This window comes from Anser cygnoides, chromosome 4 (genome assembly GCF_040182565.1).
Source record: "Anser cygnoides isolate HZ-2024a breed goose chromosome 4, Taihu_goose_T2T_genome, whole genome shotgun sequence".
In the NCBI taxonomy this organism is placed as follows: domain Eukaryota; kingdom Metazoa; phylum Chordata; class Aves; order Anseriformes; family Anatidae; genus Anser; species Anser cygnoides.
The window spans coordinates 2,251,685-2,504,450 of record NC_089876.1 but is presented as its reverse complement, the minus strand read 5'-3'; the positions used below and the strand labels follow the sequence as shown (position 1 = coordinate 2,504,450).

Sequence of the window (252,766 nt, the reverse complement as noted above, 5' to 3'; positions counted from 1 at the left end):
TTTCTGCAGTTAGCAGTTCTTAACAGAGCAGGTTGAAAAACTTGCAGAGGCAAATCAAAGAGGTAAGCTTCCCGAGACTGAATGTTTAATTAAATCCCAGCTTAAAAAAAGTATAAAAAACCCACACAATTGTTTTAAAGGTATCAAACCAGAACGTTTTAACATTCAAGTGTGAAGCCTTTTCATTTTTCATTTCAGAAGGGCTTTTTATTTTGGCGTCTTATGGATTGAAAAAAGAAAAAAGAGTCAAAATAGAAGAGGAACATTTTGATTGACCAGAAGGTTCGGGGGATTTTCAGTGATGCTCTCCAGGAGAGGTTGCAATGTTTTCTCTGATTCAGAGGAAGAACCTGATTTGGAAGTGTGGCATCTCTTCGTGTGGGAATCGTGTCCCCCCCCCGTAACCCACTGGTGATTACAGCCAATTTACACATCGGGCTGGAGCGAAACACCACGGGCATTTTGCTGAGGAGGAACAATACCCAGCATTTCATCTGAGATGTAACAGCGGGCTGGGAAGGGGGCTGGAAAATTGGGTTTCTTATCTCCAGCCTTTGGAAATAATGCAGGGACCTCTCAGTGCCGTCAAGCTGTGGAGTCCCCAGCTTCATCCAGAAGCGATGCATCCCACCATGTCCCTAACATGTTGCTGAAGAGATGGCCCTGTATGGGCTCAGCAGACATCCGTGTCCTCACTGTCATCCGTGACAGTGCAAAAAATCTGGTGTCCCAAAATGGGTTAATGAGCAACCAGCAAGGCTTCTCCCCATGGGCATACTCCTAGGACTGTTGTTGTAGCAGCCCCTCTTTATTTCTTTCCTATTAGAAAGAGCTGGAAAGAAAAAACAATTCTACAGTCTCGATTTTTTTTTTTTTTTGAACAATTTCAATCCTACCTGCATTGCAGTTCTGCAAATTAGTTGTGTGGATGCTCGCACACACACAGAGGCAGCATCAGGACGGAAAAGGACCCTGCCACACAGACGGCCTGAGTCACCGCCGGTGGGAAGGGAGGGGAACAGGGACCAACGTGCCTGAGTCAGCGTAGCAAAAGCATGGGAGAGAATCCCTGTTAATAAGAAATAAATCAACCCACAAAACCCCTTTCCCTCCTTCCCCAAACATTTGATCAGTGAATATAAAAGTGTACAAAGTTCGTGGGGAAAAGAAGCAGATGGGAATGTGGATGGCAATCCATGTGGTTGTGAGCGGGAAGGAAAAGAAGCAGAGAAAGCAGCAGTGGGGAAGAAAACAGGGACGGCAAAGGGCCTTTGGATGAAAGAGAATCTTGGTGGCATCCTTGATACAAAGAATTACAGCCCATACTTGCAGAGATGCTCCTCAAGAAGAAAATACGGAGAGATGAGAGCAGGCACCGTCATCACTTGTGCCTCAGCTTTGTGTCCCCTGGCCACCAGGGGCAAGACCTTTCCAACACGCGGGGCTCCACAAAAAGGCCAAAACAAGCGGGTTGTGAACTGAAAAGGGGGCAGGGAAGGAACACACGAAAGGTCTGCGTCTGTTTTAAAGGAGGGTAAATGAGCATTTTTGCAGCCTCCTCGTCTTGATCACCAAGGAAGGATGGCTGGGTTGAAATCTGCCTGTCAAATTTGCTTACAGAGGCGATTGCAGCCAATGTGAGTCAAAATTCAATTCCTTTCCATTACCGGTGCTGCTTATCGGCCGCCTGGCACGTAGTGCAGCAGGGGCAGCGAGCAGACACGAGCGTTTCCAGCCTCACTGCCTCTGCACTGATGCGACCAGGAGGTTTCAGCCACGGACAGGACTTCATCTGGACTTGGTTTAACGCAGAGGAGAGCCCTTGGACATCACAACAGTGTTCACACCAACCGAGATGGGAGGAGGGGATGATCTGAGCAGTGACAGGCAGCAAAGAAGGAGTCCTGAAAGGTCTGGCCCTGAAAGAGAAGGAAGAAATATTGAAAGTGACAAACAAAGAAGCAAAGAGCTGCAGAGGCGGGTGACATATTTGGGTGAAAACCACAGCAACCATCCCTATCTGCATGTCAGCCACCAGACACTCTCTAGGTGAGAAAAAAGGGATTGAAATGGAATTTGAACCCAGTAATTGCATATTTTATCTCCGGTTTTCAGTGTTGTTAACTCAAAAAGAAGAAGAAAAAAAAAAAAAACACCAAAAAGCAACAAACTCCCCCTTTGTCTTATTGTGCAAAGTGTTTTGCCTTCCCAAATCAATGAAAATGAAATTCCTCTTTCCCCTTCAGTCCCCTCCCAGCTGTTTTGTCTCCTGGGCTGTGAATACATTAACATACAGATGCACCTGAGCTGAAGACGAGGAGCTTTCCCAGGAGCAGACTGCATGGTGCCGCTGGAGCAATTATCACTTCACCAGTCCTGGAGACAGAAAAACTGGTCTGGGACATAAAAGAGAAGGGAAGAAAGAAGCTTGTGTCTTCAATCTAACGAGGTGGTGGCTCTCAATTAGCACAGAATAAAGGTTTCCTGCGATTGCAGCTTTGACCTCTCCGTGTCTCCAGTGCGGAGAGGGAGCAGATCAGAAGAGAGAAATTCAAGGCACGTAGGTTCTGCCCAGCTGTTCTCCGCTCCCCTTCAGTGCTTGGGACTGGAGGATTATTTTTATCCAGAGGTTTAACCAGGAGCATCTCACATCTGGTTGCATTTTATACAAAGGTGTCTCAAGTTGGTGGTGGCTTGCTCTTTTCCCCCTGGGCTGTCACGGTGAGGCCACGGATACATCGGTACCACACCGGTGCTGTGGCTGGACGCTGCTCCAGCAACTGGGCACAAGGTTGGAGTCAGTGGCTGACAGCACAGATTTGATGAAGACCTACCGATCTCATAAGCAAGGGGATGGATTTGGGCTGTGAAGTCAGGCGGGCAAGAATGAAACCATCTTCGGCACCATCCCCTCTTGCGCCCTGCCCGGGCACTGATGCAGGATGTTACAAGGTGGAAGAGGCTTGCAGCAAGATCCCTTTGCATCTGTGCTTGTTTCTTTTCTTTTGTTTTGCTTTTTGTTTTGTTTTCAAATGGACCTGCGGGTTGTACCAGCCCAGAACCACCCACTGCCTTCTTGGAGCCCTCAACACTTGTAGGAAGGGACTCGTGCGCTTGCTCTGCGGTTCTTCGGAAGCAGAGCAGGTCCCTGCGAGCCTCCTCCCTCCCTCACTGCCTTCCCCCCTTCCAATCTGCAGGGCTGCTCAGTCCGATAACGGAGACGTCCCTGCCTGACCTCCCGCCGTGGTTAGTGCCACAAACTGCCGATTTTATTTTCCACGAAACGAAACAACAGCTCCCAGGCCCAGGGCAGCTGTGACGGATGGAGCGAGGGGGCCATGGTGAGGACTGGGCAGGAGCTGGAGGCTTTTCTACCCTGTTCCCTTTCTCATCTCATCCCCTGGTGGGTGGGACTCCTCATGGGGAGAGACAAGGTCACCCCACTCGTGGGGGCAGAAGCCCAGCACGTTTGCAAGCTGCACAATTGCTTTAGGATGGGGGGAGGCGAGGCACAGCTGACCCCAGGGCTCTGGTCCATCCGAGATGCTCACCCCTAGCAAAGATGAAGCTCCCCCTCTTCCCCTTTTTGGGGGAATTTGACAGCCTGGGTGGGATGCTAGCAGCAGGATCTGTCCCTGACGCAATGTCTATATTACTTTTAAGTCAATAAAGCTGTTATGTGGAGGCAAAGCTACATACTGCCAGCACCATGTGGCTCCTCATCCGCATCCGGAGCTGGTGCTGGTGGAGCGTCCTCGCTGCCCGTGGATCGTCCTCATTGCTCATGGAGCATCCTCACTGCCCGTGGAGCATCCTCACTGCTCATGGAGCATCCTCAGTGCTCTTGTACAATCCTCCTTGTCCATGGAGCATCCTCACTGCTGTTAGAGCATTCCCGCTGCTGGTGGAGCATCTTTGCTGCTGGGGTCAGGGGCACAGCAGCAGGGAGGCCACAGGATCCCATTCCATCACCCTGTCCCTAATCCATCCCTTCCCCTCCTTGGTCCAGGAGGGCTTCCACCATGGGTGGTAGCCCTGAGATGCTCCAGCATCCTCCCTGCATCCTCACGGGATAGGTGATTCAGCTTGCAGCCCGTGCTGGGGGTTTCCAGGAGAGGAAAGCCAGGAAATCCATCAAGCAGTGATATTTTCACCCTTCCTACACCAGCACAGTGAGTGCTGAGAGAGTTTTCAAACCTCGACAAGAAAAGGGGAGGCTTAGAGAAAGGCTAGGCAGGAGCCACCTCTGCTTTAATGAAAGGTTTAGACATGGTGCAGAATTGGACTAATTAATCAAATTAATTAAATGACTGCAAGACAGAGTAGTAGCATGGCTTGGTGAAGGGAAGGGGAAGAGAAGAAGCTAGAAATTTTGTGTCCTCTTCCTAGACAATGCTGAATCTAGTTTTCCATGCTTTTTCAGCCGGCCTGGGCTTAAATGCGACTTGTTAAGATGTAATCAGAAATCCTCACTGTTGTATAGACACAGTAGGCTATCTTTATTTATGCAGACATTTCTATAACACATGAAGTCTTTGAGCAAGCCCTTCTTTCTGGATTTAAGTTTTATTTGTAACGGGCATTTGAATGCAGGCTGGAGGGCTGTCGCCCTGACTTTTCCTTTCCCTTGTGGAAACAAGCAAGACAGTGTGTCATAGATTAGTTCATTTTCCATCACAAAGAGAACATTTACTATTAGCTGTCCCTGTTAATATCTTGCACTGCCTGGTAATGAAATATTTAATGCCAAGGTCTTTATGCTGCCCTACAAGACCACAAGGATATGAATGAGGATAGTAATCGCAGCAAAAGAAAGAAGAGGCCTGGAGAGGTCAGGGAAGCATCTCACGAGGAGCCGAAGAGCAGCAACAGCCAAAAAAATTGTGATGAACACGTTATTTCCATGGAAATGAGGTGGCTCACTGGCACAGTGAGCAGTTTCATAGCTCAGCCTAACAGGCAAACCCATCCACCCCTGAGGGACACCGTGGAGACACCTCCACAGTTAGCTCAGATGATTCTTGATGGTAATTTTCCTCTCTTTTTTTTTTTCTTCTTTTTTTTTTCCCTGTTTTTTTTTTTTTTCCCCTAAATCTCTCGGTGTGGCACCAAGAAAGGCAGTTTTTCCCAGGTCTGCAAGTCAACTGGCGAAGGAAGGGGTGACCTTTCAGTCTTGCTCTGTCCCTCAACATGAAGAGCATCAGCTTGGACAAGTCTACGCAAAACCAGGTTGATACACGGGTACAATATCTAAGGATTGTGTTTCCTGTAGCTTTCTGCTCATGAAAGGAACGCGATTGATTTTTTTTTCTTTCTTCTGTTGATTTAATCCATCTGGATTTCCCCTCAGCCAGCTGAGCTCTTGAGTCACTTGTAACGTGGTCATGGTAAGTCACGCTGACCCAAGCCCGGCTTCAGAGACTTCAGCCTCCCTTCGTTAAAGAAGCCTTGCTCTTCACCTCTTCCTCTGTCAAGCAGGATCAGAAAAAAAAAAAAATCATTTTTTTTCCCTTTGTGTCCTGTCTGGTTTCATAAATTATTCATATAATTTCTGGCTTCTCTGAGCTGAAGCAGGCTCAATTTAAAGCAGTTATTATTCTCCGTGGGCCAGATCTTTGACAGTTAAAAGGATGGTTCTTGTTAGTTTTATGCACAGATTTTGAGGCTGAAAGGGATCATTGTGTTTGTGTAACTGAACCCCCCAAAAAATTCAGGCCACGGGATTTGGCTGACCTGATTTGCACTTTGAGCTCACAGGTTTAAGAATGGAAGATCCTGTGAACATCCACACCTGAGCTGGAAGGGACCCACAAGGATCATTGAGTCCAACTCCTAAGTTTTAGTGGAGTTTAGTAGGGTTTGGTGGAGCTGGCCAGCCATTTTTTGAACCCATGGGAAGCGTTGGCCTTCACATCACCCTACAACAATGGGTTGTGCTGTTGAACCCTCCCTTGTGCTGATTTTGTGCCAGACCCCTATAATCTCACTTGATCCATGGTCCTGCCAGGTCAAGGGACCTCCCACCCCTCAACTTTGATCAGCCTGGGCAAAATTTGGTGGTGGGACCTGAGAGTGAACGCAGAGATGACTCTCATCTCCAGGAGTGGTGCTGAGCTTGGTCTTCTCCCGTTACACTCCGAGCACGAGGCCTTGGCCTTCATCCTTCTTCCTGCTTCTCATCAGTTTTAATTTCATTCATTTTCTTCTAAAAAGAGAAGGACAAAAGGTCCGATTTCCCTGGCCACCCCTGCTCTGTGCTCATTGCTCCTTAGTGCAGTCACGTATGTCAAAGAGGAGCAAATCACTGGTGCTCAAATTAAAACCCATCTGCAGGTCACTGGTTAAGCAAGGACAACCGCTTGGCCCAGGCACATTCTGGCTGACTTAATTCCTTCACACCATCCACAGCAACATCCAGCTCTCTGCTTCACACCCAGGGTGATATTTCTGAAAGAAATGCCTCTAAACACGATAAAGCACAAAATGCAAATAGAATCACAGAATCATCTAGGTTGGAAGAGACCTCCAAGATCACCGAGCTTGCTCGTGGGACACTTCTATTTTTCTCCCCACCTTTCCAACCCAATAATCTTCCCTTCCATGCCTCCATCCTTTAAGGAAAGCTATTATTGTCTTCTGTGGCTGATCACTTGGTTTAGGGCTGTATGTGAACAGGATTTCATGGAAGAAACCAAATGCCCTGTTGCAGGAATTGCCTGTAAGGCGCCGATGTCCAAAGGGATAACCATAGACAGACGTCCCTCATTCTCAGCTCCCGAGGACAAGAGCCTCTGTAGCACAGGTGAGTCCTACAGCATCCCTGCTCTTCTGGGCTCAGATTCAGGAGGTCACTTAAGCACATGCTTAATTTTAAAGGCGTGCTTAACTCCTTCCCCTGAGCAGGCTTGCCTTCCCCTGCAAGAGCCAAGGTGAATGCAGTCTTCAATTTCCGGGGTATTAATCTGGAATTCTTCATGAGCCCTGAACTTGGTAGAAGCGCTTTTAATTTCTCAGCAGCAAACAAGCTTCTTTGGTTAATAAAATATGACTCCACCTAGAAGGAATCAAGGAATCCTTTGATTTGCACTCCTTGAGCAGGAATCGAGCTGCCTTCAGTCGTCCTTGAAGAGGAGTAGTGGAAGGGGACAGAATAACTTTATACAGCTGCTGGTAATAAATTATTTAAACCTTTATGAATACAACATATTATCTGTCCCAGTGCCTTCAGGCATTTTCTGTTCCTTTTGTGCTTTCAAAGCAATTAATCTTGCAACTTCACATCACTTTCAGAGCCAGTCTTACAAGTCTGGAGAATGTGTGAAAATTGGAGAAATTGCAGACGGCAAGCGGCGGATGAGCTCCGGCGGCCGCTTTGCCTGCCAGTGTGGGTTGCAGGGACCGTCCTCAGCAGGAGGTTTTCTGGAGTTGTGCCTACTGGAAACTGCAATTTCCCCATGCCGGGACTCTCATCCTTTGCTTGGAGAGTTGCTCCTGGCTGTTAGAAAAGGCATCTTCCTTGCCAGCCTTCTATTAATCACGTTACTCGCAGCTCTCTCATCTGTGCGACCCCTGCATCAGTTATTTCTTGTTGGCAGTGCTTGCATACTTTCCAAGCACCAGACAGAAAATCGTGCTCTTTTTTAATTTCTTATCATAACTCCCCAAAATCAAAATCTTCATTTACTTCTAGGCTGGACTGGAATGCTTCATTTGAAGTAAAACCACACATGCTCCTGTAAAGCACCCAGGGGGCCCGATTCTCCGTGGCACCCCTATTTTATGCAGGCTTTCCCTGCCCGCATGTTCTCAGCAGTCTTGAGGTTGAAGCTGAGGGATGCTCTCCTTCATCTCTCTGCGGACATTTTTTTTTTTTTTTTGTGAGTAACGAGAGAGAAATGCTCTGGTGCTCCGATTTTCTCATTTCTGGGTGAACATCTGGCAGTATCAGCTCGAGCTCTTTCCATGCATTGCCTTGGTGAATGCTTCAGTGCTTCACACTCAGCTGAATGGCTCCACCAGGACAGACCGCGAGAGGTCCACGTCAAGATACCAGACGGCCTTGTTATGGCAAGGGGGAAGCAGTTTAAGCTCAAATGCTTCCACATGGACCGTAGGGGACTCTAAAACCACTCCATTTGATTGTAGGTTGTGGTTGAAGGCATCCTGCAGAGCAGCAGGGTCAGTCTCTGGGACAGGTTGGTGACTTCACCAGTGAAACTGGGCTTTTCACCAGTTGCTACCCAGATTCTGCAGGGCTTTCTCCTGCCAAAAATAATTTGCTTTGAATCTGTAAATATTCTGAGTAGAGACAGCATTGCCCAGATGGCAATGTCCTTGTTGGTGACGGCCCTGCAGAGCAGCAGGGCTGGGGAGCAGGGCAGTGGGGTTTGCAGAGCAGCCAGGAGATGGAGCCCACATCCAGGGCACCAGGGATGGAGCCAGGCCCTGCCAGGCCCCAGAGAGCAGGGACCTGGAGCTGGATCTGGGGGTGAGGAGGCCCTGGGAGTCCGTCCTTACACGAGGGGGCTTGCAGAAGGGCTCGTGCCACCTCCCCATCTTCTCAAGAGGCCCCCAGATACGAGCAGAGAGCCACCGATGTGCTCCTCTTCTCGAAGGCCTCACACCGCTGACCACCATGTGCATCGAGTGACCCAAATGTAGGCCCCGTCATGGTGTGGCTGCACGTGCCAGGTCATGGATTCCTCAGCCTGCACGTCTGAGCGAAAAGACAGACGTACAGCTCCTGTGTGCCACAAGAGAGGGTCCACTCTATGGTCACGGCCCTCTCGTCGTGTGCCAGGAGAGCTGGCATCGGGGTGGGCCCTGCCACAAAACCAGGGGAGCAGGAGGAAGAGCACCGGGGTTTGTGGCCTCACTCTGTAAGGTCTGTGGGCCAGCACAGCTGGAAGGCTCCCTGCTGTTGTTCTGTCCCTCGAGAATACCCATTAGAGAATACCTTAACCGAATTTTTCTGCCTGGTTGCTGACTAGGAGTATCTCTGCCTCTGCCCCGAGTCCACCTGCAGAAGCAGCAGTCCTGGCTGTGGCTGCCACGTAAACCAACCCCTTCCTCCTGAAAGGTTTGTTTGCTCACACCACCGCTAACGTGATGCGTCCTTCTGCTGGGACAAGCACGTAAACAGGATTTGGGAGCTGCCACAAGATCACTTCCTGCATGCTGATCCTGGCTCAGTGAGACACCCCAAGATACAGACACAGAAAAACAGCCCTGACCTTTAGAGCATCCCTCCTGGGATGCCCTCCTGGAGACGTCCTTCCCTAAAGAGCAGCAATTCCTGGCTATTAGACCTTATTCCTGGTACTGAGTGACTGAAGGGAACAAAAATCCTTTCTAGACCTGAACTGGGGTTGGGTATAAGTGTTAACATGCCATTTGGGGGTTGGACCCAAGGATCTCTTGAGGTCTTTTCCAACCCCTACAATTCTGTGAAAATTAAGAAACAAAGACTGGATTTTACCAGGTGTTGTTGTTTGTTTGTTTTGCCATTTGCACAAGAAAGTTGGGATTTTCTTGGGCTGGGCCATCCAACCACCAGATCCTTTGCAGTGGAGCAGCCCAGAAACCTTCACCCCCATATCAGCAGTCACACAGTTGTGCTGTGGTGGGTTTCAGTCAAACCATGCACGTCAAATCACCTCATGAATTGCTCAGCTTTCACAAACGGCATCTCTACCGACCAGGAGGAAGTCCTGAGCAGCGAGGTAGGAGCAACGGTCCCGTCCCCAGCACGCAGGAGCTAGGGGCCGGGCTGGCTCCGGGATAAAACATCTCCTGGTGAATCCTGCGTCCCTCCAGGGAGAACTGCCCCGGCACATCCCGCCGCCCATGGGGCCCCCCGCTCATAATGCCCTTTTATAAGGCTTCACAAAGCCCTTCTTGGTTCCTATCCAGGCTGCTAAGAAAGGTTGCCAAGGGTGTCTCTGCAAACAATAAGGGGCCTCTGTTTGCAAGGCGGCTGTGGTCACAAATGCTGTTTTTGTGACCTCCAAACGAAAATAGCTTCTTCTTTCCCAGCAGATCTCCTTCTTCTGCGTCTTCAAGTCACATCGGGTTGCTGAGGCACACACGGGCCTTCCTGCCAGCAGTGATACCCCTTGGGGAAGCGAGCTCTCTCCCTTTGCTAAAGCCCTTGCTGGCTGAATCCTTGTGAGCTTTTTTATTGCTTGTGGAGCCTCCAAGAGCCTCCAAGAGCAGTTGGCTTCACCTGGCAATGCTCTTCCCAACCGATTCAGCGAGCCAGACAGAGCCCTGCTGGCAAATTCTGAAAATATTTTTTTTTCAAAATCTTAAAAAGCCCAAAAACGCTTCTGGGGTGGGGCAGGAGGATACTTCTGGGGAGGGACTCTGTCAGGTAGTGTAGTGATAGGACAAGGAGTAATGGTTTTAAACTAAAACAGGGTAGATTTAGGTTGGATATAAGGAAGAAATTCTTTACTATGAGGGCGGCGAGGCCCTGGAACAGGCTGCACAGAGGACCCGTGGATGCCCCATCCCTGGCAGTGCTCAAGGCCAGGCCGGACGGGGCTTTGAGCCCCGTTTCCACCCTGATCTAGTGGGAGGGGTCCCTGTCTACGGCAGGAAGGTTTGAATTAGATGATCTTTAAGGTCCCTTCCAACCCAAACCATTCTACGATTCTATGATTCTGTGATTCTATGGTTCTATGACACTCAGTCTTGGACTAGACTTAAAAACCCTCAATTTCCCAGTCAGGCAAAAAATAAAATAAAAAAAATGCATGGAGAGCTGAGGCAAAGCCTGCACAGATACAAATTCCTCTCTAACCACAGCCTGCATGGGATGGGAACTCCTGCGTGTAGTCACTACCCTGCTTTGAGGCTGGTTGTTAACATTTACTAAGCGCCTTTATGAAAGCAGGTAGCTGGAGCAGTGGCTCAGCTTCCAAAGCTCAAAGCACACAGGGTTGTGTCCTTTCATAGTGAAGCGTCCACCAAGAAGGTGGTGGAAGGTGGAGGAGCGATTTGCCCACGCTGTTTGGGGCAGAAGTATGAGGGATGGATGGCTCCACGGGGGAGCTGAAGGGCATGGGGATAGTTTGTGTGCCCCGACACGGTGTCAGGGAAATGCTGATGCTTGGCATCTCCTGCATCTCCTAACCCATCTCGTGCAACCTCAGGAATGGTCGTGGAAAGGAGCAATCAAAACCAAACAGCTGGAGAGCTCAGCAGGAGAAACTTGCCCCTCTTCTCTGCTCCTTGCCAGGAGCCAGCTAAGCTCTCTTTGCTCTCCAGTCATTCCTACAGGGCCAGCGCATCAATTCCTTACTTTCAGCTCTCTGGATTGAAGATGGGCTCACAACGAGAGTGGTAGTTAAAAGATCTCTAGAACTGACCAGATACAAATAAATTTTAGAGGGATCATGGAATTGCTGTGGTTGGAAAGGACCTCTGGAGATCTTCCGGTCCAGTACCCTGGAGGTCACCTGGCCAAAGCCCCAGGAAAGCCTTCCACTGTCTTGGTGGTAGGGAGGATGATGCATGAGAGATTCCTGGGTCTTCCTAGGGGTGCCCAGGAAAGGAACAAGCTGCAAGATGCAGGAAAAGGAAACCCAACTGGCTATAAGGGAAAAAAAAAATGCACCATGAGGGTGATTAAACACAGGAGCAGGAGCCCAGAGAGGTGCAGTCACCACCTTCATGCTCAAAACCCTAACCCTGATCTAATTTGGAAGTTGGCCCTGCTCTGAGCAAGGACCAGAGGTATCTTTCAGCCCCAGTTATTTTGTCCTTCTGTGGAATGGGGTGAGCGGTGTCAGGGCTTTCAAGGGAAGAGGGCTTTCAATGGAAAAGGGCTTTCATCTGACCACGCTACAACTTGTCCAATCATCACACCAGCAGATAAAAGCTTGGCCAGTCTCTCTGCATCTCCCTACAGCGAGTGCAGCACTTATTTTGCTAACTGGTTCCCCAAAAGCTCTCTAGAAAAGGCTCTCATTTCCCTCCTGGTGGCACAGGGCTTTCCCCTGAGGGTCTCTTTGGTGTTTTCCATTGCCCTGTGGTCCATCACTGGCATTTCAGGGGAAAGCACCACAAGCTCTGGAGAGAAGGAAAGCATGGATGTTGCAGACAGTCCCCCGACACCAGCAGATGAAAGATGCTGTGCCCAGACACGAAAAAGGTGCTGGTTAGAGCAGGAGGATGTGCAGCTATCTCCCACTCTCTAGCACTGACTTTCCGCCAGCACAGGGGCTCACACGGGGAATTTGAGATAAACGCAGGCTTTTGTCTCCTTGGTTGAACTGCCTAAAGCCCTGGAGAGCCGAGAACACCACACTGCAGGCAGAGAGATCCAGGGATGCAAAATTTATGAGCACATGTTGCTGCGCACTCCTCTGACCGATGCATCTCCTCCCGACGTGCGTTTCCCCTGTCTCGCTCCCTGAAGAGCGACATCATCTATTAATTAACCTAAATGGCTGAACACATGCTTCCCTCCCAGCGAGCGATAAACAAAACCGGATGACCCGTGAATGAAAAATCAAGTGGCGACATGCTCTAGGCAACGTTGTGCCATGATAAAGAGACACCGTCACTGCAGGATGGATAGCCCTGCGATAAAAAATGAGGCACGGGAGCAATGGACTTGGCTTGCAGACCTAACTCTTGAGCAACCTGACATGGGCTTGAATAAATCACTGCGAGAAATCATCAGGGCCAGGGACGGACCCGAATCCACAATGGCTGGGCAGCGGCCGAGCATCATTTCCACGCAGTGACCATTAGCTTTGTATGATGAGTTTAGCGGCCTCCCTAGATTACAAAGCTGTCGTTGCGAGTAATTGTCTCCTTTCCAGCCAATATCGGAAGGATTTGGTGGTGGAGACCGAACCCCTCCCTTCCCGTTAAATGCCACGCTAGGTGTGGGGTGAACTGCTTGGACAGAGCCTTGATCTGCTGCTGAGTCCTTCAGGGACTCATCTGTATGTAACGCAAACTCATCTGTATTGGGAATATTCCCTCCTGACCCACAGCAACGGGTGACTGATCTCCAGCACGGAGAAGAGCGCCGAGGCAGAGCAGCCTCTCTGCAATCCCTGCGAGCTCGGATGTGCCATAAATTCCTGACCCTGCTACCTCGAGCCAGTCCAGCAGGCAGAACTTGCAGAGGAATTGGAAAGATTTGTCTTCAGATGGTGCTGAATTCATCGTTTTTCTCCCATCGCTGTGTTAATTGCTGTACCTGAGGAGTGCAGAGGGAAAAGGAGGAGCAGCACAAGGATTTATAACCCAGCGCTGCTTGCAGACATGTCAGTCCTTTCCTCCCTGCTCTCTTGAGATATGAGTGCTTCGGTCAGGGTTCCTGATATCTATATGATGGATAGCCAGCAGGAGAGAGACCAGGAGGATGTGATTGCTGGTCCTACACTTTGAGCCACCTACAACCCACGCTGGGAGGTCACAGCTGACCACAGCAACCCCCAAAACCCCCCCAAAGTTCAGCTTGCCTTACCGACCCCAGGTGGCAGCCCCTTACCTGCTTCAGAGGGGCACAGCCAGCCTGGGCCCAGCTGGCCTCCATGGTCATAGCCTCGGATGCTGCTGCAAAGCCAGTTAATATCTTTATTAATATTGCTAATAACATAAAGCTGTCCTCAAGCAAGAAATATCCCTCTCCAGGGTAAATCACAGCCGTTTGCCTTCATGCCACCGCTCCCCTCTGGCCACCTTGCTGCCAGGGGGCTTTACAACATGGAACAACCTCAGCCCCCATCTCCGGCGTTGTTCTTTCTGGCATCGTTGGTTAAACGTAGCCACGGATGACGGCACAGTGCATGCCGGAGATAAATCCACATCCGTGGGCTGTGCGGATGTGAGGCTGGACGTGTGACACGGACGTAAGGGCACGAGCCAGGAGTTGTGCCCCGTTAGCTGTGCCAGGACATCGGGCTACCCCAGTGGGCAAGGATATTTCCAGGGAGAGGTCATAGGAGGTGCCTCGTCAGGACAATCCCTGCTATCATCTACCACCAGCAGCTTTCAAGCCCAAACCCTGCTGTTTGTAATTAGAGACATCTATCAATATTTGTCCCCGGGCGCCGGGAAGGATGCCCACCGCTCCGTGCAGCTGATCTCTGAGACAAGGGATTAAAACCCAAGTGCACAGGTCTTGTGTTAATCCCGCAGTTAAGCTCTGGCAATTCCCAACTCCAGGGTAGGAGAGGGTTAAGGGAAAGCTCTGAGGCCCGAGCTCTCTGGCTGTGGGATGCTCAGGACAGCTGAAATCTCCCCAGAAGGCCTCCTACCCTTTTGACCAGGCTGGAAAAAGAATGTCTCTCGTCATTAAAGTCAATTCTTCCAGGATGGCAAGGAGGGGCATTTTCATGGCTGATTAGCTTTGTAAAGCTCAGGCCAATTCAACTGCTGTAGGCAGACACATTGTGCTTCTGCCTCCCGACAGCCCGAGCAGGCAATCAGCGCTGCTCAGAGGTGCGGGAGCCACGGCACCAAAAATAGATCCAGCTGGGGACCGGAGAAAGTAACGGGGCTCCAAAGCCAGACTTAAAGCCCTGAAGTCCCCTGCCTGCTGCCCTGGCCGTGGCTGCACGTTAGATGTCCGGGTACAGCTGAGACCAGAGCAGGGTGAACGCTGTGAGAGGGGCAGAGAAGTCAGGAGCTAAGCAGCTGCACGCTGGAAAGCAAAGAGCGTGATTTCAATAAGCTTCTCCTTCCCACTCCCTCCTTTTTTCCTTCTGGCTATGCCAGAATGAGAGATCTGGCGCAGCAAATTTCCACCCGGCCTCCCCATAACCCCTCCTCTTCGCGCACGGCTTTTGGGGAGAAAACGGCTTCACCAGGAGGCTGCTGGTGGGAGCTGGTGGGAGCCGAGGTCTTCTCGAGGGCATCTCCTGCCACGGAAGGCTTTGTTCCCAAAAATGTGATGCTACTGTGCACTTGATCTGAGTGCTGCATGAAAATCCCCCTCCTGCAGCTGATACAGGGAGAAATGGCTTGAACTCTGGGGTCAGCTGGGGAAGACTGCGTGCAAGGCACAGAGAGATGGAGTCTCCTACGTGCAAAATCGGGACTTTCTGGCTACCTGAGCTGTCGGGCCCTTGCTTTAGCAAGCTGGAAACTGGGGTGGTCACTGGGGCAGCCAGCGCAAGCTGGAGCAGATTTCAGCACGCTCCCACGGGCAGCAGGGATCTGGGTTGCATCGAGGGTGATGCAGAGGAGACGGCAAAGCACAGGGCCTTATCCTGCCTGTCGCTTGTGAATGCTCAGTGCCGGCAGAGCCGCGGGGATGCTCTCTGCCTCTCTGCTCACGCACGGCTCAGCTTAACTTGGCAGCGAGGAGCTGGAAGACAGAGAACTGTAGAGGTGAATTTCTGGGCATCTGCATGTCCTTGGTCCCTATTCCGTCACCGTAGTGGGTGACCGTGACGTGAACTACGTCTGCCTACAGTGGCCTGGGCACAGCGGCATAAGGAGGCAAGTCCACAAGTCCTGGGATGAGGATCTCAAGGGTCAGGTATTAGAAACCATCACTCTTCCCTGGCACTGCCTTGCAGACCTGCTGAAGACGACCGCAGGCACTGCTGAGAGGTTTTTCAGGCGTAGCAGGATGCCTGGGTAGGCACAGAGGATATCAGGCTCACGTAACCGAACCGAACCCTGGGGAGCAGAGGTTAAAACAAGTTCATTATCTCCGTGTCTGTGGAGAGAGTTAATTTCCCTGAGAGCACTTGGCCCCCTGCTTCACTGCCCTTTTATCCGCCATCAGGCAGGCAGGGGACTTTTACAGCATCGTCTCACTCAAGGCGAATCCTCTAAAAAGTCGGCGGAGCATTTAATCACCAGAGATGCTCGCCCCGACACAAGACGAGCTCCCCTCCCTAAGCCTGTTTTAATCCTTATGCCTCCACCTTGAGACACCAGCCTGGGACGAACACCACCGGCAGTCCCAACCTGTGTCCTCCAGCAGCTCCCGAAACTTCTCTAACCATCGGCCAGGAGATCGTCACGCTCTGTGGGCTCAAGCGGAAGAAGAAGGTGTTTTCACACCAGGAGAGAGAGCACGTAGAAATGGGAACGATATATTAGTGGCTGTCACGGAACAGCTCTTGCGGAAATAGCCACTCTCCCGGGCAGGTGCCAGGCGCTCATTGATCATGGCATGAAAATTAGGGAGCTTGGGGTGCTAAAGCTAAGGCAAAGGATGTGGAAAAAAGGTTGGCATCTGGATACGTGCTGTAAAACACTTCCCCTTCACCTCTCTTCTGACAGTTTTATAAGACAATGTAAACATTTTTATATTCAACAATGCCATTCGCTGTTTATTTAAGTAATAACAATCGAGCTCGCAGACATTTCCTGGAGATTACCTTCTGGTGGGGAGCTTTCGTGCTCTAACTGCTCATTAATCCCCCAGTGAATATCCTGGTTTGACACCACTATTGAGGCTGCTATATGAGCACTGTGGAGCCTATAATGCCATCTCTTCGCGGTAGGTTGTTAGTTTTCAGCACTTAATTATAGCGGGGTGCTTGTTGTGAGTCGTTAACATTACTCCTGCGTAATAATCCCTGCTCTTAACCCCCTGCTCCCGCCCCCAGCTCCCAGTGTCACCAGCTCAGTTATTGCCCCCTCCTGTTCCTCGTTCCTTAGCTTGAGATTTAGCTAGAGGTGAATCATTTCTTTCTTTTTTTTTTTTTTGATTAATTTTAATTTTTTTTTTTTTTTGCTACGTTTGCCCCAGAGGTAGATCTTTCATTCCTGAGCAAAGACAGAGTGAAAAAGATAATAAAAGTAATTATGAAAAGGAGCCACTTTACACGATCACGAGATCTCTGTGCAAGCCGAAGGGACGCACGCTGGCTGGAGGGGCAGGGTTATTTACGGCACCTCTCTGCCAGCGCATGGGGACTCCTCTGCGAACCACTGCTGCTGGGGCCGTCTTCCAGCTCGTCCCCCAAACACATCGCCCTCGTGACTCCGTCCTTCCCCTGCCTCGCCGTCTGAGCCCCTACCAAACAACGGCTCCTTCTTTTTCAGCTTTAATTCCTTTCCCCGTTTAGCTGCATCCTCTTGCAACCCGCAGAGTTTGGCATTTTTGTGTTTTTTTTTTTTTTCCTTAACTCTCTCCCCACTATTGCCTGGAAGGCCACCCCTTGCTGAAGATCATAAACCACAGTCAGAAAATCAGATATTTTGAATTTTATGCTCATCCTCCTGCTCACCTCCTCCTTTTTCCGAGTCCTGCTTGCCACCTGGTTACCAGCTTGCTGCAGAAGAAATGCTTTGCTTTGCTTGGCGCTGCTTTAGCATCTCCTGCACCAAACCTCTGGTCCTCGCCCGTGGTCTGACACATGCATTATTTAATTGACACAGGAAAATAATTGGGGCTTAGCGGGCAATCCAACAGGGAGTGAAAACAAAGCTGTGTGGACCTTTAGAAACACCTGTATGGAAAGATGGCTGTAAATAGAAATTCCACTAGAAAATCTGCACATATTGTGTCCCCGCAGAAGGGAGCACGGGAACATTTTGGCCACCAGCTGTGTTACGCTTGATAACGGGGAAATTCGATGCTGTGTTTACCAATACATTCCCACTAGAAACACATCGATCTCTCGCACAACTAATGGAAGGATGCAACGTGCACATTCTCATTACGAGATGCGATTCGATAGCATTGTGAAGGAAACACGTGGCCATTAGGCAGCGGCAGTTATACGGGACAATCTGAACCAAGTCAGGCTGGCTTCTTCTGGTAGGGAGCCCTTCTGCAGGGGGCTTCGGGCCAGGTCAAGGACCAGTCACGAGCATATTGGCATGTGGTAGATTATGATATTTGTGTTTGTGGGTCTGGAACATGCTGAAGGTCAAAGCTCCTGGCCTGAGAGACCACCACTGAGTGCTGGTGGGGCAGCTCTGGGCTTTCCCAGACCTTCTTCCCAGGAGCAGCAGTCAAGCCCTCTTCCCCAGCCCCACACAGGCACGTACAAGCTCTCAGGAGCCACCTCTGGCTTTTGTAGGACAGAATGCCAGAATCCCAGACTGGCTGAGCTTGGAAGGGACCTCTGGAGGTCATCTGGTCCTGTCCCCTGCTCCAGCAGGGACATCAGAGCAAGGTGCCCACGAAACCATCACCACTATGGACTTGACTCCAGCTCAGATGCGCCTCAGGTCTGTAACAGTGCAACAGCCTCGTCATGGGACAGGGGATGGGCTAGAGACCTCCCAAGGCCCCTGACACCCATACAATTTTACAATTGCACCTTGGAGTTGCTTAGGAGCGTATGTAGATCTAGAGAAGTGATATTGCTTTATAGGTAGAAGCCCGTGTTGGAGGCCGTGTGCTCAAGGAAGTGTTCCTCTGTTCCCTGTTGTGGTGTTCCCACCACCACAGCGGTGGGACACGGCACTGATAAAGCATCTGGTGAACTGCTTCTGAGCCAAAATCCAGGCAAAAAGGAATTTGAAGGAACAGCTTTGAGGACTGCAAAGAGCACAGTCCCTGGCCGAAGAGGAATAATCACGAGCAGCCTGAGGTATTGCAGTGCTGAGCATCTGAATCAGGAGCTCTGGAGCTCGGGCTATGCCATGGGGCAGCTGTAACAGCTTGTCCTCACGTAGGAACGAGCGTTCCCGTGTGACAGCAAAACTCTGCCATGCTTCGGTTTGTAGGTGATCGTGGGTGGGATCCACGCGGGCACCAGCAGGTGTCTGCCACGTGGAGCTCTGCCTATTGCTCAAACAGCCCCTACAGCCCCACGGGGTGCAGTGTAGACAGACCTCTGTGTAAAGCAGCTCGGGAGAATCCCACGCTGGAATGTCTACGGTTCTCTATTGACCACAGAGAAAACCTCTGGGAGTGCCTCAGATGGAGACATCTGTGCTGCCGACGTCTCATGGCAGCGGAGATCAGTCCCAGCCTCTGAGACAGAGGCAGCGGTATTGAAAAAATATCAAATAACCTGGAGGAGATGCAGCAAGCACTTCTGGGCTGGAGCAAGGACAGCGTTCATGACTTTGCAAAGGCCGTCGCCGCCTACTCATTGCTGGAACACAGTTCAGCCAAGGAATGCATTTTCTTGGCTCTCCCTGACTGTTCAGGGCTTAACCACAACAACTTCTTAACGCCGATCTCTGCATGCAGTTAGCAAACGTGCTGGTCACATCGATTGTCTGAGTCTCTAAGCCGTTCCTTTGAGATGGGTATTATTGTACGTACCTAAAGAGCATATTTATCTCCCAGCACCAAGCATAAGCTGACTCACAGATCCCCAGATAAAGCTTCTATCCAACGTTGTTTCTAAAACACACAGCGCCGCTCTAAAGACCCCTCTTGGGAGCATCTTGTTGCCGGAGAGCCCGCTGTTTCCCAGCCACATTCTCAAGCACCGCGGCGGCAGCAGCCACCCGTGTGTGCTCCCGGAGCAGAGGCTTTTACCGAGCAGCCCAGAGCTGCAGCACGAGGCAGTTCCGCTCTTTCCCAGCTACCTTTTCTATTTTACTGGGAGTCTCCTCACCTCCCAAAGGCCTTGAACCCCCAGATATATGTCAGGGGGAGGCGGTTCTTCAACGTGCTGAACGGGGCTGGGATTTTCCCATTCCTCTGCCCCCTCCACTCTTCCTCCTCTGCTGCCTTTGCGTAAGGCTGGACACTTACAATAGTGCTGCTGAAAGGAGCAGAAGAAAAGCAGAAAAGCCCTTTTATATTTCTTGTAAAAATCACGACAGATTTAATAATATTAAACATTTTAATAACATTAAACCGAAAGAAAAAAAAAAACCTCCCCCCTCGACCTTTTTGGATTATAATGAAACGCTGGTTCCCCCCAAGAAACCCAAGGGACTACAGAGCAATATTCTTGAGCCAAACGTTCGGCTTCCTTGCACAGCTGCCCAGGGCTCCGGTCGCAGCGGCAGTCCCCCCACACTGTGCCACGGCGCTGAGCTTTTCCAGCAGCCCCAGGACACGGGGATGTGAGACCCTCGGGGGCTGCAGGCGGGGTGGGAGCACCGTGTACAGGGCAGGGGCATCGGGATGGAGGCGCGCGGCCAGCCTCGATGATCCCACGGTCCCTCCTTGCCTCCAGCTCCAGGAACTGGAGCCCATAAATCCCACACGGAACAGAGCACCGGGGTCGCATCCATTCCCTTATCTTCTCACCTTCCCTTTCTCTTCTCACTCAACTCCTCCACCCCAAATTTTGCAAGCACTCACCCCCCTCAGTGAAGGCTGTTGCAGGTCTGTCCCCAATTTATTCCTCCTGCCCACGCCTCCCCAAACCCATGAGGGAGTTACGCTGCCTTAAACGAGTGAGGAGCGAGTGTTCTTCCTTCCAAGTTTCTCTCACTCATAAAATTGGCCTAATCCTTAGTTAAGCCCTGTAATATTTAGGTATCCACGGCTGTGCTGGAGTTAAGTAGCATGAAACTATTAATCTTGGTTTAGTGGTCAGAGGTGTTGACTGGCCATTTATTTTCGAGCCCTGAACGTTGCTCCAAGGTGCTCTGAGCTGCTGGGAGGAAGGGGGCAGGGTTGGCCCGGGCGATGCCTTCCAACCTCAATCTTTCTGCGATTCCACATTTCTGTTTGCTCCACGCGTAAAACAAACACATCCCCATACGCTCTGTGTGCTCTGCATGTAATTGTGCTTCCTCCCCTGTAACTTTTAGTCATTTCCTACTCTCCGGTGATGTTCATTCCGCTTCTAATGAAACACCTGCTCCCACGCTGTTATTATCCTGGGCTTTATTACACCAATTATGCTTTGCACAACTATCTTTGCACCGGGGTGCGAGAGGCGTTTGGAGAACTGGTTTCAAACCTGGGTTTAAAATCAGTAGCTGTGTACTGGTTTGGCCTGCCATGATAGGAGGAAGCAGAACGAGTCGATGTAATCTGGAACCGAGTTCCTTGTGTGCTGTTCCATCAGGGCACGGGCGAGCCCATGTGGAAGTTTCACTCTTGTCAAGCTGCGGGCACAAGTTCAGCCACACATCCAGGCACTCCCACGGAAGTCAGCCGGATCATTTACGCTCTTAATCATGCCTGTAAAAGTTTGGGTAAAATGTAAATTAATAAAATGTGTGTAAACACTAAGCTCCAAATCCCAGAGGACCTTTGATGACTCGAAATGAGCCCAAGGTGCTTGAACAACAGGGTTTACGTCCCTTCTGCAAACACCGCCCCCAGCCCATAATTAAGTTGGTTTAAACCAACACAATTTCACCCAGGGAAAGCAGCAGCCTAGCCCCGGTCAGGCCTGGTTCCTTTTTGCTTGGACGATGAGAAGGGAGCAGCTCAGTTGGAGCTGGGGGTCAGGCTGGTGTGAAACTGTGCTGCTGCTCGGCAGCCGCCTGGGCAAAGATGGGAGCTAGAAGCTGCAGGATGGCAGAGGGGAAATTCAGGAGCACTACCACTAAGCCATTGGTATTAAAAAAAAAAAAAAAAAAAAGAAAAAGATATTAAGGCTTTAAGACAAGTGTGCCACTGATGGAGAAGAGCTTGGGGTGGTTTTGTCAGGAAGACTGAGGAGCCGGCTGGGGAGAGGACTTGCACCGGCTGCCCTTTCGGCAGGGTGTTTTCCTGCAGAGCCACATCAAGGGGGAACTCTGCTGGCAGCTCCTAACGAACACACCAGCTCGTTAGCCTCAGCTGAGGGGTGGGTGCCCAAACAGCTGCCCCGAGCCCTGCTCCTTCCCCGGGGAGCTTTGGCAGGGAGAAGTGAACGTGCAGGAGGCGCAAACTGAGCTGTGATTTTTGACAGGGGTTTGGCCCCAGGCTGGTGCCTCCTTCCAAAGCTGCTTCCTTGGGGGAAGGGGGAGGAGACCTCAAGCAGCTGAGAAAATGAGATGAGCACCTTCTCCCCAACGAAGAACGCCCAGGTGTCCTTCCCAAGAGTCAGGGTCAGCCCCATCGTAAGGTGGAGGGAAGAAGAGGGAGAACCAGGAGCTGGAGCCCAACCTCCCCGCGGTCCCCTGGGGGCTGGCAGTTTGGGGACACCCCTATCCCCAGGTGGTGCCGGGGGCTGATTAGGGAAGGAAGGTGTTCCCATGGCAGGAGCATGAGTCAGAGGCATCTGGGCTGCACGTCACGGGCAGCAGCTGTGTTTTCTTGTAGAGGGCTGGGCAGCGCTGGTCCATGCTGGTGCAGAAAGGGCAAAGGCAAGGCAGCGGTGAACTGCAAGAGCCTGGTGGGGCCGTCAGCTTCTGCGGGTGAAGAAGAGAGGATGGGGAGGCAGGAACGACGCAGCGTCTTCCCTGCTTCCTCTTCTTCCTTGCCAAGCTATTTATTCCCACACTGCCAAGAAGGCTAACAGTATTCTTGGCTGCATTAGGCAAAGTATCGCCATCAGGTCAAGGGAGGTGGTGCTTCCCTTCTTGCTCAGCACTGGTGAGGCCCCACCTGCAGCCCTGTGCCCAGTTCTGGGCTCCTCAGTGCCAGGGACACCTGGACGTAGTGAAAAGAGCCCAACATTGGGCCCCGAGCAGGGTCTGGGGCACCTCTGCTGAGAGGAGAGGCCGAGAGAGCTGGGGCTGCTCGGCCTGGGGACGAGGAGGGCAGGGGGATCCCGTCCGTGTCCGCCAAGCCCCGCAGGGAGGTGCGGAGAGGCCGGAGCCAGGCTCTGCTCAGCGGTGCCCAGGGCCAGGCCCGGAGGCCGCGGGCCCAGCGCGGAGCCCCAGCGGCTCCCCCTGCCCCTCAGGCAGCACTGCTGGGCCGGGCGGGTGCTGGAGCCCTGGCACAGGCTGCCCAGAGCTTGGGGGGCTCCTCCTGGGGGAGCTTCAGCAGCCGCCGGGACGTGGGGCTGGGCACCCTGCTGGGGGGTCCTGCTGGGGCAGGGGGGGACCTGCAGGGCCCTGCCTGCACCCATGTTCTGGGATTCTCATCTCCCTGGGGGAGGAAAGACCTCAAACACACCTCAAGCACCAGGTGCTCCCACAGCCCCGTGCCACAGGACAGAGCCACCAGCTCAGGCCCAGCAGAGCCCCCTCCCCGTGAGTAACACTGAGACGCCGCATCCCATCTTCACCATTTTGTTGCGGTGTTTTTTGGTTTGTTTGTTTCGATTGCACAAAACCGCCTTGCCTCCCTTTGTTCCTGCCCGGAATGCCCCGCATAATCACCACAGCCCCTCTCTTTTCATCCTCTTCCCTCCAGCTGAACGTGCGGCATTGTGCCGGGCTTCTGAATGCCTGCCCCGATCCTCTCGCTGGGCTCCCTTTTGCAAGGAGGGCAGACAGAGCTGTTTTCATAGCATCTCGGCTTTCCCCAGACCGCATCTGACTCGCTATTGTTGGTCAATGGTCTTTCAGTCACTTACCACACTCGGGATTTTGCGCTGTTCTTGCAAAAAAAAAAAAGGGCTGATGTATTCAACGCACTCCTTGCAAAGAGCCGGCTGGATGGGACGACTACGCCAGGCAGAAGGGCTGCCTGCAGACAAAGCCTTTCTTTTTATATACAGCAGAGTTTGAAAGTGCAGTTGGTCAATCTACCCTTCTGTGTTAGTCTTCCAAATACAGCTGCCAGGGGTGGCATCCTGAGGTGATTCTTCTGTTCCCACGAAGTGCAAGTTACTTTCTTTTGAACTTAATTTGGTTTTAATTTTTCCATCTTTGCTCTTCACACAATACCCTGATTTTCACTTTGAAACTCAAGGTCATCTCCGAATATGCCAGGATTTCAGAGGAGTGGCTTCACAGAGGTTATGGTTCTGGGCTGGGATCCACGCTTTCCAAGGCCTGGCCCAACCTTTGTCCCAGGCCTGTGCACATCCACTTTTTCCCAAACACACACAGTTTTCACCCAATTTGAGGTGATTGGATGCTGGTGTTCAGAGCCTGCACATCTTCCAGCTAACACGGGGGGAGATATATGGGTCAAATCTTCCCATAAAGCTCTTTCAAGACACAACTTGGAAACTGGAGCACTTTTGATCAGAGAGGCAGCTCAAGGCAGCCGAATGCCAACTGGGCCACTCCCGATAAAGCTTTCTAAACTTTGGTCTCATAAAGAAAGCAGCCTCGACTAGTGTTTGAATAGAAAACCTACATGAAAACCAGAGGCAGGGCAGATATACCGTAAGTAACTTGGCCACCGCAGTGCTTTCTGCTGTCCAGGGATCGATCCAGCGGCCGTGCGGTGTTGCAGGATTGTACAGTATGAAATACCGGTTCTTTTGAATGAGATATAAAACTGAGGCCCTCACTTTCTGTGATCACTGAAGCTCTCACAGGGCTCTGCACAAAGGCAGGTGAGCAGAACCGAGGTCCGTGGGAGGTAGTTACGGCCTCCCTGGCCACAATTCCCACATCAGCTTTGTAACAGTCTTTCATTTTCTGTCCCAATTTCTGCAGTTGCAATGAAGTTTCATTACCAGTTTCCCCTTACCCTAAAAAATGAAAGATCTGAGGCAACTGTGCACATGCAGGTATTTTTCAGCTGCTCACCATCACTGTGCCTATCAGACCTTTGTCCCCTGCAGCACTCTATTTACTATATTTAATTCCTTATTAATTACATTGTCTAAGGACCTTTGGTCATTATGTTCACATCTAAATGAAGGAAAAAATAGAGGTCAAACTAGACCTCTAGCGATCTCCGGTGTGCCTGCATGTGCTGTAATAAGTGAACGCATGCCGCCAGACATGCTCACCGCAGGATTTCCAGGTGGGTGGGTAGAAAATCCCGAGTTTACGTGCTCACTCCTACCGTGGGTACACTTGTAGCAGCTGGGGAGCTTCAGTGGGAAAGCTCCTGATTTGCATGCGGGAAGGAGGAGCGGTGCCAGCGTGAGGTCTGAGACATTATCGCAGAAACCAAAAGAAAACAAGCGTGAGTTGTTTGCCGGGAGTCTGAATTCTGGAGAGGAGAAAAAAAAAAAAAAAAAAAAGATCAAACAAGCCCTTCAAATGACCCAGACAGTGTTTTGAAGGAAAATCACGTGGCAGCTGTTGAGTGCACGACTGGCCCACACACCTCCCCAGACAGCAGCGGAGTGTTTCCAGTGAATAAATACATTTTGCTTTGGGCCTGATGCTGCTCGGGCTCTGACTTTCCCTGAGCTGCAGAGATGAAGTGCCAAGGGAGGAGACGCCTTGGGGAAAATAGGTTTTTGTTTCGAGTCCTCTCTGCTGTTCGGCCTGAAGTTGCGTTTAATGAGAAGGGCCTCAGTGCTAGGCGCGAGCCGCTTTTTGCCACAGCAGGAATTTCTTTCTTGCCATTTTCTTCAGCCTGGGAGGGTGAGGAATTTCTGGTGGGGTGCACGGCATGGCCTCAGTGATGGATGGCAGGAAATCCTTTTCCTTCCTCCTGCTGTTTGCAGACCAAGGAGGATGTTTCGGATGGGCAGCAAGGACATGCTGCCGGAGCCCCGTGTCTTCTGGGTCCCAGCAGGGTGGCTGGGAGAGCATCGAGAGCAGGGAGTGGGCTGCGAGATGCTGAGGATTCAGGAGCATGGGCAGAGGTTGCAGCGGGTGGGAACATCGGGTTGGGTGAGGAACAGAAAAACTGGTGATGCTGGGTTGTGAGCTAATTGGAAATAGCTGGTTCCAGGCCCTTGGGAAGGGAGTTATTGCTGGAGGTTAGCTTCTCAGCAGGGCTCCTGTGCAACAGCTCATCTCACCAGCAAGAAAAACGCATTTATATCACGGCGTTAGGCTCCATGTGGCTTTCGACCCCAGGAATTACGGTGACTCGGCCCATTTGAGTGGCAGAGATAACCAGAGCGAGTGACCAGCCTCGCAGGGCAGCTCCGCTGTTTACACTTCCACGATACCCAGCTCAGCCCTGACTCAGCCGTCAGCAATGATGGTCTGACCTTATTAATGTCTACGGGAGTCTTCTTAACGAGGACGTAATTTCACCTCGGAGGCCAATTCATTAATTAGCGTCTCCGGCTATCCTGTCATTGGGCATGCGAATTGGGTAGTGACTTGACTTATATACTGAGCAAATATGCGCTGAGTAAATATGTGTTTAACTTAAGCACAGCGACAACATACAGGGTCATAAAATTTTGGCAGCAAGAGTGAAAAAGAGGCGAGGGCAGCTCCAAGTATAATTCAGTGCTGGTGATGCTAGCTCATTGCAGGCTTGCCTAAAACCCACGTCCAAGGAAACGCTCGCTTATTAATTAGTTGTTGTTTTCAAGTGCTGCATGTAGTTGTGTGACGGTCACCTAAGTGCTGTTCTAATGATATTTTTTTTCCCAGGATACCCAGAACTCTTCCATCCCTTAATGCAATACTTTTACTACGCGTGGTTTGCAAAAACACCATTGTCCTGCTATGCCTGTTGCCAGGAAAGGGCGTTTTATCATTCTACTATGTCTATTATGAAGTATTTCAGCTTTCCAAAACAAAAATAGCCTAGCCTGCCTTCTGAACTAACCTAACTCCTCCCCTTCCAAACCACATTCGCATGTTGGAAAGTTGCTTGATAACAGAAACAAAAACAAACAAACAAACAGGAAAGAATTTACGAGCGTTCTTTGCGTGTGAAAATTGGTCAGACTGAACTTAATTTAACAATAATGTTCTCCCATGGTTAATGTTTTATTCCAGATAGCAACAGGGCACAGTGTGATCCCTCACAAGGTCAGGAAAGGATTTCTTCTATTGTGCAACATGCACGGATGTTAGTCTTCTCTGAAGCATTTGAGATTGGCCACTGGCAGCTGATGAATGCTGCCTTAGCAGGACTATCACCTTGTCACAATGTGATAGCATTCTCTCCCTGCTCTCATTTGCTGGATGATCTTATGCAGCCGAGCTGATCTTTCTTAACCCTTCCTTTAAGAGAGCTGAAGTTTGCTTGATAAAAACTAACCCACCCTTGCACAGATCTGATTATTTCAGTTATTTTGTAGAAAAGCTCTTGATTACCAATTTTAAGGAACTACTTACTATAGAAAAAGGGTAGGGCAAGGCATAAGGAGAGATGTTATCTTGTGTTGGACCAACAAATTTAGGTGGGAAAAAAAAAAAAAGCTGTTGAGCACACAAGCCCTTCTCCAAGTTTGATTTAACTGGAGGATACGAGCAGTTTCTCCAAGTTTATTCTCACCATGTCAATCAATCTTTTTACTTTCATTCTCTTGTGCAACAAATACGTATGTTTGGCAAGAAAGAGGCAAGCAGGAGTTGTGAAAATACAGGTATTGTTCCCTCTGACAACTGCAGGTGAATACAAGCAGATCCGGGCAGAGGGCGGAGGTGATATTTGACAGCTGATGCCAACCCCAGGCCAGAGCAGGTGATATCTAAGCAATACGCGCGATAAAGAAGCTGTCCCAGAGAAATTCCACAGGTGGCACTCCTTTGACTTGAGCTGGTGGGAGCAAGTCGTGCTGGCAGCATCTGTACTGCACTCCGAGGACAGTCCAGAGCACAGTATCATGTGCTGGCTGTATCCCAAGCTGGGCAAGCCTTGGAGCCAGACTGGCTTTTGGTGGCAATGTCTTGGACAGTGCCAGGCCAGTGGATGGTATCTGAATCCTCCCAAGGCATCCTGGCAGTTGTCTGTGGCCCAGGGAAACACGTGTAGATAGAAATACCACCTCTGTGCCTCCACCTCTGTATGGTCCAGAAGGTTTTTGTAATCTCTTTCTCATCTCTGACATTTTTTTTCCTCCTTTGCCTACCAGATCAGCCCAGCACAGAATTTTTAAGCTGAAGACACGATTCCATTCTCCTTCCTGGGCCTCAAACAGAAAAGGCAAACTAGAAGAAAAATGATTTTTGTTAGAGAGATGTGTGACTGAAAGCAGACATACACATACTGGTCTTCAGACTGTTTTCTTTCCTATGCACTCAATACATATCTGTTTATTATCCAGACCTCCTTCAGCTCAGGTAACTGCTGTTTTTATTTATAAACAAAAATGAACCAATAAATATTGTGAGTCAGGTTATTTCTATTTTGGTCATTGTTTATCATTACATTAGTATCTCTAAATCCTGGTTGACTCCTTTCAACGGAAAATGTGAATAATATGTATTTTTTGCCTTTCATGAAACAACAACAAAAAAATACTTCTCAACTGTTGTCATCTTTCTACATTTGAAACAAGGTATTAAATTAACTACCCAAGTAACTCCAAATACAGACAGATTAATGGAGATACACAAAGGGCAACGTTTACCCAAGAATGCCAACATCTTCAGCTTTCTCACTCCTTCTTCACCCAGCTGAAAATGAAAGGTACAATAATTTCAAACAGCACCCATGTTTCTGCTCCACCCTTCCTGCTGCAAATGGCATCCTTGCTGGTGTGTTCGGAAAACATCCTGCTGCTTTGCCCAGGAGCTCAGGAGAAGGCTAGAGATATAACTGCGTTACTTCTTCCTCTGCTCTTCGCTGTTAGGAATTAAGGCTTAGAAATCCTTGTAAAGCATTAGCTTGTTGTACGGGGTAGGAAGGTTATCCCTTTATGAAGACTGCATTTTCTAGCTTACACAGTTAAGATGGATTAATCTTCATAATTTTAAACATGAAGCCCTCACTGCCATGCAATGACAAACACCCCACGCTTCCGAGCTCGGTTTAGCACCCCTGGACAGCAGCCTGCTCATTTTGCTCGTGCCAGCCCCAACAATGGTGGACGTTGGCACAAACCGAGCTGCCACTTGGATGAACCCAGGGCACAACCTGAGCACAAGGCACAGCTCCCTCAGGTGCTCCTGCACGCAGCCCCGTGTCCCAGAGGGGATCCCAAAGCCTGGCTGGTGGCACCCTGCTCCCCTCACCACGGCCCGCGGGGCCACTGGCGGGACACCCTGTACCACATGCAGCACGAGCGCTTGTTTAAAAGCCAACCAACCAACCAAAACCAAACAAAAATGTTTTATTTTTATGTATTTTTATCAACTGATTTCAACCTCGAGGCCTCCCACCCCATGGTGGAGGCCTCCCTGTCTCCTTGTATTCTGCTCTGGTGAAGCCGCACCTCGAGTGCTGGGTTCAGCTCTGGGCCCCTCAGTGCAAGAAGGACATCGAGGCCCTGGAGCGTGTCCAGAGAAGGGCTACGAAGCTGGTGAAGGGCCTGGGACACAAGTGCTGTGAGGAGCGGCTGAGGGAACTGGGGGTGTTTGGTCTGGGGAAGAGGAGGCTCAGGGCAGACCTCATTGCTCTCTGCAACTGCCTGAAAGGAAGGTGTGGGGAGCTGGGGGTTGGCCTCTTCTCACAGGTAACCAGTGATAGGACTAGAGGGAATGGCCTCAAGTTGTGCCAGGGGAGGTTCAGGTGGGGAATGAGGAGACATTTCTGTCAGAAAGAGCGGTCAGGTGTAGGGACGGGGTGACAGGGAGGCGGTGGTGTCACCGTCCCCGGGGGTGTTCAAGGAGAGGTTGGACGTGGTGCTTGGGGACGTGGTTCGGTGGGTGACAGCGGTGGTGAGGGCGTGGGTGGATGAGATGAGCTTGGAGGGCTTTTCTCAGTCCTAACGATTCTGTGACTCTAAGAACCGACAGAGGCACCCAACCGGAGGTGGCGGTGGGGAACAACATGGCGGGGGGGGGGGCACAAGATGGCGGAGGGGGGGCACCCCCACACACACTCCCCGCCCAGCAGCCGGGCTCCGCCAGCGGGTGACGTCACCGGCGGCGGCCGGGCAGCGGCACCAGCGGCCCCCCCCCCCCCCCCCCCGCCTCCCCGTTCCCCTCCCTCCGCTCCCTCCTCCCGCCCCCTCCCGGCCACCGTAGCGGCGGCGGCGGAAGCCCCCTCCCCGGCCACCGTCCCGGGAGGCCCCGCGGCGGATGGGCCGCGTCGTCCCGGCCGGCGTTCGGCAGATGGCGCGGGAGCTTTCGGCGCTGCGGGGCCCGGGTTGCCGGGCCGGGAGGAGGCTGCTGCCTCCGTTCCTGTTGCTGTTGGTTCTGTTGGGCCCGGCCGGGCCCGGCTTCGGTTCGGCCGGTGCCGCCGGAGCCTCTGAGGAAGCGGCGGCGGCTGCTTTGGCGGCGGCTTTGGGGAAGGAATGCGACAAACCGTGCGCCAACGGCGGGCGCTGCCAGCCGGCCAGCGGGCAGTGCGAGTGTCAGCCCGGCTGGGTGGGAGACCAGTGCCAGCACTGCGGGGGGCGCTTCAGGTCAGCACCGGGGGGGGTCGGGGGGAGATGGGGAAGGGGGAAGGAGAGGCTGAGGTGAGGGAGGGAAGCGGGGCTGGGGGCTCGGGTTGGGGTGCGGGGGTATGGAGGGGCCGGGGGGGGTCTGTGTGGTGGCTCCTGGGGGTTTTGGGGGGGGGGGGGGGGTGGGGTAAGGGGGGCTGTGGTGGCCCGAGGGGGGGGCTTAAAGGGCGGCTTTCTGTGGGGTGGGCTTCGGGGGGGTCTGTGGGGCGGCCCCCTTGTGGGGTAGCCTCTGGTGGGGGTCCGTGGGGCGGCCCCCTATGGGATGAGGCCGGGGGGCGTCTGCGTGGTGGTCTCCGAGGGGGTCGGTGGGGTGGCCCCTTATGGGGTGGTCCCCTATGGGGTGACTCCGGGGGGGGTTTTGTGGGGCAGTTCTCTCTGGGGTGGTCCCCACTGGGGGCGGGTGGTCGGTGGGGTGGCCCCCTATGGGGTAGTCCCCCCGGGGGGGGGGGGGGGGGTCGGTGGGGTGGCCCCCATATGGGGTGGCCCATGGTGGGGGTCTATGGGGTGGCCCCCGGGGGGGTGGTGGGGCCGAGGGGGGGAGGAGGAGGAGGGATGGGGGCTGACGGGGTTTGGGTGTAAGGCCTGGGGGTAGCAGGGGTCGGGTGCCCCTCGCTGGCTGTGCCCGGCAGTGGGGTCTCAGGAGGGTGGGGATGGATCCGGGGCGTGCGGGTGCTCGGCGGGAGAGGGGCTGGGGGTCAGCGGGGCTGTGGGGGTGGCAGGAGGTGTAGGTGGCACGGTGTGGGGGCAGTGGGGGGTGAGCACGGGGTGCTGGTCCTGTGGGGGGCAGGAGTATGGGTGGAGAATTTTGGGTGGTGGGGGGCACACCGGGGGACCTTCACCATCAGCGGTGAGGCTAAAGGGCTGGCGTTGTGTAGGGGCAGGGGGCTGTGGGTGTAGGGGTGTATTTGGGTGTAGGGCTGAGCGTGTTAGGAGGGAAAACGGGGCGATGGTAGGGCATGGGTGGAGAGTAATGGGGCTGTAGCACCTCTGGAAAGTGAGAAGGGGTTGGGGGAGGTGTGGGGGCTGCGTATGTAGAGGATTTGGGATTTGTGTGGAGACGGCTGTGGTCAGAGGTAGGTGGGAGCAGTGAGGGTGTGGGGCTGGTTCCTGGGCAGGGGCAGAGGTGGGGGAAGCTGTGGAGTGCAGCTGGGGGGCAGGACCCGGCCGGGAGCGGGTTGGAGGGGGAGAGGAGGGGTGCACGAGCAGGTTTTGGGGCTGGGGGGAGGCAGCAGGGGTGGCTGAGAGGGGAGCAAGCTCATCTTGGCCAGTAGCTTCAGAAAGCAGAGATTTTAGGTAGTGGTGAACTGGGGGTGGGGGGGTGCAGGCAGGGGGGAAGCAGGACATTAAAGGGGTCCTGGCACGTGGGGAGCAGCTTTTGGGGCATCGGAGCGCGGGTGGGAGCGGTGCTGGAGCCTGGGGAGGGACGGGGGTGGTGGCTGGGAGCCACTGGGACGCCTGCTGCCTCCGGGACCGAGACCAGTTGTGTGGGGATGGGGCCCTGAGGTGGGCTGCGTGGCTGGCATCTGTCCCGCAGGACGAGGAGTGGGAGATACCTGTCCGGAAACGCGCCCTGCCTGCTCTGTAAGCTTACGTTTGCAGCGGAATTGCCTGTAAGATGGTTACCTGCTTCGGTTTTGGCAGCCGTGGCGGCGAGAGCCAGCGGGTGTCTGCGTGCGTTAGGTGACTTCTCAGCAGGGCTGGAGCTTCGGGGGAAAAAAAGGAAATGAAAAAAGGGCTGATTGTCCGAGGCAGCGCTTGCTTCCGAGAGAGCTCCTCGTGGAAAGCACCAACCACCCTCCGGTGATGCTCGGGGGAAGGGGAACGGGAACCATGTGGATGAGAGGAGAGAGACTTCGTGTGATTTACAAGTTGATCTTGCTATTTTTTTGTGTTTTTATTTGTATCGGATAGGGATGCAATGCAGCTAATTGAGAAGAGGTTTTGGAAGGGATCCGTGCCTGACCAGGCAAGCTCTGGAAGTTGAGAGCTTCCTTTTCAAGGATTTTAGCCAGTGTCATGAGAAGTATTTTCTTCTAGTTGAGAAGGGGGAGTTTTTGGAATAGCCACTTGCTGTTACCTTCCTTGAGCACTTGAGGATATTTGTAAGTTTAAGGGCGCCAGATGTGAATAGAGGCAGAGGCTTTTTTGGTAGCACAACCGGGGCTGCTGAGTACAAAAGAGTTGGTCTATACTGCTCACTGCTCTTGTCTGCCTTGATAAAGCTGCTTGTTTCTCTTCCACCCCCAATTCCAGTGTAAAATTTTGGCCAAAAATGTAACAAATGTTTTTCTCTCCAGCTGTTCTGTTCCGCTGTTTGTTTGTTTACTGGTGAGCTGAAGTTTCTAGTCATCTTTTTAGACTTTGAGCTCCAAGAAAAGTGCCAGCAAGTGTTCTTGAGCAATGTTCAGAGCTCTGCGGTCACAGCTCTCCCCTGCCTCGGACTTACTGTCCCGTCAGCAATGGCACCGCAGCTTTTTTTGTGTGTTTCTCGAGAGCTTGGCTTCGAAAGGATTGGTTTTTGACCCGTAGGTACGGATGGGAAGCGTGAAGGCAGGTGAAAATTTATTTCCAAGTGTGGTATATCCCACACGCTTATCCACCTGGCTGTGAAATGTAATTAAAATGGGCACGTTAATCGCCCTGCTCTTTATCCGGGTGTTTATGATGACTGTGTTCGTGGCCTCGGCTGGTTTATGGTGTGCACTGGGCTTGTCGGGATGCTTTCACCAAGGTGCTCGTCCCTCACATCTTCCTGTGCTGGCAGGGAAGAGTGAGCATCGCTGCTTTGTGTTACAGGCTGCTAATACCCGACATCGGGCAAGTCTCTGTGGTTAGAAATGTGGCCCATTTTCCTTCTTGTTTCACCCGAACCGCAGGAGGGGAGATGCCGTGCGGTGCAGCGCTGGTCTCACGCGGAGGTGTGTGTTTGTGTGTGTTTTTCCTCAGGATGCCTGCTGTTCTGGCTCAACAAGGAAGCCATGCAGAAGTGCACCTGCACGTGGTCTCGTCGGTAATTTTGTACTTCTAGGAAAATTGAGAAAACGCCCATTTTTGTGCGGGTGAACGGTGCGCTCGGTGGGCAGGCAGAGGAGAGAAGTGCGAGCCATTTCGGCTGGCCTATTTTTCGAGGCGAGGAGCCAGCCACCTGAGTCCTTTCAAGGCACAGACCGGGATTGTGGCTTTATGCAGAGCTGTAGCAGAAAATGTAGGGCGCACCTGACATGCTCCTGTCCTCTGCTCCTGGCCAAGCCCCGCGGGCTGCCCTGCTGCCTGGGGTCTCCTGAGGGCTGGTGCCTGGTGCCGGGCTCCTGCTCGGGGAGGTGCAGCAGCGGGCGCTTTGCTCAGCACTCGGTGCCTTCAAGGGAATCGTTTCGGCCGGCTGCCTGATGTGCAGGCAGCAGAGAGAGACAGGGTACAGCTTAAGGGGTGACCTGTGTCCTACACGGGTTTCTTGGCCAAAAATTCTGGAGGATTAGCTGAACACTCGGGGTGCTAACTTCTGGGAAGGTAGCTGGATGCGAGCGGTGTCGGTGGGCACGCCGCCGGGCAATTCGGTGTACGCTCCTAGCTGCAAATGCGAACAGACTCTGTGTCGTGTATAATTAGACACCAAATGTTTCCAGAAAACTGGGGTTTGTGTGTAAGGGCGCTGCTTCTCCTTTCATGGTAATCCTTTTTTTTTTTTTTTTTTTTTTTGAGGTGGGAGATGGAAAATGCGAAGCGGTGCTTAGCAATGGAACATGACAGTGGGGGGGGAAAAAATAAAGATTAGAGTGTACCTTTGAAACTACCTTTTTATTAATTTAATGGAGGCAGTTACGGGCTGCTGATTGAACGTTATTAAGGACTCTGTGGTAACGCGCTCTCCTTGGCCAAAGAATATCGCAGTAAAGAGGGATTTTCTCTCTAGATGATTTGGGTAGATCGTAACCTGCGAGAGCTGCTAGCTAGGAAAGGACTGTCACAGTTCCCGTTCTTAAATAAATGGGAATTTGGTCAACAGCTAGGGCACCAGTCCGCTGTCTTTAAGAAGCTACCTGATGCAGTTTAGAGCTTTATGGAAGTCAGAAAGCTACTTAATACATTAGAGGATGTTGGCAATTTGAATCAAATCAGTTTAAGTGCTTAAATTAGATTTGGGTGTTGTGTTTGTGCCTGATTCCAGCTCCATTGCTCTCTTTTCATTAGGGCATTATCGTGCTTTAAAATTCTTTTCTCTTCCATGTTGCTGTGTGAAAGGCTCCCTTGAACGACGTGCCCTGGTGGTAAAAGAGTGGGCTGTTCGAGCTGGAAATGTTTAAGCAGGATGAGCTTTAAGGAAAACATTGGGGGAAGAAAAAAGCCTACTTAAATGGTTTAATTTAGTTCTCGGAGGCATTATTTACAGCTTGGGATTGGAAAATTTGCTTGGAGGTGTGTGAATATGTCTGTATATCTATCTGTCTATGGGCTTATGTGGTCTGTCCATGGAGAGAGAAACTCTTGGTTGACATTTCATCCTCATTCTCACTGTTTTGTTGTTAATCTCTGGGTGGAGAGGCTGCTATTTTACTAGAGTTCTAAGAACAAAGGTTCATCTCTGAAACAATGCAGTGCTTTTGACATACCTAGGAGGTTCTGCACTTCTTGCTTTGTGGCCAGCACGAATATTTGCCTGGCATCAGTTGTTTAATGCTTGCAGTAAGCTCACTTCTTACTTCACAGCTCGCTGTACAGCGAGGAGCGGACAGCAGGCGGTGCAGGACAGTAAAACAGTGCAGAGGAGGCTAGATCTTTGTCACCTCTGCCTCATGCCCACCGAGCACCTTCCCCGTTGAGCATTTAGGTGCTGGAATCGCTGAGCAGCTCGTGGCCTCAGCCTGCGGGTGTGAGGAGCAGCACCAGCAGCCGGCTGCTTGCTGAAGCGTGGCTGAGCTTTGGGACCTCCGGGGATGATGGAGCAGGCAGGGGGAACCTTGCTCTGCCTGCCAAGTCCAGGAGCACGCCTCGGACCTGAACACCAGCACCTCCTTGTCTTCAGTGGTCCCCACAAAAGACATTTCTGTCTCGTTTCTCTCTTGGAATACCAGGGAACAGCCACCTGCGTCAGGTCAGCAGAAGTTGTCTGATGCTGGTGTAGGTTTTTCCATCATTTCGCGGGCTCTGTTGCTTCTTTCATCGTGGATCCAAAATAAACTTGGGTTAAGCTGGGTGTTCATTACCGTCTTAGTCAATTTACAGTTAACAGAAGTGATCTTACTGAAATCTCACCAAATGACTGAGGTTAGCTCTGTTTTCACAGAAACGGCATTTTCTTATAAGTCTTCGAAAAAACTGGGAGATGCTCTTATCGTGCGCCCTAATGAAGTTAAATAATGTTTGGAAGGCAGGTGGCAGATTTCAGTTTCCCGGCTTGTTCCTCTGAAGCTTGGGTGAGCAATCAAATTTCCAACCATGAACTTACCGTGCGTAACGCAAGTGTCTGTGATGATCCATGCTGAAAATCCTCTCTATGCTGAGATAATGCTCTTGCTGACCAACCTGCTGTATTACTGCATTAATTAACGATACCCTTGGGTGCTCTTTTCTTAAACAGTTTGCCGGAAGAATTTTTTCCAATTTGAAGTTCCAAGCACGGCACTTGGAATTAGCTTCTTGATCTCGTAGAGCTTTGCTTTTTTTTTCTGTGCTCAACGTTTTCTCTGCAAGTAGTTCTTCAGGAGCTCTTAAATCGCGTCTTCTAAAATGTAGTGAAAAGTAAAAAAATGTGGAAGATGGGGTTCAAAATTGTGCGATTTTTATAAGTAAAGGGGTTTTGAAGGAGGAGCAAGCCAATACCAACTGGAGCTCACTCTAAGAAGAAGGGCTGCAAGCATTTTCCAGTATTGTTGTATAGCCGAGGTCTGCCTGCAAAACCTCTGCAGCGCATTGAAAGAAGGGCTGGAAGATTTGGTAAGCAATAGTACAGCACAGAACGAAGATGATAATTTACTTTTGTGCATGGCTTTGAATCAAATAGTCCTGAAGTCCTGAAATACTGAACCAGTAATGATGTATGGTTTTTGTTTCCTGCTTTTGTTCCTTTGTTTATGGCAGATCCACATGGAGTTCCTTTGGACATGAGACCGCCACAAACGTCCTTCCCTCCCTTTGCTTAAAATAAATATTTATTTTACATCTCTCGGGACAAACGGAGATGCAGGTTGCCGCAAGGCTTTCAGTGGATGTGCTGCGTGTGAGATTCGGGGCATGATTTTGGCTTATAGAGCCTTAAATCCTTGGGATTCTGAAAATGGGAGGGATCCTTCCTGGTGAAATCGTGAAGGATGGCAAGAGACCTGAGCTGCACACTGAGCAGTCTGGAAGTTAAAATATGATGAGCTAAATTTAGCACATCCCAACGGCGGATTTTTAGAATAACCCTTTTAAAGGAAACTTCTGGGCTGATAATAGCCTTTGTCACGTGGAGCATGCTGGTGGAGCATGCTGCAAAGGACTGAAGTGTTACACTGATGTATTTTCCTGATAATGAAGGGCAGCTGATGGCCAGATCAGATGGTGTGAAATACTTCTAGGATGAACTGGGGGATGCTTGAAGTTTCAGGTACCAGTTGTGGCTTCCTTGAGTAAAACTGGTTCCCTCAGAGTTTTCAGTTCTCTGAAAATGCAGAAGCAGAATCCAACTGATGCAAGGGTGATTGTGCTAGCTGGGGCTTTCCAGTGTCTAAAACTTTTTTTTTCCCCCTCTCCTGCCAAGCTTGCTGAGCTCGTAGCTGCAGAACAAACGGCGCTGCTTTATGCCACGCTCATCATCTTGGATGTGCTTCACAGGTGTCGCAAAAACCCACGTAGGGGTTGTTGCTTCAGGTAGGTAGGGAGGGCATTACACACACCACTAAGGATGAAAACGATCCGTAACGTCTTTCAGCACTGCCCAGGGCAGAGGGGCTTTGTGTGGAGACCTGAGTATGTGTGAATGCAGCTGTGAAAATCCCACTTTTTCTCTTATTTGTGTTCTCTTTGTATCTCCTGTTTTTCAGAAGCCTTAGTTTTTATTTGCTAGCTTCTGCAGTCTGAAAGGACAGATAATAAGCAAGGCTAAGGTAGGAAAACACCCTTTTGAAGAGTTTCTTATTAGTCAGTGTTTGTATTGCATGAAAATTTAATATCCGTCTCCAAGGCGGTGCTTGTCTGCTTAGGGTATAAAAGCTTGGCGCGGATGAATTAGCATTTCTGTAAACCCATTTATGAACCCAAATGCAGAAGGTGAGGAGTATTGTTCCATTCAGAAAATGTAGGTTGGATTTAACGTTATTTCGTTGTCAAGCGAGAGAAAAACGGTGGCTTCAGTTACGGTGCTTTTTGAAGCTGCGGTAGCCTTTCTCCCTGCTGCTTTTCGCTCATTAGTATTGCCACGAGAGAAAAAAAAAATGACACTTCCAGGGCCTCTTGCTTTGGTGAGTTACCGCTGGTATAACGTATGGCTGTGTTGAGTGTGGGCTTTTATTTTCAGCATCTTTGCACGTGTGGCGTTACATCCTTCCTTTCACAGCTTTGTAGCGCTCGAAGCGTGGGTATTGTGGGGCTGCTGCCAGATATTTTCGACCCGACTGCCTTATCGGCAGAAAATCTATGACCGAGGTTCACCCTGCGTGCGCGTTTTGGATTTCCTTGTTTGCCACCATCGAGAGCGTGTTTGTGTTCCTCTACAGTAAGCTGTCCAGGACGGCTTTGTGAAAAGCCTTTTAGTAGCCACGTGTGGTGCCGTTCCTGCCCAAGTTAGGCACCTGCCTGCTTAATGATTAATTGGAGACCCTATTAATGCAGACCGCGGGGTGTCACGTGAATTTTCCAGCAATCTCGGCGCTGAGGTTCTCCAATATCTGTATTTGTAACAAACTTTGATCTTGTGCGTCATCGGCGGCGGTGATGCCAAGAAAAAAAGCTTCGCAGCTGCTGCAAGACCTGAGCTGCCAAGGAGCACGGGGCTGAAATGCTGACTGCGAGGCAGCAGGAAGAGGCTCGGGGCAAACCTCCTGTGATCCTTGCCATCGAGGTTCTTAGAAAAAAATGTTGTGCCCTGGCAGAACTGCAGGCAGGCATCGCAAGCCGTTCGTTCAGCTGGAGAAGTACCACGCTGCAAATAACACGTTGGGAAATAATTCCTTTTGAGGTCACTGATGGCTCTGTGGCTTTTATATATTTTTTTTTTCAAACTGAGATTGGGAACAGGAATAATTGTGGTCAGTATTATTGTGTATTATTTGAAAAATTTGGTGCTGAATTCCTTGTGCGAGATGGGCCCTGTGCTTCCAGATGCATTTATTTATTTCTAGTTGCAGCCTGACAGTGGTGGTGCTTTTGTTAACTGCTTGATTTATGGCGTTCAGGCTCATCACCGGGAGTCGTTTAAATATGGGTCAGTCGGTGTCTGCTTCTTGCAAGCACAGGTTGCGGAGATTCTTTAAAGTTGGTATTTTTCATTTTGGGAACCGTAATGGGTGTTTAAACATGCCCTTGCTCAACTATTGGAGTATGAATCATTTGGAGGAGGTGTTGAAGCAGTTCAAAGTCAAAAACAGAACTTGACTTCTTGCCTCTGCACATTTTTTCTAAACCATCCATTCTAATGCTGCTGCTAATTTGTTTTTTTCTAGAGGATGTGCTGATAATTTTTTTTCGCTTGTTTTATCTGGATTTATACCGTGAGCCTAAAACTCCAACCTGTGCATAACGCAACAATCCACGAATGCCTGGCCTGACGTTGTTTGCTGCTATTCCCAGCAACCCGAGCTGTCGAAGATTTCTGGGGCAGCAGGCGCACGTGCCAATTCATGCATAATTCCCTGCTGCAAACGGCGTAGCTCAGTCTGCATGCAGGTCTGGGTTCGGGGTGTGAATGGAGGGTGACTTGTTGGGAATCAGGATCGTGTGGTCGGTTGGTGAAGCTGTAGGGACTTTGTAGCCTGTAACTCTTCCTGCAGCACCTACAGACAAGTGGAAAAAAGGCAAGGGGACTTGAGTCCTGAAAAGGCAAAGGCAACGAACAGAGAAACAGCCGAGGTTGGCACATCGGTTGGTCTTCAGAAACGCATGGACCGCTTCTTTGAAACTTGTGGGAGGTGAAGCCCGGGCTGGTTTCTGTTCCCCAGCCCCGCGGCCGGCGGCGCAGGCAGCTTTTCTCCCCAGTCCACATCTCCTGGTGGTTTGTTTTTAAGCAAACACGCTTGGTATTTATATTGCTGTAAGGTGTGGGAGCCTCCTGAAAGTAAAGGATGGTATCGCAGCCAGCGTTGGCTTTTTGTTTCCTCCTTGGCTTTGCCAAAACTCAGAGTGCCACCGTATCGGTCGATCTGCCTTTCACCTTGAAAACGTTCAGGGTTCAGCCTTAGCATTAGTAGGGTGCGAGTGCCTGGAGAATAAATAACCTCCTACTTCTAGGGATCAAGCAGGAACACAGCTCGTCATCTGATCTTCGTGGTTTACTCTCCTTATCTCTGAAACAAGGATGAGTTATAAAGAGAGCTGTGTAAAAAGTGTTCTGATGGTGGCGTTATTTATGTAGGAATGTGGAGGTTTCAAGGGACGTTGTAGTGGTTGTTTTGCATGGCAGCTGGTGTCCAACTTCGTTGTCTGTTCTGGGGTTTGTACTGTCCTACAAAAGAAATGTGGTTAATGTTACTATAAATGTGCCGTAATCAGCTTCACAGAGGCTTATCAAAAAGGATATTGTATGTTAAAAGTGAAGAAGTTTAAATGTGATCTTAATTTCTCTATTCTGTGCCGACAGGAATCTGTCATGTGGGATTTACCCTGATTTTCACGTGGTGACTTTTCCCTTTATTCGATCAGAGCTGGTCAAGGCATCAGAACATCTTTTGTGCCTGCGGTTTGCTTGTTTCCATACAAGCTGGGCGTGTACGAGAGCGTGAAGAGATGGTGTTGAAGATGACATCTTTTTTCTCACTCGCAGCCTCCCGAAACCGAACTTTCAGCACCTTAAGGCGCTTAGGACTTGAGACATCACGGTGAGAAACGAGTGCAGGCACGAAGGTAGAGCGGCTTACTCTCTGCAGCTGCATACTTGGCCTCCTCAAGCAGAGAACAGCGAGCTGTGTTTGGACGCACGGTTCAGCACAGCTGGGGAGATCTTGCTGGAGGTGTGCTGCCGGTGCCAGCCCGTGGTCCTGGTGTACTGGAGAGCAAGCAGAGTCCCTACAGCAGGGCTGCGGGGGGGGGGGGGCTCCCAGGGGAAGTTCAGGGAGGTTTTCCCTTTTTTTTGTAGGTTGATGCAACTTCGTGCATCTCGTTGCATCATTCTGGGCTGGAAAACATTGGCTGTGTCATGGGGCTCAGGGCGTGCGTGACCGCTGTGATCTAAATAGTTGCCTTCTAGGAAGGAGCGGTGTTTCTGTGATCCTTGGAAAAAGGATTTGAGAGCTGCTCCTTGCACGATGTGTAGGGAGAAGGGAAGGGTGCTCGGCCCTGTTGCTTTGCAGACCCACTGCAGCGTGGGAGCGGTGGTAGGGGGTGAGCATTCCCCTCCTCTGCACAGACCCTAAATCTTTAGCGTTTCCTGGAAAATAGGTCACTGTTTTCCTGATTTCTGTTTGCCCAGAGCTGTGGGTGCCCCATCCTTGGAAGTACTCGAGGCCAGGTTTGATGGGGCTGGGGCTTTGAGCACCTGGGCTGGTGGGAGTTCTCCTTGCTTATGGCAGGGGGTTGGGATTAGATGATCTTTAAGGTCCCTTCCAACCCAAACCATTCTGTGATTCTCTTATTGTGTGTAGAGACCAGCAGAAGTCAGCTTTCAGAAAGGAATTGTTTTTTTCTTCTTTTTTGTGGGTGGAAGAAGAAATTCTGTAGGAGACGACTACGTACATGTCCATCGATTTCTGTTAACCCTGTGATGTTCCTACACTTCTTGTTGCTCTAAAGTTGTGATGGAGTCATGGGCATCAGAAATCTGCCTGGACGTTTCAGAGCTGGGCTTCTCTGCGTCCTCTTTGGGCATCAAAGCTGTCTCGTTGGATCTGAGGGCTGCCGAGGACAGGCTGGTTGCATCTCTCTGCCCCACAGGACTACAAAGCTTGAATTACTAATTCCTGTAGTGCCTCGTAGCGTAACGGTTTCATGAGTGTCTTGGCCAAAAGCAACAAATTCTCACGGAAAAATTAAGAGTTGGTGGATGAAGGCCGCTTTCATAGTGGTATATTTCCTCCAGCATTGACAGAATGTTTTCCATGGTATCATTGTCACATCTGAAGAGAAACGCAACTCGTTTTGAGGCCAGCAAATATTGTGGAGAATTTTTATGTTCTCCTGATTTACACGTGTAAAGATGCTGTACCCAGTAAACACACTGAGCACTGGAACCCCTTTGGGAGTCTGGGCCCTTGGTGGGCTAAGGCTTTACAGCAGGTCAGGATTGTGGCTCAGCATGAGCTGCTTTTACTTAAATGTCCAGTTAAATAATAATAAAAAAGATAGGTATGATTTTAATGGGGTAAAAATATCTATATCTGTCTATCAGTATGTATCTCTCTGTCTCCATCCAGTGACCTTCTGGCACTTAGACACAGAATTTCCTTTCTGCTAATGACTTCGAGTAGAAATTGCTCTGCGGGGAAGAAAAGCTTTTTATAAGCTTTTACTCTTGGTCAGACGTTTTTATTATTAGCTCTTGAATACGTAGAAAAAGTCTTTAAAAACAAAATCTGGAAAATCTCAGGCTTAATTAGTTTTGCCCTGCTGTGACCTCTATGTACACTGAGAATAGGAGTGGTAATTTTCTACAGTTTTTTTTCCTTTTAGCAGTTATATTTGTGTGTCTTCTGCCTAAAACGGTTCCAGTGTAGTAAAGCTGTACTGTTACCCAGGTGTGGGTTTAAAATAAGAGTTGTGCAGGTCACTGGATATTCCTTAGCGTATAATATCCTGCTTAAGTAATGGATCTAGGGAGGAAATAAAACGGGTTCAGCCGTGGGAGATAGTTTGTCCAAAGGAGTTTTGATATAGATAATGATGTCTCTTAATTATCATCTCGTCCTAAAATGCTGCTGTGGGCTGCCTTTCGAGGAATGCCACCCTCGGACTGTTTGGGAGATGACCACACTGCCACCAGTGCCACTGGGCACCGGGTGTTTTGGTGCCTGAGGCTGGCTGACGTCAATGTGCTGATGCAGCCCGATTTCAGGTCATCTTCAGAAATATTTCTGTGGGAGCTCGGCGGGTGCAGAAGGAGCTGAAGCGAGCGCGGGGTGCTTCCCAGCCGTCTTGGCTTCCCAGCGCTATCGACAGCAAATTGCAGCAGGTCTGAAAATGGGGAAAGAAAATCTCCGTTCCTTTACAGTCAGGGTCTGTACCTTGGTTCCTTCCCTGTTTTTTTCTTTTTTCAAAGAAGCCTCCCATGAGGAGGGTGCAGCACGTTTTCCCTTTCCGAGTGAATTACTGTGGGCTGGAATTACAGGATTGATTTATGAACTGGTTAACTGCTTTGATGGCTAATTGATTCAGTACAGCAAGTACTTTGCAGCCCTTGCAGGCTGAGGCCAGGGTGCTGACAGGCTTCTGAAGCAAATCAGTGTCGTAGCTGTCAATCTGCAGCCGGTAATTGGGAGCTGTTTCCCACACCACTCTGTTGGGGAATGCGGAGTCCTGCCCCAAACGGGTTGTTAAACTGCAAAGCTCATCATCGGCGTTGGAGATGAGAACCTAGTACGTACGTACCCAGATCGTCTTACTTATTTGTGCCGAGGGAGTGCGTAGGAGTCCTAGTCATAACATTTGGATTGTGTTTCCCCTAAAATAGTCCCTGTTGTAAGTTGTCCTGATTATTTGTAGCCATGGGCTTCACGTTCACTGGTTCAAATCGAATTTTCTGGCTTTTTCATTGCTGCCCTTCTGTCTTAATGGCTCGGTGAGGTTTTGGGAAGTGCTGCTGTATTCTCTCTGTCCTTAATTCACTTTTAAAACCTTTTGTTTGTCTAAGTAGCATCAAATTTTTCTCTCGGGTGAGGATTCCCATAATCTTTTAAGAGCAGTTTTGAACAACAGTCGACGTGAAGAGCTGGTCGTAGAAAGTATCATTAGCTGAGTCTTCGGACTGTGGAATATAGGGATGTGGAGTGTCTGCTTTTAAAAATAAAGGGGTGGGAAGGGTGATCTCTCTCTGCCTACAGATGTGACAATCTGACCTTGAGAGCAAGGGGGTTGTTAGAGCTTGTGCTAACGAAAGGAATGACTGGGGACGGACAGAAAGCCCCAGGTAGGGTTGCTGTACGTACATCGTGCTGTTTTAAAACAAAATAGTGTCTTGGCCAGAGGGCTGTGGTGTGTGTGGGGGGTGGTTTTTAAGCATCCTTCGGGACGAAGGCATCTGCAGCAGATAAATGCTGCCCGGACTTGGGAAACCTGTTTGAATCGGCATCACCCGGAGCAGTCCTGAAGCAGAAGCTGGAGCGTGCTACGTGGCGTGCGGGGAGCTTTTCCCCTTCGGTGTGGGAGTCAGGAACACGGAGTGAGCTGACAGCCGAGCCTGCCTCCCGTCGTGTCACTTGTGCTGACATCGGGGGAACCAGGCTCCCTCCCAGGTGACAGGTATCACGGGCAGCATTTGGGAGGGGGAATTTGTTTGAAGTTGGAGCTGGAACCTGATTCGGTATTTTCTCTGCTGACCTGGGCGCTGATAGCATCAGCTGGTGGTGTCACGGGGAATCCTGCGTACGGAGGTCCCCGCGTCACCCTGGAAGAGCAGGATGAGCAAAGTGACAGAGTCCGGATGAAGGCGCGCTGCAGCGCGGGGTTACTCGTGCTGATTTACAGTGACTGGTCTTTGAAGGGTTATTTGTCAGCGTGAAGCTGCTCAAAAGACCAAATGAAATAAAAAAGGCGGCGAGGTGAAAGAGGGAAAATGACAATATTGTTTAAAGCACTGGTAAAAGCATCTCCAGGGTAGCCTCCTCTAACCAGGCGATGGGTTTCTAACCCCTTGTTACCCAAGAGGAGCGTTCAGCTCTTATTTCCAGGGGGTCTGGCTGAGGTTTAATTTCTAGGGAGCCTGGCTGAGGCTTCCACTGAAGTTGTTCATGGCTATTGATCAGCAAATGCTCTCGCTCGCAGTTATTTCTCCCCAGCACAAGGAAAAGATAGCGTTACAGCGCGTCAGCAGTGTGAGCCACAAAGTGTCCTTTCAGTTACCCAAGGAGCACTTTGCCAAGCGTGCAATGCTCGTCTTGCGATCCGGAAAAACGGAATAAACGATGCTTTTTGACATGAAGCAATCCCCGCGTTTAATGCGGAGAGCTGGATGATTCGTTGTGGCACCAGGCGCTCTGATCCTGAGCATCGCTCGACGAACAGTCCGCGGAAACCTGCCTCGAGTAGGGTGCATTGCAAACTGGAATACAGCAACTGCAGGACCTTTTGTGCCATCTTCCCCCTTAAAACCTATTAAATTGTATTAGAAGCCAAGATTGCGGTGGCTTTTTTATTTACGTGTTGCTTTTCAGCTCACAGTTTTTGCAGTGTAGATGGGGAGCGGATATTTTGTTTTCCAATCGTTACTGTGCCAGTGTTTTCCCAAATGGAAAGGAATTTCCATATTACGATTTGACGGCGTGAAAAGGTTATATAAAGTCCTCTAGCACTCTTAATACAGAGCAGCAACCTCAAATGGAAATAATTAAAGCAAAATAATGCGGTTATGCTGTCACTCAGCACTGGTTGGCATGGAGAGCTGCCAGCGGAGCAGGCTGGGTGCTCTCACCAGGCTTTGCTCTGCGTCAGGGTTTGAAGTTAAGTGTGCCAACCCAAAAATCCCGCTTGGAGGGAAACCTGACCTTTCGAGGGGCTCAAGTGCTGGTCTGGATGTGAAATTATTTGCAGGAAGTCCAGCTTTTTCCTTGCTTGCAATGTATTAATGCTTGTGGGCTTTGTTTTTTTGAAGTTGAAGGATTTCTTTGGAGCTTTCTGCTGGAAAGTGCATCACTGCGGTCACTGTTTATATGATCAAGAAGTGCTTAAAGGATTGAAATGTTCATTTCAACTGGTTTAGCTTTTAATGGCTTGGAACATTCAAATAAAATCTCACACAGGAGGTGACGCTGTTGGTGAGGGACAGTGAAGCCAGTGCAGCATAGATTAAATAGCTTAAATAGGTTAAATAGTAAATTAACTACTAAATAGATTAAATAGTAAAAATTTGGGTGAAATTTCTGTAGGGCACAGAAGTGCTAAGTCTCTAAAGTACTCTTTTTTTTTTCTTAAATTTATTTCCATAAATTACTTCCATTTTTTCTTGCAACCTTCCTCTTCGGGTCAAAAATGATCATTTTAAACATAATTCTGAAAATCTTAGTGCGAAACCATTGCGTGGCTACTACCGTAACCTTTAGGTATTGCTTCACTGTCCTGAGACTCTTATTTATAAAACCTCATCCTGACAGTGCCTCCGTGTTTGGTCAGAGTGGAAACACGACTAAATTAAGCAAGCTCAAGCTAAACCCTGCACAGCAAATTAGCGGCAGGACAAGGCTTTAGAGTTTCGGAGCTCGCTTGGCAGAGCGGTGTCTGCTTGTTGACAAGTCACAGCGCTGCTCATGTAGAAATAATTCCTCCTCCAGAGCAGCCAGGGTGGAGAGCCATGGGAAAACGTCTGCTTTCCAGTTCGCCACGGAGTGATCGGAGGCGAGAGGCAGCTCTGAACCCGAACCCGTAATAAATCGATCTGCTGTGACTTTTTACGACCCGCTCGCCGTGTGTGAATTGCTTATTGGTTCTCGTGACAGCCAATATTAACAGGATGAAGTCCTCCACCTTATCGAGGCGGTAAAGCTGCCGTGCAAATAGTCTCTAAATTCATTAGGGTTCCGGAGCAATCTGTGCTGTGTTTAACTTGCAAATTTGGGACGAAAGTGTCCTGTTTGCTCCTGTTGTGAAAGGGCTCGTCCCGCGTCGGGTGTGCGAGTTTAATGATTGGCTTTGGCTGAAGAGCCCAGTCTGCTTTCAAGGATTTTGGGTGTTTGCTGTTCATGAAACACTTGGATCGTGGGTTAAAATCGTTGGTCATGCGCGACAGAAAACGGAGGTTCGAGTTAAGCTTTTAAATGAATGGCCCAGCTCTTAAAATGTTGGGCATTCATTATTTATCAGTCTTTTTTTTGTCTTTTCACTACCTGCCCTTCTGGACAGTTGTTTAGGAGGGAGGGGGAAAAAAAATCATTGTGTTTTGTTATGTAGGTGATGGTAAATGTTTAATGCTGCCGATCCTTACTGCTTTTGGGGTGTTATTGCCCATTAACCTCAGTCTGAAGGTGGCAAAGCCAGGGCATGCTGGCCCTAGGGCAGCTGCTGCCTTCTCACCTGTAATATTTAACTAACGGTGAGCGGTTAACGGGCTTTAATTTGCCAGCTAAAACTTAAATGGACTAGTTTCCCGGGGAATGCCACCTCCTAGGTGGAGAACTGTCGGATGCTTTCAAACGCTGCTTGTTCAACTTGAGATGAGAAACAACCCCCCTGAGCAAAGAGCTATGCAGCTGGAGAATCTGAGCGTTTCCACTTTCTCTAAAATAGGGACTGTAATTAGCGGAACAATTTGACTCCGAGCCAGTCTGAACAGCCTGGCTTAATCTAAATAAAAACCCGAATGCTTGGAGCAAGTTTTGTCTCCCTTTCCCCAAATCAGGCTCTAATAAATAAATTAAATAACGAGATGCAAAATTCTCAAAATAGCACTGCGGAGCTCTTGGGAGCGAGAACGCATCTGTTTGTGCGGGCGGGCTGAAGGGGAAAACAAGTTGGGTCCCCGTCCTCGTCCCGTCGGGGCTTTGTGGGTCCTGGGGCAGCGTGCAGGGACGGCTCGAGCTGTCCCCAAGTTTGTCCTGAGCGGTGCCACTCGGGAGCTGGGCACCACTTTCCTCTCTGCCTGCCTGTGGATCACGTTTGCTCTTTGTCCTCCAGGAAGAGATCGCAGCTCTGTGTTCGAGTACAAAAGGGCTCTAACGTGACCTGTGCTGTGGGAACCCCACCCAGGAGAGCTCCCGGTAACCCCGATGCTCGGAAATCGGACGTGCAGGTGTTAAGGTTTCAGAGAAAACACTGGACGGTCCTTTTTTATTGTTGTTCGTCACTTTGAGAGCGCTGCAAGTGAGTCTTGTGCAGGTCATAGTTAAAAGGAATTTGTAGAGGCCGCTGTGAAACTTCTCCATTTCACCAGGAGAGGCTGCAGGTATCAGGTCTGGGAGCTGGGCTCTGATCCTCATGGGTCCCTTCCAACTCGGGATATTCTGCCTTTAAATTAAAACAGCCACGAGCCACCTGAATTTTTATTTGTTTTGGAGAGGTGATTTTGGTGTAAGAACAAACTGGTTCCTGAAAACTTCTGCTTCCAGTGACTGGTATCTTTGTGCTAGGTGTCAGAGAGGAATTTATTACCGCGACTGCTTCACTTCTTAGCCCTCGTTCTATAAATTATCTCTGGCAGATTAATTTAAAGTGCAGCAAATGAGAGGAAGTTACTGACCTTATGATGCATCGATACAGCTGTTGTTAGGTCTGGAAGCCATTCACCTTTAATTTCCCTCCTCTTAATAACTTGAAATTTGGTATTAACACCATTTATTGCGTTAACTAGCATAAATGACTACTTCTTTCACCGAGATTGTGCTTGGTGCTGCGGCCGTGACCATTAATCTGCCCGACAGCAGGGCAGAGCAGCTTTGGGCCACGAAGAAAAGCACAATCTGGGGGAAAACTGCTTCGTCGGCGCCCAGGTTGGCCATCGCTGGACTTGACCCACGCATGGGATGCCGGAGTCGGCTGCTTGGGAATAACGTCAGCACCTCCCCAGTCCTCCCAGGGAGGCAGCGGACGGACAATGGGGCAGTGTTGGAGCCAAGCACTCGACGTAAAGTGGGTTACACGTTCCTGCTCCGGAGGACTCCGCAGAAGTGCTGCTCTTAATCCTTCCGACAGGGCAAATCGGAAGTTTTGTGTCTTGTTTTCAGCATTTTAAAGGCAGGAGTGAGCTTTTTTCTTGCAGGGGCTTAAGGGTGCTTAGAGTAGGTGGTCGGTGTTACTCTTTCAAATCGTGTTTTAGGGCATCTTGGTTGTGCAGAGAGGGAACTAAATGGAACCGCAAGAAGCTAACTAGGAAACTGGGATAAAGCAAAATCGTTCCTTTTCTCATTTTCTCAACAAAAAAAAAATGAATGGAAGATCTTGTGCAGAATTCCTAGTTAGTGTCAATGTGCCTTTCCTGTAGATGTTACTGGAACGAGGAGACAACTTGATGACTAAATCCTAAATAACAAAGTAGGATTTCTTTTTTTCTTCCTGGAAAAGGTTAGCTGAGATGTGGCCTGTATATCAACTCTCAGTTTGGTAGTGGGGAGAGAGAGCGGTTATTTCAAAACTTTGCATAAGCAACGTTCAGCCCCTGTCTTTGTTTTTGTTGCCACAAATCTGTTGGGAGCAGATGGAATTTCATTTTTTCCCACTGCCATCCAAGAATAACTCCTTTTGAAGTCATTTCAGAGGCGTTGGGAGAGGTGCATATGGCAGAGCGGAGATGGAAACAATGATTTTTGCAGCCCTGGGGGCGGCCGGTCCGTTGCTGGACGGCTGCGGGCTCTGCAGATGCTCCTGAAGGACACCCCCAATTGCCTCGCTTTGTGGGTTAACCCCAGCGTTCACTACATAACCCGCCTGTTGGGTCAGCTTTACCTTTTTATTTATTTGCTTATTTTAAGGAAAAAAAAATAAATCTGTGGAGGTTATCAAGAGATCTGCGTGCTGAGATGCTGGCTTACTACAAGAAAAGAAAGAAAACCGACTTCCGTGCGCGCCCGCCTCTGCTGCTGCGAAATCAGAGGGCTGGCGGCTGTGACCTCCCCTGCTCCGCCGAGCTGTTTCATAGACAAACACTTGAGAGGTGTTTGTCACGTAAAGAAACGCTAGCAGATCTTGGATATGAAGATATTTTAGCCAGTCTGTTGCTAAGGCTGCATTGGCACAGACCATAACTTCTGCATTATGTGCAAATAAGTGCCTCGTTTTCAAATCTTCAAGCTTCGCTCCAAATAGAAAACAGTTTCTTAGTCTTTAATTGGTTAAAGATCGTGTAAAACCTCTTTTTTTTTTTTTTAAAGGGGGTTTGTCTTATTTCTGTATAGTTTTTCTTGCTATTTGCTATATTCCGGTTAAGGAAGCAAAGCTGGGTGTTTTAATAGCCTGGAATCTAACTTGGTGCACTAGGAAAGATCTCCTAGTGATAATAATTTAGTAATTTAGTGTGCTGATGCATTTAACAGATTCACAGAGTCATTAGGGTTGGAAGAGACCTTCAAGACCATCCGGTCCAACCACCCCCCTACCACCGCTGTCACCCACCGAACCACGTCCCCAAGCACCACGTCCAACCTTCCCTTGAACACCCCCAGGGACGGTGACTCCACCACCTCCCTGTCACCCCGTCCCTACACCTGACCGCTCTTTCTAAGAAGAAATACCTCCGAATTTCCCACCTGAACCTCCCCTGGCACAACGTGAGGCCATTCCCTCTCGTCCTAGCTGTAGGAACTTGGAGTGACTGAGAAGAACTGACTTAGAAGGGCTGCCACTGTTAAGTCGTTGGCACTCTCTGGGCACAGGGAAGATGAGGAACGAACGAGCTCTGGTGTTTGAAAGTCCCTTTACATCTTCACCGGCAGGAGCTGAGATCTGTTGGGTTAGTGGGTGTTCCATTGATTTTTCTTGGGCTCTTTAATAAAAAGTTGTTGTGGGTTGAGAACCGTGGGCTTGCTTCATTCCCGCAAGGAGCTGGTGGAAAAATTGAGGCTCGCTGGTGGAGCGAGCTGCGTAGTGGCTCGACCGCTCTGCGCCAGCAGTACAAGTGTTGATTTAAGGGATAGAGTTTATTCCATCAAATCTACGCCAAATGTGGCCTTTTCTCTCCTCTCACTAAGCCAGGATGCTGGCTCTGGTTGGGTATAAACTAAAAGAGGGGAATTCCCATCTCATGGGCGTGAACAGCATCGTGTCCCAAAGTGCGTTTCCTTACGACAGCAGTTAGATGGGGGATTCACAGTGCGTTCATGGAGTTGATCAGACTTGATTTTTTTTTCAGAGGAATTTCACCAGTTTTTAATAAAAACATCACTGGTTTTTCTAACAGAAAAGAAACGTTTGCACGTGTGGATTTTGTCACTCGAGGGATGCACGGTTGTGCTGAGCAGACCTTAAACATCAGCGTTTCTGTTGAAAGTGCAGCTTGCTGTTAACCCACGGGTGTGCGAGGGTTGCATATTGGTAATAAATTACTTCCTGAGCAGCTTTACGGTTCAATATCCTTTTTTTTTTTTGCTTTGTTTGCCATCCTGATGCCAGATTTTCCACGTTGGCTTGTAACCTGTCCGGGGTGCCTCTGCCTGGGGATGCAGCATGTGGATGAGTGCAGCACGGTGCTGCCACCAAAGCGCAAGAGGAGCAAGAACACGATGCTTTATAGTGCTCGGAGTTTGGTTTTTAGTGTGTAAAGGTACTGCTGCCTAAACTCCAGTCATCTGTCTTATTTTTTATTATTTTCTGAGTTTCGGTCTGCCTAACAATGGGGAACTTACCGGGAAGCTAAGTGCATGCATCTGCCTTGACAAGGTACTTGAAGCGTTCAATATTTGGTTGTTTTTTTCCCTACTTTGTATGGAATTGCTTTCATTAAAACTGAGTCACAGGGGGAAAATACCGCTCAGTTTTCTGCTAGGGGTTACAGTCATCCTTCTTGCTGTCGTCAGGAATTCAGCAGAACAGACCACGGGATGGGAGAGCAGCTGGCTTGAAGTGGAAAATGGGAGGGGAGGGGGGAAGGACTGGTGCACGAGATGTGCAAGGAGGCTGATTACAGTTCTCTACCACGTGTGGACGGACAAGCCAAGTCCATGCAAATCCGGAAATTAGAAGGGAGGGCTTTTGTTCCCTTCTTTCTTTCTCCTGGATATTGCCAGTCATGAGATATCCAGGCTATATCTAAGATTATCCATAAGATACGCATGTTAAGGAGGTGGCTGCTCACCTCTGGTTACTTCTGCAGCTGCCAAAAAAAAAGCGTTCGATGGAGAGGAAAGAAGTGGGCTCTGCAGTCGAGCCAGCGGTGAGCTGCTTTCAGCCCCCTTTCAGCCCCACGAGCTGCCCGTTGCAGCCCCCAGCCCGCTGACTCCTTGTCATCTTTTGGGTGAACGTGCTGGGGGGGGCATCAGGAGAGAGCTTACGTGGCTGCACAGGGCGTGTTTGGGAGCAGAATTCAGTGAAACGAGTACAAAAGGGAATATTTTAATGGGACTTGAGAAAATTGTACGGAACAAAAAGGTCGGGTTATTATGGTACTCCGTGCATTTCTCCATCTGCTCCGCTTAATTCCTTCTCCGTCCCTTTCTTAAAGCCAAGTAATACTTAAACACCTCTTATGCTTTAAGGTAATACATGTGAGGAGAAGGACATTTTGGGGGCAGACAGCATATCCTCATGAAACGGACGCATACGCTTCATTTCTAGGGGGCTGCACTTGTGTCTCTCTCAAGTTTCACTTTAATGCTGCGTGCTTTTGTGGGCTCCGATGGATGTAGCCTTATTCCTCCTAGTGGCATCCCAGAGAACATTTTGCCTTATTAGCGTTTTTTTAAAGGTATAATCAGATTAAAATTTTGTCTGACAATCTGTTTCACTGATAAACTTGGATGAACGTGCCGCATTTGGTTTTGGATGCGTAAGTTGCCAAATGCTGCAGTGGAACGTCGCCGGCGTCCAGGAGCAGAAGAAAAAGCTGCAACTTGCTGCACGTTGCTGGGTGCAGGAGCTCCTGTGAATAGTCGCTAAAAACCGTTGCAGCAGCAAATCGATGGAAACAAACCCAGGCAGCCCAAAACACGTGTTCCGCTGGATTCCTCTTCCAATATCGATCTCATGCTCTTTGCATAACCTCCTCCGTGCTGTTTCAGCCAGGAAACTGCTTTAAAATTTGTTAGGGATTGTCACTCTGTAAGTTCACAGAACCCTATGTCGGTCTTGGGACATCTGTGTTTTATTCCTTTAATGAACCACACCTGCAGATATGCATCAAAATCCTTTTTTTCAGACAGAACCGAATGGATGTGAACCGTCACCCCAAGCTGCTTTCTATTGATTTTGCTTTTTTCTTTTTTTTTTTTTCGCGAGAACATTTCCCGGCAGGTAATGCTGCTCCTTAGTAGCTTCGAAATTTTTGAAACGTCAGGCAGGAAGTAAAAGGAATGATTTCTACCCCTATTAGGAAAGTGGCTCGGGTTGTGATATTTATTTATAGGCTATCTCAATATTTTCCGTTTCCCTTTTTTTTTTGCTGCAAAACTCACTGATCTTGGGCTGGAGCTTTTCTGTGAATGCTGCGCCTGGTTTCTGCGCTCAGCACCTGCCCTAGAAAGCAGCATCACTGGAGGGGGGCCAGGATTTTGGGCATGCTTCACCTGGCTTCAGGTGTCGTGGTTTAGGAGGACCTTGGCTTGATTTTTCCTTGGACTTGGGACTTTGACCTGCAAGCCGCAGAAGGATGCGGGTCCTCTGCTCCACCGGGGTGGCCTTAAACTGGGTTTATTTCATTTTGCAGCTGACTGGAGGGTGAAGTCAGCAGCTCAGCCCCATTTCGTTTGCACATGCCGCCAGTGAACGCTTTTTCCTGGGTTTTAAGTATAGGACTGGTGACTTGAAAACATATTGAAGCCAAGAGCTCTTCAGCTATGGGAGAAGATTGATGTGTCTATCACTTCTGAGCGCGTGTGGTTGAAAAATGATAATTACGATGGCTTATTTACAACGTACACAGGTGTGATATACTGCAGTCGAGATGCTTATACGTGTACTTAAGATACGTTTTTGATTAATTGAACGTTTCTAATTTTGGGAAAGTGCTGAAAAATCATCCAACAAACCTTGGGTGCTATTTGCAACCAAGTGTGAATGACAATTAACTTAGGGAGGGCAGAATAATGAGCGAAAAGATGTTAACTGCTAGGAAAATGAGTTCAGATCGACAGAACCAGAAGAGCAAACCATATCCTGAAACAGTCTAAAATAGCTCATCTGTAAAATATTTTGTGTTCTGAAGCCTTTGAGCTAGCGAGTTCTTGAAAAATTTGTATGTGTTAAATTGGTTTTAAATTCTGTGTAGACCAAATGTGTGTATAGGCTCATTTCTCTTAACATTGCACTAATGGTATTTTACCCTAACACAAGTTAGGTATCTTGTAGGTATGAACTTATTGATAAATGCAGAAAATATTGAAAAGGAGAAATTGAAACGCAGAAAATATTGTGTAGGACTAGCTCTGTCTCTTAAATTCTAGTTAGAAACTAAAAAATAGTGCAGCACTACGGGATGATGAATTTCGATAAAGCATTTTGCCCTTGCCCCACTGTAGAAAAGTAGACAAAAACTTGATGATTGGAGCTAAAATTTGGTAAATGCAAATTGGGACTTGAAAACAGATTTAAAAAAAAATAGTTTTGATTTTTTCCATGCTTCTGGGTATATTCAGAACCATGATTTTTTCCTACCTGTGCTTTACTTAAGCATAGATGTTGTTGTATGCCTTCTATATTAGGCCGGATCATTTAATGCAGTGAATTTTTTTGATCATCCAGTGGTAGACGTCAACGGGACCTGCCTGGCTCTGGAGCTCTTCCATCATTAGCTTTTGATGTTCTCTGTGCTAATTGCAATAACGTGCTTTCCCCTTCCTTTGGGCTTGCAGGGCGTGCGGTTTTTGGCGATGCTAAGGCCATTAGTGTGGGGTGAGGTGCACGACCACCAGGGGACGAGTCTCGAGTTGGTCTGGGCATCGTGAACGCCTGCAGCTGAATTCTCTTCCTTCCAAAGAACGAGGCCAAGATCCAATAAATGGATTTGTGAACAGATGGGGAAAGCGTAGTGCGACTGGTAGATCAGCCTCACAGACAGCTGCTGTAGGGCGCGCCGTCTGCAAGGCGGCTGCCTCAGGTCAAGGTGGGCTTCAGGGGGAGGTATCCGAGGGGCCTTCTGTCTTGGAATTGTTTCTGGCTGGAATACAGGCACTGGGAAGAGTGTTTTGGAAACAGTCACGGACAGCCGAGATGGGAATCGCGGACTCAGAACGGTTCTGACTGAGGCGTGGAGGCAGAGCTCGGCGTCTTGGGAGAGGGACAGCAGAGCAAAGCCACGGAAATGTGCACCTCCAGAGTGCTCCTTGTTTAAAGAAGAGGGTCCCAGAGTAATAGTAATATCATCGTTTGGTGTTCCCCTTCACAGTGAGTTTGAATGAGAGGAAGAATTTGCAGTAGGCGAGGTGCCCGAGGCTCTGGCCTACCTGCGGCCTGGGCGCTTGGGTCGGTGCCACTTGGCAAGGGGCTGGAAATCCCGATACACGGAGAGGAATAAAAGGAAGGAAATGGAGGTAGGAATCTAAACTGGGGATGATTTTCATATGAATGTAATTGCGGGACCAGTTCAGAGGCAGGAACATCAGGTGGAGCTACAGCACGTTCCTAGTGCTGCAAATACAAGTGTGATGACGAGGCAGAGTCTCTAGCCGGTGGCTGTCAGATGGAAGAAATGTTGATGTCCTTTGGGATCAGACATGATTTTCCAGTGTGTGCAGGATTGGCAATGGGGAGGGAAATCACCTTTTCCTTCATTGTTTCTGTTGCCTTGAATGTTGAAGTTGGGTAGTTTGGTGTTTTGTCGTGCGGTTTCTTCACGGATGTAATTCCCTTATTGTAACTTGAGTGTGTGTAGGGTAAGGATGAAAGCAACTTCTTCCAGAAAGAGGAGCTGAAGTGCAAAGCACCGGCCAGCCCCAAAAGAGCCGACTTTGGTGGCATTCAGTGACAGCAGAAGAGCAGGAGCTGGGACAGCATCAGGAACAGGACCCTACTGCCGATACTGTTCGTAGCCTTTGGAGAAGAGGCAGTGTTGGAAAGTATTTGGTTTCCAGCTCGGTGACTTGGCGATTTTTAAGGCTGTCGGAGCATCTGTGCCTTGTGCTCTCTCTGAGGCTCTCAGCATTGGCTCGGCCTTGTTGGAAGCACAGCAGTTTGTTAGATCGAGGTGGATATTCCAGGAACAAAGGGATTAAGCGCGTTTGGGAGCATCGCTGCTTGTGGGGATACATTTTTACCTGCTGTAATTTCTCTGACCGTCCTCTCAGGCCTTGCTGGGCTTTGCAGGCTCTGCCCTTATCTCTGATCGGCAGCCAGGAAATCACTTTTCATATATTTACATATCTCCCAGAGAAGGGCGAAGCTAAGCTCTCCTTTGAAGAAACCCACATCAAATTAGCAGTGTCACTCACTGATTTTTTTTGAAGCAAGGCAGCTCTTTAGCATCAATTTAGCTGTACCGGGGAAAGAGGGATGAAAACAGAAGCTATTGAGTGTTGAGTGATTGTCAGACTTCTCTGACCTCTGTGCCATGGTCAGATTGGCAGAGAAGCCCGGAGCACCCTTGAAATACCCAATTCTGGGAGGAAAACCCTGATGAAGGCAGTGCTGAGGATGGTCTTGCAAGCGCTGGAACAGTGATGTGTTGCTATGAGGTTGGTTAAAAATGCTTTTTGCTTGCAAAGCCGCCAGATTTTCTAGGCATTTTATGGTTGTGTGCTTCTCTGCGGCGCACGGTGCGGCAATAAATGACGTTGGTGTGGCAATTCTGAGCTCTTGGTTTCCAAAAACTGAGTGTTCAGATCGGCTGGGGTCGTAGCAATCGCTGGAGGGGGGGGACAATCCCTGTGGAGGGTTTATAAATCCTTGTCAAATTTGATTTTGTAGTAGTGTTCTGCATAAGAGCTGGCATGTAGGAATTACTTCGTTTGAGCTGTACCTGCGCCGTGGCACCTCGCTGGCAGAGAGGGGATGTTATGCTAGAAATTCATGAAATAGATAAAGAAAATCTGTGTATCTGTTTCTCTCATTATGCATGTGGCTAATAGCTATGCCATGCCTATAAATTAGGACATTTGTTTATAGCAAACCGTAGAAGGATATAGCCCTTGAAATCTCTGCTTTTTATTTATTTACTTTTTATTTTGAGAAATGAACAAAGCTAAGTGTTAATCAACTTAGGAGAGAATGCCATTGTTCTGGTCATGGGTCGTAACAGCCCTTTCTTTATTGGATGCAAGTTCGGATTTACCCGAAACAATGGCTTTTAATTGGGGCTTTCTTGAGGCAGCAGCACTTGGGAAAGAAAAGAGAGGAGGAAAGAAAGAAAAGAGAGGAGGAAAACTCGTTTGCATCGGTCTCTAGTTTTAGCAACTTCAAAATCAGGGCGAGCCATTGTGGGCTTGGGTGTTTTCTGTTTTTTTTAACAGCAAGGCTGTGCCAAAACTCTAGTGAGCATCCTAAAGTGTCGGCTGCGGCCATGCAAGCAGCACCGCAGTCCCACTGAAAGCAACACAAACTGTTCTGAGATCCATTGCTGACCCCACCGAGGTGAAGGATTAAGGTTAAGGATTAATGTGCCCTACAAGCCCAAGCAGCCCCCTCGCCTTCTCTGGCGAGCGGTGAAGGAAAGGCGAGTTGCGTCTCCTCTTCTGTACTACTCTGAATATATTCAATATATTCAATATACTCACTGCCAGCGCACCTTTGACGTTGTGATGTTTCTGAAGTGCCTCAAGGTGATTCACTCCTAAGGTCTGAGCTGTTTTGTGTCTGTGGCTCGTTGTACTTGGCTGTTAGCTTTGCTTTATTAGATGGTAATTAGATAACAGCTTGGAGTCTGCCTGCTTGTGCGGTTCGTGTTCTCAGAAGGAGCTTTGTCAGTGGATGCTAATTTGTATTTAAGAAACGCACGCTTCTCGTGTTACTCACATCGTTAAAAGCACAGGGGTTTATCGGTATGCCTTGGTGAAGATCAGTGAAAAATTTACACGGGTTATAAGTCGCGCTCTTGGTGCCTGGTAGTGTTTGGGGCAAGCCTTGAGCCGTGTCTGTGTGCGCACGAGCAGAAATAGATGGGTTCAAGCCTGAGTTTTGTGACCGGAAACTTGCAGTAGCTTTTGCACCCTGGTGGTTTTCAAGTCAATATTGTAGCCTTGTAGGTGCTGAGGTGTTATCTGCGCTGTGTGCATGGCTTTCACCTTCCTGTGCATCACCCAGCGCCCCGAGGACCTTCCTTTTTTGTGTGCAGAGGGGGCAGCAGCGTGGACGTAACCCCTGAGTAGCACAGGCATGTGTAGGGAGAGCCCATCGTGGGCATGGAATTAGCGAGATAAAATGGGAGCTGACACCTTTCCAAACTTCATGGCGTTGGTTACACATTTGGGTGATAAAATTAGAAATCTGCGCAGTAAAGTTAAAGAGTTGAGCACCGGGAGAACACCGGTGGAAAACGGCACGGTATCCTTGGGACTTCACATTCCTAGAGTTTAGTAGGATAAAAAAACTCCGTTCCCTGGTAGTACATTACCTGGGATTCGGAGTTTTTTTTTTGTTGTATGTCCTGAGAGCTCTGAGCATAGCCCCCTGTAAGTCATGGAAGTGTCCTGCCTTCACGTTCGTTGTTCCCAGGGCATTTTTCTTCCTTGAATTCCTCACGTACTCCCTTCCTGAGCCTCTTCTTGTAGACAAACCCAAAACGTTGTCTGGGAAATGCCCTAGGTATCAGTGCCCACGGGTACTGAGCACGAAGCTTTCAGAAGCTTGAACTTTTTTTTTTAATATCCTTTATTTGTCTGTAATGGCAGCAGTTTTTAGAGCTTAGTAAGGAGTCAGAGTAACTTACAGGTAACCATTTAATTAACAGCGTATCAGGGGAAACAAATGGGGTGCCCAGGGAGGTGGTGGAGTCGCCGTCCCTGGGGGTGTTCAAGGGAAGGTTGGACGTGGTGCTTGGGGACATGGTTCGGTGGGTGACAGCGGTGGTAGGGGGGTGGTTGGCCCAGATGATCTCAGAGAGCTTTTCCAGCCTTTATGATTCTGTTTCTATGATTCTATGAAATATGACTGGTTATATATTTTTTTTTTAAACTAAGCTTTGTGGTTTGGTTTTGCTTTGCTGAAATATGACCGTAAGTTATGTCGGTGTGGAAAACGCTCAGGTTTTTCCCGAGATCTGACATGGCCGGGATTTAAGGGATTTTTTTTTTTTTTTTTTTTTTTTTGCATTGCTCTTGATAGTGTTTCTGCAGTGCAGGATTTAGTAATTGTTTCCAGAGAAAATTGTTCAAAGAGTTTTCTGAGCAGAGGCTTTTTGAGAGCTTGGCAGATTGCATAAGATTGTTGTTAGCTTGCAAGACTTGCTCAGGTTTCCAAAGTCTCTTTACTCTTGGTGGCATGCAAAGTGCTGTCAGCGTTGAAGCACTGATATAATTTGATTCCTCGCTTTTCCAGGGATGTTATTTCCAGAAAGATGATTTTTTTTGTTGTTGTCGATAGACAAAAGGACCAGTTATTAGTTTCTACACTTTGGAATTTGCGTCTATTTTTGCAAATTCTATGTCAGTAGATGAGTCACTTGAATTTTTAAAGATGCCAAACCTTTAAAAATGTGTGTGCATGTGTGTAAATTTGTGTGTGTGTGCACATCACCATGAAAGGTGCTCCTGAAAACTGTTTTGTTTTTTTTTTTCCTTAACTTGCCTAAATGTAAATCTCCTGCAGAATCTCAGTAACCGTCCTTAAAAAAATCTTAAACTAAATTTCTGAGGCTGAAAAGTGTTACAAGAAATTAATGCGGAGGAAGAGGAAGCTGGTTCTGAAAAACCTATGTTGGTTGTTGTGCGCTTTGTTGTTCTTTTATTTATTTAATTTGGATCGGAAATGAACCTTGCGTAAACTTTAAAATGCTCTACAGAAAAGAATCTGGAAAACCATTTTCACTCAGTCAAGATATTTGAAAAAGATTAGATGATATTAATGGATCTCCAGAAAAAGACCCAGTAGAAGGTTTCAAGATACTGTGCTGGGGAACTCCTGGTATCGGTTACTTCCTTTTCTCTTTTTGCTGAATTTGATTTTGCAGAATGCTTTTGTTGTACTGCAGCAGTTTTAAGTAGGACAATTGCAATTTTTCGGGAGGCTTTGAATTAGCTCCAGCCACGTGTGTGGGTGATGGAGTTTCTAACCTCCCTGGGCAGGAATCCTCCCTCAGCTCTGCCACAGCGTGGTGCCCGGGTGTCTTCAGCTGCTGCTTCCGTTTCACTTCATCCTTCCCTAGTAAATTTTGTTTTCAATCCTTTTTTTTTTTTTTTTTGCTGCACTTCAGCTTTTTGTTGAAACTGATCTTGAATTTCTGACGTGAGATGGGAGCGTGCATCTGAATGCTCTGGCTCCTGGATTTGTCTTCAGCCCGTGTGTGCTCCTGCCAGGCTCGGCGCGGAGGCAGACGATGCAGACTCTCAGTGCCTGGTTTTTGGGAACCCAGGTGATGTACCAGATCTGCCGCCACAGGCTCCTGCCAAATGCCTCCCTCAGCCCGTGACTGTCATCTCGGTTGTCCCTGGTCTCTGGGGAAAACCTACCCGGTTAAAATCCATGGAAGAGATAGGTCACGGCTGCAGCCAGCAGACTGCTGCCTCCAGCTTGCCTTGCTCTATGTGTTTGTGTGGCTGTCATGCTCTGAGCAGGAGTAAAAGCAAGAATATCAGTGTCCTTCGTGCTGCAACAAAGGGTTAAGCCCAGTTCCTATATATGTTTTACCTTCTGCTGGTGAGCTTTTCATCCAGATGCCCTTCTTCTGTGGGTTTGGGGCTGCTTTTTTGGACGTGGCTGCAAGCAGTACAGATGAATGCAGTTACCTAGGACTTGCGCTGTGACATTTTGCAGATGTAAATAAAAGTTACTTACTCCACTGGCTCGGTTCCCTTCGGTCTTTCAGCGGCATCTTGAGCATTTAATGGTGTTAAGTGCTGGTGTTCACTGAGTGTACTGGGATGAATGAGCCCGGCTGTACTTTCTGCTTTCACATCCCCGGGCTTTTGCTACTGCCAAGCTGTCACCTCTGGTTTATAGGGGCAGGGGCTGTTGGTGGTGTGATTTTGGCACCGTTGTGGCCACGGGCACCTCTCAGTTCTCTCCGTTTGAGCACCTAACATGGGCCATAAGTCTCCCCTGGGGCAAACCAGTACAGGGGAGCCAGAAAAAGGGTCTGTGTTACCCAGGGCGTGTGGAGCCAGTGCTGCTGCTGCAAGGAGCGGCTCCGCTTCTGTGATGTCCCCTTCTGGACTTTGCTGTGTGTGGACGGGGCGAAGCAGGTGGGCAGCTCTTCCAGGAGGGAAATGCTGTGTTATGAAATTACCTGTTACGAAATTCCTTTTGCTGGCTGTGTGCTGTATTAGTCTGTGTGTTAGGTATTGTGAGAGGTCTCTTTAATGGGGTGTTAGTCTGAAATACCGTCAGTCTGATAGAAAAACCATCACCCTTTACTCGTTCTGCAAGGACAGGCATCAGGAAGCGTGTACAGACACTTGCACAGGAGAACCCTGACAGCTTCATGTGGCGTTGTTGGTTTGTTTTTAATGGCTATTGAGTAAGTGAAAATCTAATCGTGGCTCTCCCTAAATTGAGGATATCCTTTATTTGTGTTAAAACATTGGAGCCTAATGCTTGTGTTTATCATTTTTTGTTTACAGACTCACCGGACCTTCAGGGTATGTAACGGATGGGCCTGGGAACTACAAATACAAAACAAAATGCACCTGGCTCATTGAAGGAAGGTGAGTGTAGTAAACATCATGGCTTTTGATGAGGTTTACGTGCACCGAGGTCTTTTTTTGTTAGTTATTCGTGTGAAAGAAGTTTATTTCGTTGACTTTGTGCAACTTAGCTTATGAATTTGCGTCTTGCTGTGTAAAATATGCTTCTCATTGAAACTGCATGGAAAATCAGAATAAATGCGTCTGTGTAAATAAAGAATGAAAAGATTGAACCCTTAATGTAGCGGGACAATTCAAATGCTTGGGATTCAGTCTATGTTAACTTTTGGCAGTATGAAAAAAGCAAAAAAAAAGCAAACTGTTGAAACTCGTGTTCGTGAAGAGTCAGTTTCTGTAATGCTGCATTTGAGATGCTTTCTTCCTCTCCAGGCTGTGAGGACGTCAGGAGAACCATTGATCCGTTTTACAGAGGTCTTCTGAAACGGGAGGAGTCTTTCAGACCTCTTCCTTCATCTCCCTGCTGTTCCTGTATTTGATTGTATATTGCTTACAGTGACCTCTGGCAGAGGTTTTAGGAGTAGCCCGTTCAGTGTGCCTCCTCTGACTGCCGTCCGGTGGATGGTACAGCAGTTCCGAGCACCTGACTTGTTGAAAGATATTTTTCACGGTGCTAGGCAGATGCAAGGACTCTAAAAATCCGTCTGTATAAGTCTTTAAAACTTGCTTTGGTCGGTTCTGATGCTCGATGCGAACAGCTGCGTGGTAAGTCACGTTCCGTACTGTTCCCTGAATCTTTAAGTAGAGAGGTTTGTGGATGGGAACAAGTTACGTGACAGCACGAATGATTTCATTCGCATTGCACGCCTTTTAGGCTGAGGTCTCTCAGCCTCCTGGAGGTTTAGAACTTATTAAAATACCAGGGTATATTTTTCTTTAGCCTTCTCCTGGTTCAGGAGGCCTGGTGGGTGGGGGTGGAATGGTATTCGCTTTGTCTACTTCAGACATTTATTTTGGATGAGTAACTGAAATACCTAAGCTCCCAAGATATTCAAAGGTAAAGGCTAAGCTGTTCCAGAGAGCCGTCCGCAGCGCTGGAACTGGAGGCCTACCACTAGCTATTACCTGGATGAGGAGCCCAGGATTTTGATGTGGTGAAGATCAAAGTTAGGTGCTGCAAGTGGCAACACCTTAAGTTTTGCAGGTAGTAAAAATGCAACTGCAGCCAGTTCAGAATTACGGCTTAAAAATGTTTTGAAAGGATGTTGTTACAGACAAAACAGCCCCAGCAATTCCTGTATAATCAGCTTAACCCTCGTAGCTTTTTTTTTTCCTCGTTAGAGGATAATTTGCCTTATGTTTTTATCAGAAGGGAAATGCTGCTCACAGTCCCTGATAATGTCACCGTGACGGCTCCTTCAGCCTTTGTTTGCTAGTTCGGAGAGGCTTCTTAGAGATTTGTCACTTTGCAAGGCTTGAAGTGAGATCTTAGGTGCTGTAAAGAGGTGTGCAGAATTGTTCCTCCTCATTTCGTAGCCAGGCATTCAAGCAGATGTCCTTTTCCTGCTTCTGATTGTTTGTACCCTGCTGTCGGAGTACGGTGCTAAACAGAAAGGAGGTGATCACGCTGTTTAAGCCAGCTGAAATATGCACCCTCATGAAAATAGTCGAAGCCCTCTGCCAAACGTGAAATTCCCAGAGAGATCGGGGCTTGGAAAACAGCTCCTGCGAAGCTGTTAAATTCTGCTAAGTGCCTTCAGCTCGGTGCTAGCACACTGGTACGTAGAGGGCTTTTGAGGTTAGCACGTGAAGGTACAACCGAAGTGTGCAACTGAAGATAAATTCAGTTGTAAAACGCCACGTACTCCTTACTGTAAATATTTCCTTTTCATACCTTACCTGACTCTCGGCTGGTGCGTGTGCTGGGTCCTCGTGCCAGTGCTGTCCTTTATTCCCCAGAAGCACGAGACAAGGCAGATGAGATCCAGCCAGCCCAAGGATCCTGTCTGAGGCAGAGCCTGTAGCCCCGTGCCTTGCAGTTCTGCAAACGAGCGCTGTCTGTTAATGAGTAGATAGCTGGATAGCTGTGGCATGGATGTTCTTTCTTTTTGCTCTTGGTCTAAAGCTTTTATTGATTAAGGATTCCTTTCTGCTCTGCAGCTGTCAGACCATTAAAATAGAAGCAAACCCCCTACGATTTCATAGTCTGCTCTGTTTTAAAATAATGAAGTACTCTTTGTACCTTTTCTTTAAGCAAGACATTATCCTTGATTTACACCTGCCGCTCTTTTTCCAAAGGCCTGGAGAAGATCAGCGTGCCTACCAGACATTATTCTTTGGCAGAATAACTCCCTAAAGAATTCCCCTTCTGTGAGAAGGAAGGACTCTATGGCAGGCTGGCATTTTATTAATTTATTTGATTAGGACGAACGACGATTTCATCTGAACCCAAGGGCAGTTCTGTTGAAGAAATCCTAATCACCTGCATCAATCCTTTCAACAGCCACCACCGTGGGTAGGAGAAAGAAGCACAGCTATAGATTCGCTTCCTTTTTATCTCAGGGTCCAAGCACAAAGCTGGTGGTGTTTTCACTCTCCTTGAGCTGAGCGCTAAATTAGATATCTGCTGCGGATCTAGAGGGATTATCTTTAGATGGATCTTTGTGTATGAGCCATGAAACTAACGGTATCTGTAGTTCATTACGTGGTTATGGCTTTTGGGGCATCTTCTGGGTGTGGAATAAAAGAAATGCTGACCAGTTTTGGTACCTGAACTGCTGCTTTCATCTCCCCATCAAGTGAGCAAGACATCTTTCCTGCTGATACGTCTCGGAAGATCAGGCCTCGTGATGGTCTTCTCTTGACAGCAGAGCAGACGCTTCTTGTCTGGAGGTGTTACCATCGGAGTGCTCTGGGCCATTCAACAAGTCGCATTTTGGGACTTCCAGCTTGTTCGTTCTCAGCTGGTCCCGATGTTGTTTGTGATGGTTCTCCGGAAGAGAACCGAGGAACCTGTCAAGCATTTGTAAAGGGTGAGGGGCAGTGGCTGGTGCATGTCAGCAGCCCAAGTAATTATCCAAGACCTCCCTTTTGGCAAAAGCTAAAGCCCCAGGGCCTCCTGTCCTGTAGAAGACAAGCCTCCTTGCATTTTCTTGACCGAGACTGAGAAAGTCTTTAGTCAGCATCCACTGTAACATATTTCTGATCTCCAGTTTGGATGGGCTTCTTTTAAGAGGGCCATCATGCCTTACTGCAGAAGTAATAGGGTGATAAAGTAGTAGAAGAAGGATTTCTGCCAGCTTCCAGGCAAGTAAATAGTCTGAGGCCATCATAATCATGTCAATCTGCAGAAAATCCCTTGAACAAGCAAAAGAGGGCTTGTTAATTCCCTGATGGTGGCTGTGATTCTTTACATGTGTTGTGCAGTTAGATTTTCCTTGCTTCCCCATGCAATGCCCTATCATTAGGGGAGTCAGTACTGGTAAAGAACAGCGGGCTGGTTGTGCATGCTCTTCAATTTCTGCTGTTGGTGGTGGGGGAATATTTAAGGACACAGTTGTTTTTCTGATCATAAAGAATCTGTTCCTTCATACCAGGGGAGCATGCACACCGAAAATGAAAGCCACAGCATGTTTGATGCATCTGTATTTACACTAAGCAACTCAGTTCTAGTCTTGTTTAGAGGGGAGCTTCACACCAAAGGGGTTTGGAGGGATTTTGCCATGTGCGTTGAGTGGCTAATTAAAATTTTTTAATTTGTTATCATTTTTTTGCAGGCCAAACACAATCCTCAGGCTTCGATTCAATCACTTTGCCACAGAGTGCAGTTGGGACCACTTGTATGTGTATGATGGAGACTCAATTTATGCTCCTTTACTGGCAGCTTTTAGGTAAGTTCATTTGGTAAGAAGCTAACTGTACGCAATGATATTTCTTTAACGTGGAGCCTGAACTGAATGTGGCTTTTAGCAGTATAAACATGTTCCAGTAACCTAAATATATAATACTGCCAATACAGCACATACAGTGTCCTTTTGTGCAGTCAGCAGCAGCATAAACAATTACGGAGTTGTTTTTGCTTTTACATGCTACAGTGTTGTAACGTGATCTGTTCACTGTATTACTTTCTTCATTCCCAAATCATTTTAGACACATTTATTGTCATCTTGTTGAACTTGAGCTAATTTGGTATACAGGCTCTTCCTGAAGTAGAAAACTGACTCATTTATCAAGCTTGACTATGATATAGATTTGTCTTGTAGTATGTGGGAGCTAAGTAATCAACGTCGCAGCCATATAGTTCTTAAAGAATTGTGTGTAGCCTTACGTACCCTGCATTCAAAACTTTTAAACCCTTTGGAGCATGTTCAGGAACAACAGTGATGGGTCAGATAACCTTGTAAAAACATGCAAAAATATCCGTTCTTCTGATGGATGACTGGTATTTGGCTCATCTGTCTGTGGTGAGAGACTAATTTGTCGATTCTGGTTAACAGTCGACATTTCACGAAGAGATCTAAATATAACTTGTGCGTTTATGTGCTTCAGTCTTTCAGTGACAGGCACCACCTTATGTTTTCTATTCTTCTAGCTGAAATTAGAAAAATAATCCCAAGCTGTGAGTGGAAAAACTAATGGTTCCCTTTGGACTCTTTTTGTTCCAAGTGGCTCATCGACTATCTCCAGAATTAACCTTCTGCTGTGTTTCTTTTCTTTTTGAAATGAATTTCCAAAAATGCTACATGTTTATTTTCAAGTCCTCTTAATCTCTGTGAGAGAAGATCAGCACAGGAGCAAAATTGGAACAAAAAATATAAATAGTCTGTTTGTTTGTTTGTTTGTATGTTTGTTTTTCTGGTCTTAAACTGAACATACAGATTTGAAATGGTTTTGTAGTGAAAGAATGCTTCCTATAAACCTCCAAACTCTAATGTCAAAATGAATTGTTAGGATAGTCTCACCCCATTTGAAGAAGAAGAAACCTTCTCTTTTCTCAAAAACCTGGAAGTACTTTCCTGGTATCACGGGCTGAATTGATATGCATAAAGGGGAAAGATGTCATCTCGACTCATAGTCATTTTGCTCTAATCGAGGTAATTTTTAATACTCCATTGAAAAGGTGAAGTGATCATGATTTGTGCCTGCAGTTTCTTGTGTATTTTCCAGAAATTAAGAGGCTTTTAAAATCGAGGTTATAAATAGTTCACAGCATTAACAACAATGGTTCAGACTTTAAAATCATCTGTAAATCACTAGGAAGTCGGTGCCTGAGGACAAGCAAGCGTGAGCTTAATACAATAACATTTTTGAAGTAGGAAAAAAAATCAATTATTTTTTTAATTGCTTCTTTAGATGGCATTTGAGTTTCATCTTCATTAGCACTGCGCTGTGTTGTTCAGTAAACCAAGTTCAGGAAATAGCAGATGCTTCTAATTTTGATGAAGTGCGAAAAAGGCATCTGTTGAAAAATACCTTTATTTGATACAAAAATAAATGCCCTAGAGTTTCTCGAGAGAAATGTTCATATTTTCTCTCTTTCTTCTCTGACGTTAAATTTTAATATTAACCAGAGCCATCTTTCACTCGTCACTATTTTTTGCATCATGCCGGAGGATTTGCAAGATTGAGCTTTGTACCTTTGGGCACTGTAAACTTTCTGAGTTTGTTGATAAACACTGTAAATTCCTCCCGGGCCTCTCCAGAGCTCAGCCTTTTTACCTCCCTGGCTTTTTACAACAGTTGCCTGAGCCCTCACTTCCTTCACTGCTCTTCCCTTGTTTTCTTGACCTTCCGATTTTTACATAAGTTTGTTAAAATACGGTATTTACCCTGGAGGTCCTCAGCATCAGACTACAGAAAATATTAAATTAATTTCATCAGTTTTAACTGCAAAAGAGAAATTTGTCTAATGCAAATGTTTACATAGTCTGAGAATCTGCATAAACGGTTCACTAAATTCCTTGTAGTCCGTGTCCCAGGGTGATCCAGTCCTATCCATTCATCTTTTCTTCTATTAAGCAGAGTTAAAAATATTTTTGCTCGTTTATATTTGTGGTCATAGGCAACAGGAGACTATATAAATATGTTACTTCAAAAATGCAGTGAAGGAACGCGGAGGTAATAAAAATCCAGTGTGCTCATTTGCACAGAGCAAAGAGATCCGAAGAGGATAAAATACACTCATTGTGAACTTCGTCATCGTTTTTAACTCCGTGTTAAACATTTACTGGAGCTGTTCTTGGACACGTCTTCGGTTTGTGCTGGTCAGCGCCGGGTGTTTTTCCTCCTCAAAAAACGATGTTCTTTTGCAAGACCTTTGGCCGTGGCTCCGCGCTTGGTGAGGCGGCTCCGAAGCCCCCCCCAGGCCGCTCGGCACCACATGGCGGGTCGTGGCGGCAGGTGGCAGCGGCCACCCCATGGTCGCTTGCTGAGGTGGCTGCTCTGCCGTGCTGGCACGAGAACCCTCAGGAAAATGGGAGCAGCTCATCTTCCTCTGGCTAATTGCTGTGAATGTGGCACTTAGCCCGGATTTGAGACTGGGCACAGAACATGGGATGATTTGGGTTGGAGGCACCTCTTGGAAGTCTCTGGTCTGGTCCCCAACCCAAAGCAAGGCTGGCTGAGGAGCTGGATCAGGCCCTTGCTCCAGTCCTTGTCCAGTGAAGTTGTGGGCAGCTCTTAGGGATGGAGGTCCCTTCTCTGGGCCCGTGCTCCAGTGGCTACCCTCATGGGAAAAAACAGTCTTTTCCTAATCTCTAATCAGAATTTCCTGTGCAACTTGTCGGTTGCCTCATGTCCTTTTGCTGTGAACCTCGTCTGGTGCTGCCTCCTCTGCTCATCTCCCCTTAGGTGGCTTCACCCCATCTTCAGCCTCCTGGCCTTAGGCCAAGCGAGCCTCGCTCCTCCTGCCTCTCCTCACAGGTTGTGTACTTGGCCCCTGGCCATCTCAGCGGCCATCATCTGGACTTGCTCCAGTCCGTGTTCTCTACTGGGATCCTCCAACTGGAATCAGCGTGGTCTCATGAGAGCTCTTGGCTCCACTTCCCTCACCAAGTTAGACAGAAACTTCTTGTTCTGAACCTCTTGTCCTTCCCTGTGTAAGCACGTCGCATCTCCTCTGCCCTCCCTCATTCTCCCGTTCCTGTTGCAGCGTGCTTTCCTTCTATTCCCTCAAACCCCGATTTCTTTGCCACAGGCACACGTAAATACTCGTGCTTTTCTTCTGCTTTATCCTCAGGGCCCGTCCTGAACCAAGCTGCAAGCCCTGCTTACACCTTGAGGTCAGCTTGGTTACGTTGCTTAGAGCAAATGATCACCTCATCGTGGCGGGGGGGTTGTTAAAGAGGATTAGCGATACTGAGAAAGGTGTAAAACACTTCGAGTTGGTATTATTCGTGTTAGGGAGTATCTAGAGGCCTAAGCAACTTAGGAAGAAGCAGCACTTGCGGGCTGCATGGATAGGCAGACAATGGAGTGTGGGTGTCCTTGCTCTGTGTGACAAAGGGACTGGTTAATGCTGGCATTTTGTTGTTCTCTCGGCTTCAAAATCTCCTTCAGGCTGAACAAACCAAGTGACCTCAGCCACTCCTCACACATCTTCTCCTCCAGACCCTTCACCATCTTTGTTGCCCTCCTTTGGACGCTCTCTAACAGCTTCATGTCCTTCTTACGTTGTGGTGCCCAAACTGCGTGCACTGCTCGAGTCGAGGCCGCACCAGCGCAGAGCGGAGCAGGACGATCCCTTCCCTTCACCATTTAGCAATGCCGTTTTTGGTGCACCCCAGGGTACATTTTGCTGGTTTATGCCCCAGCAGCGTGTTCTCCAAGTATCTAGTATTCTGCTCTATTTGCCTTCTTAGGATCCATAACACCTTTCAGTAGATACACTGAAAAAAACCCTGATACAAGTTGAAGAGGAAATGTATTTGGGATTTTGCTAGAAATTTACCTACAGATGATGTTCCCCTGTTTACATCGACTTTGTGAGCTCGCCGGTGAGCCAGCTGATGCTTTGAACGTGTGAGAATTGATCAATCAAACTGTCTTTGTGGTGGGAAGTCAGAGTTCTTAGAGTAATGTAAATGCGCTGTATCAGAACCGCTTCTGTTCACTAAACCTGTAATCCCCTCAGAAAACATCAAATCAGTTTGACAAGGTGGACAAAGAGTTTCTCTTTCAGGGGTTTGAGAAGATAAATCCAGTAAGTTAAACTGAGATATGTGAAGAGTTTAGAACAGAAAGTTTCTTCATCCTCTGTTTCTTGCTTCTTTTCTCTTAAACAGTGATAGATAGTGGTTTTTTTTTTCTCCATTAATTGAAATATCCCGTACTGAGCTTCACAGGCATTAAATGATAACAGACTTTTTCTATTTTTTTTATTTAAAGGGAAAGGCATTAGCACCATGGCCAATGTCCTGGAGAGAAAGACCGTAGTTAGATATTAAAATCATTTTTTTTTACTTTAAAAATACTTCTTCACGACATGGCAAAAAAAGTTGCTTTTGAGGCTTTTCAGTTCATGTTCTCTTGAAATTTGGCTTTTACAGTCACACTCACCATGTGGCATCATCACTAAAACTTATTGACTGGCTCCTGAGACAAAACTTTAATACGTTTACAACTTGTTCTGCTGTCTTGGGGATGAAAAGCATCACCTAAGAACTGAATTTTTTAGGGCAAGCCCTATTGCTCTGGTGGGCCCTGTGAGCAGGGCATGCCCTGTGCTGGTGCTGCAGCTTCTGCGCTTATTGCAACAGGGGAAGATGGTTTCAAGAAAAAAAAATAACTCTAGGGTGTTGCCAGATCTCAGTAATGAGTTGGATTTTTTTGTATTACTGTAATTGCATCGTTTCCTAAAAAAAAGTCCGCTTTTGGGAGTCATCTTGTTGCACAAGAACTCTAGCTTTTCCTTTACGACAAGAAATTTGAGATGCTTCCTTATCCCTCCCCCGCTTTTTTTTTTTTGGCATTGATTTGTTTTTCATCTTTTGTAACTTCTATTTTGGGTTTGTTTATTGTTGTTTTCGCTCTTGTGAGCGTGGCTGACACGCACGGAGCCTTTTGTAATAAGGTGTGGTTTTGCGCGCTTGTACCCAGATGAGTCCCGGTACTTACCACTAAAGAGAAAAAGAATGATTTTGCTCTGCGTGTCAGTAGATGGAGAAGCCAATATACTACCAATGTTTTGGTGTCACCATTATCCTTTTGTTTCTTTGATCTGGATTCTGCATTTCCGCCCTCTCCTTTCACGGCTCCATCTTTTCGACTGGTTTCTGTCGAGGCAGGCGCAGAGCTCCTTACGCTTTTCATCTCTGCTGTGCTGGCAGGTTGTGTCTCAAGAGAAAAGGATGAACACACGTTCCTTGTGATGCTTGCATAGCAAATGAAGGAAAAGTAACAGAGGAGATGTCGTTTGTTTTAACTAATTCCCATTGCTACATGGTGCAGTGGGAAGAGAGCAAGGTGCGGTGCAGGCGATAGTGGAGTTGGGTGTCCAAGTGGTTGTTTTGACTCTGCTACTGGCTCTACAAGTCCAGCGCACAAAATAGGAGTATTTCAGGGCAAAACGGGCTAGCTTTTCAACTTCTCAGAAGCAGGGTCATTGGGCAACTTAGCTGAGTAGGAGTATTTGTTTGCTTTGGAGTAGTGATGATTGTGAAATGGTGGGAAAGCTTTTAAAACGAGAGAGGAATGGTGCATTGTGCAATAGGCTAATCTTGGCCAGCCTCTGAGAGATTCTGGATTGTCGTTTAGAGGAAGTTTTCTGTAAGCCGTTATCATTCAGAGTCTGCCTACAGGACTTTCTGTGGCAGATCATGTCAAAACTCGGTGCGCTGGTTTATTCAAAATGATGCTCTGCACACTGATTTATTCAGATTTATTCACACTTTTCAACGTTCGACCTTTGTGTTTGAGTACCTGATAATTATTGTTGTGCTCTGTTCATGGCTTTCTCTGAACGAAATTACTTTAATCTAGCACTTGAATTTCGTTAGGACCTTTTAAACTTGTACAGGTAGGATATCATCCCCTTCGGGTGTTCACATGGGAGTCGCACAAGTCATTGTGTTTGTTAGGAATCTTTCTCCACTACTCAATAGCTACTATAAAACTTCCTGTGACGCTAAAATCACTTTCCTTATCCAAGTCTGGCCACGTCTGTGTCTCAGTAAATGTCACTGGCACCCAGGGAAGGTCCCTCACACTGTTTGTCCTCAGGAAAGCAGAAAAATATGGTAAGGAAGAGGGAGGGCTAACCCTGTGGAGGTACCTGCCTTCTGCCCAAGCAAATCCCAAAACAGAGATTTCTAAGAGAAAATGAACACTAGTCCTGTGTTGGTCATTTTATTAGGGACGGTTATTTGGGGGGATTTTGTCTCTTTTCATTACTGCTGTTCGTTCTGTCCTTTGGCTTGTGTTTGCTGCCGTTTTTCTCCCTGCTGCAGGCCGTCCAGCCGAATTGCCGGGTAATATCAGTGATACGTGCTGCAAGAATAAGACCAAAGAAGAATAAAACAGAACAAAGGAATTTTCTCCTTTGGTCCCCGAGCTGTAGTTTGCCTTACCCTGACTTACACTCAGATGTCTGTTTTCCAGCGGTGGAGGCGTACTGCCCTACAGTTTGCATTACAAAGGAAAACTATATATGAACCAAATAGCAAAGAGAAGTTTATTAGGCTTTTTGTTCTTTGATGTTTCGGGAGATGGTCTTTGGGGAGAGATCATCTTCAGATCAGAAGTCTCAAATTTCAGAACAAAACAGGCACCTCTTACGCACAGAGAAAAAAAGGCAGTGTATTTTGCCTTTTAATCCCGTATCCTTGAGATCTGAAAGGGAAAAAATAATTGGCCTTCGCACAAGGAAATATTTATTGAGCTACATATCTGCAAGTGTGCTGGAGCTGTTTGGCCAAAACACGAGGTGAGGTTCCTGTGTTTTTATGGCCTGTTGGTAAAATGAAGCATGCCTTCTTGTCAGCAGTCTCTGAGTCGTGCACGAAGGGTCGTTGGACAGCTTGTATATTTACCCTCTCATAGGTAACGTTCATCTGTCGTTCGTGGTGCAAGCACCCCGTTTGTAGAGCAAGAGCTCCTGGTGAGGATCATGCTGTGTCTCTTTTTCTCCAAGCAAACAATTGTATCATGAGGACAGAAAAATTCAGGCCGTAAAAAGCGCTTTACGGGTAGTAGTGGGTTGCTGCTGGTATCTCTGAGCATCTTCCACAAGTGTAGAGATACATTTACCCCATCCTAGGAAGCTCTCTCTTCTAAACAGGTCCAAAAAGAGGATAACTAAGATCTTTTAATGAGAAAAATTCTGCTTTTCCTCGCCGCCGCATGTGCTGCCTGCCTGCAGCCCGGCCAGCCGGGGCTGCCTTCGGTCTGCGTCCAGCCTTTGGGGCTCTGCTTTTAAGGCTTCGGCTTGGCCTTTTGTTGGAAACAGGACTGGGGCTGGTGGGGAAGAGGGTTCTGTGTCAGAAAAATAAGAGCTGACTATTAATAGGTGGTGGTAGACAATGGGCTTTGCTTAGATAAAGGCTTAAAGGAATTCAATAGACTTCAGATTTGTGGCTGTTCTCATGGCTTTTGTATGAGGGAGGAACTGGCTTCTTTGTTTTCTTGTTGTCAGGCTTCTGTCAAAAGCAGGGTAAACATTGCCTTTCAGATACTAACTGTCTTGTGCAATAGGTAAATAGCTGGTAGTTCATTTTTTTTCAAGAGACATTTATTCCCCTTTTCATTTTATTCAAGTATTTTGGCAAACCGTTGTATCCCTCTGTACTGTGCCCATTCTCGAGTAGATTCATTGAATCCTCTAGGCTGGAAAGGAGCTTCAGGATCCCCCGTGCCAACCATCAGCCTGACCTGTGGAGTCCCATCACTAATCCATGTCCCTCAGTGCCATATCCACACGTCTCTTGAATGCCTCTGGGGATGGGGACCCCACCACTTCCCTGGGCAGCGCTTGATCATTTTCTCCGTGAAGAAATTCTTCCCGCTATCCCATCTAAACCTTCCTGGCACACTTCGAGACCATTTCCTTGTGTCCTGTCACTTGGCACCCGAGGTAAATAGTCTTGTCCCCTGTCCTCGCCGCTGCCCACCGCCCCGTAAGAAGCTGGAGGAGCCGCACAGCCTGGCAGGCAACTGGAGGAGATGGGTGGTGTGAAGCAATGAACGAGGTGGGAATACGGAGAGTGACAGCCCTTCAGGTTTGAAAAGCCAACAAACGTGGATGTGACGAGTCGGACAGCGCTTTTAAAAATAGTGGGTGGCAAGAAGACGGTGAGGAAAGGGTGATTTTGTTTTTTCTCATAGTGGAAGAGCCCAAGGGGCACTGGTGGGTGTTCAGGCAGCAGATGTAAAGCAAGCATAGGAAGTCCTTTCTCTCCCATTGCAGAGCTGAATTGTTGACCTCCCTGCTGCAGATGTTCCAGGTGTAAAGGGTATTAATGGTTGAGAAAGCAATTCCAAGCGTAGATGAATGGTTTATTTAAACGTGCTGGCGTGGGTGCATTCTCTGGGTCAGAAAGCCCCTGAGCTGTGGGTTTGTGGAAGCTGGATAACTACATGGCCAGGATGCTCCGTACTTGCTTCATTTGTTGCAGTCTTTCCCAAGCGTTTTCTTCCTTCTTCACGGTCAGAGGAAGATACTGGGTTCGACAGACCTGTAATTTTGCCTGCTACAGCAGCTTTTATGCTTTTGTGACACGTTAATTTCTGTCTTGAAGCGTGTCACCTTGTTTCGGGAACGGGACCTGTTTAAATTGTGGGAGAATAATACGAGGGGAATTAGGTTTTTGTAAGAATAGGAAAACCGTGATTCCAGACAGCCTCAGGGTTACTCAGGCTAAGAGCATTTAATGTACATTCGTCTTTCAGAAGAGTCAAGTTGGTTACTTCAAGGCTTTCTATTTGCATTCCTTTCTTCAATCATTCCTTCTTTTGGACCAAAATCGTGCACACCCAGGGTAGTGGTAATGCTATTTTCAGCATCCTAAGGTTTGTCAGGACTCCTTAGTCAGTAACGCGGCCACTGTTTTGCAGATAACGTGTAGGGGGGCTTCATAAACAGGTCCCTGTGGGATGTGGTTTTATCTTTCTGACAGGGCCTTGTGAGTTCTTAGGCCTTTGAGTTTGTGGCAGTTTTGAGTATGAATACTCACAAAGGTGAGACATTTTTCTTTTGAATATTCGAGAAGTTCTGCTGAAGAAAACCCGTCTGATAACACTGCTCTGCAAAAATGAGGATTAATATACGCAAATTCGTTATACTTCAAATAGATGCAAATAAATACCTTCACTTTCAATTATTTCATGTGCATACTGTGTTTACTCTTGTTGCCTTGCTCCCTTTTATTTAAATTCCATTTTTTTTTTCTTTTTCAGCGGTCTTATTGTTCCTGAGAAAGATAGCAATGAAACAGTACCCGAAGTTGTAGCTACTTCTGGATATGCTCTTCTGCATTTCTTCAGTGATGCTGCCTATAATTTGACTGGCTTTAACATAACGTATAAGTAAGTAGTACCGCTCCAGAGTGATTTTGGAGATTACATAAACGGTGCAGGTTGAGCAAAAGGTTTCCTCTTTCCTCAGTCCTGTCTTGGAATAAGCAATTGCCATTGAAGTGTGTAATTATGAGTAGATACTTGAATTTAGATTGTCAACTGTACTCTTACAGTGGCTAATGACGGTAATGTGCTCAACATTAACTTCAGTTGTCAACTGTAAGCATGAGCAAATGCTTGCTCAGAAAGACATTACGTTATTTATTTGATGTTATTAGATTTATGTGATCTTACTGAGTCAGAACTGACAGATTGTGTGCCTGTATGCATTCTGCAGAGATACCTCTGCACAAAAAAGCTTTTGCATAATTGTACGTGTTTCACTTGGGACACTGGACTGTATCTGTTGCTGAGGATCCTCAAGCAGTTTTCTTTGGGATGCTCCTTTTTATTCAGTCCTTGGATTGAATCGCTTAGTCTGGCTTCTTATTCTGGAGTGGTGGTGGGGTGGTTTTTTGTTTTGTATTTGAAATATTACAGGTGAGTGTTTTCTGTTCACTGACATACATTCTGTCCACTTATTTTTATAAATAATTTTAGTGTAAATTGACTGCTTTTAAAAAGCTTAAGTTTTTGAGTAAATGATCTCAGTGAGGAAATACAGGCAAAGATGGAAATTCGTGATTCTGGTGGGGATTGTTGGCTTTGAATTTTATGCTCATACAGATACAAATTATGTATGTGCTGCAGTAGGAGATTTTAATTGGGTGAAACTGGAAGAAGTTTCACCTCTGTCTTCAGGAAAATCAGCTGCAAAGTCCTTGATCACAACTGACTTTGCAGAATTTAAAGGTTTCCCTAAAATGATGTGCTTAGTTTTGAAACCAGTCTTGGTGCTTTTCTCCTTTTTAATCCCTTAAATTACATAGTCGATTGTTTGAAAAATGTGGGGCATCCAGAAGATGAGGAGCTTTTGCAAAGTTGCTTGAAACACAGCAGCTGAAGCAGTGGCATTTTGAAAGGATGGTTGATACCATAAACCATGACACCATCTACAGCCAGCTGTTAGTATTGCACTGTTGCGATACAGTTGAGAAATTCAAGAATAACCTGCCCTTTAAAGTTCCTCTGTTGTGTTTTAATGTCGCTTTAACTCATCTCTTTCCTTTAACTCATCTTTTTTTTGATCATTTCAAACAATCTTCAAGTACAGTTCTGTGTGTTTCTTTTTCTTCTGCGTGTTCTGGTCAATAGGTTTCCTCATTTTTTTGAGGAGAGGAGATAAAAGGATGTCTTTATTTTTTTTTTCAGTTTAACAGTCTTTATGTAGTTACTACTGGAGATAGCTAGTTGAGAAATACCTGTGAAATCGTGGTCTTGGAGCCTGTGACTCCGCCTGTCGCATGACAGTGGGAATATTGGCTTGTGATCTCAGCCTTTGAATTATGCTGGTTAATAGACTGGAGGGAAAAAAAAGAGTTTGGAAAAGAATAGGGTCTCAGAATTTACATCTTCAACAAGGATGCGTCTAGTTTTGCCTCATGTTGCAAATGTTATAAAATCAGAAATGATTCAAAAGAGACCTATCCTTGGCTTGGGATTCATCTCAAGTGTTTGTTTGGTGAGCAGATCCCAGAATAGCATGCGATTTCGAGTAGTTTAAGTACAAATTGCACAGACATCACAAAAGCCTCATGCGCTGATTAAATTTTTCACTTAATGTTGGGGATTTTGAGACAATTCATTTGCATTATAAATGGCTAAAAATTTTATTGATAATTTTTCAGAGCCGTTGTATGTTTAACTCATTAAGTGAGGGCGCTCTGTAGATGATAGGTACAGAACTAATGCACGCAGGTCCATCACATCAGATTCTAGATGAGCTGTTCTTGTTGGTTGGTATACTAACAAACAGCTGAACTGCTGTATTAACTTCTCAGCATCACTCTTGTTGTTCGTTAATAGGAGATGCGGCTTGGGAGCCTGTTTCATTACTGACGAGCCTTCTTTCTCTGATGTTTGCAGTTTCAATATGTGTCCCAATAATTGCTCTGGCCGAGGAGAGTGCAAGCTGAATAACAGCACCAATGCTCTTGAATGTGAATGTGCCAAATACTGGAAAGGAGAAGCTTGTGATATTCCCTACTGCGCAGATGATTGTGGGGCACCTGAGAGAGGGTATTGCAACTTCAATGATACAAAGACATGTTCGTGCTCTGCAGGCTGGCAAGGTAAGTCTCGTGATTAATATGGAGAAGCTCTTGTTAAAAGGATGCCTTTTCTGTATGTGGTTCTTGGAAGCACTTGAGACTGTTCTGCCTGACAAGTATTAGTACTTAAACTAGGAACGGAGTCAAACTTTCATCCAGTTTTCATATCATCATTGGGAACAAATTTTTATTAAAGCAACTCTGCTACTTACTGTACAAAGCAGCACCAACCTGTTGTGTGCCAGCATCAGATAAAAACTAAAACAAAAAAAAAACAAGACACAACCTTCAAACCTTGTTCCTGTGTACCTGAAGCTAAGTTGAGCGTGATATGATGGCAGTAGTTAACCCGTTTGAATACATACAGTACTTTATTCTCAGGTCCAGGTGTGCTTGTCAGCCACATCAGTCTTAGCAACAGTTTGGACCAAACATACATATTTTCTTTGCAAAGCTAGAGTGATGCACTAGAATTAGTCTTCTGTGAAATACAAGCAGTTACAGCACGGACAACAACTTCTGCCACTGCTCAGCCACACTGCAAAAGCATACAGTGTGTTGTGCACTGCAGAAAGAATCCCGCTTGGCAAAACAAGAGTCCTAGAGAGGAGGCGCCAGTGCTGAGGTTAACACGCCTGCTTCTCAGACAAAAGCAGCCCCAGACAACATACTTCAGGGTCATACACTTGTAATCAGCAGGAAGGCCACATCCCCTTGTGCGGTGCAGAGCCTTGTGATGCTTTTCTGGAGCCTGGTTGTGCATAAATCCACAGGAAAGGTGGATTTGCGTTTGCTGGATTCCTAGCCTGCTGTTCTTTTTCCTCATCTTTCACTTGAGTATCAGGTTAGTACGTAGACAAAACAAGCAGCCAAACAATGAAAACCACCAACAACAAACAAAAGCCCCAAAACAGACCGCAACAGAATGAGGTGCAAGCTGCTCTCCTCCCATTTCCTGTTCTGAAGTTTTTAACATCTAGAAATGTTCGCTTACCTTAGAAACAGGGAGTTTTTCAAGGCCATATTCCAGTCTGCTTTCCTGAACTGGAGACTGTTTTTGGTGGGTACTCGACAAGATGAAGCAGGTGCTGCCTCTTGCAGTCAAGATTGCAGCTCTGTGATTCGCTTCTGTGATTACCTAACGGCTGTCCCGATAAACCCCTTCCCTTCTAAAGACCTGAGCCTCTTCAGCATGTCCTGTGCCCTCTGTCGCAGCCTTGTGCGTATGGATGGGTGCCACTGAGAAGAAGGGAGAGCTTCCATCCAGCTCTTCACCTTGCTGAGGCCGTGCCATCTGCTGCTCCTGTTCTGCTGCAGGAGCCACAACATGCAGCCCCAGTTAGACTTTGTTCGTCCTCGGGGAGCTGGAAGATCCAGGCTAGCTATTTTGTGGTGGGCCTGTGCTGCTTTTTTTGTTTGATGGGGATCTGAAACATGGACAAAGTCTTGTGGGTTTTCTGCCCTGCGTGGCTTCTCTGGCTGCCCCTTTCCTGTAGCTCCTCCTGCCACCTGATGGGCAGGAGCCCCACTGCATGGGGAGCTGTGAAGGAAAGCCTGGCAGCGAAGTTAGTTTAAGAGCAGAAAAAATATGGATAAAACATGAAATGAACAATTTACAAAAGCAGCATTGGGAACAAAAAGAGAAAGATAGCAAGCAGCACAGTATGAGCTTTGTTTTTCTACAGCGTGCTGCTGAGCAGCTCTCCTGAAGCTTCCACAGGTGGTCCTGGGGCTTCTGAGTGAGGGCCCATGGCAGGAAGATAAATACTGGAAGAAGCCTTTGTAGTGTGGAGCTGGAAGGGGTCTGCACAACGCCTCCCTAATCAGAGGGGTACAGAGCAGAGAGGCTTGTCTGCTTTACTAGAACACGGATTCATCTGGTCTGGAACCGCTTTTTTTTTTTTTTCTGAAACCTTTTTTTAGGCTTGAAGGATGTGGTTGTGGTTGGGAGGTCAGTCCCGTGAGGTCCTTGCACACCAGGTCCATCCCTGATGGCTACCGTGGGCAAGGAAATGGCGAGCAGAACTTCCATCGAGTACTTGGCCATGCACAATCTTCATCACCTGTGGTGCAGGATACTGACCTCTGGCTGAAATGCAGACTTTGGCAAGAACGTTTAACTTCTCAAACTGTTTTTCCCAGGTCCTGGCTGTTCAATTCCTGTTCCCGCAAACCAGTCATTTTGGACCCGGGAAGAATATTCTCTTCCAAAACTTCCTAGAGCATCTCACAAAGCCGTAATCCACGACAATAAAATGTGGATTGTTGGAGGCTATGTCTTCAATCATTCTGACTCTCAGAAGGTTTTAGCGTGAGTATAAACCTAGATAACATACTTTAAGAACAACACAGACCTCTGAATTATTTTTAGAAAATGCTAACTGACGTGCTGTGCTTTCCCCTATGCTCCATTTCCAAGGGGAAACAGCAATAATAAAAACTTTGACTCACGTTTGAGACGTGGGAAAATGCTGATAAGGTGCTCATTTTGGAAAAGAAAATTGTAAGATTCCTAATATTCAGTGAGTTTTTGGTTAATCTGCTTATGACAGCATTCAACTATTTACTATATATTTCTAGGCTAGTTTATAAATTATATCTAGCCTTGTATTCAAAGAGGGTAGTTCTACTTCTGTGTTACTAGCCCTTCATGATATTGTGTCTGTGTGTCTCCAGAGTGTTTGACACCTTGCTGAAGTCATACTGATTACTGTGGATGTGGAATGGGATACCAAACTGGGAGTGGCATTTTGGGATGATGACATTTACGCAACCTGTTTAGGAGATTTATCAGTAACTAAGATATCAAGTAAAAATTGTGTATCCTCCTTGAAATCCCCCGTAAAAACGCTTCAGGCTTCCTCTGGAGCTTGACAGAATTTTGGCATATCTAGGCAAAAGCTAATATAGGATTTTTTTCCAGGGCTACGTGCATACCTCACTGTCATTGACCTGTGTGAAAGCTGTGCATTTACTTAGTGGAAGTTAAAGAGGAGCTACAAATGTATACATATTGTTGAACAGTTGCTGATTACATCCACAATTTACTCTTTCAAAGTCATGCCTGATTTTTCAACAGATACCCCGTGCCTTCATTAAATGCTTTCTCAGAGCTGATTTTATCTTGCACAGCTCTAAGCCTGGCAAACATAGTTCATTCTTTTATCTAAGAAGCCAGAGGCCATTTTCAGGGCAGAGGGTTTATCTTATTTCAAGTTTACAGAAAAAAAATACGCTTGAATGACAAAGATATAATTAAAAATGTCTTTTAAACACGGGCAGTTTTTTTATCAAGTAATTGGGACTTACCTGAGCTTAGTGTAACCTTTTTCTACTGTTTGCAATGTGTCTTTCGGTGTAAATTGTCATAGCTTAAGAGCAAATGCATTAGCTCTTGGCTCTGCATGAGGAAGAAAACTCAGGGTAAAGCAAATCAATTTGTGGATGTTGAGTAACAGAGCAGGCTTGATGGGATCTTTTTTTAGTCTACATGCATGCTTTGTGTGTGCTGACATCTTGGTGGGACGCTTGTTAAATAATTTCCAACGAATTCTGGAAAGAGCAAGCACTAAGTTTCGCAACTTGATAGCAACTTCTCTGAAAATCATTTCAATTTTTATTGCACAGGTACGATCTTATTTCTGAAGAGTGGCTTCCCCTGAACAGCACTGTGAACTCGGTAGAGATGAGATACGGTCATTCGCTGGCGATACATAAGGTAAGTTCAGTGCTGCACATTCATCACCTAGCTGTTTTTTCCCTTCTTCTCCCCTACCCCGCTAACCCCTTTCCACACATCAGTCATGCTTTGGAGGAAGCTTTTCTTCTTCAAAGGCTTGTGCATGGATGTCCCAGTCTGTGTACTTGTACTCCAGGGAACCCTTGGACTGGTATCCTAGGAATTCTGTAGTGCTTTTGCTTGCGTGTTCCTCCTTTCCCTCTTTTCTCAGAGTTTTTTAAGGCTGTTTGAGGTCAGTGAGTTAATTATTTCCTTCTCACTGTCTGTGCTCTTAAGACATGCCCGATGACTGGAGTTTGCTGGAGTTCCTCTGGTTCCCCAGCTGCTTTTTGTGTAGCCCATGTACTTATTATGAGCAAGCTCCCACGGGTCCTGTTGCAAGGCATCTATTGTCCAAAGCATAGCAGCAGAGCTGACGAATTAGGGATTTTTGGAGCTGATCTGCTTCTGCAACAGACCTGTGAATCTCTTCTTCCAGCATCTGAAACAAGAGGATTTGACTTTTCTTACATCATTTCTCACCTGCCTGCATTGCTGTGGGTGCAGGCCAGGTGAGAGCAGAATGGCAAAGCCTTTGGCTTCCTGGTCTGTTTGAGAAGGAAGCAAGCTAATTATTTACTGATCTTTGGTTTTGATCTGTTAATTAGCCCATCACAGTGGAAGCTTATATTAAGTATAACTAAAAACACTTGAAAAACTCCACACAGCACCATTCACAAACAGATCACTGGAAAAACCTAATGAAGATGGAAATTCCTAGCTTCAAGGGATTGATACACTTAGTACTATGGTAGGTTCATAGTCAGTGACAGGTGGGGGTTCTCAGCAATTTCCCAAGGAAAGCCAACTGTAACAGAGAATTTCCCTTTCCAAGGTTGTTACCATCTTGTCAGCAATAAAGCAGGGCTTCACTACACACTTTGGTGGATTTTTGAGTCATTCCAAGATGTCTGGAGAAACCCCCAAATAAAACTAGATGGATTTTTTAGCTCTTAATTAGACAGGATTTTATTAATCATCCTGTATCCTGTCACCCTTCTTTCCAAAGGGTCCTATATTTTTTCTCAATGTATTTAATTGAGAGACAAAGCTTTCAGTGTGCAGACACAACATTTTCCATCTTAACTGCCTTTCTTGCCAGCTATCTTCTGCATCTTGCATTTGCAAGCTATGGGACGGGTTCAGCTTGCATTATTAAAACACTCAACATCAGGTGCCTACCTTTGGCTGCCTTTGGGGAGCCTCTGAGCTCCACTTACAGTGAAAACAGATGCAGTCAGTACAGGCAGGGAAATCTGGAGAGCAAGTCAGCTCACCCAAAGGCAAGCCTTCCCTGCTTTTGAACAGTGGAATTATTCTCCAGGCTTCGCTGTTTTTACAGTGGATGCTTAGACACCGGTAACATACAGACACCTCAGTTTCAGTGTCTGTCATCTGAAGGTCAGTCCTGCCCCATGTACTCCTTCCCCTCCATTTTGTCATCTCGGGTGAGTTCTGTGTGCTGAAGGCATTCTGGTAGCATGGACTTGGGTACAAAGCCTGGCAGTCGTGGCTGCTTTCATATCAAATGTGACCGGTGAAGGAGATGGGAGCTGTCCTTCCTTGAGAAAGGAGAAATACCTAGGCTGGGGGAAGTTAAAATATGGTAACCTCATTATTTACGTATTACCTGTTTCCTAAATGCCATACCTCATTTTAGATCTAACTTCTTTTAGGATGATATATACATGTATGGTGGAAAAATAGATGCCACGGGGAACGTGACCAGCCAGCTGTGGGTGTTCAACATTCCCAGGCAGACGTGGACTCAGGCGACACCGAAAGCCAAGGAGCAGTATGCTGTTGTTGGCCACTCGGCTCACATCATCACCTTGAAAGATGACAGCGTGGTCATGCTCGTCATCTTTGGGCACTGCCCTCTTTATGGGTATATCAGCAACGTCCAAGAATACAACCTGGGTGAGTGGCGTCCTACCTGCCTTTTGTGTCCGTTTTAACATTTGAAAATTATTTCAGTGATCCATATTCAGACAGCAAACCTAAGGTGCCTGTGTTCTTCTACATTTATTTATTTTTATAAGATGTTCAGTCTAAATTCCAGCATTTGTGTAGGTCAAATAGTGAGCAACCAGCCACGTGCCTCCAGCTTTATCCAGCTTATTAGGTCCCAAAGGCAAAAAAAGCTGTAATTGAGAGACAAAGCAGGATAACTGTGGGACATTTGAATTTGTTTTCCTCTCTTTCTTGCAAAGCAAACATTTTCAAAATTATTTTTTGTATCCTATGACAAGAATGGTTGTAACAATTGAGAGCAAGTATCCACTTAAGCTGTTATACCTATCTCCCATAGCAGTCATTACTGAATGCGTAGGGGAACAGGGAATAACTTTCTGGACTCCCATTTACTCCATATCTCTGGGGATAGTCCAGACTCTGATTTTAGGATCTGGAGATTTCTAGTATTAGTGGTGGAGAAACGTAGGAAGCTCTCCAGATGAAATGAACTGTTCCCTAAAGCAGCTGCGCTGAAATGGCTCTCTGGAGGCATATCCCTTGCTCCGCTGGATACATAGAGATCACAGTTAAGCACAGGAAGTTTACAACGTGAATGTGTTCATTATTGTCAGAAGTAGTGGCTGTGTAAGCACTTTTGACCCGTTATCCTCGTCCCTCGGTCATCCTGATCCAGAGGATCTGCTGGAGTGTACTCTGGTTCGCTGGTGTCCACGTGAGCGAGCTTTCTTCTGGGTGAAAGCTGGAGAAAACCAGGATGTTTGGGGCAGTGATTTATTTTTCTGTTTGGTGCTCCTGTGTGTGAGCTTGCAGACTGTTAACTTCCTTTGCCTTTTTTGTGTTGGATCTGCCCTGGAGTTAGGAAGCCTGTGTAGGGTTTCACTCTGCACTAGCTACAGAGATTTGGTGCGAAATTTTGGTGGTTTTTGTTTCAGTTGCCATTATATTATGTCTGCAGTGCTTCAAATAAATATTATTTTTGAATGACAGAATAGGACCGTTAATCATATATTATTTTTTAACTGTAGTGTTCTTCACAGTCATACGTAACTTGGCTTCAGTGCTTAAATATGTAAAATAAAGGTGCTTTTGGGTACTATTCCAAATCAAGCCACAATGCTGTCATTTTCATTTTCATGTTGCTGAAATGCAGTATATTATTTCTGTCATTTTTATCTTTCGTTTACTTAGCTTGTCTGCAAAATTTAATAAACCACTGTAAAGAGATGTTTCTGGCCTAATTAAAAATACCTGACAATAATTCTTGACAACAAACTTGCTACCTGAAGGAGAATACTTCTGGATGTCAAGTGATAGACAGCATATAGAGCTGAGTCAAGGGAAACCCAATTTGTTTCACCATCAGATTTCTTGATAAGTTATTAATGGAGATAAATTAACCGTGTTTTGTCTCTCCCGTTTTTCATTTCTCAGCCACGAATACGTGGAGCATCTTACAGACAAGTGGAGCTTTGGTGCAAGGAGGGTATGGTCACAGCAGTGTTTACGATCCGAGTACAGAATCAATTTACATCCACGGAGGTTACAAGGCATTCAGTGCCAACAAGTACAGGCTAGCAGATGACTTGTACAAATACGAAGTTAATACCCGTATGTGGTAAGTACTTCTTGTTCCTGTGTACCATCCCCTTCCTTTTGTTACGTTGTGGGCAAGAGGATGGGTTACCTGATAAGGGTGCAGTAGTACAGAGTTACTTGCATTCAGGATAGACAGTGTGCTCCTTTATGTGTTATTTTTGTCTTTTATGACTCGAGAATCACATAATCACACATAATCAAGGCTGTAAACGAGCCAAGAAATCCGTTTTAATCTATTGTTGTATTAAAGCTGGAAAGAGAAATATTTGATGGGGCTTTCTTGCCAGCAGTACAGATTCTGCATAGGAGCACAGTTACTGCAGTCAAGTGAGTGGTAATTCATTCTGCAGTTAAGACCACAAAAGAATTTCAATTATAACCCCATTTTCTTCAAACAGTGTAACTGTTTGAAACATTTGTTTCTTAAGTTGGAATCTTCTGTGAGTGGTTTCTGCCCAGAGGTGAGTTTTATTAGAGAGCTATAGCAAAACGTCACAACTTTGAGCTATGGAGGTGAAATACATTTTCTTCAATTCTGTGTTTTTTCTCAAGTTTTTTTAAAGGCTCCGTTCAGATAGGAGGCTGGTCTTTTGAATGAACATGTGTAATTTTGAGTCACCATATTGTTTTTTTTTTTCTTAGAGTTTAAAATAGCTTGTGTGTCTGCAACAACAGTTGGTGAGTTTTTACTGATGAGTAAAGTGACTAGTGACAAATTTCTAAAAATCTTCCTTGCTGCTCAGTTGTACACATGGTAATAGCCTCACTTCCTTTCTTAGTTCATTTAATACTCTCGTTCAGCCTGGCAAACCTGGCTGAACAGGCAGCAAATGTCACAAGTGTGACAATATTCTCCCAAAGAGTTCCAGCACCAAATTTCTTTCATTGCATTCAGTTTGTCAGCCTCCAGAGGACTGGCAGAGCAGGCGAGCGGTCACCCTGCAGGAGGACACCTGCTGTCTGGTCATCTTTATCTGTAGGTTTTTTGGTGTTACTGACTTCTTCTTTTGTTCCGAGGATTTCGTGGTAAGGAAGGGCAAAAAAGCAGTCTCCTAATCCTTATTCTGGCAGGCTTGTTTCTCTCCGTTTCCCTCCAGTGCTTTGACTGCCGGTTTTGCAGTCTGACACTTGTGGTCCTGCTCAGAAAGCTCCGTGTGCTGCCATACTGCAGCTCATGCCCTAGGAATGGGTCCCCAGCCCCGTTTCCTGACTATTTTGCTGTGAAAGTCTCAGCTTTGGTACCTGCTGCCTTCGGGATGCTGCTGGTCTGCAGAAGTGTCACCGGCACAGCCCGCGAACCGTGACACCGCTGCCTGCAGCACAGACCTGGTCACATCAGGGTTTTCCTGCAGTCACATCCTCTCAGAATAGCAGGGAAACTCTACAAAGGGTGACCGCTTGTGGTCAGTGCTGTTAATCACGCTGATTAAAGGTGAGGTCACTGGCTAATAAGATTAATGCCAGCCGTGTTTTAATCACGGGTGAGGCATCGAGTTCTGCAGGTGTTAAGCTGCAGGGCTCCGCTGTTGGCAGCTGCATAGATTTCCTTGAAATAGTTTCGTTAGTTTTGAACAAGAGATGATACCCAATTTAAAAGAATGATTTAGGTTCCTATAAATTTAATACTGCCTGGGCTGGAGTCTCCCCAGACAGCGTCCATATCAGCAGGTTTAATTGACTGAGCCCTGTTAGTGTGAAAACTTGATAATCCCTAGGGAAAGAATTGATGATTAGGATCCAGAGCTTTGGAGAGATGCCTTCATAGATGTATTTCTCCTATAAATTAGAAAGCAGATTGGAATGTGAGAGCGAAATTACAGGAGGAATTGAACAGTCTGGTGAGAAAGTTAAGTATCTCATTAGGAAGACTAATTAAATAGGACCTCCACGTTACTTCACCACGTGCCCAAATCATTCCCCAGCTTGGATTTAGGGATTGATTTGTCTTTGCCAGGTCCTAATCGGTTTCCTTAATGCATATATTCTTATTTCTGAAGGACAATTCTTAAAGACAGCAGATTCTTTCGCTATTTGCACACTGCTGTGATAATGAGTGGAACCATGCTGGTGTTTGGAGGAAACACGCACAACGACACTTCCATGAGCCACGGCGCTAAGTGCTTTTCTTCAGATTTTATGGCATATGATATTGGTAAGTTCTTGCAAAAATAATAATAAAAAAAAATTCTTAGAGATTCACAAAGAGCTGTCTTCAGGAAGACTAATTTACATGCTGGGTATATCATACCAAATGCTACTAAGCGTACTGCAGAAGAATGTGTAATCAGGAGAAGCACATTTAGCTTAGTACATATTACCAAGCAAATGAGCTGCTGCAGTGATTTCTAGGCAAATAGAGCAGCAGTTTCGTGGTCAACAGTTTGTACACAACCTTGGGCGTTAAAAATGTTCTCGAATAGAATGCACGTTGTTCGAATGTCTCGGCTGAAAAGCTGTAGTGAGATTCTGAGCGGGTTTTAATCTGTGAGTTAGGAGAAATGCAGGCTGTTAGGATAATAACAAGCAGAGCTGAAGCTCAGCTTGTCCACTGCATGCTCTTGTTTTAACTGAAGGCTGGCTCACTTGCTTTGCTGTGCTGTTGGTAATGTCAGTTAGTTTGTGTATGCTTTATAAGCATAAATGTCCCCATAAGTACTATTTAATCATAAAGCTGAACAGGCGGGTTTTACTTTGAAGGATTAAGTTTAGATGAGGTTGAAGAGCCAGAAGAGGGCAGCATTTATTTGAGAGAGAGAGAGAGAGAACCATTAAGAAAAGAAATGAAATTATATGAAAGAAGGTGCATGCACATCCAGATAATTCACGCTGGAGAAAACCACTGTTCTGTGCTCCTATCACATTCTGCCTTCTGCTCTTATTCCTTGAAATGTGGGATCTCAGGATTGATTCCCTGAAATATTCACATAAACTGTCTGCTGGGGTGGCACTCCTGGTTTGTGAAAGGAATGTGCCAGGGAATGGATTACCTGGGTTAGCAGGGCTGGGCATCCTTGTGGCATTTTGCTGTCTGCTACAGGGGTTGTTCCCCTGCTTGCTTTGATTTCACACCACATCCCTGTAGAATCTACTGTGTGCTCCTGGATAGGTTTGTTTTGAATTTTTACTTGAAAAACATTTTAATTGGGGTATTTTGACAGGCACAAGAGAGAGTAATTTTTTTTAAGGTTGTATAGCAATAATAATGGATTTTTCTTAATACGTCTTGTTGTCTTCCCCGACTCATTGAACTGTTTATTAGATGTAAAACACAAATGACATTAATTTGGAAAAAATGCATCAGTTGTGGTGTTCGTTTTGATTCGGTGTAGTTAACAGGCAGTTTCTTTTACAGGAAATAGTCATTGTAGTCAGCTAGCATAGTTCTTACCAAAAAAAAAACAAGAATTGGAGCTTGCATTGATTGCACTCCGCATGGCAGGGGTGGGGGACCCTGTGGTGCTCCTGTGTCCTCTCATTCCTTAGGGAGAGTCTCAGGCTAGAAAGTGGAAAGAACAACTCTTCAGAAAAAAATAAATCACTTTTTAAATTCCCTTTATGGCAGGGCAGCTTTGCTTGCATGTTCTGCCTCATCTCAGTGAGTAACACAGTGGGAAATGGACCAGGAGCACAACCAGGAACACCTTAGGGTGCTGGTAGGGAGACTGGAGAAAATCAGAATAAATATTCAGCCTAAACTAAAGGCCTCAAAGGCAGGTCAGCTCTTTAACTGTCACCGTTAGAACTTGTTTCTGTAGTGACCTGTTTAATTTATCTCATCAAATTTTTCTTACTTGCTCTGCCCAAACTTCTGAGCAGTCAGCCCACGTGCACTGGGTGTCGTGAGGACGTAGAGTTGTTTTTGTGGGATGCAGACAGACGTTGCCGAGATGTGTGCTGAGATTCTCGGGGCTTTGCAGATCAGGTAGACCTGAAAATAACACACTAATGATTCTTATCCTTTTACCTACCACTTGACCAGGTTGGAGCTTATTCCATCCAAACTTTCCAGCTAATGCCTGGTCTGAGAGGTTTGGGGGTAACAGTCCAGCTGCCCCTACCCGTGAGCATTCCCACTGCTTCTCAGGACGAGCTTTTGGGTTGCCTTGACTCTCAGGTTGGGTGAGCACTTGGCTAGAGCAGGCTCACAGCCTTTTCCCCATGTTCTGGGCGCTGCAATGACCAGTTAGCACCTCGTGTTCCCCAAATGAGTCTCTCTGGCCTTTATAAAAGAGTTTCCTACCCTGGGGCAGTTTTGTCTCTAGGGAGACAAATCTCGCATATGGGATGTACCTAAAACAAGAATAGAAACTTCACTGGCAGCCTGTCTCAAAATCCACTTACTGTAGTTTAAGTAACCATTCTCTTGCATTTCTAAATAAGCTTTTAATTTTATTATTTTTTAATATAGTGGGAGATATTTGTATAGTCTATACTCATGTTATCATCTCTCTTCCCCACAGGAGAGAAATTATTTTTTTTCTATTTATCCCTTCAAAAATTCAGTTCTGTTGCCAAGCATAGAAAGAGGCTGGATGTTTTCAGATCCTTTCATATGTTTTCTGAGCATATGTGTTCCATTTGAGTAATATATTTAATAAAATCCTTTGCATTGTCAGTTTTAGGGTTGGCTTAACTCATAAGTCAGGAAGGAGAGAATTCTTTGTAGTTTCAGAATCAGTCATTTTTTCCAGTACTTGATCTTCTGGTAAAGATGGGAAAGAAGCTTAGAAAGCAAAACATTCCAGGCCTTCTATTAATCTAGAAAAATATGTTTCTTGGCGTCGCATAATTCACAACTTGCTGGATAAAAAATTGCAAATTGCTGTCCAATTTTGCTGAAGTCTCCTGTTAAAAATTGGAACCATGCGTGCTTGTCTCACAAGTGATGCTGGGCTAGGTTAAATTCTCAAAAATAGACCAAGTGACATTTAAAAATAAACTTCAAAATCATAATTTACCCAAGCATTAAACCCCCAAACTGGGCCCTATGTCATTTATTTGTCATCACTTGAATAAAAGTTTGTACAGGTGCATAGTTTAGGGTCAGCTTTCTTACCGAACAATTCTCCAAATTAAATTTCATAAAGAAAAAATGAAGTTGTTTTTCCCTGCTCTCTTGGTTTGTTTAGGTACTAGTTTGGGTCTGTGGACTTTGTTTTTTCAGAGGCACAGTCCATGTAACAACAGTATTATCTTGTATTAAAAATCTGCAAGTATTTCGGGGCTTTGTAGATCTTCACAGCAGATTGACTTTTCTGCCTTAATTGCATAAATTACACACAACTGCCTCTGGGATGTTAGCCCCCAAGGTGATCCCATTCACCTTGCAAAGCTGAAGTGGTAGGAATTGGACTGACTTTTCCTGCTTTTGTTCCTTTGATTGCTCAGTGGGTTATATGTTTCTTAGGTTGTTTTCTTTTTTCATGCTGCCTAAAGGAAGAAATTACCTGAGAAACCAAGTAAAAAATGAAGCAGAACTTATAAATGTTATGCTAATAGAAAAAGATGGAATAATCTCACATTATATTAAAAGAGAAAAACAACCAAAAATCCTTAAGCTATGATGACTGAAAAATATTTTTAAAAACATGGATATCTACCCTCTAGGAGTATAAATGCAATGAAAAAAAAAAAAGATAAGTCTCTGTTCTCAGTGATACTGGTTTGGGGCAAAATTGCAAATAATTCACATATAAACAGATAAAAACTGAACTTGTTATGCAGTGAAAAATTCCAGTAGTAAATGAAAAAAAAAAAAAAACAACTCAGGTCACCGCCATTTAATTACACGTGATTGACAAAGAGCTAATAATCTCTTCTACATGAGGCCATGAAGCTTTCCTTGTTCAAGAACTTTTCTTTTTTATGATCAGTCTAGATGATGGCACAGAGCCACTGCATCCTTCCTTTCCCCTTTTGTCATACCGTGGCAGCTGGGGTGAAGGCAAAGTCGTCAGTCTTGCAAAAGAAGATAACACAGAGCAGTTTATGAAAGCACTGTTTCACTCCAGAGATTTATGTTTTGCTGATGGGTAGAATCGTCTCGCTGTAGATTAAAGCACTTTGGGATCTTTCAGGAAGAAAAGTGCTACCTAAGTTGAGTCATTAATGATGCCAAGGGTGCTTTTCTGAAATAATCTTTCCTTAATCCTAGCTTGCAATAAGTGGTCTGTTCTTCCTCGCCCGGGTCTCCATCACGATGTGAACAGGTTCGGCCATTCTGCTCTGCTGTACAACAGGTAAGGACGCAAACAAGCTGCAGTGCATTGGCATTTCTCATACCTCACTACACTTACACACCTGTGTACATTGCTGCCACCTATATGGGTGCGTGTTGAGATACATATATTCACACTATATACAGAGTTTATCTGCGTGTGGATGTGTAGGGATGCCGAGACCAGAGGGTTGAGTTTCCATTGCAAATCTGAATTTTTCAGATCTTCACTCGTCATGTCTTCAGCACATGCCTGTCCCTATCAGCCCTTCTTCTGCACTTTGAACTCTCTCAATTCAATTAGCTCTTGAAAAAATCTGTTGAAAAAAATCTCAGTTTTTCATATTTCTGTTTCCTTCTGCTTGTATTTAGCCTCACTGGCAAGTTTTGTCTCTGAAATCCTACTTTTCCTTGTGGTGTCTAAACTTGGCTGCATTTTAGTTACAGAGCATATCGTGTGGGGACCCAGGGGTTGGACTCGATGATCCTAGTAGGTCACTTCCAGCTCGGATATTTTGTAATTCTGTGTGGCTCTTACCTGCCAGTCACATGATATATAGAAATTAGGTGAAATCACAGGTGAGATTTTTAGTGTTAAGCATTATATCACTGTAACAATGTCTGTGCCCTCTGGTGAGTGGCTGCTGCTGTATTTGAGTCTGTCGAACTGAGTTTGAGGGGGTCTTTAGGGACAGGGTATTTCTTAGCAGTGTTTCATTCTAGTTCCTTCACCCTTTGAGGATGTTTCTTGTAAATCAGGAATATTATGTAAAGCACAGTGTAAGTTAGGTAGAAAACTTCTGTCAACTTTAAAAGGAATACATGCTTCTAGATACTCTTGTCTCTGAAAATCGTAGTATCTGTTTCAGTGTACACTGAATACCAGTTGTCCATTTGCTCCCATGAAGAACAGTTAAACCTCTGCACCCTTTTCTGAAATAGGATGAAAGTACTGTTTAAAAATACTCATTATTCATCCCAAACTTCCGTTCAGTTACATCAACTCTTCTACATCAACTCTTCTGCACTGTCTTCTTAAATATACATTTGCAAACATTGATGCCCAGTTTTTTTGAGGTGGTGTATTTTTGTGTAACTAATGAAATCTGATGTTATGCCTAAAGCAGTTGTGATGCTAGAGAAGGTTTAAAAACAAAAACAACAACAAAAAACACCTTTTTTCTAGCCTCAAAACATTATTTTGTTTTTTTCTTTAGTTGACACAATGGCTCTTTGCTCGGTTGCTAACAGCCAGGAGAATAACTGTGGTTTTGTCGCAGCAGCGTAGCAAGACGTGACAACATTGAATTGTTTTGTCACAGTTCCCGAATGCTGGTTTAATGGTGTGATACTGTCTCCCCCATGTTGGCCTCCTTTCCTTTCTTGCCACTGTTCTCTACAGCAGAATCCTGCCCTTCTGCAGCATTTTATGTATTGTGTTAATCAGGTGTCACCCAGATTTTTGCCCTAATCTTGGATAGGTTTGACTCTGTCTCAAAAGCCACGTACTGAAATTCTCTGGCTTCTCTGTAATAGTGCAACTTGACTGACCTTTTCTTTAGTGCCTTCCTTAAGCAAGATCTATTTATTTGGATTTATGCACGCTGGAAAATAATAAAGCACCTTGCCCACACCCTGAATAAAACTGAGCCGCAGCAGTGCACGGCCTATAAAAACAGGCACAGATTTTTAGTTCTTTCCTTGCATTTTGTCTAGCACCATGTATATATTTGGAGGCTTCAATAGCCTCCTCCTGAGCGACATCCTGAAATACACCCCGGAGAGATGCGAAGCCTTCGACAACGAAACAGCCTGCTTGCGAGCGGGCCCTGGCATCCGCTGCGTGTGGGCTGCCACCTCTCTGGGCTGCGTCCCCTGGGAAATGGCGACGGTAAAGCAGAAGCAAAAGGTCTTTGAGGACTGTCCTTCCCGGCCAGGTATGTGTCGCCCTTTTCCCGTTTCCCTTTCCAAAGGCACGTAGGGATATTTCCCTTTCCAAATTCTGTCTTGAGGCAGTTTTATGCTGTTATGGGAATAAGCTCAAGGTGGGGGGCTATGGTTTTGTTTCTGCACGTGCCCCTGAGAGACCTACCTCTGCCATGGGCATGTTGGCATCTCTCACTCCATATCTTTTCCTACCGTACTGTACCGCCTGTGCTTACTTTCGCATTGCAAACAGACATTATCAGCCAGGAATCGGGCCCGGACCTTTGCTCTGTAGATGGTTGCTTTACGAACTGACCTTGTGAGAGCCAGCAATTCGCTGACGAGCACCGTGGGGCAAGGGAGGGAGGGGGTCTGGGTCCTGTGGTGTTGTCCTGGGCTCTTCAAGGGAGACAGCACGAGGAGAGTTTAAGGAAAGTTGCTTTATTTTGCCTTCTACAGTCTTGTCTGGGTGAGGGCATACAGAAAGAACATTTGTTTTAAGGTCTGATTCCTGTGTTCTCCCGTATGATAACTTTTTAACAACTTTTCAACAATTTATCCCAATGCATTCATTGCTCTGAATTGAATTATATGAACCTTGATTCCGTAATAGATTGTAGCCTTTAATTATTTAAAAGAAATTGATGTAAAGGGACATTGCTTTGATGGGCTCTCAATGTACAATAAATTTTCACAAAACACAGGCGATAAGCAATTGGAAAGATGAAGTGGAAAGTTCAAGCTTTGCATGAAAATGCTCCACGTAATTGAAGGCCAGGCTTTCAGCAAAATGGGCCTGCGGTGGGAGATATTCGCTGTCCTTGTGAAATGTCCTCTGGCATCATTTGCATGTGCATGGACTGAACTCGCGTGCCCCGTCTTAGTTCACGCGCTTCAATGTCTTGGTGCATTTTCTTGCTGTTGTCTTTTAATGATCCTCGGGCACTAAAAATGATTGATGGCGCAAATGAATGCGGTTTTCTGTCCGTTGAGTCAAATGAAAGTATCCGATTTGCTAATAAGCTGATAACGGAAAATCTCCCGGCGCTACTGTTTGGTTGTATCTTTTGCTGTATGTAATCAAGTTCTTAGAGCTCTGTCAGGAAATGCCTGTTTTTGGTCATGCAGGTTTTTTTCTTTAATAGTTGTAGACAATGAAAAATGTGATCAGATTACAGACTGCTATAGCTGTACAGCAAATACAAACAACTGTCAATGGTGCACTGACCAGTGTATCTCAATGCATAACAACTGCACAGAGGAGCAGGTAAACTCTCTCTATTACTTTTGTAGTTTACGTGTAGCCTTTGAAATAGCAAATATCCAGGTGTTTTCACCCGTCAGTATTATGAATCCTGATGTTTCGTTATTTCCAGTGCATGTGTAGCTCTGAACAGCTTACAGAGCTGTATTTTCAAATTGGTCCGAGGGCTTTTCGTGGGACTCTCTGCTCGTTCAGTGAGGAGTATGGCTAAGGGCAGGGGAAGAGATGGGTTTCATCATCACTGTGATGGAAGGTTCACCAAGGCACATAGCCACTTGGGTTTGCTCTTAGAGCCCTCCCTAGAAAAAACCTAACCCTTTAATAAAAGCTCTAGTGAGGAAGATGTCCCATGCCAGCCTGGGGGAATATCCTGAATGCATGCTACGGGCTGTCTAGTGTCACAGCCATTGAACATACAGCTTGTCCTTTGGGTTTGAAATGTCAGCTGTAGTGTGCCAGTCTTAGAGAGTTACAGACCGACACCGCGTGGATGGGAAAAATCTTCACCTGTGCTGTTTATTTTAGGTTCCTATTACTGCTTATGAGAATTGTCCTAAGGATAACCCTGCCTATTACTGCAGTAAAAGGACAAGTTGTAAAAGCTGTGCCATGGATCAGAACTGCCAGTGGGAACCTAGGAATCAGGAGTGCATCGCTTTACCAGGTAGGTGTTGCTTGGGTTTGTGTAAGAAACTCCAAATTCACCCAGTTGTGTTTTTTTTTTTTTAAACAAATCCGTGATCTTTTACGGCTAAACTGGAATAAAGAATGTTGTTTAATCATACCAATTTTGGTATGAAACTCTATTTCAAGTAAATTTAGAAAGTGTGATGGAATATTTTTCAGCCCCAATTGTCTGAAGAGAAATGTGATCATTTGTATAATTATTAGCCTGTATTTCATCTCTCTCTTTTCATTTGATGAAAGCAGTACTGTTGATATAATAGGCTTCTGTAAGGTATTGGGTTTAATAATGCATGCCATTTAATTTTAGAAACTAGAATTGTGCAAAACCAGAATGGCACATACTGGACGCATTAGGCAAATAACACTTAAGTGCACAAGGAAAATTCTCTTATTAGCGAGTTTCCAGTGGGAGCTCATAGGAGTTGATTATTAGTCCCCTCCACAGTAACTTCTTTTTTCATGGTGACTGGGAAAGAAATGCAGCATCTTCAGTGATTGACATTGGCAGTTAATAAAATGTGGAGAAGGGAGAAAAGCAACACGGACAGGACATATAAATGGGTATGGAGAAACTTTGCCTCCTAAATCTGTTGGGTCTGGACATGTCCAGGTCTGGTTTCTGCTAGTCTGGGAGAGTGACTAAATGAAGAGGCTTCAGAGAAGAGCCATGAGAGCGAGAAAAACATCTCTTAATGAGACAGGTGAAGAGCCTGGGGTGTTTAATTTCTCGTAGAAAAGAAGAAGGGGTAAAAAGCCCATCTGAAAAAAAACACACTTGAGAGCTTTTCAATCTGTTAGATAAATCTAAAGCAAGACTTTGGAGGTAGACATCAGCACTACAGAAATTCACATGGAAAATGTCTGTTGTGCTTCTCATAAGTGTAGGTATGAGTGGGGGGGAAGAAGTACCACAGAGCTTAAGGATTTCTTCTGTAGTGGGCATGGCTGCTGTTAAGATGAAATGGGGTTTAATGTTGGAAGTTTGGTGCTGAGGATAGAATTAGCACAACCACCCTCTTCTGTTGAAAGGTATCCTTACAGCTGTGGGTGAACAAATGGCTTTAACCAACAGCAAGATTTGCTTTTCTTCACTGTTTTTTTCTGAAATGATTTTACTGTTTGATGTTCGAGTGCTTTGACTAACCTGCTGCAGATAACCAAGTGCTAATGTCACACTTCAGCTCCCCTAAGCAGATTTCTTCTCTGTAGGATTTGTGCCTAGGTGGCTCTAAGCATGCCAATGAGTCGCGCTGGTTTTGGATGGGGCTGTAGGCTTTGTTTTAGGTGGAAGAGCTCTGTCACCACTTTGAATGTTGTGAAGGCCACTTGCACCTTGGTTTTACTTCCTTTTTTTTTCCCCCCAGAGAATATCTGTGGAACAAACTGGCATTTGGTTAGCAATTCCTGCTTGAAAATTACGAACGCAAAGGAGAACTACGATCACGCCAAGCTGTCCTGCAGGTCCAATGGTGCTTCGCTGGCTTCTCTCACGACCCAGAAGAAGGTAGAATTTGTTCTAAAGGAGCTGCAGAAGATGCAGTCTTCGGTGAGTGCTTCTCTTTTATGTCCTCTGAGTAATTAAGCTCTGACTGTGGAAGAGACCTTGCTGTGGTATTGTATGCTCTGCGCAGAGCAGACATGCCTCTTAACTGAAAAGGACTGATTTTTCTTTTGAAATTCAACATACCCCATGGGTGTTTCTGAAGAGAAATTGTAGAGAATGTAAATGGGAAAGATAAATACAAACATACACGCTGCCTCAGAGGTATCGCTTTCTGTAATGAAATCACGTGCGCATTTCTCTTGTGGGATACACGACCGCAACAGGAGTGTGAGCGGTTCTCCTGTGACATGTACACAACGTTTTATAAATAAAGGTCCCTTTGGGGACACCAGAGGTGTTTAAAGTAAAGCATTTAAAGTTATTTATTCCGTTCAGGAAAGCACTGTTTAAAATGTCAGCTTCTTACTCTGCAGACCTGCTTGGCTCATTCGGAGTTATTTATGTTTGATTTAGTGGCAGGTGCTTTCCTGTCTGAGCGAGAAGTGAATTGGAATCTGTCCCTCCTCATGCAGCAGTAAAATAAATATTTTTTTTTCCAGTCACTTGCGGAAGAGCAGAGGCATTCAGGGCAGGTTGTGTAGGTGGTGCTAAAGCCCTAGCAAAGAAGGATGCTGCGCAGCTTCGCTGAAAGCCTGCTTTGAGCTGCAAAGCTGCTATGGCTTGACAGCGTGTCAGAGTGCCTCCTCTTGGGTCTCAGGGCTGGCAGTCAGGAAAAGTTTTATTTGGGGAAAAATGAGACTGGAGGCAGGTAGGATTGGTACTTTTCAGAGAAGAGCATAGTTAAGTACTGAAGAGAAATGTTGCCCTTTCAAAACAAGAGCGTTTTCTGCTTTGATCCCCTTTGTGATTTTAAAGTGGCGCTCCAACAGTTACAGGGTTTTGGAGGGGATTCATTTTAGCCAATGAAAGGTAAGGGACAATTCACTCTGGGTGGTTTGTTAAACCTTTTGTTAAGACAGAAAGCCAAGCCTGGGATATTGTAAAAGTATGTGGTTCTTAACAGCTCCAGGAACAGTTAAGTGTAGTGTAAATTCCTAAAGACACATGTCAACCTTTCCATAACGGTGCTTGAACCTTTATGCTAGAGGAAACAAAAAAAATTCACGTCCATTTTTTTTTCTTCTACAGTATCCTTTAAATGTGAGCCCTAGAAATCGAAGTAGACTATTAGCCCTTCTAAGCTGATAGTAGTATTAAGTGCTTGTAAGGGGGGGAAATGCCTTTGCTAAAAGGCCAGCCGACGTCTGGTATTTGAACTTGTGCCACTCAGTGGCACACGGTGCCGTGCTGGGGGAGGCTGCGCCTCGCAGTTCCTCCTTTTTGAAATAAGCTCTGGAGAGATGTTTTGTAAAAAGAGGAAAACGTGTCGGTGTTGGCACGTAGTGCTGTGTAATGTTGCTGTTAGGAGCTGCGGCTCTAAGGCTTAAGAGTGCATAAAATCCATTTGAAGTAGGCGGCTGTTAGGCAGCGAGGGAAGATGTAGGGTCTGAAGCCTTCCTGGGACAGCTGTGCCACCGAAGCACTTTGCTGGAGAAAAGATTGGAGCAGGAGAATAACATACTGTACCAATGCAGTTAAAATGCCTCTCCCCAAAATAAACCTGTGCCAAAAAATAAATTGCCAGTGGAAAGAGTTGTGTTAGGGTTTTTTCATACCAAGGTGGTTTTTTGTTTCTGTTTTTTTTTTGCCAGTGGAGCAATACTCATTTAGATTTGACCTGCTCTCTCTCTCCTTTCCTCTTCCACCCCCACATATACACACAAACAAATAGCAGAGCTCTCCTAGCAAGCTGTAGAATAGGTAGATGGTATTATTTAAATTATGTAGGCAACTGTTAGTTTTCTTCCTCTTCTCAAAGTAGCTCCAGATTTTTTTTAAAGTATCTAGCCATTTATAGGAGTCACAAACATATAAAGAGCGACTTGCAGTTAATTTCATAGTTAGCTGGTGTGAATGTTTGACCTGTGCCCCTCCTGGTAGAGATAAGTAGAAATGTAGTTTAAAAAATAAAAAATGGTGTTTCCAGAAGAATTTTTCTATCTCAGTGCCATCTGAATTAAATGCTACAGGGAAACATATTGCTGTAATACGTTTTTGCAACACCAAACCTGTCAAAGTTACTTAAGAGCATTATATGGTGATGCTTATTTTCTTTTAATACCAAAGGTAATAAAGCTGCGTATTAAATCTACCATTCTACTTTATTTCTAGTCCAAAATGTTGACTCCATGGGTTGGACTGAGGAAAATCAACGTGTCGTATTGGTGCTGGGAGGACATGTCTCCCTTCACAAACACCCTGCTCCAGTGGCTCCCTGATGAACCAAGCGACGCTGGATTTTGTGGTTATTTAGCTGAGCCTTTCCAGCAGGGACTGAAGGCAGCAACGTGTATCAACGAAGTCAACGGCAGCGTCTGCGAAAGGGCAGGTAACAATAGCTCCAGCTAGTCTTGTCTCGTGGTGGGCAGGTTGACTGATAGGTATTTGTATTTCCTAAAGAGTAAACAGGATCCCATTCATTATATTTACAGCTGGCTGCTTCGTGACTTTGCCAAAGAAAAGTGGTTCTGAGAAAATGTCTCGTGTAGGTATTTCAAACAAAATTGGACGTTTTATAAATAGCTCTACACTTAGAGTGTTAACTCGAAAATGCTTAAAGTACATTAGAGTTTAATTACTTTTCTCTACATTGCATACCTGAATGTGACATTTAGGTTAATTATGGTATGGAGCAATCTACTGTTTAAAAATAAATAAATAAAAGCTACTTTCCAATTGAATTCCCCTTCCTCCCCTGCCATGCTCCATAGCCAGAGGAGGATTTTATCAAAGTTTGAAATTAATTGGGCAAGACACTTTGGAGATACGAGAACTTTGAAAAAGAAGCTATTTGCTTTTGGGAAATGTCTTCTAGCTTTGTTGGAACCACATATCTTTTTAAAAATGGCTTGGTCTGTTAACTCTACGTTATAGTTGATTATTTCTGAATACCAATTAGTGCCTTTTTAAATTTTAAGAAAGTTGGCGGATTACGTAACATTTGTAAGTGAGCTGCACCACTTTAAATTGTTCTTTGTGGAAGTGCAGGGTGCAGATCATGAATGTGGAATCCTAACTCAACATTTTGTCTTTATCGTATTTTGTTCTGTTTGAAGCTTTGACTTGTTTTTATGGTCTGAAAACAGTCACTTAAAACTGATGATGAAGCATTGGCTCACACCATAAATTCCTGACTTGGTTTTGCTTTCGGTACTCATTTTATGTGTGTAACCGATCAAATAACTTAAAACACATCCCAGTGTGTTAATTTAAAAAGTGGAGCTTCTCCCGTCAAACGCTGGAATGGGCTGTCCAGGGAGGTGGTGGAGTCCCCATGCCTGGAAGTCTTTTCCAAGTTTCCTAATTCTGTGATTCCCAGCACTTTGGTTGGGAAAATGGTGAAGGACCACATCAACAAACCTATAGAAATATAAAGATCACAGTTATAATACCATTTAACTTGTTTTCTGTCCACCTTAAAAAGCGTTAGCACTCATGGAGGATGCATAAGAGAAATGATGTTACAGTGCTTAGTGCATTTCCCATATTTACAAACAAAATGTTTCAAGCCCATGATACTGAACTATATTTCAGTCTGAATAACCTACCTAGGGACTCATTACTTGTTTCTTTCTGGGAAAAAGCTGACTCTCGCCCTCCTGCCCTCAGCTAACCACAGCGCCAAGCAGTGCCGCACGCCCTGTGCCCTGCGCACCATGTGCGGGGAGTGCACGAGCGGCAGCTCCGAGTGCATGTGGTGCAGCAACATGAAGCAGTGCGTGGACTCCAACGCCTACGTGGCCTCCTTCCCCTATGGGCAGTGCATGGAGTGGTACACCATGAGCAGCTGTCCGCGTGAGTAATTGCTTCTGCATCTTCTTTCCCGGTACAAAAAAGACAGGGATCTCCTGGAAGGAGTCCAGCGGAGGGCCAAAAAGATGATACGGGGCCTGGAGCATCTTACCTGTGAGGAAAGGGTGAGAGGCGTGGGTCTGTTCAGCCTGGAGAAGAGAAGACTGAGAGGGGATCTTATCAATGTGTATAAATACCTTAAGTGTGGGAGACAGAGGGATTTGGCCAACCTCTTCTCAGTGGTTTATAGGGACAGGACAAGGGGCAATGGCCACAAAATGGAGCCCAGGAAGTTCCAGCTGGGAAAGAACTTCTTCCCGGTGAGGGTGACGGAGCACTGGAACAGGCTGCCCAGGGAGGCTGTGGGGTCTCCTTCTCTGGAGATATTCAAGGCCCGTCTGGACGCCTACCTGGGCAGCCTGCTGTAGGGAACCTGCTTTGGCAGGGGGATTGGACCCGGTGATCTCTCGAGGTCCCTTCCAACCCCTACAATTCTGTGATTCTGTGATCTTAGCAGGTGCACTGAAGTCTTGCGTTTGTAGATGTTCGCTGGCAGAGTTACGCAGATCCATTATCCTGCACGGTTGTATTCAGAGGGTTCTTCAAAAATAACAACTCATGACCCCAAGAGCTTGCAGTGTGCAGCTCGGTCTTGCGGCGTCCTCTGTGTCATGTGAAGAGTTAAAGAGAATTGGGTCCTGATTACAGGGACTATCAGTTCAACTAAATGGCAGATAGTCTAGACTTTCAGCTGAGAAGATGAAATCTCAACTTTTTCTTTTCAGAGGGAGATGTACTTGCTTCATTATTTGAATCCCTAGCCTTCAAATTAAAGCTGCTACATAATTGCATGTGATTAACTTATTCTTGCATATCTTCTGTATCTCTTTTATTCGTATGTTGAGCCATGTTAATTTAATATCAGCTCATCAAATCCAAATTATGGTTTACACGAGTGTTTTACTCTGAAGTTTTGTCAGTGAATATGCCACAGTAGGGATTTCTTATTTTAAATAAATGATTTTTTTTTTCTCTTTTTAGATAGAGGTGAGGAAATTGTAAAAGATTTATGGCACTTTGAATTATTGCTTTCTGTTTTCACACCGGGAGGAAAACAGCCTAGAAATTTAAAACGTGGCTGGGTATTTTTGTTTTATTAATTTATGTTGAATTCTTTAGGAGCCATGTGTGGGCAGAGGAGGCAGGACAGCCGGGGTTCTCGGGGCAGCAGAGTGTGTGTGCTCCACAGGAGGGGTGCTGTGCACTCTGAGTTGCTCCATGAACTTCTGGAAGCTGCTGAGAATAAGCCTGAATAGAGTGTTGCAAAACAAGAGATGGAGATAATTAGTTTCAAGTGACTCTCGAAGATGAGTGTGAACTTCCCATGCTGCCAGAGGTCAAAAGTTGGAGGAAGCATCAGGCAGGAGACGAGTAGGCTGAAATAATGGGAAAAAAATGTTTTTCTACTACTGTGTTTTTTTGTTTGTTTATTTTTAAAGGCAAATATTGTCAACTTAACAAACAAGATAGAAATTCTACTCCTTGGAACACAGAATCTGCTGGGGGAGCCCTGCTGGGGACGGGGGAGCCCTGCCCACGCCTACACCCTGGGACATTACATATTTTTTAAGATATTTGGAAAGGAGTAGAAAAGCTTCTGCATATGTACAGAATTTGTCATCCCTGAAATACAATCCCACTTGAGAAAGGAGCCGTGAAAGGGCAGCAGTGCATTTTCCCTGATTGAGTTGATCACAGATTTGCATGTGGCCCTCTGAGCACCCTAAGTTGTGTTCTCTGTTTCTACTCTGTGCTTTTGGTTTGGATAAAGACTTGAAATTGTAGTGTGTGATATTAAAATACTCAGAACAAGTAAATCAACAAGTAAACCAACTTTTTTTTTAGTCTTTGCTTCTGGATAACTCATTTATAGTCTAGCCCATTGTGGATCAAGCAGAGATGTTTTGTAGGTGGGAACGTTCAGCTCTGTTTTTTCTGGGTTGTATTGGCTGGAAAAACCTTACATATGTATTGCATTGTTTCATAAGTCACTAGTTGGTTCAGTCTTTGTAGTTATCTTAGATTCTGGAATAAATATGCTGATAAAAATGAACAGATATACTTCTTGCTGTGAGTATCTGAAAAACTATTTACAGACTTCGGGGAGAGAAATACTTTAGGTCACAAAAGATATGCAAATCGTTGTGCTTTCACTGTTTCCTGTGTTTTAAGACGGTGACTTATGTCACAATTTGTTTTTTACAGCTGAGAACTGTTCGGGCTACTGCACGTGCGCTCACTGTTTGGAGCAGCCGGGCTGCGGGTGGTGTACCGACCCCAGCAACACCGGCAAGGGCAAGTGCATCGAAGGCTCCTATCGAGGGCCCGTCAAGATGCCAACCCCGTCTGCCACAGGGAAACACAGCTTGGAGCCTGTCCTTAATGTCAGCATGTGTCCTGCGGAGAACAAGTACAATTGGTCCTTTATTCAGTGTCCAGGTAAGTGAGGAAGTTTTAACTGGTCAAACGTTTCAGTGGTAGCAAAAGTTAAATGCAAGGTGAGCGACTTCGTAAGATGGTGGTGATGTTTGTGTTCTCACATGGGGGGAGAAAAAGAGCTTGGAAGACATGAGAAATAACACGTTTTGAGATGCCAGGAGTTGTAAGGTAAAGTAAGCTCTAGAGATTTGCTTTGTGAAGATTTAGCTGCGTTTTTTTCCTTAATCCATGCGTTATTCTAGTGAGATTTTTTTCTTTCTTCAAACCTTAATTGAGATTTTTAACTTTTATTCACTTACTTGCTTTTGGGGTTCTTAAAAAGAAAAGACTGTTCTTTCCCTGAAAGTTGAATAACTCCTAGTAATGCTTAGGGAGATGCTGAAATAAAATATTTGACACTAAATATATAGAATTAAAATTACTCAACTGCTGCTAAAACCTCTCCTTCCTGTTCCTCCTTGTATATCTATCCCACCTGCTGTTTCCAGACCAGTCTGTCCAATATTCACGTAGTTGTTTGGAGTTCAGTTTACTGTGTGTTGCTTTAAATTTCAAGTTTTCTGTGCACGCTTCTCTTTGATTTCACGTATCTGTAGCAAGACTGCAAAAGCCTCTTTGGAAGTTGTGTGAAGTGGTTTCAGTCAGCCTCTCTGGAGCGCAGAGGTGCTATGTGACATGCTGTATTTGAGCACAAATACTCATCCTTCTCTTTTTTCTTCAGCCTGCCAGTGCAATGGGCACAGTAAGTGTGTAAACGAAAGCATCTGTGAGAAGTGTGAAAATCTGACAACTGGCAAGCACTGTGAAACTTGCATCTCTGGCTACTACGGCGATCCTACTAACGGAGGAACGTGTCAGCGTAAGTGATGCCTTAAGTCTTCCCGCCCTGGAGTCTTTGATGTTTGATTTTTTGCTCTTCACTCATTCCTCTACTATCTTAACTGAAATTATAGCCTGATAATACATTTTTTCTTTCCTGCGAGCAAGGCACAATCCTTGCTTCTTCAAATCAAAGATACAGAAATTGCTTGATGAAATTCTTTGACTCGCGCTGCGCAAGATTAAGATGATTTTTACCCTCCTTTGTGTAAGTTTCAAATGACCACACTGAGAAATGGGTTAGCTTTAGTGTTTGCCAGTCCTGTTTTGAAAAGGAACAGTGTTAATCCCAACGTCTTGGACAAATTTCTGCTTATCTAATTTCTGCATTCTATTACATTTGGTTAATGTCTTGTGCATTTATTATTATAGATGTCTGCTTCATAAAAGGATTGCCATATTTCACTGAGGGGTTGGCTGGGTTTCAGTTGAGGGATTAGGTGATCCCTTGTAAAATTGAATTTTAAGTTTGCAAAGAGCTTTTGGTCTCTTTGACACAAAGTACTTTTTCAATTGTGTAACATCCAGTTAACAAAACGGAAAGAATTCTTTCATGAAGGACCCATGAAGTTCTCTTTGGTAATACAGAGAAATAAACATGTGAGATTTGGAGTTTTGTCACTGAACCTTGCAATATTGTTCAGAATTGCTGCAAGTTTTGTAGCATTGTCGCATGGAGACACCAGTTTGAAACCAGCATCCAGCTGTGACAGGTGATAAGCAGGTGTAAGGGAAGATGGTTCTTGCTCCAAAGAGCTTTAATTGAATATAGTTAGGTGGAGTGATTGTAATTGGACACAGCGATGGGAAAGGTAGAACAGAAATAACATTGTGTGGTGTGAGAGTAGTAACAGTGCTTCTGTGACGTGAGCACGGGTGGTTTGTATGCATCCTGGAAGAATAAATTAAGGTCATTAATAAAGAGACATTGAAGACTTTGAGTTGCTCCTTCCAAGTATGGAGGCAATCCAGGAAAAAAAATATTTGGAAATTCATCTAATGTTTAGTGCGAGTAGCATTGGCCTTTTGGTTCAAGGTGGGAGTCAGCAGCTGGAGCACACGTGTCCTGCTTGCTAAAGCAAGAAGCAGGTGACGTTTGAGGCTATGAGGAAGAACCCCTCAGTGCACTGATTCAGGAAGGGTATGAAAAGATGAGAGAATGAGTATGAAAAGACTATGAAGACTATGAAAAGAGTATGAAAAGACTCGCAATATTGTTTGCCTGGCTGTGCTCTCAATGAGTAGCAGTGGGGCAGGGGTGCCCTGCGTAGAGAAAAGGGTGTTGGAGTAGCTGGGGTATGAATTTATGACAGCACAATGACACTGCTACAAAGGAAAAGGTGCATCTTTGACACTTTATTTCAGAACATTATCTGCAAGATTAAATACTGCTGATATTCTTAAACTCATTTTGCATGAAGATAATTTGAAGTGCGGGAATGAATACATTGAGACGGAGTTGGCATGAGAAAATATAAAATCCTACTCTGAGCATTCAGCTTTAATCATTGGATCACAATGTGCCTTTTTCATATTTGTTGCTTTTCTACGCGTGTGGAAATTCAAGAGTATGTTACTTTGGACTCTTTCATATGAGGATTGTCCAAAAATAGTTTGTTGTTGAGATAACGAATGATAGACTAAAGTCATCCAGATGCCTGAAAAAGAAATTAGAAAATGTGTTGAGAGACTGTGGAACAGCATTCATTCTCTATCTGATGAAACTAGTAGCTCATGTCAAAAGTGCTTTGCTCTCAAGTGCTTTGGGCCCAGGTTTTTAATTTGTTGTGATTTAATGCTATTTACTGGGATGGCTGAAGAACGAGGGAGGCAGGAAGTTGGGCAGAAAGACCGACATGGATCGGAAGAGGGAAATCGAGAGGAAATCATCCTATCTGATGCAGCCGGAGTGACTGCTGGCGATGGGTAATTTCTTCGCTCCATGAAAAGGATTCCAGAGGGAGATGCTTCAGATGAGGATCAGCTGATGGGCAGCAGAGCAAACTCCTGCTTTCTGTCTCCTCAAAGCTGTGGTCCCTCCTTCCTTTCCCATCAGTGATGTGCTGATCCCACTCTTCTTGGGCGTTTATGTGCAGTGTTGTGTGCTGCTCTGGTTGAGAGCCCGTGGTCTGTGCTGCAGACAGCTGTTGGTGCACTCCATCCCGATGTGCAAGCATTTGTGCTTTTGCACGCTTAGAGTCCTTGTTCTTGGCCGTGCGGATCTGCAGCGCCAACCCAATGGCCCCAGCAACACGGGGATCATAAATATCATCAAAACAAATATTCCAGACTGCTGTATGTGGATGTTTGGTGTTTCCAGTTCTGATGAGATGTTAGGAGGTTGAGCAGCCGTATAGGGACAGCAGTAGCCTTTCAAACAGGCAAGGCTGAGCAGAGCTGGAAGGGGTGTTGATGCTCTTGGAAAGCCCAGGAGGAGAAGGAAGGGCAGACTGGATGCAATAAGATGCCTTTTCCTGCTGCTCTGTGCCACCGGGGCAGGTGAACTTTGCTGTATCGCTTGTACTTAAGAGTTTTTAACAAACTGCAGTCACCTCTGGAAGAATTGTTTGCGTATCATTGCAGGCATTGGTGTTTGTGGAGCTGGGCAGATAACAACTAAATGGCAGGTAAATCGCTGCTCAGCAGCCGCTTTTAGGAAGTGCCCGACGCGGAGCAGTGTTAATCAGGAAGGGCAGGAAACGCAGCACATCAAATGTAAAAATAGCTGCAAGGTGCTTTCTCCGCATTCAGGATTTTTTTGAATTTTCTGATTAAAGTTCCCCGCGAAAATATGCTAGCGGTAGATAAGGGAGTTATTTGCAAGAGAACGGAAGGCGCTGTTCTGCCTGGAAGGAGATCGCTGCTGCGGCAGCGCTGCTCGACGCCCCCGCGGGTCGCTCGCTGGCGGCACGGGGCTGCCTCGTCCCCCGGGCTGTCTGGAGGACAGCTGAAGCACTCGGCGTGGAAGCGTGGTGCCAGGCAGGTGGGTGCCGCCCTCGGGGTGCTGGCCCAGCACAAACGCAGCAGGAGGAGAGGCGATCCTCTTCGCCGTCTCTGCAAGCCCATGACCCGTGGTTTGTGAAGAAGGTGGAAGGGGACTCGCTGCGGGGTGGTTCTGCTTCGTCGTTCGGGTTCTTTCCACGAGTCCCAGTCAAAAAGCCATTTCCAGTTATCATGGCTTTCTGCTCTAGCATTAGATTCTGGGGGGAAGCTTTTAGACTCCAGTGAGGGTTTTTAGTATGTTTTGTTAAGAGTTTCTTTCCAGCCTCCATAGCCATGAGAACATTTCTCTTCTCTGTATGTGTTCCGCTCCTTCAGCGAATGATCTCCAGTAATGGGGCTCATAGGAACATGGGTAAATAAGGTCATTGCTTTAAATAGAGATGTTTGAGTGCTAAATCTTCCCGATAAACACGTGACTAAGGAGCAGAGCGAGGAAGGTCCAAGCGTTAATGCTCTAGATACAGTGATTTTCATCTAAACAACATGAAACTTGAAATTTTTCCTTATCTTTGCGTGCATTCATGTTGAACATTCAAACAAATTTCCGCATACGTTTGTCAAAGCAGAAGGAAGTACAAGGCATGCTCAATAGTATTAAGAATTAATTTTTTAGTGCCGCTAATGAGAAACGTGTTTGGTTCACAGAATACAATTATTTTGTCAAATCTCCGTTCCATCTACTTGTTTCCACAATAGCCCTTTATGCTTCTTCATACTTTGTTCCGTGTTGCTGCTAGGAAACCACTCATCCACATCTGAGAAGCACAATTAAGCATCTCTGATACAACAGAGCTCCCGTTACATGCCAATACAAAGAAGGCATCAAAAGGATTCATAAAATAAGGTCCAAGGTGGGCAAGAATATTCAGGATGGGGAATATTCTGGCACATACCCTGAAATGGTTTAAAACCAAGACAGGGTAGGTTGAGATTAGATATTAGGAAGAAGTTCTTTGCTATGAGGACGGTGAAGCCCTGGTTCAGGCTGCCCCGAGGAGCTGTGGCTGCCCCATCCCTGGCAGTGCCCAAGGCCAGGCTGGATGGGGCTGGGGACAGCTTGGGCTGGCGGCAAGGGGCCCTGCCCACGGCAGGGGCTGGAATTAGGTGGGCTTTAGGGTCCCTTCCAACCCAAACCATCCTTGGATATTATGACCCACCTCCCTGTTTCTGAATAAGCAGACACCAGCTTTTAAGCATTCTGTTTCCAGCAAGCATTGAGGGATCTCCTCTTCATGGACTCTGTCTAGTGTCTAGTGTCTAGTTCTTGGCTCCCCGGTACAAAAAAGGCAGGGATCTCCTGGAAAGAGATCAGCGGAGGGCCACAAAGATGATACGGGGCCTGGAGCATCTGCCCTGTGAGGAAAGGCTGAGAGACCTGGGTCTGTTCAGCCTGGAGAAGAGAAGACTGAGAGGGGATCTCATCAATGTGTATAAATACCTGAGGTGTGGGAGACAGAGGGATTTGGCCAACCTCTTTTCAGTGGTTTGTAGGGACAGGGCAAGGGGCAATGGCCACAAAATGGAGCCCAGGAAGTTCCGCACCAGCCTGCGAAAGAACTTCTTCCCGGTGAGGGTGACGGAGCACTGGGACAGGCTGCCCAGGGAGGCTGTGGGGTCTCCTTCTCTGGAGATATTCAAGGCCCGTCTGGACGCCTGCCTGGGCAGCCTGCTGTAGGGAACTGCTTTGGCAGGGGGATTGGACCCGATGATCTCTCGAGGTCCCTTCCAACCCCTACAATTCTGTGATTCTGTGACTCTTTCCCTTTTCACGTTGCGTGCTCTGCCATGCCTAGCTCCAGATGAACGCATCTTCCAGATCATTGGCAGAACAGCTCCTGAAAGGCACCTACCGCCTGGAAGTTCTTCCATCCATTATTCTAATTAGAGTCAAGATTACCTCAAAGACAACTTTGTCTTGTTTTGTTTTTGTATGTGCCTCCACTACTTCCTCATGCGTAAACGTCTCGAAGCGTGGCAGCATTAGCGTTTTAATTTGAATCAGGAGCACTCTTTTGAAGCAAACCTCCCGTACGCCCCCATTGCCACACTTGGGGTCATATCTCACGCAGTTGCAGAGTACATGGAGCTGGTCTGTTCTGGGCATGCCACAAACCTGCTGATGTCTGATTTGCTTTACCCACGACCGGGGGGCATCCAGCTTGTGAGACCAGGCTAAATCTATTTCTAAAGTGCACTGGGGCACTCACAAAGTGCGTTCAGCATGGACATCGTGTTCTCAGCACCAAAGGTTTTACACTGCAGATGCACTTCCTTTGATGACAGTACTTTCTCAAAGGCCTATTTATTTCTAGAAACAGCCCTAAAGGCACCAGGAGCTTTGCTTGACTTACAAAAAACAGCGATCACAGTTTTCTCTCAAGAGTTTTGAGTTTGAGTGAAATGTGCTAGCAAGCCCAAAATTATTCCAAATATTATCTTTTCCTTACCAGTTACGGTATCCCTAGTGCTATCTAGCAACACGAGAGGAAGGTAGATTTTTGACTCTAAAAAAAAAAGCCCATTTGGATCGTGATTTCATACAAAACATCAGTCCTGCAACCTGCACTCCCTCCGTGTTGACACACGGTTCTATTTTTAGCAGCCCTTAGTATCACAAAGAAACCAGAGTACCAGAAGAGTTTCCATGTACACTTTAATTGCTGATGTATCGCAGTTTGGCATCTAAAGGACTTAATTGCTTTCAAATCTGTTTCTCTTGCTTCGTTCAACATTGCATCCTTTTTTTCCCCCCTCTGCTCAACAGCTTGCAAGTGCAACGGCCATGCCTCTGTCTGCAACACAAACACGGGGAAATGTTTCTGCACTACCAAGGGAATAAAAGGAGACGAGTGTCAACTGTGAGTTCCTTTCACTTTGTTAGTTGAAATCAAAAGGCTACGCACATACCGGCGTGGAACCCCTTACATTTTTTAATGACTGTATTTATGATGTCTCTACTCATCTCTTCCTGCTGACAGTTGACTAACTTCATTGACTGTGCAGCCAGCCATGCTTCCCCTGGGGGGAGAACATAAACAAAATGATTTCCCGAAGCTTTCTATTTTAAGAACGTTTCAACTGTCATGCAGGATGGATGGGGTGAAAAATAATGCCTCCGCCCCCCAAACTATGCACACCATTTTGTTTTAAGCCTTTACTTTATCCTAGTTACTTTTTAATTGGTAGATTTTCAGTCTCTGTTCTGGGGGAATATAAATATATCTGAAACAAGGCTTTGACATTCAAGCATTTTAATGGAGCTATTTCAGAGCAACAAATTTGCTGGAGGTTTCTCTGTAACATAACAGAAATGCTTTTAATGTCATGTTAGTGGAAATAATTTCGTTTCAAATAATTTCATTGCCAGGTTTATTTTTGAAGCGTTACTCACATGAGTAAACGTTTATAGGACTAGATCCTAAAATGGACATACATGTAAATGGAAACTTTAGGTTTTGACTGTGGCAATCCAATTCCATCCATTGTAAAGAACTGTTAAATACCTTCCAAGTGGATGCAAAAGTTAATTTCCATAATTTTGTATTTTATTTTAATGGCATTATAGTTTGCTTTGCAGGGATCTTGGAGATTTACGTAATTTCTTAAAAGCTCAGTACAGCTCAGACCTATATCTTTTATTTGTAGTTGTGTACTGTGTTGGAACAGGTGATGGTTTATGAATTTTAGTGGCTGGGAATAAATAGATCTGAAAAAAATAATTAAAAATATTTATTTTCTTTAGGTGTGAAGTTGAAAACAGATATCAGGGAAATCCGCTTAAAGGAACATGTTACTGTGAGTATAGCTGGGATTTTGTTTGTAGATAACAAATGTATGACGTTGGAAATATATTTAAAATTCAGTTGCCTCAGATCAGTTTAAAATGCAAGGGATTAAGGATAGGACTAGAAAATACTTTTTGAAAACTTCAACTTTCACTAAAGCATTGTTTAAAGAAAACCAGTGTACTCTTCTTGATACAGTCTTTGTCGCAATTGGAACTTTCAGAACAAAATTTTTCTTTTTGTTGTTGGTTTTTTTTTTTTCCGCATGACCTTAAACTGAAATCTGGTTTTCTGGAAAATACTTTGCAATATATACCTAAGTAAGTAAAAATCAAGGCGTGTTTTTAGATTTTTTTGCTAGTGTGAAATACTGCGTTTTTTATTTTTAATTTTAAATTTTGTTCCATGTTGGGTAAGGCTTCAAAATCGCCATGTTTCCTCTGAAATGAACAGTTGGATTCCTGTGCAACTCAAATATACATTGCCAAGATTCAGAGTACTTAATGGAAACTCTCCAGCTTCTATTTGCAAATACCAGCAATCAGCACACTGGCAAGCATGGACAGATATGATCTTAAATTACATAAAGGAACAAGTCTCCGATAGTATTTTTGTGAAACGCAGAAATTGGCAACATGCTCTATTTAACAAATTTCAAGTCTGCTTGCGTAGCGAAGCAAGGACACTGATGACATCTCGTGATAATCTATTTGCAAGGGTGACCCACCTCATTGGTGCTAATAGCACTGCTGGTAAAGTGGACAAAAAGGGGGAAAAGAAATTTACAGCTCTCACAAGAACAACCTTGTGCTGTACAATTTCAGTCTCATTTGATTTTCTTCTGTGGAAATTTCTCTCTTAGTGCTTCATAAAAGTTGTAGGTATACATCAGAGGCTTGTCTAGCCCATGTCTACCCAGCAAGGGAGGGCATTAAGAGAAAAACAATACCTGCTGTATAGCTTCATATTTATTATTGCTTGGAATACCTCTGCATGGCTTTGGGACTGTGTACAGGTCAGAACACTGCGTTTTAAGAAAACGGTATTGAAATGTAAGGATACTGATGTATCCCCAAAGCGGGTTGTGCACCGTCAGTTACCAGAGATGATACCCAAAACCTAATCAGACATGAGCAGCAGGGCACGCTGGCAGACCAAACAGTGGTCCTGCCATGCCAGGGCATGATGTGATGGAGAGCAGGATGGCAGCTGGATCCTGACCAAGCAGCTGCTCCGTAGACATCCTCCCTGTATACTCCACTGGTGTACAGAAACTTAGCAGAACTTAATCCCCTTCTAAATGGGGATTATACGGACTATTTTATTTTACTAATATTCCATAACAATGTGGAGGTACTGCAGTATGAAAAAAGTAAATGTCTTGGCATGTTTTTTTTCAATATATGTGTATGAACAGTCATTCAGATTAGGTCTGGAGGCTCTTGTCTGAAAAAGGTAAGCTCGTTCCAGTTGAGCCCTCTAGGCTTAACTTCAAAAGGATGAGTGTGTCCCTTTTGTGTGGGATCGTGCATAGGTTGGACTCATTCATAGCAGCGTAGCGACTCCTAGTTGTGCTCAAGGAGTGCTGTACTGTAATGCTTTGCCTTGCTTTGCAGAAGTTTGTTCTGCTCCAAGACGTGGCGTGACTCTCTCTATGCATTCCTTTCAGATACTCTTCTCATTGACTATCAGTTCACCTTCAGCCTTTCTCAAGAGGATGATCGCTATTACACAGCAATCAACTTTGTAGCAACACCTGAAGAGGTAAATTCTCTACTTTCTCTTTAAACATCACCCTTTGGATTTATGGTTGTCTTTTCCTGGCCACGGACAGGATGAGTTTTACAGTATGGTGAGTCTCCAGAGGTGGTCTTTTAACGTGGCATGTGTGTCCAGTTCCACAAAGCAACGAGATATTTTTGAGCTTTGCTTGGCCACGCAGTTTCAAATATCCACAGTAAAATTTCATAGGAACCACAGCTGATTTTTTTTACAGTTGTTTAAACAACTACTGAGCAATTCTAGTTTTGATTGCTGTTCAACACATACCTCGTGTATCTGTTCTTCTTGTTTTATGCACATGACTTGTTTTGTTCTTTATTATGCTTTCCTTGGGGAGGAGAATACTGCTTTCAGAAAATGGAAATAGTTTTCTAGGCTGTCATTTGCTTAATGTGATGATGCTTGATGTATTTGCTTCACGTAAATAACAAATTCCAAGATTTTTTTGTCAGTGAAGGTTTGCTAGAAAACAGTACAGTAAAATTGCTTATCGTAAAAATTATTTTTTATTCTTTTTTTTTTTTCCCCTAGCAAAACAGAGACCTGGACATGTTCATCAATGCATCTAAAAATTTCAACCTCAATATTACTTGGTCAACAAGTTTTGCAGGTAAAATTAGCATGATCTAAGTTGCTTGGTACATTGTTTCAGTTATCAGTTTTTGACAAACACAATTTTAATTGAGGAAATGTCTGTCATTACCCATGAACTTGCTATATAATGCTCTTTAATGCTAGGCTTGGGGGCAGAAGTAAAATGTTAAAAAGAACTATGTTTTTCCATCTTAATGGTGTATTTTGGAAACAGTGGAGGAGCTAATTTAATTTTTAGGAACGTGGTATTTTGGCATACAGTGATTTTGATAGTGCAGTGCAGCTTAACACTGTCACGTTCAGATGAATGGTTAATTTTATAGCATTATTATTCTGGATGGTTGGCTCTTTTTATTTGTCACTTAAAATATGCATTGAAACATCTTTTCTTGTTGCTTCTTAACATTTGAAAACAGCTGGCACGCAGGCTGGGGAGGAAATTCCAGTTGTTTCAAGAACTAATATAAAAGAATACAAGGACAGCTTCTCCAATGAGAAATTTGATTTCCGCAACAATCCAAACATCACTTTCTTTGTTTACGTCAGCAATTTCACCTGGCCAATAAAAATACAGGTAGGAGTTCTTCACACGCGTACAATTCTTTAAAAGTATGTTGTTTCTCTTGAGCAATGTGGCAATTTCAGTGATCTGTTTGTTCTCCAAACTGTGAGAATTCAAGTTGTGTTTTTGCAGTGGAAAATTTCACTAACCTTGCATATTCAAAAGTAATTGTGCAGGTGTAACAGTGCGGGGAATATTAAGCTGATAAGGGGACAGCGGAAGCTCCTACTGTTCCAAAATAAGGAGGATGGCTAAGAAAAACAAGACAAGCACTTGCAAAATGAGTAAAACCAAAACGTCACGGGCCCTCTAGTCACAAGAGAAGAAGGAAAAAAAAAAAGGAAAAGGAGAAATTAATGGTTGGTCAAATAAAATTGTACCTATATGGTATAGTAGTAAGCGTGGAGTAGTTTGTGAACCTGTAGTACTCTGCCAATGAGGATACAGGGGACGACGTAAGCGTCGGATAATAGGGAATATAAGGTTATGACATACTTTTGCTGTGCGCTCCTGCTTGCATGATGCCCAGCATTGCAATCATGAATAAAAGAGCTACTTCACTGAGATCCTTGCCTGAGCCTGGGTTATTGGCTGCAGATTGTTTCTCACAAAATGGAACCAGGTCTCAGTGTAATCCTTCAGCAGAGAAAGGGTTTCGATGTTCCTGATTAAGAGCACAAAGGTGTTGCTGTCTGACATTACTCAACCCAGTGGATCTGAAAATGTGCTGTGAAGTCAAGTGGGATGCCTGATTATTAATTGGGCTATGTTCTTAATCAGGGCTTTGGCTTTAAAGGTGTACATCTTGATGCTGAGGAAAGCAACAAAGACAGCCAAAAAACAAGCCCGGAATGAGAATACCCAAATGTTCTCAGTGTCTCTTTTTAACATCTTGTTCTTTAAAGGCACAGCTGGAGGGCCATCCCTCTTTCTCCTTGTGCTGCCAAAGACCTGTGGTACCTGCAGAATAAGATCAAGTTCATTCTTTCCCTTAATTCTGTGCAGTCAGTTAACACACACGTTGCCTCCGGTGTCAGACTGTCTGATGATAATGCTAATGCTGCAGAAGCAGTGGATGAAGCTTGGTGGATCATGAAAACACTCATAGATCACAGACTGCAATCACAGACTCTGCAACTGCTGCTGCAGCTAATAATTCAGAGCAGCCTTGCGCACCTTCTTGCTCTGGGCTAATCCAAGTATCAACGCACGGTGTACTCAGAGTGATCCAGGGTCCTTTTGAAGGGTAAAGCAACTACTGGGTCTGGAAAAGAGATCTCAGATGAGGCTCTGCATATCTGATGAATTTGAATTCCTACATTTGACCAAGTTTCTTTAAATAAAAAAAAAAGGCATCAGTCAATCTCCACCCTTATTCAACCAATCTAACCAATTACCAAATGAAAACTGGCAATCTCACAAGGATTTACTTGATATTTCAGTCATGTCTGGTGCAGAAACTCACTGTTGCACTTCCAACAAAGATTATACACATTATTATAATATTGAGCGAAGAAATGAGGTCCACCTGGAAAAATGCCCTTAGGCTATGTTTTTCAAGGTGTTTCCTGAACTTTTCTGAAAACATTAAGAATACTTGTGAAATGTCCTCTTTACCTTCTGGTAAAGAGTGGTTTTAAACGCTTAGGAGACTTTGTATTGTTGGTAGATTTTGTTCCTTGTAATACCGCTAACATTATTGGTAATCATTCTCTGGTTTCTGCTTTACCAGTTGTAAAGTCTTAGTTCATTATCAGGTCCTAAGTTTTAGATGTGAAGGGATTTGCAAGAACTGCGAGTTTATGTCATTGGCTACACAAGCAGCAAGCGCTGAGGCAGGCTCAGGGTTTTCCGATTAGTGCAGCTCTCAGTAGAGCAAGTGAGGTCCTGTGTACAAAGTCAGGCACTTGCACGATGATTTATTTAAATTTTCAGGCATCTCTTCTATCAAATTGGTAATCACAGCTGTCAGAAAGAAATACATAATTTATTTTATAACTTGCAGGTTGTACGTTGACTGATATCAGTGTTGACTGTTGGCCTTCCACAATCAGTGCTGGACCTACCTTACCCTGAATTATTTACTTTGCTATTTCTTGTTCAAAGCTGGGTGTTACAACTTAGTAGGTGTTTAAGAACCATACTGATTCCTGTCCCTTAAGCTTTACTGTGCTTAGGCTAATGTCCATCCTATTTGTACTTACAGTGAATTTCTGCATGCTTTTCCAATGCCAGCATGGTCACTAAGCTTGAACGTCCCCTCTGTCTCCTTGTTCGACAGCGAGGTCTCCTGCCTTCCCTGGAGGTGTTCAGACAGCTCATCTCTTCTCTCAGCCTTCAGATTTGTTGGCTTAAGTAAGAGGAACCCGCATTCAAACAGGTTATTCAGGTGCTTGGTTGCCTCATTTGTTTCTCCTCTGTGCTTGTTTGGATCAGCTCACTTGTACAGTTTTGGTCAGCCTTGTTTAAGGGTACGTAGATAGGTCTCACTGTTTCCTTGTACAGCAGTGTTTCTAGATCCTTTATGGACCTTTCTAGGTTCTTTTATGGCAGTATTTTGCTTTGCTCGTTCTCATGGCTGCAGTGATTAATAGTCCTTATTCATTTTAATATGGACTAATATACCCCGTTCTTTTACATCCTTGCCTGCCAACTGATGAGCTCCCAGCCTTGAGAGCGAACATTCTTCTCAGTCCCTAATAGCGTCGTAAAATGTTATCCCGCTGCTGTTACTGGATAATATTGCCAGCCCTAAAGATCATCTAGTTTTTCCTTCGGTGTTATTCTTTCCTATATTTTTACTGTTAATCCCCTTCAACTTTGTCAGCAGAGCGTATGATTAGCACACTTTTTTGGGGTCTGTCATTAATGAGGACATCTTTTTTTGCTGTGAGGGTGGTGAGACCCTTCCCAGGCTGCCCCAAGGAGCTGTGGCTGCCCCATCCCTGGCAGTGCCCAAGGCCAGGCCGCATGGGGCTGGGGAGGCTCTGAGGTCCCTTCCAACCCAAACTGTTTTGTGATTCTGTGAAAGGTCAAAGCCTGTCCAGACACCATCCTTGAACAACTGACTTCTGTCCCCTTTAACCTCTGTGACTCTTGAAATAACCCTCACCATCTGTATCTTACCCAAGAACTCTTCCAACATAGCCTTGCATTGAAAGCCGTAAGGAAATCTGGATTAGCTCAACTGCACTTCTTAGGTCTACAAAACTAATTTTTTTTTTTTAGAAGCAGTGGGTTGACACAGCACACTTTACCATTGTCAACTCTCTTGATGAATTCCATTTTTTTGTTTACTTCTTCAGGTCTTGCATTCAAAACGCGTTCTGAAACTTGTGTACTATTTAGGTCTTGGGAACGTGAATATGTAGATTCTCCCTCCTCCTCTAAATACAAGTTTTAAATTTTCCATAGTGCCATGCTCGGCTGGGTAGATTGCTTTAACAGCCTTGCTACTACCAGAGGCGTTATTTCATGTGCCATTTCTTTTGGAGTGCCGGGATGAATGCTGTTTGCTTCCAGTGACTTTGAACATACCAAAACATTTGCGTTTTGTATCCACCTTGGTTGCGTCTCTTTCTATAACCTCGCTCCCATTGGGCTCTTTGCCTTGCACCTACGTTCAGTGTCCTTGTCCTTAATGAAAGCTCTAATTTAGTTTAAGGAATATAGCTGATGGGTTTTAATCTCTCGCCTACCCTTACAGCGTATCCTCTTCACTTTCCCTTTATGGTCTCCTTTACTTGCAGGGCTGAAACATCTCTTGCTATTTTGTTTATCGTTTGCTGAGCTCTGGCACAGCTTGACATTCAGCAGTTCTTATTTTATCTCTGTACCACTTGCTGGCTTCTAAGACATTGCTAATGAATCCCATCCTCTCCATAATATGTAGATGCTTTAATTGTTCCTAATGTCCTTTTAGAGGTTAGTTTTGAGTTAGCTTTCGAATAGTTTTGCATCTTTAACCTGAGAGAAATACTTAGAAGGCTGCTTTCCCATTCCTTATCTCCTTGGTCCACTTAATTTTACTGTCTTATTTAATTTCTTGCTGTTAAAAAGAGTGAACTTTGATTCCGTTACAACACCTTCCTTGTTTTATCCTTAATTTAATCTGAATGTGCTAGCGTGCACTCAATCCGTGGTAATTTTTATATCTTCTTAATGTCCTTGTTACTTGCCAAAACAAAGGCTAAAATAGCGTCAACTCTTATTGTATGAGAGGCTCTTTTTGTGCAGAAGCCTGGCAGTAACAGCACAGCCCGGAGTATATTCCTTCCAATTACTATTAACATATGCACTTCAGTTCATACCTACGACATTTTTTTCCCCAAACTGACATTTTTCTGACTTCTTTCTCTGAATACCTGTTGGTGTGGAAAATCTCAACTCTTTCTCATATTAGCAATAGCTAACCGTCATCGCTGCCTTCAGCCTCTGTTGTCCTTCCCTGCACCTCCTTTGGGTGGAGAGCCCATCGTGGCTCTCCGTGCCATTCCTCCCTCCTTGCTCACAGCGACTCCGCGGTCTTGCTTGTCTGGCTGTGCATGAAACCAGTTTTTTTCCTGCATTATTTAACGTTTGTGATGCTCGTCTGCGTTTTACATCCTAAGTTTGACAAACAGCAAGGTCTTGGTTGTTTGCTACGTCTACTCGTGAGAGTTGTCCCGTCTCCGTCACAAAGAGCCTATAGCCATATAGATTTGCTTTTGGCTGGTGTGATGCTGAGCTTTTGGTCCATTTTCCATCTGGTGTAACTGTGCTCTCAGGTTTGGTACCACATGAAAGCGTTTTCACACTGGCTGCTAAGACACCATAGTTTGACACTACACTTCTCACGCCGCCCCGGGGTGCTGCTTTACTTGAAGGTTTCTTTTCCCTCCTCACCATCCTGGTAATTTTTTCAGACCAGTTGATGAGTAGGAGGTGATGTTATAAAAAGTTACGGTTCCACAGAGAAAAAAAAAAAAAAAAACTAGGGAAAAGGGAAAATGCAATTAAAAATAAATAAATAATATGATTTGTCTCCAGGACTCATGGGGTCCTTTCAGGTCTTGTGCAATCTTCCCTGGTGGATTGAGCTGCCCTCCATTGCCCTTAATTGCAATCTGTGTTCCTACCTGTCCTTTCTACACCTCTTTCCTATTTGCTTTATCTTTTCCTTTTTTTTTTTTTTTTGTAAAGTCTGGGCTCTCTGCAGAAGTTTATCTTCAATCAGATGAAATAGAAGATAACTCAAGGTATGGATTTTTGGGACAAAAGCTTCCTAGCAATTGATCCTTGATTGGGGTTCACTGCAAGATTTAAGATAGAGCCACGGGGTGACTGCTCGCTTCGTGACCACTCTGCTTTCCTGGCTGCTCCTTCTGCACTCACCCTCTGTTCCTTTCTTCTTGGGAAGAGTTTTTATTCGGGCCTTTCCCATACTGCTTCTCTTAGCTCTTTTGTAAATATTTCCTCTGCAGTTTGGATTTAGTCCTTCAGGGCAAGCAGACTTGTTAATTAAAACTACATGTTGCAGTATGGCCAGGACACAAACTGTTTTTCTTATCTCAGAGACTGTCTCCTACAGTTTTGCTCATTGCAGTTGCATTCTTAAGCTTTTTTGCAGCTACAGAACATGTTTCAATTTAGCTTTCAAAATCAGAGTGTTTTCAATATAAGAAGTGTGATGAAGTTGGTGAAACTCTGCTACTGCCAGACTGCTGATGTGAAATACTTGAAAATATTGCAGCGTACACATTTTGTTTGGTCTGTTCCTGTGCAGAAAAGTATATCCAGCCAGTGTGCGTATATATTTTTTTTCTGTGTTTGAATAGTTTAATAAATAGTTGTTTTATGTGCTGTGTGCTCCCTTACCCTGACTTGTTTTCCATTTAGATACACTAGAAGTAGTGATTTTACTTATATTGGAAATGTTACAAAAGAAAACTTTAGAAATTGACAGTCTTTATTGCAGAGCAGCTAAGCTACAATCCACATTATTATTTTTGAACGTAATTTTCTTTATTCTGAAGCCATTGATTGAGGTCTGTCTCTCTTTCCCTCTCTTGTTGCCTTGCTGAATCTGGACTCGGAGTATAAATGCTCTTTTGTGTTAGAGATAGCTGTGTCCTTGCCAGTGCTGAATTCTGGCTCTTTTTTTTTCCTTCTTGCTCCACCTCTCTTCAAAACCACTTCGGTTTGGATTTTTTTTGTTAAGTATATTGGTTTAGGATGCCTTTCCCTGCCTGCTTTAATGACTTGAAATGATTATTCTCTAAAAGAAGTACGGCTGCAAAATGTAGGGAGCCTTCAAAACACAGCAATCCGCTTCCTAATAACTTGTCTGAACGGTTTCCGGTTATGAAAGCTACGTCGCGGAGTTCCCTTAAAACCTTAGTTTGCCAAGCTCTCTTGAAAACCCAGGTAAGGCATCGTCAGAAACGTCTCAATATTTCCATTCTCTTTGCTTTGCAGCTCTTCTCTGCTAATGCACTTAGTCTGGCACAGCCGCGGTGACTTTAGAAGTGCTGTGCAAATCACAGCTGTTCACCTTCCCTTCTTTTGCTTGGAAAGCACTGCCTCAAATGTGCCTTATCATCCGCCGAACTGAGCAGTGCACCTCTTCTAAAGGGACATTAGTGGTGTTTTTCTCTAAACGAGTCATGTAAACACGGTAGGATTTTCCCTCCCCGCCTATTTGATGTGTTTCCTTAATGCGTTGCAACTGCTTTATTATTAATTCAAAATGTATCTTAGGCTAGAAAAAATGCCGTAGAGTTAAAAATAATAACAATAAAAAAAAGCTGTAGAGTATTGCAGTAAGGAACAAGGAAATTCAGTGCGGTAACTTTCATGGGTTTTAAATTCAGATGAAAATGGCTCACTGAGATTTGAAACTGAACTTCTGGATCTGACAAGCAGGTAATGGTGAGAATTTGAAACTCTGATACTTGTGTTAATGCGAGCAGGTTTTACCGATGTTTAAACCAGCAGGTATTTACGTGGAACAGATTCCAGTAAGTGCGTCCCTCTCGGGAATGCATCGTGGGTCAAAACGAGAGTTGCTAATCCAGCCAACTTCCACCCCTCCTAATGGCTGTGAGCTCTCTGTCCCCTTACGGCTTAGTCTTGCTGGTGCTTTCTACCACTCACTAAATATAAGCTTGTGTTCTTGTCTTGTTTCATACCCAAACTATTATTTCATGAAAATTCTGTCCCATTTGATTTTAGATTGTACTCTCCCAGAATTCATATCCCTCTCTATAAAGCTTTTTGCATTGATCTCTACTTGCCGCGTGCACGTAGGATGCTTAGGAGCTGATTAAGGAAAAAAACAGTTTGTAATTGTATCATTAACTGGCAATTGCCTCCTCTCTTTCTCTTGTGTTGGTTGAAGTATTTTAATTTGAATGCGCTTAAACGTTAATTATAAGCCAAATGCTTCAAGGGACAAAAAGAGGTGAAGGAATTTTACAGCCTTTCGCATACAAAATATGCTGTTTGCAAAATCTCAGTGGATATTTGCTATATATTGTTTGTTTGGCACTTCATCATCCTGTTGGGCTTCAGAAAAGTGCCACCATGGCTGTGTGGCATCGCTGGCACGGGATGCTTGGTGAAGTGCTGCAACAGCGTTAAGACATCTTACACTGTTTCAGGACTCTTGAGTATTTGAGAATGGGTGGGAAACTTTCAAGTCACTGAAACTGCTGCTTTCTAGCCTGATTTAATAGAGGCTGTAATAGAAAAATAGCTAAAATTGCCTCTGCTGCCTACATTTCTTTAATTTTCAAACTCCTGCATGGGCTGTTGAAGCTTCTTTCAGGGTTCCTCCAGCGGATTTATTTCAGAGCTGCGGGTCTATATAGTCTCTCCTAAAGCTTTATTCCCTTCTACGCAGAAAGTTAATGGAGTGTGGATAGCTTAATTCAGTCACATAATGTGTTGTCGTAATTATTCTAGATATTTCAAATGTGCTGTTTACAATGATGGGAAAATATTTGTGAACCCACTCAAAGTGTCGAACTGCCACATAGTTCATCTGCCGAAATTGTGAATGGTGAACCCAAAGGTGGAAACAATTCATCTCTGTTAAATTGATAGCTGCTTTACAAGGAGCTGCCAAAAGTTCAAGCGCAGAGATTGTTACAAATGGCAGAGCTGAAAATTGAGGACGGTCTGAAATGTGCTGTAATTAAATCAGCCTTTTATTTGCAGCGCTTTCTTTCGGTGCCACGCCGGATGACTGCCACTAACCTGTACGTATACGCGTGCACGTCCGCGGGTTACACAGCTCGCCTGCCGCTGTGCGTACAGAAAGCACGCAGCGTGCGGTGTCCCACCAAATGAAATGTAAACTCTTACATGCAGGCTCTTGGATGACACGCTCTTTAATGAGCTCCCTTCCTTTGGTGCTCTCCCGTCACTGCCTTATGGTGCTTTTGCTAACTTACTGCTGGCATACATCTTACCAGGGTGACTGCCTCCGACTTCTGAAGCAAGATGCGTATCTGTGCTCCAGTTAGAGCTGCGATTGAGGAAGATTTCCAAGAGGTGGGGAAGCACGATTCCACTCTGATGAAGCTTTCAGAAGTGCCACTTTCTTCGTATATTAGACCAGTGGCTACTAATTTTGCTGTGCTTCTACAACCTCTTCTTGTAAGTCTTAGGGAACAGGCTAGGCTCTGTTTATTCCTGTGCATCAAAAGGTTTCTACGTTGCCTCTCACTGCAGCTGAACAGTTTGCTCTGGGATAGTTTTATTTTCACCTCCTTTGACCTGTAAAACAGCTCCCACTGGTTTACAATCATATGCTGAAAATGTATGTAGGAATGTAAGCAAGCAGATTGCTTTCACGTCTATTTGGCTTTGCAGAGCTGGCAATTATGTGTAAATGTGTCTTTTTCTTAAGCCAGTAGATATTTCCTGTGTTATTATGTAGGCAAAGTTCATGTGGAGCCATATGCTGCTGTTGTCAGCTGTATTTCAGAGCAGAGATGAATTATAAACTAGACTGAGGTTCGTGTAAGGAAGGGCTCTCTGGCTGGGTAAAGCAGGCTGATTTTCCCTAACGCTGAACGTGGCTATTTAAGTGGGCAATAGTAGCCAGTATTTTATAAAGTGCCAGGAATTACATTCCGAAAAAGACTTCACAATCCTCAGGCAAAGCTCTTACTCTGATCTTTATCATCATTAGTTTAATGTTGCGCCGTTCCTGTCCAGCAGCATTTGAATACTGAAATCTTCCAAGTTCTCATTTTTCAAAGGAAATCTCCTTCATTAAAGCAGATTTAGATTAAATTTCTTCTTCTGATACTTGATTCCCCAACCTGCTATTTTTATTGGCGGTCTTACCCATAAAACAGGTGGTCGCCATTAGCGTGAAGCATAATACCAGTTTCAATTAAGCCTTAATTTTACTTGCCATTCCATGTGTAATGTGTGTTGGGAAGCGTTTGGTTATCTCGCAGAGCTGAGTGATGGATGACACGCAGCCAAGAAAAGCTTTGGGGTACACTCGGCTCTTGCCAGGTGAGGAGCGCGGTAGCCCTCTACTTACCAAAAGAGCTGGAGGAGAGCTGGATCCCACGCTTCCACCTTCCTTTTATTTCAGGCTCCCCACCTCCTGAAGGTGACATGCATACTGCAAGCGGCGATGCTCTCTGGGGTTACCTCTTTGAGGTTTACAGTCTAACTAAAAGGCTTTGATAGTGCACGTAATAAGATAGAGCGAAGAAAGCACACCGCGGTTAAAAAGCAGGGTCTGTAACTGACTCTAATTCCCTGATGCGTCTCTGGAGGAAACATTAGGCATTTGATACAGGGCATAAATATCCTTGAGGACTGGCCATGGCTTGTGGATGTTTCCAGCTTTTCTTTAAATTAATGTTGTTCTGTAATCACAAGCCACAGGTGAATCCAATGAAAGCTCTCAGTAGGGGTAAAGGGATAGAAAAAGTGGCTTTGTTGTTGGCCAAAGAGAATAAAATACATATGGATAAGTAGTGATTGCTTTGATAAAATAATTAGGTAGGCTTGAAACCACACTGAGGCTGGTGATACTGGTAGCTTTCCTGCCGGGTTCTCACTGGGCCTCATGCACCTTTAATTAAGAGTAGTTGTAGGTGATGTGATACAATCATCCTTAGCTCTCTGGGACCCTTCTGTTCCAAAAATGTTCTTTTTCTTTCGCTTCTGAAAGCGCTGGAACGCCAAAGTTGTTTGCCAGTGATGTCCCTTGCCTTTATTTAGATGTAACTGCAGGTGCTTTTGAGCCCCTTTCACTGCATCTCGCTCGCCGTGGTGAGAGGCTTGCTTTAAACCGAACAATGAAACGTAAATCAATTTGTTAATCTGATGAAATTTGCTGTTGAATGTAATTACTTTTGGAGACATGCAATTACATGCTGATTTTCAGAACAGGCAAACTGACATCTTCTGCTGGGGATGGAAGGATTTGAAACAGAACAGTTAAATGATACTTTAAAACATGAAACAGCTGCTTCCTTTTTATCTGCTCCTGCCTTCTTATTTTTGGCATCGACCGATGACATTTTTCTCCTTTTAGAAATTGTTCCCTTTCCTATTAAGTAGCATTTTTGTTACCAGCTTCTTAAATCCTTAAAACAGAAGGTTTCTCTCAAAGACAGTTAACCCTTTCTAGGATGTGTTGCAACTTTAGTGCTTTCTGCTGGAGGTGGTGACTTGAGTTGTCTTGAGAACTGCACAGAATAGATTTTTCCCAAGTGCTGGATAAAACAATAGAAATCCCATACAGCAATACAAGTGTGGAAATAATGGGGTTTATATCTACAAGTCGAGCTGTACTTGGGATGTTTTGTGAGTAGGCTTTTCTCTGCAGTCACATCGTGGTCTGTAGTGTTAATGCTGTGCTGGCGTCTGCTTTGGCTGGAAATGTGACACTTGATCACCATGTACTGGAAAGAAAGAAGCTGTACCTGGAAGGATGGAGGGCTTAAGGCCTTTTCAGTCTGAACCACATTTTTATTTATTTTTGTCTTCCTTTGAAGCTAGAAAAAGTGATGTTTCAGTGCAGGCCACCCAATCTTGGAGGTCTCTTCCAACCTAGATGATTAATGTTTTTTTTTTCTTTTTTTTTTTTCTATTGTCTCAATCACATTTAGATGATCTTGGTGTGTTGAAGAAGTAACTCTTCAACTTTGAGCTTTATCATAACATGTTCATGAAGCATTGGAATTCTGGTCATGTGGCTTTTCTAAAACTTCAGCTACAGAAATAAATCAAGTTTAATACCGAGAGAATTTCTTAAGATGAGTTTTCCTCTGGATGCAAGAGTTAAGATGTGTAGGGATTCTCTTACTTTAAAGGAAGCTGATTTCTTTTTTTTTCTTTCAAGTTGCCAGGCTGGAAAGCGTAATATCAAAAAATGTGCAATTAATTTTGAATGGAAGGAAAGCCTGCATTAGACAGGCAGTTAATTTCTGCGTGAGGCCCGGAGTGGTGATGTGCTGGCTGCTTGCAGTTGCTGCACTTCTGAACAGCTCTTCTTGAAAATACAATATGCCACTGCTGAATGTAAATGTAAAACTCAGGTTCAGATGTGTTCCAGAAAATGAGCGATGTGGGCCGTTGCTGGGAAGCTTTTACAGCTACCAAAAGAGCTAGATATATTTCCTAATACAAAAGCTTATTTAAAGAGTCAAAGAATGGTAAGCAGAGTTAATGAAGAGGAGAGAAGTGCACTACCAATAAAATAGAAGAAGCCAGAATACTCAAACGTAACAATAGATACAGCCTCGCTAAACCACTGGGGAAAAATACATCCCGTACTAACACGGGCTGACGAAGCCAGAAAGCTTTTGGCTTGTTTAGCTAACTGCCATGAAGGCAGAGCCACCAGCACTCGAATAACGAATCTCAGATGGCTCCGCGAGTCTGCTTTTGTTAAAAGCAAGCCATTTTTGCAGTGCTGCTGAAACTTTTTTTCCTTAAGCTTGGTTTCCTGCCTTATGAAGATGTTTTTACCATATTGACAAATCTTACTCACAGTAGTGCTGGCAGGCAATATAGAGAGTCAGGGTGAGGGGGCCGTGGTACTATTGCACCCCAGTATAATGAGGCCATTAGGAACAAATTTCTGGGAAGATTCAACCCCTTTCCTCCCCCTTACCCCCAAATCAGGTGTCTTTTTCCTTAATAATTAGTGTCATGCATGGTTATTTTTTAAAAGAGTTTGTTTTGCATGCAAGACTAGAACCAGCCTGGTTTGTATACCTGGACCCAAAGTGTCATTAAATTAAATGTATATTTTGACCATGGGGTGTGAGGCATGATCGGTTTGTCAGTATAGTGTTTTTTGTTGTTGTTTTTTTTTTCTTTTAACTGGGATATTCTTTATGACAAAATACTGAAATGTGTGTTCGAGAAAGCCTTCAGTGATGGATAGTAACTTCTTTCTTTATGTTAATGTAAGTGCTTACATCTATGTTGCACATTTTTCCCTACCCAGCAGTGCTATTTTTTCATGTTAAGATTTCTTTAACACAGAATCATAGCAGAGGCTCTTAAAAAAATAAAAACTCGATGAGTAAAACAGGCCAGCCTGTGAATTCTGACTTCGTAGCTCTTTTCAAGACATGGTTATTGATACCACCCAGTGAAGCCGTCCTTTGATCAGCAGTTGCATGAGCTCTGCAGTGCAAGGTTTCTTTCCAAAGTACCCGGTGGTTTTCCTCTCTATTTATGAGAAAGTAAAGGTTTTTTTATTACTGCCACTTCATGCAGTAATGTGACACTGGATCTGAAGAAGCACAACAATTTGGCATTGCTAATAATACAAGAAATGTCGTCACTAAAAGGTGTGTGTGTATATGTATATATATATATATATGCTGTTTGTACTTTTGTAAAATCCTCAGGATTTCTGTAGAGACTTCAGAGGCTGGCATATTGCAAACTTTTTCTGATACAGATTGATAAATGTTTTAAATGATTTATCCTGTATGATCCTTAGAAACCATTCCTCCCTTGGGGAGGGAGGGAGGTCTTTCTCCACTAATACCACTGTAGCACTGAGCTCTGTCTTTCATACATTTCCAGTGTTTTGTCTGGTCAGAGATGATGGAAGACACAAGTTTTTGCCCATTTCCATCTGTCAGCTGTTTTGCAGCTTCAAAAATAAAAAAAGCCAATATGTATTTAGCTGCTTTATTCTTCTCTTTAGTCTTGATTCCCGCTTGCCTGCATACATTGCAAGCTCTTTACAAAGCCAACTTTTATTCCATTTAAGTTTTTGGCACTCAGGTGTTGTATACTGTAAAGTTCATCTTTTTGCCTGGCTTTCAGGGTCTGGGAGAGTGTTTTGAGCTGTTATGCGCTAAAGTTTTAATTTTTTCCATGCTGAAACTCTCCATAAATAGTTGGTACGCTCAAGAATGTAACTTATCCTGCACACAGATGGTGGCAGAGCTCCACTCGGCACAACGCCAACCAACAGGATCCTTCACAAACGCATCCAAACAGCAGCGTTCGGGGCTGCAGGGAAGAACTTGAGGACTTGCAACTGGGAAGGGTGGAGCGTTTTAAAGCTGGTGGCTTACTTTCTGTTTCTGGCTTCGGCATTTTTATTTTTAAGAACTTTTTTCAAAGCAACTCAAAGCTGCCTTGTCTCCAGAATGATTGTTGCAATAGTGTATAAATCCAAGTCCACTTCAAACAGGGAGTACATCAGCATTTTTCTCTTAAAAGACCCACATAGTGGCAAAAAAGCTCACTCCGTAACCAAAACGTTACTCTCAACTGGAGATCATAACCTCTTTTCTTGCTGTGGCATGAGCAAACTGCCTGGAGCTTTGTGAGCGAGCCGAGCATCGCTCGAGCTTTGGGACTGGTCTCGGGGTGTGCGGCCGCGCTAGCGGTGCCCGTTCCAGCTGTCAGACGTTCCAGCTAAGGCTTCAGTGCTGTGTCCCTGCTGCCAAGTTCGAGGTAACTCAAAACAGCTTCGCAGTATAAACACGTCTGAGGTCCAGCATAAGGCTTGGTGTTTTATATAGGTTTTCAAGAAGTCTCCTATACTTCTGAATTTGTTTCTTTTAAACCAAGCAATGGAAAACGTGATTTTTATTTTTTTTTTCTGAAATGAGGGATTTTATTGCATTGTTTTTCTCAGATGAGTTCCTCTTAAAGGAGTGAATTCCTGACCTGCATTTTATTCAATAAGCAAGACCTTTTAGCAAAGGGTGTTTTTTTTCCCTTCTTGTTAAACTTTTGAAGTAGAAAAGGCATGAAGCCTACTTCTTATGCCTTGGTTGAGAAGTTACTGTTGCTTAGAGGTTGCAGAACTAAAACTGGCAACATACAGGTTTGCTTCAAGAATAAAAATCTTGAAGGTGGCTTCAAGGTGGCTTTCACCTAACCTATAGATCAGGCTTCCAGGTTAGATGTAGACGGACAAGAGTTCGTAAGCAATCAGAAATCCCGTCTCGGACTAAAAGAAGCACTTTGGAAGTGAGCTGTTTGGGGCAGAAGCAATGTGACAACATCGCTTTTCTATACTTTTTTAATTTCTGCTCTCTGTACTTCGAATTCCAAGCAGAGAATTTGCTTTCAAAAGTATTCAGCTGGACAGCTTAATAATACATAGATTTTGAGAGGCCACCGGTAAGTAAAGATTTTGTCTGCAGGCAATATGCAAGGCTGGGAGATTTGTGACTGTTCGATTCTGTATCTAAACCTTTAAAATAGTTTCAAGGAGTTATTTTTTTATAACTGAACTCTGTGCTGCTGTTTACTGCTAGAAGTGTTTGATGTTGTTAGTCTTTGTCTTCAGGTAATGTTAATTTGCCTGAATTTAGTTGTTAGCACAAAATTTCCTTTTTTTAACTTTTGCTTTCAGAGTGAGTTGTTATATTAAAAAAAAAATCAACAGATTCAGTTGTCTGCAAAAACCCAAGTAAGGTATAATTATTTGTTTGTTGTGCTCTCTGCTTCGGGGAGGGATCATACCTGAAGCTTGGGGGAATCGAAAGGCACCTCGGAGGTCGTCTTCCCATGGAAATCCACCTTACTGAGTTTTGACTTACAGCTTTACCATCTGACCTTGTTGGATCTACTTCTCATCCTGAATGCTGCCCTCACACTGAATGTTCTCTTAAACTCGACAAAGCTACAGGGGAATTGTGCGGAAGCTATTTCAGAGGTTTCTACCTGAGTTTTCAGCTTCTCATCGCTCTTGGCTGCTGCACCTACGGAGTGACCTGTGAGCATGGCCTCATTGCTGCAATGCAAAATGCAGGATTTTGCATTCCTGGGGCAGAATTATAGGTGTGAATTTCTCCTCTAACCCTTTTCAGAGGCTACTTTAACTCCTGGTTCAGATGAGAGCTGTGTCCGTACCTCTTAACCCTTGGTGGCAAGATCTATCGCCATCTTTCACAATCAGCTCTCAGTCCACTGCTACCAACCACGAACGTGCTGCTGTTGTTCACACACCTTTCAGAGCAGGCACAGAGCAAGAACTCCTGGGAAGGAGCATGCAGCAGCCGACCCCAAAATCTGGTGACCAGAGGGAGGTTACAAGGCTGCGAGTTCTTGCCTCTGCTTTCCTGTGGCCTTACACCACCGCTGGTGCCTTCACAACCTGAGAGGTTCACCACCACCACAGCCTTACCTTTGCTGTTACTTCAGGTACTCCCTTTTATTGCCATAGCTCTGGAACCAAGAGCTGGGACTCTTTTATTTCATTTTATTTGTTTTGTCCTGCACAATTGCTGCAATAGCCTTGAGTTATGGTATCGCTCTTCTCTTGCGTGACCATTGCTGCCCTCAGTGTGTGGACGGGGTGCAGAGTGGATGTGGCAGAGGGCTATGGGAACAGATGATCTTTAGTTTTAAGGTATTTACACAACACTCAGGCTGAGTTTTTTTTTCTGGCCCAGCCCCAGGTTCCTTGTGGCATTCGGTAGTGTGTTACTGTAATGAGTATGTGTGCAGGGCCTGAACTGAGATTGCTGTTCCAATTACGGGACTTCCCAGAACATTGTTTGCTAGTGCACTTTAAATTTAGATGTGCATCGCTATTCAACACCTGGCTGTTTATTGAACAAATACTTCCCGTTTGTCAGATTTGTGTGGTAATTTTTCTGATGCAGAGAAATGGGGGACTAAATCTTAAGTGCTATTTTTAATTTAGAGGCAGCTATGCCCGTGTTTGCTCTGCACAGCAATCTCAGAGCTCGCATGGGGAGACAAAGCGTATATAATTGGCATTTCTGAGCCAACTGCTGACTGCAGCCAATTAGCTGAAAAGTGACAATTTGTGACTACTGCAGTAAGGCGGCACAGTATTGGAATATAAATCGATTTTCATCGTGGTATAAGTTCAGAAGTGAACTAGTTTTTATATTTGCACAATATCAAATGTTTGTGCCATAAAGCTCAATGGCTTAGTTAGTATTGCAGCATGTGAAGAATAAGTCATTTATCTCTTTCATTGGCTTTCCACATAGGGGCAACGTGGTTCACAGTAGAAGGTGTGAAAATCAAATTTTAGTGGAAATTTTATTTTTATTTGTTGTAGAATATAAATCTGAGCATATGAACCTCTTCAGCTGCACCACATTTGCCAGAAGTTTTTCTACTACGAGGTATCAAAGCAGCAATCTGAGTGTGCTTGGTTGCAGATTGTTTTTTGAGCTTCTGATGAGCAACGGGTAATGCGTTTAATGCAAGCAGGAACAGATCAATTTGGACTTAAGTCTGGGACCTCTCTGCTTTCTGTGATCTGCCTCTCTGGGATTTTTAGCTATCAGATCAGCTGTGGATACTTATCCCTTACTCAAATTTGTCAGCTTTCAGGTGAGCATCTCTACTCCCCATTATGGGCACCCAAACACCACAAGAGTTCGTGCTTGGAGAGTGTCCAGAGGAGGCCTACAAAGATGGTGAAGAGGGTCTAGAGGGGAAGACGTGTGAGGAGCAGCTGAGGTGCCTTGGTTTGTTCAGCCCCGAGCAGAGCAGGCCGAGGGGAGGCCTCATGGCGGCCGGCAGCTCCCTCACGAGGGGAGCGGAGGGGCAGGCGCTGAGCTCTGCTCTCTGGGGACAGCGACGGGACCCGAGGGAACGGCATGGAGCTGGGACAGGGGAGGGTCAGGCTGGGTGTGAGGGAAAGGTTCTGCACCCAGAGGTGGTCGGGCACTGGGACAGGCTGCCCAGGGCAGTGGTCACAGCACTGAGCTGGCTGGAGATCAAAAAGTGTTTGGACAACACTCTCAGACACATGGTCTGGTTTTGGGGTGGTGCTGTGCATAGCCAGGAGTTGGACTTGATACTTATGGGTCACTTCCAACTCAGGTTATTCTATGATTCTCTCAAGCTTGCGGTGCCACTTTTCTTATGCTTCAGTGTGCTTTCTTTGTGGGCAATCTTTCCCTGGGGAAGAGTTTTGCCAGAGAGAAGCCAAGTGGTTCGTGTAAGCCTGACTCCCAGATTTGAGTCCTTCCATTCAGTGAAGTTCTCCCATCATTTTCATTGAATTATCTAAGCTTTTAACACTGGAACATGCCAACCTAGTTTCTTGAAGTCTCTCTGTGCTTCTTGATACTGGAAGCAGAAGATTTAATTAATCAGTAACCACTTTCTTTTTGTTGCTCTACATTTGATCCAATTTCTGTGTACCTTACCACAAGAGCAGCTGCATTCAGTCCAGCAGTGTGTTGTGATATTCAGTGCCTTAAATGTGAGCAGGTAGTGCCAAGAGGATGGCAGGTAGGACCTCTAAGAGGCCCCATGCCCTTCTGGAGCAGTTGGAGGCCAGGTGAGATGTCCTAGGGGCAGCTGGATGTCAATGGCTTACCCCTGCATAGCAGTGAACAGAGCTCCTGGTGCATCAATGAAACCAAGGGCAGGGATGCACTGTGGAGTTAGAAACCACCTAAATGTTGGGGTCTACAAAATAGATATTTCTGCTTGTGTTAGGTGTTTTAAGATCCCATTGTAGATGGAGTCATAGTCCGAAGTTCTGGAATTGTTCAGGGGATCATGCAGTAGACACCTCCACTTGTCTGCTGAAGAGGGGATTGCTTAGATTCAGTTGACTGGAGATGTGAAGTTTCTGTTGGCTATAAAGGAACGATAGGCACATACCTCAGTGTTCCTCTACTCAGGTGTCGTAATCTGTGGCTGAAACCCATAAATCTCATCCGCAGAAGTGAAGAGAAGCTTTCCTCTGAAATGTTGCACTGGGGACTTATGTAGATGAGAAGATTTGAGAGCCACCTGCCTGCAAGTTGTCACCTTGCCCTGCTCATCCTTCGATGAGCTGGGTCAGCTCAAAAGTCTCAGCAGAAAGCTCCCCGTTCCTAACGTTAGCTCTGTGCTGTCGTTTGCCTCATTAAAGGTGTTGACAGAGCATGTGAGACGGCAGCAGCATGCGGCAGAACTGGGACCGCCATTTAGATGGTGGAGCTGGGCTGTTAAATTGGCTTGGTTTTTCTCAAAACCTCACCACCGACTCTGTTGGAGTTGGCTCGCTGCTCCTGTCCAGCGAAAAGTACCAAGAACAATAAGGGTTTTTTGCCATGTGTTCCCTAGGGCACGTTGTATTTGTATTTTTAAAGAGAACTGCAACTCACAGCAATGTTTCTCTTGAGCAAAAGAGCCCTCTTTCTCCCCCATCATTACCATAAAGGGCAAAATGAGCGTTTGGATGACTTTGGCATCACTCAAGAATACTGAAACAAAAAACCACCACCATTTGGTTTTCAGCTGGTCCTCTGACAGTAGTGCAGGCACTCGGCATTCAGGCCACGGCTTCCTCTTACTGTTGACTGTATTCTCCAAGGTCAGATTGAATCCTTGCCTCTAACGATAAAAATAAAAAAAAAGCGTGTGGAAATGCTGAGGAAGAAATAGGGGAAGACATACATAAATGTCATATACAGCTTGTTTGGCTGTTGGTTTTATCTCTCTGGAAACCCTTGGGTTTCCCAGCCCTTTCAGCCTTCTCTACTGCTTTTTTTGTTTCTTAACTTTGGCGCTGCGGCTATGTTTGAGTAGAAAGCAAAGCAGCCTGAAATCTCTGGATTTCCATGGTTTTCAGTCCTGTGTGATCCTATAGGCTTTGACAACGCGAGTGCTGTAGTGTTCTCCCACCTACTAGGTTAGGTTAATGGATCTAGCAGTAGGGATCCTTTAAAAAACCTTTTGAATTCACAACGAGCACCAAACTCCAGTAGACAGCTTCACACTGTGCCTTCTCTGCTGTACTTCTCTGGTTTCATAAGTTAATTAGGCTTTATTTTTTCCTCTCCTTTACAAATACTTTCCTGGGAGGGTGTCCTGTTCAAAACATCCTTTCCAGTTCCACTTTTTCTCATCCCTAATACGAAGTAGGGTTGAAAAGAAAGGCAGCACTGTTGTGAGTCTACTCACTTCATGCAGAAGTGGAAAAAGGCAAAAATACGTCATGTAAATAATCCTGAATTGTTAGCAGGGAAAAGAGAACTTGCAGAAATAATGTTTTCTGTGTTCATTCATGTTCTCTCAAGCACTTAGGTACCCAAAATGATCCGAATTATGCTACAAGAATGCCATACTGGAAATGTTTTTCAGTACATTAGCAGTTCTTCGGACTGGTACTCCTCGTCTGGACAAGTTGTGTATAATATAAGAAATGATTTGCATCTGGGGGGCAGATTTGCCTTGTCTCCATTGTAGCTTGATTCTACTGTAGCATGTAGCATCTGTAGCATGACTCTACTTCTATTTGTTTAAAATAAGCAGTAATTTCTCACAAAAGTGAAAGGAGTTATTTTGTGATGATTTATCTGTAATTCTTTTCACTACAGGTAAGTGAGAGGAGTACTCAAATGTATTTCTTGCTATAATAAAACAAATATTTTTACAGGTTCTCATTAGTTTGGTAATAATTTTTCTTAGTGGTATATGAAATCCAAGTACTTCTTCATGATTTCAAAGTATTTGTAAATCAAAGAAAGGAGGCTTAAATAACGTTAGATATGGTTGGACTTGCAGGCTTAAAGTGAACTTGTTTCAAAATAAAAAGTAGACTAAGAGTTAGCTAGACTCCCCCCACCCCTTTTTTTAAAAAAAAGAAAAAAAACCCAAAACTATAAAAGCATTCTCTCCAAGCTTTTCTGAAGTTTATTTTCACGGGGAGCACTAACTGTGTTACTAATGCAAACCAATTCCTCGTATGCAATCATCCCAATTTGTTTGTCAAACTCTATCAATCCTGGGCTGTAGTTTCACTCCAGAAGTATGAGGTTGAGATACCAGCTGTTACTGCAATGCCAATTGGGTTCAAATTGCTTTTCCTTTACACAGACTGTGTTCTGGCCAAGCACTTTGCTGTAATTCCTTTGAAATAGGTATGTACTAATTTCCAGAGTGCCGCAGTTTTTAGATGACGTTGGTTGGTAGAAATAGACAAAACTCCTTCTTGGCTTCCTATTCAGTGTTAATCAAATGATAAAGAAAGTAAAGCTCTTAATTTGCAGATTTGTCAGTCCATATAGCTAGCTCCTTGTATTCATGTGGAAAGTAGCCACATTTCTATGATGACGATGTGGCATTAGAAAAATCACGATAATGATTTTAAAGCTGGTATGCCTTTTCAGGTACCTTTCCAGATCATATAAATATAAGCTTTATAATATTCTCTGGAATTAACATAATCAATAGATTTCTGGACTAATTTGATCTTCACTATTTAAGGATACTGTATTATTTCAAAGAAGGGTCTTTGAAGGCCACGTCTGTGATGGAGGTGGCGATCCTGACTTGGTGGCAGCGCTGAAGTTCTGCTCTGTGCCTGGGGGAGGCTCTCCAAACCTCCTTTGTGAACTGCCGTGCTTTCCTGCACTTACACTGCTTCTCCCTTTGGTACAGAATTAGTTTTTGAAAATGGACAAATGAATCTTCTACTGTTGTCTAAACTTAATTAAAAATCCATACTGCTAAGAAATTTGTGCCGTATTTTCCGTATATTCAGAATGAACAGTTTAGTTATAATGACTATTTCTAACCAAACTTTCTGTGTAACTGAATTAATTAAGTCCTAGGAACAGATTATATTAGGGGAAATTAAGCTTTAAGTAAGCAAACCATTAACAATTATGATACTAAATTGCCCGTGACACAGATTGGTCAGGTTTAATAGCATAAAGTGTTTTCAGCTTGTGGGAAGTAAATTGCAGAAACCAACCTAGGCGTTCTTTAAATCTGTGCGTGGTGTACAGATCCTCAGATGGTCTTTGCAAAAGAAGAGCTCCAACAGGTAGGCAAAAGAAACACCATGGATAAAGCATGTACAGTGCTTCTCCATGAAACAAATCCAGGTCTTCCTTCTCTGTTTGCTTCCTATGCTTATGCTGCCATAAAATGGGGAACCCTTTTCTGGTAACAGCGTAGAGTTGAGTTCCCAACCTCGTTAAGTAGCACAATGTAGTTTGAATTGCACTTAAGCTTTTTAGTCTTCTGTAGAATCTGTCCTGTTTTAAAATAAGCATATACTTGTTTCTTCACATTGTGGTTGGAGCAAGCTTTGGTTTCCATTGCAGAAACAGGTCCTAAGTGGTCATCGTCAGAGAGCACGCTCGTTAACGATTCCTTTTGTACTTTTAAGTTTCTTTTTCTAAGACAAGCTGTTTAAATACAAGCTGTTGATACACAGAATGGTCTTTCTTTGGAAATGCTTCTTTGCCTGTCTGTCAACATCATAGTTATTCTCAGCCCCTATTTCTATATGCTGGAAATATTACGTGTTTGTATTTTGGGATGTGGTATTTTAGTAAGAAATATCTTTGCCTTGAAGAAATGCCAGGATAGTTATGCAAACACAAAACCACCTCGGTTACCATACTCAGCTGTTAACATAAAGAGTGAAATCATGCTCACCTTCCTTTTTCTAATCGGAAAGTATTGGAAGCACTTTATAAGGAAAAAAAAAAAAAGCAACAAACTGTTTTCTTGCCTTTTGTAGGCAGTAGTATTGAGATCGCAAGCATCTGGTCTGCAGGTTTTAAGTTAGCTTTCCAGCAGAACAGAAGTTATGCACTGCAAAGGAGCTTTCAACTTAAGAGTATTTCAGTATATTTATGAGAAAATGATTTTGGTCAGCTTCTGTACCAAGACGCAATGGGTATTTGAAGCAAACATGATAATAGAAGGTGTTATTGAGCAACAGAAATTCAACCAATAACTCGTTTTGCATATATTCATGATTTTTAGAAGGTGACTATTGCTGGGAGGAGAGATTTATGCTAATAATACCATATCATGCAGTTTATTAAGAAAGAAAAAAAAAGAAGATGCCTTAAGTGAATTTACTATCCATTAAAAGCTTTTGTAACTGAAATGCAGATTTCAGTTTGGGTTTGAAATAAATTCAGATACTTCATGAAAGAGTTAATTTCCTGTTGTGGTGCTGAGATTGATAGGCAGAGGAAATAGGAGGTACCTGGAAAGACCTTCTGATTCCTAATATTGCAGAAGTTGCCTTTCTGTTGGCTTGCCTCCCCTCTGCTTTGTTATTTTTAACCAGGCTCCCTAATCTTTCCTTTTGCCTCTAACCACCTCCCAATTTCCTTTTCGCTTCTTCCCTCTGTTTTTTGTCCAAAATACTCAGTTGTTTTTCACTTTTCTTTGCAGTTTGAGTGGATTGCAGGGAAGTGAGTTAAGATGAATGCCATAGCTGTTTTTACAGTATCTATTATCTTCTGTATTTCATGCGTTTTTGCTGCTCTGGGTGTAAGTTATTTATTCAAGGAGATTTTGGTGTAAGAATATTGTTTTGGATATAGGGGCATGATTTTTGAACTTCATATAATGCTGTGCTTTGGATTGCTGTGGATACAACAAATACTATTCTATTTTAGCTCTTTAAAACTTTCATGTTGTAATTTTTTTGGACTGGTGTTTTCTCCAAGGTGGTTAACATGCACTGAAGACTATTCCTTGAACGTTGCTGGGGGAGAGAGATGTTACTTGTTCAGGTGGTGGTTTTATTTTTGGGGCGGGTATATATGATTTAAAATAATGTGAAGTAGTAATTTGCTTTCTTTTCCCTCAGAATATTTCAGTGCTTGTTCAAAACAGTGTTCGAAATGTTAATTAACCTAAGTAAAGAACATATTTCATTGTAATTTTTTATCCCAGCACAAGTGCATGTTAAATATGTTTACTTTTCAGTAACTAATAGAAAGCATTTGCTTTTCTTTTGCAGATTGCGTTCTCACAACACAGCAACTTTATGGACCTGGTACAGTTCTTTGTGACATTTTTCAGGTACTTTTCGTTTAAGACACCTAAATGTTTCTTTTTCAGGAAAGATCTTTGGTTTTTGTTTTTCAGCATAGTGGTTTTTTTTTTGTTTTTCTTTTTTTAATTAAACATCCTGCTTACATGACAGCCTAGAAAATGGAAATTCCTGCTACGTTTAAAGCATTTAATTAGGAATTATGTTCAGAAAATTGTCTGCCCATCTTTACAGATGCATCTTGTCTTGTGCTTGTAAAGAAAGGGAGGTTAGAGGAAGGTGGGAGGCTTTCTGAATTGCAGAAGCTATTTTCAAAATGGTGTAAGGACACCTTTTAAGTCCCTACATCATACGAATCCAAAGTGATTTAGAGAAATTGTAGATATTCACACATCGTCAGGCACAACATATAAATTAAAGAAGCGATTTTGCAAAAAGTTAGACGTGGACTAATTTCTGACTCTATAGGTAGCACCTTTTGATTTCAAACTGAACTCGGAGAAGTATGCTTGTATTTAGCTTAACGTAATTTTAACACAGTTGAAGCCAAACACCCTTCTGTCACTCATGAACCGCTTGGTAAAGTTCATTTCTCAGTGTGAAGTAAATTGATGATTCTGTAGGAGTGAAACCCGCAGAAGTAATTTTAGTCCTTGTTTCCTCTTCCATCCTCCAAAACAGTATATCCCTAACAAAGAGGTTAAATGTCCCCTGAAGCACAGCAAGCCGTCTCTTTAAGGTTTCATAATCCGATGTGTTAGTCTCTGTTTTAGGAACTGTTACTACTCCGGAAATATAAAGCAATTATTGCTCCGCAAGTATAAAAACAATAATTGATCAATAAGGAGGACTCCCACAGGAGAGATAGACATGTCTATTTAGTCTAGATCTTACAAACTGTTTGGAACTAGGCAATATCATGCCCATTTTGAAGTGAGCGATGTGAATAATATCTTGCTTTAGATTCCATGCTAAATTTAATTAAAGCAAGGAGCTCCAGATGGGTCCTTCAGACAAGTAGTTTGTATCAAATGTTTTCATCTAGTATGCAGCTTTTACAGCGTGGAGTGTGCTTTTAATACAATCCCAGGTAAACACGGGGTTTGAGCTGCCACCTTGCTTGCATTGATATGCAATAAATGTTTACTCCTGGATCAGACTTAAGGGCTTGTTCTGCTGAATCCATTGCAGTCAAGGTCTCTCCTAAAAATCTTTGTGGCAGCCTAATTACTTACAAGGAGAACTAATAGCTAAGCAGTTGGTTGTTCAGTTCCTTTTTAATGGCACATGATTGATCCGTGCTTTACAAACTAGTCATTAGTTCTTTATAGACCCAGGTCCACCTGCTTATGAGAGTTTGAAGCTCTTCACTGTGAACAATTCCTCCGGTTCTATTATTAGAAGAGAACCACAGTTTGAAGTAGAAGATATACGCGTTAAATATCTCAGTTAGCACACGCAGTTGAAAATACAGAAGTTAGGTAAACCGCAGATAGTCAGCAGTGATTTTTCCTTCCCTCTTCCACTGCTATCACATGGATCTCCTTGAGAAGTGATGTTGCAGTGTTACTTAGCTAACATCTTCACATCCCAGAGGAGTAAGAATGTGTGTATTAGGGAGAAGACAGTTTACTGGTGTTTTCCAGCCACACATTTATAATACATGAGAAACTCTTTGATTCTTCAATTGTAACTACTGCTAAGTTCCTCCCCCCGTATTTCATTTTACATTCACTCTAACTTGCTGAATAACCGGTGTAGTAGAACGGCATGATTCATCTCTGCTGTTTGGAGGGGAAATGATTGAAACTCTTGTATTTTTAATGCTCTAGGGTACATTTCATAATCACAGTTGAATCCAAGTTAAAGTATAAATAAGTAATATCTGATAGCCCCCTGTGATGCTAATGAGATAGAGGTGGCTGAAAATTCGCACGCTGAGTAGAGGCAATGAAAATGCTTTTTGCAAAGCCTAAAGAACGTTGGTATAACCACCTTTGAGATATAGATCACCTCTAATCTGGAAACTGGGTTACATACTGCTTCTCTGGATGCCATGGACACAAAACCAGACTTTGTTCTGTTAAATGAATGTTTAGAATGGCTTTGTTACCATGTTTAAGAGTATTGCCTCATTTTGCCATTCTGCAAGTAGCATTTATGTAAATTTTCTGCAAGTAACATTTATGTAAATTTTCGTGTGCTGCTGCTGATGTGGCACATTTTCCATCTCACAGAAGCCACCCTGGATGCTTTGTTGTAACCCCATCCTAAACACGCTCTTCTGCTGTGCTGCCAGAAGGAACAGCTGTGCCTTGAGGTGCATGGGGAGCCATGCAGGGAAACGGGAGTTTTAGATTCTCTGTTTGCTGACATTTGTGATGATTCAGGCCATGCAAGTCCTTCCAGTAGGCACTGGAGTGCAAGCTACATTGCTTATCTCCAGCGCTGCTTAATTTATGGAGTATCAAAGGCTCTTGCAGAACCCTGACTTGCTGTGTGGCTCACAAAGTTACAGAGCAGCCAGGAACCTGGCAATGCTTTTAAATGGCATCATTTAAAAGTCAGTGTGGAGCAGGACAAAATGTGGCTGCTGGATTTGATTTCCTTTTAAGAGCTGTGCTGCTCTGGGTCAGAGGAGGGTGTGCATCACGTTTAGAGGTGCCGGTACACTTCTGGGGCTCCTTCTGGAGTCAGTGTTCAGCTCTATGGCTGAATATTGCCATTATTTTATTTTGCAACACAATAATTTCTTATTTTATGCAAAGAAAATGTCAATGGATAAAGGTTGGGTAGAACAGTGAAGTTGCAGGGTCATTAATATTGTATTATAATTGGAGCTGTAGGAGAAATGATATTATAACCGTGGTTGACCTTTGTAAATCTAAATGAATTGCAAGCAAACGGTGTTATTTTCTGTTTCCTTCTCCCTGCTTTCAATAATACAGCTCTTTATTATAAAATTTCTACTGCTTTATTTCGACAGAAAGTTTGAGCTATTTTGATGGTCTCTAGTAAATGCTTGTGTTAGTATCAGTGCTTCTTCAACTTCCAAAAATCCCTGTATGCCATCACACCAATCTATAATACGGATTTTTCACCAGTGTGCTTTTGTGTACAAAAGACGTCAGAATATCAGTGGCCTTCTAAAGTCATATTGCTGACCAGTGATCCTTTTTTTTCCTTTCTGTTTTTCTATTTTAAAAAACTGCTTCTGAATTTTTTCTGTGCTTCTGTGCTTTGTTGGCCGGTTCTGTAGAGACTTATCAGATAAATATTTAAGATTGATTTGAATGAAATGAGGATGGAGAGCGTGTGTAAGCACCAGAAGAAACAGCAGACAGGAGCAGAAAGCACGGCTTCTGTTCTAACTGGTGACAGATTTGGTTGTAAAGCAGCTGGGGATCACGCATGTGACCCCTGTGCATCACAGACAACTTGTCAGGAGGTGACCCTGTGCTCCAAAACCAGGGGTATTATTAGTGTAGCAGCCCTAAGAAACTCAAAGCAAGGAGACAGAGGCATTCACCAACTTGCCTAAAAGGTCTGAAGAGTGAAGTAAGCAAAACTTCAAGGCCAAACAGCCCTGCCAAAGAAGCAGTTGAGCCCTATGTGGTATAAAAGACCTGCGAACCAGGCTTGCTGTCTCCAGGAAAGACACCAGGAGAAAGAGCAAGGACCTGCCAGCCAGCATCCCCTGTCCTCTGTGTGGGACATAAGTGACGTTGGCCAGATCAGCAGGCCACATGCATCTGGCTGTTTTGGTTGTGAGAGCATGAGAGGGTATAATTGATTTTCTGTGGGGTTTTGTGAATTGTAATCACCTTACCCTTCCATAAGAGCCCACACTGGGCTTTGTTACATTGATTTATGATCAATGTTCTGTATTGTGTTTCTGCTCTGTGTCCTCGTGCACAGTTCACCCTTTTTCTTGTCTGCTCTGTCCTTTCATATTTATGCTTGAAACATCCTCCTTGGGGTGCTCACTGCTGCCTCCCTCCAGTCCTTTTGTAGTCTTACAAGGAGTTAGAGATAAGGATCTCTTTCACAAATGGAAGAAAGAAGTTCCAAGTTCTGTGTTTTCACGGTGTCACAGCATGACATGAGCACTTGTGGCCTGTACCGACGTCTGAATATCAAATTGTATAATTTTACTTCGGTGTGAATAATTGGACTTTGAAGTGTTCTTGGTCAGAAAAACTTCAGAGGGAGCAGTATTTGTCTCCATATGGCAGTCACGCAGGTGGGTTAAGGTGCTGTATATCATTTTTTCCAGCTGTAAACATTTGTCCAGTGTTTTTAATAAGCAGGAATGGCCTGCTGCAATAACTCAAACCTGGAGTCATGCTGCAGATATTTTATTTACTCTTTTTGCTTATTAAATAGTTTATTTCTGCAGCAGGAAGTGCCTAAGATACAGTCTGAATCACCTTTTATTTCATGTAAGGAAAAGGAAAAGATTGGGAAGATCTGAAAATTATTTCTAACGAGATGAGGAAAGTTAACAATTTTCCTTCCATAACTTTCTTCTTTCCCTGTTCTTTTCATCTCTCTTTGGTTAGTTCTCTGCCATGGTCACACCCAGATCAGCAGAGGGGCCATCAGGTCTCTCCTCCATTTATTACTCCCATTATTATAGGGCCTATTTACGCTTTTGGCCTCTACAGCCTCCTGCAGTGACACGTAGTGATTTGGGGTGTGATATAAGCACTCTGGGTTTTAAACCTGTTGATTCAGTGGGGTTTAGCTTATAGTTTTAGGACTTAATTTAGATTTGTGTTTGCGTTGTGTCCAAGCTCTTACTCTAGTCAGTGCAGGTGATAGACACCAAAGAACGGCTACCAGACATCGGTGTCTACTTCAGAGTGAGGCACATAGCTCTCAGCAGTCATTCATTTGGCTATTTCCAATGAGTTGAGCGAAGGGGATGACCAGGTCAGTTGACTATAGAACTGGGGAACTGAGACTGGAAGGAGTCGATAGGGCCAACGCCGTGCTTGGGCCCTGGTCCCTCTTGTACCTACAACCTGCTCGGACATCCCTGCCTTCAGAGTAGGTTGTTCTCATACCTGAAATTAGTACGAGGAGAAAAACTTCAAAATAAGGGTCAAGAAAACATTATTTTCCACTCCAATTTCATCATGGACCTCAGGATTTTTGGTGTGTTTACTTGAAACTCCAGCTTTTAGACTTGCACGATTACTTTTTCCCTTTAATTAAGAGTATGCCCTTAGTGAAAAAAGCGTGGAAGGGCTTGCAAATCTGAACCCTAAGAAGCTCAATAAAAAAAAAATCAGGCATATATTGATACTTGCTTTCCAATAAGACCTCAAAACTGTAGTTAAACTGATCCCATGACAGTGGTAGCTGCCATGGTTTTTATAGGGTGTCAGGTTGGTTGTGCTAGAGCATATGTAGATTAAAAAAAATGGACGTGAAAGAAAAAATACCACCTGCTGCAAATAAATAAGGTGGGTTGTGGCTTGTTAAACCTTGGTGCTGTCTTCAGCAGAAAGATAATGTCGTTAGTCCCTAGATCGGGTCTGTTGGTTTGCTGTTGGCTGCAGATAGCTGCTTGGCAGAGGCCATCGGCGCAAACCCTGTGCGTGCAGTAATAAGAGGCATTCAGCCAGGCTGGTCTCGCCTAGCATCATTATATGGTCAATTCCTTCAGCATTTTGTGTTTGCTCCAATTATTCTGAGCTTTAACGCGTTGAGTAGTTGAAAATGTGTCCTACAACTCTCCAGCACATTAAAAGTTTCTTTTGGATAGCACTTAAATAGCTTCCAATTTATCAAAATAATTTGGGATGTGTTTCTAGTAATCACTGCAGTGCTTTCTGAAATTATTAACCGACCTATATATGTTAAAGCATATTAGTATTCGAGCTGCTGTATATTTTGGCATTTAAAACTGCCATTTTTACTAGCAGCTCTGATGTTGATAAACATTGTAGGAGAGTTTAATAATTGGGCCCTAATATGCCAGATGGATTTTCTTCTCTCTTAGTGAGAATGCATCATTTCACAGTGCTGATGAAGTTTTTCCAGCCATTTAAAAATACAAGTGTGCTTGTTTGGAGAGTTTTACGGGTACCTGGAGTGGAGAAAATATCCTTTCTGCTAAGGAAAGGAGCTTAAGAATGAGGTATAAAACCAGACAAGGTGGTTAAGTTCACATTTTTGTATCAGGGTGGAAATAACCTATGGCATAAAGAGTGCGGGAGGCTTACTAGCAAACGATTAATGCATTTGTTGAGGCCAACTGACGGGAGATTACTTACAACCATCGCTCATTTATTATACTTAAGTAATTCTTAATTATTTATTAAATTAATAAGCTATTTATCAAATTGAAAACTCTCCATAAAATGCTAATGTAATTTCTCCCTAGATTGCAGTGTTTATGCTACGTAAGGGATATTTATAGCTCTGTAGGCCGATGAAAGCTGAATTTGGCTGAATCCAACCCATATGATTTCAAATTTCAGCCCATATGATTTTCAAATTGCCCTGGGATGAAAAAAAAAATCTCCAAGAGTCTTAGATGTCTCTAGATGGCTCCTTTTCCTTCCAATCTGGTTTCACATTGGAGTTTTTTGGTGTCATCTTTTTAGGTTGCTGAATATGCTGCTTGGCCTCTTACCTGACGTTTGTAGAGATGCCTGCAGACTGCACTGGGATTTTATGAGCCCAAGAACATTTCTGTCCCCTTTACCGTTTTTTTCAGAGCCATGGATGAGGAGAAATGATACAAAAGCGTTGTTTGAGATGGGAGGAGATGTAGGGAGAAGACTTGAATGAACAGTGAATTTCAGGGATGAAGGAGGCTCTTGGTAGGCAGTTATTTTTGGAGAAGAAAGAAACAGAAGAAGGTAAAGCAAGTCCTGCAGCAAGGTTTTTTTTAAAGCCATTTTTAAATGGATCTATATTCATGGCTGATAGAGAGAGTGTTGAGGCTGTTCAAGAGAAAGCAGGGCAGAGCACGGCATTGGACTGGGACTGCCAACTGTAGGCTTCCACTCCAAATCGTTTTCCAACGCAGCTCTCGTTCCACCCAGCTGTTTCCGTCCACTCCTTCCATATTTACCCAGTTGCCTTCAGAGAGAAGATCTGGGAAAAAGCTGGTTTCAAGCTACTGACAAGAGGGACGGGTCTTTTTAACTTCTTTCAGGATGGTTTAGGCTGAGAAAAGGCAGCAGATAGATCTTGACTTGACTCTACCCTTGGGGTCCTTCCAGCAGATGATGTAGTGCAGCGCGGCGAGCAGGCGCTGTGCTTTATTTCTCCCCGAGTGTTGCCAAGGGGAGGTTGTGCAAGGGGGGAAATATATTTCCGTAGTGGTTTTATGGCTTTTGTGGGTATTTGCTGCCTCCTTGTGACAGTACAAAGATGCATGGTGCAGTTCCTCTGAAATACAGGCCGCTGTGGTGAGCATTTTAGAAGGAGTGTTTATTGGTCTTTAATTGTTAATTTCTCTCTGTGCTTTCTTCAGAAGGTCTTGGCTGGGATGCCAGAAGCAAGGCAAGTGGCAAACCAGTGAAAGACTCTGGCATGTACAATCGCATGAAATACACATTTCCTAAAGGGAATTGAATATGAGGATAAAGACAATCCTCTGAATTCTCCACTCTCTGGCTTTTTTCTCCAAGGGAATAAATTAATGCGGAGAGAGTTGTGTGTTTACAGCTTGCCGAGGTCACATTTCTCCTAAAGAAGAGCCGTCCTCATGGGAGTTCAGTAGGTTTTGAAGTGTATCTTCAGTTTGGTGTGCCTGTTCCTAGTCTGATAGATGGAAGGGAATGGAGCCCATACATCTTGTAGCAGCCACCCACAGAACAGTGGAGATCTCATTCACTGTGCTGACTGTGCGTGGCACACAACAGCCCGGGTTTATTTGTATGCTCAGCCTCCTGAGAAACTCCTCCTGAAGGTAAATCTGGCTGAAACGGGTCTTTATAGCACAGTGCTGTTGGACTGGCAAAGCATCTGGCTCTTTCCCTCTGCCCTTTGGACTTCCATCTCATTTCCTTAAATAAAGAGGTAGCGAGGAGGTAAAAACAGGATACGCCATGGCGGTAGCTGTTGCCTGTAAGCTGCATCTAAAACGTTTTACCCTGAGATGAAATTGTTGCTTGAGTCATGATGCGAGTGCCATCGCCTGGCAGGCGTTGCCCTTCGGTGTCGTGTTGGCAGCCTGTCATGGGGCTCCTGCAGGAGCTTGAATATTGACATTTTTGTGGTCAGATTAAACATTCAGCCAGGACACTTCTCCCTGCTGCCTTGAAGATTTTGTTTTATCTCCCCCCTTCCCTTGCACGCTGATGCTAAATTTTTTCTGCAAACAAAACAGACAAAAGACGAAAGGTTTAGCTTGTGGTCCTAGCTGTGCTAGCTCGGCTTGGATGCATTTGGGATTTTTGTTCTGCGGGGAGCACTGGCTTTGGGCCTCAGAGATAAAGCAAATGTTTCACCTCAGAAAGAGTAAGTCCCTTTGTGGAAAAGGGAGTTTATAAGAAGAGGAAAGCTTACCAAAGCCATTGAGTCAGTGCGGTGGCGTTCATGCTGCGGGGAGCTAACAGGAGTCCCAAGACAAATGTGGGTACTCAAAATTTTTGTTAGTCCATCATTCACTTCTGCCTGTTGAAGTGTGGTATGAGTGGAAATCCATCTAGTCTAAGTGTGACCTTGTCCAGGAGAGAAATACTATTTCCTGGTGGCGCAGACAGTCTGCTCTTGCATTTAATGCAGCGGTAGGGAGCTTCAGGAAAGAAAAGGAAAGCTGAAGGTATGACATCCTTAATCATCAGTAATGCATGTTTTCTTCTTCACCGAAATAGCAATTAAAGATTTAATGTGTGTGCTTTAGTGGATGGCACATTGTTCTTTACTACAAAGCTCGACGGTAATCCAGTACCTCTCAAAAGGGAAAATAAAATAATCATTGAAAGTGCTTGTCTAAACTGTTTGTATTTGCAGAAAAATGACCATGCTTTTACAGTGAACAAATGTCAGATTTTAATATTTAGATAAAGTGTGAGGGAAGTGATTTGGAATATGTATCTCGAAATGAAAAAGGCCAAACTAATCTCTCCATGATCCTGCTTAAATTTATGAAGAAATAGGCACCGCAGGAGTCTTTAGAAGCTGTGCAGACATTTTAATGCTGAAGTCACACAGGTGCCAATTTTTTTAATTTCATATAGTATATGATAGGAAGACGTACCTCTGTATATATCCAAGCCTGAAAAATAAAAGCACAGTGCCTACAGGCTGCCCCGTGAGCGCTCGGTGCCTGATCACATGCAGTTTTCATAATATATAGGCTACGGATAATGATGTGTAATCAGGAGCAGGCCCTCCTTTCTCATCTCAGGGAACAGCTCTTGCTGTCTGTCCTTTTTTAGTGATTAATAACGCTGCCAAGCCTTTGCACTGCTCTCTGCTAAAGAATTGGCCGTCGGAGAGTGGGACTCCTGGTTGCTCGAAGGACGAGGCGTGCAGTTCCTTGCAGCTCATCTAAGGCAAACACTTAAGAAGGGGTGAAAATGGAAATGGTGGGGCACAATACCATCAGTCATCATCGGTTGTGGTATTTCAATCAGGGGCACATCCAGAGGAGGTCACCGGGGTTGCGGTACATGGGTATGGGAGAGCATGCTGGAAGCCGCGGGGTTGTTCGGAAATAGGAGGCTTGGAGATCTGCGAACTGGGTGGACGCTTGGAAGCAGAGCTTTGTTTTTTGTTGAAGGCAGGGAGCACTGAGTGGTCTTTTGGCTGCAGCAGCCCTTCTTGTGTGTCAGTGGTCTCCGTTGGGAGCCCCAGAAGGGTGAGAGCTGAACCTCGCCAAGACGCTCAGCGGTTCCTGGTCAACAGAAATCCCCCTTCAGACACTCAGAGCACTGCAGCTGGCGTAAATGGTGCACTTGAAGAAGTAAATCATCTGTTCGGGTTAATCTTCCTATAAGCACGCTCTCAAGTACACATAAAGAGCATGAGGAGGAGACTTCTGGAGACTTTTTCTCTTCCCCATCAGTGTGGTACTTGAGAAGAGAGGCTTTTGCTGGGGTACAGTCATACAAAAGGATAAATTTTAATCTTAGCCAGTGTGCCTTGAAGTTGCTTGTTAAGTATTCGGTCCGATAAGATCATAATTGTCAATAGCAGGTTTTTATTATTATGATAACTGCTTTTTGTTAAATCTGCTTTTTTGCATTTTCCCTAGGAGTTGATAAACCTATTCATCCTTTTGTTCCTCTTTAGATTTAAGCAAAGCAATATAGATTTGGGGAAATCAAGAAATGCCTATAGTTCTGCAAGAGCCAGTTAAAAAGAATCCAACTACTATACACCTTATCTTATTTTTGTAATTTTGAAATGAAAAAAAAATCAATTTTCTCTGCCTCTTTCAAGGCTTTTCTTTTGTTGGGTTATCCTCTCACTTTAAATATTGCCAAAGATAGTAAATACTGGCTCTTCCAAAACGATTAAATCTTCCTGCCTTACTGTTCTGATTCCCTAGTGAAAATTGGTGGATGTCGTATAAGGAGGTCAAATAGGTAACTTTGGATCAATGTTTCTCTAAAAATAGATGTACATCATTCCTCACCAGGTGTCATGAGCACTGAACTGTGCAAAGCATTTTGCACTGCTGTATTATCTTTCATCAAAGTACCTCTAAGTATTATGTGAACTTTTAGTCTAGTTTTTTGATTTGCTAGTTTTGCAGCTGCCGTTATGTTACGAACAAGGACAATAAGATATTTATTTTCTTTTCTCCTTTACAGTTGCTTCCTGTCTTTGCTCCTGGTGGCAGCTGTGGTTTGGAAGATTAAACAAAGTTGCTGGGCATCACGAAGAAGAGAGGTTAAAATGACAAATTCGAATGCTATCTCTTAAATGGCTTTTTTATAGTTCTCTTGTATTTTTTCGTATATGCATAGTATTAACCTTCAGTTAAGGATAAGCTCCACTAATTTATAAATGCTTCTGTTTAGGCATTGATAATGGTGTCCTTTCTGTTACAGTTTCAGTGACAAATGATTCTATTTCCTGATGGTGCATTTTCTATGAAGCACAAAAAATAGGGGCAAATACCCTGTGTTCCCAGAACTCAGGTTCTAGACAGTATAAATACAAAACCACAGCAAATTAGGAGACTCTATTTGGATCCATTTTCAAAGAGGAAATATCTGTTGCAGTGCTAACCATATTAGCTCACACATTCTTCTTTTCACCTAGCTGTGGACCAGCTTCCTAACTTTCTTGTGTTTGCAGCATATAAAAAAATCATGCTATAACCCCCCCAAATATTGTTCTTCCTTGATCATTCCTGGTGTACTTGGTGATTTTTTTCACCACCATTTTTCCTTCTCAGCTGTCATTGCACATCACACCCTGAGCACTTAGGGGGATCAAGATAGGACAGCCAACAAGTTGTGGCTCAGTAACGTAGAGAATGTGTCCTTCTTTCTCATTTTTAAGCACAAATTCAGAAATGAATAGTAGAGCGAGCCATGTTTGTAGAGAAGCAAGTCCTGTGTGCTGCAAGGCAGATGACCGTACCACATTCCTGGGGTTTTCATGCTGTGGCAGGCACTAAAGCCATGTAAGGCAGAGCCCTGTATCATGTGCAAATAAAGCCGAGGTTAGGCTGGGCTGAGCGTGGCTGGGATTATTTTTAGCTTTGCCTTGTGCTGTTTTCTTGTATGCAAAACGAGAGTAGCCAGAATTCATTCAAGTGACTCCATGTGCAATTTCTAAACATAGTTGTCTGTATCTTATCACCCAAGATGAGTTATCTTTCCCAAGGGGAGAAACACAACATACCCCAAAATCCAAAAGCAAGGAGTAAAATCTTCCCATTGCCATAACTTTACCTCCCAGCCGATCTGCTGGGATGAAGCTCTTGGCAGCTGCAAGCACCCACGTGCACAACTGTTTTATTCAAGGGCGTTTTGTTCGTACATAGTAGTTGATCAAGAAGATTCTGGGGATTAATTTTTACAGAAATGAAGTCCTGTGCAAGTGCCCATTTCTTGCATATCTTCAGAAATCTGTGTCTGGTTTTACTTTCCAATGCAATAGTGGGAATAGCATAAAATAACTCAATCTGTGGATCTTATTTCTTGTAAGAAAGCAGGATGATGTCTGATAACTCTTCTCCCCTTCTTGCTCTTTCTGCTTCAGATAATCTTGCTCTTACTAGTGAACTAAAATGCATAATCTAACCAGTGTCTTCAAACAGATAACCCTTCATCTTGGAAATAATCTAAGTCTTCGAGGCTTTTTGTATTCTCTGAAGGCAGATAAATTTTGACTACCATGGCTATTATTTTCTTTCTCACTCTTGGCAAGAAAGTAAGATGGAGTCAGCATAATGTTTCCTGCTGGCTCCCGAGGTTAAATGTTATCAAGGAATGCGTGAGAAAAATAGATTGAGAAATAAATACTGTGCTTTTGAGCTCGGTTAAGATATTTTAACAGTGGCCTAAATAAAAAAATTCTCTATAAATTACTTCGAGTCTGATACGTGTTTTGAGAAAAAAATCTGGAGTGCTAACAGGGTACTGGCATGTTCTAGTTTATTTAAACTCGGTTTACATGTGTGGCTATTTGAGAGGCAGCTCACCAGTACGTTCTTTTCCTGGCAGATTCCTGTCTGGCACCATTATCTGTCTTGCTCCTTCTTTACATCCAGTCAGTCTATCTTGCAGTTCATAGGTCTCCCTTATTGCATTCCTCTGTTGTTGGAAGTAGTTGTAAACTTGAGGAAACTTTTTAAATTTTTACCATGCCACCAATTAAAGAAAATAATAAAGACTGCCTCCAGAAATGAAAAAGATCTTTGACTTTTTGGTAGTATCTAAGACGATTTTATAGCTCACAGTGTTCTTTTAACACAGACTCTCAATAAATCCCATCAAGGCTCCCTTTAAACATTAGTAGTTAAAATAACAATTAACAGCAGTTAGCTACACTGCAAGTTTTAAGTGTACACAAGTTTGCCACTGTTCTAAGGATGGTCTTGAAGCATGTGATTTTTAGGTTTGCCATTTCTCCTTCATTTGGAAGTGCCTGCTTTCCTTGTTCTGTTTACCCTTACAGGAACCTTTGGTTACAGAGTTTGCAGACTGGCATGGGGGAAACAAATTTTCGTAGAATCATCTGAATGGCTTGGGTTGGAAGGGACCTTAAAGACCATCCAGGTCCAACCCCCTGCTATGGGTAGGGACCGCTGCTCCCAGCCCCATCCAGCCTGGCCTTGGGCACTGCCAGGGATACGGCAGCCACAGCTCCTCTGGGCAGCCTGGGCAGGGCCTCACCACCCTCATAGCAAAGAGTTTCTGCTTTATATCTAACCTAAATCTGTCCTCTTTTAGTTTAAAACCATTCCCTCTTGTCCTATCACTCTCTGCCTGTGTAAAAAGTCGCTCTTCATCTCTTTTATAAGCCCCTTCAAGTACTGAAAGGCTGCAGTGAGATCTCGCTGGAGCCTTCTCCAGGCTGAACATCCCGAGCTCTCTCAGCCTTTCTTCCTAGAAGAGGTGCTCCAGCCCTCTGATCATCCTTCTCTCAGTGAGTTCTTCTCCCAGTCTGTACTCTCGTCTGTGATTGCCCTGACGCTCATGCAGCACCTGGCACTTGTTGAACCTCATTCAGTTCATGTAGACCCAATTCTCAAGCTTCTCCAGGTCCCTTTGGATGGCATCCCTTCCTTCTGGTGTATGACTGCACCACTCAGCTTGCTGTTATCTGCAAACTTGGTGAGGGTGCACTTGATCACGTTGTCTATGTCATTGATAAAGATATTAAGCAGTCTGTCCCAAGATGGACCCCGAGGGACACCACTCATCATCACCTGTCTCCACCTGGACATAGAGCCATTGACCACAGCTCCCTCGTCAACTGATGCGGTCACTCCATCATAGAAGGCCACCAGATCGGTCAGGCACAATTTGCCCTTGGTGAAACTCTCGGATCACTTCCTTGCACGTGCCTTGACATTGCTTCCAGGAGGATCTGTTCCATGATCTTTCCTGACACAGAGGTGAGGCTTACTGGTCTGTAGTTCCCTGGGTCCTCCTTTCTACCCTTTTTAAAAACGGGAGTGGTGTTTCCCTTTTTCCAGTCACCAGGGACTTTACCTGACTTCCAGGACTTTTCAAGTATGATGGAGTGTGGCTTGGTGACTACATCAACCAGTTTCCTCAGGACCCTGGGATGCATGGCATCGGGCACCATAGACTTCTACCTGTTCAGTTTCATCAGGTGGTCTTGAACTTACTCTTCTCTTACAGTGGGAAGGACTTGGCTCCCCCAGCTCCTGCCTAGAGATTCAGGGACTCATTTTGTTTAATTACTTTTTTTTTCCTCCCTGCATAAAGTGCTGACACAGTTGGAGACCACCTCTTCCACCACCTCCTGCTATGCTACAGTTTAGAGGCTGGCCAAAAGGAAAGGTGATTAAGCAGCAGTGGCAGGACACCCAATTCAGACAAGGTATTCTAAATTTTCTCTTAATATATATAGACTCGTAGACTCATTTTCATTGGAAAAGAGCTTCAAGATCACCAAGTCCAACTATCAGCCTGACCTGCTGAATCCTGTCACTAATAGATGTCCCTGAGTGCCACATACACCCATCTCTTGAACGTCTCCAGGGCTGGGCACTCCACCACTTCCCTGGGCAGCCCATTCCAATGCTTGATCACCCTCCCCGTGAAGAAATTCTGTGTCATGTCCCATCTAAACCTCCCCTGGTGCAACTTGAGGGAGTTTCTTTGTGTCTGATTACTTGTCACCTGAGAAAAGAGACCAACACCCTCGTTGCTGCAACCTCCTTTCAGGTTGTTGTAGAGAGCAGTGAGGTCTCTTCTCAGTTTTTTCTTCTCCAGACTAAACAGCCCCAATTCTCCCAGCTGAGCCTCATATGTCCTGTTTTCTGATCCCTTCACAAGCTTCATTGCTCTTCTCTCCACACAGTTGAGCAACTCAGCGGGGCCCAAAACTGAACCATGGTACTCGAGGTGTGGTCTCATGAGTGCCATGTACGAGGGGAAGGGGACAAGCACTTCCCCAGTCCTGCTGGCCATGCTATTTCTGATAGAAACCAGGATGTTGTTGGCCTTCTTGTCCACCTGGGCACACTGCTGGCTCATGTTCAGCCAGCTCTCATGTGTTACCAGCTCTCATCCAGCACCCCCAGGTCCTTTTCTCCCAGGCAACTTTCCAGCCACTCTTCCCTGAGCCTATACTGCTGCATGGGGTGGTTAGGACCCAAGCTGAATGTTGTGCACTTGGACTCAGCCCACCTATGAATCCTTTCCAGAACCCTCTGCAGACCCTTCATACTCTCAAGCAGATCTACACTCCTGCCCAACTTCATATCATCTGAGGAATCGCTAATGTTGCACTTAATTCTCTCATCCAGACCATTGATAGAAACGTGAAACAAAACTGTCCCCAAGACTGAGCCCTGGAAATGCTGCTGGTGACCAGCCCCCAGCTGGACTGAACCCCAATTTCTGTGACTCTTTGAGCCTGGCCAGCGAGCCAGTGCTTCACCCAGCAAACAGCACATCTGTCCAAGCCCCATGCAGGACAACACAGTGGGAAGCGGCGTCAAATGCTTTATTAAAATCCACGAGGACAACATCCTTAGCCTTTCTCTCTTCTATTAAGCTGGGCATCTTGTCGTAGAAGGAGATCGGGCTACTCAGGCAGGACCTGCCCTTCATAAGTCCGTGCTGGCTGCTTCTGATTGCTCAATTGTTCTGTATGTGCTGCGTGGTGCACTGCAGCCCTGGCAGGAAATAGTTCTCCAATTTTGACTGTATTTTTAGAAGTGGTCAAGTTACGTATACCCGTCTCCCATGGCTTGTGCCATAGTAATTTCGTGCTGCTTCTCTAATCTTAACCCTAAAGGAAGTAGAATATAATGAAATCTGAAGGTAATTCCCAACTATCAATCACTTCTGCTTCCAATATAAACATCGCTAGTGCCCAACTTCTTATCATAGTGCTGGGTGAAAAGTAGATAACTGAAGCTTAATCCAAGACATATATAGGGCAAAAAAAAGAGTATTTTGAAAGATATAGTGGCCAAAATTAGTCCTGCAGTATTGCTTGGAAAATATGCTGGGAGAAGTTATACAGCTGTCTATGAGGTTAGTGGAACAGGGCAGGGAAAATTTATATCAGCATCATTTGGTTGCAGCTACATTTGCGTTATTCCCTTCTGAGAAAGCGATGTACTACAAATCCAGAATCTGCTACAGGATCTTATAAAATATACAAGATTATCCTTACTTCTTTTTTTTTTTTCCTTTCTGCAGCTAATCCTCTTTGACCAGCTGCTTGCACATGTCAGTGCTGATGTTCCTCAACCTCAACGGCTAAAAGGTCTTTTGGGTGGGCAAGCATAGCGTAGCAAATGTATAGTTCTGGGAAAATGAGTTTGGAGCGCTGAGCAAAAGTTCAGGTCTTGGAGAGTATAAAACCTGACCTGAAGTAAAAATGGGAACAAATTGTGTCTTATCAGGCAGGGAGGAGATGGGATAGTAAATTGTGCTCCTGTGAGCACCAAGTTTAAATATCTTCAGACATCTTAAAGAGGGAGAATGGAAATAAAAAGGCAGCTTTTATAGGAGGCTTAGGATGAAGTGAATGACATTAGGAAATAGGGATAGGATACCTTTCTATTTTGTCTCTGGAAAATGGCATGTTAAATGTATCAAGGTGTTCATAGAGAATAATGCACAAAGGAGGAGTGCAGCATTAGAAATGTAACATGCCCGTCTGCTGTCTTGAATTTTCTGCCTATTGTTTCATCTTAGCAGCCAAATCTTATTCTCTTCACCCTCGGGCTGTTTTCTGCTGCTCCACTTTGGGCAAGAAATAGCTCCTGTTAACATTTCCAGCGAAAGGAGCGTGGAGAGCAACTTGGCCAACCCAGCGCAGCTGTCTGCGTGAGGGTCAGCTGTGTAGTTCTCCATGCCCCCCTGGGATGTGGTGGGAGCATCAACACCAAGCACACACAGAGATAACTAAATTTAGCTGTCTAGAGCCCAGTTCCACCTTAAACGTACATAAAATGCTCTACATTTTGCCTCCTTTCTTGCCAAGACTATCCAGGACTGAACGTTTTTATTCTGTGCGCACTACCCAACATATTCAGGATGGGTTTCGTGTATTGATCTACTGCAGGGATTATCCTTCTTCCTGACTTCGTTCCTGAAACCTTTTGCACCCCAAGTGTCTTCAAAGTGTAGCAGTGCTTCTGTTTTCACTAGCATCCTCTGCTGTAACATCTGTGAACACTGAATGCCATTTAGGCAGACTGATTTCTGTATGCGTTTTCACAGCTAAGACTTTCCAGAGGATGTGCGCTGTGTGTTATTTATTGTCCTGCCTCTGTTGCAGTCTGCTTCCAGCTCTCATCTGTTAGCATTTCATTCATCTCATGTCTTGTCTAGTAGAGGGTGATTTAGGGTATCCTTTGTCAAAGAAAAGGATTCAGGATTGGAATATTTTCAAACTCTAACTGGAAATCAGGATCTTCATCACTGCCTAGACTTTCTGATATCAGCCCTGTGCTGGAACATGAAAAGGTCAGGCTATAAATATGCCTACATTGGGCAGTGGGCCACCACAGGCACTTTGTAGGGCATGAGAGAAACAAAATGCGCTGGTGATGAGCTTTGCTGCTGTATTCATCGAGCTCCCGGCAGCCGTTTGACTTGTGGACCGTCTTGTTCGATACCACCGACAGTGCTGTTCAGCGTCTGTCAGCTCGGAATAACACATGAACTCGGTGGTGGAGGCTGTAGATGAAACACAGATTGGAGGAGTGAGGAATCGTGACAAGCAGATAACTTCTGCGGAGGTCTAGATTGCGTGGTCAGCACGCTCGGCTGTCTTAACTACGGCGTCAAATGTAACTCTGTATGCAGTATCTCTTTTTCAACAGTTGCAGGAGATTTACTTCCCAGATTATCAGTATCCTGGAAAATAGGCTGAAGTGATGGTGGTGGTGGTGATTTAACAGCTGCGTGTAAATTCCCAGTTCCTGCATTTATAAAGTAATAAACTAAGAGCATACAGTTCATATTTTCTGTAGCTGGTTGTTAGTGTAGCGTGTCCACTCTGGTTTCAGCAATAGCCTGGGTGTTGCAGATGGTTTGGAAAAACACTGCAAGATTCATTTGTTATCTGAAAGATAAGTGAGAGACTAAAGTGTCAGAAATTACTCATTCCGTCCAAGGGAAAACATATTGAGATTTGATGATGCAAGTGTCTGTGAAAAAGAGTCATGGAAGAATCACAACGGGACGAGGCTCTTCTAAAATATCAGCCGAAGGCACAACACCCAGTATCTGCAACTGGGGATAAAAAAGTTGAAAGCTGCTTTGTTTTTCTACTGGGTTTAGTGGCAAGAGTAGCAACGCCAGCCATTTGTTTTGTCTGAAATCAGACTACGAGTGCTGTTGGAAGGATCTTTTCTGGGTCAATCCAAATCATGTGGTTGTGGAAACCACGTGGTGACATTCGGCGGCTCGTACTACCCAGGAGGTCAGATGAAATAATCGTAACTCTTTCTGCTACCCCCGAATTTAAAATCTATGAATGGGGACCAACTCACAGAGCCTGTAGGCTTTTTCCAAAATACAAGTGCTGAGTGCTCTCTGCAGTGATCTGTGCGTCTTTGGCCACCGACTGAAGGAAATTACAGCAGAGGGAAGAGATGCCCTGAAGAGGAAAACCAGCCCTAAATATGAATGTTGACAAGAGATTCCAGCTCAGGGGGAATTTGATGGTCTGGTTTTGTTTAAACGTGCTGCTGTCACTTCTGTGCCTAACTGAGCTCGTGTCCGGTTGAACTTGCAGATGGCCAGTTGTGGATGGATTTGTAGTTGTAATGTGTCTGCGCTGGATGCCACCGTGTCACGGTGACAATCATATGCATGACAGCCCCCAGCCCAACACTTGTCATGTAGACTTCTTAGGTGTTGCTGCTAGAGATTTAAAAAAGAAGCTGGAATTGTTTTTAGTATGTCCTAAAAAAAGCTGGTGGACAGGATTTGGGATGGTGGTGTGATAGTCTAGCTTCAGGAGGGCTTAGCATCATTAAAAAACAAACAAAAACCCACAGAACAATTGTATGTATATCGAATCTATTGTTATTTCAGACTCCGAGGTCTGTCTCTGATGATAGGAATCAGTGGTACAGGTATCTAATTTAGCGATTTGGAAAACTCGGGGAGAGAGGCAGTGTTGTGTAATTATGCTGGAAGAGCTCTAGTCAATCAAAGGTGTGCTCTGCTATGGTGTAATTATCTGGTGTTGGTGTACATCCCAGTCTGCACGGACTATATGCTTTTGGTCTTTTCAGAAGAAATGGTATCTTATTCTTATTAAAGGTCAGCTTTAATGTGCCCTCCTACTGGGCATGATTATGATAAATAACTTACTTATCTTAATCAGCCCTGGATTAAATATGTTCTGTTATTTCAGCATGAGGCAACTTCCCAGCAGCTTTGCTTTCTGGTTTGTTAGAGTTTTGAAGTGTGGAAATGCCTGTTGAGAAGCATTTGAACATTAATTCTCTCCTCCTCTCTCTTTCAACATAGCCTGCAAAGTCAGTTACAAAACTAATTAGCTAACATTAATATGTGCACTGCTCTAGGGGCTTAAAAACTTAATTTTCAGTGATGATGGAAGCGTCAAAGAAAATTGTTTGTTTGTTGACTTACATGGTAGTTAATGTAATTGTGGCTAAACGCTTTAAATCACTTACTTTTGAAACAATGTGGTCCTCTTCGCGGAATATTTATTTCTTACATCTTTTGTGCCTTTCCTGATGCCCCTTTTTATTTTGTAGGTAACTCCATTGATTTCTCCCCTTTCCCCCAAGGTTACTGAGGAACTATAACATAAAACAAAGGTTCCCACAATGAGATATATACAAAATAATGTATTTAAAATAAGCATTACTTCAAAATAACGCACGAGCACCTGTCGGTGCCAACTGCATAGAAGTGCAGCTCTGTCCTGCCGCTGTCGCCACCAGGATTGGCACCTTCTCCAAAGGCCCTTGGGAACCCCAGGAGGGGGAGATCCCCTTCGAATATGGGCTGTAGGAGCCCACGAGCTGCAATGTTGGGAGATGTCATTACAGGAAAGCTCTGGGACAGATTCTCAAGGCAAGGTTTTCTAGGTCAGTCATGCAGCAGTGTCTGCAAATAGGTAGTTAATTTGGGACAAATGGGACAAGCCACTTTCTGAATTCAAATGAAGCCCGAGTTCCTGCATGTTTTGGATGTCTGTAAGCACAAAAGCCTGTCTACCAGTCCACCCAGTCTGCCCAGTATGCTTTGGAAGGAAGGGAGCACAGTCTGTTCTCTGACCTCAACAAAGTCACCGTGACTTAGGGTGGCACGTCACCAGGTCAGAGTTAATGAGCCTCGCTGGGAGAATTTTGTTACCCTTTGCTTATGTATCCTCAGCGTACGCAGCGAGACCTTTTGGTGTTTGACTAGATTGCATTTTGCACGTTGTGCAGAGCCTTGGAGGGAACGGGTAAGGGGACTGACTCAGTCGAGTAACTTTGCAGAACTGATGCAGTTAAAAAGGTTGGTCGGGAAGGAGGAGACAGCCTCATTCTGCTTCTGCCACCCTCTGTTTAGCCTTGATCGGGAGGCGATGACCAGGGCTGCTAAATCTGCATTGGAGAATGGCACCTTCAGCATCCTGCATGGCAGAGCTGCACTTCTCAGCATGATGCAGGAAAATCCCAAGTATCATTTTCTGCCCCAATTCTCCTTTTTCTTCTAAATGTCTTAAACAACAGGAGTTTCTTTCCTTATCTTCTTCATCTGTTTCCTCTCTCCATGGTGCTTTCTTAAGACTTACTGCTGGTTATGAGGTCTTTGGGTTTCAGCCCACTGGCCCATTTTATCTTTGCAATACAGAGAGGGTAACGGTTCAAAACACAACACAAATTTCAGGGTGCTCTGACTTTTGAAGCTGGCTGTGGACAGCCTGGAGGATATGGCTGCTGATTGTGCTTGTTCGTAACCAAGTGGAGCTTGATGTTTTCCACGGTGGGACAGAAATACAGCAGTAGAGATGCCTGTGGTTGTGCAGGAGGTCGTCATTGCTTTAGCTCTGCAGCACCATCCCAGATTCATTGCAGCCTGGGAGGTTGTAATACGAATCCTTGAAGGAGGATCTTTAGTCGTACTTGTGTCAGCAAGGTAAAGGACCAGGTAGCTTGCTCTGCTGAAATGTCTTCAGCAAAAGTGCCTCTGAAACCCAACTGGATGCACGGAGTAGCTGTACTGCTAAAACCAACGAGCTATAGGTACAGAAGGCTCAGAGTTTCAGAAAGATTTGAAGGATTAGATCCACAAATTTGGGGGAAAATACAAAAACTATGAAAGAAACTATTGCTCTTTCCTGGATCCCATTTTTAAAGCCACCTCTTTCAACCACAGGATGGAGTATCGGTGCCACACGTTCCGCTGATAGCTCCTGCAGCATTTTGTCCTGAGTCCTGAATCCGTCCTGTCTGCTGGAAATACTTTGCTTCCTTTCCCATGAGATCCTGCTTGTTGTGCTTTTACTCTCCCTTAAACCAAGAGCTCATGTGTGCCCGTTGTTCGCTTTGCACACCCATGGGTTTTCCGTTCTGGAGCTTCCATTTTTTTTCCTTTCTCGGTTGAAAATTGAGATGAAACTCGTGTAAAAACCCGCCTTTGTTACAAGTTATAGATGGCTGGTTTGGATAGCTTTTAAAATCCATCCTTTATAAGGAGCAAATAAAATCCAACATGCGTGCCCGTCTTCTGGAAAACCTGGCATCCTTTCATGCCTGACAATACCGGAGCCCGATCCTGAAAGGTACCAGAGCCCTGTGCTCATAAAAGAGGCCCCGCAGGGGGCAATTGCTGAGATTGATGGTAGCAGGACAGTTATACAGAAACCAGTGACTGCTTTATTACTGTAAATAAAATGTTCAGGCTTTTCCTGTCAGAAAACACAGCACAGGTTATATTAGTCAATTAACCTGGTAACCCGGGTGGCTGTTTTTCTTTTGCATGAGAGGCTGTGCTGCCGTACAGAGGGAATGGTTTCCCTGCATCCTCGGGTGCAGTGCTCCTGTCAGTCACCCGCTTCATCGTGGATTAACTCCATGGGTATGAACATAAAAGACTACTGGGATGAAGCTCTTCTTTCCATGAAAAAAATCCATGCAGATGAAAGTTGTACAGGTTCTCATTTTAAGTTTGTGCTTCCTTCAGTATTAAACGTCCACGGTGTGTTCCCGTACACGCTTTTTAATGTGTTTTTATTATAAGCCTGTCAAATGTTTTGCCTTTAAGATCCTCTTCAGACCAAGGTGATTGAAAAACATTCCCAGGTTGTCCTATTAATTGTATGATCTAGAAACCAAAGCTTTGCTTGGAAGTTTATTCAGGTTAATTATTCTAAAACTCAGAAAGCAAATGATCAGGAATGGTGATGGGGCAGGTTAGGGGGTATCTTGACATTACCTGCTGCTGATTTCTAATGACATACTCCACGTCTTGACTAGGGAAGTGCCACAATTTCTCCTTTGCAACGTAACAACACATTTTAATTAAAATTTTGATACACCAAGCAAATATTGAAGGATCTATTCTTGCATAGGTTAAACACGCACAGCGTATGCCTTGGGGGAAAGAGTGACATTCTGGTTCCAGAGCAATTATTTCTCAAATTTGTTCTTAATTTTCAGGGAATTGGTTTTGTAACATGGCTTTTGCTGCACAAGAAAGCAGTGTTAGGGGAAGGATATTCTCCCTGAGGCTTTTGCTGCTTTGGTGACAGTCCGGACCTTTGGTTTTACCAGGTTTGGCCACCGTTGTGCTGAGCAGCGGCTGGCTTTGGGGCGACCCTGAAACAGATGACTCTCCTTCTCCAGTTCAGAAAATGCAAGCAGGAATATTGCTGTCAGCACGGCTTTTCCCATTGCTCACTCGGAGGCAGCTCAGCTTTCGCAGCCCTGCCCGGGGTTTTATTTCCTGACGCTACTGTCGACTTCAATAGGAGTCATGTTGCCAAATTGCACATTTGCCTTAGTAAACTGAACTTCCTTCAAAAGAGCTAATAGCTTTCAGTTCGTAAGTCTCCTGGACATCTTCATCAGGACAGCTTGTTCTTTGGTTTTATAGCTATTAAACAAAGCGCTTTATGATAGCTGAAGGGGACAATTGCAGGAACAACAACCCAGCAATCTGTTTCACACTTGCTTTAGTCTGCAATCTGCTGGTGTGCTTTAAATATTCGAAAACTCCTCGACTTCTTTTACCCAAGTGTGAGGTCCGCACAAGTTTGCTTGCAAATACTTAGTGCAGCTCCATTTGTGTGAATTTATTGTTTTTTTTCTTTTCGATTGTGACAGTATCTACAGTCTGCTCTGATGGGCCTTGCTTCTCTTGGTCTTCCAGAGACCAGTGTCCTCTTCTGCTGTGCTGCGTGTGTGCAACACAGCATCCATGGGTCACCGGGGGCACGGTGCCTTCGGTGGTGGTTTCTTTAGTGCTATAAATGATCAGTTAGGGCTTGAAGCATCAAATCACCCAAGCTTAAAGGGGGACTGAGGATGGTGGTAGTATACAAGGCATTTGGGAGAGCCTCAATCCACCTTACAAACAGAATATAACTAGCGCTGCTGCAGCTCTGCAGTAATGCTAATTGCATAATGCTGCAAACAACAGGTGGGGTTAGGCACTTTGCTGTGCTTAAGGGTGAGACTGCTGGTTTTTACAAGCTATACAAGGTATACGTCTCTCCCCTTATTAAAAAGGGGCACTGAGACACATCATACCCATTGCTTCTGGGAATTAGGGTTGTGGCTTCTGCATCCCGTTACTGGTGATGTAGCTCGCTGCTGGTGTAGGGGATTAGCAGCTGAAACCAAGCAGGAGCGTGTGTCCGCAGCTCGGCTCCAACTGAAATGCTGTTTCCAGCCCTATAGGAAACATTATTTTTCCTTAAAAAAGGGAGCTGCATCATAGTGCTTAAAACTGCTTAAGAGCACAATAAAAGATGTCTTGTGTCGTGAAGGCTTGCAGGGATTTGCTCAGGAAAATGTTTTCTATTGGAATAAAACATACTGCAGCAAGGACGTATTTGTCATTTGATACATTTGCTATGTTTAGGAAGGAAACAAACAGAAATAATTATTCAATAGCCACCTGACAACATTTTGCTAGAGCTGTTCGAAGAAACGTCAGATTCTTTCTTACAGTTGTTATGGACTGCTGCTAGTTTAATTTTAAAATGGATCCCACAAATCTTACGGAGTCCTCCTATGCCCCAGACAGGTGATGACAAACAGCTAGAGGATCACAGCTTGAAAAGGAATTAGCTGCTTTACGGTAGCTTAAGTTCATGGGTTTTCCTTCGCAAGCAAGTCAGGCTAAGACAGTGCTGTACAGCTTTACTTGCAATGACTTGTTAAACTGTAGTAACGTGAATATTTACAATTATCTGTACCCTTAATCCTGTTAAAACACCAGGAGGTTATTTTTCCGTATTCATTGATATCCCTTTGCATTGGGCAGAACCTCTCAGATGCGTGGTTTTTCATCTTTGTGTTGGAACAATAAAATAATAATAATATTTTTCTGTTTATTGAATTAGCAACTACTCCGTGAGATGCAACAGATGGCAAGTCGCCCCTTCGCCTCCATCAACGTTGCCTTAGAAACAGATGAAGAACCGCCAGATCTCATTGGGGGAAGCATAAAGGTGAGAGCTGGTGCTTTAGGGTGGTCCTCACCGTACTTAATCGTGGATACTTGTTTTAAACTGTGGTTAATGCAATAATCCAAAAATCTCCGTTTGTTAGATATCTGTAAGAAACTATAAGTGTCTGAGGGCCAAAAGATCTCGTTTTCGTTTGATTTTATACCTTCAGGTCTATGTTTACAACTTTTGGGCTGGTTTAGCTAAGAGCTATGCTGTTTGTAGGGTATGAGATTTTGTGTTTGCCTTGTTAGTTTTTATGCCTCGTAATAGAGAAGAATGCGGTTTTACACGGCAGAACATTTGGCTAGAAATAGCTATAGGTACTGCAAATAGAAAGCATTTTTCTGCGATCTCTCAAATCAAACAGGAATATAATCATGTCTGTGTACTGTAATAGTATCAACATATTTCTAGCTATAAATACATTTTCAAATACATCTTGTGGTACATAAATAGGAGTGTGGAGAAATCATTGTCTAAAACCTGCCTGGCATGTTCTTAGTCACAGCGCATTGTATTTTTAGGAAATGCAGGTTTAAAAGGAGACTAATAAATTAAAAGATCTTTTTTAATGTTATGCTTTCACTAGCAGACTTGTACTCAAAAAGGAAAAGTTAAGAACTTGAGAACATTGATATTTTTTTCCTCTGTCTAAAGTAGCTGTTTCATTTTATTCAGACTTCAGTTCTTTGAAGTTTTCATCATTAGTTCAGGCACAAAGTTTCTCGCTTTCTGCTACTGTGGCAAGAAAGCAAGTAATCCTTTTCTATCAAAAATGTGTGCAATTCAAATATTATAAAGCACAGAAAAACAGTCTGACCCCAGAACCTCTGTTTGGTGGATATTCATATTTAAATCTTGGCCTTAGCATCAGGAAATGTCACATTTAAGGTCACCTCTATAGCCTTAGCTCTTCTTTGCATACATGTGAACATAGTCTTTCATGGCAAGCTGCAGTACTTTTTCCACCTGGTTTTTGTCATGCAGCATGTTCTGAATGGAAGAGTAGAAGAGAAAGAATCTCAGTATATTGTTGTAGTTTCATTATTTGTCCTGGTTATTTACTGTATTTCATCCAAACCTTCTGTCCCAAGCTTTGAATGATTCCTGTGACTGCTCCATATTTGAGTACTTCATGAATTAATCATCGCCACCTCTCTAAAGCTAGGGGTTTAGTGTCCCTGCTTTGCAGGTAGGAACTTTCACAGGTAGTGAAAGCAAAGTAAAATTTGCAAAGGCACTCAGTAATTTGGGGGAGCGGACTGACTGGGCACCTAAGCTGACCTGTGCCTGGGACTTCTCCGTGGAGGTCCGGGGTGACTGTACTCCCTGTTGACGTTCGTTTGACTCCTGATCATTCAGTTTTAATTTGTTTGTATAACTTCTGTAGTTTTGTCCTGAGGATGATAGAGATTGGAAACCATTGGCCTCTGACAGCTCACCAAGACTTTGAAATACATGCTTGTAAAATTGGGCTGTCACCCAACATGTTAGAGCCTTCTATTCACTGCTTCATTGAAGAAGCCGTATGATGCGTGTAGATGTTTTCATTGGGATGGAGGCATATTTGTGTGCTTGTTCGTGGTGCTGATGGTTTTGGGCTGCAGTCTGTCTGGGCATTTCCCTTTTTCCCTTCCCCTCTTTCCATTATTCACACTAATTTTGTAGAAATAAGCAAACTAAAAACACCTCCCTTATAGGATCAGGCCAGAACAAAGCTGTCCTAAACTTTTTGATCTCTGACAAGTTTGTCTACGCTCAAAAAACTGCAGAGAAGATGCTAAACTTTGGATCTCTGCTGTTCTGATGTGTGCTATTTTTCTTCTTGTTCAGCTGGCAGTGCTCGTTTCTTTTTCATATGAGCTTTTTGTTCCCTTGCTCCTCGGTACCTCTCTGCTTTTTATTTTCTTCTCAGTTTCTTCTTTGATTAGAGGAATGCAAAAACCTCCTTTGAAGTGCGTCCGCAGACAGGATTTCGTTTTTCTGGCACTAGCAGCTATATTTCCTTGCATTCCCATGTCTGCCGTCATCGTCCATATCTCACTTGTCTGACCTCCTTGGGTTACTCAAGAAGGGATGGAGAAGCCAATTTTAAGCATAATAAGTAAGACTGTGGACAGATGGACATATGTCCCTTTTCAGACCCAGAAATTGTTACCAACTGCTAATTACCCTCTGTGCTGATAATTCAGCAAGGCGTGCAAATGCTTCTTAATCCATTGCAGACAAAAATGAAGCAGTCTAATTCAGGCAAATGGCACAAAGTGTGTGCGGCAACCAGAAGCCAAAGAGAGGACATGGGCTACTGTGCCAGCAGGTAACTCCATCTGCTGGAAGACCTACGTGCAGAATGAGGACGCTTTTCCATGACAAGGAGAGAAGCTAATTTTATTTATTTATTTATTTATTTGATTAATTTATTTTGCCGATAGCTTGCAGAATTTATTTAGGGGATGAAAGCATGTGTAAAAGTCTGGAGTGTTTCAGCAAAGTTGAAACTGAGAGGAAAGGAGAGGAGGTGCAGGAGATCTGTAGGTTGTGAGCAGCATGGGGAACAGCCCTTCTGAGACTGCCTAACCTGCTGGATGCTGCATATAAGTGAATTTTATCAGAAGTGGAAAAGCAGTCTCAATATCTCTGAGGTCAGCTTCAGTGTTTTTCTCTCATCCCTTTTCCTCCTGCATGTGAGAAAAACTTTTAGCAGGAGGGAGCCGCAGGAAGATGAGCTGGGTTGTTACAGAAATGTGGAACCGCATTTTTCTTTTCATTTTATCTGTTCTTTAATTATTAGCCAAGGAAGGAGTGAGAAGAAATGCTGTTAAGTTGTTGGACCATAAGCCGTTCTCCGGTTGCTCTGCCACTCGCTGTGTCAAACTTGGAGAGCTTTCGTTTTATACAAGAAATCCAGGCTTGCGTTATCAGGCACGCGTTGATGTTTTCCTTTCCCCATGTGAATCAAAGCCTTTGGTTAATAATGAGTTTATTTGAGGGTTACAAAGTAGAATTGGAAAATGGGATGTCTTGTCTGCAAGAGATTAATTTCCTTTTCCATTGTACGTAGCCAATTGGCAGCCAGTGTCAAGCTAGTTCCATCCTAAGCTAATGTTTTCCAGCTGGACAGTATTAGAACTGTGTTTTCAATTAGTATTTTTCCTGGGGTACTTAGAAGTAATAGAAAATGATTTACCTGCAGGGAAACTATTCATAATATAGTCTGCAGCTAGGCAACACGTAACTAGCTGCTTTGGTTTATTTCCCGCTCAACAAATACCCAGTGGATCACAAATCTACCACTAAATTTGCTTAGTTATTACAAAATCCATTGGCTTTTCTCTGCAGCTTTTCGTGCATTCTGAGGTGCTGCCTATCGTAATTTCTTCGATGAGTATTTAACATCCCTGGGTGCCTAGGGCCAAATCTTGTAGCTCTCTGCAGTGATTTTTAGAAGACTGTTTCCTGTAAGACTTCGGAAAGTTTATAATCTTTACAGTGATTCCCAGGTATTTTTGAGTTGGTAACGGAATGAAGCTAACACTTGTAGATTCCCAAGAAAAGCACATAGCAGCATAGCAAGCAAATGCTTAGCTTGAGCGAAACACCTGCAAGATCAACAAGAAAATTGTTTCATTAGGGAAGTTTATCCTTAAGTCAGACAGAATTGTCTTGGAAGCTTTCAGAGGCTTTGAAAAACACTCTCATAAAACAAAGCATTTGCCTGGTGTCGGAGCTGAGCCGTGGAGCAGCCTTGCTGTGCTGTGTTTAGGGATGCGACGTGCAAAGCCAGTGCTTAGAGATGATTATCTTTGCATCCGCGATCGACAGGCTGTCCGCATTTGTAGGTACCTAAATGGAGAGAAGTGTCGGTGAGCAAAATCCTGCTGCAGTTCATTTGGCATGTTCCGTACCTTCGTGCGGGTGTGCATTTAATTCTGCTGTGTTGGGCTTCTGAAGGCAAAATAGCTTCACTGCAAGTCCTTAATCAGACATCAGCTCTGGCTGACTCCGTAAAAATAGCAGAAATTTGATGGAAAATAGCATCTTTCTCTAGTAATTAGTTTGTTTTGTTACAGAAGAGTGTTGTTAAGTGGTTTAAAGACTGCCAGAAGGTCCCATCTGTTCAAGAAGTACAGAGATGTAGTGGTGGGCTGATTTAGGAGCAGGCAGGGGATACCACAGATTTATATCCTCAGCCTACTTGTATTTCACATCCGAGCGGTGCCCTTGTTAAATTCGTTTCACACTGCAGTGGGGTTGTAACCACCGGTAAGGAGGAGCGGTGAGGAGTCCTGTGGCGAGCACGATAGCTCTGGTACCGTCGCGGTGAGGAGTAGTAAAAATAAAATAATAAAATAATGGATGTGGATAAGCATCATCCAGCTCCATCACTGCTACACGGCACCTTCGTTTTTACTTGTAGCTCAGTTTCCTGAAATGAGAGAAGCCTGGTGAAGAACAGCTAAAGACCCAGCAGTTGGTGGGTTTTAGGGCTGTTATCCTCTTCTGGTTGTTGCTCGTGGTGGCTCCTTTCCACCTCTCTTTCCATGTTACTGACCCATTATTTGTTCATCAAATTTGCTGACGGACCAGCCTCCCACCCCATTTCACTTAAAATGAGCTGGGTTAACACGAGCGTGGTAAGCACGGAGCCTCCTGCTTTGCCAGGTCACCCAGATGAGCTGGGGAGTCCTAGGGCAAGCAGGCAGGTGTGGAAGGGTGGCAGGCTTGGCAAGTGCACGTGCGCTGGGAGGTAGGAGCAGTCCTAAGCAAAAACGACCGTGCTATCGAGACGTGTCGGGGTGGGGACAGAGCAAGTTTGCATTTTCCAAAGCTGAAAGAGAGAGGTGTTCTTTGAAGAGTCTCGAAAGGATAATGGTTGGAGGGAGGGGATGAAATCGAGGGCTGAAAATTAAACTGGGTAATCCTAATCTGATGTGGCGTGTGCTGGAGGTGGTCGGCACACAGCCTTGGTGGCTGGTGGTGTTCCACCTGACCTGGCTAACACGGGCTGTTCGGGCTTGTGAGCTTTGCCTTTGGAAATGCAATTTAACTTCTTATGTATTATTTCCGGGGCTTCTCACATTTGCTGGCTCTGGGAGCTTTTCCCTGCATTAACGCTAAGCCGTTCAGAGTGTGTTGGCGTGTAGCTGTCTCCTTGTCTTTACGAAAGGACAAAAAGGACAAAAAAAAGCACAAAAATCACATCCACTTGTTACACACAGTCCATATGCGGATCGTGGGATCCCTCCTGTTGCATCAGGGTGACGAGGGACACAAAACAAGAAGTGACACCCCAGCTCGTGCTTTATATTTGGTGTTAATCCTGGCTGTGCTGGCTCACCTACTAATTCATAGCAAAGTGTAGGATCCCCTTGGAACAAGAAGCTTGGAGTCGCCAGTGGTGGGCAGGGAGGCGTCATCCAGGCATCGGAGATGGGCGAGACCTGCACTGCCATCGGGTAGAGCCTTCCTGGGGTCTGTCCCGAGGAAGTAACAACAAAAACACCTGATAAAACCTTCGCCTAATGAATTATTTCCAGTTAACTAGGGCTGGGAACCTCGCTTTGGTTTCTGTTACAAAATTAGGTGCTTGGGGAAAACTTTCGCCGTTTCCATGCGTGCGGTAAATATTTGGAAGGGGCCTATCAGGAGATCAGCACAAACAGCTGCTAAGCCCGCCTCGTATTTAGGGAATATTCGGCTGATAATTGAGCTGAGATTTGTCTGGATTTAGATTTGAAGGCTGCAAAGTTTTCGGCAGAACAGACCCCGATTTAGCTGATACGGAGGAGTTTGCTGGAGGGAGAGGAAGCAGTGCAAAGCTCCCTACAGAAGGTTTTTAAATCTCTTTTTTTCCCTCTAGTGCCAGCAACTGTCTCTTCTGATAATATCAGCAGCTTCCCAAAAAGCGTTATAGGGGACCTGTTTGCATTCCTTTATGCCAAGTAGTGGTTTTGTGTGTCTTGTGTTTGCAGTCTCCATCCGACTGTCCTCCTTCCTTCTGTTGTTGCACTTTTTCACGTGCAAAAACCAGCCCGGTGGTTGAAAAGAACAAGCAAAAGAATCCTGCCTGTCCACCCGTACAAAACCAAAATAAATACCCACTATTTGCCGTGTGTGTTTTTGCCCAGATTTGATCCCCGTGGCCTCGTCCATCCCATCCCCTCCCTGGGGCATCAGCAGGGAGCTGAAAAAGAACGGCAAGCGGTCGCAAACGTGCATGGAAACGCTCACAGCTCTGACATGAGGGTTTTGTCATTTCAGGGTGACTGCTTTTGAAATATAAACTTGCCTATCGAAATCCTTTCCCTCACTCGGAGCTTGCCTTTGCCGGTTTGACAACGTACGCTTGAAAATAGAAAACAGTTGTTCAAGGCAATGGGGGCGACCTCCGGGCCCCATTACGCTGGGCTGCTGCGTGTATGCTCCCAGGTATTGGGAGCGCAGGCTGCTTGGGTGGGTGTTTTCAATTTCAGACTGTTAGCATTCATCTGAAAGGCTTGAATATGACTTTTATTTAGTTCCTCGCACACGGGAACCCAGTGTCGTGGCAGAGCGGTGAGCGATTCCGTTCCCCAGCCCCTGTGTCACTTCCAAGGTAGATATCAGGGGCAAAGTAAACATAAATTTTTAATCTAGACTCGTTTGCTGCAAATTGTTGCTGGAAGTTCATTCGTCTCTATCTTGGAAGACATACATATTACCCTGAGAATATGATTTTTAAAACTTAATACTCTATTTTTTATCGAAAATTGCTTGTAACTTCTTTTACAAATGTTCAGTCGGCTTTTAATGGCACAATTTAAAAACTTGCAAATGGAATTTGACCCTTTTTCTACAGAGTGAAATCATCTGAAGAAGTGAAATCAAACAATAAAGTTAAACTGTTTCAGTAATGGTCCTCTTCTCTTCCCCCACCGTAAGACTTTTGCTTTATTTTAATTTCCTCGCTGGAAATTGAAAACCATGTAAGAGTGATTTGATCAAACTGCAAAAATATGTTTTCTTGTTAAGGAAAAAAACGTCCCTACAGTATTTTTATACATTTTGAGAAACAATATGCTGGCAGCGTATTACAGAACCTAAAGAAATTTGACGCTGTGTTTTTTAAATTGCACAGCCTATTTATTGTTCTAGCCGTTAGTTTTACGTGACGTATTATTAACCTTTAGAATTTGTCAAATATAAGCAGCATAAATAGAAATAATGACACGAAATAATAATAATAAAAAAAGAGTTTTTTAGGTGGAACGTTGTACAATGGAACTTGATTGTGCAAAGCGCTTGGCTGTGAAATTGTCTCCCAAGGGAGCTGGCGGCGCACTTCACACCTGGGCCACTTAGAAACAGCCCCGACAAAAGGCCTGGTAGAAGCACCGTGTGTGCAGGACATACTGCTGGAGAAGGCAGCCTAATTAGGTGACCTAAGAGCTCTCTTACAGCTTTTAATTTCTGTAATTGTTTAAGCTCTGTGCATATTAAGTATATATCAAAACTCGTAAACAACCCAAATCGCTTGGCTTTTTGGTGGTGCTTTTGGCCAGTGAAGTCATCTGGGGAGAATTGCTGAGAATAAATTCTCACTGCCCCCAGGAACAGTGGGGTCGTGTCGCTACTTAGTAAAATATCGTTAACGTTGTATTTTGGCCCAAAATAGGGTAGTCCCTGTTTGTGTGCACTGCCCAATGCAAATCTTGGCATAGAGCTTTCTGGTTAAGAAACGGCTGCTGCAGCACGCCTTGCTGCCTCTTACAGGGTGTTTAAATCTCTGCACCGGGCTGAGAGGTCTTTGCTGCTTTTTTGGTCTTTGCTTGACGCTTGCAGTCTCCCAATTTCTAGTTTTTTTCGCTGTTTCTATTTATTGTAGCTCTGCTGGCGTGGATGAGTAGTCGAAGTCCACTGCAGGAGGAGGGCTCAGGCCATCAGCTGCGCAAAGGGGTCGCACAATCACAGTACTGCTTTAGGGACAGGAGGTAGCTTTAGGGGAAGGTGCCTGGGAGATAAACCAGGAGGCTGCAGTCGTCTGCTCCTAGCACAGATCAGCACCAGGTCAGCACCCTTCACCGACCTCCGTCGCAACCAGAAGCCTCCTGGCTGCACGTTTCTTGGTGCTGCCGAGCCCGGGAGCTGTGAGCAAGCTTGTTCTGTTCGAGCCGAGGGCACGGCTGCTTTCTGCCGGGCTGTCAGGTGGCAATTTGGCTGTCCGAATCGACTCGGCCCAGCCAAGGTGAGATCTTTTTACCCCGTTAGCTGCCTCTCCGGCCACGCGCTCCAGCAGCTGGGCTCGCCTCTCCCCTCTGTGCCCCCTCCCAGGCAGGACGCTGCTGTTCAGGCGCTGCACGAAGCACTCATCGTGTGCCAAGTGTCTGAGGGATGCACCTTATTTGCATAGATTTGAATAATGTGTGCTTTATTGTGCCATTAAGCCTTCAATAAAAAAGGAATTGCTTTATATAATTCAACAATGGGTTTATCAAAACACTCTAGATGAAAGTCTCTGGCAGAGGCTGGCTTTAACCATCTGATGAAAGGTGTTACAAACTTTGGAGATCTGCTTTTTTTTTTTTTTAAAGTGGGCCATTAAAAGCCGCCTGTCAGACTGAAGCACGAGCATTTATAATGACCTGATCTCTGGTTCCCAAACCCGCTCCAAACCTCCTTGTGGAAAAGCAGCTTCGGTCTTCAACGAGAGCACTCGGCAGCCAGGCAGGAGGGAGACAGGCTGCAGAAGAGAAGGAGAGGAGATGCGAGCTCTTGGGTCTCCCCACAAAAATACAGCTTGAGGAAGGCAGCCAGCCCTTCCCTAGCTGCTCTGTGCCATGGTGACACCTGCAAAGGCCATGTCAAAACACGAGCAGGCTCGTGGCAAGGCCAGCTGTGGGTTACATCTTCGAGCAAAATACCCACGAAGTTGCTGGTTGAATTATCCGCGTGTTCTCCTCCGTGTCTGCAGAATACAGTCCCCGGGCTCCAGCGCTGGGCTGCCGTGCGTCTCGCAGAGGGCACGGGATGCCCTTCACTCCCGGCTGACCTCGCACGGCGTTCGCCGTCCCCCTCGCTCGGCGCGTGAGTCATTTCATCAGGCTGCGCTTTGTTTTTCGGCCTGGCGAGCGCGCACGCGGGGATGAGATGCGCCGTGAGTCACAGTTCAAAAAGCAGGTGCCCCAACTGGTGCTGTCAAAAATAAATTGGCGGGGCTTCATTCCTCATGCTGCTTTTGCAGTTCCTAACTGCAGCTCGTCTCAGGGAAATGGTTGGGTTTTGATGGACACGAGACTGTTTTTTCCGTGTAGATTTAAGACCGGGATTAGCTGCAACAAGATAATCTTGTTCTTAGTGTGTTCCTTTCAAATTAGCTTGCGACTGCCTGACAGATTCTGGATGCATCATTCTATAAAGCATACGTCCTTGCTTTGCATGATAAACAGAAACAGGGTCCTGCAGGCGGTGAAATACTAACAATTCTTTTACCTCTGCCCCCAGCTATCCGTGGTACTGCAGATAGTTTAAAAACACGTTGCAGGATGAGGGTCGGAGGCAGCCCTGTGAAATAACAGAGTTTTATTTAGGTTTCTGTGTGGCTGGGGTCTGCTGTCACTCCCTTGGGGACAGCACTGGCCACCCGGGCCGGGCTTTTCCAGCACCAGTGACACGCGCGTGGGAGCTCTTCGTGGTTCAGGCTGGGATCGGGGGAACAGATAGGAGGGAGGCGTGTGACCTTGAGGAATGAAATAAAACTAAAAATCCCATGGAAAAAGAAAGATCATGCCCGTGGGGACTCGTAATGAAAGTTTCTGCTGCACGCTGCGGGTTCATTAGTTGGAAAGGGCAGAGGAGGAGAAAGGATCCTGCTTGGGGCTGAGACGAGCTAAATTACCCTCCAAGTCCCTTCAGCTCTGTGACTAAGAGCTGCATAATAAAGTTTATATTCTCTTTCTTACCTGTTTAGCATGTTCAGGAGGATCAGGATGCTTTGATGCCATTGCAGGGGCCCGAAAGGTCACCCGTGGTCCAAAGAGCAGAGGAGGAGCGGAGAGGGACTGTTGGGAGAGCTGGAGAAGGGAATATTTGTGTTCAGAGAAGAGATTCAGAGCATCGCTCATTCAGATGAGCCCAACGAGGGCCGAGATGTACAGCAGGGGAAGGCACAGGGAGCGCGTGGAGGCGCAGCAGGACGTGAGCTGGGAAGGAATTTAGGGTAGAGGAAAGTCTCCGGTGTCAGAGCAGCGGGGGCCGGGAGCAGCGAGTCTCTGGCAAGGTCTGGCAGAGGTGACGGCAGAGGCAGGAGCGGCTGCTTCTAAAGCAGAGCATTGCACTTTGGTAGTGAGGGGCTGCGTGCAGAGACCCCAGGAGGCACTCGAAGCCCCCGTTGCCTGCGTTGGCTGGAGGACGACGAGCGTGAGCGCTCGGCTGAGCACCGCCACGCCAGCCCCAGCGCGTTCGAAGCAGAGCCGCGCTCCGCAATTTGGGCGGGAGAAGCAGCAGAGCTGCAGGAGCGTTCCGATTAATCCAGCGGGACTTAAAAGCAAATACATTAAAAAGAGATTAGAGCAGATGATCTCTTCTTGGCTTCTTCAGTTCTTCCTTCATGCTTTTCCTCCCACCACTGCTTCTCTGCTGTCTTACTCCCTCGGTCTTTGCAGCTCACCCCTGCTCCCCGCTGGGGATGAGCACGAGGACTTGCTGTATCGCCCCAGCCCTACAACCCCGCGTTGTCACAGTACAGAAAAGAAAGGTGCCCGGTGCCCTCCGGATGAAAATAAACTTTGTGCTCGGTGCCTGCTCCCGCGCCAGAAGCCTCTGTGCTGCATTTCTGCAGTTGCCTTCCCTGTGCTCTCTCCATTACCCCTGGTAATTGAGTCGCCCGTGGGATATAGCGCAAGGGTATGCTTGGATGCTTCGTGGGGAAGGCGTTTTGTCGAGCCGGATCCCTTCGCTGGGGGTGGGGAGGAGATGTAGAAATCTGCAGTCCTAAACAAGGCAGGCTGCAGCTTACCTTCTTGGTCTGTAGAACAGGTATTTATCTACATTGCACAGACCAACTAATCGTTGTTGCAATCATTACGGTAAATACGAGATATGGAAACAGTTGTAAGTTTCATTTTGCTTGCTGTCATCTTTTTTTCTTCCTTTTGTTTTATAGCACAGGAGTAATTTAATTGAATCGTTTGACTCTTGTTCCTTTTTTCAATGTCTCGGATCGTATCGAGTTTCTGTTGAGCATTTAAGTACAGTAGTACAATCTTATGCCTAATGACAAAAGCAATAATTATTTCATTAACACCAGGGTGGAGTTTAGCTTGTCCACGCTAAAAAAGAAATCAGATCTCACTGAGTGTATCAGGTAAAATAGTGGATCTCAGCTTTTTCGTTCCTGGGAAACAAAAGGAGGCAGTCCCTTGAACCTGCGCTTCCAGGCTCAAACTTGCACCCTCGGCTTGCTGCTGTGACGTCCCGATCACACAGAATCGTGGGTGGGATTGGGGCCTGACTCGGGAAAAGCCATATTTTGGTTTCTGGGCTGTGCTGTTGCATTTTGTCTCTCTAATAACAGAGAGTAGAGCGTGTAATGGGAGTGTCCACGATGCTGCTCCTCTGGTGTGGGAGAGGGCTGCCTGCCCGTTGTGTCTTCATGCTTATCGATTCACGTTTTATCTGAAAATTATTTTGTGCTCGTGTTTGCGATGTTAGTGTGAAACCTTCATGTTCAGAAAGGGTCGTGTTCAAGCAGGGTTTAGTCACTCCTGGTGCAGCTGCTCGCTGAAACCAGATCCAGCGGCAGGAGCTTTGCAGTCCTCTGCTCGGCTGAATCCTCTGTAATTTCAAAAAGGACGGGATGATCCGGTGATCTAGCAGAGTTTGCAAAACATTTTCAGGTCCCTGAGCAACCAGGTGCCGGAGAACATTGTCCGGAGGAATCTAGGAGAGCACTGGGAAACGAACACAACCCCACGGGAAAGAAATGAAAGGCAAGACTATGAGGACAGCTTAAAGCAAACAGAAAGGAAGCAGTGTTTGGGAATTCGGTGGTGTTCTCCCTGTTAATGCAGGCAGGGCTGGGGCAGTGTCACATGGAGCTGAGCTCTGGAAATGGGTGCTGAACCCCCGAGTCCCGGCGTGCCGCTCTTTGCGATAGTGCTGCTGATGGGTTCGAGGAGAAGAAAGCTTAATCCCGTTGTTTGGCGTAAACTGCTCCTTCGTTATTGAATTTAGGGAGAAATACAAGCCTTGCGCAGCGCTTGACTTCTTAATAGCTGGATTTTATTAAGTAAATGTGTTTTTTATGACGACTAGGGTTTTGATTGTTAGCAACGTTGGGTTTAGCTTTGCTAGCTACGTGCTGGAAGCTGGCCAAGCGCAGAAATACGGTTCGTGCCCTGGAGCTTGTGCGATCTGAAAAAACGACGACGCTGGGGGAAGAGGGAGGGTGCAACACACCGTGTAACAGTGGCTTCTCCTCTTCCTTCCCTCACTGCAGACTGTGCCGAAGCCGATAGCGCTGGAGCCCTGCTTTGGCAACAAAGCAGCCGTTCTCTCCGTGTTCGTCAGGTTGCCTCGAGGACTTGGGGGTATACCGCCACCAGGACAGTCAGGTGAGGAACATCCTTGGCTCAGCTGGCGTGGTGTTAACTTCTGTGCTCCTTCCCCAGCCTCAGCGATTCATTCACCTTAGGGTTTCAGACTTGATCCCGCAGTAATTGCTGTATCCGCACCGCAGCTGGTGCGGATGTGCTCAGGTGATTTGAAGCTGGCTGGCTTGGACCCTGCTAGCTTCCTACCTCAGGTTTGATTCAATTTCTCGGGTCAGTTGGTGGATGAACACTTGATATTTGGATTACACTTTAATTTACAGCTGGGAAAAAAAGCGCAAACTGTTACAGACAGGTTTGCAGGAGTTATTTATGAAAATAACTCATCTCCCAGCCTGTTGTCTCCGTTCCCTGCTCCATCCGTAGGGGGACATCAAGTCCTTGCCAAGCATCCTTGTCCTGCTTTTAGCAGCTCCAGACAATGAGGTTTTCTCCATCCAGCTTAAGGTTTCCTTGGTCCCAGCCCCTTCTCAGTTAAAACTCACTGCATAGTGCTGAGACTTAGTCTGCTGGGCAGTTTGTGATTTAACTGGGGTTTTTCCAGTGCCTGGAGAGCACGGTAATCTAAAATTTTTAAGCAGAGGATCTTAAAAAATTGCTCATTGGCTTTGGGATGGGATCGTTTGGCAGTGAGCTAGTGGTTTATCTGTGGATATGGTGGGAGGGGGTTGCAGAGATGAGGAATGTCTGGGAAGTGCAGTGAAACCTCCATGCACAGGTGCTTTGAGCATTTGTTCTAGCACACTTACTGGTGCGGAGAAAGACTCCTCCCTTTAATATCATGGGTGTCACATCCATTAATACCCACACATCTTATTTCCAGCTTTTTCTACTGCAGTTGCTTTCAATAAAACATGCAGTATTTAAAAGCTTACTTCAGAATAGCCTCTAGAGTTTAATCTCTCAGCCAGAATGCTTTTCTAGTTTGCTTTTTCTTAAGAACAATTCAAAAAATAATATTCATTTTGTGGCTCGGAGGGTTTTTCTCAGCTGCAGTGAAAGAATTTGTTTCTGTGACTGTTTTGTTCTGTTGCCTCAGGTCTTGCTGTGGCCAGCGCACTGGTGGACATTTCACAACAGATGCCAATTGCCTACAAAGAGAAATCGGGTGCAATACGAAATCGGAAACAGCAGCCCCCTGCACAGCCAGGAACCTGTATTTGATGCATGGACATCAGAAACTGTATGGGGTTTTACACAAAACGGAGAAGTAACACCTAGGAGGAGGAAGATTTTCAAGTTGTGTCACAAGAGACTAGAAGCACTCAGAAAAACACAGCTTCCTTGAACCCAGCCTTTTCTCTCATCTACGTGATAGTCGGCTTTCTTTGACAACTGCTCCACTTAAGTTTTTACTGACACGTGGCTTCAGATTGCGCCTTTGTTTTCTTCGAGTTTAAAGTAAAATAATTTTATTGCAGGTCGAGAAACATCCGTTCCCCACCGTTCATGGTCAGTGTAAATAGAACAGTAGTACAATGAATGACACTCAGGTTTATACATGGAAAGTGCTTTGTAGTTCATGTATTTATCAAACTGTACAAAAAAAAAAAAAGATGCGGTGTTTACAGGTGTCAGCTCAACACATAAACACTACAATTAGTCTTCAAGGCATCTTCATCCTTTTCATTTAATATATATATGTTTATTCCCACGTTATTTAAGTGGAACTCTCTTCCAGATACAATTTTTTGTAGTAATTATGGTCCACAACGTCAGGAAGGCAAGAGCTAGGGTGGTTTAAAGGGTGATGTCGTGTGTTGCTCAGACCAAGTGCAATACCTGGAGGAGCTGAGTGTTGCTGTTGAAGGACTCAGTGTTTACATAGTCTTAACCTACTTGGAGGACACCACACACAAGTGCCTAGACTTGAACAGATCTAGGGAGTGAGGAGACTACTACACGCATTTCTTTTTAACATAATTATATTCCTTTTAAATATATATATACGGAGAGAGAGAGAATGTCACTCAAGGCAATCTGTGCTCTTTATAATATGTCACGTGCAGTCAGGAGAAAATGGCATTTTCCTGACCCACAAACTATTCAGCCAGATGGAAATATCTGGAGGGAAAGTAGAGTTTCAGTATCTCAGAAGAAAACTCCTGGCTTCATCGGCGCATTTAATAGAAGCAGTTTGTGTTCTAGGTCAGATACGTTACATTTCTTCTGTGTTTCTCTGCCCATTTGGCCTCTCTCCCTCCCTTTTCCCTCAGGCCATTTTTCTGGACAAGAGCCGAGCTGCGCCAGTGCACGGAGGCGCTGCTCCTTGGCAGCAAGACTTGTCCCATCTCCTTACTGGGTGTAAAAAGCAACACTCCGGGTGCGAGGTCATTTGAGGATGAGGAAAAAAAATAGGCAGAGCAGCTTCACTTGGCCACAGGTTTGAATTTTGCGTGATTAAATGATGTTCCCCGTGTGGGTTGGGTGTTCGTATCAGGTCTTAGATGCTGAAGGCGGTGGCTTGGTGGTGTAAGGAAGGGATTTGGAAGGAGCAAAAAAAAAAAAGGCTTGGCTTTTGGAGGATGTGTCAAACCATCTGGCCCTTTTTAAAGTGAATTAGTTGGGATTGTGTTTTGAGGTTCAAGGTGGGGCTGCACCTGTCTGTGCGTGCTGCTGCACGATGTCTCCGCTGATGGCAGAGATCCAGCAGATCGCGCTGGGGGCGTGTGGTGCGGTGCCGGGACCACGCCAAGTGGTGGTGGTGGAGATATGATGCTGATGTGCCAAACGAGGCATGAGATTGTAACTTAATCACTGTACATGTGGTTCCATTTGGATTGCTGGTTTCTGAGTAGGACATCTAGTATTTATGACAGGGAGAAGCAATGAACCAGGGGGACCGAAGGGAACTGCTGTCCAATCTTCTGGTCTGGTAGCACCCTTTCCCGAAACGCAACCCGAGTAACTGCATCTTTTTTTGTGCACGTTTTGGTAATCCATCCATCACGTATCAGCCACTTGTTCCTTTTTGTTAGTGCGTGTTTCGAAGAACCTTTTTGGAGCGCGGCATTGCAATAAAGATGTGAGCTGCTGTATGTGTCCGGGCAGTGGTGACGGGGGACAGCCTGCTGATGGAGCAGTCTCGGTGGATTACGATGCTGAGCTGCTGTGTCATTTAACAAATCCAACAGAACTGCGGAAAAAATAGGGTGGAAAAATGCATATATACATATATACGTATATATATGTTTGTATGTATATTCCCCAATCTGTTTCTATACCAGAAGTGTAAACTCCCTCTGGGGAAAAGAAATTGAGGAGGGGGGAAAGGGATGAGCGATGTCTTTCAGAATGAAGGGTTTTAGGCAATTAAGTTGTAGCTGATGCACAGATTACCTCAGACAGATTCATCTCCTGAACATATTTTGTAACTTTCTATGTGTATAAGGCTAACCTGGAGTAGACTGTACCAGAGAAGTAATACTGGACTACAATTCCTCCCCTGCTCTAACTTGTCATGCTTTCAGTTGTGATGCGCATCCTCATGCTCAGAGACGTCTTCTCCCTCTTCTCCGGCCCTTTTGGGGTGGAGATCTGCCAACCCAAATTGAGAAAACTCTCGTGCTTAAGTCTCTGTATTCAGGACAGCACTTCAGCAGTGTTTAAAGCTGTTGCTTTCCTGGAAGGAAACGGCTTTCTGAACAACAGGCCTGGAAGGGTGATGTATTCGTACGTTACCAAAAGGACAGGGATGATTTTCCCCCAGAGAGAGCTGGGTGGTCTGGTCTCAAAAGGAGGAACGTGCCCAGAAACGAGGTGTCAGGTATTGAAAAAACGAGCAAAAATGATCAAACTTTGATGATTAGCAGAACCAACAAAAAAAAAATGTAAATAGAGGAACAAGACTTATTTATATAAATAAACAAAACGGCTCCTTTTGGATGTAGCTCTGCTCTGCATCTTATCTCCATACTGATGAGGGAAAAAGAGAACTCTCATACATATCTCTGCTGCAAACAGTTTCATCCCAGCTTAAAGGTAAAATAGAGACAAAGATGGGAACGGATGGGGGGGAAGAACTGCTGGTGGTTTATCACCGGGCCAATATCAGAAGTGAAGGATTTGTGGGGTTGTTTCTCTTGGAGGTGAGGTGGGAAAAGAGCAACCTTATTTCATGGGAGAATCTGTAAATAAATGAAAAATAACACACCAATTTTGCACTTGTACATAAACTATACAGTAGTGTGCCGAACGTTGAAAGATTTAAAGTGTATATAAACCAGAAAAATATTGAATGTATTTTTGATGCATTTTAAATGATGTATGAGTTTTGTCTTAATAACTTCTTCATATGATGAGCATTAGATAACTTTCCAGAGCTTTAAAGAAACATCAAATTATATTCCTGATATCTTGCGGTGTAAAGCAGGGAGGCATAACTTGACTTTATGTATTCAAAAGTGTTTCACTTAAATGTATAAGCAAAGTAAAACAAGGCTCTTCTATTTGAAAGGGAAAGAAACAACGCTTGAAGACAGGTAATAAATGTACCTGAAGTAGTCATTACTTGGAGGATTAAGTCAGCAGTTTAAGCCTCTACTATTAAGATTGTGCCAGTGATTTCCATTCAAAATCACTATTTTCAAGCATTTATAACTGGCTGAAATTCAGCATTCAAGGTCTCAGCCCTCAGAACGTTTTCATTTTTTGAGAGTAGCCTTTACAAAAATCAAGAAGAAATGTTGCGGCCCTCTTATTCTAGAAAGCAGCAGTGCCACTGGATCTCCAAAAAACCACATTTTTGCTTCGCCATTGGCCATTTTTTAGCCCCAGATTTTCTCTGGACTGTTGTAGGATGAGCAGTAGGAGACCCTGCCACGATATGGGTCGATGTGTTGGATACAAGAAGATTTATAGGACACAGCTTCTGAGTTGTTGCCACTCTCATGGGGCTTAAAATGTGCTGTATTGAAAATGCCAAAATAAACCTGTATGTGATGGGTTAATGCCTGTGATCAGCATAAAGTCTTAGCCTACAATGTCCCCAAATTTGATAGTATGGTACTGTAAGGGCATGACAGGCTCCACAAAGCCCTTGTTGGTAGATGCAGGTTTCCTTAGGGATGGTTTGTACACTAAAAATTGCTCCGAAACATCGTTTTCTCTGTGGTAAACCCTTACCCAACCACCTCATCACGGTTTGTGGTATGGTTTTAAAATGGCAGCTTGGCTCGTTGGCCCTCAGTTAGCCAAAACGAGCTTTTGATGAAGTAGACCCTCACCCGAGAGGCCGAAATAAAGCTTGAGGCCTGCCCGTAACCAGGCCGAGGCCCAGCGCTGCGGCGCTCGGCCCATCTCCGTCCGTGACCGCCGCCGTGCCAGCGGCTGCTTTTGCTTTTCCATCAGACCCTGAGCTGGGGACAGAGCCACCCCACGTGCCCTTGGCCGTGCCCTCGTAAAATCCCCCCCCTTTTCCCCCAAAATGCGGATTTGTCAGCACTGAGCTTGCGAGAAAGCAAAGGCCGGGCCCTGCGTGCTGGGAGCGACTTTCAAAGCAATCCATTCAATAATATAAGCTGTGGACTTGTTTTTCTGTTCCCTCGCCATCTCCTGGAGTGCCACAGGGGCAGGCGGGGAAGGGAAGGAGCCTTTGGGGGGTTCGGAGCCCCCCGAGCTTCGTGGTGAGGGCAGAGGCAGGGGGAGCAGGCGCGCTCCTGGGCGCTGGGGGAGCAAAGGGAAGGGACAGGTAGGCGTGCGCTCCTCGTTTTCAGACACACTATTGGCAATTTTGGTCAAATTCACGCTTTTTCCGTTGATAGCTGCTTGAACGAGATGAGTTGCCCTTGCTGGGAGTGCTGCGTGCTGGTTTTTTTCTGCTTGTGCACCGGGGCAGGTTTGGTTGCGTTCGTATTGCTCTAACACTACATGTGGACGGTGTTCGTGCGTCTTCCAGGGACCGCAGTTCTCCAGGCGTTTCCTCTACACCTCTCATCGGCTCCACAAACCTCACCAGAAGAAAGAAGGAAAGTAATTGTGGAGGAGTGTAACACAAGTCAGTCCATTTTTTTTTTCTAAAAAAAAAAAAAAAAAAGGAAAGCAAAAAGAACATAAAAATAGGTTTTATATTACTCTGAAATTTGTGCACAGTAAATGTCCTTTACACTAGGATCCTTGAATTAATTGTATTCTGGATTATTTTTTTTGTTGTCGTTCTGTAATTATTTACAATTCTTATCTGTGTTCGGACTTGAGCTTAGTTTGTTAATATGTATAATTTAGCATTTATTGCATTCATATGTAAATATGAGCAAGTATTGTAAACTATTTCATTGCTGGGGACTGTGGGTGTTATACATACACACATTTAGGACTGCAGTTTTTGGTATAATTTTTTGTATTGTAAAATAACAGCTAATTTAAAGCAGGAACGAGAAAATTATCGGGAGGTCTGTGCATTTTAAATACAAATGTGAAGTACCTGTATATAAATAAAAGTAAATAATGCAAATCTTTCCTCTGAAATAAAAAGTAGACGATCTGGTTAAAAACTCCTTTTTGCTTTCTTTTTTAAGATGGGGCGGGGGGGCAATAACTCAAGGTTACTTGTCTGGGATAAGTTGCACGTGGTGGAGCTCAAGGTGTTCGTTTCTCCCAAGCAGGCTGTGTTGGCTGTGCCAGGTACAAGATTTGGGAGGAGGGAAGGGAGGACGTGTCCTCTGCTGAAGCTGTCGTGTCCCCACGGTGCCTTGTGATCCCAAACCATCCCACCTGCTTCTCCAGGTAAGGGGAGAGCCTGGTCCCTTGGGTCCTGGGCTGACTTCGGAGGGTGGTGGGCAGGAGGAGCGTCCTTCAATGTGGAGGAAAACGGGCACGTCACCCGGGATGGTCTGGGAATTTATTTGCTGCAGCCTCCCCAGTGCTGGGGTCCTGGCTGCTGTGCCACAGCTGGTCCTTACCCTCCTGGGATCAGGGACTGCATCACATCCAGGGCTCAGGGCTTCTCATTTAGGATTTAAACAAACCCAATGGAAACATCTCGTCCCCTTCCCCTCCTTACCCTTACTTCTCCCAGGAAGCTGCCCCTTTGAATCGGAAGAGAAAAAATAAGGCATCCCCTGAGACTGGATCACCAGGGGAAACTGCTGCCGATTTGGCAACCTCGTTGAGTGCCAGATGCCCACAGAAGCGAGGCGACCTCTTGTCTCCTACCCCGCGCACATCGCGCCCCGGTGCGCAGACCGGGACCCTGCCGAGCCGCAATCCGTCCTCCTCCATTTCTTTTTATGTCGCTCTCCGGCTTCGAAATTAAGCACCGCTGAGATGAAGCGGAGTTGAACCTGGCATTTATGAGCCATGAAGGTTTCATTCGGCGCCGTCTCCTAAGACCGTTGCGCTCCTGCGTCCCGTGGCATTAAGCCTGGATGCTGCAGCCCAATTCCCCGAAACTGCCGCCGAGCTGAGCGCGCCGCTCCGAAAGCACAGCGTGCTGCGTCCAGACCTGAAATGAAGTGGGCAGGGGGTAGGGGTTTTAAAGGCAGTTTAAGCTCATTTCGGACAGCAGGATAAAATGCAAAGGTGTGGGGCCATATTTCAGCCCCGCTCTGATTTTTCTTCTTGCCTTGTAGCAAAGAAAAGGTTGGCAGGGAGGGAAAGGGGGAAAGTGGAGCTGCGTAAGCCCAGGGCTGATGCTCTGCACTGCCACATGCCCTTAGCACGGGGGTAAGGAGTCAGAGAGGCATTTGCTCTGCAGCTTTTCGCTCCCAAACACTTCAAGATCAATCATCTGCTCAAAGAAGGAAGGCAATTTTCAGTCTTTTATAAAAAGCGACTGATTTTACCACCCTACAAAAAAGCCTGGGCTGGAGGTTGGGTGTGAACCTCAACCCTCCTCACCCAAGGAGTGGATGGGGTTCAGGCAGCTCTTGGGTGGGTTGCACGTCACAGGTTGGTACAAAAAGCATCTTTTGCTACGGTGGAAGCACAAACATCTGATTTTTCCCCGTGAATGGGAAAGGGAGAGGTGTAAAAACAAACCAGAGCACCTCAGCTAACACAGCTCCCCATTTGGGCAAAACCAATTTATTTTTGTGTTTCTCCTTGTATTTTTTTCAGTGTTTTTTGTTTGTTTGTGTTTCTTATCGAAACAAAGCAATGAAGCAAGGCATCGGGTGACAAAAATGATAACAGAGGTGTTTTCTGAGGCATAAAAAAGGTGAGGGAGATCTTTTAATAAGATGGCCAGCGGGACCTGCTGATGGGTCTACGGTTTATGGGTGGGGGGGTGCTTCAGGACCCGTGGGTCACCATCGGTGCAGAGATGGCTTCCCTTTGGCTAACATCCGCCGCCTCCTCACTCAGCATGGAAAGGCAACATTTTAATAACCACAGTGAGACGCAGCCACCCCTACCAGCACATTAGCACTGCTCACATGGAGGCAGCTCCATGGATGGTAAATTGTTGTTTTTGCCCTAAACTTCCCCCGGCAGTGCTCGTACAACAGCCGTGGGGTTTCATTTTTGTTGCGTCTGCAGCCGCAGCGCAATGGGGATGGGGTGGCTGCACCCCCCCCGGTCCCACCCGTGGGTGTCTCCAAACCGCTGGGGATGCCCGGGCTCCTCTCTGACCGGTGGGGGTCCAGAGGTTATAGGGTTTGGGTTTTGTTTTTCTGGAAGTGAAGGAAAAGCACTTCACCTGCTCTTGCTTCAGCGTCTGTCCCTGTCCCTGGGCTGTTGCGCCTGGTGGGAGGGAGCGGGGCTTGGTTTGGTTGTGGGCACAGGCGGTGCCACCCAAAACGTACCCAACCTGGAGGTGGGGATCAGGAAAAGCCCCCTCCAGCTCTCAGTGGGGCTCCTGCTCCAAAATCTCTTCTCTGCCCCAATGCAGGACAATTCACTGGTGTACCTGAGGCAGCTTGAGGGATGTTTTACCCAGCCCCACGCTTCTCAGCCCCGATCACACCAGCACCAGGTGCACCAGTGCATGCCCACAGGAACATGGACACAGCCCACGACTGTGGGCACCCCACGGCCTCATCCAGCACCAGGTCACAGCACCCAGAGAGGCTGAGGCCACCCACGGGTCCCCCCTTGCCCCAGCAGGGCCCCTCCCCAGCAGGGTGCCCAGCCCCACGTCCCGGCAGAGCTGGGTGCTCAGCACTGGCCCTGGTTTTGGTGCTGGGTTTTGGTGCTGACCTTGGGCGTGCGGCCGCCGGCCGAGCAGCAGGGAAAATCCATCAAACCTGCAGCATTTTCACAGCACATTTCAGGTTCATCCGGCTGGAACTTCCCCAGCAAATTTTCATTGTGTCTGCAAAACCGCCGTGAACCAAACTGGGGTGGGGGCAGAGAAAAGTGGAAGGGACTGGGCTGCTGGGGAGGGACGAGGGGGCGAAAACTGGGGCAGGAGCCTGGAAACAAGCTGCGGGGGGGGGGGAAGACAGGGGGAAATCAGGGTGGGAAGGAAAGAGGTTCCCAAATCCAGCCCTAACCCACAGGCTTTGTTCCCCCCCCCGCACTGTCAACAGCTTCATACATGCAGGAAAGCAAACGGGGCTTTGGGGAGGGTAAGGTGCAACGTTTCTGGGTTTGACCTTGATCTCTCCTTGTGTTTAGGAACCGACTTGCATTTCACTCGGCATTTTTATGTAAATTTTATATACATTTGTTTCGTATATTTTTTTTCACCTAAAATTGGCAAGAAAACATTCAATTTGCCTCTAATCAATTTCCACGTGATTTCTTTCTTTCTTTTTCTTTCTCTTTTAGATGCCAGAAATAGCTCGCAGATGTTGGCAGCACGAACAAACGTCTCCCTGGCCGACACGAACTGGTGCCCTCCCTTCTCCTCCACCTCCCCTCCTCCTGTGCTGGCACCAGCTTTGAGCTAAAGCATCCCCAAACTGCCCCCAGAGCCCTGCACGTGTCCCCCCCCCCCCGTGTCTTCAGCACCAGTAGCCCCAGGATGTGCACGGGGCCGTGTCCCCTCCCTGGGTGGCACTGATGCCTCTCCATTGGGTTGTGCCTCGGCAGAGCTGGTTTCTCACCTTTCTCCCTCCTGGCTGGGATGCAGTAAATCAGAGCTGGGTTTCCAGCCAAGCAAAGGGGCTCGGAGCCCCACGTCTCTGCCAGCCCCCCCAAAATCCCCCCATTTCTTCCAGTTGCCCTTACGGTGCAGGGCCAGCGGAGCACCAGCATGGGCACGGCCAGCCCAGCACCGTACACAGGATCGGGAGGGGGGGGGTCAGGAAAATGCATGTGTGCTTTATTCATGGATATGTTTGAATATTGACTCGTACAGAAGAGATAAGTACAGGCTATACCCTGGTCGTACAGGCAGACACCACCCGTCCTCCCCTCGGTGCACACACACACCGGTCTCACCCTGCCACCCGCGGGGTTATTGCTCCAGCACCGTTTTCCGTCCCTGCTCGTGCTCTTGCTTTGACCACGACGTGGTGTTTGTACACACACAACATCTCACGGGCCTTCAGGACGCGAGGAACTGCCAAACCACTGCAAACGATGCCACAGAGAGAGAGTTCAGTGGCTACAGAGGGTTTGGCTGGTCGATTATTTTTTTTTTCCCCCATTTTGCTTCTTTGTGCTTATGGAAGTCCCCAGGTGTGGAGTGATTCCTAACAAGTCATCGCCCTGTCTCTCTCGGCTCACTCAGTCCTTTCCCTTTACAAACAGCTGCTGTGGCTTCTGTGGTCCGTCAAGAAGCTTAAAAATGAAGATCCGGAGTTCTCTTCTTAGTGGTCAAAAGAGTTGAAAGTTCTTCCAAAAAATTCCCTTTTCACAAGGGAAAACAAATGGTCTGTGCCCTCATGTTGGGGGGATGTAATCAGGTCTCCTACCTCCCAAAGGACTCCTCAGAAAACATCTTTTTTTTTGCAAAGTTTCATTTGTGAATGCACTTGGAGGGAGAGTGGACATTAAATATTGGCAACAAGGGTGAAATGGTCAGGAAAATTCATGCAGGTTTTTGAATTTATTTATTTTTGATCTCTACGCAACACCACCCACCCCAACCGCTGGCCTTTCCCTGCTGTGTGGAGGCTCGCTGCTCCTGCCTCGCTTCGTCTTGGAGCATCCCCAGAGCCCAGGGGGAGCAGGAGCTGGCCTGGGCCACGGCTTTGAGGGTTCAGCTTCCAAATCCCCAGCACAGGGCAAAGGACAAGGACAACGAGGCCATTTCAGACCTGCAACACCAGCTCTGCTTTTCAGACCCCTCCACCAAGACCACAACGAAGACACCCCCCCCTTCCCCCCAGCAGACACCCATTTACACGAACCCACTGTCTGGTTTTTGGCAGGGATCCCTGCAGACCTTTACCCTTTTTTCAGCCTCGCCAAGCAAAGCCTCCGTGATCCAATCCACGGGGGTTGGCCGTCGCCTTCCACAGCCTGGGGGCACTTCTGCCGTCCTCCCAAAACTGAGGACTTGAGAAGAGCCCGCAATGGGAATCGAGAGTCTCTTTGGCCTGCAGTGCCTGGGGACAGCTAACATCCTAAAAAGTCTTTAAAGCGTGATAGAAACCCAGAGGAGATGCCAACACCTCTGTCAGTGGAATGGTTAGAAACAGATCGAGAGAAATCTGCCAGAAAGTGTAAATGGAGAGGATCCTGCCGTGGGACGTGGTCATGGAGCAGGTGATCCCTGGAGGTCTCCTCCATCCCTAGCAGTGTGTTAGGGTTCTCCACATCCACATCTCACAGCTTGCCAGCCTTAAAGGAGAGGTGAAGCTGGCTTGCCATCTATCCAGGCCAACTAGGAAAAGTCTGCTTCTGCTGGTTGTTTTATCAGAGAAGGAAAGGGCAAAGTGGCATTTCGATACCACTGCCAGCGATAAGACACAAGAGTGGAGCTGCAGGAGGGGGCACTCCTGGAAAGCAGCCGCTCCCCTGTAACCTCCCCACCCCGAGATTCAGCCCCTGCAAGAAGGTTGAAGGCTGGCGGAGACCCACCTTGCTGGGGCCAGGAGTGTGGAGCAGCAGGGCAGACAAGGGAGCACACATTTGGCTGGGGACACCAATGCCCTGGATAAAGGGGAAATGTCTGCAGCAGCTCAGCGCCTGGCTATGATGCTCCGAAGGGAGGTCAGGGATTTGGGGTCTGTGCTACGACAATCCCCAGATGCATTTCTGGCACTGGCTGAGCCTCCTGGCAGGGAAGGTTTTGCACATTTCAGCTCAGCCCGGTGCCTGGCACGCACAACTTGGATCTCAGCCATGTTCCAGGACCCTTTTCATGGTCCTGGACTAGGACAGCCAGGTGCTACAGCCCCGAGGACCTCCCAGGTGCAGACCTTCAGAGAGGATGCAGCCAGGGGGGTTTCTGTGCATCCATAGATGTTCATCTGGAAACGAGAACGGGCTTATATTGGACCAAAACCCAAAGGTTTCTCACCTTTGCAGTTTTTCAGCAAAGTCTAAGTATTAAAGCAATGGAAAGTGTTCTGGAGGGAATGGGAATAAAAAGCACTGGACTTTGCCACGCCAGCTGCTGCTAAGCTTTTCCATGCATCCGTATGATAAAGGACTAATGTTGTTCCTCGGGGAAGCATAAACCAAGGAGTGAACGGGCTGCTGCAAAGCTCATGGGGAAAACCTGGAGCTACTCCTGTGCCTCCCCGTGGCCATCAACCTGGGTAAGCATTTATCCTGGGAAACCTTCCCACCCTTCCTTCCCATCTTCTTCATCGGCTGGATCTAGCAAGGGGTTCAGCTCCCCGAAAGGCGCAGGGAGACCTCAGCTCACCTCCTCAAGGGAAGACCCCCGAGCTATCACATACCCCAAGGCCACACATTTGCCTTCTTGTGTCCTGAGCAACCAGGGCAAGGTTTGTCCTCACCGTCCCTCCCTCTGGGTGGGTCAAGCACCAGCCTTGGCTTCAACCACCTCGTGGCTCAGCAGTTGACACTTGAGAGGGCCATTGTCCTTCACGAGCCAACCTGGACATGAGCGAGTTCCTCCACCAGCTCTTCAAGGAGGGGAACTGCAGCAGTCCTACTGGTGATGTGATTTATGCCTTGACCTTTCTGGAGACTGGCTGGATCTTTCTGTCCCCATGGTGGTAGCTAGCAAACGTCTTGTATCCTCTCCCTTCCTTGCAAAGATAATGATGTCCCCCAAGTGAAGTCTCTCTGCCAGACCAAATGATGCTCAGGTAGCTCGTGAGGACGGGCTGTGTTGCACCCCCATAGAGCCCTATCCGTGGGATCAAATTTACCCTGCACAGAGAAGGCTCGGACTGGGCTGACATTGCCCCCTGACTTTCATAATGAAAAAATACCTACCCCAAACACCTCATGGGACCAGTAAATAGCAATGCTAGGGTTGGGACATGAAGAAAGGCAGCCATAAACAAAACACCACGCGTGTCTCTTCCTGAACACCATCGGTACATGACATGTTTCCCAGACAGGAGGGCCCGAGGGGCAGGTGGCAGCTATCAAGGCGTGCCTGTTGCACATGGGTGGATGGTCCGTGGAGCCAGTTTGGTGTGTGGCCACTTAACACCACCCCAAGATGCTTCGGGATCCTCTCTGGAGAACAAACCCAACCACCTTCTCACCAGCAGCTCTGGTTTCTTCACTCCGAACCAGGTGGGCTGCCCTTTGGGTTCCAGACCCAACCCTGGAGATGGTCTGAACCACACATCATTGACTTGTCCTGCTGTGGGCCCCATGCCATGAGCCAGGGCTCCAGGAAACCTCCTGGCAGCTCAGCCAGCAAAAGTCTTTCCCCTCTTGGCTGGGGCAGGCAAAAGTTTTTCCTCTGCAGCTCTCATTTCTTGACTCAACTCTCTCCTTCAGCTTTTCCAAGGCAGTTGTCTGTGGCTTCCACCCCAATCCGCAGGGAGCTGGAGAGACAACAACCGAGCTTGTGGGGTGAAAGGTGGCCAGGACCAAGAATGAGCTGGTTGTCGACAATGCTGATTGTATAAAACCAAAGAAATTGGCAGACGGGCGAGGAGGAGGAAGGGCCTACACGCTCACCTCTCCTTCCCATCCCCTCCCTCCTCCCCAGCCCACCCCCCCCAAAAAAGTTACTTGTCTGGTTGTTTTTTTAGAGAAACCGACACAAAGAGAGTCACTGCCTGGCGTGTGCCCGCCCTGCCTCACATCACCAGGAGGCTCAGCACAGCCAGAGTGGGGAGAAGCCACGAGTGCAGCGGGGAGGCTGCCTGGAGGGATGGAGCTGCTGGGCTGGAGGCCTCTGAGGACAGGCGAGTGGAGCCCCGCAGGAGCCGCTCCTCTCCGGCCACCTGCAAGAGAAAGGAGACAGCGTGGGGTGAGGAGCTGGGTTGTTCCCCTCATCGGTCTAGATGCAGGGTTTCCAAGCCCTGAAGCCTCCCTGTGGGTGTTCAGACTCAGAACCAGACTCAGCCTGGCTCTAGACATGTGGTCAGCTCAGATCTGCTGGAGGTGGTGGTGAAGGTGGTGGTGGCACCAGGGTCACCTCGTGGGCATAGCACCCGCAGGTCTGGACACCTGGCTGGACGTGTCCTTTTGTAAGGTGGGTGCCTGAACGCCCACTGTGGGCAACGGAGATCCATGCAGCCCATGGAGTCACCTCCGTGGTGGCCTCTCCAGGTGGAGATGTCCCCTAGGCATGGGGCCAGCAGGCGTTTCACCACGCAGTGGCTGGCAGCCAAGTTGGTTTCTCCAAAGGACGGTGCATGTGTTCATGTTGGCCATCTGGGCTGGACTGGCAATGATGAGGGAGGTTCACAGCTTCTCCGTTGCTTGTAGGTGCTGGCTTGGATAAAAATCTTAGTGTGGTGTCTGGACCTCAGGCCACCACCAAAGTTGTTGTAAGGTCTAGGGACCGCCAGCCAGAAGCAAGACCTCCAACTCCTGTTTGCAAATGTGTTTCTGGCCTAATGAATTTATCCCATGGCCACCAAGGCCCCAAAAAGCAGTGAGGGAAGCTGATACCTCTGCACCTCCTGAGCTGGTAAATGATCAATGGAAACAGAGTGGAGTGGGATGATTTGGGTGTTTTCTCAGCAAAAGACACGGGGAAAGGGCTTTGAAAACATGCGTGTGGAAGTTCCCTGGAGGTATCAGCTAGCCCAGCACAAAACCCACGCTCGGTCCTCAGAGTCTAGTTAACTGCAGTTTCTGTTACCTGTACGTTCAGTAAATCAGGGTCACTGTTAATTATTCAACAGTAAAATAATTCATTCTGAAGATTAATCTGGTGGGTGGCAAGTCAAGGTCATTGCTTTTTACTTAATAATTAAATATTTAATGCTTATTACTGTCATCATCAGTAAAGTACCCTGTTATTTGTTTTAGAATAATTTCAATTTAATATTAATTTGACACTAACAATTTGCTGCTGACTAGAACCTTTCAGCAGAGGTTTCCCAATGCTTAGCAAACCTTGGTCAGTTAATCCTCAACGTGTGACCTCCAGCAGCTGAAATGCTTGTCTGAACCTACGTGGCTGCCCTCCAGCAGGGCAAGGAGATGAACCAGTGCTCCTGGCTCCCTTCTACGCCCCTGAAAAGCCCAGGGGTGTTCCCAGTACTCCTAGAAAACCCATGTATCTCAACAGCACCCATGAAAGAAAGGAGATGGTGACCAACAGGCCAGAGAGCAGCAAGGGATGGGATGGGATAGGATAGGACAGGATAGGATAGGATAGGATAGGATAGGATGGGATGGGATGGGATGGGATGGGATGGGATGGGATGGGATGGGATGGGGGGGTAGGATAGGATTAGGATGGGATAAAATAGGATAGGATAGCCTTTGGAGTCAGGCAAGAAGATGTCAGGGCATGAGGAAGAGGATGATGAGGGACTCCCAAAGGTGGAGGGGAGGTTGGATATCTGCACGTAGCTGAAATGACACGGGCGGATGAGGGAGCTGAGATGAGGAGGACTGGAAGGCATGGAGCAGGCACGGACACAGCCAGGCATCCCCTTGGGCCAGGCTCTCCTACCTTGGTCGGCTGGAGGTGCTCGAAGACGTTCTCTCTGAGGGTTGCCACAGCTCTGTTGGCGTTTCGCTCCTGCTTGTACATCTGTGTGGTGGGGGGGATGGATGGGGCCACGGCTGCGTTCAGGTAGGTCCCATTGCCAAAGGCCAGGATGGCGTTTTCTTTGTGTGAGAAAGAGATGGAGAAAAGCATCAGCAGGGGAAAGCACACACCTCCTTTCTCCAGCTTTCTTTGGCTGCCTGTCCCAAACTGCATGCCTGAGGACCTTCAGAGCTCCTTTGCTGAAAGCACACGAGATGGGCACCGATAGCCTCCCCAGGACTAGGTCGCCTTCACGTCCTCGCTCCCCAGACTCTTACAGGGAGCCTCACCAGCCTGTGGGCAATGCTGCTGGAGGATTATTGGCGATACTCACGGAGACAGATGTTGTCAGTGAAGAGACGCAGAAAGCTCTCGCACTCTTCCTGCCGGTTGCCACTAGCATTGCACGTGCACCAGGGGGCTATGCTGGAGGTCGAGTTGTCAATGTAGTTGGGAGTGATGGGGCTGCCTGCGGGAAAGATGAGAAGTGTTACCACAAAGCTGGTGTTTCAGGAGGGGACAGGACATTTCCCTCGTGGCTTGCTCTGTTTGCAGCTCCTCTGTGACGGCAGCGCAAGGAAACCCTTCGGGTGCTGCTGTCATGGCTCTGTTTTGCTCGCAGGGAGGAGAAGAGTGGCAGCTGCAGCCTTTTTTTTTCACCCTTCCACCAACAAAGCCTTCAGCTGATTAAAGTGGGCTATCAGTCTAAGGAAGGGGCAACTCCTGGGAGCTCAGGTTCCCAAGTAACATTCAAAAATTATATGTGAACCTGTGTCATATCGTCACCAGAAAAGTCAAACTCAACCTCCAGAATGGTCAGAGACAACAAAGGAGGGATTAAATCAGAATGAAATCTTGACCCAAATAGCTGTCAATTTACCCTTGGGATGGACCAAGTCCAACGCATTGGTGCTTCTCTTTGGACTCTGGCTGTGCTCAAGCTTACAGCTGCCAGCTGGGTCTCTGCAGCATCTGCAAACCAAATCTGACATCTGAAGTCAGCGAGATGGCAGGGGACAGTGATATCCTGGGGCATCACCAGCAGTGGGATGGGGGAACACCCACCAGAGCAGATGCCTGGGGTCAACCCATCATCCTGAGCTTCTGTTAGGGTACAGCAGCACATGCTGCAGGTTTTTTCTGCCTCTGCTGCAGCTGTCATAAAATTACCCAATGCTCATGGCTTGGGCTCCTTCCCTAGGCACAGCAGAGAGAAAGACCAACAATTCTGTGTGATCCCAGTCTCGGATGTCCACCTCGCCATCCTCACAGCTTTTAGCTGGCCAGAGTACAGGCGGTGCTTCCCCCCTGGGTGTGGGAGGGAGAGCAGCTGAAGTATGAAGTATGAAACATGAATTATGGAGACCAGCTCACCTATGATGCCGGTGTACGCCAGCAGACAGGCAGCATAGCTGTCCCGCCGGCAGCCGCTCGCAGCCTGCAGGGACGGCTGGCAATTGAACTGGAACTCTGCGTAGCGCGACCTGACGGAGAGAAAGCACAAAATGGGGCTTATTAGCATGGATATTTGGGACAAAAAGGGACATAATAGCGCACTGGAAGTGTTGAAAGCGATTGCACAGAAGGGGATGTGTTCACACGATCTTTTGTTGCTGCAGTTGTTGCTGAGCCAGTTTGAATAAATACCACAGGTTTTCTTCTCTCCTGCCCCCTCCAGCAATCCAGAAGTGGGTTTAATCACTCGGAGAGGAGAATGAATAGGTGCTGTAGGTCGTGTTTTACAGGCCTCCTCTGGGACTGCAAGAAAGGTGCAGTCTTGGAAGAAATGTTTGTTTTCTGATGTACGAAGCTGATTTTCAGAGGAAGAGCTGTTGTAGGCAGCGAGGGAATTCATTCCCTAGTGCCATTATCTGACTTCTGGGTACTAACTTCCCCTAGAGACCTATGCCTTCATTTTTGGACTGAATTGCTGAGAGAGAGAATCACTTTGGCCCAATTTCTCTCTGTTCAAAGATTATGTTCTAAATGTAACTGAGGACGTCTTCAGATTAAGGGCAATGCCCCAAGGCTCAGATGTGCTCTAACCATCATCGTGGCTGTTGCTACCTCCTCTGCTGCAGGCAGGAGAGGTTTGGACTCTCTGGAGCCTGTGGAGCAGGAGGTGCATGCCGTGCTCCTTTCACCTCTGTTGTGCCTTGGGTTTTGCGTGGTCTGGGTAAAAGCAACAAATGGCTCATCACAGAAGGGTTTTGAGACCCAACCCTGGGCTTGTTGGGACCCTCCAGGCCGTGCAAGGAAGTAGGTGCATCATTCAGATGTGCCAGGGTGCTCCTTGCATGTGGCTCCCCTACTCCTTGGGTGGATAAACTCTGTACATCATGCTGCCAACCAGGTATTTGACACCCAGTTCTTTAGGGGTGGCTCAGTTGTTGGCCCATCTAGTGGCATTTGGACATTGCAGGATACCTAAGACATCCACATGGGGCTTTCATGTAGGACATGCTACTAGAGATACAGATCCACGAGGCAGGCAGCCAGGGCCCAGGTAAGATGTCCTAAGGTTTCTCTTATAGCACTGACCTCTCTCTCCTGTGCCACAGCCAGGCAAAAAAATACTTACCAAATTTATGCTGTATTATTTGGAGGGGGGAGATGTGGATTGCAGTGTTTGTATCATCCATGTTAGCAGAGCCCACACCTCCAAGCGGGGAAATTTGAGAGGTTACGGCTGATAAGAAGCTGCAAGAAGGCTTAGCAGCACAGGAGGGATTAGCCTGGAGTATTTTACTCCTCTAAAGTGCCATGATGTGTTGTTCCTGGCTCTCCTTGTGGTTTCTGCACTGCTGCCTTTGACCGGGTCACACGTCAACCCCTTGCTCCCACCATGTCTCTAGAGGATGTTTTATATTATATATTCAGAGACCAAGGAACCAGATAATTAACAGCTGTGCTGCTTGCAGGAAATGGTTTCCAGCCTCCTGGGAAGCAACACTTTCCCCTTTGATCCTCCCCTTCCCTCCTGGGTCCACTTGCCTTGTTAGGGAGAGGGCAGTACCCCACAGTTTTGGGTTCCCTAGGTAGCTGTGGGAAATCTCCAAGCAAGAGCTGGTGTGGCTCAGGAGTTTTGCATCTTTCTGAGTCAGCTCCAGCTCTGTAGCTCAGTTTTTGTCCATTAGCAGCCTTTTTGGGTGCAGAGGGATGAGGGCATTAATGCCAGTCCGCCTTTTTGGGTGCAGAGGGTTGAGGGCCAGTCCACTCATCCAAAAGGATGTGTGCGGCATGTTGCTACCCTCACCTCCCCTTCTGAAAATTCAATTTTTTTTAATGTACTTTAAAGATGACGTGCTGGCAGTGGATGGCTACTGGAAGTTCAGCTCAGAAAGTCCCAAAACCTGGAATAATTAGACGTTGGGACAGCACTGGGAGACATGTCTTATGCTGGTCTTGCTCTTGTGCTCTTCTCTAGGTGTCCACTCACACCCACAGCTGCATGGAGGACACTGGGCTGGGAGCATCACTGCACATCTGGTGCAGTACAGCTGCTCTCACACCTTACATCTCTTGTGGATGGAAGGCGTCCACCCCAAGGGCTGTACATGGATTAACCTTCTGGAATATCAAAGACCTTTTGAGAAATGGAGGGGTAAATACAGTGGAACTGAAGAAAAACCATGTAAGAGGGATATATGTGAGGTGCACTTTAGGGCAGGTCTGTGCCTGTGTGCATGCATGAGGCTGAATGGATCCCACTCTGCGTCCCTGCTTTGCTTGCACCTTCCTGGAGCTATTCCCATAGAGGGTCTGTCTTTGGGACCAAATCCAAAACTGATAGGAGAGGTCAAAAAAGGCTCCAACATAAAGATATGAAATCTGTTTGTCAGCGCCTTCCGTATCAGGGTATGAGACCAGGACATGGACCACGGGAGGGAATCACTCAGGCAGTGGCCTACAAGGTTGGGCTGTGGTGAGATGGATGCGTCCGCCACGATCCTCCAGCTGGGCCCGTCAGCTCTCCACGTCACCCACGTGAACCCACCTGCAGACATAGTTCTCCCGGCAGGAGTCCAGGGGCGCCAGGCAGTTGGGTTTCTCCTTGGACTCGTAGGAGCAGGCGGGAACGATGGTCTGCCGCCGGCGCTCGGCGCAGGCCGTGTCGTCGCAGGGGCAGAAGAGCAGCTCGTGGGTGTACTCGGGCGGCACGCGGTCGAAGAACTTGCGCAGGGCCTTGTGGCACTTGGAGCGGTTGCAGGTGTCGGCCCGGGCCAGGCGACGGATGCAGAAGGAGACGTACTCGGTCCGCAGCCGCTGGCACATCTCGTCCACGTTGCAGGCTTTGGCGGCGTCCAGGCAGCGGTTCACCTGGGTCACCTCGTTCTCAGAGCCTGGGGGATGGCAGAAGATGGGGATGGAGTTCAGTGCTCATCTGCCCCCAGGCTGCAGCACCCCATGGAGACCTTCCTCCCATCCCGTTCCTGCTCATGGCCACCTCAGGGTGGCCACCACCAGCCCTAGGAAGGCAGTGGCCAGGATGAAATCCACATTTGCTCCCTGTGTCCCAGCAGGGCCAAATCCCCTTTCCCTGCTCACCCTGCTAAGAGGTGCCATGGCCGCACAACAAACCTCACACCCCAGAACCTGCTCCTAACTCCTACACTTAATAAAATAAAACTTTTCTCTACCTTCGGCATCTTATAACACTCTCACCACGAATTGACCACCCTGAGGCCTGGTGAGACAGCAGTCCATCCCAGGACCTGCCCAGCCACATGAGAGTTGTCTGGGTCTCACAGCCCCGCAGCATTTTCCAGACTGGTCCTGCCCAATGTGCCCATGTCCTAAACTACAACCCTGCCTTCATGAGATGGAAATCATTTGAAGAATAGGTAAGATGGAAACACATTTGTCTAATACTGATTCTGGAGCTCTTACAAAGGTGGATGGAGATCTGTTTGACAGCAGGGAAAATGCCACAGCATTGCTGCTAAGAGTCAGTCAAGACATTAGGCTCTTTCTGATAGGAGAGATAAGATGAGGGTCCTCCAAGTGCTAGAGAGAAAATGAATTTGAAAGCGTTTTCCATCTCTCTGAATTAAGCCCACGACCTGAAGCACACTAGAAGGACTTTTTCCCCAGCAGAGAAGATTTTTTTTTTTTCCAGAGGAAAAAAACCCAGAATGAAAAATTTCAGATGCAGAGTCAAGCCCTGTCTTTGGCCAGGAGTTAAGACCAGCCAGTCACCACTGACAAGTGTAAAAGCATTGACAGTTGCTCTGAGCGCTTCAAAACTGGCTGCACTCCTTCATTTTCACAAACATTATCAGATGCTCCTTCTCTTAGCTGTTTATTTCCCCCTTCGTTTTGTCTCTGCTGTTTATGGTGTGCTAAGAGATGAATTTCAAGTTTTGCAGTTATTTTATGATGGGTGAAATTTTTTGCTCGGTGTGTTCCTACCACATAGGTGCTTCTCTTTAAAAATGCCTAGAGATGAAGATCCTTAGAGCATCAGTTTACACTGGGGAGCTGTCAGCAAGTGTGTAGGAAACAGCTACTTGGAAGGGTTTCATTACCCATTCAGCTAATGAATCACAGGGAACACAGTAGCTTTTCTCCTGTTCCCACGCAACAACGGAGGATGTGCTTTTACAAATCACTACTACAATTAGAGAGGAGGGATATAATTCTGTTTGTACACTTCTAATGGTGGCCACACGTATTGTTTCTGTAAAATTGGATTAAAAATATCTGTCACTCTGATCTGGTGCGGGGTCATGGGAATGTCTTAAGTTTCAACAAGTTCTTGGGAATTTTGAGGGTATATTTGAAAGAGGATCCTTTGGCTATGCAAACCCTATAATTCTGTGAACTGGACAGGCACAGGGCAGCAGGTCATAAGGTGTGTTATAGACTGCGATGAGTATAAATAGGAAAGAAAAATTAAAACCAAAAATTTTATGTGCCTTATGGGTGCTGAGTCCTTTGGCACATACCCCTGCTGCTCTGGGCCCATTGACTTTGCTGCCCAACCAGTTTCAGTCTGCTTTAAACACCTGACTATGTGTTAATCATGCATAAAAACCCCCATCCCTGGACTTCGCCTCGCTCTGAAGAGCCCTGTAGGACCTCCAGCAAAAATGGAAAAACTCTCGTGACAAAGGCCAAGATCCAGCAAACAGCTTTGTGCATGCTTCACTTTGCACGCTCGGATCAGCCAAGTGGAGTCGACAAGATGACGTGAGGCCAGGGAGCAACACCCTTCCCTCGCTGGTCAGATTGTCAAGGGCTGATGGGTTAATTCGCTCCCCGACATTTTCACCTAACAAGTGCCTCGCTGTCGAGGGGACTGCAGACATCCGTCAGACACAGGGATGTGCTGCTCCTTGCTCGCCTGGTTGTGCTCCAGCTGTGTCCTCCAGCCCAGCATCAGGTGTGCGGTGAGGAAGAGCTGCAACACGGCTGCTGTTCTGGCACATCGGCCAGAGACGCACATGGAGCGCACAACCTGCTCCCAGACGGGTAGTTCGGTGACAAAAATCACTGCCTGTAAAGCTTCCCCATGCCTGTGGTGCACAAACAGAGTTGGCAGCTGTGATGTTGGTGATGGATGGCTTAATAGCTACCGCACTGACCTTTTAACTGAGGGGCTGAGGGTTCGTGCCCTCGAGGGGGTTAAAAGGTGTGGGGCAGCTCTGCTGACATTATTAAGGGGATTACATGATGCAAAGCAGAGCACGGGGCTGAGTCCTGAGGTTGCCCTCAGGGCATGGGGTTAAAGGTTGGGATTGGGATCAAGCCAGTAGGTTGGGCTGCTGACCTTTCTGCCCACAGTCTGGCCCTGTGACTGATGTGGAAACACCTAGTACCTAATGATATCCAGCCAGCCGATGCTTGCCAGGGTTTCTGCACTGCACAGGTCATCCACCTGCTGTAGAGAGGCAGCCCACTCATGATGGCTCATCGTAAGAGGCCTTCCTACCATGTGCATGAAGGGCTTCAGCCCCAGCCCTTCACAGTATGGGCATAAAAGAGCCAAAGGATAAAAATTGCAAGTGCTTCTTCTGAGGATGTGTTCTTCTACCAACATTTTAGCACAGGACTCATGGGCAACGCCTTGAAAGAATGGTTGCAAGACCGTAGCCATGCAATGCTCTGTAAAGAAACCACGAGGGACCACAAGGGACTGCCTCGTCCTTAGCACTTGATCCCACAGCCAGCTCCCCCCACTTTGGAGCAGTGTAGGGGCATCTTCCCACCCACCTACCTGCCGTGATGGAGGCCAGCCGGACGTAATCAAAGCCCCTGATGAATGGCTCGTAAGGAGAACTCTCCAGTACGTTCATGCCTGGGGGGGAAAAGAGAAGTCACTGAGAAGACAGCAAAAGACCCTGAGACATACAAGGTTCAACAGCTGCAGTGTAGGTTGGCTTGGTGATGAGGTTGTGTGCTCTCCAGGCCGTAAGTGAATGGATACTCAGGGTCACAGGAAGAATTGGATACAACTGGATCTTAAAAAAAATATATCATGACTGTGGGGTAGATCAGCCCATCAGAGAACTGTTGAGTTTCAACCTTGTATAGCTCAAGTCCTGGGCACCCTTCCAGGATTGCAGCTGAGGACACCAGACTGTAGCACAGGCTCTTGCTTATGGGCAGAGTTCATACCAACATCTCCCTACTCACAGGGTTTCCAACACCATTCTTACTTTTTTATTTTTTCTTACTTTTTTTAATGGCTCTACCTGGGTCAAAGGTCCTTGCCTATTTCTAGGACACAGGTAGGGCTATGCATGGGGCTGCATCTGGCAAAACACACGTCTACGTATTTATTAACACCTCTCCCCTTCTCCCCAACAGCCCTTTCTTACTTGGCACTGAGCTAATGACCCACAGCTCCCGCAGAAACTTCCTCTCTCCATTTTTAAGTTGCTGGGAAGCTAATTTTATTCAATCGGTGCTTCCCTTTTATCTGCTCAATGGTCTGTAACGCCCCATCACCCTGCTAGATACTACGGAATATTATTGAAGCAAACAGCTCAGTATCTTTTTTTTTTTTTTTTCCTTTTATTAGACATTTAGATGGATATGGACAGCAGCAGCAGATGTACTGGCTGGGATAAAAGGACTATCAAACCTCTTGCTCCGGGCATATGCTGATCACCAGCTGCGGTCAGGAAGAAACGGCTCCCAGGGTACACAGCCCTGTGCAATTACCACAGGTGCATTACAAGGCAGCTTTACACCTTCATTGAAATATCTTGCATCGTTACTGACTGGAGAGGGGCCCATTTGTATGTTCCAGCATAGCAGTTTTATGTCCTGATGATATAGCACCTTATCAGAGAATTGTTATCGGGTTGTCATCATGTTATTGTGTCTCCAAATGGGAAGGTGGCTAAACACAGGCGCACTCAAGAGAAGCTGAGTAAATAGTACGCTTTGTAAATTCCCTGAGCACACACTTCCACAATTGATTTTATAAGAGGGCTTCTAGGAAGCTTTTTACAGCCTCCTGGGTATGTATGACTGAAAGACAGAGCTCCACATGGAGCATGTGGATTGGCTTCCTTTCTCAGTCAATTAAACATGTGTAAGGACTTGGAAACATGTGACTATTATGAAATATATTTCCCCCGGGAAATTAAGGCAAAGAAATCAAAGGTTTGGGAGTGCGAATCTGCATTGCAAGTGAGCTTGGTGCTTGCACAAATGCAGGGCTCAGGCCATGACAGCAGAGGAGAAGTCGGGCAGACTCTTGGCAGTCTCCAATATCACCCTTCCCACGTTCTTCCCCAGGACAGAGGTCCTAAGGCAGTGGGCAGGAGCCCATCCAGCTCCTACCCTGCATCTTCAGACCCACACCTGGCCCCTGTGCTCCCTGCCATCCCCTTCCTGCTCTTCCAGAAGTGGTCCTGGGGTGGTGGGAATCCTCCTGGCACCACTGCCCTGCACAGCCACAAGTCTCCAACTCACTCATTACCAAGCCCTGTGCTCTGCCTCATGCTGTTCACTCCTTGGCAAACATCTCAAGTTCCTCTCCTTTGGGGAAAAAAATAAATAAAAAATAAAAAATAAAATAAAATAAAATAAAATAAAATAAAATAAAATAAATAAAATAAATAAAATAAAATAAAATAAAATAAAATAAAATAAAATAAAATAAAATAAAAATGTCCCAGAGTTGGATCCAAACAGCTTTCTTAGGGATGCAGTGGGCCCAGACTGATGGTGGGGTTGCCCCATCCCCTGTCCACGCTCACTCACTGAAGCTGTGCCCCCTCCAGAACAGATCTGCAAATCTCCCATCATAAAAAGGTGATGGAAGCGAGGCCACCTGGGAGCTGCCGGAGTGATGGAGAGGGACCCAGCTGTGTCTGCTAGCATGGCCAGGAGACAGGAGCTGCTTTATGAGAAAATCAGAGGGAGGCGGAGGCGGGAGATGGACTGCGTCCAAAACTTCAGCCCAGGAGGGTCAGCGGGGAAAGGGCTGTGACTCAACCTGTTAAGATGAATGGAGGGGCTGGATTGCTCCCTCTTCCCCAGGCTTCAATGCAAACAACTTCATTTGGAAAGTAATTAGGGGAAAGATTGGATCCTGGGTGGTGCTGGGGCCTCTTATTCCCCCTGTCAGTGCAAAGCACCCTGCTCTGCACCCTGCAAGCTGTGCTACTTGAAAGCTTTCCGGGAACTTGATCAAGCAGTTCCCATTCTGGCAAGCTGGTGCTTTACGGTCTCCATCCTCTTTGTTTTCCTTGGCCTTTTGGCCTGTGTTATCACCCCTGTACCTTTCCTTTCAGCTTTCAGCCAGCAGTGTTTTATTAATCTATTTGCAGCCTATGGTTGGAAGGTTCTGTTTTATTCCCCGTTTTAATTTTCATGGCGCATAAAATACCCACCAGCCTGACAACGAAGAGTTATGGCCACCGAGGTGCAATTTTATGATGACTCTTAAAAAACGTCAAAATCCAAACTTACTAAATACTGGCGCTGGGAACACTTTAAATTCCAGCTTGATGTCACCAGCCCCAAATCTTCACTAACCCAAAGACACCAGTGCACTTGAGATCCTCCAAGAGAGTGATTTGTTTTAAATTCACACTGTTTTTTTTCCTCAGTGCCCAGACTTTGTATAGTGTTTCAATAAAATCTGGAGCTTCAGGTCTTGGCTAGCGTTCTTCTATTTACATGCAAAACATGCCATGCATTTCCCCAGCAAATATCTCAAGATATACCGGGGACATCATGGAAAAGAAGACAACTTATAAAAAAGGAAGGAGGTGTCTCAGGTTTTTGGGACTGCTTTCCTCAAAATGCCATTACTCTGGGGGTCAGTAGGTGTTGAGAGGGATTGGGATATGATATAGGTGACCTTTTCCTTTTTCACATTGACTTCACAGAATCATAGAATTGTAGGGGTTGGAAAGGACCTCAAGATCATCGGGTCCAACCCCCAGCTTGGTTGCTGGGGACCTCTACAGAAAGCCCCAGCAGCAATTTCCTTTTAGGAAGACCATGAGGAAAGAGCACCCACCCAACTGACCTTCCATCAGCGTGTGGTGGATGCTCCAGTAGACGCTCAAGCAGTGCTTCTCCTTCTTCATGCCCCGCTTGCACTTGCAGCCGTAGAGCTGGCTGGAGAGCAGGGCCGTCACCGTACTCCGGCACTGGTTCTTGGCGTCGGGGCCCAGCTTGTTGGCTCCGTTGCCTGCGATGCATTGCCGGAGGGTCCTGAATTTGGAGCTGCAGATGGGGTCGTTGGTGCAGGACTCACCTGCTTGGAGGCAGTCCCTGCTCGAGCTGACAGCTTCCGCCATACCTTCTGCAAGAAAAAGGGAGAGGGGGGCGTGAGGGTGATGGAGCAACGCCAGGGATGTTCATCTTCACATACAGAGACTGAAATCACCCTCTTCACTACACACTCGACAAGCAATGACCCTGCTTCTGTAGTCCTTAAGCAGGCAGGTGGCTCCCCAGCAGGTCGGCTGGGGGTGTAAATGCCCAGGCTCACCACCCCTACTCAGGAGCTGCCCCATATGAGGCTAAATATTTTACCTGGCTAAGTGTGCTTCAGCGCTGCCCAGCAGCATCAGAGAGGAGTGAAAGGAGAGGACTGGGAGAAGGGAACTTGGAGGGATGTTGAGGAGGCATGGCTCAACCTGAGCTTCAGCTCTCCCTCACTTCTATTTCATCTCCATCCTCCAATGCTAACAGAAGCCCAGTCCTCCTGGAGACCCCCCTCACTCCTCCTTGCACATGATTTAACCCTGCCCACACCTCCCGAAAGCTATGAGCTGCCCCATGCGGAGTGTTTTGACATGGATTTATCTCACATGTGTCCCTTGTTCACTGTCACCACCTCCCCAGGACTCCCACTGTTTTATCTTGCCTTTTTCCAAGCTCCTGCAAATTCTCCTCAGAATTACTTGTGAAAACACAAAGTGCTGCTCTGCTCCCCATGCTGTGAGGACAGAGGAAAGCACAGGAGGAAGGCATCAGTGCTACCACACACCAATAAATTAAACATGCCCAGCAGGGCTCGGTGCTGCTGTGTCCCCATGGCCTGCAGCAGACCATTTCCATGCTATTAAACGCTCTTCCACTCTCCAGCAGGCTGGCTACATCCTGACTGACTGCTGGGGATGGGTCCTGGCCTGGGATCGCTCCAAGGCTCATGTAAGTATCGCTGCACCCTGGCAATGGTGGGGCCAGAGGCTCAGCTGTGCTCAGCGGGGCACGGTGGCACCCATGGTGGGGAGAGCACAGGAGATGAGGAGGATTGCATCCCTTCCAGTCGGTGTGGTGCTCTGGAGCATGTCGACATGGGTCAGGCACGGCTGCACCATGGCCTGGGGGAGTGGTGAAGACTGGAACCTGGTTTATGGCAGGGGAGTTTCAGTCCTCACACCTGTAATGTGATCTTTGGATTCTGCTGTACTATCAAAACAGAAAGTGCTGCTATGACCTTGAAGCAGGACTTCTCAAATGGTTCCCAAAGGAAATCCTTACCCCTAACATCGCTCGTCTGCCCTCTGGATGGGAATACATTACAGCTTCATGGGGTAGAGAAGGCAGGGGGCACTTCTCGTGTGGAACCCCTCCAGGGTCTGCTCCTGGTGAGACCCAACTCAGACAACACCAACAAATTCTCTCTCTGAAATGTGGCTCCCAGGTTTCCATCTCTGAGAGCTTCATGAAACCTCCACTCCCTCCAATTGTCTATTGATTTCTCCATGGGATCTCTGTTCCCTCCTTCCACCTGCTGCCTCCCAGGCCCCGAATTTCGGCACCCTCCCCGCCTCTGTTGCCCTCCCCGTGCATGGCTTGAGCCTGGTGCACCCATTCCCCTTCCTGGCAGTGGCAGGGTGTTTCCTTAGAAGCCGCTGCTTCTGTTGCTCTGGCTGATTAGAGTGGAAGGTAGCAGCTGGAATTCAGATATTTCAATTATGTTTATTACAAACTTTGGGTGAACCCACCAGGAGGTTTCTCCTGAAACAGCCCAATGGCACCTCAAATGCGAAAACTTTTGTCAAACTCCAGACTATTTCACGGTGCCTCATGGCCAATGACAAGCTCTCAGTTATCTCAAATCTCACAACACCTCAAATTTGAGTTCCCCTACCCCTGATTTATTCATAGACCTGGTTTATTTAGCACTCAAGGCTTGTTCGGATCTGCCAAATGTGGAGAGAGAAATTATTTCCAACACATAGGAAACTCTGCCTTGGGCTGTCATATCTTGAAGAACTCAGAACACAAGGAACCAGTTTCCTTGAAATATCATTTGGTCTGCAATTTCTCTGAGATCTATAAAGTGAGGCAGAGCTATAGTCTCTGCTTTCAGGCACTGCTGAATTTTCAGTGCACAACCTTTCAGAGCAGAATCTATCGGAAAAAAAAAAAGGAAAAAAAGAAAAAAAAAGAAAAGCGCTTGACTTATTTTGCCTTGACTTACTCCAAAGGATCTCCTCTGGCCTACAATAAAGCATGGCAGGTTTTATTCTAGAAGAGATGACTTTGTCAGTGTCATGTCAGCTGCTAAAAAAGTAACTTAAAATAGGAATTATAACCCTCCTTCCCCCTCTCCGCTACATGAATGGCAGATGATCCTCCCCAGGACAGATATAAACACAGCCAGCCTGTAAAAGCTGTAAAACACTTTGGGATCCCACTTTAAATAAATCAAGAGGATTGACCATTTGAGAAATTTCCTGCAAAATTTTAAGTAAATATATCCTCAAGCCGAGGCTTGCTTCAGAGAACAAAGGCCGGGGGTGAATATTTACAGCCCAAGCCCGGGGCATAAAACACCGCCGTGCAGGCTTTACAGCAGAGGTGCTTGAAGCAACTTTAACTGGAGCGTCACGAATGACCCGCTCCATAATCATGTCACTTAAAAACCAAATCATTCAGGGGCTTTTATTGTTAGCGACGTCTTTGCAACTGAGACAACATAACACTGCGTTTTTCCTCCTCGCACTACCCCTGAGAGAGTAATTTTATGCAACATTAAGAGAGCGCCTCTCAGGGAAAAAAAAAAAAATGTAAAAAAAAAATCTCGGTGACATAAAATAGAGAGCGCTTGCTAACAGGCAGGGACAAAAGCAACATTAGGTCTTTACCCCCATAGGCAGAGCAGTCCTTCTGGTTTTGCCTTCAGAAATAGCACCTTAACGATGCTGCACCATGGGATTTCTCTCTATATCTGCCTCTGCCTGCTCCCGGGTCGGTGGGGCTGGGTGTATGTGCTGGGTTGTACGTGGCTTGGGCTTTTTGTGCCTCTGCTTTTCTAATAGCACAACTTCCAGCTCCCTCTGCTCTCTTTAAAAGCCCATTTGTCTGAATTTTTATTCCTCGCTTGCTGCTAATTTCACGCTGTTTACGGTGGGCAGATGGGGTAATGAGTTTATTTTCACATCCTGTTTGCAGCGCTGCTCCACATCTGTTTCTGCTCTTGCTTACCTCGGTGACACTCACATAAAGGCACTCCTAACGTGCAGCAGTAAGAGAAAAACCTGGCTCTTCCCATTGCCTTAACAGAGCCCTGGTTCTCCTGAAGCAGGTCTCTCAAAGTGCATTTGGTTGGACGAGGAGATCTGACTCTCCTCCAAGGAGACCGTTTCCTTCACCACATAAATGCAGCTGGGTCTGGGGTGCAGAAGTGTGAAGGTGACACCGCGTGCCAGCTTGGAAATGGCACACAAGAGGCTTTGTATAACAGAGCACTGCCACCAGACCCGGCTACGCTGACTTTCCAACCCCTCCTGCAGCAGGACTGGGGGTGCAGATGTTTTAGGAGGCACCACACCATTTTTTAATGGTGCTGTCCAACCTGGGGTTTTGGCACACGTCCCCCCGTCCCCCTCCCATTTTTTGTATGTCTTTGGTGCTATGCACAGTGCTAGCAAGTCGGTCACTATTAGAGTGACAAGCTGTTGACTCCACATCTTTTTTATTTTTTTTTTTTGCTTTTGTAATATTTGCTGCTTAGAGGAGGACAACCATCCAAAATCTCTAGCAAGGCAACAGAAGTGTTTTATTGCCCATTTAGGTTTTAGGAAGCACCAGGCTGGGTCAAATTAAATCTGCAGGACAAATATTGGTGCTTGACAATAGGTAACTGCCTGATAACCAACCCAGGGCTGTCAGAAACAATTTGTTACTCACAGTTTTCCTGGAGTGAGAAATGATGGGGAAGGGAGTCTGGAAGAAATATTCATAGTATTTCCCAAATATTAACAAGCCTGTAGTGATACATGAATGGGTCCAGGTGGCTAATGCTGGTGGTCACTCTTAAACCTTGTTTAGACTAAGTTTTCATGCCCTGACTTTACAGTCAAGTGCTCAGGATCGCCTAAGATCAACCCCTTGTATACAGCTCAAATGTCATTTTCCATGTTGCTGGACATGAGCCTGATCTAGAGAGAAGAATGCAAAGTGTAACAGAGCTGCCCCCATTAAATGCTTCTGCCATACTGATGGTCCTTCCTCCAGACCTGTCTGAGAACAGTCCTACCGGGAGATCCCCCATGCCTTGTCTTGAGCTCACAGCTGTCATCCAGATTTCGTAGCGCCCAGCAAACCCCTTTGGGATGCTGTTTTGCTGAATTAGATCAGAGCAGCTCACGCAGGGAAGATGTCACCATTCATTGCTATCAACCCTCTGTGGAACTGGATGGGTTTACAAACATTACACACACATAATGAAATCCCTCAGTGCAAACTGATCTTCTTTTGGTAGCAGTTCTTCCTGGTCAGTGCTGGGGTGGGGGAATTTGCTGAGAACACTTCAGGGATGTAATGTCTGAGGGTGTCAAAGCAATGCCAGAAAGTTCAAGCCAGTAACATGCTGCGCATCTTCAGCGGGCATTAAAAATGTGCCTGCCTGACTCTTTGCACCTACATCCCTGACCTTCCTCCCCTTATTTTGAGGTTATAAATAATCTTTTTTCTGTATGTGCTCAGTGCCTTCAAGCAGGACTTTACAGGCACTGGGGAAATACAAATAAATACAACAACACTCACTAAGTGGTTTCTTCTCTAATAGCTGTTCCATGTACAAGATAATTTACTCATTGCATGGAATTGAAACCAGAAGAAACCACATTCCTGTATTCTGTCTTCCTGCTTATTGTAGACTAACACATTCCACCTGGATACCTTCAGAGCAGCCTGAAACTCTAGGCATCCTGTTAGTTAAGATCCCTGCTGTGGCAGGAAATTTATTAAGCAGGAGACTCCGCCTGTCAGTGGCATGATGGATCTGTGCAAGCCTGAGGATGAGCACGTGTTTTTGGTGGGCTATTCTCTGCTCTGTGGGGATTTACTTAGGCTGCAAAGTGAGAGTGAAACATGATGGCCACATGTCTTAAGTGAAAGCATGAATTACTCAAAGAGGGCACAGCGAGTCGGGTTTTAGACACCTGCTGAGATGAACTCAGTAATCCCCCATTTGTCTTTGACAGCCCTTCGCATCTGTAGCTCTCTTAGCCATTTACCAGGAGGCAAGTGTCACTCTGACTTTGCTGAAGCCTGGGAAGGTGAAGCAGTGTATTTGTCCCCGACCGAGTCAATGACTAGAACCTGCCTGGGAAAATAAATAAATAAATAAATAAATAAATCATGATCTGGAACATTGGTTGTGGGATTGTGTCTGCAGACTTTAAGGCTGGAAGAAAACCCCTCTGGGTGTCTGTAGCCTGGCGAAGTTACATCACGCATCCATTACCCTGAAGGAGAAAAAAATTCTTCCTGAAAACTCTCATGATAACTCGTAGTGAAGTCTCCCTAGATATCATTATTCTCCTACACTAGCACATCCTTTCTGACAAGACTTCAGCCTTTGTTTTGTAAAGATGCCTCTGGAAAGCCCCATCCTGCTCAATTGACTCAGCCAGACTAACCACCGACTCAGCTATAAACAACGGTTTTATGAAATGAAGATGCAAATCAGACCATCATGCTCAGTGCATGACCTGCTTGCAAACAGTTGCGTACCTGCCCTGAATAAGATTCATCATTATCACCAGAAAAAAAAAAAAAAAAGGCTTACGAGATTTGAGCATCCATGAGAATTCAAATTGGGTACACGTTACTCTGAAATGTGTACTCTGAAAGGCATATTGTACTACAGGTTAGGGCAGTGATCTTGAATCATGTCACATTCAGTGCTTGCCAAAATTTGAGGACACCGTGACAGTGATAGATCAGGGGGCTTCAGTCCCTAATTTCTGGTGTAATAGAAGAGCTTCCCCTGTCCAAGCTAAACTGAAGTCACACCAGTAACTAAAAGCTAACCACTCACACCATCTGCAGGAGACAAGTCAATTAGTGGGGCTTTTGGTCAATAGGTCTTAACACATGTACCTATAAACAAGCATCAGAGATATCAGGTCTTTGTATCTTAAAGATAAGAGCAGGGAGCTGTAAGAACAACTATATTAAAGGCTGTGAGGTCTCAGGGATTGGGGGAGATCTCTAAGTACTTAAATTACGTACATATAAACCATGAGCTATACCTAAATTTGGCTTTAAAATGTGGTAAAGATAGAGATTTTCTGCTGAGGCATAGCAAAGCAAATTTAGATCCAGGATGGTCTACCTCAGGTTGGGTCTGCTTGACCAGCTTGTCTCCTCTGCCTCCTTCCCCTTTTCTGACCTGGCATGGTCCTCATCCAGAGACCTCCTTCTGCACTGGAAAAGTTCATTTTCCCATTTTCAGTTCATTTCTTGTTCATTTTCCCCCAAAAGGCGGTGAACCACATGCCTTCCTGTGACTTAAGTCTAGCATTTGACCTCCGTATGCTGTTGAAAGCACATCCCAAAACAGGTGACTCAGGAAGAATATCAAGAACCCTTGAGACAGAATCATCTTTATTCTTCCTATTAATCTGATCCCAGGATGACACTGTGGGAATCCTGTCCCTAAGAGAAGAATTCATTATGCATTTTCTTGGAGAGAGAAGGCACAGTGAGGAAGCCTAACTGGCCAAGGCTGCAAAGTTGGAAGTGCACGGATTGCCTGCATCTCTTGGAAAAGTTCAGTCTGATCTCTGTAGAAAGCAGGGAAAAAAAGAACTTAAGCGTGCACAAGTGTGTGTGGAGGGAGGGTTGTGGAAAATGCAGGGAGTATTGTTCATGCCTAGCATTTATTCAGTCAAAAATGTGGCTGATGGGAACCTATACAGACTGTCGAGCTGAGGCACTAAGTGTATTGCTTTGAATGTGTTTTTATTGCTGACATTTTAAAGCAAATCTTACTGGCATATCAAAATACTTCCAATGAAAGCTGCCATTGAAAGAGAAGTCATTATCACTTCAACTGGCGCTGCGTTCGGATGAAGTGAGAGTGATCTAAAAAGGAGAGCAGTCCGATGTAATGCTCCACATGCTGGTGACTTGCATCTGCCCTGTCCACCCCTACGACATTTTCTCTTCTTCTTCAACATCCTTGAGAAGAGTATGCGACATGTCAGAGCTCTCCAGCACAACAGTGAAAGCAACAGTCCTGAAAAGGTATTTTTCTAAGCCAGGTCTGGCCATAGCAGCCCCAAAGATAGAAATCCAGCCCCTTGCATGGGGAGGATGATGTGTTTAAGCATGTGGCAAAAAGGAGCAATTTAAGATGGGAAGGAGGAGATATCGCAGGAGATTTGCTTCATGTCGCCAGCAAGAATGCAATGACCAAGTCAGCTACTGGGGTTGACACACAGAGAAGAAATAAAATGTCCCCATGCTAGATTAAAAAAAAAAAAAAAATGTAAAGATAAATAAAAAGCTAAGAAAGCTAAGATAAGGAAGAATGGAGTATTCTGCAAGTATGTGCAGGAGGCAGGTGGCAAGGGTGGCACAATCCCAAGCAGAGACATCTATTTACCTCTCTATCTGCGTCTCAAGATCAGATCAGCTTCTCAGCCCAGATTTGAGTAAGTAAGGCAGCCTGATACTCAGCTTTCTGAGCAAAATTTCAGCTAGTGCCTTAAAGGCTGTCTTCTGTCCAGCAGGGTGAGATACAGATCTCCTCCAGAGCCTGTAAGGGGCTTATATACATATATAAATATATAGATATGTAGTTTTTAAACTCCCCTAGCTCCACCTTCCCTCAAATCATTTGACTAAAGGTTTCTAGCGTTTGCCAACTCTTCTAAATCTTGCAAAACCCAGTCAATTAAGTATGAACCTTTGTAGAACATAACCATTTCCAGAAGCCCATATCTGCCAAATAAAAGTTTATTGTTTCCTACAAGGTACTTGAGTAGAAATCTCTCCAATTTGGGCACTGTAACAGGCTCCCCAGGGTAGCTCTGTGTGGAGCCAGGAGCTGGACTCATTAATCCTCGTGGGTCCCTTCCAGCTCGGGATATTTTATGCTTCTATGTTTCTATAATAATGCAGTCTCAGAATACCCTGAATAATCTAACAGGTCCACCACATCTGAGTCACCATCATTCTTTTTTCTCTTTGAGGAGGGAATTGCTGACATGTTTCATACAGAGTCATTTTCTTCATCTCTGTGCTCATTTGTGGCCATTGCAATACACTTTATGAGATCTCAGAGATTCTATAAAATTCGTACACATATATATACATATAACTGTAATATTTTTGGCACTATTAATTTTTTTATCCATTCACCACAGTATAAATTACAGAAAGCTGTGATTTGAATTGATATGTAATTCCCAAGCCTTCTTTCAGTGACAGTGTTAATAACTTGCTGCAATGTCTTGTCTTTTGCCATGGCCTCCAGAAATGTATTCCCTATCGTGTCTGAGATGAGAGAAAGCTCTTCCAACAGATTTGCGTGTGTTACGTGGTTCTGCAGACAGTCTCCATGTACAGACTCATCAAATGCTCTCAGGAGTGTGCCTGCTCTCAGCTCGTGTTTTCCTGGTTTGCACACTACTCTCAAACCACACAGATGCAGCTGGAAGACAGAAAGCTAAGCAGCCCTCTGCTTTCTGACAGGTGAGTCTTCCCTAGCTGAATATACTTCTGTAACAGCCTCTGCAGCAAAGACATCCCTCTGTGCATCAAGATGCTCTTTCAAGAGGGGTTCTGAAAACCAATGCCACCAGTCTGCAAAGTGCACAAGAGTTTTGTCACACTGCCCTGAATCATCGACAGAGGGTTTACTGGCCATGTGGATCATCTCCAGGTGACACAGCTTGCCAAAACTCAGGTGCTTGCTTTCTTCACTCTTTCAAAACTCCCTGTCCAAGTTGGCACACTTGTTTCATTTTGAGTCCTTCTGCACAAGAGCCCAGAAAGCTTGTCACCTCATTTCATTCCAGGAACCAACCTCCACAAAATCTTTCTTATCTATTAAAGCTGCATCTCTGCAATGGCCTGGCTTTGGACAGAGTCAGTATAACAATTCACTTACAGTTTCTCCCAGATATCTCACATTTCCGATTTTAAAGTATATTTCTCTTGCCATGTCCTATTTCATGACCCTTTTCTGGGTCAGGAAACATTTCTTTTGTTGTCTTCTTCTTTTGCTGTTCTTCCCTGTCATCTTTCAGAGTATCATCAATGTGTATTGCAATGTCCTCATTTCCTTCAAATGATTCTTGCACTTTCCTGTCAAAAGTCTCAGGAGCAAGTTAAAACCCAAAGGGAACTCTGTACAAGCAACATCTCCCATCAAGGTCGTTGAAAATGCAGACTGTCAAAGTCTTCTTGGTCAGGGCAATTTGCAAGGACCCAAGAGGGGCAGCTAACAGCATAAAAGAAAATAGATCCCCAGTCATTGTCTTGGAAACAACTCCCTCGGCAGACAAAGGAAAATATTTTCTCTGAATATTCCTGTTGAGTTTATTGGGATCTAATCTCAGTCTGAGGGGCTTGTCCTTCTTTCCTACTGCTCCCGGGGGCAGGCACATTGCAGTAGTTTCTATTTTTAAAAATGATACCAGAGTTAGTAGATAGCCCAAGCCCTTTTAATTTCTGTCTCATGAACAGAGGAGCATTTCTGCAGGCTGCAGCTCTGAGTGCTTAGGATCTGACAGCACAGATTTCTATGCCTTGTTCACCAATGACATTCAAGATGTATCAATATTATTTTATTTTCCTTGTATTATTTTTCAACTGGATTAGTTATTTAAATCAACTTACTTACAAATCATAACCTCACCTACCTGTTGGCTGGGACCCACCTGCACTGCTGGTGGATTTTATTTTTTAGCTTAATAAATTTTTAGCTTTAGCTTACATCCCTTCACCCTAGAATTCCTTTTTCCTGGTCTACAGTTATTTGCAGAGTATCACTTTCCTGCTCCTAATATCACCCACTGTTTCACATTCTTTAAAAAGTGAACCTGAAAAAGGATTTACAGTGGAAGATAAAATGAAAATGAAAACAGAAAACAAACAAACAAACAAAAAAAACCTTACTGTGTCTCTTGTCTCTTATTGTAGTCAGATCTCAGAAGAGAAGTTGATGGAATGAGGCTGGAGATGTGGAGAGGAACGTCTGTGCTGTTGTCCCATTCAGGGACAGGTACACTTGCCTAAACTGGGGACAGGTGTGCATCTGATGTGCACACCACGGCCTTATCCTTCTCTGAGAAAATGAAGACCAGGACCCTAAGCTTCTGCTGCTTCCCGAGCCAGGACACATGGTGGGTGATGAGATGGGCTGCAGTTCCAAGGAGATAAGATACCCTTAGGACCTTTTTGGGGGACACCTCCCGAATGACATCCAGGCTGCTTCCTGTCATGTCCCACCACACTCTCCATGGAAGAAAACATGTTCCCTTCAGATACTGCTTTAAAATCCCCCTGTTCCACTCAACTGCTTACATGGAATTATTCATTCCCAGGGGTTGCTGGCACCTGTCAGAGTGTCTGTGCATACAAGAAGTGGCAGAAAAGTAATGTCTTTGGCTTTCCAATCCTTATCAAGAATGTGGTTCTGAAGGAGTGGACAAAGAAATGCCCTTTTTAAGGAAGCAGGAGAAGGAACAAGGTGAAGTATAGACTGACTAGGTGGATGAGACCAGCCAGGTGGGTCAAAGGGTGATGATTTTATTTTTCCGAGTCATTTGGCAGAGGTCCACATGCTGTACCCATGAGAATGGTCTCTGTGCAGTCATGGCAAAGTGGGTGCTCATGAATACTCAAAAAGGACTAGCATGGCACATTTTCAGACTAGAAGGTCTTCCAGGGTCTGTTCTGAGCTGGTAGTGCTCAATATTCTGATAATGAGTCTGATGAAGGAATAGAGAATAGATTTATGTAATTTGTGGCTGACAGAAGACAAGAAGGGGATCACTAGCAATGTGCAGGACAAGACTGGAATTCAAAATTATCTTGATCCATTGAAGGCAGTGTCTGAAAACAGGAGGATGACACAGAGCAGAAGCAGAAGTGGCGCTGGGCAGTGCAAGCACAAGAGGACAGGAGGGAGAAGTCAAGCTAGGGAACAGATGGCTCACCAACATTATGGGGGACATGACCATGGGGTGGGAGGTGGTCATGGGTTGAAAAAGAAAATGCAGCAGGATGCTAACCAGAAAACACAAGTTCTGGGGCATATGTGGTGCATATTTAATACACAAGGCAATTATCCTGCACTTCTCAGATCCAGTGAGCTTCAGCTGGAGTTCAGGTCCACCTTTTTGACTAGACAGCACATGTTAAGGAACATTACAAGATCCCAGAGGAATTTCATGAAAACTACAAGTGTTTTTGCAGGCCTGACCTGTGAGGAAGGGCTGAAAGAACTGGGTTTGTTTAGTTTAGGAAGATAGTTGTGAAGAAACAAATCCAAGCACTCAAATATGTAAACAAGACAGTTCAGAAACGGACAGTGATAGATAGCTCTCCACTGTGGTGGGATGTAAGACGAGAAGTAATTTAGAGTAAACGCGCAACAAGGGAGATTTAGTTAGATATTAAGAAAAATGTTATATGGAAAGTTAAAAAGTGGAACAGATTACGGAGGGTCTGTTTAATCCCCAGCAGTGGCATCATTTACAGAAGGAGCTGTCAGAAATGGCTCCTGCATCCCCCCTTCCCCGCTGGAGCAGAAGGCCGTGCACAGGCCTTGCTGCAGCCCCTGCCTGCTTCCTGTTCCTATGGCCCTGTCCAGCTGTGGTCGATGAAGACCTTGTGGCTTTTGTGTGCTTGTAACGTGTGAACAGCCACCGCAAAACAAAAGAAACCACACTGGAGTCGGGCCTGAATGTCAAGTGAATAAAGTCCACGTGAAGTCTCTCACAGTTAAGCTGATGTTAGTCAGCAGTAACTGTCACTGACAGAATCAAGATGGAGGCCTGCAAAACCAAAGCTGAGAGGCAGAACCCCTGGCAAGGGTGCTGTGAAAAAGGGAAGAGGCTTTTCCTCCTCTGAGGGTAATTTTGCAGGCTGGTGGTTAGGGACTCTCTTGGGAAGCAGAGGGAATGGGCTTGAAAGCCTTCCCATGGGGGAAGTGGTGCAACCGCTACACTAACCCATGAAAGACAAGCACTGTTTGAAACTGAATGCAGAGTTAGGCATGCCCTGAGTATGGCAATAAGGTCCGTTGGGAAATTTAGCCCTTTGGATTTTCCTGGAAATGATACACAGAGAAAGCAGGTGCCTACTGGCTCAGCACAGGGCTCTTCTGGGGATGGTGGAGACCTCAGCACTGGGCAGAGTGACCAAGCCCCAGGGAACATCCAAGTCCCAGGAGAGAAGGTAAGATGTTGTCCCATTTGTATTTGACTTTCAGATCCATGAGTTTTTCTGCCTTGTTCAGCAAATAAGTATGTCAAATTCTGCCCAAGTTCAGCTGCCCATCTGTGTAACGAAGAGAGTGGCTTTTGCCTGCTTGACCAGACACTAGCACAGCTACTGAGGCTCTGTAGCTATCCAGTGGCTACCACCAAACACTGACACTCTGCCACCAAAGCAGCAGAAAGGTGGTTTCTTTACTTGCCAAAGGTCTGTGACCTCCTTTGCCATTCTTTCCAGAGAGCTGAGGAAACTGCTTATCAAGGGAAAGCGGAGCCCGGTTGTTCACTCCGCACCCTCCTTGGCCTCAACACCGTCTCTGCAGACTTGACCTTACGGCAGAGCACACAGCATCCCCATGTACACTCCTGCCAGCTGCAAAATGAGCACAATGCCTTCAAAGACTGAGGACTCAGTACATGAAGTTCAGCAAGTTCTCCAGGGGAGCTATGATGCCCACTGAACCAAACAATCCTAAGAGCATGTCAACATTGCTGGTTCAGCAGGGGCCAGGACTCATTTTCAGGTTACCTTTCACACTGTAGAGAAGCAAGAAGAAAATTACTTTTTTTTTTTTTTTTTTTTTTTTAAGTCTCTGGCACTTTCTGGATCAGGAAAGACCAAGGATGTTGAGTTTGACCTAATTCCAGACCAACAACTGTTAGCAGAAATGGACAGTATTAGTACCATGCTTTCAGTGGTTTCAACACACCCTTCTCTATCCTATTACACCACTACATATAACAAAGAACTGAAAAACCTTCCAGCCCTGCCTAGCTTGCAAAACACAGGAATATCCAAGATGAACCAAGACAACTGTACAGACCTTCAACATTCATTGCTAGGAATGAATCTCTCCCATTTTTAAAGGGTCATTTTTCAATGAACTCCCTTCTTAATGTGCGTCTTTAAAACACTTAAGTGACAGTGTGTTCTGCATTGCACTGTCATGATAGAGAACCCAGCCATATGTCAAACAGCAACTGTGACCCCTTTTTCTGTGATTAAGTTCTTTTTTGTTCTATCCATTTTTTTTTTGTATATGATTAACTGATGAATATAAAGGCTCTTTTTGATTTTTCTTTGCAAGGGCTGAAGCAGTTTTAATCATATATAATTCAACACTTGCTATGTGATTTGCATTCCCTGCTTTAAGATGAATTTGGCACTAAACAAGCTCTCAATTATACTCCCCCGCCTCTGTTTTCTCTGGAAGTCACAAAATTCATTCAAACAAAAGCTAACCCCCCCTGAAGTTTTATGAAGATGAATGATGATTAAAAACATGGAACAGAGATCCTTGTCTTGACTTTACAAAACCACAGGGTTCCAAAATATGTTCTCCAGTGGCACTTTTCCAGACAACCTTGGGTTCAAAGACAGAATTGTGTATATGTCTGTATCAGCCCAGGTCATTGCATCTATCTATCATCCTTTCTTCTTATGCCTAGCCTACTTTTTAGCTTCTGACACTAAATGTTAAACACGAAGGCTGGAGTTTGCAAGCCCAAAGCATAAGTGAGGCTGAACAAGGCAGAAACTGAGATGAGAGATGGAAGCCAAGCTGAAAAAACTGGCAAAGCTTCTGACTGAACAGAAGAAGAGATAAGACAGTGAGAAATTTAAAAGCAATGAAAGAAGCTAGAGTTTAGGTATGTAACTATATATATGCATTTATGTATATATGTATGCATTTAAATGTAAGTGTATACAGGTAGACAATATATTTTATAGCATCGGTGCAGATGGATAGTCAACACAGAGCTGATTAAGAGAGGCATTTCCTAGAGGAACCTAAATTGAGTGCTTGCAGTGAGGCACTTCTACGCCATCATTAACTACAGAGAGAGACTAGGGAACCCCACTTAGGTGTGATTGCCCCCAGAGCCAACAAGGCTGTTGGGGGAGGACAGACTCTAAACACAGGGTGGGAAGTGACAGAGGGAAAAGGCAGGTTGTGTTCGAGAAGAGAAAAAGCAAAACCATGAAAACCTATACTGAAACCAGCAAACCTCCATGTTAAAAGGACATTGAGGCTGTAAATGCAAGGATTCAGAAGCTGGGACATGTTGTGTGTAATGCGGAAATAACATAAATCCACCCTTCTCATCCCAAAACAGCATTGTGGTGTAGCCTATACTGATACAGCCAGATAGTAAACCCAGTTTGTGTATTAATACACCTTTCCACACACGGATGTATCTTATTGCGTGTATCTACATTGCCCAGAACGTCAGGGGCTAATAGCAACTTAGGCCCAGAGGTGCTATTTTAGTTGTCAAATCTGGGTTAGAAATCTACCTTTGGAAGCAAAGCAGGCCTCGTATTTGTACCTTGTGTAATATTCAGATTGCTGCAAAGAACAGTAAGAAGCAGCATTGCAAGATCTAAGCAGCTTTGGCAAGATTTTTCAAATACATCTCATAAAAGGGAGAGTGAAAGAGATATTTCATCCAGCTAACTGTTAGTAATAAAAGGCATAAAACCAACGTGGAGGCCACAGAACAGGGAAACACAGTGGAAACAATATGTGAGATAGAAAGAGAAAAGAAAAAATGGCCATGTCTCATGGTTGTTCCAAATCTGAGATGACAGATTGACTTTCCCTACAGATGCTGAAGCGAGGCAGGAGGAAAGCAGAAGTGAGCAGAAAAGAACAATGGGGGCAGCATGGTAAAAAAATAAAATATAGAATATAGAATAAAAGGCAAATATTTAAGTTCTTTGTCATGGGGAGGCTTCAAAGTTGAATGAAGATGGGAGTCATCTTGTAATCATTTAGTCATTCCCATTTAAGCTACATATCTACATTTCTGTATCACTAGAGGAGCTGACATGTGGGTGCTCCTTGCCATTTGAGATGCTCCAGGGTATCTGAGACATGAATAGGACTCCGAATGTGATACAGTCCCAAGGGAAGTCCATGCACTTCTGGTGCAGCAACTGGAAACTGAGCAGAGCACTAGGGTGGACAACCATTCAGCTCTAGGCAGACTCTGAAATGAAGCTGGGGACATACAATACTTGGAGATTGGTCCTGGTCACAGAGGAGCAGGATGTTTGCTGGAGATGCACGGAAACAAAGCAAGATGGCAATGAAAATCTAAGTCCCAGGTGTCAGATGTGGCCAAACCAGGGATCATTAATTTCATTGGCGGAGGAAGTAGCAAGCTGATTAAAGAGGAGACCTCTGGCTCGTGTCAGGAATTAAATAAAGCATCTGGAACCAGCCAGCAAGAGTCAGAGATTGCCTGAGGTGGGACAGGCTTTCACAGTGCAGCAAAGTGCCAGCAGTGTCATCTGCTATAAACACCAGGTCTCCTGGAAAGCAACACTTCTGAAACACCACGGAAGGAAACATCATCCTAAAGTCACAGTGTCTTCACCTGAGTTAGACCTGCATTTGTGGCAATTACATTCCTTCTATCCTAGAGATCCCAGGGGATGGAAAGAAATTAAATAATAATAAGTTATTAAGCAAGGTTTGAACCTTCATGCTGAACTTTCTCCTTATGCCCTCCCTATTGCTATCCTGGAAATCTGTTTTTCAGTCTCAACTCAAATAACCAAGGAGTTTGCTGTAAGAAACGATCTTGTAATCCAAGATAACTTGATCTGTAAAAAGGTCTAGTAACTTGCTCAAAGGCTTCTGTTACTCTTGTAAAGCAAGAGTCCACTCAGAAACATGAGCAGAATCGTAAAATTTAATTACTGGCCTCATGTTGGCAGCAGTACACATGCAATTATTTATAACACACTTTCAATGATTATTCATAGGTTTTGTATTGGGGTGGGCGGGGGGGAAGGTCACCAGGTTGCGAACAAGCCTGAAATTCAGAATTGCTTGCTGGAGAGAGCTGAGAGATGATGATGAAGGATAATAGAAGGGATGAGCATAAGGGAAATTGATTATGAAGGTTTACCAGGAACATGTGGGCTATTAAAAACTCTATTGCACATCAGTGAATTTCAGACCCTTAGATCTACAGGACCTTTAAAGGGAAATCACGTTTTCTGTCTTCTAATCAAGGTAGGCAACAGTGTGGTTGGTCTCTGTCCCCTGGTCTCATTTGGCTGCAGTTGGCCAGTTTAGAGAAGTTTAATGTTTAATCTGACGTTAAGTGTCATGAAGTTTGGATAGACCAGAAGCAGCTGACAAAGCCAGAAGCAATAAAGTCCAGCATTCCTCGTAACAGTCTGTATAGAGTCCAGCTAATCGCAGCTCTCCTTGAATGGTGTTTGTTATTTCAATAACCCTTTTTTTCCCCCATCACGGTACATCGAGGCCACTCTCAACCCCGCACTGCTCCACCGAAGACAATGCAAATTTGTGCCAGCATCTGGCTGTGAGGACCCCCTTCCTCCATGACGTGGAGAGAAGTAGTTCAGAGCTGCTTGGGACCCAGCCAGGGACAATACAACCAGTCAAGCCCAGATCCTCTGCTGCTTTTCACCTTATAGAGTCATACTCCACTCCGCAAGCACTACTGCAGTCAGGGGCCAGCATCCCTGGCTGTGTGCAGGGATAAACAATAAGCCAGAGGGCTGCAGCGGCAGCTTTTCATCTTCAAAGTGTTTTTTCAGCTGTGGATGAACTCAAGGTTCCCGGTGCCCGAGGAAGAATTGGGTTCCTACCTTTTTTCCCCACAGTGCCCTGCTCAATAGCAGAAAGGTCCTGATGCAGAATGAGGTTGGGAATCATCAAAAGAGGTAGGGACTGCAGTGTCCTTGGAAAAGGAAAGTCACTACCCCTGTTTAAAACCACGTAAGCCATGTCAAAGAGATTAAAGCCAGGCAGGAATGGGCCAGACCAGCTCCACCCGCGAAGAGCAGGGTACAACCTCAAAGGAGGATCCTGCTGGAAACACAGATGATGGACAAGTTTAGGATGTCAGCGTGGGTGCAAGCTCCCATGCGTGTGTGGTCTCTTCACGAGCTGTCAGCAGCTGCTATGGAGCAAACGAGCCCAAGGAGAGGCAGCAAATTAGGATAGGCGCTGGGACTGTAGGAGGCTGCAGGAAGAGCAGAGGGTGGATGTGGTGGTGGAGCAGAACAGCGCTAATAAGCACGGCCTCGTAGTGGGTCAGTGCCAGGCTTCTGGAGCAAAACCCACCAAGGGCTGGAAGAGGGGAAAGGTCTGAAGCACTCGGCAGCTCTCCTGCCAGGACGTGCGCTGCAGCCAGGATGTGCGAGCATCGCCGTTCTGCTGCTGTCAGCAAGCAGTTGATTAAATCCCTCAGCGCTCTGTGCGTGAGCAAGGCAGAGGCCCTGCAGAATGCGAAAGGACTGCATGATTCACAAGTTCAGAGGCCAGGAGGTTCGAGCTGACCTCCTCCATAACATAGGCCAGAGGATTGCATCCGCTTGTGGTGGTAATGGCCCCTGTAATTTCTCTTTGGCTCAAGTAGCTTTTCCAAAGAAGCACCCACCCTTGATAGGAGACCTCAAGAGACAAAGAAATCTGTTATTGTGCGTAGTTTGTTCCGATGGTTAATTACCCTTCTTGCAAAAATGTGCTTCTTTTGGCTCCTTGCTTCCCAGATTCCTTCCCCTCTTGTTATTGCTTACTCGGTGAGGTATTTTTAAAAAAAATACTGATGCTTTTCAGGTTTCTCCTTCTGTTGAAAAACATTTGATAACAAAATCACTTCGCCATTCACCTCCCTTCTGCAACAAGCTTTTGTGCCTTAAAACTCCTGTCCCTGGATGGTCTTTGCAGAATTGCAAATCATTTCTGCAGCTCTTTACTCAGATGATCCAGCGGTTCAAAATCTGCCCTCCAAGGCACGTGGAGGGGGCCAGTGCCCAATTTTTTGCCATCCACCCCAGCCGTGCTGGTCTTCTCCAGCACAGTGTTTTTATTTCTGTGTCCGTGGAGGGCTTGAGACCCTTAGACAACATCTTCTCAGCAAATTATCAGGACTGCTTGTCCACCATGACCTAAATCCTTCTCATTCTGCCAAAACAATCCTCATTCTGTTACGAGGGATTGTGGTTTTCCTCCCATCCTAGAAGCCTGCCCTTGCATTCAGCTAAAGAAAAAAACTCATTGCATCTGCCTTGCTTATGTATCTATGCTGAGGATCTGTGCCTTCAGTTACTCAGTACCTCCTTGCTACAGATAGTTATCTTGTCCAAGAACAGTATCAATATTTTTAATCATGCAATTAAAGACCATATCAGAATGGATATGCACCAGGGGAAAAGAATTAAATTGCACTGGCAGTCTTGGATCTGTCATCGCCTGCCTTTTGACTGCTTGACTTTTCTACCTTAACCTTCTCTAATAAGATCAAGCCACCCTTCCTCTCCTTCCCCACAGCGTATTAGCAGGTGTAATATACCTCTGCTGACCTCCCACTGCCCTCAGTATCTCCAAAATAAACACGTCACAGCTTTCCAAATTACCTTAGAGAGGGGCACAGGCATCTCCAGGCATCGCTGAACCTCCTCCCTCCCCAAATCCTCTACATCTAAAGAGCACACATGGGATGAGCAACAAACACCATGCTGTGTGCTTCGTGCCTCATGAGAGGAAACGTAGCATCTTTGGAGAGGTGGCACGTAGGCCTGGTGGGGTGGTGCAGTTTGTACACTACATGTGAGCCTTGGATGAGGGCTCCTGATCTAGTTCCTAAGAGTGATGCTGGATACCCCTCAAACCTTCCATGCTTTGGTTTTCCCCAGCTGGGAGGTGGGTTTGGAAATGCTGCCTTCTGCACTGGGAGCTTTGAGACTCCAGGTTTACTGCCAGGTAAGCGATAGCCTACCATATCAGCAGTTTATTCCTTCTGATACTTCGAGTAAATCTGGAGCACTCCAAAACTGGGTCTGGGCACAAGACAGAGGTGTCTGTGCACAGCTGATTTACCTGGCCAAGGTGATTTGTTCATATGGCCTGACTGTGCCCAGCAGCAGTGATTGATTTAATGCTTGCTGGGGCACAGACAGCCTCCAGCGTTGAAGAAGGAGCCAATTTGGAAATATCTGAGTAAATAAGACTGAAGTTCCTAAATCTTTGAGGGCGGTTTGATCATTTCTGCCTGGCTTTGACTGTTTGCAGTTGGAGCCGGATCCACTTTCATTCAGGGTGCCGCTGTGTCCCTGCTGACCACAGACATCCCCTCTGAAATGCTCCTTTCAGAATTACCCAATTCCAGATTTCTTGTAACTCCTGTGGGGCATTTTTGAGGGACAAACTTAGTGGGAACAGGTCAGAGGTGGGTTGAGCTTCTCTCTGGCCTCTTTAGTTCTCCTGGACTCAGCAAACATTGTTCTCAAGTGTCTGTATCTCCTACAAGTCCAGCTAAAGGTTGGGGCTCAGGCATTGAACTGGATGACCCTTTCACCACTGATGCAGGGTACTGGACAGAGTCGAATGCAATACTGCACATGGGATACATCTTTCTCACTGGCCAGAGGAAACTAAACAGTTCACACATATTTCAGAAGATGCCCCAAAAGTAAGTGCCAAAAACTCTAGAACCCTTTCCTGATGGTTTCTATTAGGAAGGGAATTTTAATCTCCTGTAAGTGTCCCAAATTTAGTGTGTGGCTGTGAGCACATTTCTGGGCTAACTCTGTTTTGCTGTGAGGTTACTTGTTTTAAGATAATTGAAGTGCCTTTAAAGCTTGATTCTGCAAGCTAAAGTCTCAGGATTTTAGGCAGCATTGCAAACTTAGTGGTTCACAGGCCCCAGGTCCTGAACTGGGCACTGTTCCTCTCCATCCACCCCCAACACTGGCAAATAATCCCTCTGTAGGTCACTTGTGTGACCTTTTTTTAGGGATTATTGTGCTACAGTCATGCTGCATGTATTTTCGCGGCTTGTTGTTCACAATGCCATTGTCTGCCTAGAAATTCCTCATCTCCTGAGACGAGGAGCAGGCACAGAGGATGCGGCTGACTCAGAGCACTCTGCTGAAGCTCTGCTGATTTACACCAGCCCAGGGGAAAGCCGCTGTAATTCTCCTCTCCTCTGAGTGAGTAGCCACAGAGACAACAGACTGAAGGGATGACAAAATAAAACAGCTCATGAATCTAGAACGCGCAGCTGGAATTTCCCCAGTGGAGTCACAATGTGAAACGTCCAGAACAGGCCTGTGAAATATGAATTAGTGTAAGGACAAGGTTTTAATCACAGTTACACAACTTTAAAGCCGCAGTAATTCCACAGAGCTCTGTCTGGTGACTCTGGATTTTTGTTAATATTGCCGATGCCTCAAGAATACAAGGAACAGGCCTTGGTCTTATTTTTGCTGGAGTGAATTCTGCAGTGAAGTCAATGGTGCAGCAAATGCATTAAAGGCAATTAAGAGATTAAAGGCAAGTTTCACAGGCTGGGGGATTCGCTGATGTGACTGGTCGGCTCTGCTCCTCTTCTGGAGGCTCAAACACCTATACTGGAGGCTTCAGCCCTGCTGGTGGTCAGCAAGGTTACTGCAGAGTCTCTGCTCTGAATATTCAGCGATGTCTTTGTGCTGCAAATCAGTAATAAATGATACGACAACGGAAATCAGGACGGTAGGGTTTCATCTGCCACCTGCTTACAAAGGGCTGCATCTAGTGGAGTACCACGCAGTGACCTCCTGCTGAGCACTGCAGATATTTGGCAGCTCTGAGAACAGAGTGAACCGTGTTCAGCAGCACAAAAATGGTGCGATGAGTGTGTCTGTTGCACCCTGGGCTTTGAGTCACTCGGGACTCACACACTGTGAGCCAGACTCTTCCCCGGTGTCACCACGCTGCTGGGTGGCCCGTGGGACCATGCGTTTGGGCTGGGGAGAGGAGGAGACAGCAGCTCGGGCTGGTTCTGCCCTGCTCAGATCTGGGCGATGATGAAGGGACAGCTCATGTCTGTGCTGCATCTTGCTGGAGCCCCAAAAACACACAGGTGTGAACAGGCTCCAGGAGTGACTTCGCACCACTCGGGGCAGCCACAGTGAAGGTGGACTGGAATATTTCTAGTAAACTAACTCATATTTCATCAAGAAGAAGAGCAAAGAGTCACAGAGATGAGCATTCCTGACCTTCCTAATATATTAGGTTGGATATTAAGAGAAATCTCTTTACTGAAAGAGTTGTGTGACGCTGGAACACGCTGCCCAGGGAAGTGTTTGAGTCGCCATCCCTGGAGGTCTTCAAGAAATGTGTAGATGTAGAACTTAGTACCATGGTTTAGTGGTGGACTTTAATGCTGCTAAATGTTGGAAGAGATGATCTCAGAGAATTTTTCCAACCTGAATGATGCTATGATTCTATGATTCTGTGACCTGAACTCTCCCTGGGTTCTTCCAGGCTGTGCCTCCAGGTTTCCTTCCCACAGAGACCAAAGCACATCTCAAAGCGGAGACTGGCATGTGCTGAGCCCTTGGTGCAGTGCTGGGCCAGGGCCAAGGCACACCAGTGGGAACAGCCACGAGACATTTCTCGTGGTCTTGTAATTTATACACAGACTGGGAGACTCATGCTCCTCAAATCTCAAAACACTTCTGGAAATGAGGTGCCCACCTCGCATAAGTGCTTCTTTAATATGGAGCGCATTATGTGAAAAACACGGTGGTGCTCAGGTCCAGAAGAACAATAGATCAAGCAGGGAATCAATGGCACTTTTAGTAAATTAAGGAAAATACTTCATCGATACCGTATGTGCTTGACTGGATAAAGGCACTGTCTCCTGGCTACCCACGGAGAGGATAAGAGACCCCCTGTCAGCAGGAGAAAGCTCATCGCTTGTGCTGTAGAGAGAACGGTGAGTTTGGGGGGATTTAGTCCACATTGGATTTTTTTTAGTAATCATTCCTGTAATCAGTAGCTGTGGAGTCACTCTGCAAAGCAGAATTGGCTAAAAACCTCATTTAGACCAAAAAAGAGAGGGGTTCCTCAAATTATATAACGAAGCCCTCCCTCCCCCAAATGGAACAACCTCTTTCCTATGTTTTACTTTAAGTGAGGTGTATTTTGAGTGGAAAAGGTTGTCCCAAATTGCAATTGTTTTTAGGAAAATCTGTCATTGTTAATAGCAAGTTAATCTATCTGCATATTGACAGCAGCTCTGACCACTGCATTCATTCCTAAGCTCGGATTGGGATAGTTTAGGGTCAATACAAGATGTCTTTTAATTGAAAGTGGAAGCAGCCTGGAGATAGCAGGACTCGTTCAGCCGGTGATTTAGGGAAAACTGGAGATAGGGGATGCTGTGTTTGCAGCACAGCTTTTGGCCCAGCTGAGTTAAACTGGTTCCTTTTCCAGACTGGGAGGGAGGCATGTAGACGTAAAAAGGGCTCAGAAATATCTCACCAAGAGCTGTGTCCCACGCTGCTGTGGGATCAGGCTTTCTCTTTGCCCACCCAAAGCTCTGACCTTGCACAAGAGCAAGTGGAGTTGCACAGACAAAGGGAAAGGTGCTTTTGTCTTTAAATTGAGAACTCTAATGTCCCCAGATCAAGACAAATGTGGTCTCTGAACTGTGGCCGTGGTGAGTCCTGCAATCTGGCTCACTTCTGCTCTGAGTTTCACAGCTGGATTTCCTCTCCCAGCATGCACTACAGATGCAGTTCAGGATCCAAATCACCTCATTTTCAGCCAAAAACATTTTCTCTTTTGCCAAAAATTCAGCAGGCTGCCGGGAGTGTCTTTATCGCCTCTTGTTTTGTCAATATTTCCCACAGAGGAGGAACAACCTTCAAAGGTTTTGCAACCTGTTCTGCTCGGTTAGAATAACCGCCTGCTCAGCGGGTTTCATTATAGGGCTGAGGCTGCCCCATGGCCAGCATCTGGACGGCCCCATAGCAAGCAGTTGCCTCACTTTTGAAGTGCTGCTGCCGAGTCACCAGCTGCCCGGGTGGCCTTTGGATGCAGCCTACAAAGGGCTCTTTTATCAGGCCGACCACACAGGGACACGGCCGAAAAGCTCCTTGGTTGTGTGTGCAATAACATAAGTGCATTGTACAGCACTTGCAACGCAACACCTACAATGCAGCACGTGCAACCCAGGCTTTCAGCGGCTGCAGGCTCTACCCAGCGATGCCATTGGGATGTCGGACCCCTGGCATGTTGGGAGGATATTTCTTGCACTCCTTTCAGCTTTGCAGGGGCAAGGGAAGGCTGAAAAGTTGACTGGAGTCTGGGTGGTTTTGAAATATTTTGAAAGCTGTACCTGGGCTCAGAAAGTGTTTCCTAACTCCTGATCCTGCCTCATGCTAAATCCATGACACCTTGCCCTTTATCAATGGTTGCAAGTGATGGGTTATCTCCTCTGCTGCCCGAGGCTGCAATTGTCTCTCCCTGCACCTCCCCTCTGGACTAAAGGAACCCCATTTCACCAATATTTCCTCTTGGTCTTTGCTAAGGGATGGGGCCCAGCGATAGCCAGAGATGGCCAAGCAGTGTGCATTTCTTCCTGCAGCCCCAAATATTTGCAGTTACTACCCCATTTTACTGGTGGGCTCTCAGACATGTTGCCAATCGCAAGCTAGAACCAGAGAAAGGAAACCCATGAGCTTTGCTTTTCCATGGGTAACTTTGCTTTTCCATGGGTCTATCCAGAATAAGAAAAGGAAAGCTGATGCACAACAAGGTTTAGCATGGACTTCAGCATGGAAAATATCTCCCTTTACAACAGCTCTCCAATTTCCCTGTGTTCCTCACCTAACCTGCAAAGAGCCAGGTGCAGACCGAGCATCTTACTGAAAGAACTAAGTACAGCAGAGCTTCCTGAAAGCAACTTCGTGCTCCTTTCCCCCACTTGGTCATGTACACTTAGCAAATGTGCTTTTAATCTCGTAATGTTGTTTGAAAGAAGCAGTAGTGGATGAATCATCTGATGCAAATGGAATAGTTTAGGGAATACATGCATTTTCATTAGCCTAACTTCTCCTCCAGCACTATGTATTAGCACAGAATTAACCCATTAATTCTATTGATTTCTATTAATATTGTGCATTCCATCAGTGCTCAGATCCCCAAGGACTCCCAAACATTTTCCAACCATCTTTAGGAACAGGCTTGTTTAATCAACACTGCACAACTAATTGTGGCAACTGTTTGGGGCAGGAAGTGAAGAAGAAAATTGTTTTTAATTGAGACTACAGGAGGAATTTGGGGAGGCAGGGTATAATTACTACTGCTGGAGCAGGGCCAGAATGCCAGTGATCGCACTCTGCTGACGTTGCTGAAAGTGCCACAGAAATTGTCACAAGCGCAGCTGATGGAAGCACAAGCAAGACATCTCGCCTGTTTGCCTGTCCCAAAATCCAGAAGCACTGCACTGGATAGAGGAGGGCCACCGGTACCCTAAAATCCACTGGGATCTTCTCAAATATCTCCTGTCCATCTGTCACAGGTGTTCGTCAACTTCTATCACCTTTTATTTATCTTTTTAAAATTTATCTTTATATTTATCTTCACAAAACCCTCTTTACCCTGTGCATATCCACTGTGCCATTCCTCTCTAAGCCACATCGCGGTGGCATTGATGGACGTTGTCTTGGATGGAGTCACCAAAGGTTGTGGTTTCTCCTACACCGTGGTGGGAGGAGATGGGCCGAGTGCCCCATCCCTGTGTAGGACCAGGAAAACTCCCCGTACCTCTGCAACTGCAAACATCTCACCAATAATTCATTGCTGTTACATGGAAGGATGGCAACAGTCAGGGAAGCACGGTAATGAAAGGACAGAGAGGATCCCCAGAGACCGTCAAAGTCAAAGCTCAGTTGCAGAGATGGGCTTTAATGTTACTGGCTCAAAGCTGCTGGGATTTCCTCATTGCTCAGGTGGTAGGACGGCTCTGCCTCATGTAGCCTTTTGCTTGGAGGAGAGGATAAACGAGGTCTTTGATGTAAAAACCCAAATGAAAGCAAACATGACAAAGTTTCTATTTAAACTTAGCTTATTCACCAACATCTTGTTCTGGCAGTCTCCTCCCTGGGCAATCAGTGCAGCAAGCTCGCCCTCCTGTTGACTCTGCATGCTGAGACCATATCCCATGACATTTTTTACAGCACTCTCCCAGCAATATTTCGTCTCAAATTGCCTTTGCAAAAGGCTCTCTTTATTCCCCTCATCACAAGCCCTTCCACATTTTCAGCAGCAAGCTGAATCCTGTCGCTTGCATCCTGGCCTAATTATTAAACAACCCTGTTGAAGTATTCAGTCGTTTGCTGATATTTTACTCACAATTAGAACTATGAATGTGCTCCATTAGGCTCCTAATATCCTTTATGCTCAGGCTGACATTTGGGGAGCTATTTTATTATAGCTGACGTTCTGGAAAATGGGGCTGCTGTAGTTAGCAGCAGTAATGGTGTTATTGACCCCAATTTTATGAATGCAGGAGAATGTCTGAATGTTACACACTCGTGTCCAGAGGGCTCTCACTGTCTCACACCAATGTCTGCTTTGGGAGCTCACATCCCCACCATTTTGTGAAAACATGCATTTTTTTTTTTACTCACTCGGAGACAGTTTTCTGATCAAGTGGTTGTCAATTAAAAATAAATAAATAAGCCCACCAAGATAGTGTGGATTAAGGTTGAGTTTCTCATTAGAAAGCCTGTTGATAAGTATCAAGCACAGCCAGGAATCCTTAGGGCTGTTCCACCTCCAAAACAGACTGGCTGCACAGCTGTGAGCAAATTATTTCACCTCTGTGTGGCTACTCAGTGTCTGCCAGCGGTGGCATCACGATTTTCATAACACAGGAGGATATGAATCTCACCATGTCAGTTTCTCTGTCTAAGGCATAGAGAGAGATGATCCCTGCCATGAAGGTCTTCAAGACCAAGGTAGCTTCAACTTCAGGCTCTGCTGCCTGTCCTGGGTTCTTTGACAAGGTCCTGGATGGCCCCAAGTGGGCACAACCCAAGCATCACGTTTCTTAGACTGCATCTGGTGTGGGTTGCAGAGGGAATGCCTGAACTTAGCGCTGCTGAGTCTTTAAGCACTGACAGCAAGTGCAAGCTCAGTGGTAAATCCAGGTGGAATTTGCAAAAAGCGAGTCTGGCTGACACTCTTCCTCTTTCTTCCTTAGCAATCAAGATGCACAGTTTTACAATGTCTTATAATAAGACAAATCCTCCTCTTTTTCTCTCTCCTTTTTCTCTCCCCTTCTCTCTCTCTCTTTTTTTTTTTTTTTTTTGGTAGATGGGAAAACACCCAGTTCTCATCAACCTGAAGCTATCACTGAAATTTTGCTCCATTTCAATGGTAAAAAGAAGTGAGATTTCTTGCATCAGGATAGGTGTTGTACTTTAGAGTCACTTTAAAATAATAAGGAAAAACCATTCACTCATCACTGTGGGTTTTTTTGTTTGTTTGTTTGTTTGTTTTTAATGCATCCATCCCTAGAGATATGCAAAACCTGGCAGGACACAGCTCTGAGCAACCGGCTCTAGGTGGCTCTGCTTGGGCAGGGGGTTTGGACTAGAAGATCTCCCAAGGCCCCTTCCAACCTCAGCTATTTCTGTGCAATGCCATAACATTATCTGTAATGATAGTGGAGATTTTCCCAGAATGGGTTGGAAAATACAGGCTGGGGATCCTGAAGGATCTGCACAGGGTCTCTTGTAACTCCAGGATGTTTGGCATCCTGAAAGCGGCTGGCTGCAACCACTCCTGGCATACTCATGGTCTGCTTTTCAGGGCTGCCAAACATTGTCCGTGTTCCTCCTTGAAGAGGAGAGGCAGCACCCCTCCAAATCAGGCTGCTTATTTATGGCCAGGAATTCAATCTGCTCTGCTGTGTCTGGAGAAGCTGGGCTTCCAGATCTGTGTGTCTGCAGCCCCCTCCCGAACTGGCCAACAGGCCAACTGCCCTTGAGCATTTCAGCACTGGTACAAGGTATTTCCAGCCACAAGGACCAGGAGAAGGAAACCACAAGCAAGAAGGAAAGGAGCTCAACATCACCGAGCAGATCTGAGAGGTAGCACGGCTGTCTCAGCCACCATTATAACCAGTGGAGAGACTGGGAAGGCTCCATGTGCCCACACAGGTGCTTGGTGCACTTTGGATGCCTTGGCAAGCCACAAAGGGTGCAGGGACTACATCGTCGGGAGCTCCACCTCTTCCCAGTAAAGAAAGGAAGCTTTCAAATGAAATTTCCATCCAAAAAACCACAGGAGCAATTCTCTTTTTTTCGGCAGCTGGGTCTGCCTCTGGTTGATCGCCGGGGGAAGTTTCAGTGTGCCTCCCCCTCGCCACAGCCTCCCCCAGCACACACACGCCCTCCTGCAACAACAAAGCTCCAGCTCCTGGCTCCGAAAATTAAATCTTATCTCCGCAAACCACTCCAGCCCCGCACACCTAGGATCCCATCTCTCCCTCTCATCTGACTTTAATAACGACACCATTCCCCCTCAAAAGGAGGAGAACAGAGCCCAGATTAAAAGGAGCTGTTTAGCTGGCAGCAGTATTACCTTCTTTTGCCCTTTGATTTTTTTTATATATATTTTTTGTCATTGTTGTTGTCACTCTTGCATTTTTTATTGAGCACCTGGGCTGAATGGCTGAATAAAATCGAACTTCCCAGCTGAGACCACAGATGCTCAGCTGTGCATACCTTAGGGAAAAACGTGTGCAATTTCCATTTTGGCCAATTATTATGCGGGGGAATCTTTTATCCTGGTGGGAAGGTGGATGGGAGGAAGAAAACCTATGGAGGTGCCGATTATCTTTTAAAGGAACGCTGGCCATTTGAAAGTGTGGAGCCGGAACTTCAGCAGATGTGAATTAGCAGAAATCCTTCATAAATATGGGGATAATGAGCTAAACATTAGCTGGGGGTCTGGGGCTATGGATATAGATAAATATATGGATATGGATAAATATAGGCTATCTGTGGATATGTCTATATTTATTTACATCACAGTTAAATTCTCTTTAGTGGGTGTATTTGTTTTCCTGTACTTTTTCACTTTTCTTCTTTTTTTTTTTTCCCCCAAGACACTGGATATCAACTGGTTTGTTTGGGCTCACATTTCTGCGAACTAAATTAATCCCAGGACAGAAACCGCCCCTCCCTTCCACCCTCTCCAAGTGTGCGTGGGTCCTGCTCTGCTGCTCTCCACACAAGCACAAAACGAAGTTTTATTTATCTTGTTTGTGCTCAGTTTGACTTCCTAGATCATCTCCCTCTCCTTCTCACCCCTCCTCATGCTGTTATCTCTCAGCCGGCCTGTTTGAGGCCCAGGGTCTCATCCTGAGATGGGTTACATGTGCAGGGAAAGAAAAACTTGGTGTCAAACAGAAAAAAAATCCACAAGGCAGCTTTGCAAAGCTTGAGCCTTGCAAGGTTGCTGCAATTTCCCCTGCTTGAGTCAGAGAACACAGACGGCATTTGGGTCCTGAGAAAATCAGGTATTGGGAGTAGGAGCTGGTGCTCTTATCTCCTGTGAAAGACCCGGGATCATCAAGCTGCATGGGGCTTTGAGCAACCTGGGCTGGCGGGAGGTATCCCTGCCCATGGCAGGGTGTTGGAACTGGATGGTCCTTAAGGTCCCTTCCAACCCAAGCTGCTCTCTAATTCTGTGATTCTGTGATTTTGAATTCTGTAGGAGAAACCGGGAGTAACTTGCCTCGATACACCTGCCCCCTATTGGATTTCCAAGGCTTCAAAGGCAAGTTGGTTAAGGCTTTTTGGGGGGAAAAATAGCAAGCTTCTCCTCTCTGGGACCAAAACCAACATCAGTTCTAAGCAAATAATCCTAGAGAAGTTTATAAAAGACCCTTTACATCCACCCCAGTCACAACTATTCAGGCACCATTGCTATCATCCCTGCACATGCATACTGGGAAAAAAAAAAAAAATTAAAATGGTGCTGCTATGAGCTCATGGGGCATCTCTCCACCCTGAGCATGCACAGAGCCAGACTCCTCCATCCTTGCACCTCCATCCTTGCACAGAGCAGACACAGCACAGCAAGGACCAGTCTGCCCAGTTTGGCAGCGGCCGAGCAGCTGGGCTGGGGAGGGGATCAGGACAGCAGGGAACTGGTGGATTCAGAGCCGGGTCATTAGCTTTGCCCTGGAGGGATGGGTAAAAAGCTTGCCCTTCACTTTGATCAGAGCTACTTAGAAGTGTTTTGACTCCAGGCGTATGAATGAGCTCTTTAAGTCTTGCCCCTCCATCCCTCCTGCCCCGAGCTGTTGTCTCGGGGCTCCACGCTGTGAGTGCTGCCAAGGACCTCAGGTAGCTGTGCTGCTTCTCTCTCCTCACTTAGCAAAGATATCACATCCCTTCTTACCCTAGCAGAGAGGCTGATATCTTCCTTCTTCCCACGCCTGCCTGATTAGCATCAGAAATCACCCTGGGCATGAACACAGTCCGCCTAAGGACTAATCCCGAAAGACGGTGTCTTCTTCTCATGTGCTGACACCCTCCCCCTTGTCTGCATTTTTCCTCGCCTTCTTCCCCTCCTCCCTCTTCTCAAAACATCTTCTCCTGCCGGGTTTCTCTCTCCATCTGTTGTCCGTCCGCTTTCCCTCCCCGCCGGGCTGGGAAGCCGCTGCGGGGCTGCAGCACAAGGCTGTGCTTGTGCTCCAGCCCAGCCTCACCCCGCCAGCATCCCCGAGCTCCTCTTCCCCCAGCATCCCGTCTGCACGGTGGGTGCATTTTGCTGCTTGCAATTAATTTCTTACAAAGGCAGGGCGGTGGCTGTGGTGGGAGTACAAGTCCGGAGAGCTGCTGTTTCCGTGCTGTGGTTTGGGGTTTGCTATTCGAGGTCACCAAACCCAAGTGCAGCCTTGGCTCTGTCCCTCCTCGGAGCTCCGACTGGAAGTGCCCAGAATGCAAACAGCAAAGCAGGAGCCCTGGATCGTGGATGTCTGTCCTGGGTGGATGAAGCTACACAACCCACAGGGGCTATTAGTAAATGCAAGGGTCTGGGCAGAATCTCTGACCTGGAAAGTTTTTCAGCTGATGCTGATGCTGAGCTGGGAGCACGGCGAAGGGTCTTGCTGGTCTGACCTTTGCTCTGACATCCTTAAATCACTCACTGACCCCACAAAGTGGCTTTTAACCTTCTCTGACCCAGATTTACATAGCAGCAGCCATTCAAAGGTGCATCTCGCCCAGCAGCCTGTGTGCAGCAGTGACCAGCAGACGATGCCTGGGGGCGATGCCCTATGGAAACGGGGCCAGGGCATGGCACTGCCCTATGATGCCCCTCCAGCCTTCAGCTCTTTTGGCTGGTGGACATCCTGAGCCAGCAGTTCTTTTGGGGAACTTGTTCATTTTCCCTGTAGACCCACGTAAACATCCACAATACCCTGCTGTGAGCCGTTCCACAGGTTGTCCATCTTACATGGGTATCAGACCATCTTGTACCACTCCAGAAGACCCAAAAGGCATGAAAGCATGTAGAAAGTGATCCTCCAAGTAGTAACAAAGATCATAAGCATCAATTAAAGACAGAGGAGGGCAACCCCATCTCTACAACTTGACTTCTTTCAGATGTCTGACGCTGCAATTCAAATCAGGCAGCAGAATTTCAGGTAATGTGTTCCTCCTCTGTCAGAGCTATGCCACCCTGCACCCAAAGGGATGGCTTATCAGCCTGCAAATGTTCTCCCTGGGCAGGGCTTAAATAAAGAGGTTTTTTAGGTACAGGGTTATTCTTGCAAAAATAATATTGCAAGAGCCTCACCCTCGCACCCCACAGGTACTGCAGAGGTATCTGCAGTCTGAGGTATCTTCTATGAGAGCCCTTCACCTCTAGCTAAAAGCAAGAAGGCAAAGAGAACTGTGGGACAAATGTCCCCAACCAGGACAAGTGTCATTGCATGACATGGAAAAACACAAGTATAAACAGGACTATGACCAGAAAGTGTGCTCAGCTTCATCAGCACCACTGCTGCTTTCAGGTACCCAACACGCTGGTCACATTAAACTCAACATCATCTTATCCCAGGGCTGTTCCTAAGGGTTGTTCGGGAGGATAAAAGCTCCCCCAGCTTTTTAATACTGACGGGCATTTAGCACAACAAATGCTCTGTAACTGTAAAAACCTCCTTAAAATATTTTAAATAAAGAAAAAAAATATATGGAAAGGCTGAAAAAGGAAACATTCTTTGTGATGTCAACAAACTTGTCCTGGGCAAACAAGAGAAAAAGGGAGCAAAAAAAGAGTTGGATGATTTAGCTGCTTGGCTTTGATTACTGGATCTCATCTGCAAAGTTGTGGAAAGATGAGCTTAAGGGGAAAAAATTGAGAGATATTTGGACTGGCCATATAACAACAGCCCTGAGTTGAGCTGCAGGATGACAACATCCATGAGTATAGTTTTCAGTATCTCTCTCTCTTCTCAAAATCAGACCTTCTAGGGGAAAAAGAGTGAAAATGGAAGGGTAAATAGGAGGGAATACATTACAAATGTTATAAAATACATAGTGTTTTTTGGATTAGAGGTAAGGCTTGCCTAGAGTAGTCTCTGCTTCCCACCGGGATGTGGAGACTTGGACTCAAATGGACGAGAAAACAATGCAAAGACCCTGATCCCACACTCAGACAGCCCCAAGAAGAGCTGCCAGAGGTCACATTTGTATACAAGGGACATCAAACCCTTCCACAAAAGGGTCCTTCTGCTGTCCCACCCCTCACCACCCAGCTGGGGGGTCCTGGTGGCTGCTGACCACCACCTTGGTCCCTGCTGCAGTGGGGCTAGCAGCATCAGAAAGGTTTCCGTCTTGCTGGAGCAAAGGAACGCTCCTTTTCCTTTCAAAAACCATCACGTTTCTAGTCTCCGGATGGCTGAGGAAATCTGCATAAAATACACTCTGACAGGCCCCCTGGGTATAACCTTGAAAACAGGGACTTCTCCGCAGCATTTACTGGCTATTAAAGGCACGTGGAGGGTTTGGTTTTTCACACGGAGGGGTGAGGTTTTCCTAGACGCTAGGAAATGGGTGGAAGACACGGGGTCTCCGTGACGTCCCCCCACGCAGCCCATGCCCATCTCCACCCATTATTTTCTGCCTGCTGCCTTGACTCAGGTTTTCGGTTTGGTTTTGCTGCGGAGCTTAAAATCCTTGCTTTCAACTCGTTTGTTTCTCTGCTGAACCCGAACCTCCCAGAGCGAGTAACTGCTTCTGCTACAGCCCTGGAAGAGCTATAACCATTATTATAGCTCGGGTTGCACACACAGCACTTGGGTTTTGCATGGCTTGCCTCTGCGAACCGAAGTCCCTATCTTTGCTTACAGAGCAGTTAAAAACCTCCTTTAAGCAATAGTTTGCAAGGAATTGTGCGTGGCAGCATTTCTCAAACAAAGCATTTTGGGGCCATATGAGGAATATTGCAAATTATTCCAGACTCAGAGAATAATGTATTTGCACGTTAAGGTCCGAACACAAGCAAAGAAAAACCTCAAAGGCAGAGGCCTCCTGCCTCAGGTCCTGCATTAAAAGATACGGTTCCTATAATCACAGAGTAGCAGGTGAGTCAGGAGTGTGCAAGGTTTCCTCTGCTGCTTGGGGCTTTGGTGAGGAGCTATGGGTTGAAAAGGAAAGCTTATGACCTTGTTCAGTTTTACACTGAAATTTTACATGGCCATTTTAATTGATTTGGAATAATCCATCTTTACTTTGCTAGTGACACCAGAAGCATACCTGAGTATTAACAACTTTAAAAAAAAATGTTTTTAAAAGAAAAAAAAAATATTTGTTTCCTTTTGGAGTGAGAGACAAGAAGGGTCTGGTACCCATGGTGTGAGCATTGCTGCTCCACCCCAGGTCTTGTGGGTTGTCTTTTAGCAACATTTGGGTTTGGTTAGTAAGTGGGCTGGGGAAAGTTAAAGGCTTTCTGTAACACCTCTGCTTTGCGCTGAGTCCTATCCCTGCTCTCCTCCCGCCTTGGTATCACCATTTACCTAACGAAGCAATTAGCAGCTCTGCAAGGCTGGAGAGGAGGTGAAGCACCCGGTGCCATCTGCATCCACGTAAGCCCCAGTGCAGCCGCCAGGGTCTGGTTGCAGGTCTCTTATCCAAGCCAGGGGGGCTTGGTGAGGGTTTGCTCGCCCCCTGCAACCAAAGGGATGTTGCGATGGTTTGAGTGGAAAGAGTTTAGCCCTCAGGAGACTTCCCTTTCTTCCTCCTTAACTTCCAATTTTTCTGTTTTTTTCATATATGGCCAGTTTTACAGCTCCCAGCTTTGCTGTTTCAAAGCTGGCAATCTGTTCTCCTCTTCACATTTTTCTGCTCCCAAGCAGCTCACGAAAAACATTTCATCTGTAAACATGTGCTCAAAACCTCTCCAAAGGCGCCTGTGCTTTCAGACACCCCGACAGCTCCTCTGTGCACCAGCACCTTTGATGCGGGCAGGGTGAGCAGAGCTGGCACCTCCGCCCCTCAGGGGATCAGAGGGCTCGCAGCCTCTGGGAGGCAGGCACGGCTCTGCAAAGGCTGATAATGCATCGGCGCAGCCAGATCTGCTTCAGCAGCAAAATATCACTGCATCACCAAATGTAAAGTTTGGTTTGAGATTTCTAAAGCTTTCGAGGTTTTATTAGCGACAAAAGAGCGAGTGGGGTTTAATCAGCGTCTCGGACCTCCTTCGTTTCTTTTGCCGGATCAGTCTGCGATCTTTGGAGTACCCAGCCTTCGTTAAAAATGAGAAGTCCCAACTTTTGACAGCTGGTATCTGCTTTTTTTGTATAGCTGAACAGCAAGGCTCAGGCCTTTTAGACAGGCACAGCTGCCAAAACATGCTTAAAACTGCCTCTCCCTGCATATCAGTCATCGTGCTCTTCCCCATCCATGTCTGAAGCAATGGTTTTGATCCTCTTTCGACTTCTTTGAGCCAGTCTGTGTGCTGTGCCTTCTGCTCACATCCTTACTTCATTTCTCTGACTTTTCTGAAAATGAAGCAAGGCCAGGGGTGTTTGCTCGTGGCTTTCCCTTCCTCAAAACTACCTCTTCAGCTGTGCTTTCTTGCAGGATGCTGAAAAATCTCTCGGCTGAGCTCCCCAGCTTCAAAGGAGTCATAGAAGCCACCTCTTCATGCTTCATTTATTTAGGAAATATATTGAATTCTTCCATCTGTGAGGGCTTTGAAGGAGGTCTTCTCTGTGGCGTGCGGCCGAGAGGAGAAGGAGCTTCTTATACAGCTGTGGAGATGCAGCTGGAGAAACAAAGTCATCCTGGAAATACCTTGAAAGAAATCAGCAGAGGGAAGGGCTTTTTGCATCCCAAAAGAGATAGGAAGACAGTCGGTGCCTCTTGCTCCAGTTTTGTGTTCTGCTTTCTAGCATCTCTCCTTGTGTGCGACAGCTGGCTGCTCAGGGGAAAGAAGTGAAAGGCTCCTACAGGCACCTGATGTCAGGAGCTGAGGCTTTCAAGGAGAAATGCTGAGTCCCAAGGCCAGGCTCGAGGAGACCAAATGCACCAAGACACTGGGGCAGGGAAGCTCAACAAACAGAGCAGCAGACATCGGTGAGCTCAGGCTCTGACCATTAGAGATATAGCAAAGTGATGCACGTCCCCTATATTATGAGTTTTTGAGGATAAGATTGGTAAAATTCCTGGGAAATGGAATGGCATGTACTGAGGTCTGAAGACGCAGTCTGATACATTTCTAAAAAATGTGCATACAAATCTTGTTGTAACAAGAGGGTTTTCTGGTATTTGTAGGTTTACTTTTTAAGTTTGGTCAGCTTTAATAATGACCCCGCAACACTCTTCTTGTTTCCTCCCTGTGCAATCAAGAAGCAAAATAAGAATTTCTTCTTCCCACACGTTGCTCCACATCGCCTTTTCCACACGAACCTACTAAAACCAGGGATGGGACTCAATTTTTGCCTGTATCACCACAATATAGCAATGAGTTACTCTGGGTGTAAGCTGCAGTGACTCCAGCAGGTATCTGCCCTGTTATTTAGTGACTGCAAGGAAGAAGCAAAATTGCTGTTATCTCTTTTATATATATATGTATTTAATGCTCCCCTGAACCTGTTTTCCATCATGAGATAGAATTAGAGGAACTCAGACTTTGCAATGAGCACGGGATGGGGATGTTGGTACTTGACAAGAATTGCGAGGCTCTGAGTGATGTGCTGAGCAGTTAATGAAGCCACCTAGAAAGGCTGACGTATTTGCATTCATGTTAAAAGAAAATAATAATAATAATTTGAGGCTGTTGAAAAGTACTGCTCTGACAGCCCTGGAGAATGCCTCTCATTTATCTGCGGAAGTGAAGCAGCCTCTGCTGCTGCTGTTTCGGTAGGGATGAGCCTGGTTTGGGACACGATTGCTCTCTGCTGAGCCCAGTCACCCTCCAGCCCCTGTCTCTGCTGTCTTCCTCCTTTCCTTCCTTCCATCTTTCCTTCCTTCCTTCCTTCCTTAAGGAAGCTCCCATTCCCCAAGCCAGGCTTTGCCAGGACAGGGTTCGCTGGTGAGGCAGGCAGGAGGGAAGAAAGCAGCAGGGAGAAACAAGGAGAAAAGCAAAGAAGAGAACCCAGGACCGGGTAATTTCTGGCCAACGATTGTCTCTAATAAAGTTTGACTCTATTAATTAATTGAGATGTGCCTTGGAGAGCTGGAGCTGCTGCTGATGGAAGTCAGCCAGGAAGAAAAAAAATAAATAAATCTTATTTTCCCTGCAAACCTGCTGATTAGACCAGATCTCTGAGGTTCACTTCAGCGGGCTGTGGGGAGACAGGCAGCTTTTCAGGGCCTGTGTCACAGCCGCAGGTAGAAATCATCTGTCAGAAGATGTCAAGGGAGGTGGATAAGGGTGGAGGAGGACAAGGGCTTTCAGTGGGACCATTCCTTCTCATTAAGCTTTGGATTCAGGACCCATATGAAGCCACCTTGCTTTTATTTTCCATCCCTGGATGCTTATATTTTCCATCTCAGCAGTGTGTACAGGTGGTGCGAGGTCCCCAGGGGAGATGCTTTGGTCTCTTCCTGAGCCTGTCCTTCACTTTGCAGTGGGGCTGCATCCTTGTAGGGCACAGAGCAGGGGTGCGTGGCGTTGGAGCACGTGGCTGAGTTCACATCCCAGAAGATGTGCAGCGTGTGCAGGAATAGGCACCATGCACGGGGGGGGGCTGCGAGGATCAGGATTTTATAGCTTGCGCTACAGGGTTCTTGTAGGACGTGGGTAATGTGCTGGAAAAGATGGTTTGTAAATCTTTCCAATCTAAATGCCAATTATGAACTAGTGGGGAGAGGACAAAACAGACTTTGCTTCCAACTTTGCTTTGCTGCGACGCAGAGAAACTTTGCTCCTTGCTTTGGCCACAGCGCGAAGGGATCAGCAGGTAGTCTTTGTGCTCTCAATCCCTCCGTGACTCTGGGCTCCTGCACTTCTCCAACAACCCTCCCACTGCTGCCACGAGGAGGGAAGGAGGTTGATAAACATCTTGCAGCCCTGTTGACCCGACAGCAGCAGCACGATATGAGGTTTAAACATGGAAATATTGACCCAAGCAAAAAGAATTTCAGCAGGGTAGAGGCACGTCTGTCTTAGACTCAGTGACTCCCAACTGATTTTTCTTGTAATTTTTTTCTTTCAGGCTATCTCAGGACTTTTTACTTGGGAGCAGAAGGAACCTCTCAGATATCTGTTCAATTTTCCTTTTTTATTTTTTTATTTTATTTTTTTCCCTTAAAGATGTAACTCCTACAGCTTGGAAATTAGGGGCTGTTTTTAGACCAGATAGAGTGAAAATGTTGCCAGCAGCCCTTATAACTCCTGCTATGCCAGTACTTAAGAAGATGCTCAACAGAGGTGGATGCTGGATGGCACAGGGTTCAGATGTGCAGGATAGGAGCTGTTGGGCCAATGCTGGGCTTCCCTCATTTCCCTCTTCCACTTCTGGTATCATTTCAACACACTTGGAAAGAAACTGTCCCAGTTTTCCATGGATTCTTTTTTCTGCCATAAGAGGAAAATAATAGAGATTGAAACTACTTCCACTAATTCTCTCGCTATTTTAAATCTGAAATGCTGCCAAGTTGCTGCTTGGGAATTACTCAAAAGGCTGTAGCTGCCCTTCTCTCCTGAAGGCCGGGCTCCTTAGCAGGACTTCAGCACACCTTGGGAGATGTCAGCTGGTCACACAGCCTAGCCCAGCTACAGCCTTCACTCAGTCAGAGATTCCTGAGTGCTGCTGTGCTCTCTGCCCATTGGAAATTTTGAGGTCAGTAAAGTCTGTTACATTTTTTTAAGCCTTAAAAAAAAACAAAAAAACAGTTATGGTAGAAAAAAGATACTTTCTGCCAAAAGACAAATGACTCCAAGTGGCTTCAGATAGTTGAAAGACTTGTTTTTGCAGAGGAAAGAACTGAGATGAAATGATTTCAAGCACCTTTCTTAAACCAAGAGAAAGACAGCTCACAAACCCCTTTACTTGCTTCAACTGTCCGTGGGTCCTACAGCATTGCCTGGAGCTGTTTGGCTTTGCACCCTGATGTCTCCAGCAGATAAGTTTACAGCAGCCTCAAAGAGAAAAAGCTACAGAGAAATCAAGGTTATAGGCTCCACAGAAGCAAACTCACCCAAGGTCTGAGTAGGCAGTCATACATTAGATAGCTGGCTCTAGACACATGGATGTTCGTGAACCTACCTCCTCTTTCGGACCTACCTCTCCTAGAAACTTCTGAGAAGGTCAGTGCCCTGATGTGATGCAGGCATCTCAATATTCTGGAAGATATTGTCCAAGTCCTAATGCTGGTCATCCCCAGCATCTGATAACAATCTCATCTGACATGAAAGCGTTTGTATTTCCTCTAAATGCTTTGTGAAATGGAGCACTTTCAGTTAGTTACCAAAAATGCTATCTTTCCGTTGTCCCTTCTGGCCCGAAAGTTTCCATGTTCAGCACCAATATTGCCCTTACTCTTCAACGACTCAATCACTTGTTTTTCCAACAAACACTTTCTCAAGCTTTGGGTTTATATTCTTGAAGCTCCTGCATTTTTTATTTCTGAGCTGCTCTGGCTCGTGATGTACACGGAAACCCAAGTGTTTGGGAGTGGTTAATCCCAAAGCAGCCTGCCTATCACTGCCAACCTGTGCAAATGGTCTCTGGGTCCCCAGGTCTAGGTGTAAACGCATTGATTGGTGGGTACCTGGCTGCATGGAGGGGCATACAGGTAAAACCAACAGCAGATCAGACAGAAGAACAGAAGAGAAAATCCTTATCAATGCTTGTGAAGAAGCAGGACATGTCAAACATGGACTTACCCAAGCAAAGCTCTGTGTCCCGTGCATTTTGTCCATTTGTAACAGCCTCAGGGTGCCCACACTAAGAGAAATGTCTGAGAAATGGTTAACTCCTGGTGGGAAGTGTTTCTTTGGAAACTGGAGTCAATCCCTTGTTTCTGATGGCATCTTGGGTTTTATAGGTACCACTGAAAGAAGCCGGTCAGTACCAGATCGTTGGCTTTGGGGTCAAAAAGCACGCTGTGGTTTGCATGTGCCCACAAGTTTAAACCTTGCTCCCCATCAGCACAGGGCACCTTTTCCCTTGTGTCCTGGGTTTTTGTCCTCTCCTAGCTGTGCTGAGACACTGAATGGTCAGGAGGAGCCAAAACCATGCCAGCAAGCTGGTAGATAACCAGACTGGGCAACAGCAAAATGGGGCTTAAGGATGCTTCCTGGCCACACTGACAATTTCACATCTACAAAACTGGAGCCATTTCATGCCTGTGAGTGCAAAACTTCAGGCGTGTGAGCCAGGAGAACGTGGGAGTGGTGTGAGAGCATGTCTGAACGTAACCAGGGTCACGCATTCACATGTATGTGCTCGCTGCGAGCCTGCCATCCCCACGGGGAACCCGTCTCGTACTAAAAATGCTTTTGCGTTAATGCATAAATTAAAGTATGACGGCAGTAATAGTCAAAAGGGAACCCAAAAGAGAACAGAGAAGATTGATTATGTGCATATTTTAAGTGCTTTGTGTCTGTGAATGTTTATTTGAAAAATAAGAGTGAAAGAGAAGCACTGACACCACAAATAAAAATAATATAGGGAAATACATCTCTTTTATTATTAAATTATAGATTAAAATAGGAAATGTGGGGGAATATAGAAACATATATCTCTTTGTGGAGGCTTTCTATAACAATCAGCATAAAATAACGTAGCAGTACCTGACAGCTTAAATAAAGATAGGAGCCTGAGCTCCTATCTACGCATTTATCTCCTCTGATCCAGACAGGGTAAAGAGGCATAAAAGGCTCAGATAATAGCATCTTTTCTGCACACCAGCTCCCGAACGATAGGCAGATTTTATACTCGGTTACTCCACATAATGTCAACATTGTTAGAAAACAAAAGCACCATGAAGGAACATATTTTTTTCCCCTCCCTCTCTTTCACCCTTTTTTCCTTTCTAAGTTTTACCTTGTGATTTCTGTACAAAATGCTTTGGGAAAGCATTTTATCCCCTGTGTCTGGGGATCAGGCCCTGAGTTTGCAGGGCAGCAGGACGTGGGACCATGGGCACAAGCGTTGAGGCTCAGACGGGCGCGCACAAATCATAGGCGCGGAAGGGGAGACAGCACCGGCCAATTCACTTAATCCCTGTCCCTTCCTCGCTTCAAGCTGCCACAATAACTATTGTGCCTGACAGCTATCGACCACCGCATGCCATGCCATTAACCTTTGCCACCCACCATGTCAGATGACGGAGAACAGGGGTGTCACATCTGAGCCGAGCAGCCTGCGGGAGGTGCCAGCAGAGTCCCGGCGCGTGCCCAAACGCCTCCTGGAGCCGCCAGAATGCCTCGCTCCACCTGGGCGCTCCCTGCTGTCATGTTTCATCCAGCAAGGAGGCCTTCACCTTGGGAGGCTTTTCCCTGCTCTGGTGGGTTTTGCCCTGAAGATCATCCTGTGTTTTCCCCGCTCCCTGCACCACCACCAGTTGCCGGCTGCCCCCTGCATCCTTGGCATGTCCAAGGGGACACCGTGGTGAGCAAACCCATCCTGGGGGAGCTCCTGCACATTTCCACGCTACCATCCATATCTCTGGAAAATGCAGCCCTCCTTGGAACGTAAAAATGGCACAGGAGCAAGGTCCTGAGCTTCACCCAAGAGACAACACATCATTGTGCTGATTTGTGATGGTTAATGTCTACAGTTGTGAGGGTTAACGTCTACATTTGTGATGGTTAATGTCTGCAGGACCATCCTTCCCCTTCAGCATTGCTCAGCTGCTTTTACCTCCCAGGAGCAGTCCTGAACCTACATAAAGCTCTCAGTTTGCCTTTCCTACCCAGGCTTGCAGGCTGCATGGACCACTTTTATGGTAAGAGGCCTTGGGCTCCCACCAATCTCACCCAGCACTCACGTCCATCCCTGGAGGCCATTTCTGTGCCTCTGCAAACCTGTGTCGTGCACTCTACTCTATCCCTGCCTTTCCCACATCCAATTTCACACCTACCTGTGGGATCTGAGCATCTTTGGAGACTTGTATGGAACCTTTCTAACCTTGCTGGGGGACCCATAAATTATTCGGGGTGGACAGACTGGCATGTCCACGAACTCTGCTTACTCAGGAAACCACGGGCTGACTAACTGCATAATTAGCTTGTTTACCTTCAGCTGGATCAACTCGTTAGTTCTTACTAGCCTGAAGGGTTTTCTCCAGGGACTCCTATATTTGGCTAGTTGATTTGTTGTGAGAAGAAAGAGTTCTTGGCATTTGCTTGGGGAGACAGGGAAAAGTCTTGGCAGCAGCTACCTGCATTTTTTGGAAAATGCTGAATTTTGAGTCCCAGCATAACAGAAGGTGACAAGAAGAATGATTGTCCAAGCCAGACTTGGAGCCAGTCCCTCGGGGAGCTGCCCCTGAGCTCCCGTCTTCCCCACCTCCATTTCCAGGGTCTGCAGGGCAGGAAGGTCTGGGGAGAGATGGGCAGGATGCGGCCAGGTCTGAAGCACTGAAAGCAAGGGTGTTTTGCTGGAGAGAAGCCGAACCACCTCATCACCTGCTAACAAGATACAGAGCCTGGGGCCAGCCACGGCTCTTGGTTGACTCAGCCTCATCCCTCACTCAGCCACCTCCCAAATTACCCCTCAAATAACCACTAAGGCCCTTGGCTGGGCAGCTCCATCCTTCCATGGTACCTTCAGTATGAGTGTGAGGTGTGTGGGGTGCAGGGAAAAAGAGGATGAAGGAACTCTGCCCAACCTCAGTACACTTCCAAGTGTGCCAGGCAACCTGGTGACACTGTCACTGCCTTGGAGGACGCACAGACCCCTTGTTTGCTCATGGATGCCCCTAGGATGTGGAGATCCTACACACAGATGGACTGTTTAATCCTCATGGCCAACACCCATGACTCTCCCCAAAAAACAGTTGCATCAAGCTTCAAGCCTGGCCCAAACCGAGGCCCGTCAATTTCCTTTTCCAGCGAAAGTGAGAAAGAAAAACAGCTTAGACGTTTTGCTCCTAATGCTCAGCTTAAAACTTTTCCTTCCTCTGCTTCACGCTGTTGCTCTCCCTCCTCCCCTCCCTGCCCTACAGAAGTGTGACTAATCCTCTTCCTTCCCTTGCACTGTTACCTTGAAGGTATTTATAGAGCGCGAGCGTGTTCTCTCCCGTGTCTTTCTCCCCTTTTCAACTCTGGATAAATCAAGCTTCCTCAGACTTCTCTCATGTGTCTTATCTTCCAAGAGGTCACGCTAACTGCAACAGCAAGCCAAGAAAAAGCTTTGGTGTTGGAGAGGACACTTGGGAGCTGATACAGCTGGGGCACAAGCCCCGTGAGTAACTCGGGCTCGCCGAGTGTGTGCGCATCCCCGGCCCCTTGCCAGCACCGCCTGCATGCACCTGCTTGCGTTAGGGACGGGGATTTATCAGCTCCCAATCAAATTAGGCAGCACGACCGTTTATTTTACGTTATCTCGTGTCACTGACAGTGTTCTGCCTTCTGAGCTGGAAAGAGCAGAAAGGAAGATGAACGTGCGGGGCTGAAAGGGATTAAGCTGAGGCACATTTGCCCAGCAGCATCTGCAGGATGGGTCTGAGCAAAGGGCAGTGGCTGGGAGGGAAAGGGTGGCCTCGTGCTGGGTCTACATTAGGTAATTAAACAAAATCAAGGTGCTGGTCCAAATGGCCCAGAGCTGCCTCATCCATGCTATTAAACCCTTCCCTGTCAAAGCAGAGCAGCCACATGCAAGCCTCCTGCTGCTAATGGTCCTTGGCTTGTGCTGGCTCCTGACCAAAGCCCACGAGATGGCTAGTTGGCCCAGCCAAAACCGTTTCAGGGAACATTTGGTGTTTTAATAGGCTTGAAAATCAAGTCCAGTGTCTCTGAAGGCTTCTGTAGGCTCTGAAGGCACTGTGTGATTTATTGGTGGCCTCCAGGACCCTCAGCAGAGTCACCGACTTCAGGTGCTTCCAATCACTGCTGTGGCTGGAGCCGTCAGGTCTGCGAGAGAGCTGGGGTTTTCCCATTGGATTTCTTTCCTTCTCTTTTAACTGTGGGAAAATGTGTTCACTGGGAAAAAAAATGGGGTTTTCAAGTAGAAAAACAAAGCACTAAATTTTGTTTTAGTATTACTTTCCTTGTCTTTTTTTTTATTTTTTTTTTTTTGGTTGGCTCTGTGGTTGTTCCCTCCATCACCAGCTGCCCCCCAGGGAGAATAAACCTTGGTGGCTTAGGAGGGGTGCATCTCACTGAACAAAAGACACCTAACAAATCTGGGAAAGGGCTAAAATTATCACCTTGATTCTCTCTTTGTAATCCTTGGAGGCAATACAGATGTGTAGAGAGGGTAAAAGTCCCTCTGGATCCAGCAGATTAATCCACTAATTAAAGGAAAAGTTCAGGTGAAAAGCAGGTGGGATGAAACCCAGACCTGCATTCTGCTGGGACCATCTGCAGCGATGAGTAAGAAACAAGGTCCCCTTGTCTTCCTGCCCTGTGACCCTCCAGGAAGACCAGTTTCTGTTTTTCTCATAAAAGTAGGTAAAACAGCGCAGAGAAACCCTAGACTTTATTCTAGTCCTTGTTTTTTTGTCCCCTGGAATTATCTTCAACAAGCGTTTTATTTTCTGCACTCTATCTTTTATTGCATTTTTTCCTGTCCCCGATTTGCCAGTGCTGTTTGGGAGCCAAATTGTACCAAAAGCCTGGTATTTTTCTGTTTTCCAGACTGCTCTTCCATCAGAGGCTTTTAGTTTTTGCCCACCACAGCCTCTCCCCTGTCTCTGTGGCACATCCCTGATTCCCGCCCCTTCTCTTTGGAAGCTCACGTCTCTAATCCCGGCGCGGAGCAGGACTGCTGATCCCCACGCAGGGGATGCAGGCAGATTTTCGGAGCAGATTAGTCAGCAGCTGCACTTCAATTCAGTTCCTGTGTGAGCACCGAAATAAGAGCTCGGTGGCTGGTGTGCGCAGCAGGTGCTGCTAAAAGTCGCCTTGTTTCTGATGCACCGATGAGTAATTTTGATCCCAGCTTGTAGTTAGCTGCTTCACACAAATATCCCGGGTCAAACACTGCTCCGTCACCTGGCTCTGCCTCACAGTAATTCATCTACCATAAAAACATCCCGTTTTATGCTGAGATGCAGGGAGTTTGCATCATTTTCCAAAACCTGAGAGACACCCAGGAACAGACGCCTTAATTCCTGATCCTGGGGGACCGCAAATTATGAACGTTTTGGAGAGTTCCCTGCATTTAAAATTGCTGTTTGTTAGAGGGGTTTGGTTTGGTTTGGTTGTTGGTTTTCTTTATGTTTGTTGGTTAGGTTTTTAGTTTTTTTTCCTCTATAATTTTTCCTCTATTTCCAATTATAAGTCACATTTCTGGTAATGCAATAGTATATATGGAGCCCAACAAGAGGCCTGGGCCCCCTTGAGTCAGGTACTTAATTACGAACAGGCTTTCTAGCACACGTTAAGGACCGGCCTGCCGGGTCTGTGGGGAGGAAGAATGAAGCAATATCAGGAGAGGGAGATAAATTTCCTTGCATCGTTCCCGCGGGGGTGGTAACTCAGGAGCTGCTTTACCCAGCACATACGCCGCCGCGCTCCACGCTGACGGAGCTGCCGCTTCACATCGCCTCCCTCGCAGGCTGGGAGTCCAACTCCAGGTCTTTCCCAGCTCCAGACTTACTTTCAGACCTTTACAGCCTTACACTTTCTCCTCTCAGTTCCCAGATTCCCTCTCAAGGATCATCTGCAACCTCTGCCCAGCCCCTGAGGAGCCCTTTCTCCTCTGCTTCCCACCTCCAGAGCAGAACCAGCTCTGGACCATCTCCTCTGTCCCCTCCCCACACCTCCTGGTCCACACAGAGGGCTCTCATGCCACAAAGTTAGTGCAATTCCTTATCTTTTCCCCAAAAGAGCAAGAGACAGCCCCAAGGACAGACTAGGTTTTGGGGAAGGATCTTCACCTGAGGCTCAGGACATTTCCATTACTTTTTCCTTGCCATTACTGGGGAAATCATCACAAAAGGCACAGGCTTGCACACTGAACTGGAGAAAACACGAAGTTTTGGGCGCACCCAGCCCCTTTCAGGAGCTCCTTGGGGCAGCACAGCTTATGGCTGTAAAATTTGTTAATGCCTACAAACCCCAACAAGCCTGAAAGGGATCCCATCATCTTCCTAAAGGCAACCTGCTCTTCTCCCTTCCTTTAACAGATAGAAGTTGTCCTGTTTCAATTCCTACCATGCAGCTCTATTTCCTCCCTTATCCTCCTCATCCCAGCTCCTTGGGAGGAGGAGAACAACTCCCTCACATCACCATGGGGGTGTCCTATGGGCTGTGGTCACGATGCCCCCCAAGCACTTCTTCCCACCCTAAGACTTTGCCCATGCCCCCCTCCAGAAGACGAAGTGGCTGGGACAGACCAAAGTGTGCGGTTCAGTTCTCCAGCAGCCTCCCTGGTTTATGCTCTCTTACAGGAGGAAGAAACAAAACAATCAGAAGGAAGAAGAAAAAGAAAAAAAAAAAAAAAAAAAAAAGCTACCATGAAATTGCTATAACTCATGTGTCAAATCCAGGGCATAAATCAACTAACCCTTGCAAGGAGGAGTGTAATTCCTCACCGTGCAGAGGAAACACTTAGGCAAACTCAGCCTTGTCTGGGGCTTTACACAAACAGGTCAAATGGCTTTGATTCATTCTAAGCCCTGTCTAATAATTCAGCATGCTGGTTTGCTCTCCTCTCCATTAGGAGACGGCAAACACGCCGTCCTAACCTGCAGCCTTTATTACAGAAGATTCAGCATGCGTGGATTTATGTCGCCTCATGCCTTTTGTGACATCTTTTTAAGGTGCCTTCTGCTGTACAGAACGAACATCAAAGGGAAACTCGGGGAGCAAGAGAGGAAAAAGCGTGCAGTGCTGCAGGAGACATCTGCTACCTATTTCCAGCTTACAGGTAATGGAGCCAGCTGAATAATATCTGAGAGTTCGCTGTGAAGGCTGTCATGGGGAGATGCATTTTTCTTCGTATGCACGGGAGTTAAAACCTCAGAAGAAATACCCAGCCTGTTATTAAGACCTGTTTACCCAAAGTCACGGGGAGAGGTAGCTCTGAGAAGCTCTGAGTTTCCTCTCCAGACAATTCTGAATCCCTTTGGCTGGAAGAGGGGGCAGGCTTGTTGCAAGCTGAAGGATCGCCTCCATCCAGCACCTGAGGCTCCTGGACACCAGTTACTGGTGATACTGGTGAGCAATGGACAGGAAGAAAAGGCGAGTTACAATCATGGTGGATCTGATACTTTTGGAGGGTCCAGTATGGGCAGGAGGAGGAAAAAAATAAAATAAAATAGAACAAAGCGCTCAGTAAAGGCTGCTACAGTAAAAAAAAATAAAGAAAGAAATTCAAAACCCTTTAAGATTGATTTGACTGTTTCTGTAAAACTCTCACGGACAGGCCCACATGAACCCTGTACGAGTGGTGGCCCAGGCACCAGGTTTGCTCCAAAAATTCACAGCTGTCATCCAAGCGAAGGCTCCCTTTCCCAGGGGGCTGTAGCTGCCCAGGGCTTCCTTTGCTGTGTTTAATCAAGGATGATGGGATTTCCCAGGTGGCTCCTGCGCAGACATCAGCCGGCCTCGTTTGATGCAAAACTCAAAGCAAAGCCTGATTATTTTGCAGAGACGGTGTTCAATTCATGCTCTCTGAAAGCATCCTGGAGTTCCCCCAGGAGCTGAGCGTTTGCTGGACCCAATTCAGATGAGTCTCCAAACCTCAAATCACACAGACCTGGACTCCCAAATCCACTCCCCTTGCAGCCACCTGAGGAGTCGAGCACTTCCCATGGGCACCCCAGTTCCTGGTGGGTTTTCCAGCCATTAGCAGCTAAAATCCTCCAAGGGAGAAGAGACCTGAAGCTCGTGTGTGTGAGGCATCCTGCCAGCATGCAGCACGGACCGCTGACAGTTAAAGTCCTGCAGCTCGGACAGAAGCATTAATGTTGAGTCTTGACTTGAGTTATGCACTTGGCCTTTTGTTCTTTGTACAAGAAGCAGGGATAGTGAAATAGAAAGCAAAGCCCAATGGTTTCTCTGGTCAACTCCCAGACCTTTAGCATCTGGACTTGCTTAAAATCCCATATTCGAAGCGGACTGCCACCCCCTTGGGGACCAAGAGTAGATGTCTGGGCCCAGCCATGTATGAAAGATGAGCAATTTGATCCTGCTTTGGGAAGAAGCACCAGAAAGCCTGACCGGTTCTTTTCTCCTCAATAAACTGGACCCATGAACTTGAAACCAGCTGCCTGTACTTGTGTCAAAATGACCTGCCAACCCATATGTCAGCGGTAGCATGGGGAGTGCTGCTAATAACCCTGTCAAGGCACTCAGCAAGGGCAGGTATCACAGGCAGCTTTTTCCAGTTGGATCCAATAAATCAAAACCACAGCACAACTATTTTTTTACCGCGTCTTTCAGGCAAACTTCTTCCCAGATGGCTTCGGACGGGGAGAGGAGCATGTGTGCCAAGGAGCTGCCTGTGGAGGGACGTCAGGGGTTTGCATGGAGGGAGGGGAAAAGAGACGAGGCTTGAGGGTGGCAGGATACAGTCTAGGCAGTTCTGAGCCAGGGAATATTTATGTAGTCCAGGAGGACACAGAGAAACACTTTTCCCCTATAAGGGGTGGACCAGGGGCCCAGAGAGGTTTTTATTCAGTCTGCATCTCTGGGCATTATTTTCTCATCCAAGCCATCTGCTGCAGGCAGCTAAATCCCAGCTACCGCCCCACCAGCTCCCATCAGGTGGACCAGAAAGAGCCTGAGATGTCCAGGACACCCCAGAGGACTGGCTATTCCATGCCTTGCGTGGGTGCCATTCCCAGCAGCAGGGAAAAATGGGGCACTGCTGGGCCCCTCAAGGCAGATCTGCAGCTGGGGGATGGCTTCCTACCAGCTTAGCTTGTCTAAGATGCACGGAGGTGCTTGGAAATATTCATGAAGACACAAGCCTGCCTCAACACCTGCCGAGCTCCCTTCAGCTCAGCAGGTGCCAGCTGTGGCATCACTTCTTATTAGACCGAAATCCTGGAGGAGTCACAGGTGATTTCAATGCAATGTGACCTTAGAAGATGCCTGTCCTTCCTGCACTCTCATTTTTCTTCCCTGTGGCCGTCCCAGGATCTCCTCACCCAGGGCAAGAGGGGGCTTCATCTGCTGCAGATCCTTTGTGCTCTCCATACAACAGCCCTGGGACCCTGTTCTCTGTCACCTTGACCACCACAACCCCTCCTGGGCACACCTGGGCACACCTGGGCACACTCACCCCCAGTCACACCACAGTCAGTTTTCCTCCTGGTCCATCTCCAGCACCTAATGTCCACCCACGGCTCCACTTCTCATCCACCTTTTCAAACCTAGCCTCCCAGCCCCGATTTCCAAGCATGCTTTCACCAGGAATACAACCCCACAAGTCCCATATCTGAGCCTGTAGAGGTGTGCTGGCCAGCAGAGCTGAAGAGTGGTGGACACGTCCTGGTGGACACGTCCTGCTCCTGCACCCACCATCACGCAGCTCCCACCACCAGCCCATCCAGCCTGGAGGTCTGCTGCCAGAAGTTGTTACCAGAGGCGATTTTGACGGATGTATTAAAAAAAAAATAAAGGAACTGTACTGAGCTGAAGATTGATGGGAACAAGCTTTTCTTTGTTTTGTTCCTTTTTATTTTTTTACAAGGAATTGTGTCCCTCTATTTTTTTTAATTATTTTTATTTTTAGCAGGAGAACTCCTTTTGAATTTGTTCTCTTACACCTTTGGGCTTTTTTTTTTTTTTTTTTAAAGAAGCAGAAGGAAAATGAAATCCACTGGAGGGAAAAAAAAATCATGGATTTCTTGGTAGCAAAGTATTATTTTTACTGAAACTTGACAAACTTTAGCCACACTGAAAGTCATGTTTAAAAATGACCAGGCAGAAAGTTATAAAAATGAACAAGTCTTGTGCAGAAATGATGAATTTCAGGCGCAATAGATGCCTGTGAAAACAGCCAGGAGAGCAGAGAAGACATTTCTTTCTCCAAAAGCAAAATGAACACTGCTCTCAGTAATTCACTGTAATTATTAGACTTAACTAGTGCTAGTCTTTACCCAGGGGTGATTATTTTTTTAGGCTCCAGAGCCCTGGAAAAAAAAATAATAATGTTTTCTGGGTGTGGCAATATCCCCGCGGAGGAATTTGCACGGTGTCGGGGGACAGCCTGTTGAGGGAGAAGTTTTATTTCTTCTCCGTGCCAGTACGAAGAGACATAAATATCCCATTCTTACGGATGCAAATAACGGATTGCTCCTGTCAGAGCTGACAAAAGCACTAATTTAGGGAGCGTTTCCCTCTCTCGTACACACAGATGCATTTTTTTTAAATTTTTTTTGCTCTCCCTCTGGGAAGTGAGATCCCAAACCAGGTGAAAACCCGCCAGATGATCTCTCGTGTTTGATTGCATCTGTGAAGAGGCCGTGGGAAACATATGCCAGAAATGATGCTAACTACCACGCGTGGTAAAACTTGCCAGGTAAACTCAGCGGTTGTCAGCAGAAGACAGCCCGGATGCTGCTCCAGGATGCTGCCCTCCATCCCCCTGCTCCAGAAAGGGTTTGAAATGGTTTTATGGGGACTCCACAGCAAACTGCTGGGTTTCTGTGCTCGTCTCTAGCACATATTTTCATTGCCATCCTTTAATTATTAGTTTGTCACTGCAGGGACTGATGTGCCCTCCGACTAATGCACAAGACACGGGCAATGCTTTGAGGGCTGCTTAGAAGGGTAGTCCTGTGTCCTCATAAAATTAATGATATTCTTTATATTATTTTATATTATTTACATTTTTATATTTATCAGTGCCTTCCAGAGTGTTGAATTTCCTCTGTCACCTGAAATTACCCGACCAGTGTCCTGTGGGTGGGATTTCTAGCAAATAACACAGACACAAGCAAATATCAGGGGACACCGAGGCAGCAACGGATGTCCCCAAAGCCACGTCCCTGTCCCTAGCTGTGTGGTCTTACACTGCCCTTGCTGCTGGAACTGATACACTCATTGCTGCTGGTGAGACAGATCAGGGAGCTGATCTGGCTGAAAAGTGGCTGAGAAAATAAAAATGTGTTCAAATACTTAATTTTGTCTGGTCTGGCTCCCCCTGCATGCCCCTGCCACCAGGGAGCTGGGTCTGAAGTGGCAGGGGGAGCCCTCCAGCCAGGCTGGCGATGGTGACACTGCCCTGTACTGCCTCGGAGAGCCCAAATTTCATCAAGCCCTGCCTCCTCCACCCAGCGTCATCCCCAAAATGGGGGACACGCACACCAAAAGCGAGGCTCTCCTGCTGTAGCCCACGTGGTTTTTTGGTGTTGCTGTGCTGGCAGCTACAGAGGATGCCAGCACCAGCCCAGCAGCAGCAGCCCGATCCCCGGGGGAGATCCCTGCACATGGAAACGAGCAGCTCTTGTCCACCCATAACCCAAACATCTGGGAAACATCTGGAGAGCAAACGGAGGGCTTTGGATGGCATCTGCTGAGACGGTGCTGAGCCTGCAAGGGTCTAAAAGCCAGTTTGGAGGTGATGAGATCCTTCAGGAGGGCCTGAGAGTAGAAGCTGACTACTAGCTGATGGTATTGCTCTGGTTGGGGTGAGAGGCGATGAGTGTATCCTTAAATCCTCCCCACTAATCCCAACTGCGTTGCTGACAATGGAGAGCTGGCCATTTGCAGGAGCTCTTTTCTCTCCGTCCACTTTCTCTAGAGAAAATCAATCAGCCCACCAGGCAGTCAATCAGGCAGTCAATCAGTGACTCAGTCGATCCGAACCACTCGCAAAATGGATCCCGCAGAGACCTGGCCTCCCACCCAGATACCCTAGGAGCCTCCCAGGGAGGCTGGGACCTCCCCCAGCCCAGGCTCAGCTCCAGCCCCTGCGAGGTAGGAGCTGAACCAGCCTGGGTCCTCTCCGGGCTCCTGAAACGCTCCAGGGCTGGAATGGTCCCTTCGGGGGGTCGCAATCCCCCTCTGCCTTCGGGACTTGCGAGAGTTGCTGCTGGTGACATCTAGTGACAAGGAGAGCGAGCACGAGGAGTTACCTGGAGCCCTGTCAAAGCCATCTTCGCTGAGAAAAAACCCCTCCTGGGGCTCTTGCCCAGGACCAGGGCCGGTGCTGGGGTGCGGAGGGGGTCGGTGCGGAGCCGGGATGTCCCAGCCACCTCCCTACACCTCAGGACCTCCTCCTCCCCCAGCGGCCACCCGAGGAGGACCTGAGCATCCTACCCCCTGCCTCCTGCTTTAGTTAAGCACAGATCCTTGGCTTCGCCGCCTCAAACAAGAGCAAGGGGGAGGAAAAGAAAAATAAAAAAAAAAAAAAAACAAGGGGAGCTGTCGGGGTTGCAGCCAAAGCGAGGCGGCTCCCAGCCGTGGCAGCCCGCTGCAGGGGGCTGCCAGCCGGGGGGCTGCAGCCCCTTCGTGCCCGGTTAAAGGGCCCCGGGGCCGGGGGGAGCCCCGGGCTTTGTCCCCGGGATGGGAGCTGGGTGGCAGAGGGATGGGAGTGGGATGGGAGCGGGATGCTCAGAGCGCATCCGCGGTACCCATCGCAGCGGCCCCGGCAGCATCCCACGGGGGACAGCGTCTCCCACCCGCGACGGCGGTCGCCTTACAGCTCGCGTGGGGCTGAGGGACACGGCTGGGGTCCTGGGAGCCCGCTCCCGGTGCAAAAAGCTCCGCGGGCATCATAGTTCGGGGGGGACCCGGCTCGGCAAGGGGCACCCGCGGCTGCCCGGGCGCTCGGCGCTGCGCACCCAGCGCACCCAGAGCACCCAGAGTACCCAGTACACCCAGTACAACCAGAGCACCCAGAGCACCCAGCACACCCAGAGCACCCAGAGCACCCAGCACAGCTGGGGCTGGGGCTGCTAAACCCCCGACATTTCCCCGTTTCCCCATCACTCCATTGCCCGGCGCCGTGCAAAATCCTCCTGCTCCCAACGCCTCCCCCCCAAGCGCCTCTTCCCCGGCACGAAGTGCGTTCGTTCCCCGGGTCCAGGAGCCACCAGCGCACGCAGGACTATCCGGAACGACGGCAGGATAGGTCCCAGCGCTTGGGTCCCGAGCAGGCACGACAGAGAGCCGGCTGATGCTGCCGGGGGGGGCTGGCGAGGGGCAGCCCGAGGTGGGGTGGCCGCGGTGTCCCCCCCAATCACCCCCCCAGCAGAAAGTTGTCCCCCCGCGCTTCCTACTCACCCAGGAGGATCAGCGTGCAGAAGTAGAGGATGCCCCTCATCCTACCGCTCGGCACGGCTCGGATCACACCGACACGGCACGGCACGGCTCGGCACGGCTCGGCACGGCTCGGCACGGCACACCTCGGCCCGTGCAGGCGGTGCCGGAGGATGCGCGGAGGCTGGGCAGGGCGGGAGGCGGCCCCGGCCCGGCCCTCCCGGGGCGAGGGCTCACGGCCGGCCCCGGGTCCTGCCCGCAGCCGGGAGGCTCCCGGCGGCCGCGCTCCCCCGCATCCCTCCGGGGCAGCAGCCTCGAGCTATTCCTTTTATTCTTCTTCTTCTTATCCCTCCTATATTATTATTATAATCATATATTTTTATATTATTATTATTTTTATTATTATTACTATTTTCCTCTTGCTATTCCTATTATTGTTATTATTAATTTTTCCCTTTTTTTTTTTTTTTTTTTTCCTTCCCCTTCCAGCAGCAAACTTCCAGCCCGAGCGGCGGGGCAGCCCTCGCCGCCTTCCCCGGGCTGCCTCCGCCGCCGCCCCCGCCTCTACCGCGGCCGCGGCCCCGCGGGGAGGGGCTTGGAGGCCCGGCCTCCCTCCTCCCCGCCCGCCCGGCCCCCGCCCCGGGTCCCCCCCCGGGGGGTTTCCCCCCCCAGTTTGTGGATTTGGGGCTCCGGACAGCCCCTCCGCATCCCGGGGCATTCGCTTCCCACCCGCCCCCAATGGGTTTTATCCCTCCTAGGGGGTCGCGGCACCTCCCAAGCCCCCTTCTCTTTGCAGCCCCGCTCTGGGCACTTGCTGGGGGTGACAGCAGCAGCTCCGTCCCCTTGGGAGCTTCGTCCTGCTCTGGGCTGCTTGCTGCTGGAGACACAGCCCTGAAGT

The 252,766-nt window shown here is 46.1% G+C and overlaps 2 protein-coding genes and 1 long non-coding RNA gene across 5 annotated transcripts; 2 read left to right on the top strand and 1 right to left on the bottom strand.

Moving 5' to 3' along the window:
- The first annotated feature begins 29,685 nt into the window (after positions 1-29,685).
- On the top strand, positions 29,686-178,044 carry ATRN (attractin). Of its 2 annotated transcripts, XM_066997067.1 has the most exons (30): positions 29,793-30,074; positions 36,850-36,959; positions 60,728-60,811; positions 64,525-64,638; positions 74,138-74,266; positions 76,283-76,488; positions 78,610-78,778; positions 80,095-80,185; positions 81,922-82,165; positions 83,654-83,837; positions 85,816-85,970; positions 89,973-90,057; positions 91,752-91,972; positions 93,107-93,228; positions 93,751-93,889; positions 95,277-95,458; positions 97,688-97,904; positions 99,185-99,370; positions 101,633-101,866; positions 102,588-102,725; positions 108,513-108,606; positions 109,491-109,543; positions 111,203-111,297; positions 111,847-111,925; positions 112,326-112,483; positions 135,678-135,739; positions 146,498-146,576; positions 160,401-160,508; positions 172,984-173,098; positions 174,135-178,044. In XM_066997067.1, exons 1-30 carry the CDS (start codon positions 29,964-29,966, stop codon positions 174,257-174,259), a joined length of 4,089 nt encoding a protein of 1,362 aa, XP_066853168.1. In that variant the 5' UTR covers positions 29,793-29,963; the 3' UTR covers positions 174,260-178,044. The 2 variants fall into 2 exon arrangements, with proteins under 2 accessions (XP_066853167.1, XP_066853168.1); XM_066997066.1 differs by lacking the exon at positions 36,850-36,959 and having other exon boundaries at positions 29,686-30,074.
- Positions 178,045-183,278: 5,234 nt separating this feature from the next.
- Positions 183,279-252,382, bottom strand: GFRA4 (GDNF family receptor alpha 4). 2 transcript variants are annotated; one of them, XM_066997065.1, is made up of 8 exons: positions 251,893-252,382; positions 199,561-199,848; positions 196,294-196,374; positions 193,072-193,417; positions 190,449-190,558; positions 189,409-189,543; positions 188,997-189,154; positions 183,279-187,308 (listed from the first exon to the last, which is right to left on the bottom strand). In XM_066997065.1, exons 1-8 carry the CDS (start codon positions 251,930-251,932, stop codon positions 187,162-187,164), a joined length of 1,305 nt encoding a protein of 434 aa, XP_066853166.1. In that variant the 5' UTR covers positions 251,933-252,382; the 3' UTR covers positions 183,279-187,161. The 2 variants fall into 2 exon arrangements, with proteins under 2 accessions (XP_066853166.1, XP_047901578.1); XM_048045621.2 differs by having other exon boundaries at positions 199,570-199,848; positions 251,893-252,376.
- Positions 211,394-212,827, top strand: LOC136790854 (uncharacterized). The gene is made up of 2 exons (XR_010831621.1): positions 211,394-212,207; positions 212,484-212,827. It is a non-coding gene; the product is annotated as an uncharacterized lncRNA (long non-coding RNA).
- Positions 252,383-252,766: the final 384 nt, after the last annotated feature.

Bases quoted from the DNA above. Each gene is read 5' to 3' on its own strand.
- ATRN (XM_066997066.1), top strand. From the start codon at position 29,749: ATGGGCCGCGTCGTCCCGGCCGGCGTTCGGCAGATGGCGCGGGAGCTT. The intron at 30,075-60,727 runs GTCAGCACCGGG...TTTTGTTTACAG, and splicing joins CACTGCGGGGGGCGCTTCAG to ACTCACCGGACCTTCAGGGT. The intron at 97,905-99,184 runs GTAACAATAGCT...TCCTGCCCTCAG, and splicing joins CAGCGTCTGCGAAAGGGCAG to CTAACCACAGCGCCAAGCAG.
- GFRA4 (XM_066997065.1), bottom strand. From the start codon at position 251,932: ATGAGGGGCATCCTCTACTTCTGCACGCTGATCCTCCTGG. The intron at 199,849-251,892 runs GTGAGTAGGAAG...TTTTTCTTGCAG, and splicing joins CTGCACGCTGATCCTCCTGG to AAGGTATGGCGGAAGCTGTC. The intron at 189,155-189,408 runs GTGAGTATCGCC...TCTCACACAAAG, and splicing joins CACTGACAACATCTGTCTCC to AAAACGCCATCCTGGCCTTT.